The 288,358-nt window shown below is 45.4% G+C and overlaps 1 protein-coding gene across 4 annotated transcripts; it reads right to left on the bottom strand.

Moving 5' to 3' along the window:
- Nucleotides 1–158,678: 158,678 nt before the first annotated feature.
- Nucleotides 158,679–274,078, bottom strand: INAVA (innate immunity activator). Of its 4 annotated transcripts, XM_078644229.1 has the most exons (11): nt 213,402–213,513; nt 195,696–195,943; nt 190,847–191,142; nt 186,904–187,028; nt 185,997–186,119; nt 184,148–184,376; nt 180,877–180,930; nt 179,475–179,739; nt 178,667–178,837; nt 177,257–177,977; nt 158,679–162,631 (listed from the first exon to the last, which is right to left on the bottom strand). In XM_078644229.1, exons 4-11 carry the CDS (start codon nt 187,003–187,005, stop codon nt 162,539–162,541), a joined length of 1,758 nt encoding a protein of 585 aa, XP_078500355.1. In that variant the 5' UTR covers nt 187,006–187,028; nt 190,847–191,142; nt 195,696–195,943; nt 213,402–213,513; the 3' UTR covers nt 158,679–162,538. The 4 variants fall into 4 exon arrangements, with proteins under 4 accessions (XP_078500355.1, XP_078500354.1, XP_078500353.1 ...); XM_078644228.1 differs by lacking the exons at nt 190,847–191,142; nt 213,402–213,513 and adding an exon at nt 273,964–274,078 and having other exon boundaries at nt 195,826–195,943; XM_078644227.1 differs by lacking the exons at nt 190,847–191,142; nt 213,402–213,513 and adding an exon at nt 244,874–244,987 and having other exon boundaries at nt 195,826–195,943.
- Nucleotides 274,079–288,358: the final 14,280 nt, after the last annotated feature.

Here is a 288,358-nt window from a genome sequence, read left to right as displayed (position 1 = left end):
GCTGTGTAACATGCTGTGTTGCAGCAATAGGCTGCGGTGCTGGAACTGTCTGTTGTGCATTCTGTGGCTGAGAAGTCTGTGAAACTTGTTCTTGTCTAGGCGGACGTGGTCTTTCTTTAGTTTTACCAGTGGCTATATTATGTTTCAGAACTGTACACTCGTTTATGAAATGACCTGGCTGTTTACAATAATTGCATGTCCCTTTAACGGGAGCTGCAGGATGACTGGCTTGAGTCGGACCCCTCTTCTGACTGTCTTGAGGAACAGATTGTGCAACTAGTACTTTCATTTTCGTGTCTTTCATACGTTTTCTTTCATGATCTTGCTCTTCTCTGATTCTATTCTGGTGATACTGAAGCATCTGTAACATCTGGGACGGGGTACTAGCTTGCCATGTACTTTCGACTTTCAAAACTCGATTCTTAACTTGTGGACTTGAATTCTCGACTAATTTAGTAACAAAAAGATGAGGGTATGACTCGCTACTTGTCTTGAGGCCACTGTTTATAATAAAGCATTTCTCGAATCTAGAATAAAAATCACTAGTGTCTTCGTCTTGTTTCTGTTTACAGGCTGAGATTGCATCCCAGTCTTCCTTTTTAGTGGCTAATAATCTTGGCAAAACTTGTATCAATAATTCAGGTAATTCTTTACATTTCTCTCCAAGACCGGTACCTGGTACTCGTATCTTATCTTCAGCTTCTAGAACTGCCCAATCGATCTTTTTCTCTCCCACCTCCCATTCTTTTTCCTTGAGTTTTTCATATATGCCTGCGGGCAACAGGACTTTTAACATTTTAATTATATCTGGATACGTGTATTCTCCCATACGGAGCATGTCTTTTAATTCTCGGTGGAACCCTGCTGGATCTTTGTCATGACAAGGAATTAATTTCTTCATCTCTAAGAGTTCCATCTTTGTAATCGGAGTGTAAACAAACACTCTTTGCATTTCACCATCTGTTGTCCTGACTGGGTGTACTTCTCGTAACGGGTTCTGTCTATCTATGTAAAACGGTTTACTTTCTGGAGGTGAGACATGAACAAAATGCGGGTTCAGGAACGTTCTATATTTGTGACGCTGTTCTAGAATGACACTAATTAAATCGGTACCTAAACCTTTCCATCTATACTGGAGTAACTCGTTCAGGACATCGTGTAACGGACCTGGATCAGAATGTTGACCCTCATACAGAGTAATGAGGTGCTGGATCATATACATACCCACCAGTCGTTGCTCGGCTGGGGGCAATTTCAGAAACATGTGTGCCACTATTTCGTCTGGAAAAGTGGTAGAATCAGTAATCCATCGGACTGCTGATCGGACTAGTTCTTGTTCATGCATAGTACTTAACTCACTATAACCGATTCGTGATTTCAGAATGTGATCGGTAGCTTGAAATACTTGTTCTAGAGAACTTTGTTCTGGTGTTGGGTAATGAACAGTTTTCTTGCGTTCTAGGCGTAAATGGCGGTCTGGAAATCTAGATTTTCCTACATACGCTATTCTGGCGGGATTCTCGTCCTCTACCTCTTCAGTAGAAGAGTCATTTTCTTTCTCGCTTACTTGTGCTGCTTTACGTTGTTCGTGTAACTTTATTATTTCCTTACGAATTCTCTTGTACATACTCTCTATACTACTGATAGTTCTGTGCTTACCCTCGGCTATATTATCACTCCACCTTGTCAGGATTCTCATTTCGGCTGGATCTTTGGACGGATAATCTTGTTCTCTTATTAAACAATTAATCAGAAACTTTAATAGCATGAGCTGGATCTCAGCTTTCCTTTGAGACATGGCTTCGCCAATACTTTCTGGATCATCCCCTGTACGGATGAAACGATATATTCTGTCTAGATCTTCTTTCATATTCGGTAGGGTGTCCAAATACCCGGTCACCCGTCTTACACGGATGGAATATATAACTGTACTATCATCACCTGCAACTGGATCATAGCGGCATTCAGTAAGGGCTTGTCGGATATCTGCACGGACTTATATTTGGGCGTACGCTGTAACGCACTTTCATGTAACTCGACTAACGTTAAACGTTGGTGTGGTGGCGGGGTACCAGGAGGACCTCCTCCTGCGGCCCCTAAACTGGAATCGTCGACTGATACTCTTCGTGCTGGCAGAGTGGGAAATTGTAATGTGGGCTGGACCGGGGGTACCGTAACAGGTACTCCGGTGTCTGGAGGAGTAGGAATGGCATGATTTACAGGGACTGGCGGAACAGGATTTGCATATTCTGGGACTGTGTCGTCCAAGTAGGACGAGATGAAAATATCAGCTGCGGTCGGTTTGTGACGTAGCTTGGTCGGAACTAATGGTGGCGGAAAATTACTGGATGCCTCCGGGGTTGCTTTTGGCAAGCCCTCGGCAAGAAGAGGATACATACCCTTAATGAGGGCATTCCTCTGTCTGTCTGACTGTTCGGCTTTGACTCGTTCACCTATCTCGATTAATTCCCTTTCTTGGGCTCGTTCTAAGGATTCTCTACTTAATTCTGACTTTCTGATTTCTTTTTCGGTTCTTTTATGAGATTCTTTGCGCCATAACTCGATGGCATCTTTCTTTGACTGTCTGGCTTTCTTTTTCCATAATGCTTCTTCTACTCGCATGATGCACTCGGCATCCCATGTACCCGATACGGGCCATCTATACTTTTCTTCTAACTGTTTGGTATACTCTACCCATAAATCTAGATATAATATGGCACTTATGCCATGCTTCTGATACATAAAGTGACCTGGACTGTCCCTAGGCGGGACAGGAACTGCTGCTTCTAACAGACCTTTTCTAGTTCTTAACTGACGTAGTCTGGAAAATAACGGCATGACTGAACTGTAATCTGGACACAATTACAATACACAATGAACACGATAATTACACCACTCTCATACCACGACATTAAAATACATGAAGAACATTTAAAATAACAGTTCGAACGGAATACTACCTGGAATACTGAAAACAGAATACATGAATTTCTCGAGAACAGAACTGACTAGAACAGAAACTAGATGCACTGCTGAAACAGTACGAAACTTACCGGTCTCATAAAGAGACACGTCAGGACCCGCATCCACCGGAGTGGACACTTCGTTTTGGGATCTGTGTACCACCAAACCCCACGGACCAGAGACAATTAGATTGACCCTGTCTAGATACTACCCCAGCAACGGTACTCACCGGGCAGCAAGAACGGAAGGCCTCGGACTGGACGGGACTGCTTCGACGCCGGACGGACGAACTTCGGACTTCAGTTACGGGTGGGCCTCCGGATACCTCGGACCTTGGACTCTCGGCTTGGGCTCTGGTCGGGACTCGCCGCGTTCCTCCACCGCCTCGTCTGGATGCTGGACCGCCACCTCCGTCTCCTCCGTGGGCCTGAGGGATACTTGAAGCAGAAATATCTGCACGTGCACGGTATGGTTCCGTCACGGCTGCAGAGGGTCAGGGGGCCGGCGTGGCTTCACCAGCGCGTGGGGAAAGGGCAAGTCCCTATTCGGGCGCCATTATGTGGTATATAAATAAATAATACCGGATCTAGGTTTGACTGGACATAGCAATAACAGATAGCTCAATAAATAAGAGTCAAGATTCGAGGTAGTAGGAGTTTGCAGGTTTAATACAGCATAAAGGACAGGAACAGGACAACCTGCACAGGAATAGGATGGCAGCGCTGCCGGGGGCAGGATCAAGGAAAAGGATAACTTTTAATAACAATGCACAAGCATATATACTAAAATAGTTGCATTACAATGAATACAGTAGGCGGAGCAGTGGGTGTGGTCAATAGCAGTCGCGAAAGATAAGGGTGAAAGTAGGTGTAACAGGAGGCGTATACATAGACATGTGATGTAAACGTAACAGAATATGTCATAAATGGGGCGGAAACATGGAGGTGGCTACCTAAGGAGCCGGGACCTCTAACCTAATGGTGCGCGCAAACTGACAATGACGTGTTACTAGGAGAAGCTGGGGGCTATGACTTCTGCGCTAGGAGCAGAGACTGAAGTCTGGAGAGTCAGGGCGACATGTACCTAACCCACTATCTAGTATCTGATGTTTAGAGAACATGTTGATATAAACTAAAAGTTATCGGGGTAAAGGCTAACAGACTCTAAGACTGGAGCATGCATTATTCTACATGTAGTGCGTGATGAAGAATATTAAATGACCATAAATGCAGTATTTCTCTTACATGGAGACGTAAAGGCTAGACTGTGACGGAAACTATTGATGCGATTCAGTAGTTTAGGAATGCAGAGAAGGAGGGCTGGACTGATAACTAGAATCATAACATACTCTTGGCAGACTCGTAGGCAGAGCCAGGCCGAGCCGGGCACTGTGAGGCAGGAAGTAAGTGAAGGGTCGAGGATACAGGTGGGGGCTGTATCGCTCCTCAGCGAGGGTTCAGGAGACAGGAGCTGAATCTGGTGTCCGGGCCCTTTTGAGGCCTAGAAACGGGGACTTTACAATGAAATAACGTGCACACTGAGAAACGTGGCAACGTAACTTTACATAGGCCTGATATTCATAGTATTCACGAGAACTGGAAACTGGCATACTAGAGATGGACACAACTGTAATTGCGTCTTTAATCGATCATGGGGAATACATATGCATATTAATCATGCACATATAACATAAGATGGGGGACACGTAGGGACACAGAACATGGCAAAATTTACTTTTCCACACAGCAACAGTAATTCCCCGACCCGGCTTGTTATCAGAAGTGGCCTTGAAATGTTGGAGGTGTTGCTTGTGGAGAATGGTGGGGACACTCCTTTTTGCACCTGCCCTGCCATTGGTTTGTCTCCCCCAAGGGGATCCTCTCTCTTTTTTCACAGATGGGCGCTGTCAGCCTGGACGGATGCCGGCCTGTTAATGGTTGATGACTGGTTTCAATTGGGAGCTTTGCTTCCAATGGAGGCCTTGGTGGCCCACTACGATCTACCCCTGGGCCAATTTCTAACCTATGAAGCATTGATATGGACCTTTGGGGACTTGTGGGCCAGTGGGTGTGATGAACCAATTGCAATTGCGGTACTACAAATGTTGGTGTCCATGGGCATGGCAAAGCATTTGGTGAAGTAGTTGTAATATACTTGATTTTGGTCAACATTTGGTGAAGTGGTTTTACGAGTCACTGACCAGAATCATTCACAAACCCCTGTTGGCACTTAGGCGTATGTGGGGAGAGGTATTAGGCAAGACTTTACAGATTACGAGTGGCGTAGGTTTCTGGCCTACCCCAGAAAGTTCTCCAGAAATATAAGCTTGAATTATGCTCAATTCAATTATTTCCAGATGACTTACCTGATGCCCCACAGAATACAGGTCATCTATGGTGGTGAACCATGTGGCTGCCACAGATGTAAGCTTCTGGATGAAGACTTCTGCCATATGACTTGGTGATGAAGGACATGATGGGTTGGCTGAGAGTGACAGGAAAGACTCCTCAGAAGAAGGGAGTAGGCTCTAGATGTGACTGTCTGTTGTACCCTTTGGTTGCACCACCCCCTCTTTTGGGTTGTAGTTCTACTTGCCGTATGCACCCTTCCTCAAAATTCCTGTGTTCTGCTCTTGTTCCTCGTGGTCTCCCATTGGTTTCCGTGAGCTTATTCTCCCTCTCCATTGCATTACATTTCTTTTTATAGATTGGCTTGTGCGACCCATGAGATAGTTTGGTTACCTTTTTTGTTCTTGGTTATTCATATGTTGGCTTCTGCGATTCACCTTCCCCTTGCTCCTGAGATTTAGTCTACATGACAGTTAGGCTTGGAAGGACCAGATACTCTTTTGGGGTCTTACATATTCTGTGTTCTAGGTCACAAATTGGATAGGGCACGAAATGTGGAGAACGGAGAAGACTGATTTGAATATTCCTTTGTACTATATCATTGGGTTGCGCCTTCCTTCAGATACAAGGTTGTCTCCAAATATTGCCTTTTTGTGACCTTTTTATATTTGCTGCCTTTCCTTGATAAGCCATGTTCTTTGTGATGATGCATAAAGACTGACACCTCAAGACTTAAGTGCCTCTTTGTCAATGGGGTAATCGCTCATCTCAATGGCATTGAATACACTGACGCTCCAAAATTGAACGGCAGCAGGGTGCCTGCAATTATGTTTGCAGATGATACCCTGCTGCTGTCCAAAACCCCCATGGGGATACAGAGGATCCTTGATTCCTTTGTGGCTCTCTGTACGGAAAGGGGGTTAGAGATCAATGCTACAAAAACTAAGTTTATGGTCTTGAACCCAACCCAAAGATCACGCCCGAACCCCTTACTGGGATCATCACGTTTAGAGAGAGTCTCCACCTTCGAATATCTGGGTGTAACGTTGAATGAAACTATGTCCTGGGGAACACACCAGACTAGGGCTAACCTTAAACTAGTGCAGACCACCGGTGGCATTGCACGGATGATGAAAAGTTCCACATATCGACCACTGGGGACGGTCATCCAGATTTACAAGGCACAGGCCAGGGGTGCTAGTATATATGGGGCGGAATTGTGGGGCCATACATCTTCCCACAGTCTGTCTATAACTGAGAACAATTTTATTAGACAGATAGCTGCACTCCCGTCTAGTACACCGCTCCTCCCCCTGAGGATGGACTTGGGCCTAAGACCAATAGCAGATGAATTAGGTCTCAGACCCATAGCCTTCTGGCGAAGGTTATGGAGCAGTGAAGAACTTTTTTCCTACAGGGCGGAACTGAGGGAGTTTCTAACCCACCCCAAAGCTCTACAGATCCCCTGGATAAAATACATAAAAAAGTCCTGTGTGAGATTGGGGCTCCCCGACCTATGGTCTGATCCAGCAAATGCTTCACTAAGGATCCCACGAAGAGCCTTGGCCAATGCTTACTACGAGCAGAAACTAGCTATGGTATTAGCTCATCCCGGTGTGGGGTCATTAACATCCGTATTCACGCAAAGCAAGGATTCATACAGGCTGGAGAGGGTCCTGGATGGCATGACTCCCGTGCTGGCCAGGAAGCTATTTCTCCAATGGAGATATGGCACACTGCCTCTGCGGTCTTACACTAGCTCCTGGTCAACACCGCCCTCTACCAAGCAATGCCCGGCATGCACTTGTGCTGAGGAAAACGACCTACATGTGGTCTTGTTTTGCCCAACCTACAAGGCCGCCAGGAATTACTGGCTCTTACCACTCATCAGAAACTTTGGTTGTAGGGAATATCTCCCGATGTATCGAATTTTAAAAACTGATGTCTCGGGACCAACGGTGTTTGCACTAGCTAAATTTCTTATAAATCTCTGGCATACTCGCACCCGTATTTTAAAGTCGCAGTTGCCCATCTAATTTTATGATCAAGTATTTTATATGTATGGTCTTTTATCTGCTTTCACTCTAGTAGTATTTATTTCCTAGGGTGGAATGGTTTTACATTGTATAATATGTGCTTAATGTTTATTTTCGATAGTTTTATATTGTTTCATATGTGTCTTTTTGCATATCTTTGATGGCCAAATGGGCCGAAATAAAGATTGAAACCCGTATCGTTTATTATAAATGCGAATAAACATACCTTAAAAAAAATATATTGTCAGGTTGCAAAGAAAATTCTGTCATGTTATAATCTTAGAACTGGTACAGGGACTAAGTTGTAATCTGTAATCACCATAGCACGCAAGTTGAACACAATAAGAGGCATAATATTTATTTAGGAAAAGGCCATGAATGCATCTTATTTATCCAATACAGTGCATTCCTGTCCTTTTCCCTTGCGTTGGTGCTGTTTTGGCAGCCTAGCGCCAACGCTGGCATCCTTGCACCACGATGCAAGGGTGCCTGTGCCTGTGTTTTAGGCTGGTTTGTTTTTGTACAGGAAGGAGCACCTTTCTGCACAGAAACAATCCTGAGAGGCGTTTTCCTCTTTGTATGTGTACAGCAGAATGCAGCACAAATAAACAAAAAGGAAAAAAAACTAGGAGAAATAAAGTTATTTCTCTTTGTTACGCCACTCCTGGAAAGGTGTCTCTTTTTGTCACATTCCCAGGTTTATCAGGTTTGGTAAATCTGGAAATGTTTAAAAAACCATGCAATACCTCCCTTGTGCAGAGTAACGCAACGATTTGCACTGTGGTGCATTACTCCAGATTTTTGAAGCCACATAAAGTGGTTTTGTGTGATTTAAAAATATGACTTAAGGTTTAAGTCACTCTTGCGCCACGGTGGGTGGTATAAGAGCGACGCAAACAGGGTCATAAATATGGCCCCAAGTTTTTGCATCGTAACAAAGACAATACACCTCATTAACTGCTGAGCAACCGTCAGAGGCCTAGATAAAACAGAGTCCTGAACAAGAGATAGGGCCACATTTTGAGATACAAACAGCTCTCCACTGCTTTCAATGCTGTTAATCTGAAGAGCCTGGTTAAATTGTCCCTGTCACCCATCCTCTTTAGATCGAGCCTAGACAGCGACTTGAGCTGGCTCTTTGAGACATGTTATATATACTTTTTGGGCTTCGAGCCCGCCCTTTGCTTTTCAATTGTTTATTTCAGTGTCCTTTAAAAATCCTTGCTTCCATGTAGTTAATCTTTCCTATGTGTCCCTGCTTTTAATCAGTTGTTCACTCCACGGAGCAGTACCTGATTACATGTAGCCTACCACTTGTCCCATTTTAGTTGCGGGCTCAGGAACTATTTTTTTTAGTTCTGAAAGAGCACTACAAACAAGCGTTCGTATTTCATTTCCCTTAATCAGCACGGCACCAGCTTCTCGGCCGCTGCACTTCATCTTTTAGCATGACGGCCACTTCATGAGGCCACCCGCATTTCTCTTTTTCTGCATGGCACGCGCTTGTATTAAATTGTATGTGAAAGCCAATAAATATGCATTGGCTCCTGTTGCTTTGTACTGCAATTCTAAGGACATGGTGGGTATTTCTCCTCTCCAACGTATGATTCTCTCTTGCACCCAGCCTTGTCTGGATCCTCACCCTGCCCCCGTCTCCAGCCGAAATACTTGCTTCACACTAGAAACCCGCAAAGTATTGTTAGTCCGATATACGTTGAATTTTTAATTGATAACGTGTTTTCGTTGAAGAAAAGGAAAGTACACAAAATGGGTATTGCTTGTGCATGTGACTAATAATGTTACACCACTGATGGGAAGCACCCTGTTTTTATCTATTCTCCTTCCTCCTATCGTGTTGCTTCTTCCTCTCAGACCCCCTGTCCAAATGGCTTATTCCCCTCCCACCCGCCAGCCCATTTTGCTTCTTCTCTTCCCTCCACCCCATATTGCCATTTCATAGTGCTTTTAAAAAGAAATAATGGCTCAGTTATTGTTGTCCGCATTTACCCAATTGGCAAAGCCAATTGCTCGGCCATAGATGTAACTTATTTGCTTTTCCAATGCTTGCTAATGTTTATCTTCTTCCCCGATGTGAATCTTATACAATATTTTCAGTTGGAATCTACAGCCTATGCTGCTGACACCCACCTCCTTTTCACCTTTGATCACCCGGATGTGGAAGTTAAAGCCTTCTACAGAAAACAGAAGATAATTGCACTGGTTATGAGTGCAGTAAATGATTGTTTTTAAATGCCACTGCTTGATCCATTGGGCCCTATACTGGAGTAGAAGAGTTTGTGTTTTTCGTTGGGTTGCAAAACCCGAGCAAATACTTTCTTATCGCCTAAATACCAATTAGGCAAACACCGAATTTACAAATACCTTATTCATTCCTTCATTCACTATCAAATTCGGCGAATTGTGCATCATCACAATAACTTTTTCATCCAACAACATCTTAAAATTTGTCACATTACATCACACCTTGATTACCTTGTCAGATATACCTATGCATTTATTTTAGAAGTTTTATTTTGCGCTAGCTTGACCCGTAGGTATCAGAGCGCTTTACATACATATTGTAAAAAACAGATGGAAATTGCATTACACAGTAGGCAGGCAGTAAGGAAGCAAACCAGAGCTAAAAAATACAGCATGAAAAATAAGCAAACAGTGCATCGGATGGGGAGAGAACAATAAAAAAAAGGTGGTTAACACAGTCTGCTCCCCAACTATCCTTGAATGTCAAGAGAGAAGAGTAAACTAGGATATTGAAGTCTAGGTTAGTTGACATTGGTCAGGAAAGTATTTGTTAAGGAGATGGAGTTTCAGGTCCCTTTTGAAACAGGAGAAGGAGGGGTTGCATCTGAGGACTCTAGGGAGAGCAGTCCACATCCTGTGAGCGCTGCCAGAAAACGATCAGTATTGTGTGGTTTTCTTTTTCAGTTTCGGAGGAATAAAATGGAGTGAGTTGGAGCTTCTCGCGTTCTGGATTGACCTGCTCTTACCAGTTTGTTGTCAGGTAATTGGGGACCGGAGAGTGAAGTGTTTTGTGTGTAATGCAGGCAAGCTAGTTAATACACCTCCCTTCCATGGGAAGCCAGTTGAGGGAGTTGAGAGCTGGAATGATGTGTTCAAATCTTTTTACTGCAGACACGAGTCGAGCGGCCATGTTCAGCACTGCCCTTAGAGGGGCTAGGTGAGCTTTTGGAGTCCCTGTTAGGATGGCGTTCCCGTAGTCGATTTTAGAGAGAACTAGGGATTGGACTACTGTCTTGAGGTCATCATAGGGAAGAAAAGGTTTCAATTTCTTGAGGTATTTTAGAGAGAAAAGAGCACTTTATGCAGAGTTTTTGATGAGGGCCTCCATTGATAAGTTCTTGTCAAGGGTGATGCCTAGAGACTTAACTGGGTCGGATAGGACGAGGGGCCAGTTTAGGGTGACCAGATTCTTGAGCCACTCTTGGATTAGACCATGTTTGCTTTTTGGAGAGAATAGGATTAGTTCAGTTTTATCTGGGTTGAGCTTTAAGTGGTTAGCGTTGATATAAATTATTCGTCTTTAGTAGACTGTTGGCAAATTTCTGAGAACATTTTATTTTAAACTCTTCAAGTTTCTTCTTAATCGAGTTAAGAGGTGGAAAGGTGGTGTTGTCCACAGTAATAATTTTTTCCCAAATTAGAAAAAAAGACTTTGGATGGATCATTACATATAATTTGGGGCGGCACAGAAAAAAGAACTGATGCATAGTATGAAAATAGTATGAAATAATGTAAGATTCCACATAATACTGTCTCACATAAAGGAATTATGTAATCATACTGCTTTACTACCTCTCTGAACTCCTGTGGCTTCTTCAAATATTCTCACTCTTTCCTGAAAATTTCTTCGTAACTTGTTTTCTACTTTTTCACATTCTATCCTACTTCATTTTTCTCTTCTCCAGAACCATAGTTTTGTTTGCATTTACTCATAGGTTTTCCATAAAACATCGGCTCAAGTTTAAATGCATATTTAGATGCCTCATAAATTAGTTTGTTTGAGATATGCCATTAGTCTACATCAATTTTAGTATGTATTTCTTAAAATCCTACAAGCCCAATCAGATCTGGGCATTGAGACCGGGAGCCTCTCAAAAGAACTTTCCCTGGCAATGACAAAAAATTGTTACTACCTTGTCCCACAGGATCATACAATGAACATTACTTGTTTTCATCAAAAGAGAATGCTCTTGGTTTCTAGTGAGAGCAGGATACATTGACCAACTACAGCTAGTCAATTGAACTACCATGCAGATGATAAACTATCTTAAGACATTTTGGGCCTTATTTTGATATCAGTTGGAAAGCCTCCGACACTGGTCAGAGGCTTTCTGACCGACATGAAAGGTTTACATTACGACTGCAGAATTATAATGTCGGCAGTCGGAGTATAAACCGGCCGGGGAAATCGACTGGCTTCCAACGGGCTCAAGAAGCCCTTCAGCCAGTCGGTAATCGCATATAACCCCTTAAGGGCAGCATTTTCGCCGTCAGGATTATGAGGTGAGTTTCCGACAGCACTTTCCATGTCGGCCTTTCCAGAATGGAAAGGCTGTAGGAGAGTGAATTTGGGGGGCCCTAACTGGACCCCCCTTCTCCCCTGGCCCTCCGTTTGGGGCCCTGGGGGGCACCTGTGGTGCCCGGTGCAGGGATGTGCAAAAACATCCATTGAACAATGGGAGCTTGTGCTGTGAGCAGTTTTGGACGGCTCTACAAGCTCCCATTGTTAAATGGAAGTTGCGGTCGCATCCTAATTGCGGTGTTGGGACCTCCCACCGGAGGTCGGTTGGTACTGCAACCGCGGTGATGTCAGTCGGAGGCAACTTCAAACGACATCGTAATGATGTCCTTTATTCCTGATTTAGAGTTTGGAGGAAGAGTAACTCCAAAACAAATGTGATTGATAACTGCTGTATTACAAGTGTATTATATCCTACAGGACTTGTAATAGGGCAGACAGAATATCCTAACTAGAGGAACTCTCTGCCAAACTATAAATCAAGCCCATTATTTCTTCAAGACATAGTCCATCAAACTGTCCAACCATAACTGCGATAAAGAGCCCTATAGGACACCAAACAGCAGGACACTCTGACAAAAAGTTATAATATATGCTGTGAGCTATAGAAAGTCACTGGTGTTGAGAGTGCTCTATACAGGAGCTGCTATCCACCTAAACTTGAGAACTACCCAGAGTTCTCTGCTTCTGTTTTGCTTAATTTATGCATCACTCTATGTCTGAAATGGTATTGTTTTGACTTATACTGGGTGTTCCCTTGTGTCTGGACAAAGCTATATCTCTCTGAAGAGCTCTAAGTAGAGTGAAACACAGTGTCAGGGGTTGCTTGTACTCATTTCAGGTAGGCTTGGTTGGTATTTTACCAATTCAAAGCTGTAATATTGTGCCTGGAGTGGTAATTGTTTTTTGTCATTTTGCAGCTCGGCATGGACAGCACTGTGCTAGTCCTATGCTTTAAGACTTTGCTGTAGAAATGATAAAATACTTTGTCCATTTCTATCTCGGCGTGGATGGCACTGAGTTAATCCTACGCTTTTAAAGACTTTGATAGAAAAGCAAACATTTGAGGTGAGCAGATCTAGAGAGTCGTTGGTGTTGAGAGTGCTCTATACAGGAGCTGGTTATATATATATATATATATGCATGGAAAGGCTGTAGGAGAGTGAATTTGGGGGGCCCTAGCTGGACCCCCCTTCTCCCCTGGCCCTCCGTTTGGGGCCCTGGGGGGCACCTGTGGTGCCCGGTGCAGGGATGTGCAAAAACATCCATTGAACAATGGGAGCTTGTGCTGTGAGCAGTTTTGGACGGCTCTACAAGCTCCCATTGTTAAATGGAAGTTGCGGTCGCATCCTAATTGCGGTGTTGGGACCTCCCACCGGAGGTCGGTTGGTACTGCAACCGCGGTGATGTCAGTCGGAGGCAACTTCAAACGACATCGTAATGATGTCCTTTATTCCTGATTTAGAGTTTGGAGGAAGAGTAACTCCAAAACAAATGTGATTGATAACTGCTGTATTACAAGTGTATTATATCCTACAGGACTTGTAATAGGGCAGACAGAATATCCTAACTAGAGGAACTCTCTGCCAAACTATAAATCAAGCCCATTATTTCTTCAAGACATAGTCCATCAAACTGTCCAACCATAACTGCGATAAAGAGCCCTATAGGACACCAAACAGCAGGACACTCTGACAAAAAGTTATAATATATGCTGTGAGCTATAGAAAGTCACTGGTGTTGAGAGTGCTCTATACAGGAGCTGCTATCCACCTAAACTTGAGAACTACCCAGAGTTCTCTGCTTCTGTTTTGCTTAATTTATGCATCACTCTATGTCTGAAATGGTATTGTTTTGACTTATACTGGGTGTTCCCTTGTGTCTGGACAAAGCTATATCTCTCTGAAGAGCTCTAAGTAGAGTGAAACACAGTGTCAGGGGTTGCTTGTACTCATTTCAGGTAGGCTTGGTTGGTATTTTACCAATTCAAAGCTGTAATATTGTGCCTGGAGTGGTAATTGTTTTTTGTCATTTTGCAGCTCGGCATGGACAGCACTGTGCTAGTCCTATGCTTTAAGACTTTGCTGTAGAAATGATAAAATACTTTGTCCATTTCTATCTCGGCGTGGATGGCACTGAGTTAATCCTACGCTTTTAAAGACTTTGATAGAAAAGCAAACATTTGAGGTGAGCAGATCTAGAGAGTCGTTGGTGTTGAGAGTGCTCTATACAGGAGCTGGATATATATATATATATATATATATATATATATATATATATATATATATATATATATATATATATATATCCAACACTACTAGCAGCGAAGGGCCCGTGCCCCTTGCAATGGCTGGTCATCAACCCAAATAAATCCACACAAAAAGATGCCGTCACGAGCGTATGAAGACAACAAGCCTTAGCCCATAAATTTCTTCAAGCGTGATATTTAATTTACAGAAAGTCTGCGAAAGTGTCCGCCGCGTTACCCCCGCCAACATAATCAGGCAGGGGGTAAATTGCATGCGGGCAGTGGATAATGGCGGGCGGATCGCCACCGCCATACGAGCAATGGCGATCCGCCCGCCATTATAATAAACCCCCATGTGTAGGATATGGCATCATCCAGAGATTATAAAGATGTGCAATATACCAACATGTAAACTGACATGGCTTAAATTCTATGTCATTACATTTGATGTATTTTACGTAGAATTGTATTTTATATGTATTTTAAGTGTCAGGATTTTAACCTTATATTTATTTATATATTCATGTATTTACATGTATATTAATTATTGCTGATTTGCACATGTTTTTTATTGTTAACAATGGTATTTTGTCTATGTCTATACGACTACAATACCACGTGTGACAGCACCAAGCACTTTAAATTAGGATATGTGACTCCCAGAGTACGTCATGTGATCAAGGCAGAGTCAGGCTGAAACGTGTCATGGCGGTTATGGTGGCTTAAATCAATAAAGACAATATGGCACTTTCTTAAGGGTTCAAATCTGTCTGTTCCTGGTGGAATGAAAGCATTTTTTGTTTTGCCAAGAACGTTGGTGCCGCTTGACGAATCTCCATGAATTTTCTGAGAACTTCCCCTTTTTGGTTCAACTACTGTGTAAAAGTTTCGGGTTGATCCAACATGCGAAGGCTAAGAAAAAAAGGGGATCCCAAAACATGTTTTCCAAATGTTAAGTCAATGGGAATTTTTCTTTTTCTGAACATGACTATAGCCCGAACTGCTGAACGGAATTACAACAAATTTGGCAGAAAGCTAGAGGTTGGTCCAGAAAGCGTGATTTTTGTGATTCGGTTAAATCCTTTCAGTAGTTTTTGAGATATCTATCTTTAAAAAATATAGAAATCTGGGCACGCAAGTGCTTGCAGTGGTCTCATGAATCCTACAAAAATTTGATTGGCTGTCAACACTTCAACCAGGAAGTGTTGCCAGCCATCTTGGGACTCAGCTTGAAGCTGAGTCCCAGAAAAAAGTTTTACAAAGGAAAAGGGGGCAGGGTAGGAGTACCCTGACCCCCATATATGGTGGGGGAGGGGGCCTCAGGGACTCTGCCGGTGGAAAATCCATTTTTTAAAATTTTGACACAGACTTGCGGGTAGATCCGCGAATCCGTGGCAAAATTTTAAAAAAAAGTAAGCGAGAAATTACCCCTGGGTGGGCCAGGTCCTGGGAGCATTGTGGAAAAGTAGGAGGGGGGCGCATGGGCCCACTGCCTAGGGCTATTCAAAGCCCCGGAGACCGCCACCTCCACGGGGCACAAATATAATTTAAAAATAATGCGGGGTAGGCCCTATGACCTCACCCGCAGCCCCGGGGACCACCACCTCCCTGGGACAGAAACTTAATTATATGCTGGAGAGCCTCGTGGCTCCCCCACTGCCCTAGGTACCGCCACCTCACATATATGATTATATATATTATAATATCAGGAAACCAAAGCAACACATTTTCATACATATTTTTCTTTCTGCACCAAAGCATTCACGTTTCCCTCACTCCATTTGCATTTTTTTCCATTTGATTTAAACCACCATTTTTATCTGTTCAAAAATATGCAATTCAATTTCACTTTTTTATTATTGATTTTGTATACAACCACTTCAAATTTCAAAATACTTTATTCGGTTTCCAAATTCATAGAAAACCATAAAAATTCATAAAACAACAATATAAAATTACAGAATATACAGAGTTAAAAAATGTGATTTTATGAACAATATAAAATACAGTTAAAAAATTCCCAATTAATCAATATTTTTCACAGACAAAAACCCAGGTTCCAGTTCTCATTTCATCAGTTATCTTATCAAAAGGTGAGTACTGTAAGTCTTATTATCCAAGATTTGCTCTGTGCCTAACGCACAATCTTAAAAACGGACAACACTCTTTGTGTAGGACACATCCTCAGCAAATTGAAGGGCTAAAAAAGCTGGGCGACAGGTACGCAGACACATCGTTCTTAGAATTGGGATAATCCAAATCTTTCTGGGGTCAATAAAAAAATTACAAAATAGCACAATGTGTATCGGGGACTGGGAAGAGACATCATCACATGGACAAACTGGGAGATTCCTAGACCAGTCATTGACATGTGGGAATGAGACTAATCGATGGAAAATATTAAACCTAAGACGAGTCACCAATAGTTTATCATAATTGCTCATCTCGAATGTTAAATAAGGCTGAATGCAGAGGGTAGCCTGACTATTCAGGATATGCTGGACTGAGCTCTTTGCCCTCTCCGTGGTTAGTCTTAACTCGTCAAGATGTGACATACAAATCTTTTTTACGGTAGATTTAGAGACTTCGGCGATAGACAGGGGAAACAGATAGTATTTCTCTAGACCCAGAACATAGAAGAAACTTTTCACATAGGCTATCCAGCTAATTTTATGCCTTTTTTGTAACAGAAGGCAGTCATTGAGGAGGGTTTGTGTTAGTTAATTTTTGGGGGAAGTACAAACGCGATACCATAAAAGTATCGGTTGCATTTTGATAATATCTGAGATATATGCCAGACCCAGTTCTAGATGACAACAGTAGGAAGCAGAACTTTGCGGTAATGCTAGCAGATACCTCAGAAAAGAGTTTCAATTTTCTGTAGTGATTCCACCTTCCTATGACCCCAAACCCCCGCTCCATAGCAAGCTACACTTACACATTTAGCTTGGAATATTTTAAGCATTTCAGGAGCTGACCTTTTACCCAGCTTTTGTGCAAATGCTATCAAGGCTGTCGTTGCCCTGCGGAACATTAGTTTCCTTGCCTTTATCGCTTGCTTCCATGAGGATTTGTTGTCAATTAGAATCCCCAAATATGGATATGTAGATGTTTTTTCCAGTTTTGTATCGTCAATAAAAATGTCCTTTGTTTTTTTGAACCCCGTACCTGTGTACATTGTAAATGTTTTTTTGATGTTGATTCTAAGGTCCAGCCCTTTCATAAAGTTCCTATTTCTCTCTACGTTGCGTTGGAGCTCCACTGGGGTTCTGGCTAATATCACAGCGTCATCGGCGTAGAGAAGAGCCGGTATCGGACGAGATCCAATGCATGGCATGTCCTGGCTTCCTTCCAACATTGCTTTTTCCAACCCATTTGTATAAAGGGTGAAAAGGAAGGGAGCCAGGACACACCCCTGTCTAACCCCCTCTCCACCACGAATGATGCCGTGAGTTCACCTATGAGCCCATATCTCACTCTAGCTGTTGCACCAGAGTAAAGTTCTCTAAGGAAATTGATCAATGGCTGGTCAATTCCCAAGTCTGCAAGACTTGCCCATAGTTTAGGATGGCTTACACAGTCGAAGGCAGCTGTAAGGTGAACATAGGCCATATTTAGTTGACCTCCCTTAGCTCCAACATATTTCCCCATTAGGGGAGACAGGTTGAGTGCTTGATCCACTGTTCCCAAACCCTCTCTGAATCCATACTGTATTTCGAAAACTATGTTATTGTTTTCTGTCCAAGCTTGGAGTCTGCCAAGAAGAATTCGGCCTGCCACCTTGCCAAGGGAGTCCAAAAGCGAGATCGGGCGGTAACATGAGGGATTATGACGGTCGCCTTTTTTAAAGATTGGCACAAGTATCGAGGCCGACCATGAGTCAATTAAGCCTTTTGTACAGGCCGCTTCCAGCACCTTGGTCAGAATAGGAGTCCATAATTCTGAATTATGTTTAAAGAGATCCACCGGGACCCTGTCCGGACCTGGTGCTTTCCCACCTTAGGTAACTATCAGGGCTTCTTCTACCTCCTGCAGTGTGAACGTAAGAGGGATAGGGAAAACAGATGACTTCCCAACGGAGTCAAGTAGATCAGTGGGCTTACTGGAACTGTATCCAAAGATCTCAGAATAATGTTTAACCCATGTAGTGGCATCGACTGCAACCTCGATCGATGGTTGTTCAGTTTCACCCTGTAAGAAGGGGGTTTTTACAACCTTCCAAAACTTAGTACCATCCTTCATGATGCAGCTTTTATGGAGTTGGTCCCACAAGTCCTTTTTTAATTCCACCTTGCGTGCTTTTAATGTTTTATTATAGATGTTTCTAAGGTTAGTGATTTTTTCCCTGTCCCCTGGTGATTTATGCAGTGCAAGTTTCAATGAGGAATATGCTTTAGTACAAGCCTTGTTAAACCATCCTCTCTGTACTTGTCCTTTCCCTTTTACTTTCCGAAATAGAACTTCTTGGACTACCTTGGTGATGGTAACATAGCTGTTCAGTATCACACTGGGCGATGTATCAGGGTTTAGGCACTTCTCTATCGATGGCATTGCTTTCCTCACTATTTTCGTAGACGTCTCAACTGGGTTAATATTTAGCCATTTTAATGCAAAGCCATTTAGTCTACCCAATCTTAGCATCTGTTGTCCCAAGTTACTTAATGAGTCCTGATTCGTTTGTTTAATTGGGATGTCTATTATTACGGTTATTGGATAGTGGTCACTAGTAGCATTATTTACAGTTACAAAGTCTTGGATGCTCGATTCTATGCTACTAGTTACCAGAATGTAATCAATTATGCTCTGTGAACCCCTACCATTAAAAGTTGCAGAGAAAGGAATTGGGTTCGCCATTAGTTCATTTGCGAAGCCCAACTCTAAGGCAACCATGATTTCATTCAAACGCATGCCACTAGGTGAGTGAGAAAAATGGGTTACTACGTTATTATGCTCGTCAACTATTCCACAATTTTTAATGGTAGTATTTGTACAAAGGGATAAGTTAAAGTCTCCCCCCCAAATTAATTTAAAATTCTCTTTGGGATGTTTGCTCTTTTAATCTAGTAGCGTAAGCAGGATATCATTCACGGCTATTAGTAGGTCAGGTGGCGATAGATTATTGTAAACATTGACTAGAAAGTAATTGTTGGTCTTATTTATTTTCAAGTTCAAAATTTGGAAATTAGGTTCTGATCTTAAGATGTCGATTTTTTCAATTGATACAGTGTTTGTGATAAAAATGGTTAGCCCACCTCGTGGCCTACCGGAGGTTGATGGGAGAGCATACGAGCAGTATGTTTTATAACCCTCAAGATGTAATTCTATGGTTGCCCACGTCTCCTGAAGGCATAGAATGTTATAGTTCCTTGTGAGATCTAGCCACGCATCATTAAATAATTTTGATCGAAGGCCCGCCACGTTTCAGAAGATGATGTTACGTTTCAAGATGTCCGAATTACTGGGAACTTTTGTGGGAGTACTAGGTGATGGGTCTAATCGAATTTCACCGACTGCTACCGTTGTATACAGCACCTCTTTTTGGCCATCCCCCGAAACGACTTTTGTGTTGTTATCTAAAAAGTTGACAGGGTGACCCAAAATTATTGGGGGATCTGGTATGGTCGCTTGATCCGGGACTTGTTGCTCTGTGCCAAGAGCTATTCGTCCTTGGCCTGAGGTGATTAAATGGCTGTCAATCAGTCAGTCATTGTCTTCCAGGCCTGAGAGAGGGTTAAATCTATTGCTCGTCGGCACAAAGTACCGCCTTGGATCATTAAGAGTATAGGAACCAGATTCAAGTGCATTATTACTCAGTACATGGGGGGGATAAAAAAAAGTCTAAAGGTAGAATATGTATTCCTATTGGGTCTAGAAACTGGTTCTCTCCGCCCGCTAATATCTTTTTTACCAATGAGGGGGATGCAAAAGTTAAGACGATACACTCTCCTGGTAGTCTTTTTTCCGAGCCACCCACCCACTGTACCCTTCTTACCATCTTAAATTTGTGGAAAAGTTGGTTTGTCAGGCCTACCTTCCTACCCAACCAGTAAAGGGATTTATTTCTCAAAGATGCCCATGATTCTTCCTCTATGGTCCCTATTTCTGGTACGTTAGTCAGGACCACAATATATGGGGTAGCTGCCGGAGGAAGGTCTAAGTGGCTAGTCAAGTTCACCTGGGCCCCGTAGTGTTGTACTTTAGTCGGGGCCTGTCCTCTTAGTGTGGAAATGGGAAAATGGAGACAGCCGCCCCCTTCACTTGCCTGCTATCTTGTGTGGCCAAAGGTTTGGTAACTTGCCTTCTTGTCGCACTCTAGGAGGGAATTTTTGTGTAGAAATATTCTCTTTTCTATTGTCGTTCCTTTCTTTGCTATTACGAGGCCCTGGTGGAGGGGGTTTATCACACCTAGGATGTATATTCTCGCCCTGGCTCTCTGGACATTGGGGTAACAAGCGACCATCTGCCGCCTCCCCTTTAGTGCATTTGTTTAGAATAAAGTCCTCCACTATGGTGAGTCTAGACGATAGTTGATCCATCCTGACTCTCATGTATAGGTCTCCACCAGTGTTATCAGGTTCTTCTTTTCATTGTGTACTTCCTCATTATCATTTGATGTTAACTTGCCCTTCGTTTGGCCTTTGTTTTGGCCCCCCTGTTTCTTCCCTAGTGGAGTCTGTTTAGCTAGTTTTTGGGTCTCATTTAAAGATTGAATCCTTGCAGGTTTTTTTTTAATGATTTGATTTTCTGCCGTGCCAGGATTCTTAAGCCTCTTTTGTGGTGGTTGGGTGGGGGAGTCATTATCAATAGAAACAATCTCCTCAGAGCTCAGACGAACGCAACCATTAGACTGGGCTACTTTTGAGGTGCCCTGGCCTGATTGAAGAGACTTGTCCAGCGGTGCGTCCTCTGAGCTTCCCCTGGAGGATCCTGCTTCAATAGATTCTTCCACAGATAATATCTGTTTATCAAGGACCCCACCGCCCCGTCAGATAGTTCAATAGAGTCTGTTGGGAGTCAACCCCTGCCTTAGCAACATGTGAGCGTTTTGGGCTTGGTAGTTTCCTTTTGCCCATTGCGCTGTGTGAATCAGTTGTTACAACAATAGCAGTAAATATATCGGGGGAAGCGGTTGTAATCAGTTCTCAATGACGGGAGACACAGTATCCACTAAATGTGGAAATAATGTACGAATCAACCAAGAGAGTAGGCCCAGCCCAGCTTCATCCGGGCACAGACAGGCAAGGACGGTCCTGCCCTTGGCCCGGGCTCGTCCGCGCGCGTCCTGCGACGCGTGAGCCCGCACTCAGATTTAAAGGTCCCAGGGGGTGGGCAACTGCGAAGTACCTCTCGCGAGACCGCGCTGCCCACTGGGTGATGTAGTTGGGGCAGCGCGCGGTCCGCGGATGTCACGAGGCACTTCAGACAGGCAGGCACACCCTCAGAGGGACAGTCGGACCCCCGGCGCTATCGGGGATGGCAGGCAGCAACATAAGCACTGGCGCTAGCAGAGGTACGTGGTCCAAAGTTCAGCAGAGGAGTTTCCCACGATGCATGAGCCCGCACTCAGATTTAAAGGTCCCGAGGGGCGGGGCAACTGCGAAGTGCCTCTCGCGAGACCGTGCTGCCCACTGGGTGATGTAGTTGGGGCAGCGCGCGGTCCGCGGATGTCACTAGGCGCTTCAGAGAGGCAGGCACACCCTCAGAGGGACAGTCGGACCCCCGGCACTATCGGGGATGGCAGGCAGCAACACAAGCACTGGCGCTAGCAGAGGTACGTGTTTCAAAGTTCAGCAGGGGAGTTTCCCACACTATAAACCTCAACACCTGGATCTTCGATTGATGCCTGCAGTACAGCGCCTGGATACCTCCCGGGTGATTAGTTGCACTCAATTAAGCCTCCTACCAGAAAAGCCAGTACTTGGAAAATGAGCAAAATCACCCCGACGATGCAGAGCTTCTTGGTGCTCATGTTTTCTATGATTGCTCCAGCCATTGCTGCCCCTTACACTCGCCACACACTGCTTGAAAACAATCCGGAGTGCGATGAAGGCAAAATTCCCCCAGAGCCGACACCACACTGCTGTGGTGACTCCTGCCGTCTCTACAGAGCCAACCACTTATTTTCCCCAATTACTCCCTGCCAACTTACACAGCGCGACTGTGTGTCACACGATCTCAGCTCCCTGCACAGGGTCACCCGGTGACGAGATGAAATCACACAGTGGCAGGGAAAACTAGTTGAAAACCACAGTAAATAGTGTATTTTCATCCCGATTTTGCCGGGTGTGTGTAACCAACGTCCATTAAAAGGTGTCAAAACACACCAGGACATCAGGGAAAACCTCCATGTCCATTGGTATATTTGTGCTTTTTTTTGGATGGGTTGGGGGGGCTTGGTGAGGGGCAGAGTACCTCTTAGAGAGTAACCGCAACAGGCCCCGTGCCCTCCAAGGCCCCTCCTCCTCACACTCTGAAGTTACTTTGCAGGTTACTATAGATTCTCTGTGGGGTTTCTGTGTGTGCAGGAAAGATGGCGCCTTGGCTGCTAGCTGTAAGAGTTTGGTGAAAAGTAATAATACTGGTACGGTGCTACAGGTTAGAGGGGATCCCCAAACCTCTACAATGAGTGACAAGGGCTCACTCAGTGACTATAACAAACAAATCCTGTGCACACGTTAAGTAAGGTGTCTGTACAACTCAATCATGGTAACAAAGTATTATCATATGAAACAAAGTGGAATCATCAGAGTAGTTTCTTTCAAATGAAAATATATTGGACATCAAGGAATACAACCAGCCGACACGTGTTTCGTCATGCAGGTGTTGAACCCGTGACTCTTCAGGGCTGGGGGCGAAAAAATCAAATACATGGTACTTATGGTAGAATAACCATGACATTATATCACTGTCCAGTGAAAAGCGCAAGGAAACACACCTCACGTGAGTGCAAACCTTATAATGGTGAAAAAGCGACCACAGATCCCTGGGCAATTCTTTTTCCTGAGTGCTTCATTAAACACAGACAGCAGGCATTAGACCAGGAGAGAGGGGAAACCATTTGGTCACGTCACCTTAACCGTTGGCATTTCCTGCACGGCCTGTGTCAGTTCTTCATTCAGGTAGTGGGCAGTTTAGCACTGCACTGCACTGTCTGAGGTAGTCAGCTTTGGGAATATCAGATCCCGTGATATTGAATGTTGGATCCCTGGGTGGTCAGGAACTCTACTACTTCTCATAGTAGTCTGCAAACGTGTCTGCAATCTCTTTGGATGCATATACCATTTCTCCCAGGGTGAAATTAAGATTGGGAATCAGTCTGATCTCCATGTCTATGTTGGCAAGACAGTAAAGCAGTTCACCGGTCTTGTCACCTTGTTGGCAGAGTCTGTGTTTTGAAGCAATCCAGGTCATCTTTGCTTCATCCAGCAGCCTGTGTCTCAAGGCTGCCTGGGCTGCTGCCAGTTGACGCCCAGTCTCCTGTTAGGTGACTGGATGTGTAGCTGCTCAGGATGAACTATTTCCTGCTCTAGGTTGGTGTTTTCCCTGACTCAGTCCCTTTTCCGGCCATGTAAGTGGCCAATAACGTAGCCCCTTAGTTTCAATTTTAGATTCTTCTAGAGGACTGCGTTAAATATCGCTGGGCAGGATTTAATCTCCAAAAAGTGATCTATCCCTTCCATAAGAAATTCCCAGAATTTCGCATCAGCAACCACCAGGGGGTCAAGTTCCGTCGTGGCCTTCCTGTGTTATCTCCAACCATTAATGGTCGGTACGAAAGCAGGGAAGCACCCAGGATCCTTCCGCACCCTAGAGCTCCTGCTGGGCCAATAATGAGTCCAATCTCGAGTACATTTTGTGGGCATAGGAGTAGAAAGTGTATTCGCTGACCTCTGGGTTCGACATTCTCCATTAACCACTTAGGCCGAGGGAGCAAGCCCAATCCGAGAGGGGTGTGGGTCGTCCTGACTCCCATAAAGTACACGGTGGCGACCATTATAGAGTTAAATTCACCACCAATGATGACCTTGCTACCCAAGACTGCCAAAAGTATTCTGGATACATTTTTGAGGGTGATTTCGATTAATAAGGGTGGGTAGTAGGCACATACTTTAGTCCAACTCTGACCCTCCTGGGTGCCACAGATTGAAAGGTAGCCTCAGCAGTTGTGCAAAATATGATAACCCAGCACACCTTCACCCAGTATTCACTTGACAAAATGCAACTGCAACCCAATGCAGACAAAGTTCATTCATCCTATTGGGGAAAGGCACATTTTAGAACGTAGTCTGCAATAAGAAAACGAAAAGTTCCAGTTGATCTTTCTTTATTCTTCATTACATCATACATCACAGCTGCAGCCAATGGGTTTCGTCTTTTTCCACAAACAGAACTCTTTCAGGGTAAACAATCATGTAATTTCTCATCGCAGTTCCAATATTTCATTCACTGCTTCCTTCATTATCAGCTTAGAGTAAAAACCTCACATGATGATGAGGCCGTGTAGTGCACATGATGCCACTCACACTTCCAACATAGGGAAAATAGTCTGTCCACCTCTACTTCTAACATAACTAATGGGAAGGAACGGTGCAGTAGGATGGCTACTCCGCGTGCACCAGGACCAAAACTTGCATGATAAATTCTAGTGTAGCTGTGACAACTGAGGAAAGTACAACTGGTCTCTAACAAGTGAGTTTCCTGCAGTAGAAGGATTTTAGGGGACAGTCTCTTCACATACCCCAGCACTGCTCCTCTCTCGAATTTATTGCTCTGCTCATTAAGATTGTAAATCAGAGTCTATAATTCAGTGTGTCATGTTGAATAAACCCTCTGTAGGCCTGATATAGCCCCCATGCCAGCCATGGCCCGTGCAGGTATGAGCAGTGGGGCGGTGGCGCTGGGTGGGGGGGATTTTGACAGACGAAGACAAGGGAAAAACTATTATTTATTTAATTTTCCCTCGTCATAGTCCGTCGAAATCCTCCCCCACCTGGCCCCACCGCCCCACCACTCTTACCTGCATGGGGTACAGCTGCCCCATGCTCCACCCATGTGGTGTTGTGATATTAACCCAAGAAACCCTATCCGATCTCCCCCCTACCCTACACTTTTAGAACATGGAACATCTTTCTCCCTTATAACAAACAAATAGAAAATAATAATTCCCTCACAACCGCCAAACTAGGGAAGTTTCAGCTAACGCTTGAGGTATGTTCAGCTCCGTTCATCGGCCCGCTGGGTTGCAAACATTCTATCTTCACACTTCACAAGGACTAAGCGAGTTCAGCTGGCAAATACTAGAATGTAGCCCAGGGTGGCGCACTAGGCACTCCTTACAAAGAGTCAAGGCAGTTGTAAGCTGCGTGTCTCCTAATCACTGGTCTTTGCTATTAGCAAATCCCTTGCCCGGCCAGAGTTTTTCCTATAGAAGCCTGGTCTTTTCAGATTTCTCTTGTTGGTGTTGCAATTGCATAGCTTGGACTTCTCTTCTTGGCTTCAGCCACCTGCAGGCAACCGAGGGACCATGCGGTGCTGGCTCGCGGTCCCCTCTCCTCCACCCGGACCCACACCAGCTTTGGGTTGTCAAACAAGAAGGATTTCCCTTTGAAACTCACCTACAAATGGCTGGTGTAGAGCAGCATGTACTGAGCTGCATTGCCCTAAGTTTCTGTTTTACTTTGAGGAATGATTTCCATTACTGCTGTACTTTGGCAGCGTAGACAGGGACAATCATAACCTTTTGAGAGGCACATTAGAGGCCGGTATATGGTAAGCCGCCCAAAGGATGGTATCCCTGTCCACATAGTTGAGGTGTATGGGGATCATTGGCAGTGGAGAGGCAACTAGAAGGGGTTTGGGGTCAGCGCCCTATGAGATCTCTCCAGTACAAAGCAGGTCAAGTAGTCCTCCACAAGGATCCAGGAGCGAAACCAGTCAGTTAAAAATTGTGAGGGGTGGGGTCCCTCTGCACCTTCAGGGAGGCCCACCAATCTCAGGTTGTTTAGTTTTGATCTCCCATACATATCTTCTGTGCAGTTCTCCAGCTGAGCAGTTAGGGCCTGTAAGCCTTTCAGGTCTTCGGCCATGGTGCCCATCTCATCCTCAACTAAGGAGATACAGTTTTTGGTTTGTCCTTTGCACTTTAACAAATTCCTGAAGTCCTGCCAAAGAGAGATCCCCACTCCCACTTCCCCTTCCCAATTTTCTAGATGGCCTGTAGGATGGTGACTGGTGAAACTGCCTGGTACAGCAGGACCTCGGGCATGTCGAGGTGCCTATGCCCCGTTCCCCAAAAGGGGGGCTGGATTGGCGATCATCCTTGCCCATCAATGCACCAGGGCGGGGGGAGCCCAGTTGGGTTACTCTGCTTGTCCCATAGGTTGGGGGATGGAGAGGTTGGTGTAACCCCCAAACTGAGGGCAGAGGGCCAAGGCACCACTGCAAGCAAAGCACTAACCCTTCCCCAAGCACCCAAGGCACTCCCACCATTCAACAAGGTGGACCAGTGAGACCGCAGCCATGCTCAAGGCACAGCATGTGGCCCGAGACTGGGAAAGTGCATCTACCTTCACCCCGTTAGACGCAGTCCAGTCATCCTCTGAAGAGAAGAGAGCTCCCAGCCTGCCACCGTCCTAATAAGAAGATGGACTCAGTTGGGTGGGGGATAGGTATGCCCACCAAAATGAGGCTCATCTTGGTCTGACATCCCTTCCCTACTGTCACAGGGTGCACATCAGACATCCGCCCAGGGATGACCAGCAAGTGCCTCAGGTGGCCAATCAGCAAGGCAATGCAGCATGAGACAGCGTGCCCCAGGGTAGGAGGGGTTGTGAAGCTGCCTACAATGATAAGAGGGAGCAGGTAAGAGCAGGATAGCATGGAGGAACACACGCGATCTCCTGATCAAAGGGTTAAAACAATCACATTCTCCAGCCCACCAATGGTAGCAGGTGTAGGTACCACTGCGGGTGGGCATGGTGTTCTTTTACCAGTTCAGGACAGACTCCTCTCACTCCTGCACCTCTGCATCCATCTCCAGTGCTAGTCCCAGGGACTCCACCCATGTAGCGTGGCTCCTCAGTGTCTCCTTCCGGGGGGGTGCACACCACTGGTGTCCTCGCTGCTGCCAGCTGTCAATTCCTATATTTGGTTACGTTGGGGCTCTTGCCCCAGAGTTGCGCCTGTGTTGGGCTGTTTCAGCCCTTGGTTTGTGAAGGTTGGGAGAATTGTGAAGAATGTCTTTTAAGGGCTGTGACAGAGCTGAATTAAAGCCACACCATTACAGTTTAAATTGAATTCCAGTGTTTGCTCATTCACTTGCTCTTATTGTGTTTTAATTTTGTTCACCAAAAATTATTGTTTTAATTTTTTTATTAAATAGCAATAAGAGTGGCCACTTTTTTTTAAAATGTCAATTACACTTTCAAAATTGTATTAACTTTTTACTCGAATATTGCAATTGTTTCCATAAATTATTAAAACATCAGAGCAATGCATCGAAAACCAACTATTTTGATGTATAAACATTTAACATTTTATTTTATCAGATTTTTTTTAATGGTGGCTAAAGTAGGTGAAATCAATTTCTCATGAATAAACTCCTTCCAGGGAGCAAAATGTTATTTTGCACCTAGGGCAGTGGTCTTCAAACCTTTTAATGCCGTGCCTCCCATGGAAAAAAATAATTGAGGCCCCCTTCAAAAAATTTCACAATTATTCTATTAAACTGGCAATGTTTAAATATATCTAGACTTATTTTAACATTGCGATTAAGTTCTGTTCAGGTTTAAAAATGTAATCAAATACATGATTGGCAAACATACTATTCTGCTCAGGCCAGTCTTACTAACATGTAAAAGTATCCACAGTGTAATTATTAGACATGGGGGTGGGGGGTTTGAAGAATATTTGGAGTCCCTTTCTTTTGACATCTTCTCCCAGCCAGGATATAAATGACAAAAGATGTTAGTGATGGTCCATTACAGAGCGGCTTACTGCAGCTCATTTTCCCCTGCTGAAAACAAAGCACTGCTACCAGGATAATGCTTCTTTTGGCCAGAGCCTACCCCTCCAAGGATCACTTGAGGCTCATCCTAGCGGAGCCACCCCCCCCCCCGCGGTTTGAAGACCCCTGACCTAAGGTGATCAAGACAGGTAACTGCATCCTAGGACTAGAATCGTATTAGGGCATAAATGCTTCTAGTGAGACCTTTGCTTCTTATAACATTTTTTCATTTTTTGTCTCCTATTGTGAACTACAGGAAAAGAGGCTCAGCATGAGGTTGGTGACTAAGAATGAATCCGTGATCACCTGCATCAGCAGTGCCAGCTCATTACCTTCTGATGCCTCTGTGTATGGTCTTGATGTTAGTTCAGCGATGGAAATCCGTTACTTTGTTGCAGTAGGCCTTGGTATCACTTTGTTGGTGGGGATTATTGGTAACCTGCTCATGGCCATAGTACTGGTCAAAAGCCTGCAAAGTAGCAACAACCCTGTCTCCACCATGACCTGCACCTTCATGGTCAATGTCACTGTCTCTGACCTTCTCTTTCTCCTGTACAATGTCCCGGTCATGCTCTTCAGCTTCATCTTTGAGGACTGGGTGATGGGCCATTTCGTCTGTGTCAGCAGCCAGAGTATGTCCATGTTGACCATGTTCTGCAGCTTTTATAGCATGGTGGCAACCTCGGTTCTGCGGTATGTGGCAGTGGTGCACCCGACTTGTGACTTGTCGTACTCAAGAAGTCAAAGGTTTGGTTTGGTTACCCTTATGTGGATTCTGGGCTTCCTAGTTTCCATCCCCAGTTGGCTCCACCAAGGGGTTGCAGACGTTGGCTACAGCAAATACTGCATCTTCTGCATGACAGAATTTCAGACATTTCTTTACTTTGTCTTGTTTGGTGGTGTGGCATTCCTTCCGGCCGTGCTAGTAATGGCTATATGCTACTGGGAGATCATTCGCTTTCTTTGGGGATGGCATATTAGTGCGGCTCACAGTGACGTCGGGCGCCACCGCAAGAACAGGAAGGTGACTGCCACAATTCTCACCATTGTGACTGCTTTCATAGTGATGTGGATCCCATACTGGGTAGTGACCTTTCTTATGGCCAAACACAGTCTATCCCTAAAACCCTTATTGTTTGTGGTGTCCAGTTTGGCAACTTTGTTGGCTTACTCAAACTGCTGCATCAGTCCTATCATTTACTTTGCCTTATCTGAACAGTTTCGTCTTGAACTGAGTAAGCTTTTCAGAAGGCGTCAGAAGGGCATGCTGCCAAAGCGAATACACCTTATCCATATAGCCCTCCGTGCCATGGCCAGTGGACGAATTTGACATTTGAGACTTGAAAAAGAATGTACCATTCAACCTGGAGAGAATTTGTTAAAAGTAAAAGTGGATTCTACAAAGGAGTGATGTGTGTAGTGCTCGAGTACTTGAGATGGATGGGCTGCTCAATTAATACATTCATGGGTTTCATTTATAGCACCTCAAAAGGAGTTCAGCAGTATCTATCTTCATCTGATACCAAAGATACAAGGATCATCCTAAAATCCCAAAGAGCATCCCCTCTTGAATACCGACACAAATGTCTTGTCATGTTAAAGTAGTAGCAGGAGATATCATCAAAGAAACTCTGAAGGATTGAAATTGAGACACTTCTAATTGTGAGACACACAGCTCCCTTTTTTTGTTCACAATGTATGATTCAAAATTAACGCAAATCCTTAAATGTGATCTGCAATACATTTCTAGTAACATTAACCACATACTCTCAAATGTTGACATAGACTCTATTTTGTTCTAGAAAGGAGAGCCTATCTTACTCTACTTGCTTACTGACCTCCACAAGGCAAACCAAAAAATCAAGCTTTTAGATCGACTTTTAATTGTATCTGAGCTTCTCCAATTTCAAAGCCTATAAAAACAAAGCCAATTTGACCATGAGAAGGTGGCCAAAAGGCAACTTAAATATGTTTTGGGGAATCCCTGAAATGTAGGAGAGGGGTGGTGGGTCTGGGTTAGCTCTTCTAATCTAATGAAGACATCCTTCAGTGCAACCTGATACACTTCTTTATTAAATATATGTGTGACCTTCAACACACTTTGGTGACATTGATAGTGCATATTACTGTTCTTGAGGTATGCTTGCCTCTTGTTCAACTGCAAGTGCTCCAAATAATATTGATGCTTGCAACCCCGTGATTTAACCAGTGTTACCACTGATCTTTCAATAATGTGCTGACAGCTCCTGTTTGTCTTAGAAGTTGGTTGTTCTTGACTGGTGTTAATCATTATTTAATAACATACTGCCGCCTCGATTTTTCGAATAAAGATTGGTTACTAGAAAGGTACAGTGGCCTGTCACCAGGATGAAGTGTTCGGTGAAGTTACTTCCAGTTTAAAATGACAATGTGCAAGTGTACGGAGAGGCACTTTCATGCTTTCATTATGAGTTATTTCTTGGCTAAACTTAAGATCAGTTCCGATAATTTCATAAGTGCTGTAAACAGCTTAAATAAGCCATACAAAACATGTAAACACAGCAGAAAACATCAATGAACACCATGATCATTTGCTTTAAAACGCTAGATACAATAATTCAATTACTTTACAGATTCATATTTACTTATTAAACTGCCAACAACATAGCATGAGCTATTGATGGAACTTGTATGTGAACATGTCACTAAACGTTAATAAGTGTAAATGTAAATTTAAATGGATACTTCCTTAAAAATGTCCAACTCAGATAAACATTACGGACAAATATGTGAAATATTTTCCCATGTCTCCATTCCGGCAAAACCAAATCTACAAACATGCTCTGCCATGGACAGCTTCTTCCAAGTCCCAGCCACCAATTGAACAGGAAGTTTGTGGAATCATTAAGGATTTATGTCACTGTCGATCTGTCGATCAGATATTTCAAAGTCATAGTCCTGTCAAAATGTCGGGTTAGAAGCAGCAGAAGAATGTCTAGTTTTGGAGGTAAAATGTGTTGCTACAAAGAGGCAGATTATGAAATTGATTATCAAGAATTAGCAACCCAAAAAATCCATATTGCCCGTCGGCAAAAGTTCACACTACAGGCTTCTAAACCACCCTTCTAAGAACTCGTCAAAGACATAGGACTATATTTAGGAGGATATTTTCTTGTAATACTCCAAGGAGATGCTTCCACAATATACCATACACTTCTAGATGGCGCTTCAAGGACAGCTTCCCCATATCTACAGAAAATGTAGTTGTGAATGAGTGGCAATAATGGTGCAAGTCAAGCTAACTTGAATATCCAAGTTAAGGTCAAAGGTAAAGAAAACCCTGGTCTTGCATGGTAGCATATCTCAATTCAAATGGAAGACAATTTGGGGCAGGTTGAGTATTATGGTGAGAATGAAACATTAGCAACAACTAATACAAGGCAGGAATACAGAAATGGAAATACAATATTAAACTAATTAACAAAATAGTCAAAAGTAAAAAGGAAACAATATTTAACAAACATTCTCTAAGTATCAACAGCACTCTGTTCAAGACAGTAGACATAATTTAAATATCTAAAAATGATTTCACACATTTTATAATTTTGTTTTGCTGTTAAAAATGAAGCTTATTGGAAGACTTACAATGCAAAAGAAACTTGGGCAATTATTCATTATCATTGCCCCAAAAGGAAAACTGAAGATGTAATGTAAGTGAACAATTTCATTTGCTAATTTTGTTTAATGTGGCAACATGCCATGGGCTGATATTTGTCAGCGAGATCATCTATCAGAATCAAATAAAACATCATAAAATATTCTTAGTTATAAAAAGTGAGGTACAGAAAGTTTGACATTTTAGCTTGCAGGTTGGTCAAATCAGCAGAATATGCTAGCTATTCCACTTCATGAAAAATTCTTTCTTAAGAGAGTTAACAGTAGTCAAGGGGTCCCCAAAATCTATAGGCAAACTTAAAATTGTGATTAGCCATGCTGGGTGTTTGAACAATACATGACAACTGGAAACATACCAATTTAATGCTGCCTTTAGGGCAACAGCCCACGGTGATACCTGACTCATCTTGAGACTCCAGAGGAGTCAAATTTCAGGGACCTAGAACTCAGTACCAAAAGGAGCGTTATAGACAATCAGGTGCAAAGTGAGCAACAGAGACTCTACTAGGGCAACCACATGCGAGAACTGGCTGAGCTACAGCACGATAGACTTTTAATAATACACATAACAACCTCTGCAGAGCAGATGAAAACACAACAATTGATTTTCCTTAGATTCGTATAATGATCGTCAAGTTAGTTTGTCATTGAACAGAACAGAATTTCCATGTAGAGATAAGTGGAAACTGAGTCCACGCCTTTACATGGCCATTGCCAGTTACTCTTGAATGGAAACTTGTCAAAAGCAAATGTTTGTGATTCATCTTAATTGACTTGGAAATCGTGGAAAGATATAAGTAAGAATTTTTGTATGGATGTGGTATCTGTAAAGTGCTGGCTTCCTGCAAGACACCGGAGTGCTTTTCAAAGTAAAAGGCACATATACATACAAAACTGTTTGGAAAGGAAATTGCATTCTGAGCGTTGGTAGACTGTTACTTCATCATGATGTACTTTTCTTTTAAGTTTTGAAGTGATGAGGTGTCAGGATCTTTGAGAACTGGTGTGGTTTCTCAGAATAGGAGGAGTTCACTCTCTCTCCCAAATGTTGGCAAGCATTGACAAGCTTTGAATAAGGTCTATGATTTTCTTTTAACTGATGCTGCACCTTCTGCCCTGAATATGATATTTCTAACTCTGTACTCAGTCCTTATCATCTAGAAGTAGTAACATTCCCCAGTCTGAGCACCAACGGGCTTTCTTACTTTCCATTTCATTGACTGCCCCAATTTCTATGCATGTATATCTTTATTCAGATGATGTACTTTCCTGTGGGTGATTTTTGTTTTTTAACTATGTGCAAACACCTGACCTTACTCCTCCTGGTGCAAGTGTCTGTCCATTACCTCCAAATATCCTGACAGCACCTTCCCCTAAAGGGTATCTCCCTCTGTACTTCTTAAGGAGCTGGTCTCCAAAGTGATTGTCTGTGGAAAGCCCTGACCAAATGTGGAGCTCTGACAAAGACAGTAGGATAGACGTGATCGCTCAGACGCATCCTATCTATTCCATACCATAAAATACTCTAGCTATCCTAAAGTTGTCGAGAATCCATCAATTCCTCCACGTCTTATTCAGGATACCTATAAATCATCACATGGGGTGGGAGGGTGGAATCTGGATCATGGTTCTATTCTGCTGAACCCATGAAACATGAACAGCAGAGTGAATACACTCAAACCTGTAAACGTAGATGAGACCTGGGAATAGAAACGCTCTTGGAATAAAGTCACTTTAGATCACCAACATAATACAGGGCATGATTAGTGAACTTTCTAGAAACTGCCTTCTCCTTCCATAGATATTGAATGGTTCACTTTTAGCGCTGGGATGCCTACGAGTAGCTATGCTCTCTATACGTGCTTATTCTATTATTTTCTATTCTGTTCTATTCCATTCTATACTGTTCTTTTCTATTCTACTTTTGAGTCCCCTGGAGGTTCCACAGAAGGACTTGAACAGTGGGATAGTTTGACAGAGCAAAAGCTTCAGGCCAGATTCTTGGGTAATCCCCATAGGAACAATAGAACAGGGTATACCCAAATGCAAAATGCAGAAAGTTATTATAGGCAAATTCAGCCACAGGTATCCACTGTACCCCTTCTGTCTGATGCTCCATAAGACAGCATCGTAGATAAGGGTCTAGGGTTTGGTTGAGTCACTCAGGCTGGCTGTACAATCAAGTATAAAATTATCACAGGAGGTTGTAGGTAGACAGGAGGTGAAGTTTAATCCAGAGGACTTAAGATCCCAACCAGCAGCTAGCTGAAGCCAGGTGCAACTGACTTTCAGCTCTTCTCAAAGTTCTATCACTATGGTGCTATACAAAGAATAACATACAGATGCATAACAAATGCAGAAATATATATATACAATGAAAAAAGCACATTACTACACACCTTCTCTCTTCATATATATATATTTTTTAAGTTAATGACATTTCATTACATAATCCCTGAAGGTGTTTTTTTAATTCTTTCTCTTCTAGGATAAGTATTGAAACACGAAGTGAAATTATCTCGAGATTTTGGATCTTTACCATCTGAAAAGGGACCTTTTAAAACCACCACTCTCTTAAGATTCCAGATCCGGGAATCCTCTGTCTTGACTGCATTGGTTAACAGTTTTACCACTTTATGAGGCTTTTGAAATATACCTGAAGCTTTAATGCCTAATGGTGCTCTAATCATGACAGTATCACCAACATTAACTTGAGTGGACTTAACAGCTTTTCTAGAATCAAATTTTAATTTGCGATCATCAATTTTACCAGATTCTTTAATCATCCATGGTTCATGTGACTTCTTAACACCCTTTTTTTAAGGGTGGCCTCATTGACCCAAAAGGGGGCTACAATGGTGTTGGGATGTCTATTTTTTAATAACTCAAACGGTGTACAACCAGTTGTCGTATGAGGAGATATTCTATACATTTCCACCTTCTTGTTTAATTCATCTTTCCAGTCTAAATTGTTCCGTTTGGACATAGACAAAGATTCCTTGAGAACATGAATAAAGCGTTCTACCATTCCATTTGTTTCTGGATGATAAACAGCACAGCGTTTATGCTTAATAGAACATTTCCTCAAAAATTCCTCCATTTCATTAGATACAAATTTCACCGCATTGTCTGTTAACAAATATCCAGGTAGACTTTCACAGGTGAAAACCTCTTTTAAGAAATTAATAACATGTTTTGTATCAATACACTTGGTAAGTTTGATCTCAGGCCACCTCGAGAACATGTCAATAAGGACAAATAAATAGATTTCATCCCTGAAAACCTTAGGGAATAAACTTTTTTAATTTAAGGTATAAAAATCATTGCAATTTTGGGAGTCTCTCACATTCACCTGAAAATTTTCTTTTAAAAATATGGGGCGGGGGGGATCACTGTTGGGATCTAACATAACCCCTAAGTCTCTTTGGTGTAGCCAACTAAGAATGCTGTCTCCTTTGTGAGACACGTAAACTTTACCTGAGATGTATCTTCCTTTATATTCAATCAAACCATTGAAGTACCCCAAGAGTTTTATGGGCTCCTCACCATAAGCTAAAGGTTTAATGCCAGCTTTCCACAATTTGATATGATTCTTCAAACAATCTAAGTAAAATTGTTTAGATACAATGGTTATCTTTGCACCTGAATCGAATAAAACACATGTATCATTAAGTTCAACCAACACTTCATCTAATGGGCCTCTCTTGTTATTATTAGATACTTGTGAAACAATTTGGCGACAGTCGATATCTGTATCAGAATCATTCTCACTCTCATCATTTCTACATACAACACTAACTTTGGCTTTACATTTTTTTACCCTACAAGACGATGTAAAATGACCAATTCTTTTACAATTACCACATTTTGCTTTCAAAGCTGGGCATTTTTTATCATTTGCCAAATGGCTTGGATTCCCACATCTATAATATTTAAATTGAGAATTAAAATCTTGAGAGGAACGAGAAGAGTTCCTTTCTGTACCAGATTTAAGCTCTTTCCTTGTATTTTTTCACTTAGATATAAATTTGTCCTTTGAAGAGGTCTTCACCTCATTTACATCATAACTTTTGTTCTCAAGTCTAGAGATTATTACAACACACTTCTGTGAATGTTCAATTTGTCTAGCTATAATTATGACTTCTTCCAAAGATGGATCATCCTTCTGCCAAATGTCATCTCTAACTTTTTGGATGTTACACCCCAGCATAAACTTATCCCTTATTCTTTCTTCTAAAAAAAAAAAACCAAATGTATAAGATGAACCTAACTTCCTCAAAGCTTTGATATAATTTTCAATTGACTCACCTTCATTTTGGTTTCTACGACCAAAATGGTAACTCTCGAGTATTGTGCTTACCTTGGGTAAATAGTGTCTATCCAATTTCATAATACAGATTTCATATTCATTTAAGCTAGAATCATTGATCTCCGGCAAGTGATCAAAAACTTCTTGCCCTTCTGACCCAAGACAATGTAAAAGGAGGGCAGTCCTCCTTTCCGCACTCAGGTTTGTCCCACATACTTTAGAATATCTCTCAAACACCTTTTTCCATTTTTGCCACGTAATGGGAGGATCACGAGGGGCTGACAAGAAAAAAAGGAGTAGCTACATTCTGCATTGTCACAACTTCTAAAGTCGTACCAAAATTAAAAAGATAAGTATGTAACTTACAGTATTAAACAGATAAGTATGTAACTTACAGTATTCAGTATTCATAAAGAATTAAATGTGATTAGTCTACAGATTCCTCCCAATATAAAGACTGAGCATAAACAATGTTAAAGAAAGTAAAATACTTAAACTGGAAATTAAATTGGATTAAAGAATTAAAAGAAAAATAAATTAAAGGATTACATAAATAATGTGTCAAAAATACTGTTAAGGTTTAGAGATCTAGCGACACTTGACAATTTGTTTTAATATTGAGATTCTTTAAAAGGAAATGGATTCAGGAACCTTCTTGTATTGATGTAGTCTGTTTGAAGTGTTCTGGTGTTATTTCACTCTATCATGAGATTGCGGTAACTAAACATATGGCCACCGTGTTACGCGCGTACAGCGTAACGTGACGTCAAGCAGAGTCACCGGCAGTACGGATAGCACAATGGAACAGAAAGGAGTGGGTGATTCCACGATGACGAAAACAGAAGCAGTTGGATGACTCCTTGATTCTCTGATGACGGAGAGAGATCCTGCGGATGCCTCAGAATCTACGGTAAGATTTTAAACGATAACAAACTATCACGGTCAAAGAAAAGTTTGAAACAAAACAGGGACTCTGCGGAGAGATGAGCCAAAAGGTTGCGAATGTAATAACGATCTTCCACAACTTGAAATCAAAGTCCCGCTTTTTCTCTTTTCATATTTGATGAATAAAACTGCATAATTCCACCTCTTGACGAAACACTTTCAAAGTGCAACACACAAAGAAATCACAAATGAGTTTAGGCAGTACTCTTTTCCGTGTTACAGTCGTGTTGAAGACCACGTTGAGAACTTAAACAGTCCAAAATGACCGATACATATATGATGAAAAGAAGTACAGAAATGCCTCTCTTTTTTTTTTTTTTAAATGAATAGTGAGTCCTTATGATGAAAATATAATGAGACTTTACCAGTCCTCATGAATCTATACTAATATAATAAAGAGAGAGCCCAAACCTTTGAGGCGGGTAATCTCAGAAACCACAGCACCAATCACAACACCCAATACAGCGTTGGAAAGGGCAGTTGCAGCAGAAGGACATAGGCTATGCAGACGCCCACCATGTACATTTAAAAGGTAAAAGAACCGTGCCAGCAAAGTAGTCCCTTGTGGGCGTGTCTGTGTTGTGCTGTGGGCATGTGCTGGGGGCGTGACAAACGCTGGGGGCGTGTGGTACGTTCCGCCCTTCATGCCATGTCTCATATCGTGTGCTAATCCCACACTGCTCCATTTAAATACCCCTGTACCCCATAATCATAACTCACCCTTACTCCTTAAAATACCCCAACACCCTTAAACACTAACCCATCTTAACACTATAAATATACCCTGTACCCCAAAACCCAAACCTATCCCTAAACCCTAAAAATACCCCTGTACCCCAAAACCCAAACCTAGCCCTGAACCCTATAAATACCCCTGTACCTCAAAACCCAAACCTACCCCTGAACCCTAAAAATGCCCCTGTACCCCAAAACCCAAACCTAGCCCTGAACCCTTAAAATACCCCTGTACCCCAAAACCCAAACCTACCCCTGAACCCTAAAAATACCCCTGAACCCCAAAACCCAAACCTAGCCCTGAACCCTAAAAATAACCCTGTATCCCAAAACCCAAACCTACCCCAGAACCCTAAAATACCCCTGTACCCCAAAACCCAAACCTAGCCCTGAACCCTAAAAATACCCCTGTACCCCAAAACCCAAACCTAGCCCTGAACCCTTAAAATACCCCTGTACCCCAAAACCCAAACCTACCCCATAACCCTAAAAATACCCCTATACCCCAAAACCCAAACCTAACCCTGAACCCTAAAAATACCCCTGAACCCCAAAATCCATACCTATCCCTAAACCCTAAAACTACCCCTGTACCCCATAACCCAAAACTATATCTGAACCCTTAAAATACCCAAGCACCCCAAAACATATACCTCAGTACCCCAAAACATATACCCCTATACCCATACTTACCTTATCCAAACATAAAAAAAACATGCTTTTACCATTCATGCATTTACAACGAATTTCGTTGTAAATTTATGCGTGGTAAAAGCATATAAAATGTAATGCCATGCGTTATAATGGCATTGCGGAGTCATGGTACTTTCGTAATTAAAGTATGCGGAGTAATGGTATGCGGAATAATGGGTGTTTACCCTCCCCGGTAAGTACATTGGTGGCACGGCGGCCCACATCTCCAGCAACATAGTCATATTTTTTCACCACCCATTTGAAAAATGCACAGGTCTCTCTCATTGATGGCCAGCACCGACATACACTTTTAGACACACCTCCTGCCACAAGTTCTAGAGCTGGGGAGCTACGTTCTAATCTCGGCATCAGCTCAACATCCTGTGATTCCAGGCAAATCGCTTTGTCTCCCCGTGCCTTTCACAAATGAATGTGTTCTTCTGTAATGTAAATTGTGCTCATGCCATGTTGTCGAGTCCGCGCTATATAATATTGCAAGGAAAAATAAAGTAGGGAAACTCGAGTTCACACACTACTGAACGCGCACTCTTTAGTGCATCAGCAGTGCACTGTGAATCGGAGTTTTTCACAGGCCTGTCACAGATAAGAAATGCTATCAAAACGAAATCCTACAAAACAATATACTACAGGCCGGCAGCAATTCATACCCGGACAACGTCGGGATGGGCTGCTAGTAGGGTATAAGAGACCACTAACTTTTTGTCTTGTGAGCGTGACAAGATTTCTCAATTATATTTCAAAAGTACAAGGGTGTACAAATTGAGAATAATCAGTAACTGCTCCCAGCAAGACATAAGGGTATCTTTAAAAGAGCCCACATCGAGACCTTCCAACCAAATTATAAAATAACTATAAGGTGAAGTTTGTGGTGAATGCTCTATGTCTCAAACCCAAAGGTTTTGATAAAGAAAAATTGCAGAAAGAAAAGGAAGGGAATCATCCATATCCTGGTTTATCTCCCAAGTAACTTAGGAGAATGGAAATAAATCAAAAAAGTGCTGGGACCACCAATTGGGTGCTTGCTGGAGAAAAGCGGAACAAATCCAAAAATCATTCTAAATGTCAATGTGTTCAAAATGAACTGCAGACCAACATCATTTCTGTGGAGTATTGAGACGCTGTCTCCATGGTAAAGGTGTTAAGAATGCCATGTCCATCAAGGGAAACTGGTGCAATAGATTGCGAGTTGTCATATTCGACGCAGAGACTGGGTCCTTCATTCCCAACCATCAGTTGAAGGGGCTGGTTCTTCCCTAGGGGTTTCTTGGCTACAGATACACATATCTATAAGCATATACACCTACACATCCAGGTTAGGCTAGGTACATTTTAGCAAATCACTTAGGGTGAGCATTTTAGGAAAATGCAAATGCTACTGTTTTCATCTGAACTGTTTCTGTTCATCTTTTTGCACTATGGTAGAAATGTATCTACTATTCACTATATTGGTACGAGCAATCTCTTTCGTATGCTTCTGTCTCCTGATTGATGCAGCACATATGTTTTACACCAGGCTGTCGCTGTACCAATAAATATTTATTGAAACGTCTTAATCACCATCCTGTGTGTTTTCTGAGAGAAAGCAAGCACGAGTCTGTGCGAAACGTACTGTATTGTTTTCCACGATCTCTGAGGAATCAGGGATGTCATGTTCAGTGGTTACTAGAGACTACCTATACCACTGTAGAATATAGGGAGGTGGTAGTGGCACTTTAGAGCTAGCTGGTCTCAAGGCTGACATATCCTGTGGGGATTTCTGGAAGCGGTTGAGAGACCAAGCCCTCAGTTTAGGTCATTCAAAACGCACAGGTCCTGAGGGACTCCTAGGAACTACACGAAATGACAGCCAAAGTTTGTTTGGTTCTTATATAAACAGTGAAAATCTGAGTAATTCAGTTATGCTCACTCAGAAAGCCCTTCTCACACCTTTTCAGAGACGTCTGAAGTGGGAAGGGGAAATCCGCCTCAGCTGAGCAGATATACTCTGTGTATTGGCTGAAGGTTTAGCAAGCTTGTAACGATAAACGGTTCCACACATTGTGCAAAACCCTACCTCTTAAACTTACTCTTCTCTTCTAAAATGATGGAACCCAGGAGTAGCTCAGGGGAAGACGAAGTTGCAAATATTCTTATCATTACAGAAATTGTTAGAACAAGGCGTACCAGCAACATGTGGCTGTGTTACCTTCATGATTGAGGAACACAAGGTGTTTGGATCAGAGGTATTCTATTCTTGGGTTCAGTTCCCACCTGCAGATCAAGCGACTAAATTGTTCCACACACACATTATAGTTGAACCAGATGAATACATTCCATATGAAGACATTGAAGTCCTGTTAACTTACCAGCAGTATAAAAGCTGTTTTAAAGGCACCCTCCCACACACAACATCTGTCGTGAGACTCGGCCGCTCAGCAGAGAAGGAGCAACCTGGCCAGTCTTAGCAACATGCACTCCACATCCCAAGATAGATCGACTACCGGTGGATGAAGTCCGTAAAATATACAAAGACTTAGTCAGGCTATACAGACACATTGTCCAGTTTGTCATGCGAACATTAACAGTTCAACCTGTGAGAAATGCACTAGCTGGTCCACATCAGACCACACCTACAATTAACCCACAGACACTGAAATCAGTAATAGGGACAATTTCTTCCCTGGAGCAAATTCCGTTCTGGATTGCACAGAAAATAGCGCAAGAAAACATAGAATGCCTACTGTTTGCTTGCCAATGGAGTTGGTTCCCTCAATTGAAGTTTGGAGCACTTGGGGAACAATCTTTGCTGCCGTTTATGACAAAGTACATGACACTCCTTCCTAAGCAGTCATTCCTCGGACTTGGGGATAAAACTGATGGGTAATTTTGCCAAAGTCTCTGCAATCATGCTGAGCAATATAAAGGGGGAGGGAGCAGGAGTGTCCATACACAGCCGCCTAGGGAAATAGCACCTAGAAATGGGGAGCGAGACTTACTAAAAAACTTATGCTGAATTAGGTAGAGATAACTTGGGAACCAAAGCAGGGAAGCCACAAATGGTGGGTAGTACCGACAAAGACAACTCAAAGCAAGTTCCTGCTTCTACTAAAAAGAAATGGGAAAACAAAAATTCTAAAAATAATAACTCAGAAAAGAATTCACAATGAAGGGATGGGTCTCCCCAACGGGAGTTCTCTGAAAAGGGGTGCAGCCTTAGAAATCGTGATAGCACTAGGAAATCTGATAGGTATCAGGATACTGATGCACGTTCCGTTCAATGCTTTTAGGGTTCATCAAAAAACTTGGAGAGGGATGGGCGATCAGAGCAAAAGACTGAAGATCAACCAAAGACAAAAAGGTAAACACATCGCACTTCATATTACATTATCAAACAGTAAGAGCAACATAAAGCAAAACCTCAATTCAAAAAGAGGAAAACAGCTGGCTTAAAAATGAGAAATGCCCAGGTTATTGAGGGCTCAGGTTCTGAACAGGGAATGAGCTCTGACGATGCCAGACAGCGTGCAGAAGTAACAATAGCTTGAAGGATTTTCTGGTGACAGCAGTCTCAAATTAACACATGATGGTGGAAACACCAGATATGAGAGTTAGGGGCCCATTATGATGACGGGCGGACTTAGTCCGCCCGCCATCATATCGGGACCCGGGACCGCCCGCCATAAGGGCGGGGGTCCCGTTTAGGGCATTAGGATGCGCCCGCCACACAGGCGGGCGCATCCTGTATGGTTACCATTGCGGCGGGCGGAGCAGAAATCTCCGCCCGCCGCAATGTTAAAAGTGCACGTTGTGCTTTTCAAAGCGCAACATGACAGGCGCGGTGCCTGCCATGTTGCACTTTGAAATGCGGGGGAAGGGGGTACCCAAAGCCAGGGACTCCCAGGGGGCCCGCAACGGGCCCCTGCAGGGAGTCTCCGCATGCCTTTCCGTGGCGGCATTGCCGCCACGGAAATGCATTGGTGAAAGCCCATTGTAATATGGCGGGCGGTGTCTACCAGACACCGCCACCATGTTACTCGTTTTCCGCCCCGGCTGCAAGGCGACCAGGGCGGAAAACATGCGGGCGGTGTTTCTCACCATACCATACTAATATGGCGGGGGGGAATTGGGCTGTGGATGTCGGGCGGATTTCCTCCACCAGGCTTGCGGTGGCTACCGCCAGCCTGGCGGAGGAAATCCACCCGACATCCTAATGGACCCCTTAGTGTCCTACATAGACTGTATGAAATTAGACTTCAAATAGAGAGGGACATCTCAGGAAAGCAGTGGCAGCTCACAGAGGGAGTGCTGTGGATGGTGAGGTGGTCGGGGGAGGGGTGGGGGTAGTGGAGTTGGACATATGACAGCCAGGAGTAAAGCAAGTAAATAAATAAATAAAACTATTTACCTTGTGCTCGTTGCATCGCCAAATTGGCAATGCAGCCAGCGCAAGGTAAATAGTTGTATTTATTTACTTCCTTTACTCCTGGCCGTCATATGTCCGACTCCAGTAACGCCCCATCCTGTCCCTCCCCTGCCCCGCTGCCCGCAGCACCGAAAGTCTTAACATTAGGGTTTTTCCCTGTTTAGGAGTCCTAAATGTTAGGAGTCCTAACTTTACTACTCCTAAACTGAGAAAAATCCTAATGTTAAGACTTTTGGTATTCACAGAAGGCATTTAGAAGTCCTAAAGTTAGGAGTCCTAACTTTACTACTCCTAAACTGAGATAAACCTTAACTTTAAGACTTTAGGTATTCACAGAAGGCATTTAGGAGTCCTAAAGTTAAGACTCCTAACTTCTGTGAATACCAAAATGAGTAAGTGCATTCTGTGAATACCAAAATTAGTAAGTGCCTTCTGTGAATACTAAAATGGTAGTAAGTTTAGGATTTTGTCTTAAGTTAGTTCTGTGAATCGGAAAGTGAAACCGGTTCCGGCAAGACCTGTCTGTGTCCCAAAGGTTGGGGACCTGGTCAGAGAAAAGATTGTGGACAAAAAGGAGTCGAGGCCATCTTACAGAACACCTGTACCTGTCCTGGTGGTCCAAGGAACAAGAACAGTACTTCTTCCGCCTCTTGCCCGCCGAAAAGAAAAAAGATTCATCACCATTGATCTGATCAAACCACAATATATGGCTGATTCACGACAGCAGGCCACATGGAGTCCTGAGTAAGTCCAGATATCCTCTCGCTGCTATACAGAAAGTTCAGATGGAAAGACTAATACCGTTTCACGACTCCTCTGTGCAAGATGCCAGAGTAGCCAATAATAGAGTACGAATTACACCTATTGAAACTGAACATCCAAATTAAACTGAAACGCAAATTGCAATTCGGCCCAACAATGAACTTTACATCAACGTTTCTTCACAAGTAGCAACTGCCAGTTCTACAAACACTGCTGGGCTCCCAAAGATAAATCGAACTGTGTCTGGCTACTTCATTAACTTCAATGACTTTTCTTCAGATCCAACTGAACCTGAGTAAATGCCACCCATTGCTAAGAAAGAACAATTTCGACAACTCTATCTCTGGCTGAGAAAGACTTACGTAGTGTACCCTTGGCTGCATCTTTGGTTTACATTAGGGATCATTATTCTGTTATCCTGGAATGGTATAGTAACTGTCCTTTTCCTACTACTGAATGGACATCATCTCCCACAATACTCTGCATTACAACCTGTGAACTTGGTCTTAAAACCACATACATCATTACACTGTGAACAAATCAATCAATCAATAAATCAGGGATTCTTTAAGCGCAATAGTCACCCGTGAGGGTCCCAATGTGGGGGCATGTCTGATGTGAATCGGGAGCTCGTTCCAGGTCTTGGCCGTGATGTAGGAGAAGGTTCTGCCGCCCAAAGAGACCTGTCCCTATTGAACATTTTAGCAATTCCAGTACCATATGGTATAGTATGGGATAGAGTTTCATATGATGTATTTGGTCCTACTGAACATTTGAAAGTTCCACATGTGTTCAAAATTTCAATGAATGATTTTATTAACCTGAGTACACTCTCTCATGATTGGGACATTGAGACTGTAAATACTATGCTTTCAGATGTAAAACAATCTGCTGCAATTTCTTAAAGGGAATTGTATGAAGATACACCTGACTATGATAGCATGTTTTGTTAACAGCATTATGGTCATCAATTTTTGCACAGAGCTAGTGTTCCACGCATTGTAAACACTTACCACCAATGGAAACATTTCCCAACACCTTCTAAAGATAGTTCTGCCACATTCACACAGAAATGTGTATACTTTTCAGGGTTCAGTATACATCGGACCCAATGTCATACTATTATAGGTTAATACAGACTAATACAACTGCGATGAAAAGTATGCTGACAAACACCAAGCTTATATATTCAGCACCTTTCATCTCCCAACTGTCTATACAAGGTTTCGACTATTGGAGGGACACAATTGACACAAAATCCATCTGGGGGACGAAAGATCGGCAGGTTCGGGGAACGGATGCTTTATTTAGACAATGCTCATACCGTTACAGATAATATTACTGAACAGAACAGTGCAACAAACTACCTGCTACGGGTTTGCAAAAATTAAAGACCTGAAAATATTGTGCATCCCCTTACCCATACCTACTGCAGGTATATCAAATGACACACTGATAAGTGAATAAATGCTGGGTGCAATGATACGGAATGGTACATACAATTTTTCAGCTCCTAATTGGAAGAGATGGTTGGTTTGGCCTATCGACACAAATAGGTGTCAAGCAAGATTCAAGGGTAAGAGCAAAGGGTTTAATATCTATAGGCTTGACACACTCTATGTACACACAGATGACTCAGGGGTAATGATTCTTATAGCCTTTGGAGGTTGTGCCTAGAATGGCTAAAAACCTCAACACTATAACAGGTGAAACAACACTGGTCCCTTCTAGCTGACAACACTGATCTTAGGGATTTCTTGTTAGGTCCCAAGAAACCATGTAAGAAAAACTTCTTGTATGCCATCATTATGAACCGTGGAAAGTCTCACAACAGGATGCTGCTGAGAGATTACGTGAAATTTTTAGGATTAACCTAGAAAAGGCCCTGACTCTGGTAGACAATGATATGAGCACACTTTATTCATGTATTTATTCACTGGGCAACATTGTGTCCTCGTCAATCGATGTAATGGAACAAGATTTGTCTATTCTACAATATGGGCATTCTCAATGGCGCTCCATTGTGCTTTTAAGCTGGACGTTGCAATCGTTGCATTCAGGCGACGTGCCATAGAAATACACTAACAGCACAAATTTGTTTTCGGTTTACAATCCGACCGACAGACAGTTGACTATGACACGCAGAGATGCAAAGTAGAGTGTGAGACCCTGACCTCCGGTCGAGGCGAGCACTCTCCCGAGCAGCTCCGCATCACTGCCGCATCACCGCAGTGCAGAGTCCTCCCCTGAGAAGGGTTCACGCCGGCAGCCCGATTCCCACCTCAGAGGTGCACCAGTCCCAGCCTGCCTAGTGATCCCATTTGCCCTGTGCTATTTACTCTGCATACTCTTTATTTACTTATTTAGCCCTACTCCTCTTGATTTATTCTATTATGTACTTATTTTCGTTGAGTCTTATTCTCCCTCAGCACCACGCCGGTTTCCTGTGCTGCTGCCCCTGCGGCCACTTCCCCTGATACAGCCCGCACCATCGTCCCTATCTCTAGTCCCACCCCCTCCCCTATTTAATGGCGGCCGCGCTGCTAGCGTGTCTAAGGCGCGCCTAAGGAAAGCCCGTCTGCGCACGTACGTGACCTGACCGCGGCCAGCTCCAGGGACCCTGGATCTACCACCGCCTACCAATACACTGCCGCCGCCATCCTCTCGCACTCAACCCCGGGAGAAACGACGACTGCCAGAGATTGACGCCGAACACCACCCACGGCCAGTTCTCCTGCCTACACTGCTGACTATCCTTCACCATCAATAGCCCCCACCCGACAGCTGAACCTTGACAACCTCGCAAACCTCGGATGAAGCAGCTCGTCACCACCCCCACCCACAAAGCTGGGCACACCCTCGAACCCATCTTCGCAGGAGGGACAACCATTCACTTCAGCCACACCACACACCACTCTGGAAAGACCACCGCTGCGTGCACTTCACCTTGAACCCCACCACCGCACCCAAACCTGCCCACATCCATCACAAAGGACTGGAGTAGGATCACAGAGGAACACCTCAACACCACCCTCCTCCACGACCCCCCCTCCACCACGACCAATGCCAACTCTGCAGCCAAAGAACTACACCGCTGGATCATCGGCTGCTCTGACAAACTCGCACGCCTCCGCCACCCCATCAAACAACATCCCGTGAAGGCCGCCTGGTTCACCACTGACCTCCAAGAAGACAGGCACTCCTGCAGATGCCTCGAGAAACTTTGGCGGAATGGGAAAACCACCGAAGACCAGGGTAACTACGGGAACGCAATGAATGAACGCCACCAGCGCATAAGAGCCACCAAGCGGACCTTTATCAAGAACAAAATCCACACCTTCGCAACTAACGCAAAAGAACTCGTCAACGTCATACAGCAGTTCACCAAACCCCCCAGCGAAGTCACAGACATCCCACCATCTCAGGACTTTTGCAACAAGCTGAGCTTCTACTTCCAAATGAAAATCAAGGCCCTCTATGACTACTTCAGTGATCAGACTCCGTACACCACCCCCTCTCCACCACCGACAACCAGCCGACCATCACCACTTGGAAACCTGCCACCACTGAAGACACCGCCACGACCATGAAGAACACCCACTCAGGAGTCCCCAGGGACCCCTGCCCACAGCACATATACCACAGAGCGCCGCCGCCATAGCACCCGAACTAGGCCGGACCATCAACATCTCCCTCGAGTCCGGCAGCTTCCCTGATGACCGGAAGCGGGGAGAGGTCAAGCCCCTCCTCAAGAAACCCTCCGCCGACCCGACGGACCTGAAAACCTACCGGCCCATCTCTCTCCTTCCCTTTGCAGCCAAAGTGACAGAGAGATTCATCAACACCCAACTGACCACCTTCATCGAAGAGAACGCCATACTCGAACCCTCCCAGTTCAGATTTCGGAGAATCCACAGACCCAGACCACTCTCCTCGCTGCCACCGACAACATCTGAATGCTACTCAACCAGGGACACACTGCGGCACTCATCCTACTAGACCTCTCTGTAGCCTTTGACACCGTCTCCCATCGCACCCTTGCTGCCAGACTACTTGACGCCGTAATACGGGGAACCGCCCTTGACTGGATCCGTTCCTTTCTCTCCTGCAGGACCCAATGGACCAGACTCCCTCCCTTCCTCTCCGAACCTACTGAGATCAACTGCAGAGTACCCCAAGAATCCTCACTCAGCCCCACGCTCTTCAACATCTACATGGTCCCCCTCACAGCTATCAGACAGCATGGGCTCAGCATAGTATCTTACGCCGATGACACCTAGCTCATCGTCTCCCTCACGAAGAACATCAAAGATACCAGGTTCAGCTTCCAAGAAGGAATGAAAGATGTTGCAGCTTGGATGAGGGACAGCTGCCTAAAACTGAACTCGAAGTTGACAGAGGTCCTCATCCTTGGACCCTCCAGCACTGCGTGGGACAGCTCCTGGTGGCCCACTGCCCTTGGAAACCAACCCACCCCAACAGACAACGCCTGGAACCTAGGCATCATTCTAGACTCCTCCCTCACACTGACCCGCCAGACCAACGCCGTCGCCTCCGGCAGTTTCAGCTCCCCCCCCAGCACCTTGACACCCTCATGGGTGAGTAGCACGCTTTATAAATCCCTGATTGATTGATTGATTGAATGAACGTACACCATGCTGCTCATTGAAAAATAAGAGAAGTTACCTTTTACAGTAGCTGAGTCACCGTCTACTGTATGACTAATTCATGGCTATATCACACTGCCAATCACAACATTTTGGTTCCAGTACTGCCTTAGATACATCGAAGCAGGCAGATACGAAGTATTGGGTGAAGTGTTCATATAGGGAACCTGGGAGTTACCGTATAGATATAGGTGCAGAAATAAGGACACTGACATTTCCTTAAGTGGTAAAGGCTGTGGGAAGGCTTTATGTGGGTCTTTAGTGTGCAAAGAAGTGTTGCTTCATGAAACATGTAATGCGTCGAAAGCAAACTTATCTTGCTACTTGAAAGGCTACAAATCTGCCCTGATTAATCAAGTGTTTGAATTGCTTTCAAATGGAAGTTATTTAGTACTGAATGATCAAGGCTGTTGTGAAATGATTCCAGGCATCTCATATCTAGTCACAGTAAACTTCGGGGTTGTTTGCTATAAGCAAGTATTGTTTCCCCCGGCTCGCACAGTTAGAGAGGTATCACTGTGGCCTTCATTGAATGTTTCCAGTATACGGCTTGATTCTCTGCAGACTGAACGCCATGTTGTTTCAACAAAATGTAGCCTTAACTTAAGCCAATGAGACTTTTGATCTCCAGGTTGCAAGGTCTTCAGCAGAGATACAGGCCCTGGTCCGTACAAACTTTCTGATCTGTTACAGCGAAATGGTTCATCGTATCTTTAACATGTCTGATACGAGTGGAATCGTACACTTATTTAAGCGACTTGGATCAAGCCCCTTTCAGACCATCTTCGGAGTAATTCCAGCCTTCATACACTCCGTACTTGGAGGCATTTTTGGAGGGCTTCCTTTGGTCCTGCTTTTGGTAGTAGGCATCCTGATTTTAATACTCTTGCTTCTCAAAGGAAGTTGCATTCCCTCAAGAAATAGAGAGAACACTGCTGGAACGACATTGTCGTGAGCGCATAGTGTTTTACCTGACTATGCCTTGGCTGCCAGAGCTGAGTGAGCATTGGTTCCCATCTTTCAGACGGGTCTGGCTAGACTGTATCCTGCCTGTGTTCTGTTGCCTCTTCTGAGGATTCGGCTGTGTGTAGGACCTGTGTCTGACACTTCCATTGTTTGCCTCGCCAGACATAGAAGTGCTGCAGGCTCACACGTGCAGTTGTCCACAGCGTATTCCCATTTTGATGACAGCATTTCTAGAGCCACCAAGGGACGCTTCTGCTCCTGTTGGAAGGGATATTGTCTCTGCTCCAGAAATTCAGGCATAGGAATCTAACTCTTTCCCAGCAGCTGCCTTGGGAACCAGACATTACCATCTTTGCTCATTGGATATGATATTGGAAATTCTTGAGGGGCTGTCACCTGCGGATACGATGTTCAGCGATGTTGAGTCTTCAGCGCAAGATACATAAACAATTTGGCCTCTCCTGTGCTGGGAACCGTTTGGCATCTTCTTAAACATTTACTAATTTGAAGGTCAAAAATGACTTTGTTTTATTTTTCTTCTCTGCTCTAACTTGGCATATTTGCTTTCAAGGTGCTCAGTGTAATAACAACTACATATACAATCATAGAGGATATTTCTGAATGCTTTTTTAAGGAAAAATTACGCTTTTAAAGTGCTTTTTAGTATATTTTATTGTAAATGGTTTAGATGCCTTTTTAGGTCGAGCTCTCTCGACCTATTGCTATTGAGTTGCCTCTGAAGGGAGACAGAGCTGTGCACGCGCGTGGATTTCACACTGTGGGCGCGCACGCCCAGCCCCCCGGAGCCGTGCACATCTCTTGCTCCAACTGTGCACAGCCAGTCAGCCTTTCAATCGCGCGCGTGCACACACACAAGCGCACAGAGACACACACACCCTTCCCCCATACAACTAAGCCCCACACCGCACACACAGATACGCGCACACACACATTTCCCCCCCCTCCCCACTCACCGGGCTCTTTCCGCGTGTCCCTCTCCCTCCGCAGCAGGTCAGTCTCGGCATCAGCATCAGGCTCCATGTCTTCTCCGGCATCCTCCTCAGCTTGCGTGCATGCTCACGGCGACGTCTCGTGCGCTCCCACCTCGTGCACGACGCATGCCTGAACCTGGGGAACGGGATCGTTTTTGCGATGTCTCGCGCTGGTGCGCGTGCAGCATTGCCGGCGGTCTGTCTTCCTGCTGGTTAATTATGTTTTCCTTTTGGGGGATTATGGTCCCTCTTCTGTGTTCGGGTAAATTGCGCATCACTCTCCATGCATGAGACTCCGAAGTGTTGCTAAGCTGCGGTGACGCGGCACGCAGGGCCTTGCTCCCTAGCGCGGGGCAGGTCGGGATATTTAAGGTGCGCGCACGGCCCATGATGAATCCTGCAGCCGGGCGCCTGAGCGCGACCTTGGTGCTCGTGCGGCACCACATGCGGGTGGCTGGCTGGGCCGCGTTTCTGTTGCTCGGATTTGGCCTGCTCCTACCCACCTGGGCAGTGGTGTCACTTCTGCTGCTTGCGGGCGGCGCTTGGTGCCTGCACACTGGGCCTCCGGAGCTGTGTCTGCTGCCGGATGTTGAGTGAGCACTCTGTAGGTGTTTCTTGGGACGCAATTCTAATTGCCACGTGAGCCGTTATGATACTGTTTTCATTTTGAGTAGGTGAACAATATTTACTGGCACGTCTGTTGGGTTACAGGCAATGCGTTACATAGAAATAAAATACGTTTGTAATAATGAAGCAGGTCCGCAGGAGTTCGGTTCGATAAATGAAGCTTTATTATGACAGCCGGCAGTAACCGTGATTACAAGAAAGGCATTCACTGTTTCAGAGTACCTGTTTGCTACTGTAAGTCCTACAGGAGACATGATGCGGCGGTGCGTCCATTGGGGCGCTGGGGCGTTGCCCCACTAATGCAAAGTAATACTCCTGTACTTCTGGCAGACGTACACACTACACAGGTGTATTACTTGAAGTCCGTGCCGGGCGGTCACTGACGATCACCGGGCGACGCCCGAGCAATCATCAGGACAAAGGGGGGGGTGGTGACGTCGGGTGTAGCGCACTTAGTGTGCATGGTCAGCTCAGTTCTGGGGTGGTCATTTTTCTGACCAGCCCGCGGCGCACATGCGCATTAGACTGCAGATTAGAAGAGCTGGGGTTGCTTCGTGGCGCAGCCCCCGGTCTCCTAATGGGCGGGTGTGTACCCCTGCCCAAGCCAATCCTGGCACTGCTGGGGCAGCATCTGGATTGGCTTAGTCACAGCGAGGCACGGGATTTGAAGCGTAAGCGTTAACTTTAGTCCATAGTCGGACACTCGGACTGCGACACGACACACACCTCGTGTTTTGTGACCGTGCGAGGGCCGAGGCTGCCTGGTACAACTGCTCGTCGTGGGTGGGTGGCTCCGGTAAAGAAGAGACTCACTGCTGGACGAGACTTCACCACATACATAATAAGGTAAGTACTTCCAAAGAAAAATATACAATGTAGCTTTCACCCGCGCCACCAAGCTGATTGTTGTAAGTATTAGTACATTTTAAATTACTTACAGCAATCAGCTTGGTGGCACGTGTGAAAGAAAATGCTCGTGTTAAACGTTGCTCGGCGCACTTTAGAAAGCCGAGCAACGTTATTCCAACAACAAGGCAAATCCTTAGCCATTTGGCAGAGCTTTGACCCCATATCTGAAGATGCCCTTCTCAAGTGCATACGCGAAACAAAGCCCTCCAACCATTCTCTTGACCCTATCCCCAGTGCCATTGCCGTTGACTTCTATACCCATTCCCTTTCCTATTGGACCACTCTGATCAACCTCTCCCTATGGCAAGGCTCCCTTCCTGTCGCCTTCAAAACTGGGCAGGTCACCCCTCTGCTTAAAAAGCCCACTGCTGATGCGAAGGACCTCAACAACTTCCGCCCCATTACTAACCTTCCCTTTCTTGCAAAGATCACAGAAAGATGTGTAGCAAAACAACTCTCTCGTCATATCAAGGACAATGATCTTCTTGACAATTGTCAGTCCGGCTTCATCCAAAACTGCAGCACTGAAATAGCCCTACTGCAAGTTGTTGATGATGCGCTGAGGATACTCGACTCAGGGGGGTCCTGTCTGCTAATTCTCCTTGACCTTTCTGCAGCCTTTGACACTGTCAATCACAACACCCTCCTCAATATCCTTCAACAGAGAATGGGCATGGAGGGCACTGTGCTTAAATGGTTTGCATCCTTCCTCTCTGACAGATCTCAAATGATCAAAATAGCGAATAGTCTCTCTTCTCCTGTGGCGGTGGGTCAAGGTGTTCCCCAAGGCTCTATACTTGCACCCACATTGTTCAATCTCTACTTAGAACCACTGGGAAACCTCCTAAGCAAATCCGGGATTCACTATCATCTCTATGCAGACGACACCCAACTCTACCTCAAGGTTACCTCCACTCATGATCTCTCCATCCTAAGCTCCACTCTTGACTCCATCCAAAACTGGATGTCAACTCATCAATTGATTCTGAATCCCTCCAAAACTGAATTCCTCCTCTTCTCCTCCTCACTCTCTCCTCCCCCGGTTCAATCATGGATGGATGAGATGAATCTACTAAACAATAAACCCATCATTGTCGACAGCGCAAAATCCCTTGGTGTCATTCTCGACAAAAAACTCATTCTAACTCCCCACATCAATTCTACTGCAAAATCTGTGTGTTACCAACTGCGCCTTCTTTGGGGAATACGACGCTTCTTCCCGGAGCAGGACCTTATAACCCTGGTGCAATCACTGGTCCTCTCCAGACTAGACTACTGCAATTCTCTTCTTACTGGCCTCCCCAAATCTCACCTGTCCCCACTTAAGTCTGTTTTCCATTCAGCAGCTCGTTTCATTTATGGGGCCAAAAGAAGCGATCACATCACACCGTTGTTATCTACCCTCTGCTGGCTTCCCTTCGAGGCTAGAGCTATCTACAAGACCGCTTGTATCACCCACAAAGCCTTGCACTCCTCCTCTCCTCGCTACCTGGCGAATAAACTGAAACTCTCTGGAGGCTCTAGACCTTCACGCAATGCGGAAAATCTACTGCTTGAACCTCCCACTTTCAAGAAGGAGAGAACAATGGCCCAATCCTTTTCAGGCAATGCAGTGAGAATCTGGAACTCTTTTCCGCCTCAGCTCCGGACCACCGCCTCCTCCCAGGCCTTCAAACGGGACCTCAAAGTTCTCCTCCTCCAGAGACACCTCCAAAAGTAATTCACGTCCTCATGTTATTTGGAGGAAGACTTCCCACTACTGAAAATTTATACCTCACATGACCATGGAAGTGCCTTCCCAGTGTATTCTTGTGGTTGGTGTGGCTGCCTGTTTGTAGTGTTCTCCATGTACTTGTGTTTGGTGCCCTTTTGTAACATGCACACACCACTTGCCCTGGTAACACACAGTTTGCTACCTCTCACATGTTCTACCTTTGTTACCTGCACAAGTGCCACCTCTGCCTACGTAACGCTTTTTGTGCATGAGTGTCTAGCACCTTTTGCAGTATTATACCTCAATGATACTTTGTTTTCTCTTGTAACCGCACACTTGTCACTTTTTCCTCTTGTGCACTTTTCACTACCTCATGTATTTTGTTTGCTCACAATTGTCACTTTACCTTATGTAACGTAACGTTTGCTTTTGTAATCTTTTAATGTGTAATGTTTCTCATTATGTTTCATTTCTGTTCCTATTGTGAAGCGCTCTGACGCCTTCGGGTAAAGTCCGCGCTATATAAAAATGCATAAATAAAATAAAATAATTAAATAAAATAAACAAGGCTTGTTGAAAAGAGTGGCGGCGCTGTAATTGTGTACTTTAGAGGGCGCCGAGCAACGTTGTAAGGAAACATTTTCAAAGTAAGGGCCCCTTACTTTGAAAACGATTCCAAGTTCTTCGAGCGTCACTATCTATTTTGCTTCACAAAAGTTCAAAATAACTTCATTACAAAGTTTTGCATTTAAAATATTTTCAGACCTGCTGCTGTAACGCTGACAGGTCGATATGACGTATTGATTCGGGTACTGGCATGAAGACAGCCGTAGTAGTCCGTATCTGCGTGCAACCTAGATCTCGAATATTTCAGTTACATGTTATGCTTTGCTCATAGTTATGTTATTTGGAATCTGGTAGTTCCGTGACTGTAATGCCCCATTTTGCGATGGAATGCCTACCATGATTATTTTAGAGTGTGTGCGTTTACATCTGGAGAGACAAATCATTCATACATGTGGCTCTACAACAAAACGAAGCAAACACACTACTCTATTAAGGTTATGAATTGGCCTTACCTGGCAATGTAATATGGTTTTTAAACACCTCGAAATTATTTTTGAAAAGTTATTAAAAAAATAACATGTCGTGTCCTTCCCCTGACATCTAAAATGCCGTTCGTGCTTCCACACAAAACAATGTTTCCCATTTTATTTATTTATTTAATTTATTTATTTCATGTAATGCATTTTTGAGACACAGGGGCATTCAATGAATTACAGTGTAATGCTTCAAAACAACTTTACAGCTATAATTCCTTGAAAATCAAGTGCTAAAGTTATGCATTTAAATTGTGTCTGCCTTTTGTTTTATGTTCTCCGCAAGAAGGTATTTAATAATTCTCAAAACTTTCGGCGAGTGATAAATCATTTTGGGAAAATGTCTCTCCTTCAAAGCACTATTATAGCACTATACATGACGTCTGCCTTTTATTTCAATGACAAGGGCATTGGAAGAGCCATACGCATTTTCTAAAGTATTACTTATGAGAGCATTAAGAGTGTGTTTTTATACAGAGCCAATATTAAATTCTGTATGGATACAAGCATCTGTGCGCTAAAAGATAACAGAGTTAAACTAAAATATCACTTACCAGCCGTGTTTCCTTTATTCCTCACATTGTATATAAATGGGACCGTTTGCTTTCCGAGGCCCTTTCCTCACAGCCTAACGTCTCTCCCATTCCCTCTCTATCTTCCTCTCTTTCTCTCTCTGCGCCTTAGTCTCTCCAGCTCCTCATCAATATTTCCCTTGTTCCCCCACTCCCTGTTGCTTTCCCACCCTCCCTTCCTCTGCTCCGATGTTGAGTCTTTTGCAAATGCCTCCCTTTCTCTCATGACACATTTTCATTTTCTTTTTCTTTTTCTGAAAACATTTTTTGATGGTCTGATAGCTGCAATTTGTTACTAGGCCACTCCTTTCTCATTTAGCGCGCTTCCACACTTATTTTTAAAAATGTTGTACTACTCCAAACTTGGCATCTGCCATCTTGGAAAGGTAAAAAAACAAAATAGCAAAAATAGCCGAAGCATCATAATTCAGTGTGCGCATGGATGGTGAGCATGTGCACATATATAGCTTATATAAGTTTTTGTTTTTGTTTTTGGTGATGCTTTTCCATATCAGGAAACATGCATTTTTTTCGTTTTTGCCAAATGAGGAACAGCGTTACCAATAAACACAAGCAAAGGGGCAGGTAATGGCATTGAAAGGGGAGAACATTGCTTTGCCAATGCTCACTGTGCCATGTGGGCCTCTATGCATGGAAGTATTTTGACTTGGACAAAAAGTGGAATGCCATCCAAATTTGTAGGGATATATTAGATAAGAACGTGCAACTAAGGCGATGTTTATGTGGATAAACTGAATCCCGCCAGTCGGTTCCTGGATCAGGATATATAGAATATGTGATGTCAGAGGATGGAGAGTCATGTGATGTGACGAGAACATTGTGCTGTCCAAGCGTGATGGGTCATGGAACAGAAAATTGTGGTGTCAGGGTTATAGGAAATGAGACAGGGCATTGTAATGTCAGAGGGTGATAGGTCATCGATGTAAACCGAGCATTTTGATGTCAGGTCTATAGGAAATGAGACAGGGCATTCTGAATGGGTCATGGAACAGAACATTGTGATGTCAGAGGGTTATGGGTCGTGGAACAGACCATTGTTGTGTCGATGCTATAGTAAACGAGGCAGAGCATTGTAATATCAGAGGGTTATGGTCATGTGAACAGAACATTGGGATGCCAGGGCTTTGGTAATTGACAAAGGGCATTGTGTTACAGGGTGGTGAGTCGTGATGTGAAGAGAACATTGTGATGTCCAAGGGTGATGGGTCATTGAACAGAACATTGTTGTGTCAGGGTTATAGGAAACAAGACAGATATTGTGATGGCAGAGAGTTATGGCACTCTGGTTTAGATGGTGTAATGTGGCTCACTTTCTCAATCTTATTTTGGAATGAGCATTGTTTTTATTCTGCAATTAAGATTTTGCTATAACTTTAATTTTCGAAGTGCAGTGTGTGCGTGTGGTGTTTGCGTGTGTGTGTGTGAGAGAGCGTGGAGGGAGAAAATTTACATTTTTTCACTGATATGTATGCTCCATCACGGTAGGGGTTCTGGTGACAAAGTACACAAAGACGACTTTTTGTATTTGTTATACTGCATGTTTATTTCAGGTGCTGTTAGCTTTAATAACGTATCTTCCACAGAATAATGTTTATTGAAACAGTATGTGAAACGCTGGACAGTGCAGTTTGGTTGCAATTAGTAACAATACCAACATGTTCAGTTATGTTAGTCACCCAGGTGGAATTTTCCAGAATACTTTGAGACACCCATCTGTAGAAGAAGGTGCATTTCTGGCAGGCCTTTGTCAATGAGCACTTGAAATGTTGTTCTTATGGGGGCAGTACAACCACGGAAGACAGGATGCCTGGTCTGACGGCGTCATTGTGCAGGTCAGGCGCAGCACTTTGATCAGCCACTAATTGGTATTAACTGGCGAGGTGAAAGTGGACATTTGCAAATTAGTCAAGAGGGGTTTCTGTGACCTCAAATGTACTTGAAAAAGCACCATTTGTCCACTCTTTTATCAAAATTTTCTCTAAACCCCTCTTAGGTTGTTCAGGCTCGCTCGCTACGCTCGCTATGGTGCAGTATGACAATCATTTTATGCCTCACCAGTTTCAAATGTCACCAGCCGCCACTGGAGACATCCGCTCTGAGTAGAAAATGTTGCCCTCTGCTGTGGATGTGATTGATGTATACTTGATTATTGATAGGTGTCTGCGAATGACGGTGCTGTCAAAAGCTATATAAAGTTCACCTGCAGGTAATACACGTCTTGAGTGGCGCATGTTTTTGATCTTTTGCGCACTGTTTTTGTGACGAAACAATCCAAGCCCTGCATCACATCCTACTGACCTAGCAATATATTTTCGAAGGATGAACGCATTTGTGGGGCGGGTGGGGTTGAAAGTGTGCGGATCAATATGCCAGGGTGAACACGAAGCACTCCTTTCAACATCTGCCAGGTTAGAGGCTCCCGGCTAGTTCTTTGGATTAAAAATATTAAAGTTTGGAAAGTAATTTTCTAATGAGGGGGATATATTTCTTCACGTAGTGCAGAGCTGGAGATTGTCGCTTGGCCCGTCGCTTTGTCACCGGTTATCTTTAACATCTAAATACATTGCATTGTCTCTGTTCTACACACGATTGTATTAACTATAATGCTTGGCGAGTCTCGGATTTTGCTGCTGCTTTCTCCAGCATCTGATAATTTAACATGCTTGAATGGCCTTGCTTAGTTGCCCAGAATTTCCATATTTTCTTTTCAGAGAGCTCCCATGTATAAATCGCTTTGCTCTGACACCTAGCCGGCGGTATCCTATTCAACAGACACAGTATGATATGACTGGGGCAATGCCTACGGTGCGCTGGGATGGCTACTAACGCAAGAACAGTGATCCACAGTCCAGTTACAGTGAAGATTGCTCCCCGGATAGCAAGATTGCCCGCTCTCCCATGTAAGTGTATAGCGTCTATTTGCTGTTTTTGTGCAGACAGCTGGACATTTTCAATAAGCATTAATATTTTGTAGCTATCCTTGCATTGAATGTGAGCATTTTGATTTAAGTGACTTATTCAACACTTGTTCAATTGTCTACATATTTGGCTTCCTGTATGCATTGCGGATTCCTGTATGCATTGCTGTGATTGCTCCTGATGTCTTGTAGACTTCAACTTTAAATCAAACTGTTGGTGGTACCGATGGTTCTTTTGTTGGAGCGTTGTGCATTTTTTTATAGCTGTTGTGCAACTCAAAGCTTGCTTAAATTGCTGCATGCTTTTTTGCAATTAATTCTTATAACCTGTCCTGTTTTCCATTTGTTGATGATCTAAAAGTGGATTTTGTTATATAGTTGGGAGCACCCTTCTACCCCTTACCCTAATCCCTCTCCCCTAACCATATATGCCCGGCAAAATAAACTGACGAGAAAATCCCTCCCAGCTCTACCTCTCTCCACACATCCCAACTCCCCCCTCCCTCCCCACTATAACCCTTACCCTAATCTTTGCAACTCAATTCAACTCTCATCTCACCTTATTCATGCACCATCCCTGCCAGCCTGAGTCTGTTAAATTAATCTAGCTGAATGCGTATAGTATAATAATGTTACGACATCCTCTTAATGTTATATTTTCTTGCTCATCTCTCTAATACCCATTTTGTTCATTGTTATTTTTGTGTACTGTACTTGTTTTCTTTTTCTTTTTGATACATTTGTCCTGTATTCTTTTTACTATCATACCTACAATGTAAAGCGCTCTGATACCCTTGGGTGAAGCCAGCGCTATATAAAACTTCAATATATAAAAAGTAAAAATAAATTTTAAAAAAAGCACGAAATACCATCACTGCCAAAAATGTAAAATTAGTAGTCTCACTGAATTCTTGTCTCTGCAGCTTTGACCAGTTGACATCTCCAGTATTCAAATCTGCGGAAAACGTCACACCAGACCCATGTGCGAGAGAGACTGTGCTTAATGCCCTGAAAGCAAGTCGAAAGAGGGTTGTGGAAGAAGATATAACACGTTTAAATGGCCAGGAAAACAAACAGAGGTAAACGGGTATTACCTTAAGGGCGATAGGGATCCTAGTTACAAAGCCCATTTTTTCAGCAGCCTTCTAACCATGATTCAGTTTTCATTGAACCGCTTTGCGGGGTCCGTCTTGCTGCCATGACCCTTCCATGTTTTTAACATTGTAAGCCTTTCTAGTACTAGTTGTCGTGTTATAATTTAATAAACGCAGAAGTAATCAGTGATGAAGCATGTTGCATTCAGCTCGTCTTTTAATGTGGCTTGTGGATTTCCCTACAGTAGATGGTTACTGGCTTTGCTCTAGGGATTGTGTTCTCTCACGGCCCATATGGACTGTATTCTACCATGACCGCGGTATGCTTAAAGTGCTTTAATTTCTATGTGATATGTATAGTATCTCTAGAATAGTTGTGATTGTTTCTGAAATGGAATCTTGTTCTGTTGTCTCCTATTTTATTTGCTTATGCTCTGTCCATCTTCTACAGACGCCATGACAGCAGTGGCAGTGGACAGTCTGCATTTGAATTCCTAGTGGCAAACGGCTCGCCTGCGTCCCTGATACCAAAGTAAGTAAGAAGGGAAAAGTCACATGGATAAACTGTTTCATATTAGGGGGGGGGGGTTGCATTGGGAATATTAGCGGATGCGTGTAAGGATTGTTGGTCGTTGCTGATGTTTTAGTTTAAGGCGAGAGCATTTCTGGTCTAGAGACAAACTGATTCTTCTCGAGATTTCCTTTTTCACAGTATTGCAACAACCTTCTTCTTCAAGCTGATTTCTAAGTATTCCCTTTTCCCTTCTTTTTTTGTTGATGATGGTCTTTGTTGTGAGGCATGATGGATTTACTTAATAGATAAGATTGTTTTAAGTGCTTTTTACATAACTGATGTAGTACGTTACAAGCCAAATAATAGTAAAGTAACACAAGTAATACACAAGGTTATCAACCATTTCCCTTAGTTAATAATGTTCAGCACATAGTAGTAAGCTGGGGCTTGCAATTTCTTTAAGTTAAGAGAAGATAATTTCAAAGATGGGTGAGTTATCTGGGGCATGGCAGTTGGGACTTGGTAGAGCGGTTCAGAACATTCTAGAGTAGGACCGATTCTTGAGGAATCAGTGAGGTATGGGGTTTTAAATGATGGGTAGAATCCATACAAGTAGGTACTCTTTCAGACTTTTGTCATAAGCAATATGAGGCATTTGTGTCTGTAGGGATGCTGTTCTAAATCTTCATTGAACTTTTTAAAATCGCGGAGTGCAAGCAGAGTACAGTTTTGCTATCTAGCACTCTATCCACCAGAGATGGTTACCACCTTTGCCTTAATTTAGCAATATTGCAGTAGATGGAAAGTCTCCTTCAGGAGTAGGAATTGTTGGAACAGCTCTGGCTTCTTTTGTTAATTTTAAGTTGTCCCATAGTAATACAGCTTTGAATCAGGAAAGCGGCTTTTCGATTGGAAAATGGTGCTGTTTCGGTTAATCATCCAACATCATCTGGATAGTTAGTAGTCTCACATTAGTACTGCTTTTTAGGTCTCTCCTGAGCCAGCGCATACGCTGCTCTGGCGAGACATTTAGTAAGTGGGCTTTTAAAAGTCCAACCACACTCTTTTGCTAGCCTCAAGCTTGCAGTTACGTGTGCGAGCACGTGCACAGCCACCATCTGGCTTTCCTCGCAGCACCCTTGCAGCGCGCCTCGCTCCGCCCCTCCACCACCACAGAGCGCGTCCCCACGATCTATTTCGCGGCTGCGTTAACTTTTACTTCTCTTATCTCCCATTCCCCATTTAATCTTGAATAATGGTGGTCGAGTGGCTTCATATAAAGCAGGTCACCGAAATCTTTTGTTTTTAATTGTATAATTTTCAGTGCATATGGCGGCAGCGCGTCTTTCTTATAGTATGCACTGCCAAAATCCTTATTAAGAAAATGCAGCACGCTGAGCTTGTGTTTTTTGGTGGCACATCGCTGATTTGAGGGCGCATGTTAGTCAGCCTCCCAACACCGTTCCGCTTCGCAGCTTGGCCCCAGGCCACTCCGATTTCCCCCGAATCCCCCCCCCACCTGTCCCGCGTCAGCCTTTAGCCGCCGTTGCAGCATGTATGCTTTATCCTTGAATCAGCCCAGACCATTCTGCTTTCCTTCCCTGGTACGTTCACTTCAGGCTGCGTGAATCCTCTGCATGTGTATAGGGTAACATTCTGTTGCTCCTGTCTGTGCTTAACTAGTTACGTGCTGGATTCTTTTAGTACAGTTTCTGTTCACTAGATGTTCCAGAGATGAAAAGTTAATTGATATTTTATAAAGTGCTGCATGCAAAGCTTAATTTTTATCAGCACTGTTTTCTAAGTGTGCCTGTTCAGTTCTGTCTCCCAACACCATTCTGCTATGCAGCTTAAACCCCCCCCCCCTTACCTCCCTAATAGCTTTATCTATGTTGGCCTCGTAAATGCTTGTTATTACAAGACACTGGCTAAATGCTACATCGGTCAAACCTGACCTAAAAATCTGCCCAATCTTTTCCCACCCGAAAACGTTTCAGAAAATGTAGAGTTTATGAAGGTCTTCCAGGGGATATGAGAAGCAGATTGTGTGTTTTATTGCCTGTAAACTGATGTTTAATGAGCATTTACAGTCGCACTTCAAAGCAAGTCATTCTGATCACGTCACAGTGCTCCGGCCCGGTCGTCTAAATCTGTTCATGAGATGACCACGCTTGAAAACACTTCATTACGGCGCCGGGGGTCTGCAGGCATGGGTTTAAAGCAGCTCTGCTAGCACAGCGATACTGTATGCCTGTCGTGTCTATGGAATGAACCGTCATCTCTTTCCCCGTCTTACATCCTCGGGTTAGCTTAGAATGGAAAGGGAATTCGGTGAATGAAAGACGGACTGCTTTTTGGCCATCACAAGGTACCTATGCCGACTGGCCCATCTGGCAATGCCAGAAGGACAAATTTGGTAATGATAAGTGCATTTGTATGATAAATTCTGAAGCGGAGAGCTGAAACGTGCACACACTTTCTCGCCTCCTTATCCTGTTTACCACCTCTACAACCAGCAGGCAGGACTTCCACCCATGGGTGTAAGATATATCACCCCAGTTTTTGGGATCATGGGAGAAAAGGCGACGCAACAAAGGGGATTAAAAAACTCTTCTGAGTGCCTCCAGGGTTAGTAGGGCCGTTAGCGCTTTGCTGAGCCATCAGCACACTAAAGTGCTACCTACGATGGTCCTGCTTTCGACCTTCTGACCTGTCCCTAGTACTTGTGACCAATCTGTAGGTTATGCAGTGAGGCAGAGTTCTGTGCTTCTGAGGACAAGAGAAGAGCAGGAAAAGGGGAGGAAGTGGTTTACTGCCTGCAGCTTGCCCTGGAAGAGAACCAGTCACCCACTGGCTGGCAGGCATAGGCTGTGGGCAGTCTAGTGCTCCCGGCCCTCCTTAACCATAGCCCTACGAAGTTTCCCAGTTCCATGAGTTATGAATTGCTCCAATCCAGGTTCTATTATTTGTAGAGGCAAAACTGTCACCTAAAAAAAAGTCATCCTGACACTAATCTAAACGTAGACCCATCCAGACATGACATGTAAGAGCTGTAGAGCTTACAGAGCCCGCTCTTTAAGGCTTTCCTAAAGGCACAGAGATAGCTAACAGAATGAAGATAATCCAGCATACTGTCCCATAGCCAAGCCACTTATACAAAAAATGTTCTACCACTAAGGTGAGCGTTCTTAAATTTGAGAACTCTGAGCAAATTGGCATTCGCAGAGTGTAATGACCTAGTTGGAAGATAGCGTTGCAGCTGTTGTCGAAGTGGAAGGGGCCCAGTGTGATGAAGAGCTCTATGGACGGTGCTTCAAAACTTTATACGCTTGGCCATGGGGGAGAAACCTGCTGACTTATAGAACATAGTACATAAGTAGGGGGTCCCAGTACAGAACCATTGAAAGCAAAGGTTGAATAGAAAATAAAGTTTTTTAGCAGAACAAATATACATACAACTTAGATTCAATGTTATTTAATCACAATGAATCCAAACATAGGTTTCATATGCAGATTATTTTTTTTGTGAAAACTTTTTATTGATTTTAAAACAAGAAAACAAAAGAACAATACAAAACAAGGCAGTACATTAAAACGTGTCATCACGTGGTCCGTGGGGGGGGTACATAGAGGAATCAAGCAGTAGTGCAATCAATAATTGGGGGGGGAGAGGGGGGGGGGAAAGGAGACCAAAATATATACAAAACAACTATGTTCCTGCGGAGGAAACGTCAGGTTGGGAGGAAGACAAATCAGCATCAAATTCCGACATTGGGGGAGTACATATATCTCCACGGTATGCGTTCCATTGGGTCCACACTTTCCCCCACATGCCTGGTTTGCCACGGGAAACATACACAGTTTTTTCTCGAAACATGCACCAATCCATGTTTTGTGTCCATCCCAGAAGTGTCGGAGGCTTCTGAGCGCCCCACAATTGGGCAATATCACGCTTGGCTACCATGTTTCCCAAGGTCGCCCAGCGGAGCTGCGCTCGATTGTAGTCATTCGGCTCCCAGACATTCAACAAGCATCTTCGCGCTTCAGGCATTAATCGCACTCCCGTGACCTCACTCATTACTTCATGCACGCGGTTCCAATAACGTATCACAGCAGGGCATTCCCAGATAATATGAAGGAACGTAGCCACCATACCGCATCCACGCCTGCACAATCCATCCATCGAAAATCCCATACGAACCAGACGTGGGCCAGTCACATACACCCTATGCAGAATTTTCAGTTGGACGAACCGAAGACGTGCCGGGATAGCTACTTCCTTCGGGGAAGAAATAGCGGACTGCCAGTCCTCATCATCGAGTTCCAGACCATCTCCGGTCCACAACCCTCGAAGACTATCTAGTAGATCAGTCCTGGTATTGATCAACTTTTTATAAATTAGCGAGATCGTGCTATCAGGAACGTGACCATCCAGAATCCGATCCTCGAGCGGGGATGCCTCCGCACGTCCGAGCCTAGTGGAAAAACAGACAAGACCGCATGCCGGACTTGCACATATCTGAAGAATTCCTTATCATTCAGCCCATACTCAACTTTCAATTCCTCAAACGTCTTGACCCTGCCCTTGATCCATACGTCATCTACCCTACTGATCCCGATCATGTCCCACCGATCAAATCCCTTCGATTGCCAAAGGGAGCCCAGTTTATCCGAAGCATATAGTGGGGTAGCCCGGGTCGGCCTATCGGCCCATCCCGTGGCCGCCGTAGCTCTACGCCACACCTGCACTGCTGTTTTGGTGGGGCCCGTAAGAGTGTCACCAGCTGATTTCGCATATAGAGCCCTATTGTAGTCCCCACCGGGTAGCAACCATCTGTCCATCGCAAAAGCCGGGTTTAGTGGGGGAGTGTAGGTGCCATGGTTGATGGCCCCCAATTGAGAGGCCCAGTAATAGCGACGAATGTCCGGGAGAGCGATGCCGCCATCGTACCAAGGGAGTGTAAGCTTCGAGAGGGCGATGCGAGGACGGCCCCCCCATAACAATTGCCGCTGTAGACTCTCAATCTCACGAAAATATTCCGCTGGCACTACATCAAGCGTGTTTTGAAGCGCAAAAAGGAATCGGGGGAGCGACATCATCTTAAACAACGCAGCTCGTCCCAAGGGAGAAAGGGGGAGCTTGCTCCAAGTCCCGACAGCCGCCCGAAGGCGTCTGAGAGGGGGCAGCAGATTGTGCTTATACCGAAGTGTGGGGTCCAAGGTGACAAAGATTCCCAGATATTTGAAACCATCTAGTACCACCGGAATAGGACAATCACGGGGCAGGAGGGGAGTATCACCGGAGGGAACATAAACGCAAGATTTAGACCAATTTATAACTAAGCCGGAATTTTTACGGAAAGAAGTCAAAACATCAAAAAGGACGATTAACGACTGTCGGGGCGATGTGAGGTACAAAAGGATGTCATCTGCATACAGAGATACACGGTCTTCAAAGTCCGGAGACCATCGAATACCCTTCATGGATGGTTCCCATCGCAGCCAAGCCGCCAGTGGCTCTAAAGCAAGGGCAAACAAGAGTGGGGACAGAGGACAGCCCTGGCGCGTACCTCTACCGAGAACAAAGGAGGCCGAGACCCGTCCATTCACCACTACCTGGGCTAAGGGATCAGCATAAAGCAATCGAACCCAACGGATAAAGGTGGGCCCAAACCCGAATTTGGAGAGGACCGCCCAAAGATAGGGCCATTCAATCGTGTCAAACGCCATGGTGGCGTCCAAAGACGCCAAGATGGCCGACTCTCTCAATGTCCCGGCTCGCGCGAGGACTCCATGCAAGCGCCGAAGATTGAGTGCCGTATTGCGATGTGGTATAAATCCGGACTGGTCCGGATGAACCAGATCGCCTATAACAGCCACCAGACGATTAGCAAGAACTTTGGCCAGGATCTTGGGTTCAGCATTTATTAGGGAAATAGGCCTGTACGATTCGCAGCGGTCACGTGGCTTACCCTCCTTATGTATAACCACTATGGAAGCCAATCTCTGGTCAGGAGGAAGAAGCCCTTCCGCCAGTGATTCCAGAAACATAGATCGCATATACGGTGCCAGTACATCCGGACGAAGCTTGTAGAGTTCTATAGGGAGTCCATTAGGGCCCGAGGCCTTCCCGGAGCGAATCGAACGGATAGCGGTCGCAACTTCATCCGCCGTAGGCGGAGCCTCCAGCAGGTCCCGCTCAGATTCAGACAAACAGGGTAGCGAGATATCGCGTAAAAGCATGTGGGAGTCCAGCTCCGGTCTATCGGACACAGGGGAGTACACTACCCGAAAATAATCGGCGAACCTCTCAACAATCCCAGCAGGGTCCGTGATACTTTCACCATTCGCGTCAACTATAACAGGAACCACTCGACTCGCGCATTCTCTCCTATCCAACCAAGCAAGCAACTTCCCAGCCTTATCTCCCACATCATACAGGCGTCCCTGCTGTTCACGACTCATCTCCTTCGCTGCATCAGTCACCAGAGCTCTGTACTCATGTTGTTTTAGGTCCAACAGATGAAGCCTCTCAGGGGAGACACCAGCATCAAACTCTCCCTCAAGAACGGTAATTTCAGTCTCAAGACGAACAACCTCCTCTCGTCTACATCTCTTAACAGTGCCAATCGACGAGAGGGCCTGCCCCCGAATTACAGTTTTGTACGCCTCCCACAAGGAGACAGAAGAGGATACTGACCCCACATTTTCGGCAAAATAGTGATCAATTGTCTTAAGTAGTTCCGCTCTAATCTTAGGATCACGGAGGTACCATGGGTTGATCGGGGCCACTCGACCCTCCGATCCCCCATGTGCGTTCACAACCAACCACAGTGGGGAATGATCCGAAATACCCCTGGCAAGATGTTTCACCTCCCCTATACGGGAAGTCTGGGAGGAGGGCATCAAAACATAATCCAATCTCGAAAGGCTGCCGTGGGCCCCAGAGTGTAAGGTATACTGTTGTTGCCCAGGATGATGTAATCGCCAACAATCGGTCAGCGCCAGCGCCTCCATGAAGTCCCCAAGCCAGGACTGGAACTTAGCGAGAACTCGGGGAGGGTAACGATCACACATCCCAGATACTACTGAATTAAAGTCTCCCCCGACCACAAGCAAACCCTCGGGGACTCCCAGAATCACTCTTCCCAAATCCGCATAGGTCGTAGTTTGAAGACCTGGGGGTATGTAAACAGAAAATAGTGTAACCACCCTACCCTCCCAACGCCCCACAATGGCGGCGTACCGCCCTCTATCATCAAGTATAATGTCGTCAACAGCGAGGGGGAGGGAGGTCCGGATTAGAATGCCCACCCCTCTGGAGCCAGAAGTGAAACCTGAGTGTGCAATGAGACGATAGCCACGTCTATTCATGGCGTGGCACGTATTACCCAGCAAGTGCGTCTCCTGAAGCAAAACCACATCAGGGGACAAGCGTCTCAGTAACTGCAAGACCACTCCCCGTTTAATTCTGTCTCCCAGACCATTGACGTTCCAACACAGTATCTGTAGTCCCCTACCCCCATCCCAGAGTCCACCCCAAGTCTCCCCCCACGCCAGCCGCGACACCACAACACAGAAGATCATCAGCATTATGCCTTGAAAAAAACAAAGAAACACATCCCTGAACTTCCCAACCCCCCAAAACAACATCATACCCCCCACCCCGCACCCCTGCGTTAGACTCAAAAGCCACCCCAACTCGCAGCGTGCCTGTCGCCCTAACATACAACTATTCTACGAAAAGAACCCCAGAGGAGGAAGTCTCACCCGCCCCTCACCCACTCCCCAGTAAGACAATGGAGTAGCAATCATTATCAGTATAGCATCGAACCATTGCCGAAAGTCAAAACGTTGGTCCGGGGGCCGATGTCGCTCCCTATTCCTGCTCCGTCGGGCCGCCCTCCACCCCATCGGAAGGTTCCGATTGTTCAAACCGCCCTCGTCCCGTAGGCAGCGAGTCCAACCAGTCATTAGCCGCTTCAGGATGGTCAAAGAAAAATGTTCTATCATTGTGGACGATACGCAATCGAGCCGGGAAAAGCATGGCATATTTCATGTCCCTGTCTCTCAGTCTCTTCTTCACTCCTTGAAATCCTAGCCGCTGCTTCCGGACTTGTTGGGTGAAGTCCGGATAAAAGCTGACCGCAGCGTTCTCATATTCCGTGGGGCCTGATGTGCGGGAAGCCTGCAGTATCACATCCCTGTCACGAAAGTTGAAAATCCGCGCAATGATGGGGCGCGGAGAGGCACCCAGCTTGGGCGGGCCACCCGGGACACGGTGGGCCCGTTCTACTGCAAAGAACTTGCTCAGGCCCTTGGGCGCTAAATGATTTAGGACTAGGTCCTCCACCAGTAGGTCCACAGCTGACGATTCCGTCTTCTCCGGGACACCGACCAGTCGGACGTTGTTCCGTCGTGCTCGGCCCTCAAAATCGTCCAAGCGACGGGAGAGATAGTCACGGGCGGATCTCAGATTACCGACCTCCGTCTGTAGGTCAGAGACGTCGGCGATGAGACTAGTAGTCTTCAGGTCGAGAGACTTGACCTTTTCGTTGGTTTTTGCAAGATCCGCCCTGATTAGATTGACATCTATGGCAACAGTGTCCAGCTTGTGGGTTAGGGCCTCATACTGTTGTCCCATCGCGGCCTTCATCCCAGCAATGGCGCACATGACGTCTTTCAACGACGGGTCATCACCCAGCAGGGATTCGTCCTCAATGCCGACCGGGGGTTTAGCCATTCCGCTCGGAGAGCTCTTAGTGAGGGTATATCGGTCCATGACGTTGGATTGGACAGAACCTCCTCGAGCTGCCGGTCTGGTCTTGCGCCTCTCCGCTTCAGGCTTGGTGGCCATCTTAGGTCGTGTGCCCCGGAGGGTAGTCTGAGACCTAGTGAAAATGGCTACACTCGATGTGCCCGCAGAAGCTCAAGGAATAAACTGAGGACCAGTCACTAGGCAAAGAGCAAGAAAGTCCGGATCTCCAAGCGATGTTGCGAATAAATGAGTGAAGCAAGCAACCAGGGCGACCAAGGCAAGGTCAATGACGTAGGATCATCAAAATCGAAACCGAAAGTAGAAGACCGGGCAAGGGAGGTTAACGCAGGCCGTTGTTATTCAATTACTACCCGGCTGGCAGAGTAGGCAAGCCCGGGGCAGTGCCATGGAGCAGGCCGCAAATATTCAAAAAGCCATATCTTAGGTTCCCGGAGACCAAAGCGAAATCCGCCAACGGATAAATGATCAGCAGGTTCACGACCACAGAAGCCCGTCGTCCAAATCAGGATTAGATGCAGGATAGTCGATGGAGGTGGCGAAGGTCCGGGAGCTCTGAGCTCACGCGACCATCTTGGGCGCGCGGTAAGCTCCTCCTCCCATATGCAGATTATTGAGTCATAAATTATGTTGTCCAAAATACGACAAACAAAGAAGTGCCCCAGGGAGGGTGGAGGCGGGAAGGTGAGGTCAGTGCAAGGTAAGTGCGAAGGTTTGCTGGGAAATCGGAAAGGAGTGCTGGTCAGGGTGACCTACTTCCTTGAATAGTTAAAACCGTATTGACTAAGAAATGTAGCCACACTTATAACATGAATGTTCAAACAATTGCATCATAAGCCATCAGAAGGGAAACCATTGCAAATAAATCAACAATATGGTCAGAATGCAGGCACATAGGATGAGCGTCAATGTTTCAACCCCACAGGTTCTAGGTAGCAGTGTGAATTTAGGAAAGGGTCTTCAGGACAAAAAGGGATTGAGGAATACAGGGGTGTGGGGGAGGGCGGGAACCTGGGAGACAAAGGCAACAAATCAATATATGAGTAGGCTCACTAAATGGCAATAAATGGTAGCTAATGTGGCAAAAAGGGTTAATTACCGTGATCAGCAGTATCACAATGTGGGATTTACATGGTATTAATGGGCCCGCAGGGCTCCAAAAGCGAGAAGAGATGACATAATTGGGTGTCTGGAGGAGGAAAATAAAAGATAAAAGAACTAAATTCTATGCGTGTTTACAGAAAGCAATCTGAACAGCAAGGTAGGCAGTTACTCAATATACTCACCCCGCGTGATAATCACAGTATTCAAGAAGTGCGGGTGCCGCCAGGAGCAGGTCGGCACAGGACGTGGTCTGAAATGGAAAGGCCAACACTTAAAATAGTTGTGGCGATCCGGGGACCGCAACTACACCAGCCCACTCAGTATTGAAGAGTGGGACCCCGCATGGAGGGGTATCAACACAAACAGCCACACTCCGCGGCAAAGTATACAGGCTTTACTCACTTGGCTCACGAGCTCGATGAGCGCGAGGACGTCACGCCAACGCTAGATGCGTGAAACCTACAGGTGGTAGGGGGAGTGGTTGCGCGTCGATGCAGACGCTAGCCTGATTGATGTGGTTGCCTAGGTGACACTGACACCATAGACATAAAAATACATATACTTAAAAGGACAGAGACTATCATGTGCCATAGTAGATGACCGATTACTGGGATAGACGCCACTGTGCGGGTGAGTGCACATAAAGTATCACAGTCCAATAGTTTAGGCCGCGGCTCTAATTCACTGGGGTGCAAAAGCTGTGTCAAACGCGTATCTCTGGATACGAGAGGACAGCGGGTCAAAATGTAATGACGTCAATCATTTATAAAGTTTTCTTGAAATTACTAGAGACAAACGAGCATATTCGTGCGTTGCCACAGAACTATCGAGTACTTCACATCGCAGGAGAGTAAAAGCGTCTGTTCGGATTGAGGAAACCTTCAATGGTCTAACAAGTTATCCTTCAAAACAAGGTTGTCCAAATAATTTATATATTGGCAAATTGAAGCCAGTGCCTCTCATCGCAGGAGGGTAAAAGCTCCAGTATAGATCAGAAGTACATTTCAAGAAACATAGCAAGTCATTTTTAGCTAGGGAAAGGCAGGGATTGCAGGGAAAGAATTTATATGGGCATATTACAGCTAGTACCTCTCAACGTAGGAGGGTTAAAGTGTCTTGTTCAGTCCAAAAATCAAAGCCCTCAATAGCAACTTTAGAGAGAGAATGAAAGACCAAATTTGAAGACAGGATAGATTCAAGGACAGATAGTTGCCAGTTGGGCATGGCTACTTTCTATTTCATTCAGACCATTCACAACATAGTCAACAAGCATTTGCAATGCAATAGGTCTCGCATTAGGAACGTTTGAGCTATTGGTATTGTAAATGACACATTTTTTATTTATATGTTGGTTTTGAAAATAGCTAAATTAATAGCTTTGTCATTTACAATGCCAATAGTTATACTTTCACAAATGTGACACCTATAGCCTTTGTAATGCAATATGTGTTGTATTTACGTGACTTAGATGTATTGATATTACAAATAACAATTGCTTTTGTTTTTTCTTAATAATTAATACTTAAATAAAAGTTATTGTAAGTTATAATGGCAATATCTTAAACTTTTGTAAATAACTTTTGTGAAGATTATGTTCAGTGAATTTTATTGTGACGAAAATCCAAGAACAGAAGTGAAATATTAACATTTTTTTGTGACATTTGTAATAAAGCTTGAAACATTGAGAGAACATATTTGAACCAGTTGTTGTTGAATGGTTGCACAGATTGATGATGTGGTGGCGCAGAGTGATGCTGTGGTGGCGCAGAGTGATGCTGTGGTGGCGCAGAGTGATGCTGTGGTGGCGCAGAGTGATGCTGTGGTGGCGACGAGTGATGCTGTGGTGGCGACAAGTGATGCTGTGGTGGCGACGAGTGATGCTGTGGTGACGAGTGATACTGTGGTAGCGACGAGTGATGCTGTGGTAGCGCATAGTGATGTTGTGGTGCCCCTGAGTGATGCTGTGGTGGTGCTGAGTGATGCTGTGGTGATGCGATAGACACATAAATAAAAATATTGTCATTTACAATGCCAATAGCTCTAAGTTTGGCAAAGGCAAGACCGTTGCATTGTAAATGCTTGTTATAGCATTAGCTTTATTATTACCTAGCTGACATTGTTGACCTTTTGATGAGGAGTCAGTGTCATGTCTTTTAGGATATTCTCATCAATGTATACCTCATTTTACATACATTATCCCATCCACACGACTATAACGATTCTAGACAGGTGACCTTTTACCTAGTAGCTTGCTCCTGTCTCTTCGACATCAGACTTTTAGTATTCTATCATAATCCCTGTACCTGACATCCATAAACATGTCCCCAGACACTGTAGATTTATTCTGCATAAGGGTCACCGCTTTTTTCATCCTTGGCCAACTGCCAGCTGTGCATGATCACACTTGTTTAGAAATACATCGGTCATTGTTTGCAAAACATTTGTGATTGTTTTCAAAACATCCATGGTTGTTTTTAAAACATATTGATTCTAGCAAAAAAACCTGGAGTGACCACTTCAGTATAAAAGACCCTCACTCCCCCCTACAAATTGGAGGAGAATTCCTTCCAAGCTGAGACTGCGGTCTTGCATGCAGAATCTAAGGACAATCAGCGGTCTGACATCCCTTGCGGGTTGTCATCCTCGATGCAGAGATGGGGTCCTTCATTCTCAACCAACAAGTGAGGGGCTGGTTCTTCCCTAGGGGTTTCTTGGCTACAGATACACATATCTATACGCATATACACCTACACATCCAGTTTAGGATAGGTACATTTTAGCAAATTACTTAGGGCGAGTATTTTAGGAATATGCAAGTGCTATTGTTTTTATCTGAACTGTTTCTGTTCATCTTATTAGCACTATGGTAGAAATGTATCTACCATTCACTATATTGGTACTAGAAATCTCTTTCGTATGCTTCTGTCTTCTGATTGTCGCAGCACATGGGAATCTCTAAAATCACTGAGAAACATGTAAACCGTGCCCTCTCTGAGTTCCTTGAGACCTCCAACCTGCTCCATCCCTCACAACCTGGATTCCGCCCTAGACAGAGCACCAAATCTGCTCTGCTAGCGGTCGTTGAGGAAAGCCGGAAAATGCTAGATGCCGGAGGCGCGGCAGCAATAATTCTACTAGACCTGAGCGCAGCCTTCGACAAGTTGAATCACCAGGTCCTAATTCATCGCCTTGGCAAGGCTGGAGTATCTTGTGCCGCCCTGAGCTGGCTGCGCTCCTTCATGAAAGGCTGCACGTTCCAGGTCTTTGAAGATGGTATAAGTTCTAAACCCCGGTCCCTCCAGTGCGGTGTGCCTCAGGGCTCGTCGCTAAGCCCAACATATTTTAACGTTTATATGGTCCCCCTGGCATCCATTTTAGCACCTTTTGGATCCATATGGTTACCTACGCTGACGAAACCCAACTGGTCGTAGCCCTAAATCAAGCCGCTCCCCATTCCTCGACCTTGAATGCCTGTCTTACGGAGGTGGTAAACTGGATGGGGTGCTCCCACCTGAAATTGAACGGGAGTAAGACGGAGATCATGACCCTGAGTAACTTTGACAATGCTGCCCTTAGAACCATCTGACTAGCTTGCATGGGTCCAGTCCCATCCCCTAAGCCCAAAATAAAGAGCCTGGGCGTCTGGTTGGATCATAATCTGACGTTCCAAGTGCAGGCCAGCAAGACAGTGGCAACCTGCTTTGGCCTCATCAGAATGGCTAGGAAAGTGCTCCCCCTGCTTCCCCTGCAAGCCAAGAAAACCATGATCCAATCCATACTGCTCTCTAGACTGGATTATGGCAATGCGTTCTACCTAGGCTCCCCCGCCTTCGTAATTCACAAACTGCAGATCATCCAGATTTATCAGCCAGACTGCTGACGGGAATGCCAAAACTGTCTTCTGCCAAACCTGCTCTTCGTCTCTTACACTGGCTGCCAGCGAGAGAGCGAATCAGCTTCAAATCCCTTTGCGTTGTCCACAAATCACTCATGGGGCTAGGCCCTCCCCGTATCCTACCCATGGTTCAGCCGTACAAAGCTAGGAGACATCTGCTCTCGGACAACCTCCACCTCATCGCAATCCCCAGAATTAAACGTGCTAGAAGTGGTGGCAGGCTTTTTTCTCTGAATGCAGGCAGACTCTGGAACTCTCTGCCTCTCCACCTCCGGACCGAACCCAGTCACCACTCTTTTAGGAACCAGCTAAAAACATTCCTATTTCCCTAAAGCACTCTCTTGTCTGTCATCCGGACCAGTAGGTCAGCCTTAGCGCTGGGAGGCCTCCGGGTAGCCATGCGCTCTATAAATGCCCTTTTCATTTCATTTCATTTTATTCACATATGTTTTACACCAGGATGTCGCTGGACCAATAAATACTTATTAAAACGTCCTAATGCCATCCCGTGTGTTTTCTGAGAGAAAGCAAGCACGAGGGCTCAGGGAAACGCACTGTACTGTTTTCCACTATCCCTGAGGAATCAGGTTTGTTATGTTCAGTGGCTGCCAGAGAATACCTTCACCACTGTAGAATACAGGGGGTGGTAGTGGCACTGTAGAGCTAGCTGGTCTAATGGCTGACATATCCTGTGGGGGTGTCCAGAAGCAGTTGGGACACCCAGCCCTCAGTTTAGGTCATCCAAAACGGGCAGGTCCTGGGCGCCGCCTAAGAACTACACAACACTATGATATTAAGCAGATAGCCCCTGAATTGTATGATCCACAATGTAACAGGCAAGTAGAACATTTTAACATGTTTCTGAACACTGCTGTGCATTAGCTGTAAGAAAAGATGATAATGAGCATACAAAATTACACTGTGAAGAGCCCCTCCAAATTGGTTAGCGGTAGATAAGTAGTTTTTGATTTGTGCGCATGGTTGCTTAAGAAGAAGATTGCTATGTGAGGAAGAATGCAATGAACAGTGGAAATTGTCCAGGAGTCCAGCAAAGGTTGGTGCTACAACATGATGGTGAAGGTATGTTGACAGGTTTAATGGTGAAAGATAACCCAGGGTACAGTAAACCTTTACCAGTGTATTCAGCATGTGTTAAGTGTATTGTGAGGAAATATAGAAGATGTTTGAATATTAATAGATAGGAAGAGTCACGATTCCAAGTTCCAATACATAGTGTTACACCATACAGAGAGGTACTTCACAGACAATGAGGGCATGGCAACAAACGCCACAGTCAAGTTGGATGCTTTCAAAGTGGTACGTCGTGGCCTATGCATGAAGACTAGAAATGGGATTAAGCAGAGGAAGCATAGGGAAATTATGTTGATGAAGGGAAGAATATGCACACAAGAAAAACAATCTCTGGCCGATGCTCAGGCCATAAAACAGCTGACACAGGTTCGAACAGACTACCAAGCGGTGCAGAGTAGAGTGAGTCAATTAGACTACTGGAACTGTGTGGCTCAACAACTTGTTGAGGGTGTCTGGTTGCCTGGCATTTAAGACATGATAATCCAAGGGATGCTGATAGGCACGAACTGAGACGACAGAGGGGCGATTTTTACCACCCAGATGGAGATCAATAAGGTGTTCGCTCATACTAGGTGACATTACATACCCTCCAATCGATGAGCGGCGCAGAGAAACCCATGTTTTTACACAGAGAAGGGCTTCCATCCATTAATGAGCTCCGGAGAACGGGACTAGAGGAACTGATCACTATCCAATAGGTAGAAGTATCAATAACACAAATGGCTAGAGGTAAAACGCCGAGACCAGGCGAGTTTGCTCTGGAATTCTATGTAGCATATGCACCAGGACCAGGACTTGCACCCAGGCTGCTGAGGAAATATGAAGAGGTGAAGCAAGTGGGATGCTTGCCAGCCTCATTGCGAGAGGTGTTAATTTTGGTTCTCCAAAAGCCGGGAAGAGACCCTCATCTTGGTGATGTGTTATTGCCCGCTCTCACTCAAGAATTTGGATTATGTGACATTTGGGAAAGGGCTAGCAATCCGATTGATTCTGATTTCCCAGACTATAATACAACAGGATCAGAATGGCTTTATTCCTGTAAGGAACACCTATCCCAACTCCTGACACTTGTTCAGATTGATGGATTGATCGCTGAGGCACCTACTGGGACACTTCATTGCCTCTCTTGATATCGAGAAGGCCTTTGACACCTTGAATTGGCCATACTTTACGGAGGTCTGACAGAGACTAGTACTGGGTCTAGAGTTCCATCGCTGGGTTAAAATCTCATATATGGAGCCAATGGCAATAATATGCACAGGTAAAACAATATTTGAAGTGCTACTAATAGGCTGGGGTACCTGGCAGGGGTGCCCCCTCTCACCCATTATGTCTGGGTCTGAACTGGTAAAGCGAGCTAAACAACGATGATGGATTCAACCCAAATCTGTGACTCGGGTAAGTATCCGAAAAGATTCAGCGCTCCGTCCATCATCTCCTTGTGTTTGCTTTGTTCACCCTAAGTTGGGAGGGTATGCCCTGACGTAAGTCCTTTGCTCACTTTACCACTGGATTCCAGCTAGCCTGGCTGATGAGGGGTGTTACCCTGAAACAGGTCTCAGGATGCTTGTTTCCGGTCCAGGGAAGACCTGGCTTGGCAGTTCAGGCTGGACTGTTCCCATGAGGAATAGGATCACAACTGATTTGCATATGGTTGGTCTGAACTAGGGTGGCGAAGTGAGCTAAAGACCAATAATGTATTCAACCCAGATCTGTTGCTGGGGGTGAGTGTCTGAAAAGTTTCAGTGATTCGTCAATTATTTCCTTGTGTTTGCTTCATTTAATTGATGGGCAAAATATCTCACCTATGCTTGTTACTTGAAGCCAGGCAGATATATATGAATGCATCACCCGCAAGGCTGAACATACATTCAATCCTCGCTACCTAGCGCACAAACCGAAGCTACTGGGAGGCACCAGACCATCGCAAAATGCTGAAGCTATGTTGTTAGAGCCTCCAACTTTTAAAAAGGAACAACTCATAGAACAATCTATCTCGAGTAGCCAACCAGAATATGGAACTCCCTACCCTTGAAACAAAGCACCACCACCTCATAGCCAATCTTCAAAATGGAGCTGAACGCCCTTCTCCTACAAAGAAATTTTGGCCAGTTTTCACCTTAGCCAACCTCCGCTATGATAATGTTCCCTCCCTGGGTCTGGGATAAACTGCACTACCCCATTCCACTTGATCTAACCTTGCAGCTAAAATCTATACCGCCTACATCCTCTCACAATGGTAAGCCCATTCCTTTGTAACGACTTAAACAAGCAGCTGTCCTTATGTATCTACTCGTCACTTTGTGTCTTTTGTAATGATCACAATTCTCAACTGTTAAAAGTTTTTATCACTTGTAATGAAACCTGTTTTATTGTAGAGTGCTCTAACACTTTTGGACAATGACCATGCTGTATAAAAATGCATAAATAAATTTGATCCATCCTGCCACTTCTTGACCTATAGCCTGGCTCTTGAAATACACTGCAGTAGCTTTGCAACTGCACCACTAAAATGCCCCTAACAGTGCCTAGTTTGAGCCGGTGAATGCAGATGGGCCAAACGGTACTCATTTTTGGATACCAGCACATATTTTTCATCATCAGAGTATAACCCAGAGCAAGAGAAAGAAACATGCAAAAGGGGGAAAGGAGGAAGAAAAATATGGAAAAAACAGCGACAAAAACGCTGGGATGAAAAAAGTACATAAACGAGCTAAGTTAAGAAGTGTCTGGTGCTGAATGAAAATATAACGCTGTGCTCACAAGGGGGAGTTAGGACAAAAATGAAGGGAACATGAAAGGTCCATAGGGTGATATTTATAAATGGGACAAAATAGGGAGCAGAAAAAGGGAACATTAGGTTATGGACCTACCCAGTTCGGAAAAAACTGGGGCATATTATCAAGGACGGGCGATACATTATCGCCGCTTTTATCGGCAGGAAACTGCCGATAAAGCGGCGATAATGGGCTTGATAATATGCTCTATGAATTCCTATCGAAGCCCATGTTAGATGTGAAGACATCTAACATGGGCTTCGATAGGAATTCAAGGACGGGCGATACATTATCGCCGCTTTTATCGGCAGGAAACTGACGATAAAGCGGCGATAATGGGCTTGATAATAGATGTCTTCACATCTAACATGGGCTTCGATAGGAATTCATAGAGCATATTATCAAGCCCATTATCGCCGCTTTATCGTCAGTTTCCTGCCGATAAAAGCGGCGATAATGTATCGCCCGTCCTTGATAATATGCCCCTCGAAAACTATAGAACAGTGGAAACTGAGACATTATAAATTGTTATTTTAAAGGTTCGTTTGGGTGAATGATTTTACTCCTGTGTCGGACGCCGCAACCCCACAAACCTACTCCTTGCTATTTGTTGTTTCTGTTGCAGCCCTGTGCAGCGCGCCTGCTGTTAGGAGACATGCAGGTCGCTAATTATCGTGCTGTTGGAGGTTTAATTAACCCCACCTGGCATCCTTAATGACTCAGCTCTATCCTCTGCAGGTGTCTAAGAATGGCGCCTGCGACATTAACACCTGCAGGCCCCTTTACATTAAATCATTAAGAACGACAACATGCATTTAATTAAAAACAAGTCGAGTTTTTGAAGCAGTAATGCCCATAAACTCTGTGTCTAATGGAAAAAAAACACTCCATTGATCTGACAGCTATTTCGATAATTGAAATATAACCTTCCTATATATTATTTTTGCGAGAGCTTTCTATTACGGGGAGAGCTGTAGGTCCTTAGATATGGAGACTCCCCTACCTTCATCCAGCTTCTTCCTGCACAGCCTATGTGTGCTTCTGTTGGCTGCTGCCTTCAGACTGTGGTTGGCCCTTTGTCCCCTGCAGGTCCTCCCCTGACAGGCCCCAGGGAGTTAGGAGGTGTTCGGATAGTAGGGAGCTGCTTCTGACATTCTGTGGATTGAACTCAGGTTACAGACTCTTGAGTTTTTCCATCTCTCTGGAGGAAAGCAGTGGTGAGGCCGAAGGGTTTAACCGCTTAACCGCAGCGGCAATTCCACAGCGGTGCCGTGGTTTTATTGAGTGGGCAGGGCCGCGTTGGCCAACAGACGTGAGCAGCACTACAGAGGTAGTGCTCGAGATGGCCGTTGGCCAACGGGTGAATGGAAGGGTTAAGGGAATCCCACGCAGAAACTCCAGTGAAACAAGCATTGGCATAGCCAATAGTTCTCGAATCTGGGAGATGCGTCAGGTTGTAAAGCCCTGCGCCACATGTAGGCGTTCCTGCACGGGGGGGGCATTCCGGCGCAGGAACGCCTCCTAAAAGTGGCTAAGTGAAATCTACAAGATTTTACTCAGCCACTTATATGGCCAGGCTGCATGCTTGCGACGCAACTCCAGCAATGCACCGCCTTTACGGGAGCAGATGCGTCACGCATCTGTCCATTTTTGCCCCATGGTGCGCCACATTGTAAATGTGGCGCATCCATGGTGGCGGAGCCGTGACGCACAATAACTGGCGCATCCCTACTGATATGCAGGGAAGCGCCAGTTATTGTAAATCTGCCCCAGAATTTTTAAAAGAGTCAATTTTTTATAAAACTTGTTGTTGCGGTTGTGTGTATGGTTGTGGTTGTGTGTGTTTGTGGGTTGTTGTGGTTGTGTGTGTGTGTGGTTGTGTGTGATTGTGGGTGTGATTGTGGGTGTGGTTGTGTGTGTGGTTGTGGGTGTGGTTGTGTGTGTGGTTGTGGCTGTGTGTTGTTGTGTGTGTATGTGTGGGGTTGTGTGTGGTTGTGTGTGTTTGTGGTTGTGTGTGTGTGGTTGTGTGTATGGTTGTGTGTGTGTGTGGTTGTGTGTGTGGTTGTGTGTGTGTGTGGTTGTGTGTGTGGTTGTGTGTGTGTGATTGTGTGTGTGTAGTTGTGTGTGTGTGTGTGTGTGGTTGTGGTTGTGTGTGTGGTTGTAGTTGTGTGTGTGTGGTTGTGGTTGTGTGTGTGGGTGTGGTTGTGTGTTGTTGGTTGTCTTTGTGGTTCTGTGTGTGGTTGTGTGGCTGTGTGTGTGTGTGGTTGTGTGTGTGTTTGTGTGGTTGTTTGTGGTTGTGTGTGGTTGTGGTTGTGTGGGCATGGTTGTGGGTGTGGTTGTGTGCATGTGGTTGTGTGTGTGGTTGAGTGTGTGGTTGTGTGTGTGGTTGTGTGTGTGGCCGTGTGTGTGATTGGGTGTGTGGTTGTGGGTGTTTGTGTGTGTGGTTGTTGTGTGTGGTTGTGTTAGTGTGTGTGGTTGTGTGATTGTGTGTGTGGTTGTGTGTGTGGTTGTGTGTTTGTGGGTTGTTGTGGTTGTGTGTGTGTGGTTGTGTGTGGTTGTGGGTGTGGTTGTGGGTGTGGTTGTGTGTGTGGTTGTGGTTGTAGGTGTGGTTGTAGGCGTGGTTGTGGGTTTGGTTGTGGGTGTGGTTCTGGGTGTGGTTGTGATTGTAGGTGGGTGTGGTTGTGTGTGTGTGGTTGTGTGTGTGGTTGTAGTTGTGTTTATGGTTGTAGTTTTGTGTGTGGTTGTGTGTGTGGTTGTGTGTGTGTGTGTGGTTGTGTGTGGTTGTGGTTAGGTGTGGTTGTGGTTGTTTGTGTGGTTGTGTGTGTGGTTATGTGTGTGTGTGGTTGGGTGTGTGTGTGGTTGTGTGTGTGTGGTTGTGTGTGTGGTTCTGTGTGTGTGGTTCTGTGTGTGTGGTTCTGTGTGTGGTTGTATGTGTGTGGTTGTGTGTGTGGTTGTGTGTGTGTGGTTGTGTGTGTGTGTGATTGTGTGTGTGTAGTTGTGTGTGTGTGTGGTTTTGTGTGTGTGTGTGGTTGTGTGTGTGGTTGTAGTTGTGTGTGTGTGGTTGTGGGTGTGGTTGTGTGTTGTTGGTTGTGTTTGTGGTTCTGTGTGTGATTGTGTGTGTGTGGTTGTGTGTGTGGTTGTGTGTGTGTGGTTGGGTGTGTGTGTGGTTGTGTGTTTGTGGTTGTGTGTTTGGTTGTGGTTGTGTGTGTGTGGCTGTGTGTGGTTGTGTGTGTGTGTGGTTGTGTGTGTGTTGTTGTGTGGTGTATGTGTGGTGTGGTGTGTGTCTGGTGTGTGTGTGTGGTTATGGTTGTGTGTGTGGTTATGGTTGTGTGTGTGGTTGTGTGTGTAAGCTCATTCTTTTTGCTCCTTCAGCACTAAGGACAGGTCAGGAGGAACCACAGGTCCGTGGTTGGGGGACAGGTGTCCCACTCAATAGAAAGGCTTGTGACCTACAGCCCCACTTGCCATCCACACCCAGGGATATCTTAAGGATTTTGTGGGCCTAGGGCCTAAGGTCAAAGATATTTTGAGGGCCCCTTTTTGGTGCAGCTTTGACATTATGATCCACTTTCAGCTCTTTGATGCCCCCTTTGGCCATAGCACTGTCAGGGCACAGACACACTTGTCCAAATTCTAAATGTATTCATATCTAATAATAAGATATAGTGATGTATTTTATTAAGATTGCAGCACCTCAGTAAAATTACTGCAAATTATCCCGGTAACACCCTCTTATTTCTCATGTGTGAGGTCCTTTTTTATCTAAAAGAAACTGCTTTAGGGATGTTGCATGAAACATAAACGCAACATTCCTCTGCAAAATGTCTGTAATACACTCTCAAACATCATCCACACTAAAAATAAATTAGAAGAAAACGGTATTTAAAACAATCTGTTTAAGAATTATGCAAAGTCATTAGGACAAGACTCTCTGCAGAATAGAGCTGGCTCTAACATGGGACCCCCTTAAGGGCTGGGGCCCTGGGCCAGAGCCCACTTTGCCCATGCCTTAAAATAGCTGTCCACACCAGCTGCTGTGCATGCCAGCAGATCTAGCTTCCTGTACATCCGTACACTGCTGGAGTAGACCTACTCTGGTGATTAGCATTGCATACTGTTAGTTTATGTTTAACTTCTATCTCACAGATACAGGTAATTCACCTATTTCATGAAGCATATTCATTATCTGGATTGCTTTCTGTTACTGGGCATAGTGCATGCCATTCTTAATCTGCAAACAACATGATTGTGTCCTATTTACAGTTACTGGGCGTAGTGCATAGCATACTTATTCTGCCAAGCACAAGATTGTGTCTTATCTGCCTACTCAAGTTGTTTTGGATGGCCGTAACCCTGGGCATAGTTCGCGTAGTATCGCTAGGCGTAGCTACGCAAAGTGCACTTCGCACTACGCAAGCTACGCGAACTGCGTAGTGAAAATGCTGCTCGCACTGATTGCACAGTGCCGGATGCTTGTCCGCACTGCGCAATCATTGCAAACCGCATCTTGCACAGTGCAAGCAGTCGTTTTCTGCCGCTCAAGTAGATTTGCACTCGAGTGGCAGCTTCCTCAATGCGGACTGGTAGTTTTGCTCGCAATGAGAAACCTGCCCTCCTCGCGTTGAGAATCTCACTGGGAGGTTTATTTTCCACGCTTGCGATCGGCAACTTGATGTTGCTGATCGTGCACAAGCAAAAAGTCTCACCGGGATGTTATTTTGTTCGCTTGTGGTCGCCAACTTGACATTGAGGACCGCGAGCAAACAAAAAATGCCTGCTACGCGTTTTTGCACTGTGTTACGTGCAATTCACGTAGCGCGTAGTTGGGCAAACTATGCACGCTCCACGAGCGTAGCATAGTCCTACGCCCAGGGTTAGACCCCAGCTGCACCCACTACATATGAACCGGTGAGGGTGGCAGATTCACCTATATCCATCCATGCATTCTAGTGGGGGACCATGCAGAAAGTCTCTTTAAGGCACTTTGGGACTTTTCTGTCTAGGCTTAATCCAGGTGGTGTCCTTAAGTGCCTGAATTAACCAAAAGCATGGTATGCTTTAGTCTTTTCATCACTTTTGGGATGTCTTTTTCCAAAGTCAAGGGAAGAGGAAGTGCCTTTCTGAGAGTACACACTTGTAAGCTGTAAGTTTTATCGGGCAGATGACCTATAAGTTTGCCCTGGCAGACCATAAATGTCTTGTTATTAAGTCATTTTCGAAAACCATAGCCAGATAGATTAGAATGCGATTGTTGAAGAATTCCTGGATATACAGAATCCTACATTGTTTATGTCTATGATTGGATGTTAGTTTTGAGATCTGCGTGCAGGAAAAAACGACCCTTATACGTTAAGCTACAGATGAGCTGAGGAGTATGATTGTGGAACCTTTTCAGATTTCCAATGAATTACACAGGGAACCCACTGGCAATGCTGTGCAGAGTAGTCCAGGCAGGAATATACCACACAAAGTACCAGCGCATTAATTTAAGGTAAGTGTAAGTGGACACGGTGCTTAGAAGCAGTTACAGATAGTAAAAGACACTCTTGCAAATGCAATGACAGTACGATAGATATTGAAATTGGCAAGCAGACTCAGAACCTTCTGAACTTGATAATGGAACATCTAGGGCATCATACCAGGCAAAAGGAAGTGGAGAAGTGGTCACGGTGGAAAAGAGAAGCATGATCTCTGTCTTTTGATGGAAAAACAGTTTTGTTGCATAAAATGATGGACTTACTTCAGTCTATGACAACTGAGTGTCATTACCTGCATCCCCAGTTTAACGTAGATCTCTGTATCGTCTGCATACCGATTTCTGCTATCATGGATGTCCAATAGGTGACCAAATGGGGCCTAGTAAATATAGAAGTAACTAGAAGATAAGGCAGAGCTTTGGGAGACTCAGCATCTATTGTTTGTTAGTTGTAGCCAATGAAATATACCTCAGTTTGATATGATGTGTGTGGTTGACTAGTGGAGATGTGAATCTCTAAGGTATTGTTCCACCATCCCAGCAAAGGCTCGAGGCAATCGAGGAGAATACTACGATCAATGGAGTTGGACGATAAAGAGAGTACAAACATGATAGAAAGGTTTGATTGACCATTATCCTGTTTGGTAAATATCGCTAGTGTGGAATAATGTGGTTTCAGAACCTCAGGGGAGGAGTTAGGGATATAGACAGGAAATCGCCCGTATGGGAGGACAGCTGTACAGTTGTCATTGTTTGGTTTTGATTGACATGGTTTTAGTGTTACATTGAGAGACCAAGAAGTGTCTCTATTTAATAAGAACTTCTAAGTTGCTATTTGTCATTTTAAGGTGAAGAGTATTGATTGCATGATTGAGTTTTTTTGTGGAATCAGGACCAAGGTCAGTAAGTCATTATTAAGGTATGTGATAATTGGAACAAGGGTTGGAGGGTCAAGTAGGAAGCTTTTGTGTTCCAGAACTGAACTGAAGAACTTGTGACCAAAAGTCAAAATCCTGAGAGCAGTTCAAGGCTGAGAATGGTATGCATGTTTCATGCAAGATACAGTCCTTATCACACTGGTTCTTCTTTAAGCCAGATGGCATTCCTCTTCACCATAGGGCTTATGGCATTGTCACATTGGCTTCATTCTAGAAGTTATTGAACCATCATTCTAGCCAAACAAGTCTGTGGACATTGTTATGTTATGTTATCAGACTTTATAGCGCACACAGCTACTAAAAAGAGTGTCCCGGTGCGAGCCCAAGAGTCAATGACATTGTGGTGTAAAGTTATGGTATAATCATCCTAGCTCATCCATGCTGCATTCTGCACCACACATAGAAGGGAGCAAAAAGCCATTAATGATTGCTTATATAACCAATCATTAAATAATGAGGATTTGCTCCTTCCGTGATTGCTGCAGAATGCAGCACTACAAATAGGTAACAAACAGCTATCATGGCTTGTTTATGTGCAGGAAGGTGTCCCTTACTTCACATAATCAATCATTCCCTGCAATGCAGGCATCCTTGCACAAACACAGGAGTGGGTTGTATTGTAGTAAATATGCCTCATTCCTGCGTTTTAAGAATGTTGGAGCGCGGCGCTGCCGGATTTGGTGCAGTTCCACGCTCTGATATTTTCTAGCAAATATGCCCCCAAGATTCTAAACTACCTCACAGTCACCATAGACACATACAGCAGAAACTAGAGAAACAGCAGACAAGTCAGGACATAACACACCCACAGTAGGGTTGTTCATAACGTTCTAAAGCGATCAAGGGACCTTGCCACATTTTTTGTTTAATGTAGGAATACTTTTGCATGCTTAAAGGATCCATGGACAGTGGTTTGCAGAAGTGAACCAATGCTCATTCCTGTGAAATCAAGGATTACAGTGTTGATGCATTATTTGATAAAATGCGAAAGGACAAGAATTGGCAGGTAAGCTTTGATTTTGACTTCGAATTTGGCAGAGGCGTTTTTTCATTCGTACTCTGGGAATGCGCCCCTCGGAAATTGCTACATCTTTACTGAAACAATTATTAAATACATACATTTATTTAGAGATAGAATTGTATCTCTAAATAAATTGATGTTCTGGGCTGCCTCTCCCAGACTGGCTGTCCCACCTCGTTATGAACAAGGAGCCGGAAGCCAGGCAATGAATCAACTTTCTGCAATGTGATGCGCAACGCAGGGCTTACTTTTTTAAATCCCTTCAATGCCATGGGAGTCTATGATAGTATTGACTTTAGGCTATGGATGCTGCTAGTGTCATGGTTTCGGGCATTGCAGGCTGCATCCCTGTATGAGATGAGGCCACATATCTGTTATTCACAGCAGGGGCGGCTCTAGGCTCATGGTGGCCCTGGGCAGGAAGCGTAGGTAGGGGGCCCCGGAAAAAGGGGTCTGGGCGGGGTGGAGCGTGGAGGCTAGTGAAGAGGGGGGGGGGGGCATCAGGGTGTTTGAAAGTGGAACAGAGCTGGAGGCCGCCAAATCCCTGCCAGGGGCCACCACGCAAATATGTATCCATCCTCCGAGGATTTTTATATTAAGGATATATATTGGCGTGGTGGCCCCTGGGGTTTGGTGGCCCTGTGCAGGTGCACAGCTTGCACATGCCTAATGCCGGCCCTGTTCACAGACCGAGATGGATCCCACCCCTTCCCATTCATCACCGAGTGGGCTTCGATGCAAGAGCTGAAAGTAAACATTTGGCACCTTGTCCTTAGTAATGGTAAGTTTTAGAGTGCTGAGCTGGTAGTATGCTGAGACACTTGGGCATGCTGACCTCCCCCACTGTGACACCCTAGTCATGGTTGTGGGTTGCTGAACCCTTTCAAAGTGTAGCTGCTGTATTTGTTCCCTCACGAAGTTGATCCAAAGATAGGCAGGGCTTTTGTTTCCTGGCGAAGGTGATCCAAATATCCAAGTCAAGCGCAAAGGAAGAAATCTTTGTTCACAGTGTCCTGATTTGCAGAATACCAGAAAAATATAAAAAACATTAAATGTTAAGAGTATGCATGGCTATAATATGGCGCTCATACTTGGTGCTCACTAGGTCCTGATTTATTTAGATTGATTGGTGCAATAGTTCTAGAATGTTTTATCCTTACTCTGGAAAATGTTTGATTTTAAAGACAGACATTATAGCATGCTTGATGTTTGTGGTTGCATAATTCTAGGTATCTGGCTCTGTCATATGACATTAAAACAGACGTTGAAATGGCTCCCTGTTGGGCCCTATATTCATGCCCTGAACATTAATGCCATAAACACTGATTGATTTCCAAATAATGAATGTTAAAACATTAAGGTAATGCATGTCAGCTATTTAGTACCTGTTTCTATTTGACGTTTTTTACTTAATGGCACATTCCCTAAAAGTGTTAGCTATTTCAATCATGCTGCATTTCTGTGGTTTTTTCATGCATCTTGTTTCACTTGTATAATTCATACTTTGAAGTGAGTCATGTCAGGTGTTTATGACGGGCCGCAATTGAGAGCTCTGGCGCTGAGGATGGTGGCAGTGTGAGTTTCTCACAGTGCCTGTCAGTGGGTTGGCCTCCCTGCAGATCACACAGAGCAATGGTCACATATTCCATTTGCAATTAGTGTCAAAGGGGTACACATTGCTCTAAATTTTAACAGGAGAAAGTAAAAGAAAACAAAAGTGCTTACATGTGAGTGAGTACACTATATGTTTGGGGGCAGGGAAGTGAAGGGGATGTGAGGATGTGCATTTAGAAGAGAGTGAAAAGAGGGTGCCAAAGAGGTAGGAGATCTGGTTTATGATATGCATATTGGCAATATGTGTAGAGAAGAAGGGCATACATGTCAAACATACGGTGAACATAACTGAAGACCAATACTGTTTCCACCGGTCTCAATGATATTTAATTCACAGTTTCACAATTTCAGAATTGAAACATTTTCAATATTAATTATGACAACATTGTTGTTACTTATTTATCTTAAACAGCTAACAACCATTGACAAAGCCCATAGCAATAACAGAAAGCTTAGAGAGAAACCAAAATACTAGTTGGGAGGAACACTACGTAAATCACAGAAATGTATTTTACATGTTTAAGCCTCGTCCATTTTAAAGACCCCCACCTTTTCCATCCCTCTTAAAGCCCTGTCTGCATTTACTTCTGTATTACTGATTGCAGCCAGCACCTATATGTGCTACCCAAACCCTGGTTAGAGCATTTACTTCCAAGGTTGATGCTGCAGCCAGTGCAAGACACTGGGAAAGCACACACTTTAAATGGTCTGAAGTTGTCACACTGTACAATTTGAACACTATAGTAACTGTTGAACATATTAATGCATTAGGATATGGAGCAGCTTTAATGTATTTAAATATTTCAAGACTACACGTTCACAGTTGCTTTATCAACCTTACGTTCTCACAAAATTCTTTAGTAAACTTTGCTTTAAAATGCACCACTTGTTAATCTTTTTTTCACATGTTGCTTGCTGTTCTGGCTACATAAAAGTCATACCCAACTTTTACTCCCCTCCACTTTTAAATGTGGAACTTGGAGAACAAGCTGAAGGTATATGAAAGTGAATGAGATCAATGACACCAGGAGCCTTGGCAGTCTGATTGAGTCAAAGGCTAGTCATTCTGTCACGGATTTTTAGGTCTCGGCCTGCCTAGGCTGCGCATGCGCAGTCTCTCTGGCGAGATTTTATGATTTTAGGTGACTTCACCTAGCGGGCTTTAAGCCCCGCCCCTCTTTTCCATTGGCTGGCGTCACCGTTTAGGGTAAACAGTGGACAGTCATTGGAAAAGAGCGTCCTGTGACATACACTTTTCTCTTTGTAGTCCGTCCCACTTGGACGGACTTCCCCGACTTACTGCTGGCATAAAAGGTTTGTTATCTTCTTTATGGGTCCGAACAGATGGCCCCATAAAGAAGATAATAAACCTTTTACGCCAGTGCAGGCGAGGCCATCTGCCTTTCCTGCCTACCTTTCCTTTGTTGTCGTGCCTCTCACAACAGTAAAACTGGTGAAATAAAAATCGCAACTGCCTCCCAGACATGTATAACTTTAATAGTCTTTACAGTTTTTGAGAACTTCCCAGTGCTTATTTTTGCCAGTAGAGTAAGGACGTCGCTACAGCGCACCCCAAACCCAACGCGTACAAAGCCCTGAATGTCAGTAGACCCGTTTAAGTGGGAGACTCGCAGTTTTTGTAATTCCAAAATCATGCTATTTTCGCTTTCTCACTCTCCCAATGTTTTACTATGCAATGCAAGCAAATTGGAGAATACAGGGCTTTCGGTTTTCATATATTAACCTCCCATTGGCACTACCCCATCCCAGTACCCACCTGCCTTCAACCAGCGGTCCCACCCCCTACACTTAGACGTCGCTCGTTGCCGTAACACGTCATAAGGATGGCTACCACCGGGTCAGCGCTGTCGGTTTTGGCCCCGAATGGGTGACAAGTTACCGGGAAGGTGTCTGCGGGCACCATCCTACTGCAGGTACCGAGATGGTGGGCGTGTTTTGAGGGGTGCTGTAACAGCAGTGGGTCTCATCAGGTGCAAATTCCAGGAAAAAAGCGTGACCAGTCGCAAATTTCCCCACTAGCGGCGCTCTCTTGAGTTGGGTTGAATTGTATTTATTTTTATGGGTAACAAGAACGAAAGGTAAACTAGAGCGGAGAGTCATTCTTTCCTGCACCACCTTGGTTTGGTTTTACCTGTCACTGTGTGAGGCTGTTATTTGGAACTGACTTTTTTTTTATCCAACATATAAATAAGAATGCGTCCTAGTGATACTGATCCCCAGTGAAGTGTGCCACAACTAATTAGAACGCTTGTTGGATTTTTAGTCTTCTCATGATTTACTATTGACATGGTTCCCCTTCGCCCCAACAGATGCACCTCACCGTAAAGGCTGCTCTCCGTGATATTGCACTTTGCCACCCTTCTATGGTGACTCTGCGCACCAAAAATACTCAACGCGCTAGAGGTCTTTTCATTATGGCGAAAGTCAGTGAGTAAATTGACACGTACGTTCGTATCAATGTATTGCCTCTCGTAAGGCAAAAACTGATATATGAGAAGTTGATTAAGTCATTTAAGTCAGTGAAGTTAATAATTTAAGGGGAGATATCATTGAGTGAACAAGATCGAGTTTATTCAACAACTGCGCAACAACGGCTACCCGATTGTCCAGAATATGGTTGCCTAACAATATTTTTAATTCACAGCATTCTTCTACATAAAGCCTGATATGCAAGATTGTTTTATTATATTATTTTAATCTCTGTAAATGAATATTTAGTGCCATTCAAACTCTTAAGTCTGTCCCTTACATCATACAGAGTAGTGTTCTCTGGGACTTCTCCACAGACTGGGGCTGCTGCGTCCCTGCACTGAGCTCCATCATATAAGGTAGGAACAGGGCCCTCTCTCAACAAGCCCTTCCCAAGGCTGTGGGGTAGGAGGAGGCAGGGGGGGTGCTCACCAGCCCGATGTGGAGGCATATGTCAATAGAAGCACTGTTTTCAGTGCACTAATATTTTTTTTTTCTTAGGTTATGATATGATTTCGGGAATAATGTGTGTTGTGGGACAAGAAACGTAGTAATCGGGAGCATGTGTGTTTGGAGGCATGTCTTTCTGATAGTCCTTGCGACGTTACAAAAATGTTTGGCATTTGTTCTTAGAAATGTAACAAAAACGAGTATACATAATGTGTTTTGTAAAGTGATTTGAAAGTGATGCACGGTTATTATTGAGGTTTACTGAGCGTAGGGTTCATTGCAGCTCGCCTTGCCCACACGTCACAGCACCTTCCCTGGACCCCGTGCTGAGCGCCCCCTGAGTCATACATTCATCATGTCAGAGGGATTGGGCCATCTCTCCACACTGCTGCTTTTCTCTACTTCTTCACAACAGAAGTACTCACTCTCTACTACTCTCTAATCTCTACTCACTCTCTACTACTCACGCTACTACTCACTCTCTTCTACTCACTCTCTACTACTCTCTACTACTCACTCTCTACTACTCTCTACTGCTCACTCTCTACTACTCAATCTCTACTATTTACTCTCTGCTACTCACTCTCTACTACTCACTATACTACTCACTACTACTCTCTGCTACTCACTCTCTACTACTCTCTACTGCTCACTCTCTACTCCTCACTCTCTACTACTCACTCTACTACGCACTCTCTACTACTCACTCTCTACAACTCACTCTCTACTACTCACTCTCTACTACTCTCTACTACTCACTCTCTACTACTCACTCTACAACTCACTCTCTACTACTCACTCTACTACTCACTCTCTACTACTCACTCTCTACTACTATCTACTACTCACTCTCTACTACTCACTCTCTGCTACTCCCTCTCTACTACTCTCTACTACTCACTCTACTACTCACTCTCTACTACTCTCTCTCTACTACTCTCTACTGCTCACTCTCCACTGCTCTCTACTACTCACTCTCTACTACTCACTCTTCTACTCACTTTCTACTACTCTCTAATCCCTACTCACTCTCTACTACTCACTAATCTCTACTACTCTCTACTAATCACTCTCTACTACTCTCTACTACTCACTCTACTACTCTCTACTACTCATTCTCTACTATCCACTCTCTACTACTCTCTAATCTCTACTACTCACTCTACTACTCTCTTCTAATCACTCTCTACTACTCTCTACTACTCACTCTACTACTCATTCTCTACTACTCACTCTCTACGACTCTCTACTACTCACTTTCTCCTCTCTACTACTCACTCTCTACTCTCTACCTCTCGCAACCTCTCGCGCTACCTCTCTGCCTCTCTCTCTGCCTCTCTCTCTGCCTCTCTCTCTACTACTCTCTACCTCTACCTCTCTCTAAGCACACATATATGCACATATAAATGTGTATATATATATATATATATATATATATATATATATATATATATATATATATATATATATATATATATATGCATATCCATTTATATATATGTATGTGTATATATATATATATATATATATATTCACTGAAACAACCATAGGTTTCACACCAGTTATAGTCAGGTGGAAATTTTACTCGCATAAAACCATTGAAATTCCCACGTTATAGTTAGTTGGACTCACTATAACTTGCGCGTGCAATGCACTCCTGATGACGTCACATATTACATCACTCATGACATGGTCAGTGACATCACTCATGACATCACTGATGGACATAACATGGACTTGATATTTGTATACTGCTGCCACTTTGCCCGAATAAATCCAGTACCTTGAATCCTGATGCCTGGTCGGCGCGCTCCTTTCCATTTGGTTTAGAAGGAGTGTGTCTATGTTCCTTGGAGGTGTTCGCCCCCAGCGCCTTGACCGCCCTTACCTGTGTCCTGCTCTGCGAACAAAACGTGTGGCAAATCAATTTGAGAACAGGGCCCGCCTGCACTTGCCTGGTAAGCGGCACGGAGTGTACCTGCAAGCACGGAGTTTCCGGCGATTACTGAGCCCCAGTGCAAGTTGTGGGCGTGGGAAGGTGGAGCACAAGCGTGCAACACCGTCGGCATCAACTTCAGGGTGCTGGTTCACAACGGGATGAAGGCAGAAGAGCGTTTTTGCATTGAGGATGCAAGCGTGAAATGGATCCAAATTTCATGACACTGGTCGACATGCTGCAAAATAAGCCTTTTGGTAACCACTGGGTGTTGTAATGAGATCCTGTGCTAGAGTTCGACGTATTAACGTTAAATGTGACAGACCCCGCACTACAGGTCCCAAGATGCAATGTGCCACGCCCACTTTGGGGCAGGACTTCTTTAAGTGAATGGGTGGTAACATGAAATCTAGCCAGCACAAACGCCATTGAGAAAGAGAACGAGGGGTTCTCGAAACGCGTCTGGACATTGTGCCTTCTCATGAAATACTTACATGCAGACCCAAGCCGAATGGGTGGACTTGATATTTGTATACTGCTGCCACTTTGCCCGAATAAATCCAGTACCTTGAATCCTGATGCCTGGTCGGCGCGCTTCTTTCCATTTGGTTTAGAAGGAGTGTGTCTATATATATATATATATATATATATATATATATATATATATATATATATATATATATATATATATATATATATATATATATATATATATATATATATATATATATATTCACTGAAAAAACCATAGGTTTCACACCAGTTATAGTTAGGAATTAGCATTTAAAAAACCTATTAAATTCACTGAAAAAAACATAGGTTTCACACCAGTTATAAAACCATTGAAATTCCCACGTTATAGTTAGTTGGACTCACTATAACTTGCGCGTGCAATGCACTGCTGATGACGTCACATATTACATCATTCATGACATGGTCAGTGCCATCACTCATGACATCACTGATGACATCTCAAATGACATCACTGATGACATCATCCAGTGAATGTGTATCTTTCTGAAAAATAAATATTTTTTATATATGTATATCTAAAGGTTGATGGAAGAATAAATGGGTAAATAAATGTCTAAATGGATGTTTTTTTGTGTAAAATTGATTGGTTAACTGACTTATTAAATGTATCTTAGTGAATACATATATTAGCGAGTAATGTTTAAATATTTAAATATCTGTATCTGTGTCTCACTTTGTGTATAAGTGGCTGCATGGGTTGGTGAGTAGCTACATGAGTGTGTATATGGGTTATTAGTTGTTTTTTTGAGTATCAGTATCAGTGTCTGTATGGTTCGGTGGGGGATATTACTTAGAGCACAGATGCATGAATGAGTGACTCACTATTTGTATGTATTTTGAAGACAGCATGTGTGCAAGACTGTATGGGTGGATGATTGTGTGTATGGGTGGGTTAGTGAGTATGTGTTTTTATAATTGATTGTTTAAGAGAGTAAATATGTTTCCGTTTCTGTAGAAGTATGTGTAGTGGTGTGTATATAGCAGTATAATCAAGTAAATGTTTTTTGATAGTTTATTTGCATGTGTGAATTTGTGTGTGAGTAACTATATGGATGAGTATTAGTGTGTAACAGGATGTATAGGTGTATGAGTACATATTATGAGTAAGTACATGCATGAGTGACTATATAGAACTGTTGGTGAATGAGTGGATGTGTATGTAGATGTTGGAATTACCTAATAAGTTGTTGTAATTGGTATTGGTTTCTCCTTTTTTAAGAAAATGTTAGTTTCTATTTTTGAATGTGTGTGTCAAAGGTTATTTTATGCTGATAGGAGGTCTGCCACTTTGTCACAAGGATGTTGTCATCAGTGATGTCATTTGAGATGTCATCAGTGATGTCATGAGTGATGTCACTGACCATGTCATGAGTGATGTAATATGTGACGTCATCAGCAGTGCTTGCACGCGCAAGTTATACTGAGTCAACTAACTACTATAACGTGGGAATTTCAATGGTTTTATGCGAGTAAAATTTCCACCTAACTAAAACTGGTGTGAAACCTATGGTTTTTTCAGTGAATATATATATATATATATATAGATATATATATATGCACTGAAAAAAACATAGGTTTCACACTCGTTATAGTTAGGAATTAGCATTTAAAAAACCTTTCAAATTCACTGAAAAAACCATAGGTTTCACACCAGTTATAGTTAGCTGAACATTTTACTCATACAAAACCATTGAAATTCCCACGTTATAGTTAGTTGGACTCACTATAATTCACGCGCCCGCAATCCGCTGCTGATGATGTCACATACTACATCATTCATGACATGGTCAGTAACATCACTGATGACATCACTGATGACATCTCAAATGACATCACTGATGACATCACTGATGACATCTCAAATGACATCACTGATGACATCACTGATGACATCATCCGTGTGATAATACGATGCACCTCCTCACACTCTAATCTAACCTTTGATACACCCAGTGTTAAATAGAAACTACCATTCCTGAAATTATTGACACACTAATACCAGTAACTACATACGCACTCACTGATTTCTAGGTCTACACACACATCCACTCATTCACCCATACAATCACTCATACATACAGTCACTCAATATGGCCGCTACTGTAGATGACGAAGCACCCATGTGTTAGTCAACTATCAGGCCACTCTAATATGGCCGCCGAATTTGTACTGGAAATGGATAGTCCATCCTCCATTTCGGATTTCCGCAAGCTATAGCCACCCGGAAGCTTGCCTCCCATCATAACATCCGCGGGTTTCCGCTGTCCGAGATGAGGAGAGAGACCATTGAGTCCCCATCATCAGGTTACTGCCGCGCAAATTGCGATCTAAGGTAAGCGCTGGCCCGAGCCCCTGAATGCCGTTGGTGTATTGCCTTAATCGTGACCCCCAGTACTATTCACTGGGCGAACCACTTATCCATGCCTTTATTTCCAGCACTAATACCGTGGTATCAAAGCGACGTGATTATCCCAGGAGCAGCGTACTCCTAATATTGAGCCCGAACAGAGAGGAGGACTCTACCGTGGGCCCCCGGCCGGTCTAGGCCCGACTCCGTCCACATCAAGGTAATCATGCCCATGCACTCGTTCACTCAAGGGTTGCGTGACACTGGTCCGCCCGTATTTCACACTACACTTCCTTTTTCAGGCACCCTAAACACCTGGGCTCCTTGATCCATCACAACAGCGCCTGACCCTGACCACCAAAGGGAATCGGCAGGTCAGTGGCTTCCTGGGACCACGTCTCGGCTTTCACAATATATGCATGACACTTAGTGCTCGTTCTTATGGAACCTCACTCCTAGCAACGGCCTCTTGGTTAGCAGCCAGGATAAACCACCTCCGGAATTTTAGTATCCCAATACAAATTCACTCACTGCGCCGCTTTTTACTTAGTAATTCGCACTCCTCTAGTTGCGCTTAATCACTCCTGCCGGCATCATGGTTGTAATATGTCCACTCACTGTGCCGTTTATTAGCCAGTAATCCTTATTCACTCGGGTTTATCAATTGATTGTTCGCAGTGCCATTGAGATGTCCATCTCTGTTAAACCAGCCCGGTCATTTTAGCATCTTGGCACATGCTTAATTACTGCACCGTTTTTTACCCAGTAAATCTGCACCAAACCGGTTTTTAATCTATTACCACTTTACTGATCTCCGTACCGGCCATTTGGTCACCAATCACACGGCACAAGGTCAGCCCACCATGACCGTCGTAACTCAGCACCCGCCCACTCACAGTGACAGTAAGGATTTGTCCTTCGACTCATGGCATGGCCTCTAATTGCACTAAGCCTTGGTACACCAGACGGCCCTCACTTGCATGTCTGCGCCTTTAACATGCCACATAGCCACAAACTAAGGTCACCTGTTTAATCACCAATTGCCAGTTGGATGTGTTTATGGACCTCGCTACTGAAAAACCTTTACAATTCGAGGCGGATGCCTTATGTTGTTCTCTTATTTTTCTTCCCTCTTTACCCCAACAGGCGTTTGCAATTAAAACAGGCAATGATTAATACAGTCCTGATGATGATCCCGGTTTATTAGGAGCCAGGGGATCGAAACGTCGACGCTTAAACAGTTCTGCAGTTAATCCATCTGTATATTGTTCTGTAGATACTGTATGTCGAAGCTTGCTGAGATTGTGTAACATTTTGCAAGCGACAGTTGGCTCCAACGTTTTTTGCCTGCTAAACTCTTTTCTTCACTTGTTTACTTTTCTTACTATATGTTTTCTGACTTTGGGATAGGTACAGGATTGTGCCCTATCTAAATGTGTGTATGTGACCTCCCCTAGGTCAATTGATTTCTCCTTGATCATACATTAAATATTTCCCCACCCGGCTGGGTGGAGAAAATTTGATTATAGTACTGATTCCGGTCTATAATTTCATTGTTTATTCTATTGAACTATCCTTAGGACCCTTGTTCTCTATATTAGTTGACTACCCATGGTCCAAGGTATCCATTGGGTTCCCTTGTTTACATAAAAAAAATGTCATCAGTGATGTCACTGACCATGTCATGAATGATGTAATATGTGACATCATCAGCAGTGGATTGTGGGCGCGCGAGTTATATTGAGTCCAACTAACTATAACGTGGGAATTTCAATGGTTTTGTATGAGTAAAATGTTCAGCTAACTATAACTGGTGTGAAACCTATGGTTTTTTCAGTGATATATATATATGTGATCAAGGTTACTGGATAACCGAAACGCGTCATGCCTAAAATACCATTTTATGAGAACGAATAAATCTTCCCACTGATAACTTGCCTGCCGCTGGTGGTCCTTCTTTTGTTTGGTGTGGAATCGCCGAAAGGAACAGAAGTTGCAACGATATATATATATATATATATATAAAATTTCTATGGCAAAATGAAACCCCTCATTTTGTTCCTTTTCAAATTAAATGTATTAAGTGTTACCACTTTATTCCAATCAAGATGACTTCAGGTGTGCCATACTTTTGTCATAAGTAAGACTGTTAGCGCTCTAGTTGTTCTTTAGAACACTCTGGGACATTCTGTCATTGGGCTATAGTTGGGCTACATCTGGCTGATATTTGGGCTAAATTTGTTTTTTTCTGTCTCTGGTGGCCATCTTTGGGCTACATTGGGCTACATTGGGCTACATTTGGGCTCTAACATATATATAGCCCAATGTAGCCCAATATATATTTTTTCAAAGTAAATTTTCGTAAAAACCACTGGAGCATATATCTTGAGACATAGCAAAGGCACATCGAGGTACCAGTCCCTACAATTTTGCCAAGTTTGGTGGAAATCCATTCAGCCGTTCGGGCTAAAAGTGAGTCCAACCGCCCTATGGAAATTAACATGGGGAAAACACGTTTTGGGACCCCCCTTTTATCTCGGCCCCCGCTTGACGGATCCCCCCGAAACTTTCAGGGAAGGAGCGGAGCGCAGCGAGGCAAAGTTAAGGAAACTTACAGGCAGATCCCTCATTCGGCGCCAAAGTTATTCCCAATAGAATGTTGCTGATTTCCTATGGAAAACGATCCTAACTATAACTACCTACTGGCGACCGCCAGTAGGTAATACATACATACATATATAAACATATATATATATATATATATACATATCTGCATATATATGTAAATACAAATATAAATGCTTGCATACATATACATATATGCATACATAAGCATGTTATGTACATGAAAGTTTAAAAATCACTAATAAAAGCAAAGCTAAAAAGCCACCTAATTACAAACAGAATTGCTTTAACTTAAACGAGAGCGAGACCTATTGCATTTTCAATGCTTGTTTTATCTTAAGATTTAAAAAAACAAATTGATCATCGCAGTATTGGAACGTGGCTCACAAATGAATCTTCCATTCCATAAAACTGAAACAAATTTTGAAGAGCTCTTCGGTTTTTTCCTTCCTTCATCTTTGTAGTGTAGTGTACTTTTTTAGGACTATGCAGTTATTCACATTGTTAAGATTTACAAATAACAAACTGAGCATCTCACTCCACAAAATCACAGCCAGACACTCCTGTCATCTGTACAAGGTGAACCCATGCATACAAACGTTTCCAGCACACTAACCTTATACATCCAACCTTTAAGTCTCACAGGTTTACCACACACTCTTTGGCCCGGTTGCTTATTGACGTTAATGACCAGTCTATTTCTAGCCCAATTGGCCTTGTTCCAAGAGACTCATGCCTTCATGCAGATTCTTCTCACCTTGCTCCCTGGGGGATGGGTGAGAAGTTATAATGTACACCAAGTCTGCTTCTTAGGCATCTATTTACTCACAGCTGCAGGAGTTAAAGCTCCACAGAGCACCGTCTGCAGGCGCCACACTGCTCCTCGACATCCCTTCCCATTCTGGGCACTGCAGAAGGTAAGGACTCTGATTCTGTACATCATATTCCCATAATCTGTAATTCACGTGCCCACTACTAGTGCACTGAGACCTCATAGTACAAACATGTAGTATGGGGTGTGATTGTTAAAAGCCAACCCCTCCGGAAATAACACAGCATAATTCTTTCATGATATATAGTTAAAGGCTCTTGTTGTCACAGTCTTCATTTTCTATCTATTGTGTGTATACCTCTTTGGTAAGTAAGTAGTTTGTGCTTCCAATTGAAAAGTATACACTGTTTAGAGAGCGAGTTTTGAATAAAGGCGAAACTATCAATAATTAGCAAGATTTGGCAATGTCTTTATATATATATTGTGGGTATTGCCCTCCCCTTATAGGTCTTCAAAGTGCTACACCAGTGTGCATGTGTACTGCTTTTTAGTTCGTGAAAAAAGTAAAAAGATTTTTTGAAAAGTCTGAATTCGACAAGCTAGTGCCAAGTTTTTTTAATAGCAAACGCACTGCCGAAACGCAGAGGCCATATGCTTGCAATAAAAAGAAATAATTAAAGAAAGGTAACTATTGCATATATTTTTAAGGCGACTGCAGAGATGCTTCCTTGCATGCAGGCTTACTTTCAACAGATAAAGAAACTATGTTTAGCTTTAATACACATGCAAGGAAAATAGGATTCTTAACTGTACACAGAAATGGCACTGATGCTTTTGAAATACTGCAACCTGAGGACATAGTTGCATTTGTATTCCGGGGGATGTACAGGTTTCACCATGAAAAATGCTTCCACTCATAGTGCAAGAGAGGCAGGGGCTAAAGAGGGCTGACCCATGGACCCCATGCTAAAGTGGGCGGAGACAAAAGGTAAATGGCAGTTGAACAGAGCAATCAATCAAGAGGGCTGACCCAGCCTCCTCCGGGTGTACATTTCTATGCATTTTTTAATTTCGATTTATTTTAATTACATGAGGGTAACGTGACGGCTAAAACTGTCAGGACACCAAACATTAAAAGGGCGCAGACCGCAGATGGCTTTGAAAGAGGCCTTGGTGAATAAAACGAGTACAAACAGCTTGGGGGGACATGGTCTCTCTGGAAGCATTTTTTTATTTATGTGCAGTATCTGAGGCATAAAAGCCTACATCTAGGGCACAGCCATGACTTATCTTCATTCTCTCTCTTTCTCTCACTCCGTTTCTCTCTCTCAGCCTCACCACCTCTCCCTCTTTCTCTCCTCTCGCTCTTTCCTTGTTCTGCCTGTGACAGAAGCTTTGCATCACAGCTCTGGAATCTGAGGACATTCAGGAGCACTAGTTTACAAGGCTCTACCTTGCTTTTTCCTAGGTACATTTTGGCTGGCTTTGACTGGCCGGAATTCACTTGGGGAAACCTGCAGGTATCTGGTACCTGCCAGGACAGAGAAAATGCCTACTCGTAATGAAGGCCTCAGGCTTACCTTCGGTGAGATGGTGTTATTTTTAAGTCGAAGCCTTCCAGATAGCGTTGCTTTCTGGTTGTAAAGACATTTTGGTGGCACGCTCAAAGCTTACCTGGGGATGCATACTGCCCATTGCTCACTACTGGCTATCTGTTTTTTAACTCACATTTGCTTGCTTTCTATTTGCTGGCTTAATTTGTTTTAAAATGTCCAAAATGTCTTTGTCCTGCCTGTGGAGCATAGACTGTTTACCAACTTTTCGAATGCCACCTTGTATTCTTCCACAAGTGCTTGCTTTCTGATAACATGTTTTTCCTTTATCATGATGAACTCCAGAGTGAATGAGTAATAAACAGGCCTTTAAATTTTGTTTTTATCTTGTCAATTTGCTGTAGATTCAAAGATAGAGCTCAAATGTTAGTCTCTGCCTTCCACTGAAGTTGGTGTTTACTTTTCTTTCTCTGCTGCACAGTAAGAGAATTCATGTGACAATCTTGCTAGGTCCTTGGTGATTGAAAGAAAGTCTGCATAATGTTATTTTTCAAAGCAGACAACTAAATTTAAATGCCAGTAAATGAACTGCACAAATATATTAGAACTAGGCAAGCACAAATGAAGTACATTTTTGTGTAATTCTGAAGTGCAATGGAAACAAATATTTTAATTTGATCAAAATAATCAATACACTAGCTGATGCCGATTTCCACACACTATCGTTGTTCCCTGTGTAGTTTTATCAATCTGTGCAAATGTAATGTTAATTTCAATTGAAAATGTGTTGTGTGTAATCAGTGCGCTACCAGATCATGCACACTCAACCCCACTCCACATCGCTCTAATCCACTCTGTGCCACTCTATGCCCCTTTACTCCACTCCACTCTATGCCACTTTACACCACTCTGCTCCATTCTACGACAGACTACTCCACTCTACTCTACGACACTCCACGCTTTTTTACTCCACTCTACACCAACCCACTCTACGACACTCTACTCTAACACACTCTACTCCACCTACACCGCTCCATTACACTTCACAACACTCTATTCCACTCCACTCTAATCCACTCCACTCTGTGCCACTCCCTTGTATGCACTACTCCACCATATGCCACTCCATGCTACTTTGCTCCACTCTATTCCACTTCACCTCACACCACTCTACTCCACTCTCTGATACTCCACTCTATGCCACTTCACTCTTCATCACTCCACACCCCCTCCTCTATTCAACTCCACTCCATGCTACTCCACTCCTTGCCAATCCACTCTATGGCACTGTACTTCTCTCTATGACCCTCCACTCTACAACCCTATACGATACTCCACTGTACGACACTCTAAGCCACTCCACTCTATCTACTCTTTTTTAAGTTTAAGAGCTTTATTAAAGAATTTTAAGACATAGGTGCAATATAAATCCTTACAACTACAACAAGAAGCATTAAATGGGCAACTGAATATATAATTTGGCCAATAACTAATAGAGTAGAGCTAAGGTGAATGAAAAATACGCCAAAAGTAGAACCGTAGTAAGAAAAGTATGTACCTAAAATTCCAATAGCATTTTACATTTTTTTAATTTTAAGGAAAGGAAAAGATAAGATAAAATGAAAGAGAATAAAAGGGAAATAAAAAACGGGAAGGAGATAGAGAAGACAGAGAAAAAGGATAAGGCAAAGAGGAAAGAAATAGAGAGAGAACACTCTATCTACTCTAATCTACGCCACTCAACGAAACTCTAATCAATTCTAGTCTACAACACTGTACGTCACTCCACTTTACACCACTCCACTTTATGCCACTTTTGACATTCTACGCCACTCCACTCTACAACACTCTATGACACTCCACTACTAGCCACTCTCCTTTACGCCTATAACTTTTAGCCATATTGAATAGCAGCCACACTGTAGTACAACATGATTAAAACACATTGGCTTTACCAATGCTTATTACCAGAGACAGAGTAACCTTTTTTCCTAGCATCCATTTTTTTGTCTAGCGCCAATGTGCTAGCTTTCAGATATCAGTAATCAGCGACATTTAAGCAGTGTACCATTGTGGACCCCAGACTTGGCATCAGGCTTAAATTCTCCTGTGCCTGTCTACGCGCTTTGTCAGCCTTAACATGGTGCTTCCTTCTGCTATGAGAATTGCGCTGTCAACCCCAACATGGGGTATTGACACCACTCAGAAACACTGCCATCTCATGTGCCCACTGTATAAAATGGAGCAAATACCATAGTGGTCAAATTTCTGCCATTCTTACTTTTATCTGCCAAGCATCATGGGACTTGTAATTTCACTTTTACTTTATTAAGTATTGATGCCTGAGTCCAGGAAGCTTGCATGATGATTGTTTTGTAATTGTGTCTAAAATAATTTAATAGGAACCCTGTCGGGGTTCGATAGTGTGGTTGTCGCAGCACTGCCAAAGAAGGTGGTTCTGCTCACCACTGTTAGAGGCAGCAAACAAAAGACAGTAACACAGGACAAGTGTTGTCCAGTTCCGACAGTTGCAATGCCCGCAAGGTTCCCAGATGCTCCAAGCTGGGACCTCTGCATTTTTGCCATTTCTTTTACCAGATTCTGTTTCTGGTGCTTAACTCTCAATGGGTCACTTGACACTTGATTACAAGATCCAGACATAGTGATCAGTCAAATAGAAGCTCAGGTAACAAGGTAACATGGGCTGCATTGTCATGTCTACAGTGCTTAGAGTATGGGCCACTGAGCTGCGGCGCTACCAGTGATTTGTACAGTGCACTTGCAGCACGTGCACGTTTTTAAAAGAAAACGTGGCTGAAATGTTGTTTGGATTTGGACCCAAATCACAGGGGAAATCACATATGCAGTAGTTTATTACCAGTTGTGGCTTCTCCGCAATGGAGCATCGCCCCACTGCCTGGAGCATTGCCAGCAAACGATGCACTAGCATCGTTTTATGTTTCGTTTGCCTGCTCTGAGCCAGCTTGGGCATGGGAGGTGGGAGCAGGAGTGCTTGTGCACTCCCTAAGTACGCATATGTGTTTGGCCGTCCGTCTCAGAATTCAGCAGCCGGACTGGAGAAACCCCACAGACTCATCACCTGAGCAGAGCATCTTTTCTACCCGCTCAGGCCAATCCTGCACTCCTCTGTTGCACGGGGATTGGGTCGGAGTCTGTCCCAGGTGCTGCTGGGACCAGGAAGAGGCCAGCAGGAGCGACGTGATGCGGTAGTTGGCCGGCAGCGTTGGGTACATTTTATTTATTTATTATTAGTATTAACATATCTCCCCCTTCCGCCGCATACGATCTCCCCCGAGTTCCCCCCACCACCCTTTGTTAATTGCGGTCGCCACTGTTCATTACAGCTTACAATGTCTGCGCATAGTACACCAACACCATGGGGAGGGTTTACCCTCCTTCAGCCTCTCAATATTTCTACCCTTGGGCATGGATGGAGTCCGCCAGTGCCTAAACTAGATGGATTGACAGATTAGCAAAGGACGCTAATACCTGTTGTACTTTCGATGAGATACACAAACCATCGCCTTCTGACAGCCTCCACTCAACATCAAGTTAATGTCTGTGCGCCCCATTCTTCACAAACGAGATGCCTTGTTCCTCTGAAAACAGTGTCTGCGCATGTGAGCAGCATCCTGCCCACGCTTAAAGAAGGAAGGGGCGGTGCCAGTCTAATCTGAGCAGGAGGAGGTTGCCCCATTCACATGATGGGCATTCTAAACATGCAACCCCTTCCCAGGAATTCAGGTAAGATATCCAACACTGCATGTGTTTGGAGTGCTATCAGGCCAATTGAACCTTCTCTGTCTCCATCGGTGAGCGTTGAGCAGTGTACAGCAGAACTTTGCAGATGGTGACTTGTCCACAGTTGTCGATACCTTCCTTGATGTGACAGGTAGGAAGGCATTCCCTTGCTCCAGTGGATGCTTGCTGCCTACTGCTGTATGTGTCCTCCTCAGCGACCCTTAGGGTGCCCCATCTCTCCTGTGCATGTTTGCTCCTTGTGGCTACACATGTTATACAGCTCCCCCATCCTATGGGTGCCCATTTCTTCTAGGCCCTCGCAATACCTGTCTCTTATGAACCCCTCTGGCCTGTGGCAACTCCTGTTGTTTTTCTGTTTTGCAAGGGGCCATGCAATTACAATCCTTTGTGCCTTTTCCCTGTTTCAAAGACATTCTGAGTGTTGGTCAGATTTATGTGTGTGAAACACGTGTTGTGTTCTACCTGACCCCAGTTTCCCTTCTTCATAAACCCTTTTTCTCCCAAACCCTAGCTTTCCTCAAGGAAAAGCAAAGCACAATGTCAGGAAACTTTCACTGCCATAGCATAACACGCTTTAGAATTACAGTAGAATGCGTGGGAATCTCTGTACAGTACTTTATTCAGATCATTTACAATGTTCTTGGTGTGTTTCAGACCCTCACTTATTCATAAGAAATAGCACTAGAGTAGCCAGCAAACTCTGTTCCACCTGAGAAACGCTGCCATCCTTCCTGGCTATAGACACCCCGAATGGCACCCTTGGAAGGCAGATGCCAAACTGCCTCGAACCACCACGCAGCTTCTCCTGCAGTGTTTCTGACCTGTGACACTTCACCACAGATGAGTCATAATGGAACATTTGAGAGAAACAAAGCATGCCTGTGTTCTAATAAAATAAAATGCAACCTCTTACCTAGTTGGTTCTTCGTTGTTTGGTCTCCTTTCTCAGGAGACTTGGCAATGAATGTCAAGGTTTTGTACAGGGAAAGTTATGTAGCTGTTGAGTCTTGTTGCTGGCTGCCATCCAGAAAGGTTTCTTCCTGACATTACCCACTCCCGGCCGGAACATTTACCAATTTAACGAATATACTGTAAGTGTGTGTTTCATGGTCAAATGTTTGGTACAGACCTCTCATTGTACTCCATGTTACTGCATTGGAGTGCCAGGCGGTACAACATAATAGGGCACAAGCTATCATGAAGAACCGGGTAGATTAAGATCTCTATGAGTTTGTTATCACTGCAAGACACACCAAGGAGCATTAGTGTCAGTTTGTCCTCAGGCACGCAGCTTTCACTGTTTCATGAATGTTTTTAAACCGAGGGCACTGTGTCTAGTGCAGTACACCATCACATGTAGTATGTGAGGCCTCTATCAACTAGGCCCAGGTGGAGTCCGCAGAGTTGCGCTACCCTGCAACTCTGCGGAGTGGCAAAAAAAACTCTGCCCTATGCCGGTTCGCGTTGCCATGTGCAACACTGAGTGCATCTTAGCATTCCAAATTGTGTCTTAACGGCACTACGCGGTTCTCATCGGCATCCTCACATTCCAAATTACGCGCGATCAACATCACGCAGTTCGCCTGAGCATGGCAATCTTGTTTCTCTACTCTCTGTTATGTCTTTAATCTCTTTAATCCTCCCCCTTATAAAATGTATCTTCCCCCTCATTTTTATTTATTATATTAGTGTGTGTCTTTGTGTTTTTGTAAATTTATTTATAATTTTTGGGGTGTTTTTATGACTTTTGGTATTTTGTTTATTTTTCCCTGTACTTCCTTATTTCTTCTTTCCTTTCATTCCTTTTCCTTCATTTCTCATCTTTCTTTATCCCACCCAGCGCCATGGTAGAGGGCTGTCTACCTTGCGGCCACTGCTGCCACCCATGTGTGCAGCTAAAGGCAATCTTCAGCGAGGAGGAGTTGGCAGCACTGGTTTATATTGTGCAGCTCCACCTCCCCTCCATGCTGGCAGCAAGCGGCAGGGCCAGGAGTGGAAACCCACTGCAAGAGCGACGGTTGGGGTGCAGGAGGCTGCTCTAGTGTGTGAGGCTTACCGGCCAGGTTCAGCGCACTGTCCAGCAGGTGACGCACCTCTGGGCGGATATCTTAGATCGGGAACAGGACCTGCTCGACCTACCAGGCGTCGAGATTCCGGGGCTCGGTGAGTATTAATTACCTGTTGTCTTTGTGTTTTACAATGATAAAAAAATTCCAAGTAGCATGCTTCTCACACTCAGAGGCCAGTTACATTTAGCTTACATTGGAGTATTATTATGTGATCCAGTTTCTATCTTCTCGTACACAAGTGCTCAGCACTACCTAATCGTGCTTATCATTGGGTTCGCTTTGGTTGGTTGATTACGAATCTACTGCAGACTGTTCTCCGAGTCCTGTCACCATAGTGAATCAGTGATAGCAGTGAGTTGGCGGTCTCTCTGCAACTTTATGTAGCACGTACTGTTCCAAGCTATTTCACAGCGATGTGTATTATACATCTATGCATTGCAAAAAAGGGGGGCTGTGTTGGTCCATCAAGGGTGTTGAGAAATGAGAAGAGAATCAAAGATCATTCATCGCAAAGCATTAGTTCTAAATGAAGTTATGTTAAGGAAATTTTAGGAATAGAGATTTTAGGATTAGTATGGGCAACTCAACAATAGTTGATAGACTTGAAACTAGTACTGCAGTTGAGGTGATCGATTTTAGAGAAGTACAATTATGTGACTGCGTTTGCCTGTCATAATAATTTTGTGGAGATTTAGAATCACAAATCTATTTTTTTTATCTTCCTCATTTCTTACATCAGTACCAAAGGGCATGAAGAGGGACGTTGCAGAGGGTCCGGGAGTAGATGGTCAGCAGGAAGCACCGACCACCAGAGCCGCTGCTGAGGGCTCTGCTAACCCCAGTAAATCCTATTATTTATTATTATTATTTTTCTTCGGTTGAGTTTTATGATTCTTGTGGGCTTAGGGTAGAATCCTGGAGTATTGGAATGTTGGTGCTGGGTTCCAGGATGGGATTTGCTGCCTGGAGGCTGGTGTTGCTGGTGTGAAATAAAGTTGCTCAGACACTCTTAACGTCTGTCTTCCTTCCATGTATTGACGACTATGTGATACAAACCTACTCGTGCAAAGCACAATGGTTTCAATTTTTTTTCATTCCTTTTAAACCTGCATTATCTTTTTTATTTTTTCCTTATATTACATGTTGTTTTTGAGTAGCTGACATTTTCCTTTCTCTAATGTCTTCTAGTTCACTTATCTTCTGCTTTCTTGGTAATCTTTCACTCACTCCTACATATCTTGTGGTACTGCAAGAGTAATAAGAACACATTTTTGGTACTCTATTGTCTACCGTGACGATTGCAGGCCCAAGAAAGCTAGTATTAACAATAACATTCAACATGTATGTTTGTTGAGAAGGCTTTCTTTTTCCTGCTCATTCAGTTGAGTTAATGAGAGAGTAGCCAATGCTGTGTGCTGTGTCATTCATTTATACAGTAACCCAGTTGTTATCCATGACAGTGCAGTATGGCTTCAAAAACAGTATGATGTCCCACTCCCATTGCATTTGCCAACCAACACCCTATGTCTTTCATTGACCATTATTCCACCTCTGGCTTTTCTAACATTGTGAACCAACCAAATGCCCAGAGTAAAAAATTTGGAAGATACTTCAGTGCTAACTGAACTGTAATGATGCACTAGCTAGCACCAGGGCGTCCACACCACATGACCGTGAACCCCCAGCTTTACAAGCTTCAGCGGTGGTTGAGTTATTATGGCCTCTGATCTGCTATTTATCAAATGCTCACATTATGAGCGTTGATGGCTTGCAGGAAACGTGGAAGAACAGAAGATTAAAACACTGAAAAATGGGATATGAGTGAAACGGTGGGTGGGTAAAGGGTTGGATGGGTGAAAGGATGGTTGGGAGAAAGGGTGGATATTGAATGGCTGAATGATGGATTATAAATTTTGGTGAAAGACTGGATGAAAGAAAGTAAAGCTTATGGGTGAATCAGAATGAAAGGATAAATAAATATTTGGATTGCTTGCATGAATAAGCAAGGCAGCTCTTCTCTTGGAGAGGGGCATGCTGCTCATCTACTTCACTTACTTTGTTTATGTAGAGTTATCAAAGCGGAGGGTATTAAAAAACAAATTGTTCTACTCCCTTGACTCACTGTATTTGTTAAGCGAGCCCCCAATAGAATTTTGCCTATGGTGGGAGTACAGTATAGTTCAATTTGTGACTGCAGTGTTGGCTGTGCAATGTGCGTCTGCTTCAGTTAACGCAGCATTTACGATGTTTTCAATGCATTGCAAACCGAACAAACAAGGTATGTTTCCTTTCACCCACTCAGTCACCTCTTAGTACTTCACTCCTCCCCCCCCACTAAGTTCTTCTGCCCCAGCCTACCACAAAACTGGACAATCCATTCTTGCCATGTGATTCAAGAATATATTTTATGGTTTCTAATAACAGCTTTCTTTTGCACCTGTTCAGATTTTTGCCCTTCGACTTCCATTAACTAGTAAAGTGACTGAATAAGCCAAAGAGGATGAATCGATGTTCAGTGTAGTTCCCACTATTCCATATCAAAAGCTCTACCCTACCTCCCTAATCCCTCTACCCCCATCCTGTAGTAGAGTTAGTCAATTTTCTTTCCTTACTTACAGCCCAGCAAATGATTTTTTGGGAAATATTGTGTGGTGGTGGGCGAGGTCAGTGAGTAAAGTGGGAGTAAGTGCATGATGTTATGTCACGTTTGGTATTTGGGATACACTGTTATGAATGTGCCAAATACAATCTATAGCCTGTTCCTTTCCCTGTACTGCAGTGCATCATTTTCCCCAACGTGTACTTACAGCAGACAGGCTAATATCTGCATTTAGTACGTGAGGTGTGTGACATAGTATCTTATTTATTATTCATCTACCTCTTTGGAGTCATGGCAGAATGAGAAATGCATTTGGAGAAGAGCATGGCCTTTGGAATTAAAAATAGATAATTGTCAACCACAGCTGCCGCAGCTACAGAATATAGCAAAATACCTGACAACCTGGCTAGCAATGAGCATGGCTCCATTTTTTTAGTACAACACACAATTAATGCATAATGCCATACTCATTAATGAGAGGTAATCTATTTTCCACTTTAAGTGTCTGTTTATACTTACTTGAAAATTCTTTAGAAGAAAATAAATAAAATCACTGTTTTTTAATCCAATGTTATTCTGCCTTAATACTTTTCTACCACACAGTCAGTGATGTTTTTATGCATGGCATGTGTGGATAAAACAAAATTGGCCTTGTGACTCTCCTGGTCATAATCATATCAAATTCCTATGGCCCTAGGGGACCACCAATGTACTGCTACTATGCCATCCATTAATTTAAAACAATTGCTTGCACAGAGCATTATTTACAATATGTCTTTTTTGTTTTTCTCAATATAGCTACTACTGCTGGTCCAGCCGCACCACCCACCAGGCAGGAGATAACGGCCCATCTGCGTGGCAGAGGCAGGACTGCATAGAACAGTAATATCGGTGGCTGGTGGTCCTGGAAGAGGAGGAGGATGAAATAAATGCCTCTCAGGAGGGCCTCAGTGCAGCCTCCAGTCTCCCGGCCATCACATCACCGTCTCCGCCCCAGCTGACATCAACTGCTGCCGCCGTCCCTTCCCACACTGACAATAACAGGCCATTGCTGCAGCGCATCCTGCAGTGTCTGGACACTATAGAGAGCCGGCTCACCATGATAGATAAGAGCCTGGACCAGCTCCGGACCCAAATCTTGAATGCCCTCTTCCAGCCCTTATTTAGTTTTTTGTTTCAGTGGGAAGAACTTGTTGTGGGTGGAGAGGGTGGGAAGGGACTTAGGACCGGGTTTTATTCTTTGGACATTTTAGATTTTTGGACATTGAGGGTTGGGTCAGTTTGTTTGGGGAAAAGGGTGAGCCTGTTGAGTAGGTTTGTAAAAGGGGAAACTTAATATTTTATCAAAATGTATGCCTGAATTAGTTTGTTTTACTTTTACTTTTCACTGCTGTCTTAAGTTTTTACGTAGACGGTTTATGTGCTTGTAAGAGTGTAAAGCTTAGTTGTTGAGTTATACCTCTATATCTTGACCATTAGGGGGGGATGCTGCAATTACCTATATTGTCTACAACAACCTAGATAAAAGATTACTTGTAGTAGCAGTTAGTTACTTACTTACTACCTTAACTAGTCCTCTTCACTCCATAGTTGTATTACCTGAATATAGATGAAGCAATGACAGGGAAAGCATAAAAACTTCACACGTGAGGTCCCACTTATGATGAGCTCCAACTGTAGAACAGAAGAATTATCCATCATAGGCAACAAAATGAAAATAAAAACACTGAGTTAGTGGGTTATATAAAAGCTTTACAAAGAATTGACACCACACCAGACTACTACATGACACAACAAGAATTAGTAAGTATATAGCAATAGTAGTAACTTTAGCAATGGGGAGCTACTAGTAACTTACAAAATCCTCGAGTCATAACAAATTGACTCAAAGTCTGGAGTGGACAAACTTAGGTTAGGTGTTTAAGGTCATGCAACACATGGCCTGAATGATTGATGCTGATGACTCATGTTATTCGTGCTATATCTAAAATATGGATCATTTTTATGCTTGGGTGTGTAAATGGGGCCAGTAAGGGCAATTTCTTAGAAGATCCTGCAGTGAGTGGTGTTGCTTTCACCAAGTCTGCCCCACCAAGTGTGTGATCCATTGAAGGTTTAAATTAAGCCACATCTCAATAAATCACACAGCCCAGGTTAGGTGTTTGATAAATGGATGGGAAAGAGGATTTAGGGGAAGGTCTGACATAGATAAACATAACACAAGGACAACATTCTTCTTGGCAATGAGCAGCACATCATAAGTCATCAATCTGTAGTGGAAGGAAACAAAGGAATGAGTATGAAACAGTACAGTTAAGTGCATTGCAAACAGTCCTTCTGCCCTGAGACCCAGATATCTAAATATTTTATCTTCTAGGTTAGGAGTGAACCCACCCACCCAGTCCTCCAAATATGATTGATAAAAGAAAAATTATACTGTATTGCACAATTATGTGGTGAATCTGCATTCTCCTCTGGAATGTCCATCACTCTTGGGTGCCTATCTGGACCGGTCCAGAGGTAAGCAGTAGTGTTAAGCTCAGCTTTCGCCTTTCATTCATGCAGGGAACTAGAAGGCCTGCTGATTTTAAAACAGAATTTTAGAGTCAAGGAGAAGGACAGAAGGAAGGTAAGCTTCATGAGGAATGTATCCAGAAGACTCAAAGGCAGAGCAAAAAAACAAGAGAGGGACTCAGATTTTCACTTTTGCCACAGGTGCAACACACACACACACACAAATACACCTCTCTCCATTCCACATAGCTGAGTACTAGGCCTCAGACACTTGGTTTACCTTCGAAGTCGATAACATTTTGCTCCTAGTTGTTGAGTGAGTCCCACAGCTCCCGCCATGAGTCCTTCCATCCTCCTGCTGACTCTGAGTAACTCCATTCCAGACCAGTCACGACCTGAGCAAAATAGACATGTAATGCACTGCTGTTGAAGAACAAGTAGAGAAACAGAATTGCATGGATGCATAGGTTTTTGTTTGTTAACTAAAGTGACTTTTCTGGTCTCTCAAGAACCGGAAAAAAGGAGAGGACCTTCCAGGCAAAAAATGATCACCCATCACTCAGGCCCCAAACATTGCAAATCAATCATCTCAAGCAAGTTACAGTTCAGCATCCTCCCTCACTGTCTGCCATCACATGAATCATCAGTCATCACTCACAATCACTCGATAGTCAGATCACTTGTTGGTGCAATGGTTAACTGTTCATATCCAAGTACTGTGGTAGGTACACTATCACCCCTTTGATGCAAGCAACAGATTGGAATTTGCCAGTCTTATAAATCAAATGATCGTCTGGGGCAGCCCTCCTAGGTGATAAAAAAACCGAAGGATTATAGGAGTGGACCATACCGGTTCATTAATTTTCACTAAGTTAGTTTGTAAAGGTCAATCACCTTCAGGGAAAAAAATTATTGGTCCTCACTCATGCCCCAAACATTGCAAATTATTCATCTCAATCAAGTTCCCAAATTGCAGTTGAACACCCTCCCTCACCGTCTGCCACCACATGAATCATCAATCATCATCACACACTCAATCACTCACTCATCGCTGCAATGGTTGTAGTTGTCTCTTCCAATTAAAGCACTGGCAGTTTAGGTATTAGGTATTCATCTTTGATGCAGGCAGCACATTAGAATTTGGTCTTGTCACTCTTGCAAATCAGCGATTTTCTGGGACAGTCCTGCTAGCACTAAGTGATGCAAAAAAGGATAGGCATGTGAGGGGTGCAGAAATTGTCTCCAATATCATGTAGGAATTGTGGAGGCTTCTTTAATGCACACTGGTCCAACTGCAATCCGGCAGTATATGTGACAAAAAAATTATGGAGCAGCATAAATCTGACACAAAAATAATAATGCTCCACTAGCCACTTTTCTTTTCAAAGATAGAAGTGCAACGAGAAATAATTAAAAAGGTCTATGGGAGCACTGGCATACTCAGTCCGGGAAGAGGATTTTGTCATCAAACTCAGGTGTTTCACCCAGAATCTGGTCAGCTAATACACTTGATTCTGACCAATTATCCTCAACCTCCTGTGCTGTTTCAGGAACAGTGTAATTGTGTTGTATAAAATGCTGGTTCAATTTGATCATAGTCAATCTCTACATTTTGAGGTGAGATACTGGTCCTTCCCACTGTAACAACACACCAACTGCACTGCACACAGTCATCAGACACACTGGATACAGGACAAACAAGATACTTTATTGCCAGCCTGCTGAGCTCGGGCCATTGGCACATCTTCCCATACCAATACATCAATGGGTTTTGATCCACATAGACCTATTTTGGATCCAGATGCTCCTAGAACATCCTCTGAATGGTCATTGGTTCTGCCACTTGCACAACCTCCTGTGCCATCGCCTCTCCACTGGACTTAAGCCCTGCTGATTGATACCAGTTCAATGCAGAGGTAGGGTCCGGTCCTTTTGTTGCTGTTGTTGCTGGTGCTCTGGTTAATAGTGTTATTAGCTGCTGTGAGACAAACTGCCCTATCTGGAAGTTGAAGGGGGCACCCCAGAACTGCGGGTGGGACTCTAGCTCCAGCCATTCTTCTTCCAGGTCTCCGGCTTGCTCAACAATCCACCTCTTGTATTTTGAAACATCCCCTTCAGAAAAACTAATGAAAGTGGGCAGAATTTTTTGTACTGTGGATCACGTAGCATGGCACAGATGTACAGTTTGAATGACATCATGCTGCAGCCTTGTATTACAAGCCAAGTGAAGAATCAAGATCTCAACCAAGGCATGCAGTTCTGTGTTCTCATTCACACCTGCTAGGGTGAACCTTTCAGACCCCTTCTTTACCTGGTCCTGTAAGCAGATGCAGCAATGGAATAGCTTGGCTCATGGTACTGTCCTTCTTGCTAACTTCCCATGTGAAAACCCCAAACAGGAGTAGGATCTGTGTTAGGCATTTGACTAGGCCCCATTTGTTCACATGTATGGTCATAGCTTTCCCAACTGCATCCCCTCCTCTTAAACTGACATAGTAATTGATCTGTTTGTACTGCTCAAACAGACGCTGCAACATTTAATAGGTTGAGTTCCAACATGATTGCACCTCCTGTATCAGGGCTTTAACTGGCACTCTATTAGTATGCTGAATAATCCACAACTGATTCTGTGCTTTAAAGGAACGGCTGAAATGGGTACAGATTTCTCTGCAGGTTGTCAATATGTAGCTGCAGATTAATGTCTTCTTTTTTGAGAAAGTCGTGAACCACCAGGTTGATGCAATGGACCATACACAGGAATCTGAATTAGCCTCTGTCTGACATGGCCTTGTTACTGCCATTGTATGTGGCAACAAATTCAATTCTCAGACCTCTGGGTCACAGCCATTCATAAACCTTGCTGTTAACGTATGTCCAAGATGTGATTTCTCCATGGCGAAAATGGCCACTGTTGCATGCCACCAAACAGTCTTAAAACTTTCTGTGGGGCCAAGGCCTGCAGATATCTTTTGCTTTGCCCAGCAAAAGAGATCCAGTGTACAGTGATGTACATGTAATCAGTCGCCTGACAACTGGTCCACATGCCTGTCATCTGGTGGATAGTGTGAACAACACTTTGCTGCAAAGCTTATCCAACCATCTGCAGCACATCGTGATGCAGTGCTGGATAGCAACTCTCAAAATAGGTCCGACTTGGTTCCTTTCATTTCGGGCAGATGGCTGCCACACATTCTAAGAATCCCAGTCCTTCCACTAAAGTAAAAAGGAGGAGGTCCAGCGCTGAAATGTTTGGCAGCTTCCCATTGTACAAACATGAAGTTTGGTGGTTCAGCTCGTACGCCCACTCCTGCCTCAATATGCCCATAATAGTATCCTGGGTTTTCTTCTTTTCTGGGGTCACTGACACAGGCGTCTTTTGAGAAGTAGATGGTGGTGGTAGACTCAATGTACATCGCAATCACTGTATGCTGTGGTGTCTCCATCTCACTCCGAGTCTTGTGCCATTGTGAAGTCGCTGATGTGGGTGATTCTGCAGGTGCACTGCTGGGGACAGGGTTGCATTGCATTCCTCATCATCACCTCCCACCGTGATTGGACTTGTAGCTGATATTCCCGGTATCACCTCACCAGCACAACCACTTCCAGTAATTTTTTTACGGTGCTCCTACCACTTATATGAAAAAACACCACAAAATTGTGTTTGTTCATAGTGCTCGTTTGGCCTCTAGTACCATAATTTCTACAAGGTTTACCTCAACAAACATTTGTGTGGCAAATGCTGCATACTGTAATGTGCTCCCACTCTTTGCTAACCGTAAAAAAGTCCCAATCTAGGGAAAAGTACTTTTGTACGGTGCCACTGCCAATGCCTGAAGAGGAACTGGAGGTAGGTGTGTGTGTCGTCAATTTCCTCTATGCTCCTTCTGAGGTAGGAGTTGGTGCAAGTCTCAGCAGATGCTTTGTAAATATACGAGCTTGCGGTGCTACCTGTGCCACAACCCCCGGAGCAGGTTGAATAGCAATATCAAACTCCTCTGTGTCACCTTCCACAATGACTGCCATGTCATTGTCATCCTCCTCATCATCCCCTTCCATAAGCCTAAGTCTTTCAGGAACTTTTATTTTCCCTTGACTCTGCTGTTGACTCATGGACTCTGCTCGGGTCCACTCCATGTCTCTATCATCATCATCACAAGTGGTGCTTGGAGAAGATGGTGGAGTAGAACCCTTTCTTTTCCTTGCTGAAGATCTGGAAGCCAATGTTTCTAAAAGAGGAGGTTCTTGCTTGGAAGGAAGCTCAACATCAGGAAAATGTACTATTGTTGCTGTCCATTTTACTAAAACAATTGTGTCCTACTTTGCAAAAGGGGCACATTCCCTTCAATGTCACTACTCATTTGCATTGCCATGATTGCAGTGGCTACCTCACTGACATACATGGTCTAGGCTTAGGTTGGAATGGTGCTGTAGATGCAGGAGTGTTGCTCTCAGCTTGCTCTCCGGAGGCTGGTGTGGCAGGCTGTTATACTGTGTTCATAGTCTTTCCTTGATGTATCTTGTATATCATGGAATGGTCAGTGTCTCTGACCTATGTGGATTCCAGGGCGGTTGGGATAGAGTAGGGTTGTTAGTGTCTGGCTGTACAGACACAGGTTTCCTCTGCTCTAATAAACCTGAAGATTCAGATTAAACGGAGTACACGTCTTCATTTATGGACTCAATACAACATTTAATTGGCAACATGACAGGATCGGCCAGACGCCAGGGCCCATGGGGCTGACCAAGGAATCCTGTGTTGTGGATTATTGCCTCCAATCTGCAGTGAAGAGTGCGGTAGGACTTTGAAGTGCAGTGACGCATAATGTTTAAAGATTTTTTTACCGGCACGTTCCACTGCTGAGTTTGGGACATTTTGTTTTCAATGTATAAAGATCTGGGGCCAATGCGTGCTGAGTAACGGTGTTCGCCTGCCACCTAACATGCTGTCACCGCTCGTGCCGCAATTAGATTCCAGCACTCTACTGACTACGGCCGTCATTGCTGAGCTGCACGCAGCTATGCACATAGTTACCGCTCGTGCTGATGTCTGTGCCCCGGACCTGCACGCTTTTGACCGCTGGTGCTGGTGCGTGTGTTGTTACATGCATGCTGATTACTACATGGACACGAGGCTCCCTGCATCCTAACATATGCCGGGTTAGGCATTCAAGTATACCGCAGTAACCTGACGCCGTCTGCCATTCAATTTACACCTTTGTGAGGCTCACAACTGTGCCCTGACAAGTTATTTACTCACCAGAGGACAGGAGAAACCAAAGCAAGCCACTTCCCTCCTCTGCTGTCACCATAGAGTTCACCACACTGAAAGAACAACACACTTCCATCTAGTGGCCATTGTTGGTATTACACTTGAAAAGAAATTAATCTAAGATTCTGCATTGGGTACATTTACTACCTGCATGGAAGGAAAGAATAGCTAAAATAGTGTTTGTTTCTTAGTTGGTATTTCTGATCTCCATTCATCATGAGTATCAATCAGTCAGTAGTGGCGCCTCCCTCCTTTTTAATGGAACAAGTTGAAACGCCCATTGAGTGGGAAGACTGGATAGAAACATTTGAGAACTATATAGTAGCATTAGGGGGATCAAACTTTTTACCACTCAGAAAAAAAGCCTTGTTAACTGGATGTCTGGGCAGTAAAGGTCAACATATTTTTAAATAACTATCGCAGGTGTATGAGGACGATGGCAGATGTGTATAAAGAAGCCAAATTGCACCTGCAGAAACGTTTCTCAAAGACTCTGAATATTGTTATGCCGTGGGACAAGTTCAACCTCAGAGGCCTAGTGAATCCATTGATGAGTTTGTGGCGTGATTGAGGGAACAGGCCATGAAATGCAAATTTTGACCCATGACAGAGAAACGCTTAGAGATCAATTGATCGTTCAGTGCAACAACAAGAAAATGCAGGAGCGTCTGTAGGTAGCCTCTGATCCAACACTAAAGAACACCATAAAGATTGCAATAGTAGTTAAGGAATCAGATAAGTGTATGAAGCAAATGCAGAAATTAAGCAACAGAAGCAACACAGATGTGCCTGAGGTGGATAGGGATTTGGACCGCGCCCTTCAACAAAAATGGGAGTTTAAGACCCACAGCATCCACCCTAGGCAGATTTACTATATGATTTTGCTACAGATGTGGCAGCAACTTCCATTTAGGAGATTCTAAGTTCTGTTTTGCCTTGGGAAAGGGGTGCCGTTTCTGTGGGAGAAAAGGCCATTTCGCTCGTATGTACAAGGCAAGCATCAGAAGGATTGAGGACTCGGCAGAAGTCATGGATCACAGGGTCCTCATGGTGGTCTCTGAGCACATTGGAGTGATCGAATTAGTAGACTCTGAAGGTTCCAAAAGACATTCTTGCCCCAGAGCTGACTTTTTGGTGGATAATAAGGCTGTGACTTTTATGGTGGACTCTGGCTCCCTCTATATCATCAACCCAAAAGAGCTGTTTGATGAAGTGTGGCCTGGTAGAGTGTGGAATTCCACGGATGCGATATTGAAAGGTTATCAAGGAGGTAACATTGGGGTGATGTTTTTTTTTAATTCATATATTGAATTTAAGCAGCGACATACAGAAGGGAAGGTTTATGTAGTGAGTGAGGGACAGCCTCTATTGGGTTGGTCTCATTAATATGACTTACATATAGTAGTGGATCCAAGAGCGTCACAGCTGGTCATGGTGATGGATGAAGGTGATGTGAGGGACTTTTTGGAACAGTTTGCACCAGTTTTTACCAACAAGTTAGGGGTAGCCAGAGATTATACTCACAGAATAATTTTGAAGAAAGATGCCATTCCAGTGAGGCACAGTGCCAGGAAAGTACCAGTCGGCATGAGGGAGGAGGTGAAAAAAGAACAGATCAAATGGTTAGTGAAAATGTCATTGAAACAGTAGAGGCCACGCAATGGTTATCCCCGGTCGTGATCAAGAAAAAAGCTGATGGGTCTTTGAGATTTTTTGTTGACCTCCGCAGCTTAAATCAGAATGTGGTCATGGATCGATTTCTCCTGCCTAACATCATGGAGTTCGTTTTCTTATGTGCTGGGGGGAAATATTTTTCCAAATGAGACCATAAGAGTGCCTATCACAAGGAAATGTCACATCCAGATTCGAAGCATCTAACTTTTTTTTTTTGTTACTGCCAATGGGGTGTTCCAGTTCAACAGATTATACTTTGTTTTGTTGTTACATTTTAGTTTTTGGAGACAGCATAAATACACACAATGAACGACAAAAAATACCAGAGGGTCTGAAAAAACTAAGAAGAGAACGCCAGACATGAACTAAAAAGAAACTATATCACCATCCCTCGTGTATGGTCTAACTAAGGTCACCCTTATACCAAACCCACATAGTGGTCAAGTAAGGATAACCATCAGTCACCACACGAAACCGCCCTTCATCATTTGGGTTTCCTTTAAGACCACCATAGAGGGTGCCACTCGTCTTTCACGGGGAGGGCCCAGATTACAAAAAAAGCCCTTACTCGATCAGACAGATCTTCCGTGGTCTTACTACTCATTTGCGGGGGTACTGGAAGTAAATTTTATTCTGATGCTACCCACTCTACCAACAAATAATAAAAAAAAATTGCAGTTGTCACTGACTACTTTTTAATGTTGGTAGAGTGGGTAGCGTCAGAATAAAATTTACTTCCAGTACCCCCTCATCCAATTTAAGTACACTTTTTTTCTTATTTTTACACACTATTTTTTGCACTGCGACATCAGTCCTTGTCACTTTAACATCCTCGCAAATGAGTAGTAAGACCACGGAAGATCTGTCTGATCGAGTAAGGGCTTTTTTTGTAATCTGGGCCCTCCCCGTGAAAGATGAGTGGCACCCTCTATGGTGGTCTTAAAGGAAACCCATATGATGAAGGGCGATTTAGTGTGGTGACTGATGGTTATCCTTATGGGAGAAAGTCAGTTTGGACTTTATTGTTCTGTTCACGTTTTTTCCGGAGCAGGAGCGTTTTTGCTGCCGTGGTGGTGGTCACAAAGTTAAGGTGGTTCAACGTGGTATTTTGAGGAACGTGAGTACAAAGTCTACAATTGCATTATTGGAAGACATTTATAGGAGGGAAGGAGTGCCGGTAAAACTGGTGACCGACAACAGCCTGCAACTCACCTCGGGTGAAATAAAAACATTTTTGGCACATGTAGGAGTGAAACATGTTTGTACATCATTGGATATCCCACAGGGCAATGGTCAAGTGGAAAGGATAAACAGATTGGTGAAGGGAACCATGGAATTGGCTGGTAAAGCGGGACTTAGTGTGCAGGGTGTGATAAAAGACATGTTGTGGGCATACCGCACTACGCCCAATGCAGCTACAGGGAAGTCACCCTTAGAGATGATGAGAGGTAGGAAAGCAGGCGCAAAATTGTTTCATTCTGGGTTGTGGAAGGGGAGTGAGGAGACAACAGTAAAGGCAGGGTCAATTCCAGTCAAGGGTGGTGTGATTGGTGTGGGGTATTAGGTTAAAGTTAAGCCAGGTGGTGTGAGGTCTAGTTTGTTCAAATTTCAAGGTCCCTACAAGGTGATGGTGGTGTGTCACAATTGGGTACGGTTGGGCAATGGGCAAACCTGGGATATGAAAGGTTTGCTTTATTTCAAAGAGGTGGTAATGTGGACTAGTCATGCCAGGTCAGTGTGGAGTCAGCTTTGAGTTTTTTAGGTTTGAATGACAAGACGTCCCAAGCAACTTTGGCGGATAGTAAGGAGAATGTTCCCACAAAGGCTGTTCAGCCTGGGTAAGGTTGGACAATGGGCAAACCTGGGATATGAAAGGTTTGCTTTATTTCAAAGAGGTGGTAATGTGTACTCGTCATGGCAGGTCAGTGTGGAGTCAGCTTCGAGTTTTTTAGGTTTGAATGATGAGGAGTACCAAGCAACTTTGGCGGATTGTAAGGAGAATGTTGCCACAAAGGCTGTTCAGGGGGGAATCACAGAGTTCTAAGTCAATAAACAAGCATGCCAAACCAGTCCTACAAAATAAATGCATCCCTTACTCAGTTCTGCTACCTCGCCATGTTTTTTGGAATCCTTGATGCAGTGGCCTACTCAAATGTGTTTCTATTTCTCATAATCGTTTAGCCTTTATGTTGGCTTGGGGGTCTTCGTTTACGATACATTCTGTGGGATCAGATGCAAATTCCAAATGTTTCTCTCTTACAGCTGAATAAATTAGTTTTTTTTAGTGTCTTCCTTTTAATATGCCTGTTAGGTCTGGTGTTAGCTAATACCTTTTGACTTTAGTAAAATAATATATACAATGTGGTTACTTATAGGGGCTTTCAGACAGCCATCTTCAAGTATTGGTCTGTTCACATTTTTATTCTGCCCACTACAGCATAAGGAATGGGCAATGGATCAGCCCAATTCAGTCATTGGCTATCTTCGCTGTGAGTGGCAGCATTCTTTCCTTTCACAACCAGCACGTTCACACACAATGCAATTAATCTCAGTGTCAGGGACTACAATGGCAATGTGTGCATTATGGACACCAACATTTTTGGGGGGTTTTCTCCAATGTTTCTATTCTTTTAATATTGATGTGTGCCCAGCAGCTTCCAAAACAGCGTTGTGGGAGCTGAAACTAAGGCACAGGAAAAAATGCATTGACAAAACCAAGACGCTGGCAGCCAATACTTGGCAGATTGGCTTTACTAATGCTTGCTAATACTGTTGCACAGTCACACATCTTTAACATGTGATACACTTTATAAATTTTATACAGGCAGTGCTCGAAATGCCCCCTTGATGTGTCATCAGCACGGCAAGCAAATGCATTTGTACAGCACCCTTCTGTGCAGCAGGTATTTTGCTTGCACATGGCACTGATTTGCACTGTTCATCATAACGTTTTGCAGTCTTAGGGATCTATAATTCGCAGCCATAAATTGCTTTGGTGGCATGTCATCATTCTTTCTGCATGGCATTTTTTATTGAGAGACCTATGGGTTATTGTGTCATGCATGTATAGTTTGTCCACACTCCTTCCATGTTTTAAAATATTGTGCGCTGTGCATATATTCTACACCACACAGTGACGGCCCCTCGGTTTAGGCAGAGAAGCATTCCCCACTGCTTTTAGAGCAGTGTAAGAGTGAAAAATTAAGTTATAATAAATGAACGTCATCATTTTATTTTTGATTGCTGCATGGCTGGTTTAGGGTGGGGTGGGGCTGGTGGCTCAGGGAGGTGGAGTGGACTATGGATACTAAGTACGCATGATTGCTTGGCCGGCCAATTTGGCCTGCCAAGAATTCATGCGCACTTTGCATATTCCCCACCAGGCTGCAATGGACAGCCTGGTAGGAAATGTACATAGGCTACGTGTCCCCATCCATGGTGCTCAGACCTATCACAACACTGCATTGCAATGCAGTGTTGTGATTGGCTCAGGGGAGCCTGTGTGCCTCAGTGCTTCCTGCAGCTTCTTCCGGACTGGAGTCAGGAAGAACAGAGAAGCGGAGGAGAGATGCGGCCCAGGGAAAAGGTATGTTCGTTTTTTTGTATTTTCAAACCCCCCCCCCCCACTGGCTTCCCCCAATCCCCTATCTCCATTCCCTTAGCCTCCACTGTCACTACAATATGCACACTTCAGGAATATACCATGCAACTGGCACCTTCCCTGCTGCCAGTGCCAGGGGCTGTTTTTTTCGGCATGCAGCACTCCTTTTCCTTACTACGAGACACAGAGGCCTGTCTCCTTATGAGATGGTTTTTACAGATTTTTTTCACAATGTAGCAATGATACACCAACTCAACGATGCTCCATAAGTAGTCACCACCAAAGAAAAGTTGGAATTCACAAGCAAAAGTGAAAAAATGTAATGATTTTATTGGAAGATAGCACTCGCTACTTTTCAACAAAGCTTTAAGTCCACTTAATGTTAAGCGTGGTAATGTTATAATTTTGGAGTAATAGTGATGGATTTATATCTGGCACGTAAACAAATTATGGAATTCATAAGTGAATTTGGGGGATATCCATGGTAAAGGTCGGACTTTGTTTAATATTATGACTGACCAAGATTTTGCATGCAGGTTTAGGTTTGTCTGTTGTCATTCCAAAAAAGCTCGCCTTGGTGTATTTTCTCAGGGCCACCCTTCAAGTTCCTGTACCCTGCTCTGTTATTTACCCAGCTCTGCAGCCACACAGGGTCATCTTTCCCCGGCCACCACATCTGATGGGGCCTGTCCTTTCATGTTCCTGCAAATTCCTTCTCCTATTTCTTTTTAACCTGTTACTATGCCTACTTAGGCAGGCGTGTCTCTGTCCCAGAGCTCCCTAAGCCATGCAGCATACCTAGCGACACTGCTCCTCCTTTCCTGTTATTTTCAATGTTCTATGCCCCCAACTCCAGTGATGTGTGGTCAGTTTGTTGTCCAATAATGTACATGAGTGTTATAAAGTATGGTATGGTGTGATGCGCTGTGAAGTGGAGTTTTGTTTTGATACATATATGATATAATGGAATGTCAAGTAATGCAGAGTGCCCTTTGCTTCCATTTCTTTTTAACCTATTGATGAATTCGTTTTTATAAGATACTGGGACACCCAGAACCATTTTATGCTTAAAATATGCAAATCTACCAACATATCAGCAGCCCCCCAGGTGTACGTTACCACGCGGTTTGAGATTCTAAAGGAGCTGATGACATGGAAGAACCTCCCTAAACAAGAAGGGCTCTGAAACCCATCTTATTGTTGGGCCCAAACCAAATCCTATCATTATTTGGCAAAATGGGATCTCACCTTAATACATTTGGTATTCTTACTACATACCCCAAAATAGACTCAGTACTTGGGATCAATTTGAAATTATGAAGTAGGTTGTGATGTCTATATTTGGTGAGTGGTTGAGTCCAGGTTCTTTCATCCATGTCTCCTAAAAACTGGAGTATTCACAGGCCAACATAATTTTGTGTTGAGAACTCTGCAAAAGATCTTTTTGGAGGCTGTCAAGCATCAGTGAATAGGCATGTGCAAAACTCTACAAGTCTCATCTCTGATGGTGAAACATGATAATGTATCCTACTTGCACTGGTACCCTGTGATGATAAGTATCTCTAACACGTTAGTTTGACATTTAACTGTCTACATGGATGATCACCAATATACTACAGGCTAGCATTCCAGTTTGGGCTACCTGAGATCCAGTGCTCGCTTCTTCAGTTCTAGAAGTTCAAAAAGAGCAGAGGAGTTGTCAAAAATGCAGCTTTTTAGCTTAAAGATTATGAAACATTATTTCTCATGAAAGCAGATGGATCCCTAATCTTTTATCCTTTCATCGAGGAGTTAAGACTGTTAGTTCTCAGGAATAGTCAACTTCTCCTCTAACTGGACTCATTCCACCAGCTCTGTCTCTTTGTCAGCCTTCTTTTTATACCGAGAGAGAATTTAATTTACAGTAATGTCTTATAAATACATATAGAGGGATATTTTGTGGTGTGATATTGAATGGTGAGGTGTGTTGTCTGAACTAGCATGTGTTTGGATGATGTATTGGTGCACTGTATGCAAGAAAGTGGCGTGGCACAATGTGATGCTAAGGCAATGTGTTGTGGCGTTGTTGCTGAGATGGTTCCAGTCTAGCACCAAAAAATCAGTGGGGGTTCACCGTTGGCAGCACATCCAGTTTGGGAGTTCTGTATATTTTAGTACTTGCTCCGTGTGCTCAGGACTGTTTGATTTTATTTTTAATCCAACAATGATGAGCAGTTTATGGTGATTATGTATTTACTTACTTATATACTATTGCATGACCTCCTCTGACGTGTCTGTAAAACGTACCTTTTGTCCGGAATTTTTGTCCTGAATTTTGACTTTCTGTCCTGAATTTTGTCCTGAATTTTGATCCTTTGTCCGGAATTTTTACACTCACTGTCCTGAATTTGCACCCATGCTAGTTGGTCACCCTACATACCCCTGTGCTATGAGGTCTTAAGTCAGAGAAGCTGTGGCGACTGCTTGGCTCTGTCATTGCCCCTGAACTGACACTGGTTCGTCAACCTTTGCTGTTCAGCCACAATCAATGTGGATAACAGTACTTTCCCAATCCCTCAGATTTCAGGAATGGCGGGGAAGGCCGTTTACATTTGCTGAACCACTGTGAAAGCTAAGAGCTGCAGAGTGGAAATCATCTGCCTTGCTAACATCACATGCTGAAAAGTAAAAACAAATCTGACAGTTAAGCACACTTAATCTGAAAAGCTAACAGGCCTGCGTTCTGCATGACCCCTAATTCTATCAAAGAACTCTGCCTTCCTGGCCCTAAACTACGGCCATTGACTCTAATAAATTCTGTGTCCAAGCAAGAGTCACAGTGACATGTAGCACAGTCTGTGCCTCATCTCATACCGTTTACAAATAATAAATATGAGTCACATATCTCCAACCTCTAGAACAAAATAAACGAGATGCTTCCTCGGAACTGACTCAGGCAGCTTGTCTCCGCGAACCTTCCTGAAATCCAAACCGGGTCCTTCTCTTAAAAGCCACGACACTCAATGGATCAAAGCAAAATATAAATTAGTTTTTTAGGTCTCGCCTAGACGAAAGCAAAGCGAAGCTTTGCTGTCTAGGGCGAGACAACTTATGTTGTTACTTTTGGGAGAATGTGGACAGCAAAGTGCCACGCGCTTTTTCTTGCCGAGATTGTACCTCGTGAGCGCGCACGTCGCCGTGCCTCATATTCCCATGCGCAAAAAAAGCCTCACTCACGCATGCGCACATACACAGCCATACACACACTGCATACACACACGCACCCCCCCTTAAACAGACACACGCGCACACAGACAGACAGACGCACGCACAGACACACTCAAACAGACACACACGCGTACACCCCACCCCCACTCACCCCTCCTCTCCCTCAACACACTCACCGGTTCTGGCGGTGCTCGGCGGCCGTTCTGCCTCTCGGGCGGCGGTAGCGCTTTGCGGGGCTCTCTCACCACATGAGAGCCCCGCCTTCCCCATGCGCCCGGCCGCTCTTCACCCGGTCCCCCATCTCGGGACCGGGACTCAATCAGGAGCCTTCGTGGCTCCTCGGGCAGTAGTTTCTCTCTCTATCTCTCTCCGCGATGGGGCGGGACTTCCGGTTGGGGCCGCGATGGGATTGGCCGGCTGTCCAACCGCTTCCGGGTCGTCGCAGGCAGCGCGGCGGCCCGGCGGGGACTTGAACAAACTCCTGGGCTGCGGTAGTGAATTAAAGGCACACGAGGGGTGGGCTCCCTCCCTAATTTAAATATGCCACGAGGAAGGCACTCGCTCGTTTTTTTGTTGCTTTTGCGATTGCTTGTCTTGACGCCACGCCTTGTGTATATATGCTAACGTATTGCAAGACCATTTCCCTGCTCAAATTCAGACCAATGATGACTTTTTATAAAACACACAGTTTGCGCCTTCTGCATATCGGTTTCCACTGATGAAACACTTCCTGAATGTTTTACGTTCCAGACAGAGGAGAAGCTTGAATCATAGGAATTTGTTTTAGAACAAGGAATGGAATGCGTTTAGGAAATGTGTCCTGGTGGCTCTGGAACTGCGTATGCATGAGGTAATGCCTTGCTGTGCCAGGAAGACATTAGATAGCTTTCATATTTAAACCATGACTCTAGCAAAGCGGGAATCTCTACAAAAGAGCAAGACATACAAGGGTGCTACTTCTGAAAGATTAAGCCAGCACCGGTTGACATGTTTGCAATCTAAATGTTCAGTTTACCTCCAAAGGCAGTATACGAGTGTACCACAAAACACTGCTGCATTTTAATCTCACCATTGTCGTCCTGCATTGAAGTGAATACGATATCGGAGCTGTATTTCTCACTCTGCTCATGTCTGACACTAGTTCCGATGCTGTTCCGCAGCAACTGTCTACAGTACAGAAGGGTGTAATAGACTACATCGCTGTCACAGGGATGTGTTTGCTCACGATCAATAGGGTGAAAAGTGGGAGCTGTGGTAGACTTTCAAGGACACCGTCGGGATAGAAAGTCATGTGGCAGTAAAGGCCACACATGGCGCTTAAACCAGGAGTTTATAGGAAGTGAGGAAGAAGTGAACAGGAGGTCAGCGACTTCTGATGAACAAATCTATTTCTACTTTATGACTTTGTAAAGTGCATACTAACAATGGCATCCCTTCTAGGCAAAGACCAAAAAGCAGCACATCGGGAGGACCCTAATTGACCAGAAGAGCTTCCATCACTATTCTGAGATTAGCCAAGATGATAACTTTTGCATATATCTGCGAGCTTATGCGAAAGCCACAAGCCAAGGACTGCAACGTGCAAGTTCTCTCTTGAGATGCACCTTCTCAGATGAATGCCTACATTTTGTCAATGGGCTGACCAGAAGGGCACACGCTGAATTTCATAGCCCAGCTAATACCAAATTATCCTGACTTCAAGCTGGGGGTGATGGGAGATGGGTTTAACAAAGCATACATTTGAAAGTAAGAACCAATAGCTTAAATTTTAATATAGTTTCTAGAGCTCGTCAATGGAGGAAAAAGCAGTTTAAAGAGGAGTATCCGCCAGTTGCAGAGTTACATTAAGAAGGAGTGAGGAAGAAGTGAACAGGAGGTCAGCGACTTCTGATGAACAAATCTATTTCTACTTTATGACTTTGTAAAGTGCATACTAACAATGGCATCCCTTCTAGGCAAAGACCAAAAAGCAGCACATCGGGAGGACCCTAATTGACCAGAAGAGCTTCCATCACTATTCTGAGATTAGCCAAGATGATAACTTTTGCATATATCTGCGAGCTTATGCGAAAGCCACAAGCCAAGGACTGCAACGTGCAAGTTCTCTCTTGAGATGCACCTTCTCAGATGAATGCCTACATTTTGTCAATGGGCTGACCAGAAGGGCACACGCTGAATTTCATAGCCCAGCTAATACCAAATTATCCTGACTTCAAGCTGGGGGTGATGGGAGATGGGTTTAACAAAGCATACATTTGAAAGTAAGAACCAATAGCTTAAATTTTAATATAGTTTCTAGAGCTCGTCATAGCCATAGCCCAGCTAATACCAAATTATCCTGACTTCAAGCTGGGGGTGATGGGAGATGGGTTTAACAAAGCATACATTTGAAAGTAAGAACCAATAGCTTAAATTTTAATATAGTTTCTAGAGCTCGTCAATGGAGGAAAAAGCAGTTTAAAGAGGAGTATCCGCCAGTTGCAGAGTTACATTAAGAAGGATTAAGGCAGGTATGATAAATGGAAGGTATGTATAGGATGTAAGGTAAAAAGAGGATCACTGACACTGACTCTCACTCACACTGACTCTCACTCACACTGATTCTCTCACTATCACTGACAGACTCTCCCACACCCGCACTCACTCACTGTCACTAACAGACTCTCACTGACTGACTCTCCCACTCACTAACTCACTCACTGTCCAGACTCTCACTGACCGACTCACCCACTCAGTGGCGTCACTGGGGTTGGTGTCACCCGGTGCGGGAAACTCATGGTGTCACCCCCCCACGACTTACTGCATGTACCACCTCTGTCGGAAATGTATGGCGCTAGGTACTGTCTTACTCCCTCTAGCTCCCTCTCTCTGTCTAGCTCCATCTAGCTCCCTCTCTCTGTCTTACTCCCTCTAGCTCCCTCTGGTTCCCTCTCTCTCTGTCTTACTCCCTCTAGCTCCCTCTCTCTCTGTGTTACTCCCTCTAGCTCCCTCTCCCTCTGTCTTACTCCCTCTAGCTCCCTCTCTCTCTCTCTTACTCCCTCTAGCGCCCGCTCTCTCTTACTCCCTCTAGCTCCCTCTCTCTCTCTTACTCCCTCTAGCTCCCTCTCTCTCTGTCTTGCTCCCTCTAGCTCCCTCTCTCTCTGTCTTACTCCCTCTAGCTCCCTCTCTCTCTGTCTTACTCCCTCTAGCTCCCTCTAGCTCCCTCCCTCTTACTCCCTCTAGCTCCCTCTCTGTCTTGCTCCCTCTAGCTCCCTATCTCTCTGTCTTGCTCCCTCTAGCTCTCTTTCTCTCTGTCTTACACCCTCTAGCTCCCTCTCACTCTGTCTTGCTCCCTCTAGCTCCCTCTCTCTCTCTTACTCCCTCTAGCTCCCTCTCTCTGTCTAGCGCACTCTAGCTCACTCTCTCTCTGTCTCACTCCCTCTAGCTCCCTCTCTCTGTCTAGCTCCCTCTCTCTCTGTCTTGCTCCCTCTAGCTCCCTCTGTCTCTCTCTCTCTGTCTTACTCCCTCTAGCTCCCTCTCTCTCTGTCTTACTCCCTCTAGCTCCCTCTCTCTGTCTAGCTCCCTCTAGCTCCCTCTCTCTTACTCCCTCAAGCTCCCTCTCCCTCTGTCTTTCTCCCTCTAGCTCCCTCTCTCTATATCTTAATCCCTCTAGCTCCTTCTCTCTGTCTAGCTCCCTCTCTCCCTGTCTTACTCCCTCTAGCTCCCTCTGTCTCCGTCTCTGTCTTACTCCCTCTAGCTCCCTCTCTCTCTGTCTTACTCCCTCTAGCTCCCTCTCTCTCTCTGTCTAGCTCCCTCTCTCTCTGTCTTACTCCCTCTAGCTCCCTCTAGCTCCCTCCCTCTTACTCCCTCTAGCTCCCTCTCTGTCTTGCTCCCTCTAGCTCCCTCTCTCTCTGTCTTGCTCCGTCTATCTCCCTCTCTCTCTGTCTTACTCCCTCTAGCTCCCTCTCTCTCTGTCTTACTCCCTCTAGCTCCCTCTCTCTCTGTCTTGCTCCCTCTAGCTCCCTCTCTCTTATTCCCTCTAGCTCCCTCGCTCTCTGTCTTGCTCCCTCTAGCTCCCTCTCTCTCTATCTTACTCCCTCTAGCTCCCTCTCTCTGTCTAGCTCCCTCTCTCTCTGTCTTACTTCCTCTAGCTACCTCTGTCTCCCTCTCGCTGTCGTAATCCCTCTAGCTCCCTCTCTCTGTCTACCTCCCTCTCTCCCTTGTCTTACTCCCTCTAGCTCCCTCTGTCTCCCTCTCTGTCTTACTCCCTCTAGCTTCCTCTCTCTCTGTCTTACTCCCTCTAGCTCCCTTGCTCTCTGTCTTACTCCCTCTAGCTCCCTCTCTCTCTGTCTTACTCCCTCTAGCTCCCTCTAGCGCCCTCTCTCTCTGTCTTGCTCCGTCTAGCTCCCTCTCTGTCTTGCTCCCTCTAGCTCCCTCTCTCTCTGTCTTGCTCCGTCTAGCTCCCTCTCTCTGTGTCTTACTCCCTCTAGCTCCCTCTCTCTCCCTCTTAGTCCCTCTATCTCCCTCTCTCTATCTTGCTCCCTCTAGCTCCCTCTCTCTCTCTTACTCCCTCTAGCTCCCTCTCTCTCTGTCCTACTCCCTCTAGCTCCCTCTCTCTCTGTCTTTCTCCCTCTAGCTCCCTCTCTCTTATTCCCTCTAGCTCCCTCTCTCTCTGTCTTGCTCCCTCTAGCTCCCTCTCTCTCTATCTTACTCCCTCTAGCTCCCTCTCTCTGTCTAGCTCCCTCTCTCTCTGTCTTACTTCCTCTAGCTACCCCTGTCTCCCTCTCGCTGTCTTACTCCCTCTAGCTCCCTCTCTCTCTGTCTTTCTCACTCTAGCTCCCTCTCTCTCTGTCTTTCTCACTCTAGCTCTCTCTCTCTGTCTTACTCCCTCTAGCTCCCTCTCTCTCTCTGTCTTACTCCCTTTATCTCCCTCTCTCAGTGTCTTACTCTCTCTAGCTCCCTCTCTCTGTCTTACTCCCTCTAGCTCCCTCTCTCTCTGTTTTGCTCCCTCTAGCTCCCTCTCTCTGTCTTACTCCCTCTAGCTCCCTCTCTCTCTGTCTTGCTCCCTCTAGCTCCCTCTCTCTTATTCCCTCTAGCTCCCTCTCTCTCTGTCTTGCTCCCTCTAGCTCCCTCTCTCTCTATCTTACTCCCTCTAGCTCCCTCTCTCGGTCTTACTCCCTCTAGCTCCCTCTCTCTCTGTCTTGCTCCCTCTCTCTTATTCCCTCTAGCTCCTTCTCTCTATGTCTTGCTCCCTCTAGCTCCCTCTCTCTCTATCTTACTCCCTCTAGCCCCCTCTCTCTGTCTAGCTCCCTCTCTCTCTGTCTTACTTCCTCTAGATACCTCTGTCTCCCTCTCTCTGTCTTATTCCCTCTAGCTCCCTCTCTCTCTGTCTTTCTCACTCTAGCTCCCTCTCTCTCTGTCTTTCTCACTGTAGCTCTCTATCTCTGTCTTACTCCCTCTAGCTCCCTCTCTCTCTCTGTCTTACTCTCTTTATCCCCCTCTCTCTATCTTACTCTCTCTAGCTCCCTCTCTCTCTTTGTTACTCCCTCTTGCTCCCTGTCTGTCTTGCTCTATCTAGCTCCCTCTCTCTGTATTACTCCCTCTAGCTTGCTCTGTCTCCCTCTCTCTCTTACTCCATCTGTCTTCCCTGGATTTGTATAAACAAGAGTGCGAGCAACAGGTGGCACTGTAGTGAAGAGCAAGCTGACATTTTGAACTGGTTCACTGGAAAACTGAAGACTGTGCAAGATACTGAAAAATAGGACAGCATTCACCCTCAGATGAGCTAGGCTGCTATAGAGTTGCCTTGTGATCAAACAAAATTGCAGTCAAGCATTGTAGATCTCCTGCGAGACGCTGGGGAGTGTGAACAGCATGAGGAACAAGCGTGCACAGGGAGCGACCGTAAAGGTGAGAGCAGAGACGAGGCTGCAGTGCAGATTGGTGTCACCCCATGTGTTGGTGTCACCCGGTGCGGTCCGCACCCCCCGCACCCCCCTAGTGACACCACTGTGCATCTGGAGGTATTACTCTGCAGTTCACTAGGTGTTATCAAAATGCCCATGTGGGTGATCCCTAGGGAACTTATTGGGGTGCACTGGTTTGATGTCCACTGAGTGTATTGCAGATCTTTTTATTTGGTACTCAAATGATGTGCAAAATTGTGCAATGGGTGGATAGAAGCAAACATCTCCTTGACTTGAGATCATCTGCCCACGAACGCCTCCAGTAGCTGAGTGAGAGCATTACACTTTGTCCGTGAAGATTATCTGGTACCTCCAGAATAACAGGGCAGGTATGGGATATGCCACAGAAGCCTGTAAGCGTTCTGTGATCCAACCCTCCCTTCACCATGGAGAGCCTGCCGGCTCCCTTCTTGGCATGGTCAGTACGCATCTTGGATGTATAAGTAGCCCTTACTCATGTGGGAGCCTCATTTGGTGGGCCCTCCAGTTTCAAAACACTTCTTTCTATTCTGGGTAGATGCTCGCTTTGCATCAATCCTTGTCTTGAAACCTGGTGTAGTCGGCAGACTTCTGTAGTGGGGTCACCTGATAGGGTTAAATGGCATCTGATCTTTTAGTCTTTTAGGGTTGGAAAAAAGTAGTGTGGGTCAGGGCATTACCAAGCCTAGGTTCTTTAAAAAAAATTGAGTCATGTTCATGAAGAGTTTGAAAAACTGTAATTCTTTCTGCTTCTGTGTCAGAGACCTGAATCATGTGTCAATTGAAAGAAGAACATGACCCAACCCTCCCACCACTCTTTTGCTCATGCATAGTGTATGCCCTATGTCTGCAGGACGTATAGTATATTATTTTGAGGCATGGCTGTAAATAATGTATTTTCCACTCTAAGAGCTTTATACCCACACCCTTTCAATGCCTGGAAACAAGACACACAGTTGCCTCAGGACCGGTCTGTAACTAAACGAAGCCATCAGCATTTGAAATGTTGTATGACCATACAGACTGGTCCAGATGTGTAATATTTCTACCTGCAGAGACTGTATTGTATTTGCCTTTTTTCATCTTTGTTTTATGTTTTTTCCTTTTGATGTATTCACGTTTCCAATGATTTATTGGCTCTCTTCCCTCCACACCGATCACACCCCTAAACCTCTGAGAAGGAAACCTGTTGTTTGAGTGCTCTACAAAACCATCAAATAAACATATAATTAAAATTAAGGCTTCGAGTTTTCAGTTTTTACAGATTTTTATAGATTGCGAGACAGAAAACAATCTATTTCCTCTCTGTATTTATTTTTAAAAGTGGAAAAATACAGAAAATGGTGCTTCTTGTGATTGACTCTCCTTGTTGCCCTTCATGAATTCCAGACCAACTGCTAAGCAGATAGGCATCATGGGGATTCGAAAACAGGATGAGATTCCCTTAACTACAGGCATATATTAACATATATTTGTATATAATGCTAATATTTACATGTCGGAGTAGTGTTTTGTTATATTTACTTGTTTAATTTGCTAAAACATGACAGGCATCAAAGTATGAGCGCATGTCTATCAGCTAAATAAATGTGGAAATACACCATTTTATGACTTAATTTATCCTCAAAACATAAAATAAATATGGATAAATGTAAATAAATTGGCCAAAAAAGAAATAGGGATAAATACAGACAGAAATGTTAATAAATAAATACCATAAAACCTGGAGCCCAAATTAAAATGTACTGTTTGTAACTACTGGGCAAATGGTCTATCCTGAGCAGAGCAGAGGTTCCCTCTTACCACCTCTCATGCACGGCCACTATCGAAGAAAACACAACCATGGGCTCCAAAGTGGACTCTGGTACTCCACCTAAGAGCCAGAGACTTCACTTGCCAAGTTAGGGAAACTGTTCACAGTTACAAGAACGCATACTAATCAATGTCTTGTGGATTCTCATACCTTGGAAGAACAGCGATCCCATTCCATACTTTCAGTGCTAAAGGACCTAACATTATGCTGTGCCCAGGATTTTGATATCTAGTGCAGTCCGCCTTATGCCCCATCACAGTTAAAAATGAAAGGAGTGGCGAAGGATTGGGATACCTCAGAGTAGAGGCGCACTAGCTCACATCAAAAGGATATACTCAACAAGAAAGTGTCTCAAGCATTTTAATACCTGCATGGAAGTAGAGGTTCCCTATTACACACCCACAGAGACAGTGCTCAATGAATCATGATTCTGAGAGAAGAGAAGCGAAGCGAACTGGTCCTGTGCCAGTATGTCATCGCCCTAGGTGAAATCGTATTTGCTAAATCATCCCTTGTGATGGGACCGCATTTGCTGCTTGCAGTTGCAATCTGGCACCTCACTGTTGGTGGCACCCTAGACACATCTAATATTGTCTTGCTCTCCAATGAGCCATAACACAAGCTCCATGCCTCAAAGATTTGACTTTTCATTCATTTGGGCTCTGAAACCTTGAGTAGATCAGAGATCCCTGTCACTCTGTAACAAGGAGAGGACATTTCACTAGAGCCTTAACTTTGATGTCGCAGGTAGACAGAGTCACCGTATGGATTATTATTTGATGAGGAGTCCAGAGACCACACCACTCTGCTAAAGGAGAGAGAGAGTTGGCCTTCCAGTGTGTGGCATTTCATGGATTGTCTTCCCTCAAGGAGAGCAGGTAAACTTCACTAAAGAGAGGAGATTCATGAAATGTGATACCTGGAGGTGAGAATACAGGACATCTCAAAGGTAATGCTACCTTTCCGCATCCCGCCAAATCTGGGTGCAGTAACACCGCCTTTGGAAATACCAACACTAGTGGGTTCACTTGTTCAGAAGTGTGGTATTATGCAATCATTCAGAGATCTGGAGTTTGGAATGGGAGCTATTGCTTTGATACCACCTGTTTTTGATCACTAGAACTGCAAATATGAAAGTATTACATTTTGCTTGCATAAAGTGCACCGAATTTCACTCGGTACAATTTGTGCATAAAAGACTACACGGTCAGTGCAATATTACTGCACAAATTGCACCCATATTGAGCAGATTGCTCCCCTTAGCATTTTATGAACTTTTATTCCCAGAGAACACCAAAGAACTCCTGTCACTGGGACATAGAAGTTGTTCCACTTGGTTCTATTTGTTAGAGAACTAACAGAGACTTCTGCCCATTTGACCAAAGAGAGAGGAGACTACAGCATGCCCTGTGGACTCTAAAATCTCATTGTTCGCTGACCTGGAACCTATTGTCATTTTTAAGGTCAGTGGTCCCTTTACCTGTGATGAAGTCCAGTTCTGTTAAAACAGATGCTTCCATGGTCAACACGGTAAATGAAAACATGCATTTTTTTCCTTGGGCCCTTCAGTTTCTCTTGATTGTTTTGCAGCTCTGAATGGTGCAATTTTTGCTGCATTCATTACTTCTAGTAAGGAAACAAGCTTCACCAGGAGACATATTGCCCTTTACTTTGCATAAGAATTCCATGCTTTTTGATTCATATTGGTCCAGAACTATTGACAACAGTTCTCTACTGATTAGTTTAGGTCATGATCCTTTGAAAATTGTATTCCTAATTCCAATGTTGAAGAAACTTCCTCAGATTGGCATAATTTAGCCAAATATCAGCGTATTTCGCAATTGCTCTACTAGTCTAAAATTCTGGAAAAAGTGGGCTTTCAAGTATTTTCTGGCTTTAAAGAAGATAACATTCTTCTACATCCTAGGCAAAGGGGTTTTCCCAGGTCATAGCACTGAACTGATGGTTTTGTCTGTTTTGGGTGAGTTGCTTCACTGAGCAGACTGTAAAGTTTCAGCTGCATTAATTTTGCTAGGTTTAGTCGCGCCTTTTGACATGGTTTGCCACTCTATCTTGCTAACTAGGTTTTCTGATTGGGAAGGATCGATCCCTCTCTTGGGTTACATAATTTCTATCTAATATAAGTTACAAAATCTTTCTTCCTTTTACCGCCCCACTCAGATTGTGTTCCTTTGGGGTTCTGCGGGGCTCTATCTTGACACCACTTTTATTCAACCAGTACATGATTCCACTGGCTCATCTTAATCAGACCTTTGGGTTCATTATAATTGTTTAAATAGCATGTGATGGAAGTCATACGGCTAGCCAACTTTGGGACGGCCCTGTTAAAGTTTACCAGTGGATGAACTTTAACAATCTTAAGCTGAACATTGATAAGACTGACATTTTCTGACCTATTACATTTTCATCCTGTTGGGAACTTCCTTTCTGGCTGGAGGAGTTAGGTTCTATTCCCTCACCAGTCCCTGTTGTGAAGGATCTGGGAGTTCGAATTGATCATGATTTTACTTTCTCTCATCAAATTTCGATAGTGAAATCCTGTTTTTTCGGTGCCATTTTGTGTTAGGGCATTCTTCACCTTTTACTTTTGCAAAAAACCTTAGAAATTGAACGACTTTGTGTCGTCTTTGGTTGATACTGAAATGTATTTTCCTCAATTAACCTGTATGCCAGATTCACAGGTTTCAATGGTCCAAAACGTTGCCACTAGGATTGCTTTAGAACGGCGACCCAGAGATGATACTACTTTCCTTGCAATGTTGCACAACCTCCCAGTGAAGCAGAGCATTCTATTTAAATGAATGCTTCATCTTCACCCCTCATCTTTCACCATTACATAAGAAGTTCAGTTGGTACTGTCTTCTCCAGCTGAGATGTTCGAATAAAAATCTGCCAGTAGTGCCTAAATTATTTCGCAAATCTTTTTCCATAGTGGCCACTGTTCACTGGAACACTCTACGGCTCTACCTTCTTGCATGCTCAATCAAACCTTTTAAGGTCCCGGAAGTTGTTAAAAACCTGGCTGCTTCCTTCTAATGCCTTACAATGTCTTCTTGTTAGTTGTTCTCTCAGTACCATAGAGTCAGTGTTTTGAGAATTAAATCAGTGCCAAGATGCTCAGTTTGGGTGAAGGTTAGGTAAAGGTTGTGTTTACCAAATCCCAATACATAAATAGCACTTTTTAAACATTTTGTAGGGACAGTAAACATATTGTGAAAAGGGAAAAAGCAACACCAATTGTGGTAATTGAAAGTCCTTTAAGCCAGGTGTATAAAATAGGTTGGATTTATTCAAAGCTTAGTTCCAGGTTAAGTTCATTAGAGGAAGTAAAGTAGATGGAATGAACCCCACCAGGAGCGGCCTCCCTAACGCTCAGCCTGCCTGCCATCAACTGACACTCTACACTCAAGCCAGGCACTCAGACGTTCCATGAGGTCATCAGGCATTCTAACACACTTACTAGCTGAGCAACAGGGAAGACACAGCCACAGTAAGGAAAGACACAAGTCAATTATAACACCAATGAACACAAATACTTAACAAATAGATCAATTCAATATGTGGCCTTAGGAACAGACGTGTATTCAAATTTTGTGGGTTGTCCAAGGTACTACAGAAAAAGCCCTTCTAAAAGTGATGCGTTCAGTGAATCAATGAAGGGTTCAGTCAGAGTGGGATTTCAGTGCAGATGGGGATGTCCCAAGTAGCCTAAAATCAGATTCTTATGTTGGGAAAACGTTATGATCATTATGATTCAGATTCTTGATATTCCTTGCTTCTCATAAATGTGTAGTCATGCGTCCTAGTTTATCAGACGGTATGATTTCAGTCATCAGGTATTCACTATGGGCCAGATGTAGGTAAAACTTATTTACCGATTCTTAATTACCGAATTTTACCGATTCGGTAATTAAGAATCGGTAAATAAGAAGGGGGGTATGTAGGAACATCCAGATGTCCCATTTACCGAATAGGTAAGAATCGGTATTTACCGATTCGGTAAATACCGACCGGTAATGCTCCATTCCTTCCTATGGGCTTTGAAGCCCATAGGAATGAATGGGGCATTACCGGTCGGTATTTACCGAATCGGTAAATACCGATTTGGACAAGGGTGCAGGGGGTGTCACTTTGACACCCTCTAGCACCCCCAAAAAAGGTTCGGGGGCCATATGGCAGGCATACCTGCCCTAAGGGCAGGTCTGCCTGTCATATGGCACAGGTGTGCATGCACACATGTGCATGCACACCTGAATCGGTATGTTAACATCAAATACAATTTGATGGTAAAATACCGATTTTGTAGGCCTTGTGGGACTCTGAAGAGTCCCACCTACATATCAATTTTACCGATTCGGTAAATATACCGGTCGGTAAATTTACCGACCGGTATATTTACCGAATCGGTAAAATTACCGATTTGCCCCGTTCCAGTCCCCCTACATCTCAATAGTCAAATACCGGTCGGTAACGGCCGAATTCGGCCGTTACCGACCGGTATTTGGCTACCTACATCTGGCCCCATGTGTTCTACTTTTCCTACCACTTATTGGTCTCCTTCCCTACCATCGCCATCACTCCCGTAACTATAACTTTTTACTTCATCTGATATTCACTTCATCATTTCAAAAGCTATCACATGCCTGGATCATCCCCAGAAAGAGCCAGAAATTGAATGAGCACAGAGACTACCCTGCCTTAATGGAAGTGTGAAACTCTTACACTGCTAGGGAGACATCAGGCGCCAGGCTTCTTACATTTTTACATTAAATCGGCACCCATCCTTCACACATAATCCAGACCCTTAGAGTTGACATCAGTTGTTTCTTTCCTCTTAGAAACACTCTCAACAGCTTGTTTTTTATCCTCTAGGAAGAAGAGCATGGCGTCATCTGCAACGGTAACCCTCATCGCAAAGATGATTGACTCTACAATTAACTCCACCCATCACATCAGATGGAGCTTCAGCTTCGTTGGCCTGTCCGTAATGCAGATCCAATACATTTTTGCCTCAATCTCTGGCATTGTCCTTCTTGTTGGAAGCGTTGGCAATGTTCTCATGCTCTTGGTGCTAATCGACACACAGCGGAGCAGCTCAGGCGCGATTGCCATCATGACAGGCACCCTCATGATCAACCTCACCATATCGGACATGCTTTTCCTCTTCTACAATGTCACCATCCTGCTGGTCAGCTTTGTCTTCGAGGACTGGCAGATGGGATTTGCCATCTGCGTTAGCAGCCAAAGCATGTCCATGTGGACCATGTTCTGCAGCTTCTACACCATGGTGGCCATTTCCATTCTTCGCTACATTGCTGCGGTCCACCCCACCTGTGGGTTTTCAGTTAACAGGGTCCACAGGTTGGTCATCTGCTTGGCCACCTGGCTCATGGGCTTTGCCGTTTCGATCCCCAACTGGATACACCAAGTGGTCATTCAGGTTGAGGAGGCCAATCACTGCATGCTCCTGATGACCAGTCAGCAGACTTTCTTATATTTTGTTCTTTTTGGGGGTGTTGCCTTTCTTCCTTTCGTTCTGCTTTTGCTTGTATGCTACTTTCGCATTGTCCAGTCTCTATGGTTTAGCCGCACAATGGTAGCCCAGTCCTCTGCTCATATTCAGCACAACCGGAAGGCCACCATCATCATCCTGGCTGTCCTGGTAGTTTTTGTCATCATGTGGATTCCTTGCTCCGTGGTCATCTTCCTCTCAGCCGCCCACAGCCTGCCTCAGACTCCGGGCGCCTTCATTGTTAACAGCCTGTCCTCTGTGCTGGCCTACTCCAACTGCTCGGTGAGCCCCATCATCTGTTTCTCCCTCTCCGAGCAGTTCCAGGCTGGCCTGAGGAAGCTTTTCCAGAGAGGGGGCGGGTGAGATCCCCGGGATAAGGGTCAAGACTGGTAGGAAGACTGGAACTTTCTTCTGAGAAGAGTTTTTTTTAAATTTATTTTATGCGTTTTTATATAGCGCGGACTTCACCCGAGGGTGTCAGAGCGCTTCACAATAGGAACAATAGCGTTACAAGAGGAGAAAATTACAAGTGGGCATGTTACAAAAGCAAACGTTACATTACATGAGGCAAAGGTGACAATTGTGTATGTATCAAAAGCAAACAAAATACAAGAAGAGGTAGCAAACGATACATTCATTACAAGAGGAAAAAAAGTGACATGTGTGCAGATTACATAAGCGTATAGAATACGAGTAGAGGTATAAAACTGCAATAAATGGCAGACACTCAAAACACAATAACACGCTGGGAAGTCACTTCTATAGGCGTGGAGTACAGAATTTCCTAAAGTGGAAGAACTTCCTTCAGGGAAAAGAGAGGGCGTGATTTAGATTTGGAAGTGTCTTTGAAGGAGGAGATCTTTGATGTCAGCTTTGAAGGATCGGGAAGAGGTGGTTAGGTCCGACGTGAAACTTTAACAAAGTAACTTCATGTGGTTAAAACAGACTATTCTCCAAAATTTAGACAAAAAATATGGGAAATATTTAAGTTGAACGTAAATTGACGGTTGGCAAGGTTACAGCAAATTTGAGGTGGAGCTGCAGTGAGGAGTGATGCCTGTGCACTGTGCCTTACAGCTGCAAGGCAGAGTGGCAATAGAACCTGGCCGATTTATAATCAGTTTTTTGCTTGTTGATGTTTACCTCGTGTAGCTGGCGAGCAATCTACGTAGCTGGCATGCTATTCTTTACGCATGATTGCAGATAGTAATTTTCAAAACGAGTGCAACCTCCTCTATGACCGCTAGATGCCACAATTATCTTAGTTTTAGGATTTGTCTGATCTTGCTTGATGAACAAGGTCCAAAAGCTCTACAGAGGACGATATTATGCATACTTTGTTCATACCGTGACCACTCCTGCCGGCAGTATTAGCATCCTAACTGAAGGAAGCATTTAGCAACGATTTAGTTAGCTACCCTGAAACTCAGATTAGTAAGAGTGGCTTGAAGGGAGATGTAAATATCAACCTAAAATGGTAACAAAAACGACAAAACTTGCAGTTTATTTTACTGTGTATATCATCTTCATATATGTGTTTGCCAAGAAACACTGTAAATAGTTTGTTTCCAAAGCTACACTAAGGAAGCGAAGAGAAGCATTCGCTACATTTCTGTCAATTTGGAGAAATATGTGTGACTGTTAGAAAAGCGTTTGGTTCTAAGAACCAGCCCCCAAGATATGTTGATGCTTACTGGTTTTCTTTCATTATTGGCTCACTTTCCAATTGAGGAACAGGTCCGGCTTTTGCGCTGTAGGCACCCGGCAGGGCTTTAAGTGGTAAAAAAAAACTGGGGGTGCTCTAAGAGGGGCGGGGCAAACCTCAAAGGGGTGTGGCCTATCTAAGTAGGGGTGTGGTCTAAATAAATATAACTAGTGTAGCAGTACCCCCTGCTCTGACAAACCGTCAGCTCTAGGACTCCTCAGTGTCATCAGATTTGGAATTACCCACTCAGGCTCGCTATCTCCCCTCCTTATTACAGCAAGGCTATGTATGGATAACGCCATACACCCTCCCCAGTACCCCAAGACCTGTGCTGCCATCCTGGGAAATGCCCAGACAGACACCTCCTGTATAGGGTGGCTTCACGTGAGGCTGAGTGTACTAGAAGCACTGCTCCCAGAAGGCAACGCGGCTTCACAGGGGTGAGTTTTAACAAAGCCACCACCCCTGTCAAAACATTCCACAGAGTCCTCGTACAACGTGGCTCACCTGGCATGACATCATGCCCTGATCTCCACTACTCAGTAGTGAGCAAAATGAGCATGCGCACATCGATGTGCATGCTCTCACTGCAGTCCAAGAAAAAAAAAAAGGATAACTGACTACCTCTGAGAGGCCCGAAAATAGAGCCTGATTCGAGGCACCCTAAAAATAACTGCCAGTGCTCAGACAGACCCGGGCCAATTAAAGCCCTTAGTAGTGCCATCTACTACCATGTTACTCCGAACTCCTTATGTAATTTACTTCACTCTATTCTAAAGCACTCTGACACCTGTGGGTAAAGTACGCGCTTTATAAAAACACATAAATAGGAGGCATCAAAGTAGCAGTCGCGAATAGATTCGACTTGTTCGTGAGATCGGGGGTAGTTCGGAGCGCAGCCATTCATAGCCCTGCCGAGTGCATGCATATCAGTTAAATGAGAATATATGTTACTAATTTCCTCTGATCCCCCACAAGCATTGTAAATTGCCATGCACATCTTGGTTGCCGTTAAGCAAAAAAAGCTGATAGAGTCGCTACTGCCATCTCTTCTTTGGTTGATAGCAGGTGAGTGGTCATGGGCTGGGTTATGACTGAACTGATTAATGTCAAGGCAGAGGCTCAAGTAAGGGCGAAGTGGGCACTAATTCTAGCACAGGAAAGTGGCTCCTGTGTAAAACGTCACTTGTTAAATGTATTCCAAGCGATGCTGTAAAAATGAACTTGCTTATAAAAGTAATAAACGCACCAGCTTTAACCCCCCCCCGCCCCATTGTGAGTGTCAGCACATGATGATCAGCTTCCCGGGCACACACACAGATGTACCCGAGCGAGTCCTTCACGGGTCTTTAAAATACCATTTACTTACTAACAGAGGCTTTGTTGTTCTTCGCGACCCTTCTTAGAGCCCCTGCATCTCCACTCTGACTTTCACTGGCACTAGTTGCACCTCTGCCAGCAACCTGAGCAAGCTCCTAACTTCAATTGCGGAGGAGGGAAACATTTTCGTTCATACATTCGGATTCTCTATTCTAGAATGGTGACGTAAAATAAAACACATCGGTCTTTAAGAATAATAATACAGAATGAGACTATATACTGAATGATACCCATAGGAAATAAAACAATGAATGCAAATATATTCATGCTTAAGCGTAAAAATAATGCAACTAAAGCTACCTATTACTTAATGCCCATTGGAAACAACACAGGACCACAAACATACCCTCACGTGTAATCGCTCAACCTTGATGGTATCTTCTGGTGATGTGCACTCCTTCCCAGATCCACTCGTTCTGTCATTCAGACCTGCTTACCAGCCAACGGTGCCTGCTGTTCTAAATCAGCATATTGTACATCACAAGAAGATTCTTTCCGTACTAAGCTCGAGTCCAGACGCCCTCGCCACTTTTTCTCAGATTCACCACATTACTTACGTTCCATCGCTTCCTATCTTCCAACACAGCTGTAAACCTTCCAGTTCTACTCATTGTAGTCCAAGAAAAAAAAAAGATAACGGTCTGCCTCTGTGAGGGCCGAAAATTGAGCCCGATAGAGACCCCTCTTGAGGCACCCTAAAAATAACTGCCGGTGCTCAGACCCGGCCCACTTAAAGCCCTGGCACCCGGTATGATAATCTTTGTTGGCGGCCCCCCAATGACCTCTTCCTCTTCCTCCACGGATTCCCTCAGTACCACCCTCTAACCGTGCCCCTCGTCTCTCCATAGCCCCTTTCTCACATACTTTTCATTTATTTTATAGCGCTACTCATACCAGTATTGGGGGTTTCAGAGCATTTCACATCACACACATCATATGGAAACAATGATGCGTGTGTAAATCAGTCTATAGGAAATGTTACATAAGACCAGGATTACAAGATGTAGGAATCACATCATCCATACTGGCAGGCAGAATAATGTAGTCGTGCTTGGCCCGGAGAAGAACTAATTTAGGATTTTAAATGTACCGCAGTGGTTGGGGTTGGCTTTACTAATAAGAATTTATTTCTACCTAAACATACACTTTTTGCAACTTTAGGATAACGAGGGACTGGTGAAAAAACATAACTTTCTAGCCTATACTGTACAGTTTGCATGCAGCTTTTTGCTGACAGCTCATCGGTCACTGTGCTATTGTAGGATTATAAAATATATTTTCAAAAAATGAGGTCTATGACAAAAGTAGTAACCTACTGAGCTATCTACATAAAATTTAGTTCTGTGATTTGCATGGTACACGTTCTTTGCAGCAGGCATATTAATGTCTGCGCTACTTTATGATGAGTCACAACTGCCACTAGACAAAACTCTGATCTCTCTCCAACAGGAACATTAATCACCAAAGTTATTTTGACATTTTTATTATTTTCTAAAAACGCCTGGACTCTCAAGGAAGTTTGCAGCAAATGCTTTTAAACCCATAATTTATTTCTAAAGACAGCAGACACTCCGTTCACCCCCCATCCCCACCCAAACTCAGCACCAGGTGCGGCTGCACCGGTTGCATGGCTCTAGAGCCAGCCCAGGTTAGGAAGATTCGCTCTGTAACAATGGTACTCCAGTGCTGATATTCTTATGGTTGTGTCTTATGAACGACCGGCTTCATTGATGGGCCCCGTATCTCCTGGACCTCCTTCAGGCTTCTTGCAGCCACTGAAAATGGGCTGAGGAACCAGACAAGGAGGTCACCATTCCTCGTCAGTTGGAAGCATGAGAACATACCATGTCCAGTAAGAGCTAGTAGCAGCAGGCCGGACTGAATTAGTCTTCACGCACATAAGGGGAGGAATGGAGAGTGGCCCAAAGTTAACAATCATTGGCAAATCCAATAAGTCTCACCTTGATGACCTATATGTTCTACCAATGGTTTTTGCCAATGTTATGCACTGTCGGGTAAAAGGCAAAAAGCTTTGGAAAAAGAAAAGAAAAAAAGAAGTAACGATGCAGCCACTGCTGGTGGTCATGTCATTCCGCTGGGGTGCGTGTGTACGTGACGACAGGTGCATACCAACAGAATAAGGCAAGCATTATTTTCTTTCCTACTTTTATTTAATGATCCAATATGGCAGATGGCACTTAAATCAGTAAATAAAAAAGGTTTTTTTATTAGCACGAAAGCATAAAATAAAAATAAAGGATCATGGGCCAGAGGAAAAACAGCACACGAGGGAGAGGGGAATACGGAGGATGGGGGAGAAGCGCACAAATGAGATACCATGACATGCAGAGAGACGGGGGAGTCTGTTGCAGGAAGCACATGAGGGAGAGAGCAACCCTGGTGGCAGGGGAGTTTGGGATAGAAGAAGCACACAAAAGAGGGCGAGGAGCACACAAGGTAGAGAGTAACAGATCGTGGGGCAGGTATTTGGTAGGGGAGAAGCACACAGAGGAGGATGGGAGAGAGCTGGACGAAAAACTCACTGTCATGGAGTGCTTAACCAAAAAAGGAAAGAAATTAGTTCCTTAAGTGAGCAGTGGAAGTCTACAAGTCAGAAAATCAAAGAAATGGTAACAAGGCCACTCTACAGGGAAGGTAGAATCACAAAAAGAGAAAGGCAAGCTTCTAAATAAGAAGCAAACAATTCAGACTGTCAATAAAACCAAACAATAGTAAGCAACGTGCTGGCTGTAATGTAAGTTTTTTAAAACCTGACAATAGGTATTTCGCAACCAGACCACTTGTGTTGTTTGGTAGGTGAGACCTAAAAATGAGGATGAAATTCGTACAGAAGTGCACCTGTGATTGGGATGTACCTCAATTACTAAAGGTACTGGATCCTGTGGGTTGTTTTTTCTATGTAGATCAATCCAAGTTGAGCGGGTGTTTCTTCCAGTGGGTGACAGTAAAGGAGACCTTTGATTCTAATGAGAAGCCCATCAACTTAATTTTACTTGACTATATATGAAGGGCCGAATTAGCCATTTTTTCCCTAGAGAATGAAGCCATTGAGGTAGATTTTTGAAGGGTAAGGACCACTACTTATGCCATTTTCAGTTTTTCTTTGCTCCCAAGGTTAATTACAGAAGGCACAGTGGGGGCTTAAGGAGACTGAGAGACAGAGGGAGGGAGGGAAAGACAGACAGACAGAGAAGAGGGAGGGAAGAGAGGTGCAAGGAGAATGGATGGATGAAGAGAGAAATAGCGAGGGGGAGGGGAGCCGGCTACTTTTGAGTCCTAGTCGGGCCCTGTATATGTCAGACAGACAAGCTGAGGATGGGCAACTACATTTATTTTTACTTTACAGCATTCAGGAATGTTGTTACAGAGGGTGGCTCCCATACTAATCCCCATGTGTACTGAATTTTGAGACAAGCCTGTGTCCTTTATCATTAAAAGGTTTAGTGTATAAATAGTATGGAGTGTGACTTAGAAAAGCTGTAAGAGTCATTTACACTGTGACAGTACACACACAACTCAGCCAGGCATATGCAGTGAGATGAAGTATATGAGGAGAGGTGAATCTAAAGTGTAATCAGTGGTACAGTTTTAGTTCACACTGTGCATAGAATATCATATTCTGTACTGGTGATTTCCAAAGTGATGAAATCATGGTTGGTGGTCTCGCTCTTGTTGCGTAAACTATGACTCTGGTGTAGAGTTTACAAGGTTTGCACTTTCCCCCATGGATGAACTTTGGTTCAAGGCACCAATGTTGAATGTGATAGACAGGTTGTTGTAACACAAAGATCCCCACCCATCCCATTGTTGAAGGTGAATCATTACTTTTGTGTTACTGACAATTCATAAATAGGATTCAGAGGCACTGTGGTAAAGGAAACAAGCCTATTTCACTCTTTACAATATCACGCACATAAATGGTACTAAGAAGAATAGACACATTTAACTAAAATCATTTATGTCAACAAGGTGAACCGGTTTCTCAGCACATCGAAAACAACCATATAGAATATCATAAAAACAGCAGAAAGGCACGTTGTGAACAACAAGAATAAAATGACAATTTCTAACATATTTAAAATGTCATGTAAAACCTAACACCCTAAAACACACTTTTATGCGCTACACTAGGAGAGCATGAAAACTAGATTTCTTAGGGAAAAGCAACGCACTGCAAACCTTGTTGACAGCTAAAGCTGTGGTTATCAGAGAGGCAAGGGTGCAGTGTTCAATGCAAAAGGAAAACACATGCTGCAGCAGTGTCCTTTCTCAGGGATTCAGCTTGTTATCTGCATCAGGTGCAATGTAGCATCTTCTTGGTGCACTGGTAACGGTGAAGGCCATATCCGGCAGTACCTTGTGGTAGTAGTAGAAAAGCTTTATTCGATTTTAGCAAAATTTAAAATCATAAAAGCAGCAACACCAAAAAATCAGTACATATTGTGCATGTAAAAACAGAACTTGTCACATATATATCATTACATCTGAGAATTAGCTGTAGGTACAGTGATTTTAAGAACACATTAAACTTTTCCTTTTTTTAAAAACGCTCTTTAAAAAACCGACCACAGTGGCCACACTCAGTTCGTCATGTAACAGCTGGAGATACAGTAGGGCAGGGCGACACTGGTACCATGTTCCGCAATTTTTCAGAAATGGTTTTCTCTTTGCAGTAAAATCTACAAAAGCAAATCACATGAAGGGTTGATTGTTCGGCCACCCCGTCACATGGGCATTTACAAAGCATTTTGGTCCAATCATTAGTTTTGGGAAATGAAACAAGGCGAAAGAAGATATCAAATCTAAACCTTGTAAGTAAAAACCTGTCAAAACCCTTGGTACACCAATTCAGATAGGGTTGCATATTAACAGATACTAGCGACATAGAATGCCGGACGACCGAGTCTTTGTTTAGTTCAACCCCGAGCCGCAGGGATTCCAGATGGAACCAGCAGTTATTCTTTAGGTCTTTCCTCGTGATCTTACATAACCCCTCTGGTGTAGTAAAAAACTCAGGATTCCCCATATCTTGGCAAAACTTTCGAATATAGGTTAGCCAAGGTATTTTGTTTGATTTATCCAGTGCCATGACATCGCGGATAATCTCTCTGTTCAACTCCAGTTCAGCTGCAGTCCAAACCCTGTGCCAAAGTAGCAGTGGTTGCATCGCTATCAAGTCGCTGATATGGCGAACACCCAGCTCGGTGTGACAGTTATACACAGATAAACTAAAAGGTACAGCTAAAATAAACCTAAGGAAAGCATTTTCTACTATTTGAATTTCCCTGGTGTTCTGGATACCCCATACACCAGCACCGTATATGGCCGTACTGACGCATTTGGCCATATAAATTTTAAGTAAAATTTCCGGGGGTCTTTTACCCATCTTACGTGAAAAGGTCATAAGTGCTGCAGTCGCTTTTTTAAAGGACAAGGTCCTGCTCCTAATGGCCGGGCCCCAATGCCCCCCACACTCAAGAACAACTCCTAAGTATGAAAAGGATTTAGTTGCCTGCACTTTCTCCCTACGTGCAAACAACTTACAAGTTTTAGGTTTTCCCCTGGCGCAAGTCATCACTAAGGTTTTTTTCACGTTCAATTTCAAACCCCTAGAGTCCATGAAATTAATATAGGCATCTAGGGCTATCTGCAGGCCTCTCTCTGTACTGGCCATGGTGACAGCGTCATCCGCATATAATAGGGACACCACTTGTTTAAAATTAATTCTGGGTGAATCAATAACTTTGGACACCAAAACATCCTCTAGATCATTGGTATATAGGTTAAAAAGAAGGGGAGCGAGAACGCAACCTTGCCTCACTCCACGCTTCACGCAGAAGGGCTTGGTGCACTCTCCCGCGGTTCCAAATCTCACCCTGGCCCTTGCCCCATCATAAAGTTGCCTTAAGAAAGAAATAATGGCCTCCTCCACTTTAAGCTCTTCCAACACCTTCCACAAACGATCATGCTTAACACAATCGAAAGCAGCACTCAGGTCAACGAATGCTGCATAAAGTTTACCCGCCTTAGCCTGAACATATTTCCCTTGAAGAAGTGTAAAGTTCAGGACCTGTTCGACGGTGCCCTTCCCCTCACGAAAGCAGTACTGAACCGGGGACAACACTCCTACTTCTTCTGCCCAAGATAGTAGCCGGTTCAGGACAACCCTCCCTGTGATCTTCATGAAGGAATCAAGGAGGGAGATAGGGCGATAACAAGAGGGACTCTCCCAGTACCTTGTGTAATAATCTGGGCGAAGGACCTATCCTGACAAATCTTATGGGAGATTGGAATTTATGACATAAGTTTAGGACTGTCTGACATAGGTTATGTTCATCAAAGTGAGCATCCCAGATGTATCCTTATGAACATGCATGGTAAATGGATGTAAATTCAGACAATATTATTTTTGCTATATGTCTGTGTTTGCTTTAATTCAACCTGGATATAGCGATAATTAGACACTTGACCCAGATTTGATGTTGCATCAGGTGTGGCATCTACATTACTGTCTGAATGACTTGATGCTTTTTCAGCTGTTGGAATAATACGGCCAGACAACATCTGCATCAATGGTAGATATGACCAATGATTCTGCAGAAACTAAGGAAAATGGTGGTTCCCATTAGTTAAAATTCTGAAATTGGTGATTCACATTACCTAAGATGGAGTTGGGCCTACTTAAAATGGAGTCAGGTCTTAGGGGCTTTATGTCCCTCTGTGGTCATACAAAACGCCACGGTCTTAGACAGAGCAAGCAATTTATGGAACTAGTAATGAGAGGTGTCACCAGCAGGAAAGACCTCATAGTGCTACGACTAGAAATGTCTCATTATCACTAGTCCCAGGGCCACAAGTCTGTTATTACAAATATATAGTGATGTGCTTATAAAACATTATGTAGCTCAAACAAGTTTCAGTGGGGGGTACTCAAACATAGGGTGGCAAAAACAACAGAGGAAAGGATCGATATTTATGGGATAAAGTACCCTCTGCAATACATTAACCCTACGTCCCTCTCGCCGTAATGATACACTGAGGCTCCTGTGCCTCCAATCACAATCCTTTCCCAAAGATAAAAATACCTCCCCCCTCCATACTTCCTGTTCCTTTTTTGTGCCCTTCAATTCAGGGCCGGTGCGGTGTGCATGCTCCAGTGGTAAGAGCAGACTCCGGAGTGCCGGCCAGTGCCGGTGTTTTCCTTGAGGCTTGCTTCTACTTGCAGGTGGTGCCGTGGGAGACTGTGTCTCAGTGTTCCCTAATGCGATGCTTCAGGTAGGGGTTTTGTTCCCCCGGGGCCCGCAAGGCTCACTGAGAGTTGCTGATTTATTTTATTTATTTATAAAGAGTTTTATATAGTGCTAGCTAGACCCGTGGGTATCAGAGCGCTTTACAAACACAAAGAAAAAGGAAAAGTTGCACTACATCACAGGACATGAGGATGCATAAATATATAAGCAAAGACATCATACTTAAGTATACAATGAAGGAGTGAAAAACGCAGGTGGTTGGAACAGTCAGATAACCCCCATCATTGAAAGTCAGCGTGAGAGGGGAGTCCATTAGTCTATATATTTCAGGTTCTGCCTCTCCAGTTGTAGTTATTGCTTGAAATGGTCACGCACTCTGCAATGATGTTACCCAACCGGAGGTCTACGTTGCCTTCCTCCGACCAGGGTGTGCGTGGCTTCCTTACCAGAGCTGTTTCACATGTTCTCTCGTGCGTGGGCTGCTGCGCGATGCTGGTTATTTGTATACGGTTGTGTGTGGTGGGGGTGTGGCCATGTATGTAATTTGGCACTACTGTGTGTGCCCAAGGGTCCGCAGTACTCAGTGCCGAGGTCCGCTGGTCAGAAGTCTTTCTTTACTAGTATGACGTTTTGATCTACCAGTTATACTCCACATTGTGGTCTATTTATTGGGATTTGGAAACATTCGTTTTTCTTCCCCCAGAGCCTTTGTAGTTAGGATGCCCAACGTCCGTAAATTTCACGGACCATCCGTAATTTGGACCTCACGTCCATTGTCCGTGAGGATCCCAATTACGGACGCCTTTTGTCAGTAATTTTGGGCCTTTCAGGGAACAGAGCTGTTCCCCTGCGAGAGGCCTCAGCCCCCTGATGGGGCGCCTCACACTCCTCCTCGGAGCACTAGAGCAGCCCCACCTGCCCATTGTCATTCTGTCTGCGGCTAATTGCCACATACAGAATGACAATGGGTCAGTCTGTGCTGGCACAGCTTGTGGTGGCCTCCTCCTGCCTTAGTCTAGGGCAGGGTATTCTGCCACATGGAAGTGCAAAATAATCCAGCCTGCTGCTACCTGAGAACCAAGTTAATCAAAAGGAAGAAGTTAAAAAGAAAGGATTACAGTTCTTTCAGAGTCTCATCATTTTAGAACTGACACATTTTCAATATTATATTCAAGGAAGCCATGGTTGCTGCTTTTTTATTTTATTTAACTAACAACCATTGACAAAGCCAATAGTTCTGGCTTGTTGTAGGTGTAGCGTTACTTGTTCTAGGTGTAACATTACGTGTTGTATTATATAGCTGGATGTAATGACAGAAGCAACAAAAATACCAGTCTGGCAGCACAGACTTTTAGCTTAGGTGTTTTAGGCCACTCCAATAATTACATCGAACACCCCCTTTGGAGAGACCCCTTGGTATTTTTATCCCACTTAAAGCTCTGGAAACAACATGTCACAGTCGCCCCACGTCCAGGCACTGTGCATCATGCATGAATCAGGCAATCTGAAAAAGTGGAAGGCATATGTGCAGGGGCATAGTGAATCCTCCTCCGCCCCACCCCTTGCTATAGGAACTACAGCGAGGGTGGAGTTCCTGATGGGTATCCTCTATCTGCAACGCTGCCTACAAAGGCTCAGCTCATAATTAATATGAAAAGGTGAGCGGGTGAGTAAGTGAAGGGATGGCTGGTTGGATGAGTGAAATGATGGATGGATGAGTGAAAGGGTGGATGATGGGCGAGTGAATGGGTGAATGGATGAGTGAAATGATGGATGGATTGATGAATTGATAAGTGAAAGGGTGAATGGTTGGACGGATGAGTGGAAGGGTGGATGTAAGGCTGGATGAGTGAGTGAAAGGGAGGGTAGTTGGACAAAAGGATGGATAGATGAGTGAAAGGGTGGATGGATGGTTGAAAGGATGGATGGATGAGTGAAAGGATGAATAAGTGATAGGTTCAATGGGTGGATGCATGAGTGGATGAGTAGATGGATGGAAGGATGGATGGCTAGGTGAAAGGGGGATGGGCAGAGAAAGAGAGGGTGGGTGGATAGATGACTGAACGGGTGGAAGGATGAGTTATTGGGTGGATGAATGAGTAAGTGAAAGGATGGCTGGATAGGTAAATGACTGGATGGATGAGTGAATGGATGGATGGGTGGAAGAGTGGATGGATGAGTGTACAGTTGGATGAGGTGAAATGGTGGATGGATAATGGATGGATGACTGAAAGAGTGGATGGATGAGTGGAATTATGGATGTATGGAAGGATAGATGATGCATAGGCTTGCAAAGGGTTGAATATTATTATGGATGGGCACACAGATGGAAGGACAGAATGAATGGTGAAGGACAGAATGAACGGTGAAGGACAGAATGAATGGTGAAAGACAGAATGATGGCTGAAAGTATGATTACACCTTGTAACCCCCATTATCTTAAGCAACATTTCCTATACATTGAGTTTCACGTTTATGTGAGTCATTGTCTCTATATAATGTGTGTGTCGTAACGCACTCTGACACCCTGCCCCACATACGTGGGATGAGTAGCACTATAAAAGAAATTAACTACACATGAGAGAGGGTCTATGTGAAGATGAGGGGCACCACTGGGGGTGGTAGCAAGGCCAGACTGGCCGGACCAGCCATCAGGCGTTTCTCTGGGAGCTGGAAAGGTGGGGTGGGGCCGGTTTTGTTACCACAAAAAGACCTGCACATTTGCTTAAAGCTGCACACATACTGCAAAACCATGAAGTGCACAATTGCCTTAGCCTAATATAAACTTACTTTCACTTGTACTTAAGTGGTTGTCTATTTAGTTACTTATATACTATTGTGCAACTTCCTCTGATGTGTCTGTAAAACTTACCTTTTGTCCTGAATTTTGACCTCCTGTCCTGAATTTTTGTCCTGAATTTTGACCCTTTGTCCTGATTTTTTACACTCACTGTCTTGCATTTGCACCCAATGCCAGTTGGTCACCCTACTTGTAGTGTTGGTGCCTGCTTGCAGTGCAGCACGCGTGCCGATGGCTGTGTTCTGCTGGGCTTCCCAGCTGGAGGTCTGTGGTGCTTTCCTCCGGTCAGGTTTGGAATGGTGTCCTTTGGGGTTGGGCCAGCATCCAGATGGGTTAGGCGTGGCTCTGTGCATGAATTTCCTGGCCGAGGTCTGCAGTACATTTTCTCTGGCCAGGGTATGCTGCGAGTTACGGCAGGCCGCTATGCACTCTGGTTCCCTTCCTGGTTATTGCAAGCATTGGTTGACGTTATGGGTGGTCACTACAGTTTGCACTTCTGGCCTTTCCTCGCCTGTCTTAGCAGTTGCATGACGGGATCTGCATTGACTAGGTTTGGCTTCAGTGTGTGGGAGTCAGTCTGGAGGGCTGCGTGCCCAGTACCCTGAATGGCTGCCTTTTTGCTTGTGACAGGCTTGCGTTTGGGCTTTCCTCCACGTGCCGCTTCCTCTGGCTTGGGGAGTTTGTTTCCTTTATGGTCATGGCTCACAGTGTCTGGCTCTCTGGCTGCTGTTTATCCCAGGTTTTGCCAGTTTGGGGGGGGGGGCTCACTGCTCTTGTAAGTCTGGTGCCACTTTCTCATGGGCCTAGCTGCCTGCCGGGCTCTGCCCCTAGCTGGTCACCCTTATGGCCTGTGTGTGTGTGGGCATATCTGGAGGACTGCGCAATAGGTTTCCTGTGCTGCCGCCTGTTGGCTGTGCCTTGGGCTTGTGCTTTTCTCCTCCTGTTACCTCTTCCAGGTCTGGGAGTGCAGTGACTCATTTCGGGTTCCTGGGGGTGGGGAGGGGCTGGTTGTTGGCTGCTTTTCGTTCCGGCTTCTCCTGGGGTCTCGAGCTCTCCTCTGGCATGGTCGGCGCTCTGCCTTGGCTGATTAGTGCTGGTGCGTGTCTTGGTTGCAGTGTTCCCTCCCCCACCCCTTGCCCATCACCCGGGGTCATGTCGTTCCTTGGCTCCTCAGAAAGCCTTTCCTGCCGTTGTTTGACTTTGGTTTCTCTGTGGCTTTCCCCAACGAGGATGTGCTGTTGTGCCCCCTGTCCCATTGGGCTTTGTGTCCTGCTTGTGCGGTGTTGGCCTTCTGACGCCCTTTTACGTGTTGGTGAATTGGGTGTTCTGGTTCTTGTGGTGCCTGTTTCCACTGGCCTGGTGCTGTGGTTCCTCTCTTTTCCTGCTTGCGGTGCAGCAGGATTTTAGTGGCAGGTTTACAGAGTCCCCCGGATGCTGGGCTCCTGTGATGGGTGCCGTGCGGTTTCTCGTGTTTGAATTTCACCAGCGTTTCTGCAATCCCTCGGTTCTCTGCTTAGTGGGGGCTGTGGCTGTGGGTGTCTCTGTAGGCTGCTGTGCTCCTGCAGGGGTCACTGTTCTGTGCATCAGTGTCTGCATGTGCTGTTGCATGTCTCTCTTGTGTATTTTCAGTTTTGGGGTTTCTCCTCCTATGATATGGGGCTGGTCTGTGTATTCTGCTTCCCCTGTGTGCTGGTTGGTGGGTTTACATCATTGCCTCTTTCCAGTCTGGTTAGTCTTTCCTGGGTCCCTACTGTTGGCTGCTCCATGTTCATTCCTGGGGCTTCTTGCCTTTGGGTTCGATGGCTCGCACTGTGGGTGGTGGCCTGTCAGTCTTTTTCCTGGACTCTGGTTTTGTTCCACCTCATCATGATGTGTGGCATTGCCAGCTTACTTCTTGGGGTGGGGGTTGTCGCCTCTGGCAATGACTGTGCTAGTGGGGGTGTGTGTCAGATGTCCATGTGTGGTTGTTTCGATGTGTTGTATTCCTGGATGTTGTTTCTACAGTTCTTGTTGGGGCGTGCGTGACCTCCTCCGCTGCTATCTTGGCCTGTCCTTTTCTTGGGTTGTGACCTGCTGGGCGACTCTGGCTGTCCATTTTAGGTTGCCATGGGGATGCCACGCTGTTCACTGGCCTCCAGGTTCCTTGCGTTCTTTGGCTGTCCTCGGCGTTCGCTGTTGGGGTTGTGCTATTAACACCTTCCCTTGGGTTGTTTTCTTTTGGCTCCTCTTCTTGGCTGGTCTTCCTCCTCTCCTAGGTGTTTTTTGCCTTCGGGTCATGTGCGTTACCTGCTGGATGGTAGTCTGCTGCAGTCTTGTCGCCCTGTCTTCTCTGGAGCCCTGGCTACCTTGTGGGGAATTGCCTGCTCATTCCTTGATGCTGGCATTTTGGGGCTTTGGCGGTGGCCAGGAGTGAGGGGTCCGGTTGTTGGATGTACTGGTGTGTACGCCCGGCTGCCTTCCCTGTTGCGATTCCTCGGACAGTGATTCTGGATTGGACTGTCAGGTGGGGCCCTTGTGGCTTGCCTGGCGTCCCTTCCAGTGAGGGCGTTGTCCATTGGTGTTTCTGCTCATGCACATTTGTCTTTGTCTTCAGTGGTTCTGTGTGTTCGCTGTGGTGTAAGGCTTTGCTGGTTCCTGGCCTGGCTGCCCGGACTGTCTCTCGGTCGCTGGTTGGTGGCCGAGTGTTGGCTTCTCTGCTGGCTGTTCTTCTGTGGTGCGTTTCCTTCTGCTGTTTTGGCCAGCTGTTGATCCCCGGGGCTTCCTCTCGCCTGCCATGTACCATCTGCGGACAGTGCTGGGATTTCTGCATTGCCCTGGCATAGTGCGCTTGGTCGCATGGGGTTCTGCTTTTTGTTTCTCTACCTCTGGTGCTGGTTTCCTTCGTGCTGAGCTTTTCTGGCTTCCGGCCCACATGCAGGGGTCTGGTGGTTTTCCCTGGCCTGGTAGTCCTTTTTGAAGTTTTTTGGATCTCCATCCTATCCCTCTGGTGCTGTGCTCGTTGGGCTTTACATCTGGGTTTGCGGCCTCTCCTAATCTCCAGGTTGAGCCTTTGGCCTCTGTTGGTTCTGTCTTGTCAGTCTGCTGGTGCTGTTTTGGTTGTCGCCTGCTCGCCGACTGGCTGCTTTTGGCTCATTGTCTTTTCTGTCTGTCAGCTGCTGGTGTTCGTGGCCTGGTTTGTTCTTTGGTGGGGCCCGGGCTTTGTGCTGGCAGGGCCTCCTTCTCTTTCCTTTCCTTCTGCTTCTTGCTGGTACTCTGTTGAATTGCCTTTTGGATCACTCATTTCTCCATTTGGATCTCCTTCTTGGGGGTTGTGCATCCAGCAGGTGCGGTTTGTGGAGTTCAGCAGTGCTGGCTTCCGTCGTGCCTTGGTTTTGCCTGTGGCTTGACCTTGTGTGGCATTTCTGTGCGGTTGACCTTGCCGCTTTTTGGCTTTGGAACATCTCAATGTGAGAGTCATCACGGCGAGAGGAACGAAGGGGTAGTGCTGCAATTACTTACCGGTAATAGCATTACTCTGAGTCCTTCTCACGCCGTGATGGCTCTGGCCCACCCTCCCGCCTTTTTTAGCCAGTCTAACTGTGTGGTTCTTTGGTACGGAGCAGGAAATATGGAGGAAGGGGAATTTTTATTTATGGGAAAGGATTGCGATTGGAGGCACAGGTGCCTCTATGTGTGAGTCATCATGGCGCGAGACGGACTCAGAGTAAGCTATTACCGGTAGGTAATCGCAGCATTATATGGATATTGCAAGTCACTGAGTTCCATGACCATATAGAGGAACAAGGCCTAAGGCAGAGTTACTTTATAGGGCTATGAAACACCAAGGTGACTTGTAAAATCTTTATGTATGGCCGGGGTTATTTATCGCATATAATACATGGTCATACCATTAACTTTCCCACAACCCAATGAAAACCTTGGTGCGCATCTCTTTCATATGAAAGAGAGGGCATGTTTGCAAACATGAAGAATAAAAATAGAACCTCTAGTGCAAAATTAAACACATCAAAAACCTGTTAGGTATTTGTTGCTAAAAGATACTAGAAACAGTTCAGTACAAGTCAGTTTTTGTTTAAAGAAAAGCTACAGTAGTTCAGAATGTGTAGAAACATGTCTACAATTATCTAAGGAATGCAAGAAATAACCATGTTCTTTCTGCTAGTCATTTTGAGCTAGAAAAATAGAGCAGAAAAAGAAAAGTAAATTTTCATTTTGGTTGCTTTAAACAGCTGTTGTGTGACCTGACCTGCTTTTCACAGCGGCTGTTGGCGCTATCAGCAGGCATTGTGGTGTCAGTAAGCGACTGCAATAACTTAATATGGTTGTGTTTTAATGTCTTTTCTTTTTAATCAGTGATTGTATAAGGGATAAAGTACCAAGGAATAAAGCACCCAATGCCGTACATAATAGGGATATTGCAAGTCACCGAGAAGTTCCATAAACATGTACAGGAAGGAGGCCGAAGGTTTTCACCCTAAGACTCGCAGATGTCACTCAATTATTGTAAGAAAAAATTCACAAAACCTGAATTCTGGCCACAACCACAACTACTAAAAAGAAAACAAACGGCGTGAACTTCTTGCCAACTGGTTGCAATTGTTTGGTAATGCAGGAAAGACAGGCCTTTAGTGTTGCTCTCTAGGTCTAGAAACGATTTGATTGGTGTTGTGAAACTAATGCTTTATGTGCCATCCAGGACTGAACCGAAGCAGCCTGTTTCTCCCAATCTAGGGGGAAAAGGGAAGGCGGACACTTGGTACCGGTTTAGTGAACAAATGTACACGGTATTAGAAGGGTTTTGAAATTGAGGGTAAAATAGATGGCGGTTTATTATTGCAATGCAATCTCCACTCACAACCTGCGCTTTCACTGCACCCGAGTCAAAACGCTCTCGTACCAGCTGGTGAACTATGTTAATTTTTCAGCATTATTGTCTTCCCTTTGTCTGCCCTCTGCCACCCGCCCTCCAGCTGCAGCTCCTCTGACCACAGAGTGACCCTCGGGCTCTGCTGAGTAGGTGGGCGGAAGGAGGTAGAGGCTGAAAGGTGTTTCTAGAAAGAGAGGGTTGGGACACATACAAGTAGAGGGATTAGAGAAAAAGAGTAAACGCAGGAGGAGAGAGAGAGGCTGAGCGAAGGAGGAGCTGAGCATGGGAGAGAGAAGAGCTGGAAGAGTGGGGGTAGGGCAGAGGCGGAAGAGGCTGGAGGTAGGGTGACCAGGCGTCCCGGATTTGTCGGGACAGTCCCGGGTTTTCACCAGCTGTCCCGACAGATTTTGGCTCATATTCCGGTTTTTAGAGGGGGTGACTGAAACCAGTGAGAGGCACTTATTGGGTGTTCTAAAGTTGTGCTACTTAGCAGCTGTTGTAAGCAAGCAATTTAATTAAAATGTGTGATGCTGGCTTTAGAAATAACATTGTATGTGCTGTCGTTGTGCTCCTACTGTGTTCCTATGTTGATAAGAGTTTTCATTATGCTCAGCACTTTTATTGTAAAATTGTATTTCTATTTGTGCAGAATGTCCTGTTTTGTGGTTCTTAAGATCTGGTCACCCTATTGAGGCAGAGGCTTGGAGGGGGTGCTTGAAGGAGAGGATATACATGGACGTACGCACATAGGTGTACTTGCACAGCACCAACCTGGCTTCACAGAAACGGAGCAGTCTACGAGGGCGAATATAGCGTTTCAACGGGCAATAGAGGTCGGTGGTAGAGGGCGGGTCACAACAAGAAAGGATAGAGGACTGGAGGGCTTTAGAGCGCACTGGGGGTGTCACTAGAGGGTCGGGTGGGCTTAGATATGCAAGGACACTTCAGAAACAGCCTGCCGCTGCCCTGGGAGGCCCAACTTGTATTATACTCTGTCTGTTTTCTGTCAGGTCTGTCTCTGCTATGACAGCCTGCTAACAGGTCTCATCTGAGAGTTTAGAGACGTGAAGGCCTGACACAATAGATAGACGATGAGAAAGGATCTTTCCCAGGAAATGACGTGAGTTATGGCTGACACAGCAAAGGCACGTCATAATGGGACGTTTACAGGAGTCCCTTTGAAGTCAGGTACAGAGTCACGTGCATTGAGGTGCATCAAACGATAGTGCACCTATTTTGTAGGCGGACCGGAAGTGGCAAAGGAGGATATTGAGATGCTTACCGTCATTTCCGTGCCCTCTTTTTCAAACTGCAGCCTGTGTGTTCTCCAAAGGCAGCTGTGCTAGACAGCAACACATAACCAGCAGCGGGCACACCTCTGTGTTGATGCCAGTACTTGTCCTCTCTCTGTACCCACTGCTTCAAAGTGTGACTTCGGTAAGTGATAAGAGAACAAACCATATTTCAAATCTACATGATCATGACAACCTGGATACCCTCAAGATTGAGGGATTCGGACGTTTATAGTTTTATTTTGTGCTGAGTGCAACGCTATTTTGCAAAAAAAGTTTGGGGCTTTGCTAACATGTCCAAGGCAACTTCTACCCCAAGAACTCTCCTCCAATTTCCATGAGAGCGTTATTGTAGATTGATAGTGCACTCACAACAGTCACGTAACTATCACACTGATATTTCTGTATGCTGATCCAGGCAAGTGTGTAGAGAATATATATATATATGACACAACTAGCATGCTATCATGTTATGTATATACATTACACATCGTACCAGAACATTCCTTACAAACTTCCAGCAGCAGAAACCTCTCAGGACCAAAGAGCAGTAGACTGCGCATCGTGCATCCTTAGCATTATTGAACACGAGGTTTTGTCTAAGACATAACTAATATGCCTGTTTATATTACCAAAAATGTCATGGTATTCATTTCCTCGTACACCATGAGTTATTTGGGTGTTCCGAGGGAGAGGAAATAAATTCAAGGCAGTTGGAAAATGCTTAAATGCCCTAGTACATCATGAGTCCTGATTATAGCAGTTCTGCCTGCAGCTAAGCAACGGAAGCTGTCTCATGCCTCTCCAGAAGAGCTGTTGCAGGACCCATCATATAAAATAAAAGCAAACATTCTTTAGCAAACCCAAAAAAAGAAATCAGTTTAATTGCTCTGATCTGACCTGTTGTTGTAGGACCATAGATTAGAATCTATATTAGGAAACTGAACTTGTTTGTGGGGATTATTAACCATTTTAACTTCAGAAGAAGGAAACCAAATTGTCACTAGAGTCAAACCTGTGACCAGCATAGACCTCGGCAGTAGGTGCATTAACCCACAAAGCTATCTTACTATTATTAGAACCCAACACCTGCTGATGACACACAATCTTCTGTATGAGCCATCATAACCAACTGAGTTATATTGGGATTGAAACTTGTGATTGGCAGTTTAAAGCGCAGTTATCAGGTTGTTCCATGTCAGTTCGTCTATTTTATGGTACCATTTTTAATGGAGTTGTATAGTGCTTTTGAAATCTGGTCGCTCTTTCTTGATGGCTTTGGTATTTTCTCATTGACCTGAGACATGGCAGTCTGGTGTGATTGGGCTCAATACACAAAGTGTTTCTCAACTCTGCAATGTACCTAAATGCCTGCATCAGGAGTAGGTTTATACGCTTTTTATTTATTCACCCAATATTTGAAGAAAAGCGGAGACTGTTACAATTTCCTATGCATAGTTCTGGAGGTATTTTGTGAATTCTTAATTAAAAGCAGTAGCAGTTCCACATGTGCAAATGTACATCTATGTACCAGGTGTACATTCAAAGTACCTTCAAAGATTAGAGGTACTTCTGTCATGGCGAAGGCTCCCGTAATCGGGTTCCACAGACTGAAACGCATCCATGCCAAGGTCACACTGAATGTGCATGGGCTCCGTGAATTAGTTCATTTAATTAATTATTGATATATTATGAATTAATTACATTAAGACAAATCTTCTGCAGTACTGCTGCTTACATAATCATTAAGTCAGTAATAGCCCTACGTGGAGACCAATCCCGTATTTGCACGGTTGCATATATGACCACAATGTACCTTTGTTTATAAAAATGCACATGCACATCACAGATGCTCACTATTTTCAGCTACAATACACGGATATTTTAGAAACAGATTGTTCTACTCTATCTTTATGTACAGTTATAGGTGACTGGCTGAGTTGGCCTTTCAGAAACAGCTGCCACCAGGACGCTTTCTCTGGGACCATCCAGCCCTGAGATCAGCATTCACTTGACTCTTTCCATTCTGTTACTGATGAAGAAGGACCGAGGCCTCACCGCTTCCCGCTGATGTGTCTCCTGATGAAGAGGTGGCGAGATCAGCTTTCATCTGCAATGCCTTCGCTCCGCCCTGCCTGCAGCAGGCGGACTTGAAAAGACTTTTGAACGACACAGCAATGACAACACAAAAGGCTTCCCATTACAGGTGCAAAAACATGACCGCTTTTATTCCACAGTGGGGCTTTCTTCCACTCTACACAAAGGACACTTGATACCAACAGCAGACGGTACAAACAATACGCTACGCAATAAGTTACTCTCATAACCTTACAAGCACACCCAACGGACAATGCCTCGCCATCCCTGATTTAGTTAAATGAATTAGTTGTAATACAGCGTGGAAACAGAAGGGAACCTTTCTACGCAGCAGAAAGGCAGTTCAGGTTGGAAAGAAATGTGTTTTTGTTATTTGAAAATACACCAACACACTTTTGTATATGGTACAGAGCCATCTGGGTTTGTTCGTACTGTAGAAGCAACAATACAAAGACATTTCGCCCGCTGCAAAGCATTGTTTTTTACAGTGTATCATATTCAAAAAACGTTCAGAAGCTGGGAATGTGGTTGGTCTTCGTTAGCTGAAGGTGGAGCTCTCAACATTGGAATGTTCAGAACTCCATTGAAGACAGGAAGTGGCAAAAGGCCAATAACGGCTGCTATAAACATTCTGCATCAACATTCCAATGTTAGTCTGTCGGTTTTGCTCTGTTTACTTTTGACCCTCCCAGAGTTAGTGGCAGTGATGACTGACCGATTTATAGCCCTTATGCCTTTGGATATGCCCGTCATTAAAGCCTCTCCCTAGTTATAAGCCCTCGCCTGCGGCCCAGCCCTGTAACTCGAGGAAGGGTCTTTAGCCATTGATAAGGGCTCAGCAGCAGGTTATAAATGCTGCACTAGAACACTGGAATGTTGAGATCTGCACTGAAGACAATGGAGTGCAGAGGGACAATAATGGCTATTATAGACCTTCTGCGACAACCTTCCAATGTTTGCTTTTTTTATTTAATTTAGAACATTATACCCTTGGTGGGTGAAATAGTCTTAAATTATTATAGCACTTCACACTCAAGCTATCACAGTGTTCAAAGGCCCTCTCCCCGGTTATAGGCCCTGAGGTGCGGCTCAGGCCTATAAATGGTGAAGGGCCGTTAACAAACACAATTGCCACATGGAATAATGCTGCGGAATTATCTTCTTTTACTGAGCTGGGTCTGCCCTAAAGGTCTAGCAGCAATTTAAATATCAATAATAGTTTTCATTTTTATTTCTAGCACAAATATTATTAAATACAGAAGAGAATAGAACATATACAATTGTGAAGAGTGAAGATTCACTACAGGAAGAAGGAACCTCAGAGAAGCAGTCTATATGCATCTATAAGAATGCGTTCATTTTTATACAACTCCACATTTCCCCATGAAATCAAACAAATAAACTCAGCCATAATCAATATGGGGATCTAGGTATCCTGCAAATGGAAAATAGCGCCTGGAGTTGTTGCATGCTAGTGCATGCATTTGATTTATTACTGCAACATTTGTTGCAGATAAACTGACTAGTCTTCACAGCGAGGTCACACATAAACTGCTTCGTTTAATATCTGCACTCATTCTGAGAGAAGGAAGGTCCCCAAAACATACAGCACTCAACCATGAATTTAAAAAATGAGTTGGTATAAAAATATTCCATACAAAAAAATCAAGTTTGTTTACAAAAACGAATATTTCTCTATTTCACCCATATAAAAAGTATTAAAATAGACGGTACAATACTGTGTATTGATGTTAACAGGGAAGGGTCCACTTGTTAGAATGCTCTATATTACAGGAGTGTTAGATATTACAAAGACATTCCATATGAAGAGACAGCACACAAAACCCTTGAGGTCCTGATTTCCTTGACTGCTGTCTCAAAGTAACAGAAGGCAGAGCCAGTGTGTCTCTTGGAAGAGAGAGGTCACCAATTTCTTAACATACTCACACCAGCATGCATCTACGGTGTAGAGTTGCAATGTTGAGTATTTGGCAATTGTGCAAATTGCTTTACATTGCGGTCATAGGGCATAACATCAGAGTTGCCCTATCCGATATGGGCTGAAAGGGGCCTAGTCCACCAATTCAGGTTTGTCTCTACTGGAAAAGAATACTTTTGATCCCTTTAACAGTGCCTTAATACATCTAAAGCAATCAGTACTCTGTCCCTGCTCCTGAAAAAAGAAGAGGAAGTGAAGAAGGCTCGGGCTGCCCAATTAGAAGGAAGAAAATGAGAGTGACATTGAAGTCCTCGTGCGGTAAGCAATGGGAGGGCTCCAAGCCTGTAGAAGAACACAATATCTCTTGCATGTGAGAGCCCATGTGCTACCGCATCTGCTGATGTAGGTGAGACCTAAAAATGACTGTGAGCCTAAAAAAGTAATCACTTCTCCCGGCAATCTGGATAATCCTATTGTGCACAAACCATTCCTCCTCACAGGTTCCTCTTAGTTCATGTGGGTCTGGGGACAGAAACTGGCAAGCCCTCATTGGCCTAGTCTCTCAGCACTCACCATCTCCAGTGTCATTAATAAGCAGGGTGCGTTGGCACGCCCCATCTTGATTGCATATAATACTGGCACTCCATTACCATGCTCTTGGAAAGCATGTTCAGGCAGCTCTCTGGGCCGACATGTTTCCGGACTTAATGCATTCAAACGCCACCATAGGGTGGTTAGCGGTGCTGGACAAAAACTCAGAATAAAATACAATCAAATTTCAGGCCCATGCTTAGCACCATCTTGAAACGGCTTAGTGGTGCAGTTGCGTCACCAGCCTGAAGCTTTTAGATCTGAATTACATGTGTAAGTGGCAGCAGCCCTAAAGATAAAAATGTCGGGAACCACCATCTATACATCTATAGGCACTTAGGAGCAATGGTTCTGCAATTCTGAGCTGCAGGCAAGTGGGCATCAGTGGAAACCAATACATAAAGCGCAAGCTTCTAATACCAATTATCGAGTTTATAATAACTAAAAAAAAATGTTAATGAGCATCCAGGAAACAACTTTGTAATAAAAAATTAAGGCTGCCAATTCATATTAATAAAGTATTCTGTTTCCACAGCCAGACCTTCCCTGGTATATTAAGGACCTCCTTTCACTCTGGAGGGAGGGCACTAGTAAGCACACATCCCCGATGGCCGGCCATCGAGAAGGCTTACAAATAGTAATATTCCCTTCTACACGGTGTGGGACTGTTCACCCATTTCTCACAATGTTCCAAGATGCCCCATAGGAGAAATAACTAGATGACTACTGAACGGTTTCTTTTATGATGATGATGAGAAGAAGGGGACGGGAGAAGAAGGGGACGGGACACCGTACGGTCAGTAATCATAAATGTGGAAAATAAGTAATGGATGACACAGCAGGATATGACAATAAATAACATTTGCAAAATGTTTAGGAATCTATTTACATTAATATGAAAAAGTTAGTTTCATTTGTTTTTAAAGTGACAACATGTCACAACCAATCCCGATCGCCAGGATGTCAACTGGGTTTTACAAACCCTCTGGAACGTAAGCACTGCTTAAAGTTCCCCAGAATCCCATGTTAAATTTGTAGTACATAGACAGTCACTGGCCTGGTCAGGGAAACAACATATCATGACTCCATGTCATGACCGGCACGAAGAAAAGGGCCCAGCTGGTAAGAACTTCCTCGTCTGTGGAAACAGGTCTTGGCCATGGGCGAGGGCGTCCGAGACCTGCACTAAGGCCCACGTGATCGGTTGCTCTAGGTATGCGTCAGATTGATCACAAATTTCACTTTATATTGTAATTCAGTGTCATTCTAGATGTACCCGGAGGATCTTGTGACAGCTGTGCTGGAAGCCATGAGCAGTAGAGGTCCAGGGCTTTGTTTTCCTTTCTAGGCAAATCCATTGTGGGCCACTGGGCGCTCGTGTACACAGGGCAGTCCCTGGCAGGAAGAGAAGTGGACGCACCCTCAGCGCGTCTCTAAACTTGGCTAACAATCTGAGCCTCGTCGGGGTCGTACCACTGCAGCGGGGCTCCCTCTGCGGTCCGGCGCAGCACGTGCCTTGGCGGGGCCTGCCCAGAAAGAAAGAACATACATTAATCATCTCATTGTGACTACTTCTTAAAATGCACAGAATTGTGAAACGCACAGAGGTCAACATAATTTTGTAATGAACTGACTCCTGTCCCCCATAGGGTTTTTAAAGTTATTGCACCATGGGGGGGGGGGAGAGAGTAGCTTGCAATACCCCACCTGCCCAGCCACAAGCTGCTGATACTGTCTCTGAGTGACTAACACCACAGCTGTTTAAAGTCATGGCCTTGTGATAGTCGGGGACCTTGCAGATTATGTTTCAGGGGATCAACAATACGGAATGTCTCCACGTGGTCTGAGCCAGTCGGGTTGGGAGCTGCGAACATCCTAGGAATTAAGGAACAGGCCCCAGCTCGCCTCGCGTGCGCCGCTTTGCTCGGAGCTGCAGGTAAATCCCTTGCAGGTGTGTGCCGGCACGAAGGACAGTCGAGAGAGAGGGAGAGAACGAGATGGCACAAGAGATAAAGAGCAGGGGTGTAAGTGAGAGAGCAAGAGACAGAAAAACGCAGGTAGAGAATGGCAGAGGTTGGGAGTGAGAGAGGAACAGAAAAGAAAAAGAGGGGGAAGAAAATGAAAGGGTAAAAAACGAAAGAAAGTTTGCGAGGTAAGGGATTCTGAAAAATGAAAGAAAGGCAGACTGGCAAAGAGCAATAAGACTGGAGATAGAGACAGGATGAGAGAACAAGCATTTACAATGCAATGGTTTTGCCTTTGTTAAAGTTAGAGCTATTGGCATTGCTCTTGACACTCTGAAGCTCCACTCTGAAGCTCCACTCTGCACTCTGAAGCTCCACTCTGCACTCTGCACTCTGAAGCTCCACTCTGCACTCTGAAGCTCCACTCTGAAGCTCCACTCTGAAGCTCCACTCTGAAGCTCCACTCTGAAGCTCCACTCTGAAGCTCCACTCTGCACTCTGCACTCTGAAGCTCCACTCTGCACTCTGAAGCTCCACTCTGAAGCTCCACTCTGAAGCTCCACTCTGAAGCTCCACTCTGAAGCTCCACTCTGAAGCTCCACTCTGAAGCTCCACTCTGCACTCTGAAGCTCCACTCTGCACTCTGAAGCTCCACTCTGCACTCTGAAGCTCCACTCTGCACTCTGAAGCTCCACTCTGCACTCTGAAGCTCCACTCTGCACTCTGAAGCTCCACTCTGCACTCTGAAGCTCCACTCTGCACTCTGAAGCTCCACTCTGCACTCTGAAGCTGCACTCTGAAGCTGCACTCTGAAGCTCCACTCTGAAGCTCCACTCTGAAGCTCCACTCTGAAGCTCCACTCTGAAGCTCCACTCTGAAGCTCCACTCTGAAGCTCCACTCTGAAGCTCCACTCTGAAGCTCCACTCTGCACTCTGAAGCTCCACTCTGAAGCTCCACTCTGCACTCTGAAGCTCCACTCTGAAGCTCCACTCTGCACTCTGCAGCTCCACTCTGAATCTGCAGCTCCACTCTGCACTCTGCAGCTCCACTCTGAATCTGCAGCTCCACTCTGCACTCTGAAGCTCCACTCTGAAGCTCCACTCTGAAGCTCCACTCTGAAGCTCCACTCTGAAGCTCCACTCTGAAGCTCCACTCTGAAGCTCCACTCTGAAGCTCCACTCTGAAGCTCCACTCTGAAGCTCCACTCTGAAGCTCCACTCTGAAGCTCCACTCTGCACTCTGAAGCTCCACTCTGAAGCTCCACTCTGAAGCTCCACTCTGAAGCTCCACTCTGAAGCTCCACTCTGAAGCTCCACTCTGAAGCTCCACTCTGAAGCTCCACTCTGAAGCTCCACTCTGAAGCTCCACTCTGAATCTGCACTCTGAAGCTCCACTCTGCACTCTGAAGCTCCACTCTGCACTCTGAATCTGCACTCTGAAGCTCCACTCTGCACTCTGAAGCTCCACTCTGCACTCTGAAGCTCCACTCTGCACTCTGAATCTGCACTCTGAAGCTCCACTCTGCACTCTGAAGCTCCACTCTGCACTCTGAAGCTCCACTCTGAAGCTCCACTCTGCACTCTGAAGCTCCACTCTGAAGCTCCACTCTGAAGCTCCACTCTGAAGCTCCACTCTGAAGCTCCACTCTGCACTCTGAAGCTCCACTCTGAAGCTCCACTCTGCACTCTGAAGCTCCACTCTGAAGCTCCACTCTGAAGCTCCACTCTGCACTCTGAAGCTCCACTCTGAAGCTCCACTCTGCACTCTGAAGCTCCACTCTGAAGCTCCACTCTGAAGCTCCACTCTGCACTCTGAAGCTCCACTCTGAAGCTCCACTCTGCACTCTGAAGCTCCACTCTGAAGCTCCACTCTGCACTCTGAAGCTCCACTCTGAAGCTCCACTCTGCACTCTGAAGCTCCACTCTGCACTCTGAAGCTCCACTCTGAAGCTCCACTCTGCACTCTGAAGCTCCACTCTGAAGCTCCACTCTGCACTCTGAAGCTCCACTCTGAAGCTCCACTCTGCACTCTGAAGCTCCACTCTGCACTCTGAAGCTCCACTCTGAAGCTCCACTCTGCACTCTGAAGCTCCACTCTGAAGCTCCACTCTGCACTCTGAAGCTCCACTCTGAAGCTCCACTCTGAAGCTCCACTCTGAAGCTCCACTCTGAAGCTCCACTCTGAAGCTCCACTCTGAAGCTCCACTCTGAAGCTCCACTCTGAAGCTCCACTCTGAAGCTCCACTCTGAAGCTCCACTCTGAAGCTCCACTCTGAAGCTCCACTCTGCACTCTGAAGCTCCACTCTGAAGCTCCACTCTGCACTCTGAAGCTCCACTCTGAAGCTCCACTCTGCACTCTGAAGCTCCACTCTGAAGCTCCACTCTGCACTCTGAAGCTCCACTCTGAAGCTCCACTCTGCACTCTGAAGCTCCACTCTGAAGCTCCACTCTGAAGCTCCACTCTGAAGCTCCACTCTGAAGCTCCACTCTGAAGCTCCACTCTGAAGCTCCACTCTGAAGCTCCACTCTGAAGCTCCACTCTGCACTCTGAAGCTCCACTCTGAAGCTCCACTCTGCACTCTGAAGCTCCACTCTGAAGCTCCACTCTGCACTCTGAAGCTCCACTCTGAAGCTCCACTCTGCACTCTGAAGCTCCACTCTGAAGCTCCACTCTGCACTCTGAAGCTCCACTCTGAATCTGCACTCTGAAGCTCCACTCTGCACTCTGAAGCTCCACTCTGAATCTGCACTCTGAATCTCCACTCTGAATCTCCACTCTGAATCTCCACTCTGAATCTCCACTCTGAATCTCCACTCTGAAGCTCCACTCTGAATCTCCACTCTGAAGCTCCACTCTGAATCTCCACTCTGAAGCTCCACTCTGAAGCTCCACTCTGAAGCTCCACTCTGAAGCTCCACTCTGAAGCTCCACTCTGAAGCTCCACTCTGAAGCTCCACTCTGAAGCTCCACTCTGCACTCTGAAGCTCCACTCTGAAGCTCCACTCTGCACTCTGAAGCTCCACTCTGAAGCTCCACTCTGCACTCTGAAGCTCCACTCTGAAGCTCCACTCTGCACTCTGAAGCTCCACTCTGAAGCTCCACTCTGAAGCTCCACTCTGCACTCTGAAGCTCCACTCTGAAGCTCCACTCTGAAGCTCCACTCTGCACTCTGAAGCTCCACTCTGAAGCTCCACTCTGCACTCTGAAGCTCCACTCTGAAGCTCCACTCTGCACTCTGAAGCTCCACTCTGAAGCTCCACTCTGCACTCTGAAGCTCCACTCTGAAGCTCCACTCTGCACTCTGAAGCTCCACTCTGAAGCTCCACTCTGCACTCTGAAGCTCCACTCTGAAGCTCCACTCTGAAGCTCCACTCTGCACTCTGAAGCTCCACTCTGAAGCTCCACTCTGCACTCTGAAGCTCCACTCTGAAGCTCCACTCTGAAGCTCCACTCTGAAGCTCCACTCTGAAGCTCCACTCTGAAGCTCCACTCTGAAGCTCCACTCTGAAGCTCCACTCTGAAGCTCCACTCTGAAGCTCCACTCTGAAGCTCCACTCTGCACTCTGAAGCTCCACTCTGCACTCTGAAGCTCCACTCTGAATCTGCACTCTGAAGCTCCACTCTGCACTCTGAAGCTCCACTCTGCACTCTGAAGCTCCACTCTGAAGCTCCACTCTGAAGCTCCACTCTGAAGCTCCACTCTGAAGCTCCACTCTGAAGCTCCACTCTGAAGCTCCACTCTGAAGCTCCACTCTGAAGCTCCACTCTGAAGCTCCACTCTGAATCTGCACTCTGAAGCTCCACTCTGCACTCTGAAGCTCCACTCTGAATCTGCACTCTGAAGCTCCACTCTGCACTCTGAAGCTCCACTCTGCACTCTGAAGCTCCACTCTGAATCTGCACTCTGAAGCTCCACTCTGCACTCTGAAGCTCCACTCTGCACTCTGAAGCTCCACTCTGCACTCTGAAGCTCCACTCTGAAGCTCCACTCTGAAGCTCCACTCTGAAGCTCCACTCTGAAGCTCCACTCTGCACTCTGAAGCTCCACTCTGCACTCTGAAGCTCCACTCTGCACTCTGAAGCTCCACTCTGCACTCTGAAGCTCCACTCTGCACTCTGAAGCTCCACTCTGCACTCTGAAGCTCCACTCTGCACTCTGAAGCTCCACTCTGCACTCTGAAGCTCCACTCTGCACTCTGAAGCTCCACTCTGAAGCTCCACTCTGAAGCTCCACTCTGCACTCTGAAGCTCCACTCTGCACTCTGAAGCTCCACTCTGCACTCTGAAGCTCCACTCTGCACTCTGAAGCTCCACTCTGAAGCTCCACTCTGAAGCTCCACTCTGAAGCTCCACTCTGAAGCTCCACTCTGAAGCTCCACTCTGAAGCTCCACTCTGCACTCTGAAGCTCCACTCTGAAGCTCCACTCTGCACTCTGAAGCTCCACTCTGAAGCTCCACTCTGCACTCTGAAGCTCCACTCTGAAGCTCCACTCTGCACTCTGAAGCTCCACTCTGAATCTGCACTCTGAAGCTCCACTCTGAAGCTCCACTCTGAAGCTCCACTCTGAAGCTCCACTCTGAAGCTCCACTCTGAAGCTCCACTCTGAAGCTCCACTCTGAAGCTCCACTCTGAAGCTCCACTCTGAAGCTCCACTCTGAAGCTCCACTCTGAAGCTCCACTCTGAAGCTCCACTCTGAAGCTCCACTCTGCACTCTGAAGCTCCACTCTGAAGCTCCACTCTGAAGCTCCACTCTGCACTCTGAAGCTCCACTCTGAAGCTCCACTCTGAAGCTCCACTCTGAAGCTCCACTCTGAAGCTCCACTCTGAAGCTCCACTCTGAAGCTGCACTCTGAAGCTCCACTCTGAAGCTCCACTCTGAAGCTCCACTCTGAAGCTCCACTCTGAAGCTCCACTCTGAAGCTCCACTCTGAAGCTCCACTCTGAAGCTCCACTCTGAAGCTCCACTCTGAAGCTCCACTCTGAAGCTCCACTCTGCACTCTGAAGCTCCACTCTGCACTCTGAAGCTCCACTCTGAAGCTCCACTCTGCACTCTGAAGCTCCACTCTGCACTCTGAAGCTCCACTCTGCACTCTGAAGCTCCACTCTGCACTCTGAAGCTCCACTCTGCACTCTGAAGCTCCACTCTGCACTCTGAAGCTCCACTCTGAAGCTCCACTCTGAAGCTCCACTCTGAAGCTCCACTCTGAAGCTCCACTCTGAAGCTCCACTCTGCACTCTGAAGCTCCACTCTGAAGCTCCACTCTGAAGCTCCACTCTGAAGCTCCACTCTGAAGCTCCACTCTGAAGCTCCACTCTGAAGCTCCACTCTGAAGCTCCACTCTGAAGCTCCACTCTGAAGCTGCACTCTGAAGCTCCACTCTGAAGCTCCACTCTGAAGCTCCACTCTGAAGCTCCACTCTGAAGCTCCACTCTGAAGCTCCACTCTGAAGCTCCACTCTGAAGCTCCACTCTGCACTCTGAAGCTCCACTCTGAAGCTGCACTCTGAAGCTCCACTCTGAAGCTGCACTCTGAAGCTCCACTCTGAAGCTGCACTCTGAAGCTCCACTCTGAAGCTCCACTCTGAAGCTCCACTGAAGCTACACACCGCGCAGGGCAGCTCTGGATGCTGATGCGAGAGGCCAGCTGGGAGGCGCGCTGCTCGTCTTCCTGCTCGTGCTGACTCGGAGAGAAAACTTGTTTTCATTGGGAGAGCGGCCTTCAAAGACCCGGTCACTGCGCCTCTCCGAGTGTTTAGCTTGGGATAAAATGGGCGCAGTGTTGTGGTGATGACAGTAGAGCAAGGGAGGTGCCGGCAATGCCGGAACAGACTCGGGGGCGTTCCCGGCGTCGCGTGACGTCGGCAAAAGGCAAAGAATGTCAGGAACGCCCCCGTGTCTGGTCCGGCATTGACGGACAGGCCCCTCGTCCAATGGCAAGGCTCCGTTTACGGAGCCAGCCAATCAATGACGAGGGCCGACCCAAAGCACCCTACAGTTCTCAACAGGATTTCGCCTGCGCGAAAAGCTGCGCAGAGCGCAGCTTTCGCTAGGCAAAACCTAAAAAGGTGAGGGATACAGACATAGAAACATAGTAAAAGAGGATAGGAAGAAACAGCAGCAATAAGCAACAGAATAGAAAGAGAATAAGAAAAACAACATGGAAGAGAAGGGAGAAAGAAAGAGATAAAGACCAATAAAGAAAAAGGCAATGGTGAGAAAGAGAGAATGAGATGGAAACTGAGGGTGCAAGAAAGCAGAAGATAGTAGACGGGGAGAGCACAAAGAAAAAACAAGTAAAATAACAAATAAAATATCAAGAGAGAGATTTTAAATTACAAAAAAAGAAATATACGCAGAAACCAGAACACACCGTGAAAAAAGATGAAGGACAGAAACGAAAAACTGAAGGCGGATAAAAAAATGAAATAAATGAGAAAGGAAAGGAAACATGGGTAGGGCTACAAAAAGAGAGCAAAAGTGCAGATAGAGACTACGAGAAAGAGTGACTAGTGCTACAGCAAACGAGTGTTAGAAAGAGAGCTACTGTGGGTTGAGCCCTGGTAAAGCCAATAGATCTCACTTTTGGGACCAATAGACTACAGCTTTGGGCTTTTTTTAGATGCTGAGCAGCATTGTTTAAAAAAAATTCAATAGAAAAAAATATAATGAGGTGACCGCTACCGGTGGGTGCATCTTTTAACTGATGCATGCATATGTAAAGGAGTATGTGTGCATGTGTCAGAATGAATATGAACGCTAGCAGCATCCAACCTTAGAAGCTACCACCAAATAATTAAGACCACCAAACGAGCAGCTCTGGTGGGCCCAGGGCCGGACAGGGAACTGAAAGCAGCCCTGGCAAATTTTCCCAGACCAGCCCCCATCTGGCGCATAGCGAGCGAGCGCAGCGAGCGAGCCCAACCGCTACTTTCTCCCCCCAAAATGTTTTTTAGAAAACGACAGACCAAAATGGTGAATTTTACAGCACATTTTTCATTACATATTCAATTGTACCAACTTTCAAAGAACAGTAAATAGTAGATGACGACCTTAAAGACACTGGGGAATCATGCGATTTTGAGGCTGGTGCATTTTGCGTGCTAATTATGGATTTGCTGCCTTTCACAAATGACCCATCAACTACAGATTTTAACAACAACAAAAAAATTAAGTTCCCACTGAATTAAAGTTACTAAAAATGCAGAAACGCATTGCAGCACACTGGAGGATCCTTCCTAAAGTTTGACTGGTCCCCTTTAAGTTCCTTATTTCTGTATTTGGAATGTTAAACTGGTAATAATGAGGTACAACATTTGAAAAAAAGTGTTTACATGTGTTAAAAAGCAAAAATAATAAGTTTATGCTAACACAACATGTGCAGCATTATTTGCCTTTTGCTGCCACATAATTTAGTCAACCTACTGCATAAGTTGGTCCTCCCCTGTGTATAATTCCATTGGCCCTGGCTAGAATATAACAGTTGTAGAAATCGGGTACAAGTAAGGGGATACCACGAGCTTCAGTTTCTTATAAAAAGAATGACATTTCTGACTCAAGCTGAGGGGGGCAGTGTGCGCTCTCTAAAATTAGTGAGGGGACTCACTCCGTCCACCCAGGTCCTCCCCGCACTTGTACTTTGATTCAGGCAACTAAGCGTCCCATGATTCCAAGATTTGTAAACTTAATAACAGCGAACAGGCTAAAAGCAATAACTGCTACTGAAAGATGCATGGATGGTTGGATGGGCAAATAGATAGATGGATTGGGGTATGGCGGGATACACAATAGGCGCAGAGAAGTTGGCTTTATTTTTAGACCCCCTACTAAGGAAGTAGTACTTTAGGTAGATAAAGGAGTGGTGTGTCTAGTCCCACTATCTTTTCCACGTCTGGAAAAAATAGCTTCCATTGAGTGATAAAAGACATAGCAGCACCAGCACACACAGCTTAGCAAGCATACCTTGATAAATAGGCACACAGTCATTTGTGCATGCAGATGAGCAAGCAGACAGGACCCGTGCACACACCTACAGACAAAGACGTACTCTGTTACTGACAGAAGAACACACATACAGAGACACATTGCAACATACAATGTGCATCTAATCACAAACACGATATTAGAGCATACATGGATTGACAGTTGAACAAACTGAGAGGGGGTACATGTTGATAACACATCTACAGGCACCTTGTGCACCCATGCAGATGAACATGCCTAGAGATACCTCTGCACACAGACCAACAAACACAGTCAGACAGGCACCTGGACGCACAAGCATACATGTACATACTTATACCAGTGAAAAAAGACCAATCAACAGAAAAGTACCTATGTGCAGAGGCAAACATACAGGAGCTCAACCACACACAGAAGCCAATAGATAATCAAGAAGACCTTCATTCATGAAGTATGGGTACTTATTTCCACAAACAGTACATGTACCTACACGTATAATCAGACACACATCATGCACCCATGCACGGAGGCCAAGCCAACAAGTATAGAGAAATGTTTGCACACTTACAAACAGGCATAAATGTACCCATGCACACAGAGAGAACAAAATATAGTGGCAACACAATATCCTTAGATAGAATACATGAAGGTACGCTTTCGCTCACATAAAGCACTAATAAGGGCCCACATGCAGGCACCCATGGATGGTGTGATGGAACACAAAGAGCGATACCACGGATGGAAACATGAATGGATAGCTCAATGGATGTATGCAACATTGGTGCAGGGCTGATGGAAAATGGAATTCAAGGTGGAGAAAGAGTGGATTTTCAACACCCATAGTCACTGGTGAGCGTACTTATACAGGGAAATGGAATGCTTCGGTCTCCATGCCCTTCCATGCCTCACACACCCTGAAATTATCACCTGTAGGCAACAAACCTCGCCATGCCCATTCGATCCCTGGTGTAAGCGTATTCAAGTAGCACTGCTATTCAGTGTCTGTATCTCTAATAGTAACCCACAGGGATTCCAGATGACTCCATGTATCCAGAGAGGAGCTTTCACAGACAATTGTTATTAGATGAGTCGAGTGAGTCGATTCAAGCGAAGACTATAACCCCCAGAGTACAATGAATTTTTCAATGAAAGCACATGCTTGAAGCATTGTGCTTCTACGAGGGGCGATCTGGCGATCAGGCGGCCAGTTACAATGCCTTCTGCATGCATCAACTTTAACAGGCTACATTTTCTACTTAGAAGATATATTTAGTGGGTAAGATATTGACCATTTCACATGTTTTCGTTTTCTGACCCTAAAGGAATTACGTTTATTTTCCACTGGCAGATGAAAAAAGTTAATTTGCTCCACGAACTGTTTCACTTTGCTCTTTTCTAAAACATTCTGATCACCCCCCCAGTTACATTTCTTTACAGACGAGATGGGTGTGATGGAATTAAACTTTGCAGTGAGGCAGAATAGACAAGGTGTGCCAATTTAAAACGGATTTACTCCAATCTAGTAATACCGTGGAATGCACTGTGGTCAGCTGGCTCAAATAGGACCTGGAAGGACTGGAACACTTTAATTACCATGCCTAGGAAATCAGCAAATGCCACAACAGCAAAGCACATATAAACTCCATGCATTATGCCTGGCCTTGTGTTCCACTCTAAAGCAAAACATATAATTCTACAATGCAAAACAAGTCCTTTGTCTTCTATCTTCAAAAGAGGTACCGTGGATGCTACAAATATAATTTGTTAAGCTACAACTAAATGATGTACTCAGCTATCGCCTATTGATGGCTTCTCTCTGCAGTCAGGAAAGAGAGGGAGAGTGGACAGTTCCATCAGAGACCTGCACTCGCAGCCTCGCGCCAAAAACTCATTAATGCAGGTTTTGTCAGACGCTAATTGCGCAGATAACACTAGACACAGGTAGTTAATGTTTAATAACCTATCTTCCCTTCACGACACATACTCGCCTTTGACTCAGCGTGCATAGCTGAGTGAGTGGAAGGCTGTCCTAAATGAATGAAGATTCCATGAATATGCCTGTGATAGATGCACAGATTCATTATACAGGGTGGTTAGCCCCCAAGAGTCGAGCAGCACAGCGCCACCAAAGGGAGCACGCGTATCCTGCCTGCTTACTCAGAACATTACAACAGCTGGCCCTGCTCGGACGGAGTCGGACACACGCAAACAACAGACAACACCTGACCCTGACACAAAGAAAACCTTTTTAGATAATCTGACCTGAATTCATGTTTGAGGTCAGTGCTGCACTGCTGGGGCACGTGGCAGGAGGAACCAAAGGGCTGCCTGCAAAAGGAGGGGGTAGGAGGAGGACTGGAACTCGGAGTGGCTTTTTAATCGTTCTGTGCTCGTCGTCTCACCATTTCGTGTCTCGGCTCGGGGAGTCAGGGCCTACCAGGGAATGCTCCTCGACGTGGCCTCAGTTACCATTCACACGCACTTTATATTGCGCGAGTCCCAATGCGCATGATCACCACCAGCCGCCCCACCCTAAGGTGGGTCAACTGAAGAGACGGCGCAGACGCGGCGGCGTAGACATCTGCGCGCTGTGCGCACCCACCCTATTAAATGTTTACAGTGCTCGCATTCCATTAATTATGCACATTGCAGAGAATCCATTCCAGGCTCGGAGATTGTTGAAGTTGTGCCCCCCTGTCCCCCACACGAAGCGAGGAGAGACACATGCAGAGAGTGAGTGACGACTGTACTCGTGAACTTCTTGGATTCTTTTTCTGAATAACGCAGCTGGACCAAAAACCGGCCCCAGAAACAAAACCGGCCCCCTACCAAAAAAAACGGCCCCCACCCCATCCAGCCGACCGGGGGATTGCCCGGTGCCCGGCATTGTCAGTCCGGCCCTGGGTGGGCCGCATCAATAGCAGCGCCATCAGAAGCAAAGAAATCTTCTCCACTGTGAAAGATTTCACCCCATCATCGGCCGTCTACAACTTGATCACGCCCTCACAGGACCTCTGCATCAATCTCTCTCAATTCTTCAGGTGTCCGTCTACACGGCTGGGGTTACATGCATACAATGTAACTTAGCTTTTTCCCTTTATCCTTTTTTTCCCGTCCTGATGAAGACCCGTCCATGAGGATACAAACTGCCCTTCATATCCTTGGGTCGAAACGTCGACAATCTCCCTCTTGTTGAGCCTGCATCTCGACTGCCCTTGCCCACTCCACTCCCACTGAAGATACAAAGTTTTGAATAAACTGACCGCCGCAAAGTCTAAAAATTGACACTTCTTTGCAATAACCATTGAGGGCAGGCTCCTTTTTTCAAAACCAATGACTCAATAACAATTCTGTGATTCATCATTTCCCGACCTCTTGGTCTCCTTTCTCCTTCACATGAGCACTGACTTTCCCACCCTATATGCTCTATCTTTCTTTTGGTAACCCCATTTGATTTTTGCAATGATTGTATATTTGTGTATTAGAAAAATTTGAAATTTATATATATATTTTTACTGAGAATAAATTGTAGAGTTTTCTTTCCTCTACTTTTACAACATTTGAATCGATTGTTTGTGTGTATATTGGACACCTGTTTGTTTGTTTCTCTTTGGGCTATTTGTGTTTCTGTTCTTAAAAATTTTTTCATTGCAGGATCTATGCTGCATGATAAAGAGAATTGAAAAAGTTTTTTGAATTAATATCAAACATTGTGTGTGGAATTTGATGTCTAGGACCACCTTTTCTATAATAACCAATACCCAGGTCCTAGGACTTTAATTGGGTTACCCCATATATCATAACGGTCTCTCAATTCTTCAGCAACAAAATCAACGTCATATATAGCAACTTCAGTTAGCAACTGGACCCGACAGACCTTGCCAAACAACTCCCGATCTTATTCAAATAATTAATGGTAATCGAATGGACCCCAGAAAAAAAACCTGTGTATCCACTCAGAAGCCACATCGGACTACTGCCCCCATCACGCCTACTCCAGAGGACTGCAACTCATCTGCGCCATGCTCACACATGCTGAATGCCTCTACCTCTTCTTCGACCTTCCCAGATGCTTGAAAAAACACATCTTTCTTCCTATTGCTGAAGAAACCCGCTGCTGATGCTTCAACAGTTGCAAACTACAGACCAATATCTCTGCTACCATTCCTGGCGAAGGTCTTTAGAAAAAATCATCAACAGACATCTCACCAAATACCTCAACAACCACCAACTCCTCGACACCACTCAGTCTGGTTTCAGACCTAACCACAGAAAGTAAATTGCCTTAATCGCTGCCACGGACGATATCCGCAATGTTCTGGACAGAGAAGGCACTGCAGCCCTTATTCTCCATGATCTCTATGCAGCATTTGACAGTCTCCTTCCCCATCCAACGCCTAAACAAGATGGGAATCCAAGGACACACACTCTGATGGATGTGCTTCTTCAGGACTGGAATGACCCAGTCAGTCCGACGTGACCTCATCTTTGAAATTGCGTAAGGATCCTCCCTAAGCCTGACCCTCTTCAACACATACGATCCCTCTAGCCAACATCATCCACTCTCACAATAACAGAGTTCTTTTCTACACTGACATGAGACTCATTCTCTTCCTCATGGAAAAAACGGTCAGTATCCGGATTGAGTTCAATGCCTGCATGACTGAAATCGTCCACTGGATGTGAAACAGCTGTCTAAAGCTGAACACTGACTAGACCAAAATTGTGATAATCAGGAACAGCATATTACATTGGGATTCCACCTGGTGGCCAACAGAACCAGGACTGACACCCATGCCCACCAAGAAGCCGAAGTCTGGATTTTCAATTAGTCCCACTAGGTCCTAGGTGTGCCTAGACTCTTACTGCTAGCACCAAAAAATCCTCAAGGGTGATCGTGCACTCTGCAAATCTTTATAAAATAACATGACATTACAGAATGATATATAGGCTGCATTTGCTTTAATTTTTTTATTTGCAAATCCAAGACGGTTGAAACCACTTGGATAGATAAAAAAGAATTGTGCAAAAGCAAATATAAAAAAAACACACTGGTCTGGGTGTAAGGGAGGATAGAATACAGAGAGTGGGTGGGGGAGGAGGCAAAAAACATTGTACAAGAGTGGAAGCAACCCTGATAGAAGCACACATGGAGAGAAAAACACAAAGGTCGGAGTGCGGGAGAATGAAGAACACAAGAGTAATGAAGCACACGAAAGTAAAAGCAATAAAGGGAATGGGGAGAAGCACTCTAGTGCGAGAACAACACAGATCGAGAGGGGAGCTGGATGAGAAATACACGAGACAAGAGAGAAGAACGCAGAGCACAATGGTGTGGGCATTTGCAGGGAGAGCATAGGGGACAGACAGTGAGAGCTAGAAATCACGTGCACTCTCGTGGAGTGCCTAATGAAATGTTCAAGAGCCTATGCTTCAGGGGAGGGACAAACTCAAAATGGACAAGCAGGGACAAACAGAGGTACAGAGCGAGAGGGATAGTAAAGGCACCAATCGTAAGCACGGAGACAGGCTGAAAGCCCCTGAAGGTTCTTGGTAAGCCCACACCAGGTCTTCTGTAATCAGAGAGTTTACACTGTCTAGTAGGCTTGGCCTAAAAAAAGAGAGAAATGAGTTTCTAGAGGGTGAAGGAGAGATGATGAGGATGAGAAAAAGGTGAGAGAGCACGAAAAGCTGAGAGAAAGAATTGCAGTTGGCACCATACAAGGCTGACTACTCTTACTTTTGATCTAGAACAGGCCATGAGACAGTCATGGAGAAATGCTGTATCTTTAAGAGCAGATTCATAAGAAGTGGGGTGTTCGGGCAACGAACTTGTCAACTACAGACACTGATTCAGATGCAGAGTTGATTCTCGAAAATAACCAATGTCATTGGTTTCAAGTGACTATTGTGTGACTCACCTACACTAATTAACACATCTTCCTGAATGAATCCCCCTTGCAACAACAAATGCAGGCAGGTTCAAACGGGCACAAGGTGGTTCCTTCCTCTAAATCAGACATGAACGTATACCTTAATTACTTACATATGATTCCACAGTACGGTACAATAAGACTAAATGGACATCGGACTAACCCTTAAATTAGCTTTCACTGCCAGGAGCAGCCATGCTCGCATGGCATATGAAGTATCACCACGCACTACCCATGGGAGGACTTTTAACATTACCAAAGGTTCTAGAAGGCAAAATAGACAGACTTACCGGAAGTCGCTGTGTCATGGAGCGTCCCAAGGCCGGGCCTTTCCCTGCTGGGTTCCGAATTCGGATTGCCCCTTGACGGTCCAGAGAATGGGGTCGCGCAGAGCTGCGCAGTCTGGTGCGCTCATGCCAGTTCTGCAGTTCCTCACACACCACAACCTTAGCCAATGCCCGACCTGAACACTCCTTCATGGACGGTGTCCGCACAATCCTGCTTTTGGAGGGGATAAGCTTCTGTGCCCTTGGTTGTGCCATTTCATCCTCATATAGGTGAGGTACTGACTTAGCCACTGTTAGCTGGGGTCGAGTGCGGCTGCTGTCTCTTCTGGAAGCTGGTGTTGGCCGGCTCTCCAAAAACTCCACAGCAGCAAAATAACCAGGTGGAGCCAGTTTTTGGGGGCGCTGGTAGAAGCTGGGGCCATCTAACTCACCAAACGAAGAGTTCAGGAAGATTGGGGATTGTTGCCGGGGTGAGAGATGGCGGATAGCTCTGGGAGGAGTCATGTCCGGGCTGGTGCCACCAGCCGATGTAGCCTGCGAGATACTGGAGATGTCGGAGTTGCTATCTTCAGAGCTGGAGTTGTAGGTAGGATTGGAATGCTGGTGGCTAAGTTTGCCATGGGGGAAGCAGTAATCAGGCACAGTGATGGTGAATTCAGTGACACGTCTTCGTGGAACCATACTGCGTCCTCTGGATTCAGATGGATCATGGGTTCCTGGAACCCTGTGGAAAAAAATAAGAATAAAAGGTCAAAGGTTCAGCCAGAATTCGTTTTTTTGTTGAACAATTTTTCATACCCGGATATTCTATGTAGCTCATGGCAAGACTAGGATAGCCTTTTCTATGAAGAAGCTACAAAACGAAGACATTTTTGCAACACACTGTGAGAAACAACAGGTGTAAATTACCCAGTTGCTGACTGGGTCGCTTGGTGCTGATCGTATAAAACTGATAACCCAAACAGGCTAGTCATCAACTTTTCCTTGAAAATAGTCAATGAGGTGGAATATCTTAAATCCACATCTCAAGACATGTGTAGTGTAAACAAAGGAGAGATGTCTTTTAGCATTATGGGTAAACTTAGGAACCTCATGAAGACCTGTAGGTTTACTCTGAATATTGTGACCTATCAGGAATGGGCAAATATGTACACCATGATAGACTAAGGCCTAGTTTTGCAAAGACTTGCAATTTAAGCACGTCACACCAGGATAATCATATTTTTATCTGCAGAAAGACCCCATATAAGAACATTACCAGCAGCTTGTACTGGATAGTGATAAAGTTCCTACTTTTGAAGGAACCTGAAGTTAGGAAATAAACATGCATCAGAAGGTTCCATCTTCAAACCTCCTCAGACTCATGTCAGGATACAGATAAGGCTCCTCATTTTCTTATAGGCTGAACCTTACCTCATGGATTGTGACTGTCCCCTCCGAACTTGCATCTCTGGTGTGGATGGGGCACTGGAGGAACCTTGGATGCCTTGTACAGCAATGTTAACAAGGGGAAGGAACTGGTATGGTGGAGCGTCCCCTCTTGGCAGATCAGGGCGGCTCAAAATTGGTGTTACTGCTGGACTGCTGCAGGGAGCAAGGAAATGTAAACAAAAAGTATAATTGCAGACTATTACAGCAGAGGTGGCACGTGCATCTCCATTATCATTTTTCATGTTCAAGGATGAGCCCCCTGCTGACCCGTCTTATTTTTGTTTAGTTTAACCGGCATAGCAAAGGTGACAGCAGCGCAAGCTTCCTATGTACTTCCACAACAGGTACAACAGAGGCGATCACAGTGCAAGCTTTACGCAAAAGAAAGAGGGGTTAGCAGCAGACACTCAAGCATGCACACGTACACACGAGAATGTATAAGTGCAAGAAACAGGTCAACTCATACGCCTGGCACAGCCCTGCCGCTCTTACACAGGAGGTTTCATTTTCACAACGTAGGAAGGATGCTTTAGCATCCAAGTTAGATTGAGTTATGGTACACTACAAACTGATTACATCTAGAGTGTGCGAACAGTTCTCAGTGCTAGAGGCAGAGAGTCACTTATACATATGTACACGCATCCCTGGATATATGAAAAAAGAAGATCAATCCGTCCTTTCAATCCTTCACATCTTTGGAAAGACAGGTATACTTCATATGTCAATACCACTGGTATGGGTGTTTGCGGAGTGTCCAAGAACAGCTTCGAGGTCAGTGCAGTCCCCTTACCTTGGTTGGCTTCCTGGGCTCATGGACAGTTTTCGTGGTTTCTGGTACGGCTGGTCCAGGCTGGATTCCCGCCAGGGGCTGTTCTGGATGGGGGAGCGGTCTGTTTCCACCCCGTCGGGGTACACATGCTGCAGGCCTTCCAGGGTCTTTGGGGGTTGTGGTCGGACAGAGCGTGACACAAGGATGGGAGACATTGGGATATTACAGATCTGCTTCGTCTCTGGGAGATTGACGCATGGGGCAGATTTTGGTCTCTTCCCTACATCTGATGAAAAAGAATAAACAAAGCCATCAATCTGCTGTCCAGTGACCCATGACTTATAAATCACTTTACATCTGCTCAACACTGGGCTGGTGGCTCCAAAGGACAGCTACTATTTTAGGCATGGGGCACTCTGAAAATCAAGAGAAGGGATGGCGTTGAAGCGTGGGGCATTTTAAAGCCCAGGCAGCATTCTGGGTCTCATCTTGGTGTTATTAGGTCAATTCTGATGACGTACCTCCTAAAGAGGCTGAGAGTTTAGAAATGAACAATAACTGTTCAGGCATCTTGCACTTGGTGGCAGATGTGGTAAATACATAGATTTATGAAATAATCAATTTCTGAGAACTGGTAACAACTTACAAGGTGCTAATAGCACTGTACTTGCACCTGGTGTCGTTTTGATAAGATGCCTAGAAAAGTGCATTTAATTTAATTTAGTTTTTTTTTAAACTCGGGAATCGGGAAAAAAGGAGGCTCTGATATCCGCAAAGGGGAGACCAGCAATGCGGACATGGCTCAGCCTTAAGTACTCAGTTGAAAAGAAGAGGAGTAACACACGAATGAGGCATGTAGGGGATAGAAGAGGTGGGCACGGGCATGGACATGCTGCTATGCATCCGCTGGACTTTTCCATATTTCATAGCCCTGCGTACACCACGAAATGCAAAATGTCAAGAGTGCATAGAAAGACAGTCACAGTGTACTCAATTAAATCTAAAGTAACCGTTGGCAGCTTTGTGGTTGCCCTCACTTTCGAAATGACTTCCTGACCCTGTATGGTGGGAGATTTCTGAAGCCCCCTATTTGACTGGCTTTTAGGTCTCAATCCCACTGGCTGGTACTTTCGACCACTCAGCTCCACTGTCTCTTGCTGGCTTCCTCACAGCCACTGATTGGCTCAATCACATATGCCTAACACTCCAGACTGAGTTGCTTTCCCACCATGTTGTCAGAAGCTCAGACCCATTAGCCAGCTATGTCTGTGTATAGCAGAGTGCGCCACACTGCGGTTTGGCAATGGCCAGTTTTAGCCTTCAATGAATAATATTGCAGCTGAAAACATCATGCGAATAGGCTACTTCTGTACACAGAATTTATATAAATTCCTAAGAAGCAAGTGAAAGGGTAATTTCTTACCTTCGTCCAGTATCGCTGAATCAGAAAGGGAGCTCTCATCGGAGGCGCTGAGCTCTAAATAAACACAAGAAAAAGAAGAGCAAGATTTAGGAGTTGAGCAGAAGCGACCCTTGGCCATTCTACAACAACCACGTGCCCATGATGTAGGAATCCATCTTGTTTCTACAGAGACCCACACGCAGCCATGGCACCACGTACTTCATTCACTCCTGAATGGCACGTTTGCAGTACTGGGAACAAGACACAAGTGAGTTCATCTGCGTCGTGCAGATCTGAACAGCAGGTTTCCAGGATAGAGACCTTTGCTGTTCTAGTACTAGGAAACTAACTCGCTGTACCTCATTTAATATCACTGTGTGAAACTTTTGCACAACTCTGATAATGCATGCTAGGTTGATCTTTCAGCACTGAGGCCACACAAACACAATCCCACTCCTGGCCTAGCCACACCAACCCTCTCCGGTGGCTGTACTCACTCTACTCTGCCAATGTATCTCAGTCCTGACCTGTAGAATTCTTATTGTTCAAGCAGCAGGTGCCTGAATTGCCCTGCTCATAACATAATAGGCCATACTGTCTCCAAATGTTATATAAAAATAATTACCACATTGTGAAGACATTAGAGCGGCAACTCTTTACAAGGCGGAGAATTCCAAAGAAGGCTAATGACGAGGAGGATGCTACATTCCGCAGACTCTGCATGTTGGCGCAGGCCTACACCTCCTCCTAGGTGTGCCGGCACCAGCCCGCTTCATGAGGGGCGGCTGCAGAGGTGGATTTTCACAACCCGCCCCTATGTAAATAAGCTCTACGGTTGGACGTTACCATCGGTCACATGCACACACCTCCAAGACTAGGATCTTAAGCAGGCCGAGTTTAGCCGGGATTCACCTGGCAAAATGGGTGAGGGGGAGAAACTGCAACACATACAGAGGGCATGCTGTCAGCAATACCTGCCGCTGAGACAGATTTATCGGCTGGGGTTCCCACTAACATGTTTATCAGATACTTCTGTCCCACCATGCAGGGGATACTGATCAACATCCAACCTATCGCATGGTCCACAAGAAATTAGGGGATCAGGCCAGATTAAAGTATCCTCATGCCCTCAGATAGGCTACGATACCAAGATAAGAAACAAATAGAGCTTTCGTTGCCGAGTGGCTTCTACACAGATACATGGAATCCAGGGGTCGAACACACCAGGGCCTCCTGAAATGAAGCAATGCAAACGAAGAGAACCCAGACCCCAAGAAGCTGGTTATTCCCAGGTTTACTATTATAATGATAAAAAACAGGGGCTGAAAACCCGTTCCTCCTTTGTATGCTGCCAGACAAGTAGTTACTCTCAGGAAAGTAGCCACATAAAATACAGTCAATCCACTTCCAGTCAGATCTTCCCAGACATACAACCATACTGATTGAACTGAGCAGCTAACCAGTCCAGCCCACTACTCCTACCCGGGCATGCAAGTACATGGATGCACTCATTTCAAGATTGTAGGTAGCCTGGCTCTATCAAACATCCTACCATGAAGATGGTAGGATGGTGGTCGGTCCTTTAAAGTTCTGTCGGCTAAACTTTGGAATTCTCTTCCCCCTGCAATTAAAGGTCTCCAAAATCATCTGGAGTTCCGTAAAGCTATAAAGACATGGCTATTCCTGGGTTCATTTCTGCCTTCTCGCTGATTGTTTTAACCATGTTTACTTGGTAGCGCTGGGACGCCCCGTTGCTGGGCAGCCATGCGCTGTATACATTTCAGTAAATAAATAAATAAATAAATAAGATATGAGGACCCCAGCTGCCTCTTCTCACCTGGCCCTTTTCTGTCTTTAATACACTACAAAGGCCAGAGTCCAGTTAGCTTGATGAACTTCAGAGATGCAACCATATTGGAATACCAGTCATAAACAGGAACGCTTATATTTGTCTATGGAAAAGGGATTTGCAGGTTCTCTGACACATTTTGGAAATGTTTATTTCACACGGTTCTTGGAATAAGTGTAGCAGACTGTGGACATTTCAAATTTCCCCTCACATGTTTGCCTTACTTTCCATGCATAGTAAAAGTAAGAAAAACCTCTAAGATGAATGAGGGCTCAGTGGAGCCCAGGACGCTAGGTGATAGCAAGTTATCACGATAGGTCAGCAACACAACGGGCACTGGCTGATGTGCTATTTTATTGCAATGGCAGCTCAGGTTGGACCCGCCTGGAGTTGCTGTTCACAGGTCGAGGCTCTGTCTGATTCACTTTGACTGAACATGTCAAGCAGATGTTTGTACTTAGGGACACAAATGGGAAAAAGTGGCATGAGGTAAAGTATGGGAAAGTGCAGAGTTCCTGGCATCAATGCACGGGAAGCCGGCAGAGTGGTGTCGATGGGAAAGAGATCTTAACATCTAATCACACAAATGGCACTGGGAAGAAAATGTCAGCGTGCAGAACAGACCCTGAATATTTCACCCACTAGCTGTCTGCAGATTTAAACATGCCAAAATACACACACAACAAGCGCAGGTGGGTGGACTTCTATTCATATTTTGAGGTTTAAGTCGCCATAATTTCTGCAGCTTTCATAGCAAATTGGTTCAAAGCTGAATTTACCTCTAATAATAACTAGCCTGTTTCTGTCAGTGTTGTCTTCAAGGGTGCACTGCATTCACAACACAACCAGCTCCATCTCATGTCTGTTGGCACACAGATGCAGAGAATCCTTGCTGTCAATCAGCCTGCAGCTGCTGAACCATGAAACCTACTGCAGATATTGCTCGAAGGGCAGTTAATACCATGTAAATTGGTTGGAGATTTCATCTTGAGGCAACTGGATTTCAACCAGGCACAGCAAACAAATTGAGAACTCTACTGTAAGTCTCAAGACTACACTAGGAATGAGAGCTCCACCACTCTAAAACTCAGCAGATGGTGCTCCAAGTAAGACTGACATTTTGTAGAATTCAGCAGAAATGCTGCTTTAGAACACGGCTTGTGGCATTAAGAAGAATTACCCCTACACTCTAAACAGATTTCCAATTAAGGTTTTTTAGGATTCTCCCCAACAAAAACATGGAATTTCCCAGAAGCCTGACATCTTCCATGTGCCCATTGGCTAGCACAAATTACTTCAACAATGCCTCTCCCAAATAGGGGTATATCACACGCATAACTGCTTGATCAGCCAATCAATTGACAGTCACTTGTGAGATCACAACTGGATGAACCTGTTGAAGGATCAAATTTGTGGCGTTATCAACCTCCAGAGGCGGCTCACCTTCTATCAGCGGGGCGCTTGTCCTGGACAGCAGCTTCTGCCCAGCGGATCGGCGCTGCTCGTTCACTCGGTTCTCCAGCTCCTTTAGCTTCTTCTCCTCGCGCACCAGCTCTTGCTTCCTGCGTTTCCGGATCTGCTTCCCAAGATGCTCCTCGCGGTACAGCCGGCGGGCCGCCTCCACGATCTGCAGCTGCAGGGCCAAGTCTCTCTCCAGCCCACTGAGAGGGTCCTGAGGGAGGGCGAATACAGAGATCAAAACAATGGCCAAGAGATTTATGAAAATAGAAGACTTTCTCCAGCTGCCAGAAGAGCAGCAATATGTAAGACAGAAGGACAAGGAAGAGGCATGATAGCAAGGAAGATACAGATAGATTCTTGAGATCATATAGGGAAGAAAGATAGGTAAAATATCAACAAATATATATGTATATGTTCATAAACAAGTAATAAAAACTAAATATTTTTATTTAAGAAATCCTTTGACATTTCCCTGCCATCTGATTGTAGAGGTCTCATGGTACACAGCACCACTGCTTCTCTGCCACATGCATTTTGGACATAGTCTAGGTGAACACTACTGTGTGTCGCACTGGTGCAGAGTACTTCCAAGCAAGTGTGTTCAGGGCTGGACATCCAACACCCTCAAATCTTACAAAACATTGTCGATTTAATGGCATCCTTATCTTTAGGAGCTTTTGTGGCTGAAAGTGACCCGAGCGAGGATTGAGTCAGCATGGACCCCCGATAGACCCAGTACAAAACTTCTTTACATCTCTTGGTCATAGGACTTGATGTGGCATAAGGAGTTGAACAGAAGAAACATCATGCAGGCCCACCAACGTCAGTGTTTCTTCATGTCCGTGGGGTGGAGAGAACACATTTCACTTGTAATGTTTCTAGGTCAGGAGGCCACGGGTGGAGATGGGCAGGTGAGAGGAAATGTGTTTGGCGCAGTGACAATTGCTTGCAGGCGAGGGAGCGGACAGCAACAGACAGGAAAACACAGAGAGTGAAAAGAGAATGAAGGGAGGGACAGGTAAACGACGGTCAAAAACGGCGCAGCCTGTTTGACTGGTGAACATCCGCCCTGACCTGCCATGTCCTCCACAGTTCCAAATCTGGGTCTCACATCCTAACAAAGCATCTCAATCAGGACTTTCAGCAACTCCCACTACAGCGAGGGAACCAACACACACCTCAAACAATGCACCTCTGTCGTGACTGCACCTTCCCCTACTTTTTGAGCACTGGGACCAAACCATTTTTTAAAAGCGTTTCAGTCCTCACTTGTAGCAACTCCTGCTATTCCAACATTGGCACCAAAGCATCTATTTCAACAAAAGGTTTCAGCAAGTTGTGACTTTGGAAAAAACAAATCAGCAGTTGACCTACATCAGCTCTTGAGCTGAAGCACAAAAGCAAGGACCCTCAAATGGCTCTATCAGTGGACCTCAACAATAGCCTGCTGCACCCGCTGTATTTCTGTACTACAAACAAGTGCTAACCTAGTCCTCAACTAACAAACAAAACACACAGCAACTCTGTAAATGTGACACAATGCTATTACATTAGGTCTATAAAATTGCTACAGGTTCGTGCATGGTGACCACGCTTCCACCTTCATAAAGTTGGATTGCTCTATGTGGGTGGTGGGATTCAAACTCTTTCTTTCATGTTTAAGAACAATTGGGGAGTGAGTGGAATCCCCCCTCTTGTTCAGACTGCCGATTTGGGCACCTCCAGTAGTGTGGGACGCCCATGAACCTCTGCTCTCCTGAGCCTCTGTGAGAGTAGAGAGGGAGCTCACGTGTACACTACAGCACCTAAGATCTAGCTTCCAAGCTCTTACCTCTGTTCTGGAGATGACAGTCTTCTCATCCAGTCGGAAGGTGGTCCCCACCCTTCGCCGGATTTGAGGGGCCTTTTCTCCAGGCTTCAGTGGAAATTCTGCCGGCAGCTTCCCTGTCAGCTCCTACATAAGACAAATGTTTAAAACAATATCATCAGCTAGTGCAAGAGATAGTGGGTCACTAAAGCACAATTTGGTAAAAGGCATGGGAGAGTCTGATCTCCCATCCACCTGGTGGACCCATCAACATGTTCTTAGAAGCAGTGCCAAAAACATTTTCTCAACTATATTTATTTCTGCAAAAGCTAAACATCACCAGTCCAAGTGATGACAAGGCACACTTGTGTACTGTGCAGGAGAACACATTTTCTTACTGGGTGGAAATGCTAGTAAGAGTGAGGAAGGGCTTTGAAAGAGGTCTCTGAACTCAAATTGGGGTGGACATTGTTACTTCCTCTGGCCTCCCTGGTCTGTGAGGTCCCACTTACCTGCTTTGGTGGGTAGGAAGGGGACATCTCTCTGGGTTAGAGAGGTGTTTTAGCATCCTCTTGAAGCAGAAAGCATCATACTGTGGGATAAGCAGCCTTTCCCTAGTATAACAGGTGGATAGACTTATCATGTGTACCATTTGTAGGGAGACAGTTGCCTTCTTATTCACTCTGGGAAGCAATTACTCTGATGTTTCCTCCAATTCGAAATCCTGATGAGCCTTTGGCAAGGACATGTACCACTCTTTTGTGCTACAGAAACAACTTCTGAAGGACCCACTTGGAAAAACCCTGTTCTGGACTAAAGGTCTCTTTTGGGTAAACTCATCCCTTGAGAAGTATTTTAGAGAAAAGACCCCATGCTGTGCCGCAGGTTTCCCTCCAGAAGGTCCCAAGAATGCAATACTCAGGCCACCTACCGCTTCCCGCAGGCAAATGATCTTCAGCTCATGCAGGCAGGCCTCCAGCTTCTCCTCCAAAGCCTTCTGCTGCTTCTTGATAGCCTGGGTCAGGTCCTTCATGGGTGCAATTGGGCTTTCAGAACCTGAGGGGGCAAGAGGCAGAACTCAGAAACCAAGCCAACCTTCTTTAGCTGGACAAGACATCACTTCTGCAGAGAAGGAAGTCCATATGTTGGAAGTCCAGAGTGAGACCCTGCTCTGTCAGGGGATATGTTTGTATGCAAGGAGAGGTGGCATTTGCTACCCCTAGAACATAGATATGCATGATAGGTAGCTCTAGTGTAATTATAAACCTACATAGGATAAAAGCAAACATGTGGCTAGTTGCAGGACAAACTAATTTGGAAGATGCACAATAAAGTCCAGTTTTGGGGCCTGAGGCTTGCCAGTATTACACTTTAAGAATTGGCACACCAATCAGACTGCAAGATAAAAATATTGACCAGAATCTTGAAACATCATCACTTGCCTGGTAGTAACTTGTACCAAGTTTCTTACACTCATTTACTACTAGTGTTTAGTGTAGATCATCCAAGAGAACATCCGAAGAACTTACTGGCACTGGGGGCCTAAACAAACCATGACCAAAGTCAATCATATTTTTGAATGACATAGACAATGCACAGCCCATGAGATTAAATGTAATAAACTCATCATGAGCATTAACAACCAGACAGGCTGACAAGCTTTGACATTTCTGCCAGCAATACCTGCAAGCGCAGTAGGAAAAAGTTCCCCAAGTTTCTGCTAGTTCAAAAAATAGAAACGTGAACATAACTTGAAAACCTGTTTAAAATCACCGCATAACTACAGGGAGTCATTACCTTTCTGGGTACACAAAACTGCTGCTGCTGCCCCTTTAGTGAAGAGCAACCAGGTGCAATGGCTCCAGACTGCATGTGATGCCCTGTATCCCCACCGCTGCCTGCAGTGTGTACTGTACTTCAAGCACTCTTACACGTGACTGACTTACTACCTTCTCTCATATCCCAGTGCGTCTGCCTGTGCACCACCAAACGACCCAGTGAAAATGGCTAAGACGGGCAGGAGTCCTAATCCCTTCCTAACATAGAAAATGCTTATCTTTCATTCATAGATGTTTGCAATACTCCTATTAAACATATCCTTTTATTGCCTTGTGCCATACAGAACTCACTTGTGTCCTGATCACTGGACACATGGAGCGCTTCACAAGTTGTCATCTGCATGGTTTCTGAACCATCACAGGGACAACAGCAGCATGATAACATGAATGCCATTTACAAGCCAGTTAAATGCCATTTAATGATACTACACAGAACAAAGGCTCAGATCATAAAATGACTTCCATGGCTTCGTAATGCCCATAGTTTTGGAATGCGACCGTGTTTGATTCTTGCGTCACAGCGGTCTTTTATTGCGGTGCCATAAATATGAATATGCTCTGCCAGATGAGAAATGTACTAACTCATTCATAAACCTACATCCTACGAGTTATGCTCCTCGCTCTGAACACTGTATGCATGGAGTGTGCTAGCATCCCGCAGGCGCTACCCAAAGGCGTCATCAAAAGATGAACAATGAAAATGAAGATTTTCTGTTTGGTAGTATCCGATTGCATACTTGCTGAAACAATGCACCAGTGTTAAGGGGCGGGGAAGCTAGTCTATCCAGTTAAACTCTGTTTAACTCCCATTGTGAAAACAAATATGTAACTAAAAATTGTCTCGGTCTACTATGCAGGAAGAGAAACCGAGAACGCCCACTGCAGCTGAATCTGAGCTTCCAGAGAACCTCAGCGTTGTGTAACTTGAGTATCTAATGGAATCTGATTTTAAGCTCTTTTTAGAACTTCAAAAACATAATATGAAATTTACAAATCGGGCGTGAGGAGGTACATAACTCCCAAATATTTAGCAATAAGGGGTTTTGCGCCCAACTCTGAAAGCCCAGCTGTGCATCTGTGAATTATATGTTTTTGAGATATTTACTACAAACTGAATCCCATTTTTGATGCTGTGGGCATCAGATCACTACTAAAGCCTTGGCTTGTCGCTCTGTGGCCCGTCATGTAAAGAGGTCTCTATAGCTTATCAAATTTAGATGTGATGTCACCAGAACCAAGGCATCCAGGTTTAAAAAGAATCTTTGGCTCGACCATGAACGCGAGCCCTAGACAGCCCAAAGCACACGCCCTGGGTTGAAAAGGACACTGTAAAAATATGTCAATTCCTGATTCTCCTAACATGCATGGTTTCGGCTACAGAGCTATCAAATATTGTGTTTCACATTTTTGGGCATGGCAGGAAACATTATGTGTGGGAGAATGTTTCTTCCGCAACAAACGATGACTCCCAAAGCATGAGTCACAGAAGCTCAAAGTTCACAACAAAACATAATGAAGCAACGCTTTGTCCACATCCATCTCTCACGTTGTAACACTGCTGCCAAAATGTTCTACTCGGCTGTTGAAGGTCATGAAATAACGTTCATGGTGTCTGTACGCCCATGGCGTTCCAATGACCCCTTGTTGGATTCTTACATCACAGTGGTTATCAGGTGAACCATGTATGCCATGGTGTTCCAATGACCCCGTGTTGGATTCTTACATCACAGTGGATATCAGGTGAAAAATGTATGCCATGGTGTTCCAACGACCCCGTGTTGGATTCCTCCATCATCAGGTGAAAAATGTACTCACTGGCTATCAAAGATGTGTGCTGCGAGTTGGACCTCAAGTGATCTGGCCCTGGAAGATCACAAGGTGCATTGAATGGTTCTTTAATATTTACAGTTATGTCAGATCTGCCAATCAAAAACTTCTTCCATTTACCCAATTTTTATTCTTTTGATAAACGATTTCTTACCTAAACTGTCATCATTTTGCGACCATTCTTTAACCTTAAACAGCAAATGATTTCGGAGTAGGCCTGGAAGTGCAGTATTCCAAGTTGTTATGGAAGCAAGGGCTAATTGTTGGGAAATGAGCCAAAGCCTCCCTAGGGGGACTCCTATAAGGCTCTGCGTATCAAACAAAAGAAATTAGACTGGATACTAAGATTAAAGTTAGTATTCTGAGTATTACTTGAGTTTTTCAGAGACATAAGACTATTGGAAATACTTGTTTTATATATGAAATAAGATAGGAATCTCATTATGAAACAGTCATAAGTCAGAAATATTGCCCTGTGTGTTAAATACAAGGTCAAGGACAACCTTGTCAATCTATATAGGTGACTCTTCATAATAGCAATTAACACCAATACGCCTGGCTGGGCTAAGGATTTTGACGTAAATAAAATAGCCTCATACTTGTAGTAGATGGGACAGCTATCTGGATTAGATTTGTCTCTGTCTCCTTTACATAATACCAAGACAATTTTATTTTATTCCTTTTTTTAATAGTAAATGTAACAAGTTTCTGACTCTTGAAAAGTTTCTACCCCTTGTGTTACCTCTTGTAGTGAAAGAATTGCTCAATAAAGAAATTAGGAGTAGTGTCTGTAGGGCATGTTACCTTTCACAAACAACACTCACTGCCTAATCTAGCCGAAGTTTGATTGCTATGAAACACAACATTTCATTTGTGGTTTTAGGGCAAGTGTGTACCTCTGTAAGAAGGAGGCAACAACATATAGCTAGGTATGGGAATATATTTAACTTCTACTTTGTGCATAGCTCATGCGGTGGTGACTTGTTAAGATCCATCTGCTGGAACAAGCACATATGGCGACAGACTCCACAAAGCAAACACCCTATCAGTGCAAGAGCAATCTCCTACTGACCATTGGAACATGGTCAGTCGAACTGCAGCAGAGATGCACCACACACTACTTACAGAAACAGAACAAGGAGCCTGGAACTCAGATAAGAAAAGCAATGCTAAATACAAAACGTTGCTACTAATAAAAGCAAAGCCTACCATAGGTTTCGTTTCGTAGTAGTGGACACCTTCCCAGAAGGAAATGTGAAAGGAGTTTGTTGACAACCGTTTACAGAAGGGCAGAGTTCACAAGGTACGAACCTGTAGACAACTATAAAGGCTTTAACATCAAGAATTCTATAAACAACCTGAATCGAATCCCTGGTCTACCACCCTCTGTTCACGGCTCCGTTACCTCCCAGTGAGGTGGGCTCTGAGGCACATACATTCATAGATTGCCTACTTCCTAGGCAGTTCTACTTGCCAACTGGTATATTCTTGCTTAGTAAGTGGACCTTGACAGATGCTGATTTTAACGCGCAATATTTGCTGTTGCCAGCGCTATTGCTAGCGCGCTTGTTTTAACTTACCTGATTTTGTATTTTGATTTTCTTTCTTTTCTGCACTTTCCCCTGGTTTTAACAGGGTCTTGCCCCCGTCCCCATTCCGCACATAATTGTTTCCCGCACTGCCGTTTTGGCGGGCCTGGATCCCGGGGGTGGCTCACTGCGGGCGCCATCTTGGATTGGGCAGTAAGTCTAGCTTTAGGCGCCATCTTGGAGCGTCCTCGCGCTCGCGCCACGATTGGAGAGCCTATTTAAGGCGGACCCTGGCTCTTGTCAGGTCTTGACAGATGCTGATTTTAACGCGCAATATTTGCTGTTGCCAGCGCTATTGCTAGCGCGCTTGTTTTAACTTACCTGATTTTGTATTTTGATTTTCTTTCTTTTCTGCACTTTCCCCTGGTTTTAACAGGGTCTTGCCCCCGTCCCCATTCCGCACATAATTGTTTCCCGCACTGCCGTTTTGGCGGGCCTGGATCCCGGGGGTGGCTCACTGCGGGCGCCATCTTGGATTGGGCAGTAAGTCTAGCTTTAGGCGCCATCTTGGAGCGTCCTCGCGCTCGCGCCACGATTGGAGAGCCTATTTAAGGCGGACCCTGGCTCTTGTCAGGTCTTGACAGATGCTGATTTTAACGCGCAATATTTGCTGTTGCCAGCGCTATTGCTAGCGCGCTTGTTTTAACTTACCTGATTTTGTATTTTGATTTTCTTTCTTTTCTGCACTTTCCCCTGGTTTTAACAGGGTCTTGCCCCCGTCCCCATTCCGCACATAATTGTTTCCCGCACTGCCGTTTTGGCGGGCCTGGATCCCGGGGGTGGCTCACTGCGGGCGCCATCTTGGATTGGGCAGTAAGTCTAGCTTTAGGCGCCATCTTGGAGCGTCCTCGCGCTCGCGCCACGATTGGAGAGCCTATTTAAGGCGGACCCTGGCTCTTGTCAGGTCTTGACAGATGCTGATTTTAACGCGCAATATTTGCTGTTGCCAGCGCTATTGCTAGCGCGCTTGTTTTAACTTACCTGATTTTGTATTTTGATTTTCTTTCTTTTCTGCACTTTCCCCTGGTTTTAACAGGGTCTTGCCCCCGTCCCCATTCCGCACATAATTGTTTCCCGCACTGCCGTTTTGGCGGGCCTGGATCCCGGGGGTGGCTCACTGCGGGCGCCATCTTGGATTGGGCAGTAAGTCTAGCTTTAGGCGCCATCTTGGAGCGTCCTCGCGCTCGCGCCACGATTGGAGAGCCTATTTAAAGCTCCCCCCTCCCGCGCAGCGGGACGCGCAGTTGTGGACGCCGTCGCTTAGCCGGAGTCGTGCCTGAGTCCTGCCCGTCTGCGCTCGTCCGCGTCGAGGCAGCGCGGGGCAGGGCAGGCTCGGTCGTAATTGCTATCTCAGCGTTTCATCGCGCTGCCAGGTATGATATTTTATACACGTTCGGAGCTGTTGGCCATAGGTCATCGGTCCAGAAGCTCTGTGTGTAAGCCTGTGGACCCTTTAGTTGGCCCTTACAGCTGCGTTTGTGAAGGCTGGTCTCTTAAGAGCCCAACCAAAATACGATCCTTGGAAAACGTCGTCCCTGTCATACGGCCTCGTGCTGTTTCGCGAGATCTCCGTATTTGGTGTCTTAATGTGAGATCTCTTGTAAAGCACCACCTGTCCATCTATGACTTGATAGATAAAGAGGATCCAGACGTTTTCTTAATGACAGAAACCTGGCTTCAGGACTCTGACTCTGCCATATTGAACTTGGCATTTCCCCAGAACTATACCATCTTCACCTCTAATAGGACCACAAGAGGTGGTGGCATTGCTATGGCTGTCAAATCCTGCTTCCCAGCAGAATGGAAGCCATCAGGACTACCCGCATGTGAAAGCGCCATTTTTAAAGTCGCCTTCTCCCATCAGTTCACCTTCAGTGGGCTGCTGGTCTACCGCCCCCCCGGCAATGACTCGGTATTTAGATCCGCCTTGGCCGATATGGTCAGTCCTATAGCATTGGGCTGTGCCAACTTTAATATTCTGGGTGACCTTAACATCCATTTTGATAATGGGTCATCCACTACCGTTAGCTCCCTGTTGGCTGACTTGGAAGCTCTCCAACTTATTCAGCTTGTCACCCGTCCAACTCATGTTGGAGGCCATATCCTTGACCCCTTCTTTTCCACACTCGAGGGGTTAAGGGTGTCAGATCCAAGGAGGATAGGGTGGACTGATCATCTACTTGTAGAGGCACTTTGCCCGGTCCATGACAAGCCGTTTATATCCAGGGAAAGGCTAACTCTTAAAAGGCCGTGGTATAAACTTACGCTGGAGGAGTTCTACGGTATATTAGAGCGGAAACCTTTAAACAATCTCACCAATGTGGAACAAGGCTACCAACAGTTTTGCCTGTGGGTAACTGACGCCTTGGACTCTCTGATACCTTTACGATGGGCGAAAGGCCGAACAAAAGTACCTAGCCCCTGGTATAACGAGTCTTTGGCAGAATTGAAAAGATCCTGCCGTAAGACAGAGAGGGAATGGAGACGCTCATATGACCCGGCCCAGAAAATCCGGTATTTCACTGAGTTAAAGTTTTATCACAGAGCTATATGCAGAGCTAGAGCTGCATTTTATGCCCAGGAATTTGCCACCAGTACCAACCGCTCAAAACTGATTTTTAAGGTACTGAAGGACCTAATGAAAAATAGATCCTCAGCAGAGGCGATTTGCACAGACTCACACTGTGATAAACTGGCCTCTTTTTTTGTGGAGAAAGTGGAAAAAATATATCACGGGTTCGACACACTCCACCAGGATCGAGAAGCCACTGTCTCTGATACATTGGATCATGAGCCTCTGGCTATCTTACCTGAATTGTCGGTTGAGGCTTTTGACAGACTCAGCCTCAAGGTCAAATCAGGTTCCCCGGCGGACCCGCTGAAGCCTGCCTTCATTAATACACTCTCCCCGCTGTGTCGTAATCCCATACTGGATCTCATTAATATGTCCCTGTCTTCTGGAACTGTACCCGCGGCCTGGAAGCAGGCAGTGGTTACCCCCATATTAAAAAAAGCAAATTCTGACCCCCGACTGCCAGAAAATTACCGACCTATCTCCCTGTTGCCGTGGATTGCCAAGGTAACAGAAGCGCATGTCAACTCGGTTCTGTCCGAGCATCTGGCTTGCAACCAGATCTTGGACCCCAGCCAGAATGGATTTAGGTCAGGACACAGTACCGAGAAGGCACTACTTTACATCTTGGAACATCTTCGCCAGGTACTTGACATGGGTCATACCGCAGCGCTTATATTATTAGATTTAAGCGCTGCTTTCGATACTGTGTCCCACCAAATACTTATCCAGCGCTTACAGGAGGCGGGAGTGACGGATGTCGCTCTCCAATGGTTCCGGTCCTTTCTGGCTGATCGTACTTTTAAAGTGGCTATACCACCTGGCCAATCCACTACTTACCCCCTGAAGACGGGGGTTCCTCAGGGATCTTCACTGAGCCCGACTATATTTAATCTCTATGTGAAACCGTTGGCTGGTGTCGTCAAACAGTGGGGCCTTACGATGGCCTCATATGCGGACGACACACAGCTAGCGGTGACACTTAGCGGAGACCCCGAGGTAGCAGCTTCGAGATTCCGTGCGGGTCTCTTGGCAGTAGCAAGCTGGCTTCGCACCAACTGCCTCCAGTTGAATGCCACCAAAACGGAGGTATTGGTTCTTGGGAAGCAAGCTGAGCTATGGGGTAATCAGTGGTGGCCGTCAGAGCTTGGTGTCACACCTATTCCAGTGGCTGGAGTGAGAAATCTAGGAGTCTGGGTAGACTCTGCACTTTCCTTCAAGGACCACACCATGAAGGTGGCTGCCACATGTTATGGAATACTGCGTGGTATTAGGCCAGTCTTGAAGTACTTTGATCCCCCTACCAGACAGCTCGTAGTTCAGGCCTCAATACTATCTAGGCTGGACTACGGTAGCTCACTGTTGTTAGGGGTGAATCAAGCGGAGGCCTCTAGGCTCCAAAGAGTACAAAATGCCGCGGCACGAGCCATTGTGGGCCTTCCCAGACACTGTTCGGTGTCGGGCACCATCATGGCCTTGCATTGGCTCCCGGTCAGACAGCGAATCAAGTTCAAGGCGCTGTGTCTGGCCTTCAAAATTTTGAAAACTTCTTCGCCACCGGCACTTGTTACTCTGCTTACACCCTATGTGCCATCGAGATCTTTAAGATCGGAGGGTCTCCATTTGGCTGTCTGCCCACGCTTCAGGTTGAGCAGGATGGGTGGCCGTTCTTTTAGGGTTCTAGCGGCTGGCCTATGGAACTCGCTACCAGTCCACATTCGTGCTCTTGAGGATATGTTTGCCTTCAGGCAGGCCATTAAAACTTTCCTCTTTCCAGTTTCTGGCTAATCTTTTTAGTGTGTTATGTTATAGCATCTGTCAAAGCGCCAGGACGCCCCTTTGCTGGGGCAGCTGTGCGCTCTAGAAATTTTAATAACATAACATAACATAACATAACCTTAAAAGGTAACTTGTCTAACAAAGTTATCCTCCGAATTAACCTTTAAAGATATTGTTATGGGGGAAATGGCAAGTTCGGTGGTAAATGCTCCAGGTGCACAGGTCAGTAGACTTGAGGGTTGTGGTACCTGACTGCACGATGATCACGCTGTCTGTGTCGCTGACCTCCTCTTTGCTCTCCATGGCTACAGAGAAAGTGATGCGAAGATGGGTAGACGGTGAAGGGGAACAGCGAGTTAGTTACCTCTGCAACAACAAACAAAAAAAAACAGGATTTATATACATGAATACAGATTGTGATGAGCTTATGAAACGTTTACAAATGTGCCTTATCCAGTTAAAGTTATTTTATTTCTAGGTTGGTAAAAAAAAAAGCCTTAGTACAAATTGTACATAAAACAATATCAGATTTAGGATTGTATCTTATTCAACGTAAATCTTCTGAGAGTATACTGGTCTCCCTACAAGCTCTATGAATTGCCCCAACACGAGAGAGATCAGCGCTGGGGGTGTGTAGGAAAATGCAGGCCTTTAATACCTCCTAATGGAATGTTGATGTTCTTTGGAAGAAACGAAGTAGTGGTCAAAGGTGCAAAGGCTTAGCTAAGTCCTAGATTTTTTGTGGACTGATAGAAGTTAAACTGTTGATATTAAACTAGGAGAAGCAAAAGGCGAAAGTAAAACTGAAGTCACAGGAGAGGAAAAAACGGTGGTCAAAACCTTAAAGTATGAATTATTAAAAACACTGATCATTTAAAGGACTTGGGGATGTCAGGAGAGCGTTTCTGGATTCCTATGAATTGATTTAATCAGAACTGTGATGGGTGGATTGTTTGCTAGTTGCAAATTCTGCCTTTTATTTAGCATATTCTTGTGTTTGTATCTTCAATCCCGTTCTTATATATTTAAATGAAAAGCAGATAGTTTATTGATCAGGTTGAGTCCTTATTTTTGAAGAACACATATGGTTACATTTGACTGAAAATTAATACACTGTTTACCAAAACGCAATACCCCATCACACGCTTTAGGGTTTTCAACTGCTACATGTATACTACACAATTATTTGATGCCTTTTGAGTGAATTAATTACAGTGCTGTTGTTAAACGACCTGGTTCTCATGTACTTTGAAACAGTCTAAATATGTAACAGTTCAGTTTTCAATGCAGACTAAGGTACATTTCATTGTGTTAGCAATGTTTCTGCCCAGCTATGTGATCCGATATTTACCAATGAAATAAAATGGCTGTGAGCACAGACTTGATTGCTGAAGGCCACGCGCACTCCAATGCACCCTTCACTCTTGTACAGGATTGGTATGCAATGCTTGAATCAAGTAAAGGGCTGATTGGTCAATACCTAGCTTCCACAGCTTCTCCCACAAGAGGTTTTAATTTATGTTATGGCTCTAAAGGTATTACCCTCTGTAGTAATACCAGCCTTGATGACTGTGACCTAGGTTTTGAAGCCATGGGCAAAGTGGGAAATTGCACAGAGCTGCCACTTCCAAGGGACCGCTTGAAAAGTGAACTTTCTATTTCCTTCCGGTCTGTTTCTCCATCTCTGCCATTAACATACAATGCGATATTGGAAGCATTATCAGCCTTGATTTAGCAGAAAATTAATAATTACATTGAAAGGTGTTTTAAACAAGGGCCCTTAAAGTATCTCTTGTCCAGGGACCCCCAAATCCTTAAAATGACACTGGTTACCTCCAAAGGGAAACTAATTGAAGATACCCACTCTTGTCGCCACCAGTGCAGGAAAGACCTGTTGCCCTGGCATCCGTTACGAGAACCAAATACACAAAAAATGCACTCAAGCGCCTAGAATTTACTGTACCGAAAACTGGAAATACTTCTTGCATCTCCACCACCTGTATTCTCATTTCATTTGATCTACCTTTTCAGCTAACTCTGTTTCCTTCTTCTAAATCCTTCCGATCAGGGTAGGCTCGGTTTGATCACCATCACAATTCTTTGCTGCTTCTCTCGTTTCCTCATTTAATTGACTAAATTTAGAGCTACTTTGAAAACTAAATTGCATTGAGGTGATTATCAAGATCAAATCGATGAAAGGCAGTTGCATAATCGATTATTGATTTATTTTGATAAAGGGTTTTGTAATGCATCAATAAAAGGCCAAGAGTGCAGCGCACTGCAAGCCCCAAGGAATGGCGCAGCGCATGTATAAAGGTGTACTGCTGAATGTCTTGTTTTGAAGGACGAAGCAGGCAAAGAGCAAGAAGATGGCCGGTGTGAAGTCACCTGCCGATAAGACCTTCCCCTTCACCTGGGCGAGTGAGTCACTCTCTCGAGAACAGAGCGAAGAGACAGTCAGTTCCTGTCTAGCTATTCGTCTGGAACAGCTAGTTCCTAACACATTCATCACGTGGACTTGGAAGGAAGTATCTGGCCAGGTACGGAGGGGGCCAGGGCCCCGTGCGACTCTTGCTTTACAACCACCAACAGCAGCGAAAGGCAGTCAGACTCACCACTCACCAGCAAGAGAGCAGCGAGAGCACAGCTACAAAACGAGGCTTCACTACAAACTCATAAATAACGGCTGGACACTATTCCGCAGAATATGTCGTAACAAAAGGCAAAACATTATTACACTAGACACGGTCAACATATATAACCAATGCAGTCGACCGTATCAAGTCAGAAAAAACTGAATGACTATAAAAGAGTTGGAACAACTTTTATACCACAATATAATTTTATATATATATATAAATAAAGCGATGCAAGGCCTTAAAAGTAAAGTGCCCAGAAAAAAGCGCAGGTGCAAGAGTTACACAGAATCTCACTATGTTTGACAATTATTCCGAATTAGGGACTGGTCGCACCCTAAAACCTTATTTTCAGTTGCCTATGCCGTTCTCTCTAATCTCCCCTCGCTCCTCTGCCCTGGGGTGTTGAGGCAGCCTAACAGCAGCACTACACAGGCATTGAACACGAACCATCTTCTTCCTCTCCTTTGGGGCCCATCGGGAGAGAGGGAGGAGACAGAAACCGACCACAAACACAATATAAGGAGTGACAAAGGCCGCTTTATTGGAAGCAAGTGCACCTTACAAACACAAAACCCTTGGCCTGTGCCATACAAAACTAAACTGCACTAAATATGAACTACCTAACAGCCCCCCACCCCAACTGGAACGCTCGAGTACAGGTCCCTCCGGCTGCTGTGTCACTTGCCACCAAAATGGTGGCCAGTGACACAAAATGTCCGGTTTTATCCCCTCCCCAGCCCAAGGAAGTCCAAGCCAGCCCAATGTAGCCCAAGCCCTAAAAGGAACCCAGCCCACCTGTGTTGCCGGCTCTACCCCCCTCCCGGGGCCCCAAAACCCCCTGGGGGTAGCAGGCCTCCCGCTGGTCGGCCGCTCCCCCACAAAGCCCTATTCTCATGTGCATGCGTCTTCTTGTCTCTTCTGTTCCCCTGCAGTACTTGAGGCTGACTTAGGACATCACCATGGTTATCCAAAGATGGGTCAACAAGAGCCTTGGCATGACTCAGCCCACTGTGCGCGTCATATGATGGCACCGCGCGTCATCCCTGTCCGTTACACCCCCCGACTGACTTCTTTCTGTGATTTTAAGCTGCTGTCATTTTGTCCTTTCGGCCTGCAATGATTTCTACACGTAACAATGATTATAACGTTCTTTAGCTCAGAAACTTCAATGGTGCGTTATTACTGCTGTTTTATATAGTAAATGAGACAGAATTAGTTGTATTGTAAACATATGCATAAATTGCAAAGTTAATTTAAACTGATTAGCAATACACCATGTTATAGTGGACACCAAATATATATGTTGTATAGTATTCCAACACCTTTAAATCTGTTTTCTGCTATATTGTTCCCCATAAATTATAAAGGCTCAGTATTCCTCAAGGACACGTCCGCCATATTTTTTCACTTTTTAAGTCAACTAAAGCCCCAGTTCCTCGTAGTGCTACAGACAGCGTCAGGTTCCAATAATATGAGGCCTTACTTCGATCCAATCATCAGTGATTATATTTCTTTCACGTCCAATCAGAAAACTGTTCCTGACAACAGTATGGAGGTTCAAGAAGTGACAGTCTTGTGTTGGAATGCCCCGGTTACTTACCGGTAATCTTCATTACTCCGAGTCCATGTCTTCCTCGCCACAGTAATAAACATATGAGCCTCCGGCTCCACACAGAACTCCAGGTAAAATAAAAGAGCAGCGCTCTAGTCTCCCCTCCCTCCTCCAATATGGCCCCAGAGGCTTCATCCAATCCTATAAAAGGATACATATCAACCAGCACGACCTGAAAAACCAAGCCGCAGACATGAAGCCACCACCAGGGCCGGGAGGGAAGGGAAACTATACTGTGGCGAGGAAGACATGGACTCGGAGTAATGAAGATTACCGGTAAGTAACCGGGGCATTACCTCCTCGTCCTGTCTTCCTCGCCACAGTAATAAACATATGAGCCGATACCAAAGCAATCAGCTTCATGTAAGGAAACAGACCACACCATCAGTGCAGCGAAACATATTTTAATATACAGAGGCATAACAACCCAAAAAATGGACAACCTCTTAAGGTACCCCAGCAGATAAAACAGAAGAGGCAAACGAAACAGAACCTCCACCCCCAATCTGGAGGCGGTAATGGCTCATGAAAGTATGTGGAGAAGACCACGTAGCAGCCCTGCAAACATCCTCCATAGACACCCCTTTGAAAGAAGCCCAGGACACAGCCACAGACCTGGTGGAACGACCCTGAACAGGGAGAGAAGGAACCACAGAGACCGAAGCATAAGCCAAAAGAATGGCTTCCTTAATCCACCGACTTATCGTAGACAGTGAGGGCTTCAGACCCTGACGTGACAAACCATAATTCACAAACAAGCAGTCAACCTTACAAAAGGGAGAAGTGCGAGAAATGTAAATCAGCAAGGCACGCCGAACATCAAATAGGTGCAAAAGGGACTCTCCAGCCGAGGAGGGATCAGGACACAGAACCGGAAGAACCACCTCGGCAGACCGGTGAAAAAAGAATACACTTTAGGAACAAAAGTGGGATGAGGGCGCAAGACCACACGGTCCGCCAAAACCAACAAAAACGGGGCAGAACGAAGGAAAGCCCCCAACTCCCCCACACGCCTGGCAGAGGCAATCGCCACCAGAAACACCACCTTGAGAGTCAAAAACTTCAGGTCCACAGACTCCAAAGGCTCGAAAGGAGCCAATTGCAAGGAACGCAAAACCAAAGGAAGGTCCCAAGGAGGAGGACACAAGATAGGACGTGGTCGCCGGAAAGAAAGAGACTTAAAAAGTCGAGCAACCAACGGAGAAATGGAAACCAAAGGCAGGACATGAAAAGCCCGAATGGCGGCCCACTGAGCCCGAAGGGTCGAAATGGCCAATCCCAACACAAACCCATCGTTCAGAAAGTCCAGAATGCGAGCCGGATCCAAAGAATCCAACGTCAGTCCATGAACAACACACCAAGAAGCAAAATGATCCCAATGCTTGGCGTAAGACTTAAGCGTAGAAGGCCTCCGGGACTGTTGAATGACACCAGCCACAGCCACCGAACAACCCTCACGTATCAGAGACTCCCTCTCAAGAGCCAGGCCCGCAGACCCAGGGAACGGAACACAGGCAGAGGAAGAAGGGACCCATCAGAGGGTACGGCACGAACGGCAAGGGCCACCCCGGAGACACAGTCAATTCCTTCAGAAGGGGAAACCAAGGGCGCCGCCGCCAACAAGGAGCAATCAGAAGCACCAACGACCCCTCCCTCTAGATCTTCAGTAACACAGCTGGAAGCAGGGGAACAGGGGGAAAGCATACAGCAGACCCTCCGGCCAAGGGAACAAAAGGGCGTCCACCCTCCAGGCATCCCGGCAAGGCATAATCGTGCAAAAACAACGGGTCTGGGCATTGTCCTGGGAGGCAAACAGGTCCACAATCGGACACCCAAACATCACCTGCAACCTCCTGAACATCCACCTCTTGAGAGACAAGGACCCCATGGAAGGAAACACCCGGCTCAGACAATCCGCCATAGTGTTCTCCGCACCGGGCAGGTAGATGGCAGACAGGGACTCCAGATGCACCTCCGCCCAAGAACCAATCCGACGAGCCAGGCAACTGAGGGAGCGAACCCTGCACCCCCCTTGATGGTTCACATAAGACATCACAACCTGATTGTCCGTCCGGATCTGCACGTGGTGACCCTGAACAAGATCCGAGAAGTCCAACAGACCCAGAAGGACGGCCTTCAGCTCCTTGTAGTTGGAGGAACATGACAATACAGACTGAGGCCAAACCCCCTGAGTCGTCGAATCCCCCAGATTAGCACCCCACCCCAGCAGGCTGGCATCGGTAGTGACCATGCGGGTGGGAACAATCAGAAAAGGGCGGCCCTTGGACAGACGACCTCCGTCCAACCACCAACACAGGACCACCCGAACATCCTCCGACAAATGAACCAAAATACCCATATCGAGGGAACAGGGGTCCCAATGCGACAAAACGCGGGACCCCACCGGGTACATGTGGAGGCGAGCCCACGGCACCGTCAAAAACGACGCCGACATCAGAACCCGAACCTTCAACCAAAGGCTCACAGGATGAGAACGCCCCAACAACAGGTCACGAACTGCAGACATCAGGGACAGAATCCCGGGAGGGGGCAGGAACACCATCCCCAACAGAGTCCTGCACAGAGCCCCAATGAAAGCCAATTCCCGCGCAGGAACCAGGGAGGACATCGGCACAATCACTAGGAACCCATGATGCTCCAGGACATGGCACACCCACTGGACATGCAACTCCGCCTCAGGAAGAGAAGAAGCATAAACAAATGTCGTCCAGATAAGGAAAAACACTGACGCCCTCCCCATGCAAATGTCCAATAAGAGGAGCCAGAACCTTAGTAAAGATCCTAGGAGCAGAGCAGAGCCCAAGGGGCAGTACCTGGAAAAGGAAATGACGACCCAGCACGCAAAACTGGAGAAATCACAGAGAGGCTGGAGGAACAGGGATATGCATATAAGCATCACACAAGACCATTGAAGCAAGGAAGACGCCCTGAGACATCAGAGGAAGGATCAACCGAAGCGAAACCACATTGAACTTCATGTGAGGGATGCAAGCATACAACCACGTTAGGTCCATCACTGACCGAAGAACCCCAGTGCGCACGGACATCAGGAACAGGATGGAATACACACCCAACCCCAATTGATCGCGGGGAACAGGAATCACCGCCCTCCTGACCACCAGGGAATCGATGCCGTCCCAAAAGCGCCAATCTCCTTACAGGGTCTCCGGGACAAGGCGTGGCCTTGAAACAGTCTGGGGGAGTCTGGGAAAACTCAAGACGAACACCCCTCGAAACCACTCGAAGAACCCGTATGTCCGACACAGTCACGCGTCAATAGTCTATGAATCAAGGGAGACGACCCCCAACCGGGCCGACACCAGGAGCGAGCCCTACATGAATAGGAAGTGGGAGCGGAGGAGGCAGAAGCACCAGAGAACCGGGACTTGTCAAAGAAAAGAGTACCCCGGCCACGCCCCCTTCCATGAAAGGGCCGACCATCCAGGAATGAACAAAAGCACTCAGTGGAGAATATACAGCGCAGCACCATCTATCCAGGAGCGAAGAACAAAGGAAAACACCAGAAAGCAGGCGCACCCGCTGCTCCTAGAACGCCAGTGTAGAAGATGATAGAAAAACAATGCAGCTGCAAAAGTGCGCTTCACCGCACCCACCATTACGCACAGCAAAATCCCGCAGCGGGTATCGTGTACACAAAAACGTGAAAACGAACCCCTGACCACATACTTCCATACATGTATCCATATCAAAACAGAAGAACGTATAGGCAAAGAATCAGTCCCAGGGCGCTGATACCGCGAAAACAGAACGTCCACTAGATCCACCAAAAATGCAGGAAACACCAAGTTCACACGAATGTAACCCAGCACCACCATTAGGCAGCACCCAGCACAAAGCGACCCCGGACATCAACGTCCACAACAACGACAGAATCAGCAGCAGTAGCGTCAACCACCTACGCCTCATCATCAGGAGGAACAGGCACCTGACCCTGCAATGCCATAGCCATAGCAGAAGGAATCAAAGCCGCAACAAATCAAAATAATGAATTGCCACCTCTGACCCAGAAGTCCATTGCAAGGACCCAGGAGCAGGAAAGGCTAGAGAACCACGCCCCATCACATCCACACACGAGTGGACGAGTGGAGTCAACACAAGCAATGAACAGGACAACATGCCTGGCCGAAAAAGGCCCCGAGGTAGCTAGGCAACCACATAAATCAACCCAAGCATGACTCCAAACACATAAATGCATTGAAGAAGAGCCGCGCGCATGCGCAAAAAGACAGCCAAATACCGCCTTGCGTGGTCGGAGAAATCCGAAAGCTGATCGCAGCTAAAGAATATGCCCAGAACTGCAGCAGGCAAGGAATGCGGCCGGGAGCCTCCGGCCCCCACAACAAGCGCACCCGGCCCCGGCAGCAGGTAGGGAAATGCGACCGGGAGCCTCCGGCCCCCACAGCAAGTGCACCCGGCCTCGGCAGCAGGTAGGGAAATGCGACCGGGAGCCTCCGGCCCCCACAGCAAGTGCACCCCGCCTCGGCAGCAGGTAGGGAAGTGCGACGGGAGCCTCCGGCCCCCAGAGCAAAGGCACCCGGCCGCGCAACGCCCGCTCAGCAGGACGCGCGGTCGGAAACAAAAGAAAAACGGCTTCCAGGAACCCATGCGTCCCGCAAAACAAGCCGAAAGAACAAGCCCAGAAGTCCGCTAAAGCAGGACGAGAGGCAATAATGGCAAAAGAAGGGGGCAAGAAAATTTAAAAGTACGAGACAAAATGAAAAACACAATCCACAAAGTGCATAGAAAAACAACACTAGCACAACACTACTACCCCCAAACTCAATACCAAAAGGGCAGAAGGGGACAGCTCAAGCAGGATCCCAGCCCCACTCACCTGACCAGCAGGGAAAAACATAGCACTCGGAGAAGTGCAGAAAAAAAGAACAGGTCGTGCTGGTTGATATGTATCCTTTTATAGGATTGGATGAAGCCTCTGGGGCCATATTGGAGGAGGGAGGGGAGACTAGAGCGCTGCTCTTTTATTTTACTTGGAGTTCTGTGTGGAGCCGGAGGCTCATATGTTTATTACTGTGGCGAGGAAGACAGGACGAGGAGGTAATGTAATACACAAAATGGCAAGAATCGACCCCAGGACGGAAGTCCAGAGGTACTCAGTGTTCAGACACGGAGAACCAACAATATGACGCGAGGCTATTTCTCTTACATTTGGGACAGAAGGAGCGGAGAAAAGTGACTGAGAAATAGAGGGGGTGGGCGGAGGAGAACATTCTTTCATGCTTATCTTGGCAGGAACACCTTGTCCTGTGTGAGAATGACCACACTGTGCGGCCTCCAGTGTGACACAGTCGGCGCCCCGGAGGCAGTCAGGTGGGAATGAAGGAACAGGAGTCTGTGCTAGGTGGACTGTACCAACCATGGGTTTGGGGTGGAAATGAGAATGCACTGACGTATATTACACAGCGCCTGAGGAATGAGTCAGACTATTGAAGTGTATGCAGCCAGTGATGCAGGAATGAGTGAGCCTTCACCACTAGACGGTAGGAGGCAAGGGATGGTGGAGTGAGCCTACCTTGAAGTGCTTTGGATAAATGAGTGTTCTACTGAAATGTACGAGGGCAGTGATTGGCACAACGTCAGTAGTTTGGGGGGGGCGCAAGACCCCCGAAGCCCAGAGATAGAAATAATGTAGATTCATACAACAAGCGTATAACGCGAGTATCGCCCCTGTGAATCACTGCCATACAGATGCAGTAACGGCGTGCTATGGCGAGGGACTGATGGCTCCTCATGGTGGCGCCGCCAAGAGTTGTCAATAAGAACCACAGACCCTCCCTGAAAAATGCTGCGACAAACACCAACTCATTGACCTTCTGCAACCTTCTTGCCTTCTTCCTCCTTGGGGTGCCACCCGCCTGGTACCCACCCTTCGCTGGGCAAAAATCCAGGTCTAGCTTTACTGCCTGGGGCTCTCAGGATAAGAGAAGCCAGAAACAACAAGATCCCAAAAAAACACCTCTTCCCTGCTGGCTGATTCAGAGGAAGCTAAGTATAGCTCCTTCCGAGCACTACTACCTTTAATTAGTAATACCAAGGAAAACAGAGGCTGCTTAGTGGCAGACAGAGCTGGGCCTGTTAAAACATGGAGCAAGGCCGAGTCACCTTCCGGGCTCCGGAGCGGCAAAGCAAATTTGTGGATCAAGTCACAATCATCCTCTAAAAGCGGTCCCTAGCATCAGTACAGTATTACCCATAAAGAAGTGATGCCTTAAATGAGTACAAACTCTCCCAGTCTCCCATACAGAAGTGTCCCCTGTATCAGTAAAGAATCTCTCATGTATCAGAACAGATACATGAGATGTCCACAGAACCAGCAGTGCCTTCCCTCTGTAAATTACTTCATAGGAAGAAGTGGCTTCATTTTTTGCAGTTAAGAATCTCCCATGTAGAAATGGCCCCATATTTCAACAAGCATTGGCAAAGTCAATAAACTTGATATTAGCTATCAGCCTTTTGGGTTTGTTAGTGCTTGTTTTATCTTTTTTTTTTGTAAAAGGTTATTGTTGGGGAGCTACTGAGCCCTTGAAAATTAAAAAAATGTTGCTTAAAAGCAAAACCCTTTTTTGTCTCAAAAAGCACAAATTGCCAAATGGTTCCTGCACCGAAGGGAACTACTTTGCTTGTGGATGAGTTCCTTGTGAAGAGAACACTGCTCTTACGCAGAGTGAAGCTAGCCAGCAGCTGACGTGGGCTGACCCACTGCCCCATACTGTGTGGTGTAGTGGGTGGTAGGAAATGTTGAATGGCACATCAGACCAATGGAAGAATAGGGCTGGCTGAAAGCCTATGTAGGTAAGTAAGTTTATGATATAAACAATGTTGGTAACATCAAAACATCTTGCCTAATATCCCATGTAATAGTAGTCCTCTGCGTTTGTATTTCATGTCTCACAGGAGTAACACTGCCCCATGCTGAATTTGTCTCTCCTATGTATCCGGACAGAATGGCCCAGGTGTTAGTCATCTCATGTACGTGTATGGACCCTCCCTGTAGAAGCTGCCTCCTGTAGCAACTTAAAAATAACCTTTGTAGAAATAGCCCCACAAATTGCTATTCCCCGGAGAGAGCGTAATATATTCATTTTATATATTGGACACGTTTGCTCACGTGGCAAACACAGCATAGATATGGAAACTGTGAAAAAACATTTGAGGAAAAAGAAGATGCAAATTCAGGGGCGTTTCTACAAAGCTTCATCAATCTCCAAGAATAAAATAGAAAGTTGTAGGCTTAAGGTTTCTTGGTGGAAATTGCTGAAATTCCTCTTCCTACACCCTGAATAAATTCCAACAAGCAAATAATATTTTAAGATCTGAAATGGAGACTTGCTGAAACAGTCGAACTGGTAAGAAGGAAAAGAGAAGGGGACTGTACCTTGACAAATCAGCCAAAACAGCTTCAGAAATGCTTGGAAAATTGCCTATTTCAGCTAGATCTCAGCAATAACCAATACCCTTATCATTACATACAATCCTCACTCCTTTCCTCTACAACATCTTCCCCCCTTTCCTTTGCTCTCAGACCAGCAGCAGCACTGCTTTGAAGGACTGTAAGCAGAGGGCAAAAACTACACTGCAAAAAAGAGGTGAAAAAGAAGAGGTAAACAAGGCCTGGCTAATGTAGATCGATGGAAAATACAAAAATGTGGCGGTAAAAAAAAATGATTATTACTAAATTTAGGAACTGTACTAGCTCATTAATTAGCCTTTATTCTAACACTTAACTGTTACTCCTTTTAAAACCCTAACCCTTTTCCATACCTGATAGCAAGCTGACTGCGCCAATTTAAAAGGGATGCTCTCATGCTACCTCCGGTACCACCCTTCTCAAGCACCTTCTCTGGGGTGGCTCCTCGGCTAAGGCAGAGGAGCTCCGGCCCCACTGCTCTCAGAGCAGTGGAAAAGGGAAAAATAAAATGATAATAACTTATCATTTTATTTTTCGTTGCTACTGGACTGTTGGCAGAAGGAGGAGGATTGGTTCATGCATACTAAGTGTGCATGACTGTTTGGCCGGCCGTCTTGGGCCAGCCAAACAGTCATGCGCACTTAGGCTGTTCTCCACCAGGCTGTAATCCACAGCCTGGGTGGAGAACATGCATAGGCTCCCTGTCCCCATCTGAGCACCCAACCACAGCGCTCAGACCATCACAACATCAGCGTTGTGATTAGCTTGGGGGAGCCTGTGAGCTTCTGGGACTCATCAGCAATGATGGATACGGCTGCAAGGAGGTAAGTGTTTTTAAAAAAAATATTTTGTACCCCGCCCCCCACACTCATTCCCTGCCAGCCACCACTGCTTCTTCTAACATCATCACTTTGATCTTCAGGCATCTAACCTCATCCCATAACCTAACTTTAAACCATCACTTACCACAATCCTAACACTAAATCTTACTATAATCTCAACCAAGTCATGGTGACAGCAGCATCGTGATTGGCTTAGGGGAGCCTGGGTGTTTCCTGCTTCCGGTTCTCACATTAGGAGAGGAGAGGGGGAAAGCATCTACGTGATTTTTTTTAACCTCCTCTCCCCTTGCCCCTCCCCACTACTACTGCCCAGAGCAGCCACCACTGTGAACCACGGTGCTCAGAGCAATCATAACGCTGCTGTAACACAGCATCATGATAGGCTAGGGGAATCTGTGATCCTGGGTGCTGCCTGCTCCTGGAGTGGAGCCAAGAGCCTAAGAGGACAGAGAGGTGGAGGCCAGCCTACAGGTAAGTGTTTTTTTCTGGTTTTCATTTACCCCTCCTCCCCCCACCACCCCATTAAGTAGAGGTCACCACGCCTTACTCTAGCCCAAATCCAAAAGTTACCAGAAACAAAACCATGCCCATTGCTCTGTTCCCAACTCTTGCCCCGTTACTAATCTTACCCCTTACTCGTAACCTCATACCTCACACCATACCTTACTCTAATGCTAACTCGTATAAATAACCCAACCCTCTCCCTTTCTCCACACTAATTAATGAGGTTTTGTTGGCTGCTTGTTTGGACTTTTTGGTGTATTCTGCTTTTTAGTAATGTATATGTTTACTTTTCCACTTTGTACGCCGACTTTTTGTTTCTATTTCTGTACCTTAAACCCACTGAAGTGAACTTAATGTTACATCTACACATGCTCAATAACACGCATCACAGCGATCAGTACAAATCTATACTGATTGAGAAAAGCTAATGGCCACTTTAGGACTTGTTGGCTGTGGATAATACGTAGGCAGACTGGATCTTTATATGACATCTCGCCAAGTCCGTGTGTAAACTATAGGGCATCTGCATACAGAGTTGTGCTGAATGTCGTGAAATTTTCAGCTGGATGGTGTAGAAATATAATGTTTATAGACATAATCCATTGTGTATAGACATTAAAACCCAAGTGGTTGCCAAAACCCAGCTGACTTCCCTGGAAGAACTCTGTATTCCTGGAATCACCTCATCCGCTGTTTTAGTCCTTGTACGACTTCTATATGGTCAACTTAGTTGGAGGAAGCCAAGGATATTTTCATCCCACGTTCTGTGCCTTATCCACTGCAGGTAAACAGAAGTTTCATATGTTGGAACAAGACATCACTTTCCTGTGAGAAGAGGTGAAACTAAAAACTCAGTCAATGTCACTTGGCATATCCTCTTTGGCTTACTGTCCAGGACTTTGCTTGATCTGTTGTGAAGGTGCCACCAACTGTACATCCTTGGGGGTCCTCCGTGTAGTTTGTTCAATTCTGGGCCTACAAAAATAATCTCACCCTTGGGAAGCATTTTCAGTATGAAGTCCATGAGACACATGGTCAGCCAGTCCATGCGTGATGAGGATCCAGATTGCAAAAGTGGGTATACGAGTTGCGTGCTACACCAATGTCAATAAAAAACAATAATATTGACAGTTCTACTCTGCAGTTGGACTTTGCCACTTCTCGTAACATTTATTTCCTCTCAGGCAATGCTGATTTTAGTGCCTGAAAAAAGTCTATAGAGCTCAAGATGACACCACCTGGAAGCTTAGAAAGATCATCCATAATGAAAAGAACCGTTTCTGGGGGTACATAGAGCATAAGATACAGGCACTCAGTGAGACTTCTTGCTCGGTTTTGCTCAGAGATGTTCACAGGCAGGTCAGGCTAATGGAAACCCAGATTACGCACTCCCATTGTACAGCTTTACCATTAGGTCATCAGTACGGCATCACACAGTTATACCCCTGGACCACAAGCCGGCATCACTCAGCTCTACTACTAGACCATGCACTCTACTACTTGACCATGTACTCTTCATCACACTGCTCTCACCGGATCACAAGCCTGGCATGACTCAGCTCTACTACTAGACTATGTACTCTTCATCACACTGATCTACTACTGTACTATGAGTCCTGCATCACTTAGCACTACAACTAGACCATGTACTCTTCGTCTAACTGCTCTAGCATTGGACTACAAACCCATCATCACTCAGTTGCCATACACTCAAAGATCTAGCAAAGTGTTGAGTCTGAGAAAGACCATTCTTATTTAGGGCAGCAGCATTCTCACACAGCTCCAGCAAAAGGCACCCGTCTCTCTTGTTTGTCCAACAGGTATATCCTAAAAACGTCTTTAGAAAGTTTTCTGTTTTTTACAGTGTCGTAAATGAACGCTCCGCGGCAGATCTGTCACTTGCAAACGTTTTTTCCGTAATATTTGAGTCCCCTATCAAAAGAATTCTTTCCACCCCGACTTCCATGATAAAAATAAAATGATTTCAAACATAAATAAAAGGTCAAGAAATCTCCCTGTTACTCCATTCACTCTCACTAAGTGCGGTTCTCGTTTGTTCAGTGTGTGGGGTTCCTGGTGTACGAGCGTGCTAGTCTGGATTTTAGAGAAATGTAAATTGGGCCCATAAAATCCAAGGCATTGACTATCAGTGTTTATACCACACGAGAGGCACCCTCATGTTTGGTCTTTCCGCTACACCATGCGACCCTTTTCGAAAACTATAAAATGGTCACAAGTGAGAGAAAGGGTGATGGTGAGTGCAAATACAAATTAATGTTCCTTTAAGTGCAGTTTCTTTTCAACACTGTTGAGGGAAACTTTGGCGCCGGAAGTGACGTGGCTGCTTAATCCCAGATGGCTGGGCGATCACATAAATGTCCTTTTATGCTTCCCAGCTCAAACTGCTGCAGTTTATGAGGATAAAGACGAAAACTGGAAAAGAGGGGTATCTAGTGAGCATGTCTGGGGAAAAAGACGTCAGCAGTCCGTTCACTCTACACATTTTGAAAGCAAAGCAGCAGGACGCCTGTCTGGCAGAAGTGCCCAATTCAGACGGAGGCGCGGCATGGCACCAGCAAACAAGAACGAGGTGTTTACTAAAAGACACAGGTGTCTCTCTCCATGAGGCGACCTCTTGGTTTGTGTATTGTCTCTTCCAACGCGTCTCTCGTCACCTCCCCTCTCCCACGTCCTGTGCCTTCACTGGCAACTTTTTACAGTCGATTTAACCGCTGAGCACTGTTGCGTGTTTCGATGTTCATAAGATGGCACAAGTTAAAAAAAAAACACAAATGCCATAAACTTTGCACCGAGAGGTACAGAACAAACACGAAACCCCTCAACATCCAGCAAACAGACTCCCCGGAGACTTCTCCAAAGAAAAGAAACCGCGCCAATCAAGGTGACTTCGATTGTGTGCAAACACTGCCCTCTGGGGGAGGGGCTGCGCTGAAGGCTGATCCAATTACACAGGTTTTATCTCCTGCAAACAGCTTAGGCTGCTAATGGGAAATTCAGGGAAAAGTTACTGTTAACAGCTCTCTAACTTCGAACGGTTTAGGAACGGTTTAGGAACAGAGAGCGATTGTGACTGTGCCAGAGAGATCCGGGGTTCTGCCCACGCCTCTACCTTCGGGTCTGACTTTAAAGTGTGCACACCTTTTAAAACGTGTTACTCGAGGTAAACGCTGCAGATACCTGGGCCCCTATGAATTGAATTGCAAATGTATTTACCAGGTAGACCATGGAAAGATGCAAAATTTAACATATCTGAGATCAACACGTACTGACCAGAAAATACATATGGAGTTCTATTATTTATTTAAAATGTAATCCAGTCCCCCCCACTCCCTCGTGTCCTGCTGTGGGTAGCATCCCAAGTCCAGTCGCATGGTGTGCACCTTCACTATGTGGAACGGTGCCCTGGTGGCAATTGACTGCATGGAAATCCTATAGGGACGAATGTAACCATCAGTGCCAAACAACGGAAAAGAGCCGATCTCCAAAAGAACTCGGAGATTCGGTACAATCACAGAGCTGTAAATAGACCCCGATGACCCTGCTGCTGCAGCTTCCTGGCAAGTCCAGTGTGGCTTGCAAATGACCAACCTTAGCCCCACTGGACTTTCATGCCTACTAACCAGTCAAGAAATCTGTGACGAGACTGACCCTGACCCAACCCTGTCAGATTTATAAGGCACAAGCCTATTGGACGCGGGACCACCCTTCTGTCAAGTACCCACCCGGGGCATATATTGGACTGTTTCCCATAGACATCCATCCATTCCTCTGGCGCGCGCAAGGCCGTTAGGCACTCCCAAATGCCCTTCTCATTCCTGGTGAATGGCCGTGCCCAGAGTGAGTTCCTCATCCGCTCCAGTGAGTCCCCCACCCCCATCTCATAGGACCGTCCCTGTCAACTTAGCCCGCTGCTGCCCGGAGGGTCTTCGCTCTATAGCGTTCAGTGGCCGGCTGAGCTTGCGTTGCATAAACAATAGGTACAAAATATAAACTGCAGCTTATCAGGCACCCGAACCCCACTCTCTGGAATAATGTCTCCCCTGCCCAGATTCAGAGGCTCCCGTGTTTCTGGAAGGATCCCGTGAATGAATGAACGCTGAATGAATCTATGTATATAGACACTTTGCTGACCATTGCATGCAGGCTCTCTTGCTCAACTGGACACGCAGCAGTGGTGGATGCTGATGGAGCGACCCTTCACTGTCACGACATCGCGGTGCTTCAGCAAAGACGACTACACGTTACCCATCGTGATCAGGGGTGAAAATTGTGTCCTCCTCGCACTTGTGCGTGTCCTCTGGTCTCCCAGCTTATGATGGGCACGCTCCGCATGCAAAAGAGTTCACCCCCTCTGTGTCCAGCGCCCTCAGCCCTGCTTCCTTACACCCCCTCTGTGCCCAGCACCCGCAGTACTGCTTCCTTACATCCCCCTCTGTACCCAGCACAGCTTCCTTACACCCCCCTCTGTGCCCAGCACTGTCAGTATTGTTTCCTTACACCCCCCTCTGTGCCCAGCGCCCTCAGTACTGCTTCCTTACATCCCCCTCTGTACCCAGCACTGCTTCCTTACACCCCCCTCTGTGCCCAGCACTGTCAGTTTTGTTTCCTTACACCCCCCTCTGTGCCCAGCACTGTCAGTTTTGTTTCCTTACACCCCCCTCTGTGCCCAGCGCCCTCAGTACTGTTTCGTTACACCCCCCCCCCCTTTGTGCCCAGCACCCTCAGCACTGCTTCCTACCTGAGAAGGTCCCGGATCCTGTGAGGCCCGCTCTCGGAGCTCGGCACCCCTCAGAGGCGCAGGCAGCTCTCGAGCACGCTCCTGCTCCCAGGAGACACCCCTCCTTCTGCCAGGACGGCTGCCTCACCTGTGCGGGCTTGTGGTGGTGGGCGGGGCCTGCAGCCGAGCCTGAACAGCGCTTCTCCGCATGGGCGCACCGGGGCAGGCAGGCGTGGGCCAACACCGGCGGGAGGCATTCCTGAGGAGCACCAGCAATGCCTCCCTTCCACAAGGAAGCATTTCTGTTTACCGCCCTCCCGCGCACAGCCCAAAGGCAGGCCTCGCATTTCACCAGCGAAGCGCTTTACAAACACCATCTTTCTGCAGTGGGAGCATCTGGAAGGCGTTGTAGGGCTTGTGAGGTGGGTGGCCTGGTTGAGAACAGATTCCAGAAACCAGGGATAGGATGCGGCCTGGAGTGTGTGTGGCACTAAAGAACCCAATGTACTGTTGTATTTTACACGTTTAGGCGGGACGAAAACTTTGAACCACGCAGTTTACTCGTCAAGTTTCGAATCCTGGATTTAGCTCATTATTTTAGCAACTAAATCACATCCCCAGCACTTTAAAACGGTGCATCTGGCAACATGAATGTTGCTCCGTTTCCATGAGAGCTGGCTTTTTAGCCACTCCTTTGGTTTCTGGCCTTTAGGCTTATACTTGTGTATAAATAGGCTTTGATTTAGGTAGGCCAGGCGAAGAGATATACAGGTAGTAGGGAGGCCAGGCCCTTCTCGAGGGGCCAGGCATATATCTCCCTTCTTTCCTAACAGGAAGGATTGCTTCCTGTCAGAACTGTAATTGGGAACCAAAATATAGCTACCTGCTCCAGGCCTCTCTGTAATTGCTGCACTTGGAGAACAATCAGTAACCTGGATTAACCATGCGGTAAAATTGACTCGACACGCTATCCCTAACTCGGATGTATGGAAAATGAGATAGGATAGTATAACCGCCCAGGGGAAATAGGGCACGTGGGGTAACAGTTTTCCGCTGCATGGTTTCACCAAATGCAAGAACCTTCGGGAGTCCGAATGCACCCCAAGCTAGGTATTCATTACGACTCAACTCAATGGTGCTCATTTTACCAGCCCCAGAAGAATGAGAGTTTGTCTTAACTCTTTTACCAGGCTTCAGCCTTTGACATGCAGCTCACACACTGATCTCTGCACCATTGACATGAACCCACCAAACTCTTAATAGGATCCCCTAACCTGCTTGCTAAGATATGCTTGTAAAGCCCAAGTACCCTGCATCACCTTGCAGATATATTAGTACTGGTCATAGCCCTGTTTAAGAGCACAACTTACTCCTTAAATAACTTTTACTTTGATGATTTCAGTAATATTTTCACTAGGAAGGTTATATTTTAAGACATATCTATCACTCAAACACACAAGAGGTTTGCGACACTGGTTGGGCCTCTCCCTATGTTAAACAGGCCACCGCACCTCTCTTATAAAGGCTCCCTGGACACCAGTCTTTCTCAATCTTCACCAGATAGTTCCTAGGCCAATAACAAAATGAATAGGTCTTTGTGGTGCTTCAAGACGCCCGCTCACTTCAATCTAACGGCACGGATCGTGAGCCGACATGTCCAAGCATGCAGAATAGTGTTGAACATCAGTCAACTACACATGCCTTTACAACACATGTACTACAAAGTATCGACCTTTACAATGCAGAGCCAGAAGGGCGGGCCTTATTACCATTACCCCTCTTCATCCCAGACCAGCCTTTCAGGCACTGCCTGATTGCCCTATAGGTCAGTTCAACACTGTAGGGACCTCATACAATGGTAAATGCATGTGGGGAAGGACGTGAGGCGATTGGAGCTCTAATAAGAGTTCCATCAGAATTTAGAGAAATGTGAAGTGCCTTATATTCTGGGAGAATTTAGGTAGTGATAGTCCTTGTGTTGGTTGTACTTTTTAGTGTTTCCTTGAGGGAGGGAATCCTGGAATCGCCTGAGATATTATCACGTAACTTAAAGACTGTTGCACCCTTGGCAAATCCCCTTCAGTCATGGAGACGGTAAGGGCAACGCTTGCCTTCACAGTGGTCACCCTTACTGTTTGGTGTTAGAGGAGTTTCCAGCTCGTGATTACCTTGTCTGTCCATGAATAGTCTCCCTAGTGATCAGTAGTGTTTAGAATAGTCTTGTGTTGTCCTCAAGGCGAGCCGCTTTATTCTGTGGCACGGAGCTTCTTTGAGCAGCAAGTCTTCTAGTTGGTGAGGAGCTTTGTGGCTGGTGCTCTGACTACTCTAACTAGTAGTGTCGGAGGTTATCTAGCGTATCGTCCAGGTATGCCTCTGTACTAACTGTGGAAAATTAGTGCGTTTTGGTGAACATTATCTGCGCCATCTTGCCTCTTCCCTGATGCCACACTTTTGTCGTGCGCGCCCGCCATTTTAAGATGCCCCGATCAGAACAAACCCTTTTGCATGCCGCTGGCCCCTGACATAGCCCTTTGCCTTCGCTAAGCCTGCACGCTGACCACCCCCTGCTTGCACCTGCCTTGAGTCATAAACCCCTCTTCGGCGCTGCTCTGCCCCAGGCCCTCATCCTGTTCCCAGCGCGACACCTCCCTGCTTTCCTTTCATGATCTCCGGCCCTTAGATGCAAACCCCCTTTTTCCCCGTGTGCCCGTTTTTTCCTCCCCGTTCCCAAGCCGACACCCAGCTCTGCCGATACCATCCTTGCCCCTCCCCGTACAATAGAAAGCTTCCCCCATCAAAGAATCCCCGGGTTGATCAAAGCCCCCACCCCATGAGATCCGATCAAACTCCCCACATTCCGTGAATCGGCGGATTATCCAGCTGCGCGATGCTCATCACCTGTTGTGACTAGGGTGGGGACTTCGACTGTAAATGTGTGTGGGAACGGGCCCAAAGGGGAGTTCCGAGAATGTCTTTTCCATACATCAAAGCCTTAAACATGTATGTGTAATCTGCAATAAAGTCATAAATGTGGGTATAAGAGGCCAGGCCTCAGAAATACAGTTAGAGCACCTCAGAACGATACCTTCTGTCCGTTTCGTTGTGTTCTCCTCCGGAGAGAATAAAAAAACCTTGTTTCCTGCTTTTCAGTCTCCAGCGCCTGCCTCTTCATTGATTTAAATAACTAGAGGGTCACAGAGGCAATACCGCCGGGCAAATATCGATTGTCCCCGACCCGATTGAACTTTTTTACAATTGGCGTCCCAAGCGTGGGGCCCATCAGCGACTCGTGGATCCAGTGGGAGAGGTCCCGACGACAGAGTGAACGACTGCAACGATCGGGAGAGCTCTTGCCCAATAGACCCTCGTCTGGCAGCCGATCATCCGAACTTCACTAGTTCCGAACAGACCTCTCTCGAGTGATCTACGGTCCTGACTGGGAACCATCAGGAGTGCCGTGAGAAATACGAGAAAAAGAGGACGATCGGGCGCTGGATTCGGAAGACAAGAAACTGTCCACATGGTCCGGGTAAGGTCGTGTTGCCACGACAAGTTGCGAAATTTGTTTTGATTGCTTGATTGTTCAAAATACTAGTATTGCTCTGTTTTTTTTTATTTAGAGATTCACTGTCTGCAAACGGAGAAACAACAGGCTCCCTCTCCCTTTGCAAGCAGTGGAGGATAGGTAGGGTAGCAGCCGTGCTTGTTCTTTTTCTCCCCCACTCAATAATTGCTTGAAACTGAACTGTTGTTCACAAACTATTGTTTCCTGGAGATTCCCTGTCTGCAAGCAGGGAAGAGACCACCCTTTTTGCAGATAGTGAAAAGGGTAGGTAACGCAGATCTTTGCGGTCCTACTCATTCTCCCCATTGTTATTTATTGGTCGTTTGGTTTTATATATTTTTTTTGATCCATGAGGTATTCACTACCTGCAAACAACGTAGAATAGAAATATTCTGTCTAGTCTTTGCACCTAGTGATAAGATAGGCAGTGCTGACTTTTTAGTCCCTCGTTACGAGCCGTCATGTCTGTCTTCTCCCCACTGATAAATAGCCTGTTTAGCCCGGACCGGGTGTTAGAGGTGGACCATATAGCTCCACTAGAAGGCACCCCTAATAAGGACATGTTCATAAACTATGGGTTAGTCACCATAGCTTATAATAAATTATGGCACAGGTATACCGAAGATAGCCAAGACAAACAGTGGCCACTGGCAGGATCCTTTGACCTTGATAAAATAGAAACGTTAGAAATAGCCTTTCGAAATAATAAGACGACGCCAATTATGCTCGACAGTCTCGGCATGTGGCGCAGAGAGGCTACGAAACGACAGAGAAAAGACGAGGATAAACCAAGTAGGGAAATATACCGACAGGACAACCCCAGGACACCGCTACCCACAACTTATCCCCCGACACTATGCAAAGGACGACCAGACTTAGGGTCAGACCAATGCGCTTTTTGTAGGTATGTCGGACACTGGAAAGCCCAATGCCCGACTCTACTGAGCGTGAGTAAAGGCAAAGGGCCGACAAGAACGACAGACCGACAGTACGAGAAAAGGCGCGAGACAGAGAAGAACCCGACTTACATAGACAGACCAGACAGAACCACCACGTTTGATTATGCCCGATGGCACAGATTTCGCCAGGAAAATCTCAGCGGCATGCTCAAGTTCTCCTAGGTCGGGCAATGTCAAGACGGGAACCCAGCCTCGTTTAAAATTCACAGACGGAAAGAGATAATTATGACCAATAACTGTTTTTATATTTGTCTTGGGTCTTTGTATGTCGTACTTGTACTGTCCCCCGTCTGAGTTTGTGTGTATGTAATGTACAAATCTGCGTCATCCCTCTACACGTGTTTCCGTGTTACTCGACCTCTGTTAGCAGAAACTTAGCATAAAAGCAACCTGGAAAGAAAGAAATGATAAAACAAAATCCGTAGACCATTAATAAACTTGAACTTTTAATTTAACACAACAAACAAGGAATAATAACGATAAACTGTAGAAAATGAAAGTCAAACAGAACATTCGCCCCCCCCCCATTCTGGAACCTTCCAAAGTAGGGCAGGGTTACGGCTACGCCCAACCAACGGCAACCCATATAAGGCGAGCCCCGCCGCCAACTCTTGGTCAGGAAATCTTAACGTATGGGGGAGCCGGAGGAGAGGCAGGAGCCCGCAGCCTGGGCATTTGCAGGTAGTCCCGCCACATGTCTCCTTGGCCGGCCGCAACGGGCCTGGAAAGACTAAGGTAGTCCCGCCACATGTCAAGAGGAGAGCGAGGCACCTCTTCCTTTTCTCTTCCGTCACAGCCGCAGCAGTCCTGGACGGCGGGATGTCCTGCACGTACCTCCACAACAATTTGTCCAAGTTGGGCTGGGAGGGAGAGGCGACGCGGACGAGCCTCTCCCACCTCCACCGGTAGGAGGTTTCCCAGCCCCCAGCCCGACGCCGAACACCCCCAGTCAGGCGATGGTGCCCATACTTCCACAGCACCGGACACACCATGGTGGCACCCCAGTACTTGCGCAGCACCGAACGTACAATGGTGGTACCCCAGTATTTGCGCAGCACCGAACGTACAATGGTGGCGCTTGGGGAACACCGGATGTGGAGAGGCCTTCATGCGGGGCGATGAAAAGGAGCGGCATGGAGTGCACCGGGAGAAGGAGAGGATGTGAACGAGTCTCCCTCGCCCCCCAGGTGGGGGCATCACAGCTGCACCCCAGCTGAACGTCCCGCTCTCACAAAACAGGGACCTCTTCCTTTCACTCCGAAGGGTCTCTTCCATTCTTGCAAACTCGACGAGAGTGGCCCCTGTAGGGCCTCAAAATGGCGTCTGGATCCGCTGGAAGGCGGGCCCCGGCCACTAGAGTAACTTTGGCCAGCCATACAACTCGAACATTTGTCCCATGGAGCACGAGCCCCCATCTCCGACAGCATCTCCGCAGCCTTGAAGATCATACAAAGGTCCCCGGCGGAACCTTCGGCCTTTGCAGGTTTCCGGTAAGGGACGGCTGCCTTGATCGCCGACGAAACAAACATGACATTGCCACACCTTCTGTTAGCGTGAATTCTAGAACTGCCGAAAAGGACTCTGGTCCAAACTGCCAGTAATGGAAACATTTCCCCCTGATGCTGCTTCCGGACTGTGCCGGCCCCGCCCAAAATGGCGCTGGTATCAATCGGAACTTACGAACACCTCGTGGTGTTCCTTCGCACTAATATAAACTTGATGTTCTGATATTTTTGTGATCCTTTGTACACTTGGCTAGAAAAGACAAGGAGAGCTCACTCGACGAACAGTATGAAAGAATCCCCATTACAAATGTTGATTACAAATGTACACTGTATTATATTTTTATAACCGATGTAAACCCCATTTACGACGCACACGTACGGTATGCATATAGGAAATCTGATTACAACTATTGTGATTATGCTTCTGAATTATGAAATATATGCCCCCGAACCCCCAGCCAATTAATAGACGTTTTTAGTCTCTTACAAATGAATGAGTAAAACTTTCCGATGTTTTTATTGTTGCAAACAACACCCCCCACTGTACGCACTTTAGCCATTGCCACGACCGACCAAATACGACCACACCCTCCTAATCCATATGCTGAAATGAATTTGCAAAATAAAGTCTTTGAAACTATGGACGGGTATTGCATGCTTTATTTTAAAACAATATGGGATGGGTAGGAAAGTTCTTTTTCTGTGCACCCTACTCTGCTCTCTCTTTAAGGTTAAAGGAAGATGGTTGCCCAGCCCTGGAGGACGGATCGGATCGACCACACGACACTCCGCCTTAAAAGTACGCGACTGACTCATGAACTCTCGCGTAGAGGAAGACCGTGACTTCCAAGGATGGGTAAAAACGAATGGTGTAAATGAGGGAATGTAAAAGGAGGGTGAAATGAAATAATGTAAATATTGTAAAGTACAACGTTCCAAAGTAGCAGGGACCCAAGAACCGAAGAACTTTAGAACGCCACGGCGTTGAAAGAGGTTTAAGGATCCCGATAGTGAGATATATCCTTTGACTAGATACCTCGCACTAGGCACCTCTGGTTTCCTTTTTATGTTTCCCCGCACACGCCCTACATGAACACGCTACCCCCCCTCGACTCCGAAAACTATATCCCCGGGGACCCTGCCCCAAGGAGGAAAGACGAGTAAGAGGTAAGTAAAGGACTTATGAATCCATGTATTTGAATGCGCGCGAATGCTGTCTCCCCCACCCCCCCTTCTTTTTTTCCTTCCTCTGCAGGTTACATCAGAGATTACAGCCAAGGTGTGGCGAAGATCTGAGACCTTGCCATGTCTAAATACACGAAACGGACTAGCGCCGCAGGGTGGTGTCTAAGCACGCCTGCAAACTACTCTCGTATCGAACAAACCCGAAAAATTAGCACAACCTGATAAAAAGTGATCACCCTTAAACCAGACCGGACGAATGAACCCATGTCACGTATGATGCGAAACTGTGAGGGAATGTGTGTGTGTGACTGAGGCGTTGACCCAACTGGTCAAAGGACCGAGAATGCGAGAAAGTGCGACAAAATGGTACCTCCTTTTTTCTTCTTTCCTTTTCTCAAAGCACGTCCCCTCTACCCTGTCTAATGCTCAAACTGCATGATTACAAGATTCTAACGCGGACTCGTGAATACCCTTTACTGTGTAATGCACTAAATAGCCTTTCTTGAATGCACTGCCGCCCTCTCTGTTGCACGTGTACTATTTAGCCTGCCGTTGCACTCTCTCTCTCTCTCTCTCTCTCTCTCTCTCTCTCTCTCTCTCTCTCTCTCTCTCTCTCTCTCTCTCTCTCTATTTTTGCACTACCACTCTTCCGAGTGGTTAGCCCCGAAATTGGCAGATTGCCACCCTTAGCACACCACCTAATTGGCTTCAAATACCGTCAGTATTTGCACAAACGCTTGTCTTTAATACAATCACCCTGAGGCCGCGTCATTACCTCTCCTTTTCCGCTAGAAGTCAATGAACCCAGGTTGGGCCGTAAGGGAAAGGACAGGTAAGACGACAGAGGTTCCCTAATCTGGCCCGAAATAAGGGAACTACATGTCAACGGCTCCTATAGTATAAAACAAGGACCTCAGAATACGCGACCCTCCCCTCCCCGAATCGTCGCAATACCCAAACCAGAAAAACGATCACCCCCGTTACCTCCCCTGTCTATGTCCCTGGTTGTTTCCCATAAAACCCCTGTCCTTCCTAGTTAAGTAACCGGGCTGTAAAAGGTTACGTAGGACCCAGAATGATGTTTTACAAGGTTAACAGACTAGACCAAGGTAAAGAAATCATCAAAATGAACCCCGCAGTAGTTGAAAAACAGGATGCACCGATAGAAAGGAAATGTTTAGCCATGTTCGTCTCTCAGCAAAATACCTGTGTAGTACCATGTTGACGACTCACTGTACCCTTTTGTAAATGTGAAACTCTAGAGAACGGCATATCTTTGCCAGATTTGTCTCCCGAAGGTGGGTTACCATCAGATGAACTGTCATGCCTGTAATAAATGATTATGAAGGAAAGTCATAGTAAATCCAACAGGTCCGCCACCGGTCATTCATATGCCAGTTGTGAACGTTAAATATAACGGACATTTTCATTCTTTGCCTGGAGCTGGGAGAGAAATAGACTTTTTGATTATCTTCATCTGCAAATTTTCTAAAGACTGTCTTTTCAAACTTGTTTAAGGGTACTGCTGTTGGAGGAGAGAAGGACCGGATGTGGGAGCACGAGGCCCGACTGCAGACTAAGGGACACCTGCGACATTAGCCAAGGCGAGACCACGACTGAAAGGAGCTGCAGGACGAGGCACTGTTTTCGACAGCATGAAAAGAAAGGGTCGACCTGATGCCCCTGCTCGACGTCCAGTGCCTGTCGACAAGTCCCCGCTCTCTGAATTCCGTCGCACGCCCGCCCATTTGAAGTCTCTCGTTCCCCTAGTTTGTTCCCAATTTGGCCTTGCTCCATCCCCCTTTTTCCTCTGACCTACCCTATGGACTGTTTTGAACGCTCTTCTTCCATCGGAACTTTCTGACAATCACCTCAAAGGACACAGGGCGAAAAGGACCTTTCCGACCAGAAACGCGAGGAAAGGGTCGTGCCCTGCAACGCAGAACTTAGAACAGAGCTGGACTTGTAGCTCCACCGCCGGTGCTCAACAGCGCCAACGAAAGACCACAAAGAACAATGAGAACTCATAAAACTTCGAACATTCGACATCTTCAACCACCGTTTTGCTACGCCTCATTTCTCTCCCAGCCGCCATTGTATTGATCCTGCTCCAATCCGAATCTGAAACATGTATTAACCTGCCAGTTCACGTTATGATATGTACTTGCTGCTCGCCGTTTTTGTATTTCATTCCTATGACTTTCCTGCTTTATCAAATAGGTGCACCTCCAAAAAAAAAAACTAGAAACCTCAAAATGTATTGTTTACAACTCTTTTCCATCTAGGGTTCCTACCGTTTTCTTTCTCATGCTCACCACAGTAGAACCGAATAGAAAATGAACCAGCAAGATGTCTTGAATATGTTAAAGGGAGGACTGTGGAAAATTAGTGCGTTTTGGTGAACATTATCTGCGCCATCTTGCCTCTTCCCTGATGCCACACTTTTGTCGTGCGCGCCCGCCATTTTAAGATGCCCCGATCAGAACAAACCCTTTTGCATGCCGCTGGCCCCTGACATAGCCCTTTGCCTTCGCTAAGCCTGCACGCTGACCACCCCCTGCTTGCACCTGCCTTGAGTCATAAACCCCTCTTCGGCGCTGCTCTGCCCCAGGCCCTCATCCTGTTCCCAGCGCGACACCTCCCTGCTTTCCTTTCATGATCTCCGGCCCTTAGATGCAAACCCCCTTTTTCCCCGTGTGCCCGTTTTTTCCTCCCCGTTCCCAAGCCGACACCCAGCTCTGCCGATACCATCCTTGCCCCTCCCCGTACAATAGAAAGCTTCCCCCATCAAAGAATCCCCGGGTTGATCAAAGCCCCCACCCCATGAGATCCGATCAAACTCCCCACATTCCGTGAATCGGCGGATTATCCAGCTGCGCGATGCTCATCACCTGTTGTGACTAGGGTGGGGACTTCGACTGTAAATGTGTGTGGGAACGGGCCCAAAGGGGAGTTCCGAGAATGTCTTTTCCATACATCAAAGCCTTAAACATGTATGTGTAATCTGCAATAAAGTCATAAATGTGGGTATAAGAGGCCAGGCCTCAGAAATACAGTTAGAGCACCTCAGAACGATACCTTCTGTCCGTTTCGTTGTGTTCTCCTCCGGAGAGAATAAAAAAACCTTGTTTCCTGCTTTTCAGTCTCCAGCGCCTGCCTCTTCATTGATTTAAATAACTAGAGGGTCACAGAGGCAATACCGCCGGGCAAATATCGATTGTCCCCGACCCGATTGAACTTTTTTACAAGGCAATTTGGACTATGAGGTCTTAGAGTGTCGAATGTAAGTGGCCTCAGTAGAGGTTGTCGTTCAGCTCTGAGGTTTAGTATGAGTTTTCATGTTTTTGAGGGGGTTTCCTGTTGTGTGATTTGAGTCCCTTTCTTTGATAAAAATTTGAAGATGACACATGGCTCAGTACAAGTGAATAATACAATGTGTAAAGAGACTGTTAGATATTAATTTAGTCAAAAAGTATATTACTATTCAAGAGGAGGACGAATTTGCTGGGAAAGGCACCAAACATATTGCTGTCAATGAGTTCAGTCATGACACAAACACAAACTCACATGAAAACACCAGCGGACATGGGTACATCATGGCACAGACTATCACACATAGTTTGGATTTGTGCTCGTTTCTGGTTCTCTGGGTGAACAGGTAGGTCTTTTAGTCTGACATAAGGGGAACGTTCTGCAGCCATTGTGTGAAGCAGGTTATTGGTCTGAGTGCTGAGAAATCCTTAATGGTTTTCTTGCCAATGAATTGTTGATGCCAAAGCTTCCTGAAATCGATAAAAATACAACTAGAGGAATGCAAGAATAGATATAGACCAGAGGAGAGCTAACAAAGGTAATATGAGGGTGACACGAAAAATTGTATAAAAAGTGCAGCTTCTTAAAACTAGGGTGACCATATTTTGAAAAACAAAATTCAGGACATGCCACAAACATTGAAGTAGGAATACAGGGGTACCAAGGGGCACATAACTACTTGAGTGATCATCATTATCAGAAACAGTTGAACTGACTAAGGAGAATTAAATGCACATGAATACAGTATCATGTGTTAAGTACATTTATTCTACAAGAGACTGCTAACTCATCCTCCATTAGAACGCATGAAAACGTGTCTCCACTGTATTCTGTCGTCCCTCTCTGAAAAACTAGTCAATGTGCTAAATGTATTTAAATTTGCCAGGGCAGATAGTGAAAACCTGGGCCTGTCCCTCTACATCTGGGACACCTGGTAGCATTGCTTAAGGGTGCACAACCTGGAAGAAAGGTAGAGAATGCAGACGAGTTAAAATTCTCAGGGTCTAAATGGAGCTACAGAGGGTGTGATGGTATCAGAAGACTGGATTATAAATTGGGTTGGGGGACAGCGGGTCTTCAGGAGTAACATGAGGAAGTACTTGGTGGTGGAGTGGCAATTAAATGCAGGTGTGGTACGGGAAAAAATAACAGAATAAAACATGCATTGGCAATACCAAAGGCCTTGGCAAGCTAGCAACATTTCTTTTTTTTTTTAAGAATAAGAAATAGACAAGAAAAATGTACAACTAATGAAAAGAAAAAAACACTGCAGTCTAAAAGCGCTTTGCATGTGTTTGCCACAAAAAGTAAGTAAAAAATGACCAATCGCATTAACAAGTTAAAAAACATGAAATGACAGAAGAAATTAAAGCAGAGGTTAGCCTATCAGCCCTTGTGTTGAAGTGGACTACTTTGTAGGTAGATGTACACACACGGTAAAGCTAAATACCGTCACTCCCAGAGTAAGGGGATAAAAGCTGAACCATGCGGTAGGATGAAGTGTGAGGGAGCAAGATGTCAATGACATGTGAAAAGACCAATGGATGAAGATGCGTAAATATGTATATATTTGTAATATGATTTTTGGGGGGGAAATATGAGGCTGACGAGACAATTAAAGAAGTCCCTAATGCAAACCTAAATAGCTAGACACTCTGCATTCATGATGCAAGGAGAAAGATTTGATGACTATGGTACTGCAGTGAGAGGAAAATGGAAGTGCCCGCTGGTGCTCTTCTGCCTTCAGTATATAGGTTTTTGCTTTTATTTGATTATTAACTAGCCTACGTCTCATGCGATGGTCGAGGTCAGTCACAATAGCTGGCAAGAGTTACCGCATTATATTGTGATACCATCGCTTTTTCCACGTTTTTTAACCAACAGCACATTGGACTTTTCCCATTGTAAGTATTGGCATAAAAGTTCAAGCGTGCAAAGTTTATTCCTTATCGGCTGCCAGTTTCAATATGTCTCTGTGCCAGTTTTCACTGGGAGCTGGCACGATTGCGTGCCAACAGTGCACTGACCATGTCCATGCTGAACTTTCCCCATGACTTACAACTAGAAATGATAAACCAGCTGCATACCAGAGGCATGACGAGAAGTGCGAAGTCCAGCATTCCAGTCTCCACTCATTGACCATGGGCTCATGTGCCGAGCTGGAAGGCGCTCGGCCACCCATAATACAGTGGTACACAGAATTAAGTTGCTTTATATATATATTTGGTTAGATAATTCACAATAACAGTCTTAACAGAAAGGTTGTGAATCAAAAACAGCAATTAAGGAGATGTTAGTGTTTGGTGACAAAGCCAAGACATAGTGTGGGCTGATCCTGAGAGGGTACAAGTTAACACATGCGTTCAGTCTGGCACAGGCGTGTAGTATACCTTATCCAAGTGTTCTCTGCATCTAATGTAGGCATATTGTGTTGCAAAGTCCAATGATATGGCAAGCAGTAACACGAGACAGACATGTATCCAGGAATGCATTATCCCACCCACCACTGAATCCAGGGACGAGCAGAAGTTTTCGCTATGCTGCAAACTCTAAAAGTCCATCACTTTAGATTTTGCAATCTCAAGCAAAAGCTTATAATAGGGTCACGACTTAAAGAAGTCATGCAACTGCTCTAGTCATAGTGGGACTTTAAGACAATTCTTATAGTGGAGAAAGTATGGCAACAAATAGCAACCTGATCAGTGCAGTTGGCTAAAGACCCAGGACTGGCTGAAGTGCACTCTGATATCATGGGGCCAGTAGACTTCTATGTAATGACATTGCTCCAGCTATGCCGCCTTCACCTAGCGGTCTTCTACTATATGGTGAAGTTGAAGATGGACTTTACTTGAGAAAGTGTTTATTTGCTTGACCTTTCTCAAAAATTACAATATCTGCAGGAATTAGGCAATCGACATTTGTTTAATTAAAATTACTTTTTATATAGATCTCAAGCTGTCCACTGTAAAAAATGCGCTGCTGATCCCAATGGATTTTTTTTTCAAAGTAACTACTGAACCGTTAATCTTTGAGTACCGTACAGAAGTTGTGACTTCCACAAATTTAGAGGCTCTGCTCAGCTTACTACTTGCTGCATTGTATATCAGTAGGTGTAGTTCGTATGTGGGGCATACATGAAATATTTTTCAGAAGACTTGTTCTCTCTCCAGCCCTGTGTGACAGCTCTGGCAGGATCCCTAATAGTTTATTGTGATTCTGATGAGGTGTCTCGTGGTAATCTGCTACTTCAGCATGACCAATGTACAGCTATTAGACAAAGGCACTTTGCTTGCTGGGACTTTCAGGTCAATATTTAAATATGGGGGTATCAAAAATACAAGTCCCTGCATGCAAAGTGATGTTGGCTGAAAAGTCATGGTTGGATAGCAGTTCTCATCACGTGGGTCCAAGAGGTAGCTTTTCCTTGCTAAGTCTGGAGTACCTGCTATTTTAGCTGGGTTTGGGATATCAGAGAGATGTGCATGCTAAACCGGGTTCATCGGTTAACTGTTGTAGGAGCCAACTAGGAGTTTGGTTACGATATTGCTAAAAGCTCCTTAACCTTCCTGCACTGGATTTCAGTGGAGGAAAGAACAAAATTTAAGGCACTATGTCTGACCCACAGGTGAATTAACCATTTGGGATCCCCCTGATTAGGGTTCTTTTGCCACCCTATATCCCGACAGGATTTTAAGGTCCTCTAACGCCGGTCTCCCGAGGGTCGTGCTCATTCAAATGCCCAGATGGGGGTGGCAGATCCTTCCCTTACCTGTCCCCCAAACTATGGAATTCAATGCCAACTCAATTAAGATGTGAAACCAAGAGACTAAATTCATAAAGATACTCAAAACCTGGGTTTATTCTCCTTAGTCCAGTCTTTCATTGTCTTAGAGGACTTCTAACTCATGTAGGGGCTGGCAAGCCCTCTGATAGGTAGGTGCTGTATAAATCCACATAAAAATGATAATATTGCTGGTGCTAAGCTATTTGGCTTTATCATTGCTTCATGCCTAGGGTTGCCACCTGGCTGGTTTTGAACCAGCATAGCTAGTATTTTAACGCCCCTGCTGGTCGAAAAAATTGAAAAATCATCTAAAGCCAGTATTTTCCCTTTTATTGTTACATATTTTATAAAATAAATATAAGAAGAAAACACTTTAAAATGTGTTCTAAAGTTGCCTCAATGACCCCTGTATAATGAGTAGAGTAAACAAAGACAGAAAGACCATGTTAGCAAAGAATGCAGACAATGTCATATAAAGTTTTATTTAAGTACCATGCCTGGCCTTTGGTAAGCATGAACAGATTTTCAATATTCTTCTCTGGGAAAGGTGGCATCATTATGCTACATATTACATCTTCAGACAAGCTTGCTTTTTCTCGGCTTAGTCCTCCATTGTTGGGATTGCAGAGCCAGTAATTACAGTACTTTTTAGGGCTCGGACTCCTCCCCCTCCTGGGGGAGGAGTTAAGAGATCCTAATGTTATAAGAAAAAAAAAGAAGAAGAAGAAGAAGGGCCTTGGTGAGAGGAATTCCACACATTCCTTTGCGTTTTCTGGCATCTGGTCAGTGATTCGTCTTCCCTGTGCTGTGTATGTAGTAGCCTTGAAGTGATAGGCTGTAAGTAATGTACGCGTGCCCGATGTGGCATTTTGTCTGCGAGAGCGAGCATGGCAGAGTGATTAATCTTAATTACGAGCTGTCAGAGTGCCCCTGTAATGCAAGGCAGATGATGCGAACGCGTTCACAGCGGTGAGCGCGTTCAATGTTAAATGACGAGAGGCAGCAGGCGAGGCTCACAGAAGATGACTCATACATGCTCGTCCACGCTGTAGTTCTTGTTTTAAGTTGCTACGGGGTGTCTTTTTTCTGCCTCTGCGTGACAGTCTGTAAGAATAATGAGCGATGGTGTGCTGACTGTTTATTTTTAGGGTCTGGGAAGGGGAGTGTGTCCGTCCGTTGTTTGAATGTGTGTAGGTTTCAGTTCAATGATCCAGAACACGGAGGAGAGAGACGTTGTCTACGTAATCAGATTTTTAAAAACTTCACTGCCCCACAGTTTCTAGAACAGGCTGTTGACTGCAAGACTGATGCACATTCCCAGACTTCCGTAATTTCTAATGAAGTTTAGGCATTTTGAACTTTCTGAACCCTGTCTGATGCAGCCACTTCACTAATACATAACAGAACAGGCACAGTTTCCCTCGCTGCTGTATAACCGCCAAATGGTTCCAAGCCCATACAGTCCATGGCCTCTCTGGAAAGGTTTCCAGGTGGATGCTAGTTCGCTGAGGGCAGGTGAGCAGAGTGCGAGTATGCAGGGTGAGCAGAGTGTGAGTTTGCAGGGTGAGCAGAGTGTGAGTATGCAGGGTGAGCAGTATGTAAGTATGCAGGGTGATCAGTATGTGGGTGTCCAGGGCCAGGAGTGTGTGAGTGTGCAGGGTCAGCAGTGTGTGAGCATGCAGGGTGAGCAGTACGTTGGTGTCCAGGGCCGGCAGTGTGTCAGTGTGCAGGGTCAGCAGTGTGTGAGTATGCAGGGTGAGCAGAGTGCGAGTATGCAGGGTGAGCAGAGTGCGAGTATGCAGGGTGAGCAGAGTGCGAGTATGCAGGGTGAGCAGAGTGCGAGTATGCAGGGTGAGCAGAGTGCGAGTATGCAGGGTGAGCAGAGTGTGAGTTTGCAGGGTGAGCAGAGTGTGAGTATGCAGGGTGATCAGTATGTAAGTATGCAGGGTGATCAGTATGTGGGTGTCCAGGGCCAGGAGTGTGTGAGTGTGCAGGGTCAGCAGTGTGTGAGCATGCAGGGTGAGCAGTACGTTGGTGTCCAGGGCCGGCAGTGTGTCAGTGTGCAGGGTCAGCAGTGTGTGAGTATGCAGGGTGAGCAGTGTTTGAGTATGCAGGGTGATCAGTATACGAGTATACAGGGTGATCAGTATACGGGTGTCCAGGGCCAGCAGTGTGTCAGTGTGCAGGGTCAGCAGTGTGTGAGTATGCAGGGTGAGCAGAGTGCGAGTATGCAGGGTGAGCAGAGTGCGAGTATGCAGGGTGAGCAGAGTGCGAGTATGCAGGGTGAGCAGAGTGCGAGTATGCAGGGTGAGCAGAGTGCGAGTATGCAGGGTGAGCAGAGTGCGAGTATGCAGGGTGAGCAGAGTGCGAGTATGCAGGGTGAGCAGAGTGCGAGTATGCAGGGTGAGCAGAGTGCGAGTATGCAGGGTGAGCAGAGTGCGAGTATGCAGGGTGAGCAGAGTGCGAGTATGCAGGGTGAGCAGAGTGTGAGTTTGCAGGGTGAGCAGAGTGTGAGTATGCAGGGTGATCAGTATGTAAGTATGCAGTGTGATCAGTATGTGGGTGTCCAGGGCCAGGAGTGTGTGAGTGTGCAGGGTCAGCAGTGTGTGAGCATGCAGGGTGAGCAGTACGTTGGTGTCCAGGGCCGGCAGTGTGTCAGTGTGCAGGGTCAGCAGTGTGTGAGTATGCAGGGTGAGCAGTGTTTGAGTATGCAGGGTGATCAGTATACGAGTATACAGGGTGATCAGTATACGGGTGTCCAGGGCCAGCAGTGTGTCAGTGTGCAGGGTCAGCAGTGTGTGAGTATGTAGGGTGAGCAGAGTGCGAGTATGCAGGGTGAGCAGAGTGCGAGTATGCAGGGTGAGCAGAGTGCGAGTATGCAGGGTGAGCAGAGTGCGAGTATGCAGGGTGAGCAGAGTGCGAGTATGCAGGGTGAGCAGAGTGCGAGAATGCAAGGTGAGCAGAGTGCGAGTATGCAGGGTGAGCAGAGTGCGAGTATGCAGGGTGAGCAGAGTGCGAGTATGCAGGGTGAGCAGAGTGCGAGTATGCAGGGTGAGCAGAGTGCGAGTATGCAGGGTGAGCAGAGTGCGAGTATGCAGGGTGAGCAGAGTGTGAGTTTGCAGGGTGAGCAGAGTGTGAGTATGCAGGGTGATCAGTATGTAAGTATGCAGGGTGATCAGTATGTGGGTGTCCAGGGCCAGGAGTGTGTGAGTGTGCAGGGTCAGCAGTGTGTGAGCATGCAGGGTGAGCAGTACGTTGGTGTCCAGGGCCGGCAGTGTGTCAGTGTGCAGGGTCAGCAGTGTGTGAGTATGCAGGGTGAGCAGTGTTTGAGTATGCAGGGTGATCAGTATACGAGTATACAGGGTGATCAGTATACGGGTGTCCAGGGCCAGCAGTGTGTCAGTGTGCAGGGTCAGCAGTGTGTGAGTATGCAGGGTGAGCAGAGTGCGAGTATGCAGGGTGAGCAGAGTGCGAGTATGCAGGGTGAGCAGAGTGCGAGTATGCAGGGTGAGCAGAGTGCGAGTATGCAGGGTGAGCAGAGTGCGAGTATGCAGGGTGAGCAGAGTGCGAGTATGCAGGGTGAGCAGAGTGCGAGTATGCAGGGTGAGCAGAGTGCGAGTATGCAAAGTGAGCAGAGTGCAAGTATGCAGGGTGAGCAGAGTGCGAGTATGCAGGGTGAGCAGAGTGCGAGTATGCAGGGTGAGCAGAGTGCGAGTATGCAGGGTGATCAGTATACGAGTATACAGGGTGATCAGTATACGGGTGTCCAGGGCCAGCAGTGTGTCAGTGTGCAGGGTCAGCAGTGTGTGAGTATGCAGGGTGAGCAGAGTGCGAGTATGCAGGGTGAGCAGAGTGCGAGTATGCAGGGTGAGCAGAGTGCGAGTATGCAGGGTGAGCAGAGTGCGAGTATGCAGGGTGAGCAGAGTGCGAGTATGCAGGGTGAGCAGAGTGCGAGTATGCAGGGTGAGCAGAGTGCGAGTATGCAGGGTGAGCAGAGTGCGAGTATGCAGGGTGAGCAGAGTGTGAGTATGCAGGGTGAGCAGAGTGTGAGTATGCAGGGTGATCAGTATGTAAGTATGCAGGGTGAGCAGAGTGCGAGTATGCAGGGTGAGCAGAGTGTGAGTATGCAGGGTGAGCAGAGTGTGAGTATGCAGGGTGAGCAGAGTGTGAGTATGCAGGGTGAGCAGAGTGTGAGTATGCAGGGTGAGCAGAGTGTGAGTATGCAGGGTGAGCAGAGTGTGAGTATGCAGGGTGATCAGTATGTAAGTATGCAGGGTGATCAGTATGTGGGTGTCCAGGGCCAGGAGTGTGTGAGTGTGCAGGGTCAGCAGTGTGTGAGCATGCAGGGTGAGCAGTACGTTGGTGTCCAGGGCCGGCAGTGTGTCAGTGTGCAGGGTCAGCAGTGTGTGAGTATGCAGGGTGAGCAGTGTTTGAGTATGCAGGGTGAGCAGTATACGAGTATACAGGGTGATCAGTATACGGGTGTCCAGGGCCAGCAGTGTGTCAGTGTGCAGGGTCAGCAGTGTGTGAGTATGCAGGGTGAGCAGAGTGCGAGTATGCAGGGTGAGCAGAGTGCGAGTATGCAGGGTGAGCAGAGTGCGAGTATGCAGGGTGAGCAGAGTGCGAGTATGCAGGGTGAGCAGAGTGCGAGTATGCAGGGTGAGCAGAGTGCGAGTATGCAGGGTGAGCAGAGTGCGAGTATGCAGGGTGAGCAGAGTGCGAGTATGCAGGGTGAGCAGAGTGCGAGTATGCAGGGTGAGCAGAGTGCGAGTATGCAGGGTGAGCAGAGTGCGAGTATGCAGGGTGAGCAGAGTGTGAGTATGCAGGGTGAGCAGAGTGTGAGTATGCAGGGTGAGCAGAGTGTGAGTATGCAGGGTGATCAGTATGTAAGTATGCAGGGTGATCAGTATGTGGGTGTCCAGGGCCAGGAGTGTGTGAGTGTGCAGGGTCAGCAGTGTGTGAGCATGCAGGGTGAGCAGTACGTTGGTGTCCAGGGCCGGCAGTGTGTCAGTGTGCAGGGTCAGCAGTGTGTGAGTATGCAGGGTGAGCAGTGTTTGAGTATGCAGGGTGATCAGTATACGAGTATACAGGGTGATCAGTATACGGGTGTCCAGGGCCAGCAGTGTGTCAGTGTGCAGGGTCAGCAGTGTGTGAGTATGCAGGGTGAGCAGAGTGCGAGTATGCAGGGTGAGCAGAGTGCGAGTATGCAGGGTGAGCAGAGTGCGAGTATGCAGGGTGAGCAGAGTGCGAGTATGCAGGGTGAGCAGAGTGCGAGTATGCAGGGTGAGCAGAGTGCGAGTATGCAGGGTGAGCAGAGTGCGAGTATGCAGGGTGAGCAGAGTGCGAGTATGCAGGGTGAGCAGAGTGCGAGTATGCAGGGTGAGCAGAGTGTGAGTATGCAGGGTGAGCAGAGTGTGAGTATGCAGGGTGAGCAGAGTGTGAGTATGCAGGGTGAGCAGAGTGTGAGTATGCAGGGTGATCAGTATGTAAGTATGCAGGGTGATCAGTATGTGGGTGTCCAGGGCCAGGAGTGTGTGTGTGTGCAGGGTCAGCAGTGTGTGAGCATGCAGGGTGAGCAGTACGTTGGTGTCCAGGGCCAGCAGTGTGTCAGTGTGCAGGGTCAGCAGTGTGTGAGTATGCAGGGTGAGCAGTACGTTGGTGTCCAGCGCCAGCAGTGTGTGAGTGTGCAGGGTGAGCAGTGTGTGACTTTGCAGGGTGAGCAGTGTGTGAGCGTGCAGGGTGAGCAGTATGCAGGGTTAACAGTGTGTGAGTGTGTAGGGTGAGCAGTGTGTGAGTGTGTAGGGTGAGCAGTGTGTGCGTGTGTAGGTTAAGCAGTGTGTGACTGTGCAGGGTGAGCAGTGTTTGAGTATGCAGGGTAATCACTATGTGAGTATGCAGGGTAATCAGCTTTTCACCAAGCTCACACACACCACCAGCCGTCACTGCAAGCTTTCACCAGGCGCACACACACACCATTAACCATCAGTGCACACTTTCACCAGGCATACACACACCACCAGCCGTCAGTGCACGCTTTCACCAGGCACACAGAGTAGTGAGTGCAGAGTAGTGAGTAGAGTAGTGAGTAGTGAGTAGTGAGTGCAGAGTAGTGAGTAGTGAGTGCAGAGTAGTGAGTAGTGAGTGCAGAGTAGTGAGTAGTGAGTGCAGAGTAGTGAGTAGTGAGTGCAGACTAGTGAGTAGTGAGTGCAGAGTAGTGAGTAGAGTAGTGAGTAGAGTAGATTAGTGAGTAGTGAGTGCAGAGTAGTGAGTAGTGAGTAGAGTAGTGAGTAGAGTAGTGAGTAGTGAGTGCAGAGTAGTGAGTAGTGAGTGCAGAGTAGTGAGTAGTGAGTGCAGAGTAGTGAGTAGTGAGTAGAGTAGTGAGTAGTGAGTAGAGTAGTGAGTAGAGTAGTGAGGTGAGTAGAGTAGTGAGGTGAGTAGAGTAGTGAGGTGACTAAAGTAGTGAGTGCAGAGTAGTGAGTAGTGAGTAGAGAAGTGAGTAGTGAGTTGAGTAGTGAGTTGAGTAGTGAGTTGAGTAGTGAGTAGAGTAGTGAGTAGAGTAGTGAGTGCAGAGTAGTGAGTAGTGAGTAGAGTAGTGAGTAGTGAGTGCAGAGTAGTGAGTAGAGAAGTGAGTAGTGAGTTGAGTAGTGAGTAGAGTAGTGAGTAGAAAGTAGTGAGTTGAGTAGTGAGTAGAGTAGTGAGTAGAGTAGAGTAGAGTAGTGAGTAGAGTAGTGAGTAGAGTAGTGAGTAGTGAGTGGAGAGTATAGTAGTGAGTAGAGTAGTGAGTGCAGAGTAGTGAGTAGTGAGTGCAGAGTAGTGAGTAGAGTAGTGAGTAGTGAGTGTAGTGAGTAGAGAGTAGAGTAGTGAGTAGTGAGTAGAGTAGTGAGTAGAGTAGTGAGTAGTGAGTGCAGAGTAGTGAGTAGAGTAGTGAGTAGTGAGTAGAGTAGTGAGTAGAGTAGAGTAGTGAGTAGAGTAGAGTAGTGAGTAGAGTAGAGTAGTGAGTAGAGTAGAGTAGTGAGTAGGACATCACAGGCAGCAGCTGTGCAAGCTTCTTACACTCACAAGGAGACCACAGGCAGCAGAGGTGCAAGCTTCTCACACTCACAAGAAGGACATCACAGGCAGTAACGGTGCAATATTCGCACACTCACAAGGAGATCACTGGCAGTACACACCACATGAACACACTCCATAACACATAGCAACAATACATTGGCATTTACAATGCCATTAGCTCAAACTCAAATAAATCCGAGCCCGATTGCATTTCTAATGCTTGTTTGCTTTTTGGCATTGCAATCCGGTTTGTTACAAGAAGATTACAAATAAAGTGGATTTATGATTTTGTAATGGAGTACGTGGAAGTCTGTGAATGCGTATATCCTTAGGCAAAAAAAACCCTGACTGAACGAGCACGCCCCGAGACTCGTGCATGCATCATTACTTCTTTTCACCATGATGCACCACCGCGGGTGGGCTTCAGGTACTGCTGTGTTCAGTCAGCAGCAGTACCCAGGCTTCCCGTGCACTTTCACTGTTCCATTACAAGTCCAGGCAGAAGAAAAAAACAGGATCACGGGAATGAGCTGGTGATTGGAGCAGCTATATTTATGTGACCGGTCACTCCATGCAACTAAAACTGTTATCAGGAATGCGGCCCATTGGCATGTTCCAAAGTGACCGGTGCTGCTTTGCGTTACCAAACACAGAATATCTCTCTGCCCAGGTGTGTCGCATCTCTGCTTTAAAGCAATCAGCGGCTCTCTCGGAGGCCTCATTCCATTGTGAAGAGGTGACATTCCTTAGCACGGCCCGGCAGACAAACAGACAGGGCGGTAAACAAGACCCGAAAGCTTCCCTCCCCTCCCCTCCCCAGGGCTACGGGTTTGCACTATCAGCTACCTGGAGAGACAGATGAACTCTCCCGATAAGAAGCCTGCTGGGAAAGGGCGGGCTCTGAAGCTGTATTGGAATTCCATTGGAAGTCATTGGCCCTTGAAAGGAAGTGTAGTTTTCTCCTGTTTTGGGGAACATTTGGGACCATGGAAGTCTCAAGGGAAAGGTGAGGCTCCCCTTGATCTTTCTACAACAACCCTCTCATAAGGCCCTTTCAGCAGCATTTCTAAAAGTCCAGTTTCTCTCAAGATAATGTGTGCATACTAGAGCATGGCTCCTTGCTCAGCGGGCAATCAGCAGAATCGCCTCTAGGCGCATGTAAGGGGTTAGGGTGTAGATGTGGTCCAGAGGGAGGTAGCAGACTAAAAACCCAATTTACAGGGCCCTCCAGAGAATCCTCACTCCTGCATTTTGCTATGAAGTTTTCTATTAATTATTTCACATCCCACTCCACCCCGCCCCATAACCCCCTTAGCAGTGACAAGCTGCGCCCGGAAAGACACAGTTGAAGGTTTCGAGCTTCTTTAAGCAGCAAATGTTGCTGGTATTGGGCTAACCACGTATGCCTGGTAAATGCGATTTTAATGGCTGCGTCGGAGTGTTGTAAATTTCTATTAAGATGTTTAATGTTTGCCTAATGATGTAAGCTGAGATATGTAAACATTTAAAAGGTGTCACAACCGGATGCTGTATAAAACATTTGTAACTTGTCAACTGGATTTTTCACAAGTGCACTTCGCCACTCCCCCTTTTATCCATGACTGATTTAGCTCACACAAACGGGGGCCTTCCCCCACCTCCGGCGCCCACCCTCCCTGGCACCTAGAGGTTCAGTGGCAGGGTAGGGGGTGAGCCACAGGTTCAAGCAGAGAGTGCGTGACCATTTCAAGCAATAAATACAACTGGAGAGGCAGAACCAGAAATATATAGACTAATGGACTCCCCTCTCACGCCGACTTTCAATGATGGGTGTTATCTGACTGTTCCAACCACCAGCGTTTTTCACTCCTTCAAGTGTGATGTCTTTGCTTACATATTTATGCATACTCATGCCCTGTGATGTAGTGCAACTTTTCCTCTTCCTTTGTGTTTGTACAGCGCTCTGATCAGGCGCGCAACACCCATCGGACTCACCAGGCTTAAGCCCCCCCCCCTCGTGTGTGGCAGCCCGGGATGAGACAGATCCAGGGCACACACACAGCCACACCCGAACGTTTCACAGGTCTTTAAAAGACCATGTGAATGTTAATTAGGCCTTACTGTTGTTTCACCCCTTGTTGGAGGCCCTGCAGCTCCACTCTGCCTATTGATTAAAGGTTCAGCCCCCGACATTTTTTCTCAGCCCCCCCCCCCCCCCTCCGAAATTTGGCTCTAGTTGCGCCTCTGGCTCTGATACCCACGGGTCAAGCTACGCTATATAAAACTCTATAAATAAATAACATATCTTTTTAAAATGTGTATCCCTGTCTCCACACCCCGATGGCTGTTTCCTGCGTCCTATGAGAGAAGCAGGCGAGAGAGACCCACGCCCTACACTTCACACACCGCGAGGCCTGTAATCTCCCGCCAGGGCCTGGCCTCTGTCAACAAGGCTTGATAGCTCCGACATCTGTACCGGGGTGGGGGCTTCAGCACCACCCCCACCACCAAGGTCCCAGAATGTGCTGTGAGAGGGAAACAGATGGGCTCTCCTAATGGGGTGTAGGTGTGAGCTCAGGGGGTTGCCTTTTACAATGAAGAATGCGGGGCCATTTAAGGATTTACTTCTCGAAAAGAATAGGGGGCAGGGTCAACGTGACCCTGTTATCTTCACGACTGAGTTCTTACATGGCATTCACTTAAAAGTCTAGAATTAAATCAGCTCTGGTACCCGGGACAACTTTCACCTAGAACATTTTGGCATCGAATGTCCCACATTACAAATTCTTACAATCAACCAATGGTTTTCTATATTTTTTGGTATCATTTCTATCACTTTCCTCCCATTCTATGCTTTTTGCAGTGTGACCTCAGTTGCCGTTTTTCAACATTAACATCATAAAGTTTAGACATATAGTGGAAGAGAGTTGCGTTCCTTTATGCTTCATATGGAGTACTCATGCCTGAAACAAACCATACACGTACTTGGAGTAACTTGTGCTGGAAGTGCGCCAGGGAAAGAGGGACAAAGACGGCTTAACTTGCTACTTATATTTTTAATCTTCCCTCCCACCCCACGGATAAAGGATGCTTTTGGAGTGGGGGAGGAATTTCATCTTTAACGTTAATGTCATTAATAGAGTGAGTAAGGGTTATTTAAAGGAAAAGGTTATTTTCTCTTCCCACCCACAATAGTGGGTGTGCTGCCACTCGGTGTACTAACCACTCCCCATTTCCTCACCTTTTCTAAAAGAGCCATCCTAGTTCCAGAGGGGATACTTTTGTGTTTTTGAGTATATGCTAGGGAGGACGTATCCCTCCAGTCCTCTTTACTGAGGACTTCTCTACCCTCCTAGGGTTCTCACCCAGGATCCCTCACCTTGTGTATAATGATATCGAAGAACACCATCACACAAGCATGAGCTAATGACGTGATGAATTATTTGCAAATGGTATGACAACCAGGGCTTAATTTGAGGAGGTGGTTGCAGCTAGGGCCCACAGGGGCTAACTTTTGGGGAAAGGCACTCATTTTCCCTCATCAGGTCTTGGCCTAGAGCAAAAGAGAGAAACACACAAAAGGGGGAAAGAAGAAGGAAGAGAAAAACTAAAAAACTGTGACAAAGAACGCATGGAAGAAAAAGAACATGAAAAGCGCGAAATAAAAGTGCTGGAGGAGTCCGGTGGGGGATTGAAGAGGCTAGGCAGCATTGGCATTCAGCACCCTCTAAATTCAGCAGTGCCAGCTGCCAGTTTCTGAGCAAAGCTATGGGCACTTGCACTTATTGTTCTGCAAATTAAACTCTGATGCCAAGTATGTGACCAACAGAAAGAAAAAGTTCCATATTGGTCTGAAGTATCCCTTTTCAATTAACATTGCCCAACAGTTTATAGTAGCCACATACAGTAAATTAGATTTACCCTAAACATTACAAGACTGCAAACAATGTGAAGCATTCCTTATAAATCAAAAGTTGCATTACAGATTGTAACAACTAAATATATATATACACACACACACACACATATATATATATATATATATATACATACATACATATTGTAGAGAGACTGAACCACAATGTACTCAACGTACATTTCAACTCATATATCAGCGAGAAAGAGGTGGAGTTCTTAGATTTAACCATCAATGTGGTGAATGGAACGATACAGACAAAAACTTTCAGGAAGAGCACTGCTGGCACCACGGTGCTGCATGCTCAGAGTTTCCATCCAACCAAGCTAAAGAATAGCATACCATATGCAGAGAATCTCCGCATGAGAAGGAACTGCAGTGATGTTGAGCAGCTCCATAAAGCTCAATTGGAACTAGCAGGGAGATTCGAAAGGAGAGGATATAGCAAAGCCACTGTAGAAACAGCCAGGGTGAAGGCGAACTTAAGACCCATGGAAAAACGTAACTTCACTGATGAGAAAAGAAAGAGCAAACAGAGTGACACAGGGCAAACCATACGGTTCATTACTGGATTTAATGAGCAGCATCAAAAAATACATGCCATTTTTCAAAAACATTGGCACTTAATTTGCAGTGATCCGATCTTAGGTCCTAGGATACACAACAGAACATTACTAATATTCTGCACAGCAAGATCGATGAGAAAAGACCTGGTTAAAAATAGTCCAGGGAACAAACAGCAAGAGACATGGCTAAGTGAGAGCAAAGGGGTTAGACTATAACATAAATGCAAAGCATGCACTTATGGTGTCAATACCATGGAGGTGCCTTTGCCATTTTCAGACACTAAATGGCAGATGTTGGAACCACTCACTTGCAGGAGTTAATTTGCCATATATGTACTTAGATGTAGCTGTCACAAACTGTAAATAGGGAGCACCATCTTACGCGTGCATCATCACATCCTGCAACACATGAGAGCCATCAAACACAAGGATCTCACATATATTCAATGGAAAGGCATTTTGAACTGGTACGTAACAGTGATGTGAACAACTTGTGATATTTTGTGCTTGATCAAGTGCCTGTCAGACAAAGATGTGGCAACAGAGAGAGGTGTTTAAGGCAGTTAGAATTCAGATACATCTTGAGATTCAACTCGAAAATTCCAAATGGCCGAAATACTGAAGAGGATTTACATGTCCACCTTTAGTACTTTTGAAGTGGATGAGGGTTGTCTATCTGCCTGTCCCAAACTATTTAGTGTTTAGTCTTTGTTAGAGGCATCAAAAATGATTAGTTCCCTATACCAATCCAGTCCATAACTGCTGATTTTAATATATATACATACCCCTACCCTGGCCTCTGCCTTTTTTTCAGAAGGGGGTGTTTGGACATATTTTACATCGCTAGCCAGCGGCATGTTACAGAGGCCCCTGCACACAAGTTGGCCTGATCAACACTGGCTTTTTTTGCCTCTGTGAAAAATATTTTGTTATCAAGTTATTGAAAGGATCAGGCCCACCATTGTTGACAGGAGGAAAGGAAGCGGTGTCGGAGCCTTGGACTCCGCGTTGGGAGAAACGCATTGACGGACTTACCCACGGGAAATGGATGCCTGTGAGCGACGGTGGTGCAGTTGGGGACTCGAGGCGGCTGTTTGTTTCTGCGGGCACGGCAGGAATATGAGAGAGAGTCCTTCTTCACTCTGTAATTCGCGCAACCACTTGGCCGCCAGATCCCGGCTGATTGCTGCATGCTGGGATTTGCAGTTCACCATACAACCCCGGAACTGCGAAAGGTGAAATTATTTCATCGGAAGGGGCGGAGCGAAATGCGGCTATTTCAGTTGTTGCAGGTTCAACAACTTTGTGGCAAATGACTCTCCTCCTGGACTACACAGGGTGCTGAAGAGGCTACACAGCCAAAATGCATACGCCCGTTGTTGCCTATTTTTGCAATAAAGAGCCTTCGAGTTGTTCCCCTACCTTGGTGTTTGGACATATATATATATATATATATATCATCATAGCACATCAGGGCCTCTTAAGAGGCAGTACGCACCATATAATCATAACAAACCTTTGTTCCTTATCCAACCCCCCTGCTTTTTGAACTTTGTGATGTTTGAACAAATGCTGGTCAAATTTGATAATTCTCATGCAAATTGACCCATCATAGTGATAGCACATTACGCAAGGGAGCAGAATTTATAACTGCTGCATTGGTGAGTTTACATTTCCAAAGAAGCACGTTCTCTAGAATATTTGGAAAAACATCAGAACTTCATCATTCTAAGAAAGACCAAACTTGAAGTGCATGCTAAATATGGTGAAGTTCCATTGTCACCATATTTAGCAAACACTGTCTTTTCAATACCTTTAGTGTTCTACTTGTCGGCTTAGGGATTGCCAATTGCTTACTGTTGGTTGGCTTCATTGTCACTAACATTTGCTTTCTTCTTATTTGTTGGGGGCTGTAGTCTTCCTTCCTTTTCATGTGTTTTTCCCTACCCTGGATCATGGACGCATTACTTGTGTACTTCCACTGCTCATATTTTTAGGCCCTACTTTTATCTTTGTGTTTAAGCACTCCACTAGAGTGCATCTTTTTCATCTAGCTCCCTCGTGTACTTCTCACCCCTCTGTGTTCCTCCCCTGTCCGTGTTGACTTGAACTTACCTTCCCTCCTTCCTTTCACTCAAGGCTAGACCAGCCGTACCAGGCATCATGCGTTTCCCTGGGAGGCTGGAAGGATGGGGGGAGGGGGGCCAGTTTTGTTACTGAGGGCTGTTTTTGTAGCAGTGTAGCAGTTTTGAAAGCACCTGCTGCAGAGTTCCTTGTATATCCAGTAGAGTAGAGTAGTTTTCAGGCAACAATACAAGTGTCAAGATAACCCTGGTGATTATTGTACCTGCTGGAGAGGGATCAGAGATTTGTCTAGTGGTAGTTTTGACTCATCTAAGGTAGCACTAAGGGTTAATATGCCTGCAGCAAAGGATGTGTACCATGCAGATCATAGAACAGTATTTTAAATGCATAGCTTTGTGGGATACAGCTTTTGCAACAGAGACTATTTTGTTACTGTGCATGTCATATCACAATCATAATCTAGCACAGTGAGCTATGAAGTGTCAGCAAAGAGCTGGACACAAACTACACAATAACCTAATTGTCAAGCACGAGCCTACCCGCAATCTTCATTCTGCCCATCTGTCCCTTCTTACCCTACCCTCCTTCAAACTGAAGCGCCAGGGCGGGTGCCGATTCGCTTTTCTCGCCCCAAAGGCGTGGAACTCCTTCCCTCTGTCGCTCAGGAAATGTACTAATCTTATGGAGTTTCGGGGAGCCCTAAAGACCTGGCTATTCAAGCAAGCTTCTGGATAGGTTAACTGCTTTTCAATCTTTCCTCACTGCTAGCGCCATGAAACCCCTGGGTGCCCGTGCGCTTAAAAAGTTTAGAATAACATAACATAACAATACAGGGTAGAATGTTTTTTATTCAGAGTAATTCATTATCCTAATGCTGCTAAAATGGTTTTGTTAGGGTAGAAATAAATTCTTAGTAGGAAAGCCAAACCTAACCACTGTGTTACGTTCTGAATTCTGAGTTTGAGCTTCTCTAGATCCAGCACTTCTAAAAAAATACCTACCAGTATATATAACATGAATCCTACAACTTTTAGTCCCCTTAGTCTTATGTAACATTTTCTATAGACTGATTTACACACATGGTTCTTCATCCCTCTGTATTTGTGTGTGATGTAAAGTGCTCGGACACCCTATACTTGTATGAGAGGTGCCATAAAGCAAATGAAGCACATGTGAGAGACAGGCTATGGAGAGATGTGGAGTACTGTTAGAAGGTGATAGTGAGGGAATCTTTGAAGGGCTCCAACAAAGAATGGTGTATCTTGGTGCACTGTAAAGTCATCATTTACTATGTTTTAAAAGCTAATACAATTGAATATATAATGAAATATGTGTTTAGAATGTGACATGTTTGCCAATTTTTTCTTGAAGAGAGCACATCCACAAACTTTCCTTGTAGTGGTCAGGCTCACTTGCTGCGCTCACTTTTCACCGTAAGTGGGCTAGTCTGACATATTTTGCTGTAGCTGCTTTGCATTCCTAGTCTGGCCCTGCTTCCACTGTCCAATTAGAAATATGGACGGGGCTTCAAAGCCATACTCCAATACTGCATGCCTCGCAACAGCGCATGCGTTGCCCAGGCTCGACCTACAAAAGCGCTATGACACGGACTCCGCTGGTCACATCATAGGAATGCCACTCCCACCACCACAAACCGCTGTCTGTACTGCCTGGCCCCTTTCTCTGTGTTGCCTTTTTTAACTTTCAGTCATGCTTCACAGAAGTCACAATGCTATACAACATGGCTAAAAAACATTGACAAAACCAATCACTTGTGTAGGCAAGATACATATTGGCTTTGCCAATGCTTGTTATGTAAGATAAAGCAAATAAAACCATTTGAAAGTTATGCTCCTCAATGCCAATGCACCTGCTGCTGTAATGATAGCTACACCCCATGGAAATACAGACACTATAATAAATATAGTTGCTACTACAGAGTGGTTATCAACACCTTTTTGGTATTTTCTGTGCATATTCCTTAGAATGTGCATTGTTAAAAAATAGCTTAGAAACAGGCTCTTTGATGTACCCCTGAGCACTGTAGAGTATTAGCGTCCGCAGGAGCAGCGCAAACTTCCCTCACCCACAGGACAGGTTAAGAACCAGTTGAAAGTGTACCAGCTTCCCTCATACACAGGAGTGCAGCACTGACAGCAGCAGTGCAAACTCTCTTCACACATAGGACAAGACACAGGCAGCATCAATGCAAGCTTTGTTCACGGACTGGCTGAAGCGTTGAAAACGTAACTCACATTCATCATTTGTTCTTTTTGCTTTTGATGACCCAAGTGGGAAGGGTATGCCCAGTCGTGGATCATGTGCTCACTGTGCCACTGGATTCAAGATAGCCTGGCTGATGCCCCGAAACCGGTCCCAGGATGCTTTTTTTCTGGTCCAGGGAGGACCTGGCCTGGCAATTCGGGCTGGACTGTTCCCATGAGGAGCAGGGTCAAGACTGATTTGAATATGGCTGCGTCCAAACTGGGGCGGTGTGGTGAGCAAAAAAATTATGCATTAAACCTTGATCTCTGAGGGGAGGGGGGGAGGGGGTGAATGTTTGATTTGTTCAGCATTCCGTCCATCATTTGCTCTTTTTGCAAGATGGACAGAACCAGCAGGAATAGTGCAAGCTCTACTCACACACATGACAGGACAGCATGCCTTACACACAGGACAGGGGCGGCACATGCTAAACCACTGTAAACGATCCTCACACAAAGGGCAGGCTGGGGCAGCCACTGCGACAGCAGTGTAAAAGATTCCCTCACAAACAGGATTTGGCAGCACCGGCAGCAATAGTGCAAGCTTCCCCTATGCACTTGTGTCAAAACCTGAAGCAGACGTGGAAGCTTAAAACGCACACAGGGAAACCTGTTCTTACTCCCAGGACAGGAACACCACCAGACGAAGCAATGCAAGCTTCCCGGGGCACAGGGCAGGGGCAGAACCAGCAGCATCATTGCCAGCTTCCCCGGATAGGCGGAAGAGAAGACACAGCAGCGACCTTGCGGCCTCCCCAGTCTTTATGGCATTCTTTTGACCTCCCTCACTGTCTCCCTATCTTCTCACCCCCATGCCACCTACATTTTGGTGTTGATAGAATATAATGAGCACATTTTATTTTACTATCATTTGTAAGGCATGTATGTCTGTCTTACAGGGTGCGCGCTCTTCAGTCAGCGTGGCCTGTGGTCATTATATTGTTTAATATGCCGCCACTTGGTGATTTTTTTTTTTATTTCGTCAACTCCCAGAATTTCAAGTCGATGGAAAATTTTAATAAAAATGAAGATAAGGACAAGAAAAGCGAATCAATCCAACAACAAAAAGTAGGCTTTAGCAAAAGAGCATTGCCGCGACGTTTAATTTCAAACACGTGAATATTGTGTGAAAATTCTCCCCCACGATCTTTGTTCACTGGGCGAGGAGAGGCATACAAATAACGAGGTGTGTGAAGCGCACAACCGGGGCCACTTCACGAGGTTCAAGACCCAGGGACGCGGCACAGCCATTCTGCATATCAAGGGCGGCTGTGAAGATACAAGTGTTAGTGCGAGACACAGGGTTAAACATCCGCCTACCGGACACGGTGCCTCTAGTCTGCGCTTCACATGCCTCCCGGTGCGTCCTCACGTCACGTGCTGGAGGTTGGTGGGAGTCTCGTGAGCTGGGAGTTCTAGAGAACCGCTCGGTGCCAGGAGCTAGAGAAACAGAAAAGCGCGTTTTATAACAGCGGTAAGAGAAACAACCACTCGGCCGTGTCAAGAATCTAAAGCTACGAATCTTGGAATTAGTCAGGGCTATAACCAGGGTCACTGGAATTATGCGGCATGGAGTGCCAAATTATGCGGCAAGAAAAGGCCCAATTAGCACGTGTTTTTCGAGGCCCGTCTGGAATTGGATTTTTGAGAACTGTAACTGACATTTTGGGCAACAGATTTGGAATTCATAAAATGGTTGCTTGAAAGTATAGAAATTACTATCGCCGTACTGCATCGATAACTTTTAAATACAAAACAGTTTCCGAAGTGAAATTCTTAATACCTGCTTATAAGGGAGTGAGTGCTTTGGAGAGCTGCATGTTTCTGGTGACAGTGCATTTCATTTTAACTCCCCGTGGCCCTGATATGTCTGCCTGTAAATTGGCTTAGCGTTTAATAATGAGACTTCAACAAAAAACATACAGGACGGTTCCAAGTGCTGTCCTGTTCTCGGCTATGAGAAAATACTACCATCACAGCCTCAAAGTCGCGTGCCCCTCATGCCAAAGTGACAGTCATGCTCTGGACACTGGCAACCTGCAGAACCTGTCGCCCATTGATGGGACACTACAGGCATGCCGGGCAGATGGGGGTGGGTGTGGGGGGGACTCTACCCCAGGGATGTCTCCTTGGTAACTGCTACGCTGCGTAAACAAAAGACATCTGGCAGGCTGAGAAGGCCTGTTGATAGGCCTGCAGGGCAGAACCCACACCACTCGCTGCGCTTTGTTAACACTGTGCCCGAGTGCAGCTGGGCAGCAAATCAGACGGGACACACCCCATGCAAATTAGAGTGACCAGATCTTGTGATCCAAAAACCAGAACATTTGCAAAAACAGAGGAAGGACTACAATTCTGCATCAATGAAGTGGCAAAGACTGATAGCTATCATCAATATAGAAACACAGAAGAGGCACTAAGAAAAGAAATTATTAATTTTAAAACCAGCCTGTTAATTAAATTGCTTACTTATAACAGCTGTTAACTATCCCTGCTTCGGAACACCTCACTGTTTTCAGTTGACCCTCTCTAAAAACCGGGACATGAGTCAAATGTATGGCAATCAGGCAGGGCAGCTCTTGAAAAAGCAGGACTGTCCCTGCAAATCTGGGGCACCTAGTCACCCTACATGCAAATGCAATTGATATTATTTATCAACCTCCTATTCCCCTTCCTTTTTAGGTCGAGCCTAGGCAGCGCGTGTGCTGCTCTGTGAGGCATGCTGGTTTCGATATATGGGCTATCGGGGGCTATGGACAGGCCCATCGCTTTTGGTTGCCTAGTTGGCCTGATTTTTTTAATTCCTTTTCTCTGGTTGCTTAATATTGTGCATCTGTCCTACCTTTCGAAGCATGGTTCCTACCCAGCGGACATCACCAAATAAATCTATTAGTTGGCCAGCTCTGGCGATCTCTTGACTCCTTGCTAACACCCCTCCAATACCCGTCATTGCTGCTGGCATGAAACTAGTGATGGGGTAACTGTTCTACTGGCATGGTCGTTGATCATCAAAACTCGACCTAATAAAATAATTTGTGCGCTCTTCCCCACCCACCAAACGCAAATGCAGCATCCATCCAAATCGTTATCTGGAGGGGGAATAGTTAGACCCTTTTCTACAGGCCACTGGCCTGCTGCTAAAGAACATGTTGGGATTGGCGGTAGGATCATTTTAAACAAGCATTTGCAATGCAAAAGGTCTCTCATTACTGAAAGTTTGACCAATTGGCGATGCAAATAGTAATGCAACGCCAATAGCTCAAACGTTAAGTAATGTGGGGCCTATTGCATTGCAAATGCTTGTCCTTAAGTGCTCCCAGTAGGCCTTTACCTCAGACAACATCTATATCAATGCTCCCACTGGCCTGCATCAAGCCAGACCACGCCTTTAGGTACTTCTACATGTTTTTTCAACAAACTAAGTTGTAGGTCATCAACTACACTGCCACACGCAGGCAGCATCGCAGCCGAAGAAGCTAGGGACACTCAGAAAGCAGTTTTCCAAACTAACCTCATTTTGGTGGAATGATCAGATGTTGCACACCCTCTTAAAACTGTAGGCGTGACCCATGTGCAACCGGGAATTGATTTCAAGATTTCCAAAGGAAACAAAATCCCTTGCTCTTCTTACGTGCCATCAACATCGTTGTTAGTCTGCATATTTACAAGTCAGAATTACAATCCTGTCAGACTTCTTTCAGTAATGGACAATGTAGTGTCTAGGGTCACCATGCCTATGTCACATGTGAGTACATTTGTCACTGGAACACCATGGTTTTTGTCCTGGTCTTTCATTCAACATACTATAACAATCTGGGATTTGTAGTACTGATTTACTACACTAGAACCAATTGTACTAAACCATACATATATACATTATGCTGTAATGATTACAGCCCTAATGATTACAGCCCTAGCTACTAAACTATTGAATAAAACAGAAGTCCCACCCAATCTATAAAATCTAAAAATGAGAGCATTAAAGAGCATCCGCCTTCAGTCAAAATACAGATATCATACAGCCGATGTTACCAAATGATTCCATTTGAATATTACCAAGAACACAATACACCGTTCCTGGGTTTTCTCTAACTGCTTAACCGCAGCGCGAATTCTGCCGGGGTGCAGAGGTTTTAATGAGTGGGCGGGGCCGCGTCCGCCAACGGGTGTGCGCAGCACTACGGAGATAGTGCTCGCGACGGCTGTTGGCCGACAGGAGCACTTAAGGGGTTAACAAATTCATCATTGATTTGTGTTTGTTCAATTGGATCAACTGAAGTGAATCCCTGGTGGTAAGTAATCATCAGGAATACCTAAAATACAGATGGAGGTTAACCAGCCTGGCCACACAGACCCGCCCTTGGATAAGTTGAAGCTACCAACACATTGTACTATTGTATTTTATTGTATTGTAATTGCATTTATATAGCGCTTACTACCCCTGACGAGGCGTCAAAGCGCTTTTTCGGCAAGTAGCACGCTACTCCGGGACCCATAGAGGATTAGTGTTGAATTAGTATAGTGAAACATGCAAGTACATTTTAAGTGGTGGATAGGTTAGTCCGTTATTTGGATTTGGAATGATAGCAGAGAATAGAGGAGGACAAAGGTTTGTATTTATATAGCACTTGTTGACGCACGCTATTCAGGAAGCCTACAAAGGATTAGTGGTGAATTAATATGGTGAAATATGAAGTAATTTCAGTGGTGGATATTAGTCAGTTACTTGGAGTGAGAAGGATAGCGGAGGGATAAAAGGGGAAGAAAGATTTGCATTCATATAGCACTTGTTACCCCTGATGGGTGTTGAATCGCTTTTCTGGCGAGTAGCACGCCACTCCGGAAGCCATAAAGGATTACTGTTAAAAATTAGTATAGTAAAAAAAATATAAAGTAATTTGAGTAGTGGATATGTTATTCAGTTATTTGGGTAGTGTATTAGTATAGTTTAATATGGCATTTGAGAAGTGAACATGTTAGTCTGTTAATTTCGTTTGAAAAGGATAGTGGAGAGATATAAGAGTGAAAGTTTTTTTTTATAGTTTTTTTTTAGGTCTTGGCAATAGGAGGAGGCTTTTGGATGAGTAAAAAGGAGTTTTGGAGGGGAGGACTCAGAGCAAAGAGTTTAGAAAGGTTTGTTTTAGGGGATCGGTATAGTAAAAGAGGTGTCAGATGATGCAAGGAGGGAGCCCTGCTCAGTTTCTCTGATTCAAGTGCACAAACTACTCCAGTCTAGGTTTTTTCTTTGCATTCTGGGACTTCTAACCTTATTTTTCCCACCAAAAAAACAAGTCTAGATAAACTAGATAGAAAGAAAAAACCTGGACTGGAGGCACTGGTGATGCACGGACCTGGCAAACGTGTAACAAGTGCATCCTAACACTCAGTTCGTACATAGTAATCATCTGTCCTAACCAATGGAATTCACCCTGCAATGAACAATATAAAAGAGAAAAAAGAAAACTATGGAGGTCACTTGGGAATCATGGAGTTATAGTAAGCACATCGGAGTAACCATATTTAAAATACATTGTACATTTTATCACAAAACATTGTAGCAGTTTATTTTTGTCGTTCACATAGCACATCAAAAAACATCAATATTTTAAAACTTGTATCACATTTTTGTACTATAGGATTTGGAGTAGGCATGTATTTTTTCTGTTTTCAAGGCCAGAACCCGCCACAGCAATCACGTGGGAAGTCCAAATCGCACGGTGTGTAAATTGTTTGCACCTGAGGGGGAATAACAGGTTACTCTTAGATCAGCTAATTCTGAATACAACCTGTGAGGGAGTTCGAAACAGTCACGGTGCCGGTTGCAGCGCGGAATAGCAAATATTTTAATCACCTATGGATTGCAGGGTGAGTGGATTGCGAGTGTTTTGGTTTGCAAGAGGGAGACAAAAAATCTGTTTTTGCATAGGTTTAAACATGGAAGTAATCGTTTTAGTTGCAATTGAGCACATAACATTGGTGCTCATTAACAGGGAAGCTACAGATAGGGTTTCTGTCTCAGGATCACTTTAAATTTAAATATAGAGCACATCGTATTGTAGGGTATAAGAGTAGGTTAAGTTAATGAAATGGTGTATTTATGTTTACATGTATTTTTTTGATTAATTTTATCAACTGATCTGCTTCATTTACATTTCAGACACCTGAAAAAAGGCTCATTAGCCCGAAATGCATTGGGTATGCACGGTTTCCAAGGATGGAAAGCAAATTCTGACGTGCTACAGATAAGGCCTGGATTGGCATTTCTGTAGCATTAAAAGTGTGTAATTTCACCATCTTTGTAATAACATCGAAGAACTTATGGTATAAAATATAGATTACAAAGGATTAAATGGTTTACATTTGATTTCTGAATGTTAGACTCCTTAAATGGTCACCATGCCTATGTCACTTGTGAGTACATTTGTCACAGGAGCACCATGGTTCTTGTCCTGGTCTTTCATTCAACATACCATAACAATCTGGTATGTGTAGTACTGATTCACTACACTAGAACCAATTGTATAGCTGTAGTGGCTTGAGTCTGGATGGTGATTACCTACCAGTGTTAATTGTTGATTTTCGTCAGTGCTACCAGGACAGAGCACAGGTCAAGCCAGCACGCTAAATCTTTACCATTGGGCAGCAGTCTAAAAAGATTAAAAAGAAGAAAATGGAGTGCATCCTAACACTCAAAGTTTGTACAAACGTGGCACGTGTGCCATTGGCTAGAAGTCTGGAGCAAAGAGAGGTACAAATAAGGCGCTATGGAAATTGTGAGATTTTCTGAAACAACAAGCATCCCCCTGAAGAAAGATGCATCTCTTTGGAAGGTTGACAAGTTGAAACCATGTCAGTGGCATGCCATTCTAGTCTGACACATCACTGACTCTTTCCCAGCCCTTTTGCTCTTTTTGATGCACAAGACTACCTGCAAATCCCCATAGGCGAGGTCTCAAAATCCCAAACATGTACAGCATAAATCGGCAAATGGTTTTGGGTTCCTATGCAAACCTAATAATATAACCTCATTGTTTGAATACTTGTAAGATCCCTTACCTGTTCTCACAACCAGGAGATCGAGAGAAACCTGCCCTGTGGCGTTCTCCCAAATTCACTGTTTACACAAAGAGCAACTGGGCAAAATAAGAGAAAGAAAGTGGAAGCATACTTCCTGGCTATGCCTGGGTAAGAAATATGGCCGATGGCACAGTTTCCACAGCAAAACTCTTCATAAAAATGACCTAGGGGCAACACAAAGTAACCACATAGCCTTTGAGGAGTAGGGGCAAAGCTATGGCAAATGGTCACTCTTTGAGGTCTATGTTAGTACTCCGCATTCCAACGGAAAGTGTAACTAGTGGTGCTCTAAAACTTCAAAAGATACAAACCTGCTACATGGATGGCTATGCACAGCATACTAAAGTGCTTCATTGTGTGAGTTACTGGGAAATACTGTTTCATCCCCAAGGCTTGTTTCTCAACCCTTCTGCCTGTTGCTTCCTTCCTTCTCTCCCAGTCCGTATTTGGCATTACACTATCATCCCTCCCTCGCTTTCATTCATTACATATGAGGCACCCCGGCCTCATCAGACAAATCACACACAATTTCCTACCATAAAAATCCTCTCTACCCTCCACGACTCGTGTTTTTTAGGTCGAGCATAGCGTTGCAGCGCATGCGCTGCTTGCTTTGCGAGGCAGATTGTAGTATGGACAGATGTGGAAGTGCCGTGGAAGCCCGCCCATATTTTCCATTGGCTGGCGTCATAGTCCATGGTAAATGCTGGCTTCCGATTGATAATGGGCTTCTTAGTCCCTCCTTGTTACTGCCCTTCCTCCTTTTGGGACCGCCCATCTGGACTGGATATTTTACTTGCGGTGTTACACTATCTACCACTGCTGCGCAGCCCTCGGACTGATGGAAGAAAAAGACCTGCGTGCTTTGGTATAGCAAAGAGTGGCTGTCTATCCGTCGCCATCATATGAAACTGTTCAGCGTGGCCGTAGTCACAATCTGACGCTTTAAAAACAATTGCATAATATGTGAGGGCAGAAAATGGGCAGCACGCGCTAGTGTCGAGGAGGGCTTGAGTCAGTGCATCACTATAGCGCCCACTTGTTTCCCCTTCCCTCTGTCTCTTTCCCCGAGCAGATGGAGATCCGCAGAGACACAGCTGCTCGCGCCTCTTTTCTGCGCTAGAGGCTTCTAATTACTTTCAACATGCCGCAATTTTCTTAAACGTTTTCTGTGACGCCAATGGCTTTGGAGAGTAAGGGACCACGAAAGGTTGCTTCCTGTAAACTTTCAGCTCGGATTGAAGAATATTACTAACAGGCCAAGGACCGGGTGCCCGCAGGAAAACACAGAAATGCCTATCTGTGGTCCAGAGTATGTCAGGGCCATCGCTGTGCCACAGGAATACCACATAAACACCAGCGTGTGCATCACCGTGTGATGGGAAATAATGAATTAAACTTGCACTTCTGTGTAGCCAGTATTGTGTTTTTCTTTTAGTATGGATGTACTACGGTACACAGGTGTTATTTTCACCTAGTTTTAAACAATTCCCTTTATCACATTGGAAAGGATGAATGGTCGATCTGGCATGCTGAAATTATGGCCTGGTACCTTTAGATAACATATAGCTCTTGGAAATTAATATATTTGAGTGTGCTACTCTACTGGTGAATAGTTATAGAAATAATACAGAAGTACTGGTCCTTGGACCACAGCTTGCCCGATCCGGTGTATTACCACAGAAATACTATACTTTTAACTGCTTTACGTTAAGTGTGTAACACACCAGTGTCTGAATTGTAATTATTGTATGCCACTGCATTACCATATGAATATATCACAAATATTATAACCATCATGTATCACATTCCCAGCATTACGGTAGGAATACCACACGACTACCGCACTGTGAGCCGCTGTGTGCCTCATCCAGAGGATTACCAACAGAATAACACAGAAATACTACATCTTGAAAAATAGTGTCAAGATCTAAATAATTTCCATATCACGGGCCCAGTAACATCAGGCCATAGTGACACAGTTCAGATGACTACCATCGGAAATACTGTACCAGACTTGGGCCATTATGTACCAGAGCACTAGCATAGGGGCGCCACAGAAATATTAGAGATATGGCACAGCATGTAAAATTCAAAGTACAACCGTAGAAATACTATGCCATGCTATCAAACAAAGTAAGAAAGATGCAGTGCATTACAGTACAATTCACCTCATATTAGGAGCCTGTGGACTACCGCAGACCAGAAAGGATACATCACTTCTCCACTCCAGAATTACCGCTATCAGAGGTCCCGATAATTGCATTCATATTTCTGAATTTACACGTTTTGGGGAAATATGCGGAAATCGGACTTACTGTGTCGATTTTGGCATATTTTCCCAGGTATTAAACCCATATACCTAGACTAATTGCAGCAGGTGAAATCTCGGATGAAAGATCATGGAGCTGCATTGTTTCCGCAAAATGAACGATTCTGATGGGTCCATTACCCCTCCCCCCATTGGAATTAATGGGCCACTCGTGATGGAGGCCCACGTGCCATATGCAGGCCATCAAAACATTAATTGATAGATTTTCCTCGTCATAGTTTATATTATGCCACATTTAAAAGGTCTAATTACCAACGGCAAAAGGAATTATTACAACAGATGTGTTTTAAAAGTTTTTAGGTCTCGCTTGAGCCAGCGCATGCGCTGCCTGGTGAGACATTTAGTAACTGGGTTTTCAAAGTTCTACCCAAAGGCTTTTGCAGTCCTCCAGCGTGCGGTTACGCACGCGTGGACGTGCACAGGCCATCTGGCTTTCTGTAATGGCTCATTAAGCCTTACAGCGCGTGAATCCCCTCCCCTAACCCCTCCCTTCTCCCACTCCCTCCTAGTCAGCTTCTCTTATTACAAGCTTCCCCGCGTTGCGCGGCCAATGCTTGTTGGCTCCATTTCACAGGGAAGCAACTAAATGAAAGAAGGAAAGATAGGTGGGCTGCTCATGCGCACCACTCGCGGGCTTGTTTCTTCTTGTTTAAGCACTATACAAGCGTGCATGTGTTCTACAGCTTTCTACCTCGTCTGCTTCTCCCGCTCCATATTGTTCTCTTTCCTCCCTCTGCTTTTCTCCCCATGCTGCTGTCTCTCTCATTTTTAAATCTAGAAAACACCACATTGTCCGCACCCGGTTTCCGAGCCTAGCTTTACTATTAGCCAGGAGAATAATGACAATGTTCTGAAAAGCACCCACAACCCCGTCTTTGCAGGCAAGGCGTGGTGCAAAGTGGGGAACAGCAGAGGGTACAGCTCTCCGATGTGAAGAAACACGTCACATTCGAAAAAGTCCCATCTGAATGGGACACACTTCTTTCTCAGTTCTTAAAGAGGACTCTACCTTACTAACTCTCTCTACGGAAGTCACTCGAGACCCCACAGAGCTAACTCTTCACGTTCGTTACCAATCCACAAAGTGCCCCCGGGCCATATGCGAGCTACGATATTGGACAATGAAACCCCCAACTTTGATATCTTGTGCTGCCCCCTTGCACACACCACGATATTCACACTGCTCAATATAATGGACTCTAATCCCATCCTACACCCTCCCTATTAGTCTACGAGTTTACTTTCTTTTGTTGCCCAATTATAAGATGTGATTTAATGTTCTAATGGGACTTCAATTACCACTTGTAATACATGTTAGGCTTATTAAATTTAAATGTGCTGTTGTTACTGCTACTATTGCTCATACATTTGTATGTACATACTATGCTGTATTACTAACCTTTATGTACAATGGAAAATCCAAATAAAAAGAATTAACAAAAAATTATGGTTAAAGTTTTAAGGATATTTAGACTGTTTACTTTTAAGGTTTCTTTTCCCAAAGGCTGTCCGATACTATTGAAAATTGCCTTTCACTGTCTAACGGAGTAACATAAATATTTGTATTCACTTCTAGAAATGAGAACCATAGACACCTGTGCCAAAATAAATATTGTTGAATTAAGCCTTCAAGGGGGAGGTTGGACAGTGGAAAAATATTAGCTTCCCTCTTCTGCCTGACCCGCTTTGGACCTTTGCATTTCACTTTAATTTTAGAATGTCCAGGAATGCGAAATTAACATATGAAGTAGGTTGACAAGAGGGCCACCCAGCAACCATGTCTGTCGTTCTGGGACCCTCCTCTCACCTGAATGCAATTCTTTGAGAAGAAAGGGAGCACTCTGATGACACCAGTGGCAGAAGTGAATAGGGAATATTACTAGATTACTCAGCCCATCTACATTGTTTTCAATAAAGAGGAATATTTGCTTGCACCAGTACATCATTCATTGTAAATAAAGACTGACCGACAATTTTAACGGTAATGTGGAGCAAATGTGACTGTTATTTAGGTTGTGTTTTTGCTTCACACTGAGTTTACTGCTGACCATATTTCTTCTAACCACACCGACCCCCGAACCACTGGCTGGGCCCAGTAATAAGACAAACATTGACCCCACTCACTCTATCCATCTTTATTCATGCAATCAGCAACACCTTAGGTCCCATCAGTTACAAGCACTTTCCAATGCCATGGAAACCATGTAACCCACAACAGATATTGACTTTCCACTGGCACCCTGGGCTCATCACTAGCCACCTTCCATACCACCTTCTGGATTAAACATGAAATGTTTGTATGTGATGCCCAGTTGCTTTGCCACAAGACTTTCAACATCACTGAACATTGTCATTGCTACCTCCCATACTTCACAGCCATCACTGAAGCATGAATTGAACTGAAAGAATCAGTCATTCCTGCAGCTCTCTCTCTACTGACCATGCCTCCTTGCAAAAAATATATCATTCACAAAATTCAACCAGACCTACAAACACTTTTCACTCTCACTATCCTATGTGCATGTTCTTCACAAATACTCCACAACCACAATCATGGACTACATTTCAAACTGCTTCCTCCAAAACACGAATGTGTGCACTCCTTCAAAAGTGGTGCTAGAAAATGTACATTCCAACAATCGCTGGTAACACTATCCACAGTCCGAGAAAGAAATAAGCATACGTGCAAAACCAAATAACCTTACTAGAAGCAAATTGATTTCTTTATCATTTGCAAGGAACTAAGGCATTCTTTTCAACCACTATCGTCAGGGGTAGTAAGCGCTAAATAAATGCAATTACAATACAATACAATGCATGTGGTTGGAATCTTTCATTACCTTCACTGCAGGAGGATATTACATTCTAAATATACTTAAATGTCTTCCTTCCTTCATTTTAAATTATTTTCGCTGACTGCACACTGTTTGTTACCAGTCCACCTGCTTCTGGTTGTGGGCATTCCAGTGCATACTTCATTTACAGTTCTAAAATGCCCATATGGCATCTTGTGACAGGAAATTAAAAATATAGTACATCAAAAAATTATTACAAAATGGCCAAAGTGCACGAGAACACACTGGCATGCACAAGCTGTCATCTCTGAATAATTTTATAGTTTGAAAAAGTATCATACAAACATGGTCGGCAGTGCATTTGCATGCATGCATTCACATTGGCAGCCATCTTGGAATGGTTTGTAGTACTTCATGAACAAAAACATCCCATTATGACTACTCGTGTTCACACTCACGTCCATGGCTGGGCAGCGATATCTGGATACCTTTTTGCTATAAAAAATGCCAAACCAAATATGCAGTGGCAAAGCACTTATAAGGTCCCAAAGGCGAGACCTATTGGCTATGCCAATGTTTGTTTTTGTTATTGCACTTTTATATAGTCCGAACTCGTCCCAAGAGCATTGGAGCGCTCTACATGACCATCAAATTGCATTATAAAAGGTGAGTTTTTTTGGCCTCAGGGAGATTAGTTAATTGATGAAAACCCTGCTTTCACAAAAAAAACAGAGAATACAACTTTTGCCTTAGTCCCATCAATACAATTGCAAAACATAATGCAGGGGTCCATAACAAAACAAGGATAAGTCGAGAAGGCAGTCATTCACTTAACAAGAAGTCTGCTGTTTTCTGGATGTCCTTTGTAATGCTGCCGGTCCCAGCTCACATTGTTTTAGACACCGGTAGAGTGTCAATTACAGCCAATGGGAAGCATTTAACCGCACACTTGAGAAGGCGTCCTTGGCAAGAGTACTCAGCCAAGTAAAGAGGACCCGGCCTCCACGAGAAGCGGAGGAACAGAACAAGTGCCCACTAACCAACCAAGCAGGCAATCAATCATTGAAACAATAGCTAGGAGACAATAGATGGAGATTGGATCAGCTGAGTCTGACGGAATGACTAGACATTATGCTTCTTTGACCAACTTGGCACAGAGAGGCCCCTTTTGTCAAAATACAGAGCTGTCAAGTTTCCCTGGTCCATGATTGAGAATGAAATCCAGTCCAGGTTTTAGCTTTGCATTCTGGAACTTTCTGATGCTTAATACAAATAAAATAAACAATACTTTGCATTATAAGTCACCTAAAAAAAACATATGAGGCAGGCACATCCGTCATATGGCCCCTTGTCACAGGCACACATTAGGAAGGTTGGAATTTGAGCCTGTCCTTTTTTCACTGTACGTCATAAAGAATACCAGAAAGTAATCAGGCTATTACTCATTTGTAACTCTTCCTCAACACAGTAACCAGCTGTTCACATTTCCTCGTTCTACATACTTGTAGCACATTGCATTCTGGTACTTGTGGTCGCAAATTTATAATGAGATACACAAGAGTGTCATTACCATACCACAAAAGGACATCCCGGAGTGTGAGCGTTACTCAGGCATGGAATAGGAAGGCATGAGCGCTCTGATTATCAAAGCAGTATACAGACATCAACCACATATACACACAAACAACAGACAACACATTTGCCCAATCCTCATTGCTGAAGGGATGGCCATTAAGAACACTACCTTCATGGTGAGAAGAATGTTAGCCAATGAAAGAGGTCCAAAAGGACATCCTATCAATGCTCTTAAAACTAGAGGCAGATCTCATAATGTAAGTGAAAGTTTGGCCAGTCCACAAAACCAGTGGCGGTTGCTACCAATCCGAGGTGGGGGCAAGAAAAAAATGTATATATATAAACGTACCTTTCCGGCCGGCCGCCATGATCTCCTGTTCCCGCGCAGAGCCTCGCTGCTCCTCTTCTCCCGCCCGACACCACAATCCCCAGAAGCACAGGCTCCCAGACCCCAGCAATCCCAGTGCTTCTCTCATGCTATTACTCCCAGTATGAGAAAAACACTGGGATTGGGCAGAGCAGGACGGTTTTGCGCTGCAACAGGGTCTGGTAGCCTGTGCCCTTTACACTAAATTATCTACAAGGAACAGCCTGGAGATATCCAAGTGGCATTGTCTATTTGGCAGGCTGTGGACAGCCGGCCAAACCAACATGAGCACTTTTAATGCTTACCACGTCTTCTCCCACTGTTGTATGACGCTGCTGCATATCCTCACCCTTGACTCCGCAGACTCGAAGTCAAAATAAAATGACAATGAAGTAGTTTTATTGTCCTTTTGTTTTTCGTCAGACTGCTGCTTTTCAGCAGTGGTGCGACGCACCTCCGCCATAACTGATGAGATGCCCCTGCACAAAATATGATTAGGAAATACTTTTCAGTAACTTAGATACCAAATCTTCATCATCTTTCAACTTCTCCCAGGGACTTCTGAACATTCTGATGGCTGCCCACTGAGCTCTCAAAGTTGATATTGAAAGTTTACATTCAAACCTGTCCCACACGAACTGAAGACCTACAACTAAATTACATTCTAATGGGAATAATGGATGCTTCATGCACCACTTTGGGAATTTCCCACAATGTCACTCATGCAACTTTAACGTTGATGAACGACAAGACTCCTGAATGGCAATAGCTAGGTGTCTCGGAATTCCCTTCCTTTGCAATCCCCAACTCTCAACCTCCAAACCAAGAAGCACAGCCTTTGTGGTAGAAAAGCCTTTGGATACCAGAGAAGATGGGGGTAGAGGAAGAATCCATCGAGGTTGGATTGCAAATGCCTACTGAATGGAGAACCGTGACCTTCTAGGCCAAAATGGAACTACCATGATTCTTTCCTTGGCCTCTTTGTGCAACATTGCCAACATCAGCATAGAAAGGCATTAAGGAGGCTGTGTACCTAACAGAGCATCAACCACCCATGCTCCTTTCACCGCATTCTTGGAGCAGAATTTGGGAACCTGGAAATTGAGAGGAGAGGCAAAGAGATCCAAGAATGGTCTCCTGAATCTTTTACATATTTTTGAAATGTCCCTCTGGACAATGTAATTTCTTGTAATGATGAGTATTTTCAACTCAAGTTATCATTCTGTATACTTTTTTTGCCTTGTATCAAACTGCTATTATGGAAACTCTACCCACTTCAACAAGTGGCAAGCCCGCAAATTCCAAAATTTCAACTTCGTTCGATCTTGGATTTTCATGTATGTTATTGAAACGAAATTCTCTAATATGACTACTACATTTTGACCTGTGATGAAATCCTAAAAATGTAGCATCACCTTCTATATGACAGTAAGCTCCCTCCAGTTAGATGACTGACGAGTCTCCAGAATTGATCATCTTGCCTAGTAGGCCATGACTCCACTGTTGCTCCTCACTCAATGTCGCTTGTGTGAGTAGTAAGCAATAAAGGAGGGTCCACCTGTAACTGCACTCATTTGGACAGCAACCCTGGATCCAACCACCAGAGCGGATCCTGAGTTGAAATTTTGAGATATTTGACCCCAATGAGGCTAAAGGTCCCTTCAGGTCCAAAGCCACCACAATCACCTGCGGCGTACCCCAAGGATCATCCCTCAACCTCAACATCACACCACCTCAACATCATCTCATACGCCAATGACACCCAACTGATCCTCTCCCTCACCAAGGACCCAGCCACCACCAAATCCAACCTCCATGAGGGAATGAAGGCCGTCATAGAGTGGATGAAGACTAGCCGGCTGAAACTGAACTCGGACAAGACGGAGGTCCTCATCCTTGGCTTCACCCCCTCCGCATGAGACGACTCCTGGTGGCCGACCATGCTGGGAGCTGCCCGGACACCCACCAACCACGCAGACAACCTGGGGTCATCCTGGACTCAAGGCTCTCTATGACCCAGCAAGTCAACACGGTTTCCTCCTCCTGCTTCACCACCCTCCGCATGCTCCGCAAGATCTACAGATGGATCCCCACCAAAACGAGAAGAACGGTCACCCAAGCATTCATCAGCAGCAGGCTGGACTACGGCAACGCCCTCTATGCAGGAACCACGGCCACACTCCAGAAGAGACTCCAACACATACAAAACACCTCTGCACGCCTCATCCTCGGACTCCCTCGCCACAGCCACATCACCACCCACCTGAGAGATCTGCATTGCCCCCAGGTCAACAAGAAGATCAACTTCAAGCTCCTCACCCACGCTCACAAAGCCCTCCACAACGCCGGACCAGCATACCTCAACGAACGACTGTCCTTCTACACCCGACCTCACACTCGCCACCGTCCCACGCATCCGCCGAACAACCCATGGCAGAAGATCATTCTCCCACCCCACCGCCAAGACATGGAACACCCTCCCTGTCCACCTGCGTCATACCCAGGACCTGCTGACCTTCAGGAGATGTCTCAAGACCTGGCTGTCCGACCAGTAGCTGCTCCCCCCACCCTTAGCGACTTGAGACCCTCACGAGTGAATAGCGCGCTCTACAAATGTTTGATTGATTGATTGAAAGATTACACCACAGGGGGGTAGATACAAGCTTGCTCAGGGCACAGTGAATATTGGAGCTGCCAACCACACTATCACTGAGGTTGATTGCTTTTGCAAGATTTGTATTAGGGTTTTTCATAGAGATGCCGGCTCTCAATGGAGGAAGAAAAAAACCTGTTGATATCTGTTCGGAACCTTGTTCCAATGAAGGCCAGGTCTTCAGATGGTACCAGCTGACTTCTAAGAATGCTCAACAGAAAACGATGATTTTTCTGGCAATTGCATACTGCCTTCATTCCTTCCAGGACTTGTCCCTTTGATGAAGTATGGCTAAGCCAATTGTAGAGGTGGGGATAGAGCTTCCACCCTTGGACATGCAGGGATGCTACCAGAGGTGCCACCACCTTTGTAAATACTTAAGGAGCAGCCTTTTACTCAAATGGAAGAACTTAAGTAGTAATGGGATTTCTGCATAAAAAGACCCCGGTATTTTTGATGCTCGATGGTCATCGGTACATGAAAGTACACATCCTGAAGATTTATGGATATCATATAATCTTCCTTCGGAATCAGAGGATTTATTTTCTGAAAGACTGCATTTTGAAGGGGACTGACGTAACCCATTGATTGATTCAAATTCTTCAGGTCAGCACCATTCTAAATACACCTTAGGTCTTTGTGGCAAGGAACACAATTGAGTGTAAACCCTTCCTTCTGTTCCATTCGGGTACTACTGCAATTGCTTCTTTTAGCATCACTGATTATAATACCTCTGACAATGTTTTTCTCTTCTCTTTTTTTGTGAGGCACAAGAGTTGGCCTGACTCTCCACTCTAGAAAAAATTCAATAACTCTAGCCTGCATCCAAATCAGATGATCTGGAATAAAAATGCGTCTGAAATGGATTCCACGCAGGACTGAAATAAATCAAAATTTCCACTCTGGCTGGAAACAGCTGGCTAACGTTAGCATAGTCTGGACATTTGTTGTTTATTAGATGAGCTTCGCTTTTGTTCCTGCTGTTGGTTGCATCCATAACCGTTGGGTTTTAATGTATTTGGTTGTTGGGATTGTTTCCTTAATGATTGCTGAAAAGGAATATTTTTGTAAGCAATTTATTGCTGTTAAGCTGCGCTTGCTTCATTTTGGCTAAATGTTTATCTTCCTTGAATAATTTATTAATTTTATCCTCCAGCTCTGACCAAAACAAATGAGATCCCTCAAAGGGCATCCTCAATGCTACCACCCTCTGTGTTGAGTCTGTATGCCAGTCCATTAGAACCAGATTATGCTAGGTGAGTATCGACGCTTCCCCTAATAACGCTAATGTTCGAAAAATGTCAAAGGAAATGTCTGACATATTCTATTGTATTCTCTATGCCTTCAAATAAAGATGAGCACCCTGTTCCTTCTTCTGCTGCCTTGAAGATATGTTTGCAATGTGACATCAGAGACTGTAAAACACATGCTCCAGGGATCCCCATCACACAGTGCAAACCAGAAATGGATTCACCAGGCATGGCTACCCCGGTCCCTCAAAGGCGATCAGGACTGTTCAGCACACAGTCTAGCCGCTGCACCATTCATTAAGGCTTTTTCAGCACAGCTCGAGGCCTATTCGGAGAAAGGAAGGAGTCTGGAAAGCTGTGACGCACCACAGCAGTGGTACACATAAAGTACAGAGGGGTGGTACGGGAATGTTGCAGGCCCTCAACTGATATATTAAGGAGCTGAGAGTATAGGGGCACGTTAAGGCCTGTTCGAAATGGTGGAAGTGAACTGAGGAGAAGTGATACTACAATGGTGGAGTGGAGGAGAAGATGGTCCTATGTTGCCTGGAAGGGTGGGCTGTGGCTGGGATGAGCAGGTTGCAAAACGATTATGTGGAAGAAATTCCTACATCTGCGTCCATTCCAATGGAGAAGTGGCAAGAGGCATCACCTCCCCTACCTGGACGCGCACCTTTGGGCTTCAGAGTGAGGAGGCATTGTTGAATACTGCATTGGTCTGCTCTTTGTTGAGTAAATAAATGTTGTTTTCTGCAGAGTGACTCTCAGAAATACAGTCTTTGTTGCAGCCAAGGAAACAAGAAGATACAGTATCTTCAGGTCTTTGCTCTAAAGCCATCATCCTTCGGAGTTTGTGAGGTGCCACAGTTTGCCTCTTTTGTGTTTAAATGGGGGGTGCTACCTCACAGCAGGATACTATGCCGCCCCTAGGGAGTGGAGAATCCGCAACACCTCTTTTATAGACTGCAAACAGCATTCATGAACTTGCGTCTTCCGCCAATGTAATGCCCACTACCTGCACCCAAAACTCAAGATTTTAAGATCGAACTAAGGTATAAGTAGAGAAAATCTCCCTTCAGCTGCCAGCTGCTGTAACGTAGAAAGATATTTGAAAAGAGATGATAATATGAACATAGATAATTACCAAACTATTTGATGTTTTTAGTGAACAAGAATAAGATACATAATAATCTCAGCCAATTTAAACAGTATTAATAGGATCCACAACCTAGTGCTTTAAAAAAAGTGGGACTTGCTCCAAAACCTATGGAAGAGAAAGATGTATGGAACTGGAAAGCCTTATTAACCCCTTAGTACTGCATGGGGTTCCCACTGCCCCATACCTGGTAGTGGCCAATGCTTGGAGGCAGATCTTTCATGCAGGATTATCTGGGCCAGTCCTAGTTTAACATATGCTGTATTTGAGCAGCACGAAGTACACTTTATGTGGTCAAAGGCAAAGATACAACCAACAAGTGATCTGAGAGGTACCTGATTTGTGGACTGTTACTGCAACATGAGGTAGAATTCTTTAAAGAAGTGCGATACGAACTCTTTCCTAAGTTGGGGGCAGTCCTGATAGATGCAAGCTTGCTACTCCAGATCCTGGGTACATAGGTGGAAAAGGCCTGTTGCCTTGTTTTTACACGTCTTTATCTACAGTCCGATGGTGTCTTGGTTGATGGTGTGCCAAGAGCCACCAGGGAATTGGAGCGAGTCAGTCAGGAAGGTGGGGATGTCGGTCGTGATGGTTTTGTTAACTATGCAGTTGATTCTGGTTCTGAAGATGCTGCGGGCTGGCAAAGAGAGCCACTGGAGTTCCATCATGGTGGGGTGATGTGATCATATTTTCTTCAGGCCCTGGATGAGACGTGCTGCGGCATGTAGGAGGCACTTCAGAGGTGCCAGTGTGCAGTCTGGGAGAACATGGAGCAGAGAATCCTTTGCATCCTAATACTTGTTATTTTGTGTGCTTATTACACAAACAAGACAAGACTATAGGCCCCAAAATGCAAAGGAAAAAAAATCATACTGGTCATGGGCCAACCTGAAAACTCTGACTGTGCTCGCTAACAGACCACAAGAATGTATATGGGTTGCTTTCGTTCCCAGCATGGAAAGCGCTCTGCGGTGAACGTACAGGGGTGGCTGAAGGTGCCTGGCCTGACCGAGACACACTGGTTTCTGGTGGCCGGCAGTAGAACACCAAGGCATTCCCACCGGCCGGTCCCCCTCTCCAGTCCAGCTGCAGAATCAGACCCGTTCTTCCTCCAGGGAGAAACGGGAAAACAGAATCAGCCCGGACTAACAAATGTTCAAACCAGCCCCAGACTGCAGGAGGCCACGGCAAGAAAGCAGCCAGCAGCCTACCGGCGGGGAAACGCCAGGACGGCGGAATGGCCAGTCCGGCCCTGCTTTCCTTGATTCTAGCCAAGCTCTACCCGCAATACTTCTGTCCTACAGCTTTGCTTTGGGGGCAGTTCCCAGGGTCTCTACCCCTTGGGCATGCTAGGACACCCGCAGAGCTGCGGGATGAACACCCCGGGACACGCGGCACAAGTATTTCTCTAATTAACTCTGGATCTCCGGCCCGCCGCCCCCAAATCAACGCCGGCCCAGTGAGAGTCCGTGGCAGGGAGGCGTCAGGCGAGGGCTTGGTGGCTGATTCAGCTGAGGCACAAATGTGGATTTAACTTTCCTCCCCTGTCAGCAGAACTCCCTCAACACCCCCATGGGTCACAAAGATTGACCTGTGTGCTCTGGGGCTTGAAGAACTCTCGGAGGGGTGGGGGCGACAGGGGCAGCCGTGCTCCCTCCCCAGACAAAGGCAAAACAAAACCCCCTCCCAAAAACAAAAGGCCTGCAGGCCATGTAGCCTGCCACTGAAGGGAACCAGCGTGCTGGAAGGAATCACCAGAGCTTAAAACTACTAGTGTTCTGGCTGACTTCCCCCCCCCCAAGCACTCGCTCAGAGGAATACTAAACACCCTCCCACGCACACAACTTCCGTTTATCCCTTCTGTTAGCTATCTGGCGTCAAAACTACAGGGTTTTCAAAATGTAAATTATGCACAGCTGGAAAGTGACTTGCTCCACCCGTAACACCGCCAGCCAGCCCCCGCTGTCAAAGCAACATGCATTCTGGGAGCTGTGGTTTTTATTATATTTACCATTACGAGTTTGTTCCAAAAGTAATAGCAAAGGGATACTTGGTGAACAGCCTGGACTGATTGTCATACATGACACAGGGTCGCTATATATATATATATATATATATATATATATATATATATATATATATATATATATATATATATATATATATATATATATATCTTGATGTCACCACGACTATTCTTGTGTCTGCGTTCAAAGATTTGGATTTAAAACTAGACAAGCAAATCGACAAGTCAACACAACAAGACGATGGACTGGGCGCTGAAACCTTTCATCCACTCACTCCACTCCCAGTCACAGATCTGGGTATACTCCATCGTGCACTTGCTCACCACGCCGCCTCAGTTTGCAAATCTACAAGTGCCAGAATGCCAAGAGTGAACAGAAGACTGGATACGCCATTGACGTCTGGCACGGCGCCAACGGAATTCTTGTGAGTTGACACTATAATAACCTTCCCTAATAAACATAAGAGTGAAATGGCCCCTGGTGCTAAGAGAGCTGCTTCCGGTCAGCCCGTGCTCTTCCGCCGGCGGCTATAACCATGCTAGGTCCAAGGACCCCGGCCCTGGAGTTAAACAGGCCAGCTGAAGCTTACCAACGATTTCTTTCGACAGATGCCACACGGACACACTGAGTTATCTTGCGTACCGATGGGGCAACTGGAGACATATATGGTAGTGCTGAGATGTTGCTGGACACATTAGGTTTATCTTAACTTTGTAAATCCCAAACATAATGGGAAATAGAGGCTCCTCGTTGAATTTTAATTTTCCTTTGACATTAACATCTGTAAATGCAGACGCTGGGAGGCCATTTAGCATTCGGCAAACAAGGCCATGTATGCTTACATTTACAACCAAGAAACTTTTAAGAATGAAACACAATACATATAAGCCTTAGTGTGGTTATAGAATGAACAGTCAAAACAAACGACAGATGAGGAAATTAAAACAATAGGTCCCTTGATACAGAAGCTAAAAAAATGCATTAGTCACCACTGCTTGATTTCTAGGAGCAGCTTATAAAAACGCGCCTTTTTTTTAAGTTTTCATAGCTACACCCACACGTTTCACAAGAGTGTCTGCATGCCGATGCGTGTAGGCCACACTGAGGATGGGAAAAGCAAAACTGCGTGTACCAGAAATCACAGACACCTGTCCCCCCTGGCGCAGGCCAACTTGGGTAAGGCGGTATTGCCTTGAGCCATGTAATATTGTGTATTTTGTGTTTAGCGCAGCTTTCGCGTGTGCAGGGCCTCCTAGCGCTAATGGGTGCCTCATTGTGACTGGTCATGCGAAAATCCGCTTGAATCAGAGACAAGAGCAGCGAGTGGGTCAGAACACAAAGATAATAACGAGTCCGGAGAGTAAGGAAGTAGATAAATTACCAAGTAACAGACAAGAGACGGGAATGTAAGCACTAGAATATGTAAACGCGAAGAATGACAGGAAGACACCCGAGAGCTCAAGCACAGTGGAAGAACAGAGCCAAAAAACAGGCACGAAAACTCCAAGGGCGACAGAAGCAGGGGTGAATAGTCACCCTACGGCCACAGCCATTGGCTGTGTGAAGTCATTTCCGCCAAACAGGAAGCAGCACGTTATAGACTTGGACATCTTTCCATACAGCTCACAACAAGCTTTAGTTTAGTCTGTGCTAAATACATATTCAGAGATGTGGCGAGAATAATGTGTGCTGTATTAACTCTGTTCTCTTTGCTGAGAGACTATGATTCATGAGAGGTGGTTTCTCGGGTGGCTCATAATGCCCCGCCCTTCCACCAACAGCAATAATAACAGCATAGTACTCTCGGTGCGTCCGTGCCTGTGGTTAATGATGTGTTGTTTTTTCACACATAGAACTTATAATCAAAGGTACTCAACCCAAGCACAAAGGGATACTTCTATGCAGTAAGATAACACCTCATTAAATCGGCCTTGTGAGTCTGGGTACAGCTGTTTTCCCCTTTGTTTGCCTCCATAAAGTGAATGTAAAGTACTCTAGGAGACAGTATGCAGAGATTTTTCATACTGGTTATTCTGTACTAGGGCAATAACATTGAATTTAACAATTGTGTTGTTGTATTAAGTGTGTGAATGTTTAATTATCAGTACACTTCTGTTTTATATAACAACACATTGTGACATAAAAACAGTTGCGAGGGAGTTACGTACAAACAGGGACCTCCTGAATCAGAAATTGTGAGTGGAGGCCAAACAGTTGTGCTTCCCCAGAGTTTGCCTATAAAGCATTCATAGGGTTAAGCAGGGTAGGCTTCAAGAGTCTGAATATTCATGTGGTAGAATAAATGATTCTGGAGGTGGAGTGGAAGGCACAGGCAGGGGCATAGCTTAGTCAGTTAGATGTTGGGGCTGAGTGGGGAGTGGACAGAGATTTCCCAACCATCGCTGGCATTCTGGATGGCAAACTGGATAAAAATAGTATTACATTTAAACAGCTTCTGTTGGAACTGGCCCTTTTTGCAGGGCTATCCCCTAACATTTTGCCGCCTTCCGCCTATTTTTTCTGACCTGTTTTTGTTGGTTTCGGGACTCTGGGCACTTTATCACTGCTAACCAGTGATTAAGTGCATATGCTCTCTCTCTAAATTGTATTGGTGATTCGTTTACCCATGGTTGGCATATTTTATTTATTTGTAAGTCCCTAGTAAAGTGCACCCGGTGTGCCCAGGGCCTGTAAATCAAATGCTACTAGTGGACCTGCAGCACTGATTACGCGACCCAGATGAGTAGCTCTGTAACCATGTCTCAGACCTGCCACTGCCATGTCCGTGTGTGCAGTTTTAAACTGCCATTTCGACCTTGGCAAGTACACCTACTTGGCAGGCTCAAACCTTCTCTTTTATTAGATGTAAGTCCTAAGGTAGGCCCAAGGCAGCCCCAAGGGCAGGGTGCAGTGTATATAAAAGGCAGGACAGGTACTATTGGGTTTTACATGTCCTAATAGTGAAAAAATGCTAATTTAGTTTTTCACTATTGCAAAGACTATCTCTCACGTGGGGTAACATGAGGATGGCCTTGAAATATCTTTTAAATGGAATTTCCCATTGGGCGCTGATAGAGATTTGGAGTTTGGAGTCTATGAACTCACAATTTAAAAGTACATCTATTGGTGAGGTTGGTTTTTAAATTGCATGTTTGAAAATGCCGCTTTTAGAAAGTGAGAGGAAAGGAGGGGTTTGGCCCTGTGGGAAAGAGGGTAGGTCGGGCCTATTGAAGTACCATGAAAAAGGGGTTTTACCTATGCCTCTTATAAGCACAATTATGCACGCATTTAATGAATCATACAGAGAAAACCACATTAATTAGTGAACTCTGACAATAATGTCATTCGCATTTAGGCTTTTATGCATTTAAATCTTTTCGAGAAACAAAGAAAGATACATAGTCAACTGTACTTTGAGCAAACATAAATTTTGCTAGGGAAAAGCATAAAGACACATTGTATGCAAAAATAGACACAAATGAATAAGTGCAAAATGAATTACAAATGATCAAAAGGTATTTACAAAAGTAACAAGTGTAACAGTATCATCCAGTCATATGCATCAATATATTAGAAAATAGCGTCTTATACATTCAATCAGAAATCCTGTCGCTGTCTAGTTATCAAGAAACCATTTCTAAAAAGTGCAGAAATGGAAAACAAAACTCAATTAAGACAAAACATGGCTTTTTGCCGACGCGTTTCGAAATCCAATGTGTGAATCATCGGATTCTCATCAGGGCGAGGAAATATATCCGTCGATACTGTTTAGGGGGAAACAAAAGGGGGAAGCGAGTTTAGAGGGCTGAGCCTTACATGAATATTAAAAGCGCTTATTCCCAATGAATGCACCAGATGGGTGCAACATACCTCATGCGACCAAAGGTGTATGGTCCCAAATAGTTATTTCAAAATCAGCTTTCAAAACTAGTCATCGGACACTGTGGATGTCAACCTGCAATGAAGCGACATAGCTACATCAGTAAATGCTGTGTAGCTGCTGGGAATTTGCAGCTTGGGGGGCAAAGAGGGAAATGTACATGGGTTCAATAGTTACCTTCGAATCCAGTGCGTTCAAGACTCGAGGTGCAAGGAGTTCAATTTCAATGATCTGTCCCGAAAATTATGCTACAAACAAAAATGAAAGTGGGCATTTTCTTGCTTAACCATTCTGTGCCTCTGCCTGTCTGTAGAATCCACATCTGGGTTAGGATGACAGCTGGGCTCTTGTGCATTCACTGTAGATAGTCAAACAAAGGGAGCTGAGGTGTGCCTTGTATATCCTGATTGACCATCAGCAGGCTGATAGGCCTTCCTGAGCTAGAGTGTTGGGAGGAGTTGTTACTGACACCTGAATTGGGCTGTGCCTGTCCTCAAACAAAGCTGTCTCCACTCCCCTTAGTGTGTCTGTAGCCAGGTCAGGGAAAGGCAGGGTCGTTTGCACTACAAAGACTTTACTTTGAAGTTTGCCTACTTCAAAGGCAGAAAGGGGTATAAATATTGGACTTCTGACTCTCAAAGCGGAACACTTCTAGACTTAAGGACATTCTGTCAGAAAGAAGAGCTGGATGTTGTAGGGGGGACTGCCACTCTGCCTGTCGCTTTGTTGTGCTGGCCTGTGGCTTACTGCTTCTGTCCTGGGAGTGTAAGGACTGGACTTTGCTTTCTGAATCCTTCTTTCAAGGTTGTCCAAGGACTTGTGTGTGCTTGCCTCCTGTTAAGAAGTCTCAGGGCCATCAAAGACTTCACCTAACAGGGCCCGGGCTCGTCTGCTGAGAGTCCTCACTAGCCAAGTGGTGCCAAATCCAGTCCAAGGGCCCTTGGAAGTGGAATCTGGTGAACGGAAGGAGAAAATCCATGCATTGACTCCCAGCATCTGTTTTTATCACTGCATCGCTGCAAACCTCGACGTATTGCTGCTGCCAATACTGGAGCGTGGATCCTGATCGGTACTTCCACCATGACTTTTATATTGCAGACTCCAGCTTTCCGTTGCAGCACGTCAGAAGGAATGCTGCAGCATGACGTTCGAGCACCACATCACCAAAGTCCATGACGCACTGCTTCAACTTTCACGCAGCGCCTGCTTAGTCACTGTGAAATCGATGCAGCACATCTGGAATTTCAACGCATCGTCCCAGGGTGCCGATCTCTTCATCGGCGTTGCCGAGCAGTAGGTAACTGAGGCCGCGTTTTCCGGAGAGCGACACATCACCTCCCCTTCCATTAAGGAACTGACGCATCACCTCCCCTGACAGTAAGGAACCGATGCATCACTTCCCCAGCGCACCAGTAAGGAACCAGCGCATCACTCTCCTGGCAGTAAGGAACTGACGCATCACCTCCCCTGGGAGTAAGGAACTGATGCATAGCGTTGCTTTTCCGGCACCTCACCTTCCCTGTGCCTGTTTCGTCTTTGAATTTTGATGCATCCAAGGTACTTAGTGCTAAAAAGTAATGCATCCATCGACATCTATGGACTACAATTACTTAACCTTTGAAAAGTTATATCTTTACTTCTGTATGTTGAATTTTTGTTGTTTTGGTCTTGTTTTATTTAGATGAATATTGACTATTTTTCTAAGCTGGCGTGAACTCCTTTTGTGGTGTTTTTACTGTGTTATTGTTTGTGGATGTACAAATGCTTTACACATTGCCTCTGAGATAAGCCCGCTTCTTCATGCCAAGCTATCAATGAGGTGAGCAAGAGTTATCTTAGCTGTGTGACTCCCTTACTTACCATTACCAGAGTGAGGGTCCCTACTTGGACAGGGTGCATACCACTGCCAACTAGAGACCCCATTTCTACCAGCTTCTCTGCACCACATGAAAGCCATCCCGTCCTTTGTTTTTTCTTGGCCTGTTTAGTGTGAGAAGGAAGAGGAGGGGTGGGTGTATACAATCTCTGTAGTTTCATAGAGATTTGTGTCTGCTATGAGGGCTGCTAATCTGAATGAAAACCCGACCACAGACACTCCCAGCTCAACTGGAGGCTCCTAGACCCAACTAAACAAACCAGAATCCAATTACTAGGGGAGTGTCACACCCCAAACACCCCCCCTGGAGCTATGTCCCTGGGGATCAGCCAACAGATCACAAGGTGTTGAGTAGTCAACTGGTGGTCTTGGAAGAGGGGATTATGGAGCAATCTCTCAATTGTTTGAATATGATAAATGAGCCAACAGAAGAGATGAAGTACTTAAGTCTCAGGTGGGGGCTGAAGTGTACCCAGAGCCAGTGCCTAATTTGAGCCAGTGATTTCCATGGCTTGGCACCAGAACTTAATTGTCAGCACTGGCTCTAGTGACTGTCCACCACATGGTAATGCTGTCTGTCAGATTTTGTGATGCCACAAGAGTGTTTACTATGTCAGTATACGTTACAAAATAGCAATTCCTGCCGCTCGCACATCATTATTATAGATTTGAGGGCCTGGAATCGTCTGAATTGTCACACTTGTAGGGGAGTGATGGTAAGCAGTTGGGTTGGTAGTGTAATTGGCAGAGTTGGCAGGAGCAATACGTGGTGCAGTGTCCAAGTGGTGCAGTGTCCAGTGGCTTCCCTTGAAGGGCCCTGGCGCCTACTCTCTTTTACACATCAAGCGCTGTACAGAGCTTACCTGCTGAGCTGAAAGTTAGGGTGAAGGAAGAACATGGGGGCTGCCAGGGTACTTGAGCAGAGAATGTGGGAATGTAGGGACCAGTTGTTTGAAGGTCTTCAGCATGAAGGAGCAGAGGACCAGAGTGTGCCTCGTGCTCCTGAGGCAGCATACCTTTCTGAGAGGTCGTGGCACGTGACTTCAGGCTTATGCAACTGGTACCACGTGACTGTCGCTCCTAACAAAACTCCTGCAAGGCTAGTCGGAGAAGGAAGAGAGGAGGGAAGTGTGCCCACCTGTTGGCCCTTGTCAGTACTGTGCATGTTGTAGGAAGTTATTGTATTGTAATTGCATTTATATAGCGCTCACTACCCAGACGAGGGGTCCAAGCTATTTGACAAACGAACCCTCAAAGCACCCCACCGGGGTCGGCAGAAATCAGGCTGGTAACTGCTAATCAACAGTACAGTGGTTGGAACTGAAGGTACCGGGTCATACAAACCTGTCAATCTCCGGTGCAAAAATAGAAACTGGAAACATGTCAATGAAAGGTGCAAGGAAGAAACACAAGCATCGTAGGCTTGCAGAAAGCCAGAAGGTAACTCAGTGAGTACGTCACCTACGACGCAGGTCTGTGGACAGCCTGATGTGACAGGGTTGTATCCAGGCAGGTCCAGTCAGACTTTCATGCTTCAGAGGTCCATAAAAAGAGCACCATTTATGTGGATGACAATGAACATTGCTATTGAAAATTAGAAATCGGTGCACGCGTGCTGTATATTACTGTTATGCAGCTAAAAACCTAACGTTCTATCTTACTTTTGCAGCTACTCCATAGAATAAATGCTTTCTCCCTGCAGCATGTACAGAAATTCTACCAAAGCCAGGCCGAGGTACTTTCATTGGGGGCCTCACAACCACCAGGTCTACCTCCTGGGCCAACCTTGATTTAGGTCGATTTAATGGTATAACCTCTACTGAAGAACAGACTACAAGCAAAGAGAAGGCTCGACTGTTGATAAAGCATCACACAATGTGCATAAGGGGAAAGATGCAATCAGATCAAGGCGCAGGACAAAAATAAAAAAGCACGGCCTTACAATCAAAAATGTAGTTAAAGCGGTTATGGCAAGCCAGAGGGAAATGCAGGATCTTTGAGCCTCTTATGAATCCACGAACTGTATAGGGCAGCAATGCAACGTGAACTACCACAAAGTGTTTACTGCGTGGAGGGGGCGGGGCATGATGGAAGTCACCAATAACGGGTTTTCGTTTTTTTCGCAAGGAAGGTGTTGCATCAGATAGTTAAAAGTTTGGAACCCAGCTACCTGCCTCTGTCGGGAGGATAATGTCTATCAGTGCTGCACAACACCCGGAAGTCATCAGTTCACCTGTTAGACACCTCCTGCCCCCCCCCCCCCCCCCCGGTAAAACAGACAGACCTATTGGGTTTTGCTGCAGACACCAGAGTGCATTCTGCAGGTCGATAGGCTGAACCTTTATCGCGTAGATACAGCCCTTGAAATGGGCACACGTGCACATTGGGGAAGCAAAGACATCTTCAGTATAAACCATTTCCTCCTGGAAACACACGGAGCATCAACACCTCAACGTTATCCCCTCCATCTCAGCGTCTGCTCCGAAGTAATGGAATACACCCCTTTCCAAAAAAGACTACGCCTGAAAAATAACTTACTCCTGACCCAGATCCATACTCCGATCCTCTACTGAGGGTAATGTGAACATTTGACTTGGAAACGTCGTAAAAATATATCCAAAATAAACCTATCTAACAAATGCCCACCCTGTCACACGGTATATAATGGGAATAATTATATAATATGTTTCGTAATTTCAGTATTGCAAGATTCCCCTCCTTCAGTACATCGATGTAAAGTGCCCTAACATCCATTTGGACAATATCCATGAAATAGAAAAAAACACTATGTATATGAATGCATAGACAACTAAACATGCATCTGACTGACATTGTGCTCTGTGATAACCCGCCAGTGGTCTCCCTCCCACCCGCGCTGTACCAGTAAACTCCCTACAGCAGATCAGACCGGGAGTCAGAGAGTTCACAGCCCTGATAAGTGACTGCAGAGTGGCGACCCGGCAGACACCCTTATCCCGGGGTATACAACACGTGCTTGAGTTACTTCTTAAGCATTGGCTGCCATCGTCCTAACGCTTCATGCCGCTTTCCCATTACATGTTGAGCTCTTCCTCCGCCGCAGGCGCATTAACTTACCAAACTACCCTACCAGGTTACAATAGGTGGTGGGCTACTCTGTTTCAAACTTGTCTTTATCCAGCATTATTCTTTTGCATTTCTTGCATAGTTCCTTTCGGCTACTTTCTTTCTCACTTTTTCCCCTGTACTTGTTTTCCATTTGTTTTACTCGTCACTTTTCTACTTGTTTGAAACTTTTCTTTTCTCTCTGTTGTGACTTGTATAATTTGGCACCTGGCTGCATTCCTTTTTTCAATCTACTTTTCTTTCATTTGTTAACGGGTCCTTTCTTTAATTTTCTCTAAAGCTCACAGAATTTCAACGTAGTTTTTAACTCTTACCTTATTTTGCTGGTGAGATCGCTGGTTGCTGCCCCTCCGCCACAAGGGAGCCTGTCCCGCAGAGCTCCCACCGCCGATACTGCGACGCCTGAGCAGCAAGTTAGGACCATCAGATCCTGGGACATCTGTGCGCGGATTATACCAACTGCCAGTGGAAAAGGGGGGCGCGAACTCCCTCCAGAAGCTGCCTCGAAACGACAAACCACTTGAACGGACAGGCCCCCTGGCGAGTGGCGTTCACAGCTTCAGGGAGAGGTGTGTTTCTTCCTTCTAAAAGGGGCTAAACTATGCGGATCGTTGAGATGTCAGACTCCCCCATGCATGCTCCCCCCAATCCAGGCTCTGAATCCCACTGCCCTTGTCTCAGAACGCAGTCCCTTTAGAGTCAGGACAATGGCGGCCCCCACTGGAGCCCATTCTGCTCCTGGGCCCAGGGGTTAAGGTCTGAAAGAATGGACGAGGGAGGGGGCAGTAAAGTTTTTATTCCCTCTTTTTCTAGCGCTTCAATAGAAGTGTGTGAGGCAGCTGGCCATTCTTTACCAGTCCTGGTGATAAATGGCCAGCCGCCTGCCAGGCCTGTCCCAGCCCATGGGTGCAGACCCCAAAGTGTGCTGGGGAAAGATGTGCACGCCCGGTGTGCACTGCAGGCTGGGAAACCACAGCACGGCTAGCGGAGTGAAGGGAGAGTAGGCACACATTTCTAGGAACCAAATGTTCGCAAACTCATATTTGAGACTTTTTAAAACATTTTTTCGAAGTACAGTAAAAGAATTATTACCAATTTTGCAACGTCATCGGGGTCGTTAGTAACACTGAGAAACTAGCTAAAAGTGATGCTGTGTTGCAAGGAGAAGGGTCGAGACTTCACATCCGGTGAAGGATGTTTGAGGTTTTCTGAGATGGGTGGATGCACTCAGCTGTTGAGATCTGTCTGCAACCTGCAGGCTACTCGTTCCTCTCCCACCTTTGCACCGAGGTTGTGGGACACCCCCGCGCCGCACGGCCACCAGCTACTGCGTGTGCCCCTGCCCGCCCTCTGCCTCGCGCTGCCTCGTCTGCCGGCTGCCGCCGCTGCGAGTGTTGTTTTCGCTTGTTTTGCCTGCTCTTTGTGCTTGTTTTGTGATTCTCTGCGTAACTCTCTTTTTTCCCCGTTTCTTTCAGTAATTTGTGCTTGTTTTGTGATTCTCTACGTAACTCTCTTTTTTGCCCGTTTTTCTCGGTAATTTGTGCTTGCTTTTGTGATTCTCTGCGTAACTCTCTTTTTTCCCCGTTTCTTTCAGTAATTTGTGCTTGTTTTGTGATTCTCTGCGTAACTCTCTTTTCTCCCCGTTTTTCTCGGTAATTTGTGCCTGTTTTTGCACTTATTTCCGTGTCAGCTCCTTCCTTGTCCTCCGCCTACCGCGCCGCCCCCCGCCCTCCCTTCCCGCCACCGCCGCTTGTCCCCGCCCCTTTTGTCTTCTGTATCCCTCCCCGCTCCCGCCTCCCAGCTGCCCCGCCCACCCGCGCACTTCGCCTTAAATGGCGACCGTGCGAACGCGCAGCGTTGACGCGCAGCGGGCGCGCCGATTGTGCGCCAAAGGCGCGCCAAAGGTAAGCCCGTCTGCGCCCGTCCGCGCCTGGACCGCGCCCAGCGCCAGGACCCCTGGCCCCCACCGACGGAAGCCGACCCGACGAACCTACAGCGCCGCCGACCTCACCGCACTCAACACCGGCCACATCCCAGGATGTCACCGAGCCGCCCCGAAGCACACCCACGGACCCTTCAGCTGCCTCGCCTGCAAGTTCTCCTGCATCCGGACCTTCCCTGCACCCGACAAACCGAACTCCAGCAGCACCCACCTCAAGTGCATCCTGCTCAACACCCGCTCCATCCACAGACACGCCGTAGAACTCTGGAACCTGCTCGACACCACCGCTCCCGACGTTGCCTTCATCACCGAGACCTGGATGAACTCCTCCTCAGCCCCTGACATCGCCATCGCCATCCCAGAGGGCTACAAGATCACCCGGAGGGACCGCGACAACCAGACCGGAGGAGGCATCGCCATCATCCACAGAGACACCATCCGCATCACGACCAACACCGACGACACCCTCACCACCGCGGAACACCTGCACTTCCAGATCCACACCAACCCGAAGACCACCCTCAGAGGCACCCTGATCTACCGACCCCCGGGACCGCGCACACGATTCAGCGAGGACATCGCCGACTTCGTCAGCCCGCACGCTCTCCCCTCCGCCGACTACATCCTCCTGGGGGACCTCAACTTCCACCTGGAGAACAACAACGACCGCAACACCACCACCCTGCTCGACAACCTCGACAACCTCGGACTCAAGCAACTGGTGACCACCCCCACCCACCTCGCCGGACACACACTCGACGCCGTCTTCTCATCCAGCAAAGACGTCACCTTCAGCCACGCAACAGGACTCCACTGGACGGACCACAGCTGCGTCCACTTCACCTTCAGAAGAACGACGATCCACCACCTCCAGCAACAGGTTGCCCGAAGAAGCTGGAACAAGATCACAGCCGACCAGCTCACCGCCTCCCTGAGCCAGCACCCTCCCGCCAACTCAGCGAACCCCAGCCAGGCCGCCGACAACCTCACGAAGTGGATCAGCAACTGCGCGGACGAACTCGCCCCTCTAAGGACCCCGCCCAGCAGACCCTGCAGCAGAAAAACACCATGGTTCACCGACGAACTCAAGTGCTCCAAGAAGAACTGTCGAGCCCTCGAGAAAGCCTGGAGAAGGGAACCAACGACGGACAACATGACCACCCTCAAGCTCGCCACCCGGAAACACCACCAACTGATCCGCGCCACCAAGAAAAATGCATACAAGGACCGGCTGGACAACAACGCACACAACTGCAAGGAACTCTTCAACATCGTGAAAGAGCTCTCCAACCCCAACGCCGGAAACAACGACATCACACCGTCGCAAGACCTCTGCAACTCCCTCGCGTCCTACTTCCACAACAAGATCACGGACATACACAACAGCTTCAACAACCAACCAACGCAAGCCACAACCGCTACGACGCCACCATCCACCACCCTCCGCACCTGGACCCCGATCAGCACCGAAGACACCATCCGCACCATGAACTCCATCCATTCCGGATCTCCGACTGACCCCTGCCCTCACCACGTCTTCAACAAGGCCGACGCTGTCCTCGCACCCCACCTGCGGGACATCATCAACACCTCCTTCGACTCCGCCACCTTCCCTGAGAGCTGGAAGCACGCCGAACTCAGCGCTCTCCTCAAGAAACCCACAGCAGACCCCACCGACCTCAAGAACTACCGTCCCATCTCGCTCCTCCCGTTCCCGGCCAAAGTCATCGAGAAGACCGTCAACAAACAGCTGGCCGCCTTCCTCGAGACGAATGGATCCCTCGACCCCTCACAGTCCGGCTTCCGAGCGAACCACAGCACCGAGACCGCCCTCATCGCCGCCACCGACGACCTTCGAACTCTGATGGACAACGGAGAAACAGCGGCCCTCATCCTCCTGGACCTCTCCGCGGCTTTCGACACTGTCTGCCACCGCACCCTAGTACAGCGCCTCAGCAACATCGGAATCCAGGAGAAGGCACTGGAATGGATCACCTCCTTCCTCGACGGAAGAACACAAAGAGTCCGCCTACCACCGTACAAGTCGGAGGCCACCAAAGTCATCTGCGGCGTACCCCAAGGATCCTCGCTGAGCCCAACCCTCTTCAACGTCTACATGAGCCCCCTCGCGGCCATCGCACGCCAACACAACCTGAACATCATCTCCTACGCCGACGACACCCAGCTGATCCTCTCCCTGACCAACGACCCCGCCACCGCCAGAGCCAACCTGCACGAAGGGATGAGAGACGTAGCCGAATGGATGACGACCAGCCGCCTGAAACTGAACTCAGACAAGACGGAGGTACTCATCCTGGGCTCCACGCCCTCCGCCTGGGACGACTCCTGGTGGCCCCCCGCCCTGGGCACCGCACCCGAACCGACGGACCACGCACGCAACCTGGGCTTCATCCTGGACTCCTCCCTCTCCATGACCAGGCAAGTCAACGCCGTCTCCTCGTCATGCTTCAACATCCTGCGCATGCTACGTAAGATCTTCCGGTGGATCCCCACCGAGACGAGGAAGACGGTCACCCAAGCCCTCGTCACCAGCCGACTGGACTACGGCAACGCCCTCTACGCCGGAACTACTGCCAAACTCCAGAAGAGACTCCAGCGGATCCAGAACGCCTCGGCCAGACTCATCCTCGACATCCCCCGACGCAGCCACATCTCCGGACACCTGAGAGATCTGCACTGGCTCCCGGTCAACAAGAGAATCACCTTCCGGCTCCTCACCCACGCGCACAAAGCCCTACACGACCAAGGCCCGAGCTACCTCAACAACCGGATCAACTTCTACACTCCCAAGCGCCTCCTCAGATCAACCAACCACGCCCTCGCCGCCGTCCCCCGCATCCGAAGAGCGACAACAGGAGGAAGATCCTTCTCCTACCTGGCCGCCAAGACCTGGAACTCACTCCCGACCAATCTGCGCCTGACCCAAGACCACCTCTCCTTCAGGAAGAAGCTCAAGACCTGGCTGTTCGAGCAGTAGCGGCACTCCCCCCCCCCTCCCAGCGCCTTGAGACCCTACGGGTGAGTAGTGCGCTCTACAAATGACCTGATTGATTGATTGATTGATTGAGGTTCCTCCAAGGAGTGGCAGTACACTGACTGGGATTCTAAAAGATTTCTAAGTTACAGTGCTTCAAGGCTGCGAGTCAGAGGTAATTAGCACCGTAGGTACTAGCAGGGTGCACTCGTGTGGCGGCTTTCGGATTCTGCCCTCAATTTTACGAAGCATTTGACTGAAGTCTCTTGTTAATAGCAACTCTTCAGTCTTCATTACTTTAAAATACGTCTGAGTATAACTTCAGCGAGTCACAAACGGGACGAAACGTGCCTGCTGTAATTGAACGTTTCTAAAGGATGTTTGTCTTCTGTTGACAAAGTTGGTTATTATATAGTAACACTTAATTTGGACAACGCAAACCAGCTTTTTATATACGTCTTAAGCCCACTGCACCCAGCTACGCATTTTCCTGTTACATACCTCTCAATTCAAAGCAGTGACCATCAAGTTAAAAACTAATCTCTACAGCGGGCACACTGAGCCATTTTGCCAGATACAATCATGATGACATTTTCTTATCTTTTGCTGTCAATCTGTCAAGCTACAACAAGTAGACCTTTCTCCAAGAAAAATTGCTTAGAGACCGTTCCAGTGAGTTCCGTTCTTCCGGGGTCAAAAGGCTTGGTAAATGACCTCGGAAGGTCATGTGATGTTCCATGCGATAGATACCATGACAGTGGAAGAGTGTGCGTAAAATAAATGACACATAACAATAATCATGTATGTGCCCTGAACTGGTCTTTTGTATTATTACAGAAAAATACGGTACAGATGTGTATACATAATGAATTGGACCCCACAGAAAATCTTTAAACAAGCATTGAAAATGCAATAGGTCTCGCAATAGAAGAGTTTGACATTTTTCGTTTTGCAAATGGATGAGTGGCGTTGCGTGGATGAGTGGCGTTGCGTGGATGAGTGGCGTTGCGTGGGTGAGTGGCGTTGCGTGGCTGAGTGGCGTTGCGTGGCTGAGTGGCGTTGCGTGGCTGAGTGGCGTTGCGTGGCTGAGTGGCGTTGCGTGGCTGAGTGGCGTTGCGTGGCTGAGTGGCGTTGCGTGGGTGAGTGGCGTTGCGTGGGTGAGTGGCGTTGCGTGGGTGAGTGGCGTTGCGTGGGTGAGTGGCGTTGCATGGGTGAGTGGCGTTGCATGTGTGCGTGGCGTTGCGTGTGTGTGTGGCGTTGCGTGTGTGTGTGGTGTTGCGTGTGTGAGTGGCGTTGCGTGTGTGAGTGGCGTTGCGTGTGTGAGTGGCGTTGCGTGTGTGAGTGGCGTTGCGTGTGTGAGTGGCGTTGCGTGTGTGAGTGGCGTTGCGTGTGTGAGTGGCGTTGTGTGTGAGTGGCGTTGCGTGTGTGAGTGGCGTTGCATGGCTGAGTGGCGTTGCGTGGGTGAGTGGCGTTGCGTGGGTGAGTGGCGTTGCGTGGGTGAGTGGCGTTGCGTGGGTGAGTGGCGTTGCGTGGGTGAGTGGCGTTGCGTTGTTGAGTGGCGCTGAGTGGCGTTGCGTGGCTGAGTGGCGTTGCGTGGCTGAGTGGCGTTGCGTGGGTGAGTGGCGTTGCGTGGGTGAGTGGCGTTGCGTTGTTGAGTGGCGTTGCGTTGTTGAGTGGCGTTGCGTGTGTGAGTGGCGTTGCATGTGTGAGTGGCGTTGCATGTGTGAGTGGCGTTGCATGTGTGTGTGGCGTTGCATGTGTGTGGCGTTGCATGTGTGTGTGGCGTTGCATGTGTGTGTGGCGTTGCATGTGTGTGTGGCGTTGCGTGTGTGTGTGGCGTTGCGTGTGTGAGTGGCGTTGCGTGTGTGAGTGGCGTTGCGTGTGTGAGTGGTGTTGCGTGTGTGAGTGGCGTTGCGTGTGTGAGTGGCGTTGCGTGTGTGAGTGGCGTTGCGTGTGTGAGTGGCGTTGCGTGGGTGAGTGGCGTTGCGTGGGTGAGTGGCGTTGCATGGGTGAGTGGCGTTGCGTGGGTGAGTGGCGTTGCGTGGGTGAGTGGCGTTGCGTGGGTGAGTGGCGTTGCGTTGTTGAGTGGCGTTGCATGTGTGTGTGGCGTTGCATGTGTGTGTGGCGTTGCATGTGTGTGTGGCGTTGCATGTGTGTGTGGCGTTGCATGTGTGTGTGGCGTTGCATGTGTGTGTGGCGTTGCGTGTGTGTGTGGCGTTGCGTGTGTGAGTGGCGTTGCGTGTGTGAGTGGCGTTGCGTGTGTGAGTGGCATTGCGTGTGTGAGTGGCGTTGCGTGTGTGAGTGGCGTTGCGTGTGTGAGTGGCGTTGCGTGGGTGAGTGGCGTTGCGTGGGTGAGTGGCGTTGCGTGGGTGAGTGGCGTTGCGTGGGTGAGTGGCGTTGCGTGGGTGAGTGAATGGTTAGCTGTTGCTTATGCGACGTATAGCACTTAATACTAAAGTAGGCAGACCTTAGCCTTTGTGAGAATAATAGCAAAATAAAAATAAAAACCAGATCAAGTCAAGGACGCAAACGGCACCATGCTATTGTTTATTTACTCAGATGATTTGCATAAAAATGTAACTTGTGAGCACGTTTCTCTAACTCTCCAATAATCCCATTACAACACTTTGCACAAATGAGATTGGGACTCATCCTTCCGAAGTCGAGAAAAATGTGCAACGCTGTGTTGTAGTTAATTTTTTTAATTAACAAAATGCAAATAATGTGGAGAGATTTCAAGTGATTCAGGAATGGGCGCCCGTGTAAAGAGAAAGTACGGCCGGCCTGGGCGGTGATGGAGACCAATTAATGGCACTTAAGACAACTTAACGAAAATTTCTGGAAAGGTAGAGAAGAATTGAAAACTTTAACAAGCAGTGAGACATACAGCTTATATTTTGGATGCACTCTGTTAAAACGCAGCAAATTATTTGAAAAGCGCAGTAAACATAGCGCAGCAACATGTACATGTTGATACAGTCTTATGTCCGGTAAAATATCAACATTAACCTTGCCTCATGTGTGGCTGATAGAGACGCCGTCGGGCATGTGAAATTTCTTTGGCAGCGGAGACCTACATGATAAATTAAAGTATCCGATCCACTACTGAGCATAAAGCCGAATGAAGCAAGCATTGCGTAAAAGTATTGTGAGCACGTTTCTCTAACTCTCCAATAATCCCATTACAACACTTTGCACAAATGAGATTGGGACTCATCCTTCCGAAGTCGAGAAAAATGTGCAACGCTGTGTTGTAGTTAATTTTTTTAATTAACAAAATGCAAATAATGTGGAGAGATTTCAAGTGATTCAGGAATGGGCGCCCGTGTAAAGAGAAAGTACGGCCGGCCTGGGCGGTGATGGTGACCAATTAATGGCACTTAAGACAACTTAACGAAAATTTCTGGAAAGGTAGAGAAGAATTGAAAACTTTAACAAGCAGTGAGACATACAGCTTATATTTTGGATGCACTCTGTTAAAACGCAGCAAATTATTTGAAAAGCGCAGTAAACATAGCGCAGCAACATGTACATGTTGATACAGTCTTATGTCCGGTAAAATATCAACATTAACCTTGCCTCATGTGTGGCTGATAGAGACGCCGTCGGGCATGTGGAATTTCTTTGGCAGCGGAGACCTACATGATAAATTAAAGTATCCGATCCACTACTGAGCATAAAGCCGAATGAAGCAAGCATCGCGTAAAAGTATTGTGAGCACGTTTCTCTAACTCTCCAATAATCCCATTACAACACTTTGCACAAATGAGATTGGGACTCATCCTTCCGAAGTCGAGAAAAATGTGCAACGCTGTGTTGTAGTTAATTTTTTTAATTAACAAAATGCAAATAATGTGGAGAGATTTCAAGTGATTCAGGAATGGGCGCCCGTGTAAAGAGAAAGTACGGCCGGCCTGGGCGGTGATGGTGACCAATTAATGGCACTTAAGACAACTTAACGAAAATTTCTGGAAATGTAGAGAAGAATTGAAAACTTTAACAAGCAGTGAGACATACAGCTTATATTTTGGATGCACTCTGTTAAAACGCAGCAAATTATTTGAAAAGCGCAGTAAACATAGCGCAGCAACATGTACATGTTGATACAGTCTTATGTCCGGTAAAATATCAACATTAACCTTGCCTCATGTGTGGCTGATAGAGACGCCGTCGGGCATGTGGAATTTCTTTGGCAGCGGAGACCTACATGATAAATTAAAGTATCCGATCCACTACTGAGCATAATGCCGAATGAAGCAAGCATCGCGTAAAAGTATTGTGAGCACGTTTCTCTAACTCTCCAATAATCCCATTACAACACTTTGCACAAATGAGATTGGGACTCATCCTTCCGAAGTCGAGAAAAATGTGCAACGCTGTGTTGTAGTTAATTTTTTTAATTAACAAAATGCAAATAATGTGGAGAGATTTCAAGTGATTCAGGAATGGGCGCCCGTGTAAAGAGAAAGTACGGCCGGCCTGGGCGGTGATGGTGACCAATTAATGGCACTTAAGACAACTTAACGAAAATTTCTGGAAAGGTAGAGAAGAATTGAAAACTTTAACAAGCAGTGAGACATACAGCTTATATTTTGGATGCACTCTGTTAAAACGCAGCAAATTATTTGAAAAGCGCAGTAAACATAGCGCAGCAACATGTACATGTTGATACAGTCTTATGTCCGGTAAAATATCAACATTAACCTTGCCTCATGTGTGGCTGATAGAGACGCCGTCGGGCATGTGGAATTTCTTTGGCAGCGGAGACCTACATGATAAATTAAAGTATCCGATCCACTACTGAGCATAATGCCGAATGAAGCAAGCATCGCGTAAAAGTATTGTGAGCACGTTTCTCTAACTCTCCAATAATCCCATTACAACACTTTGCACAAATGAGATTGGGACTCATCCTTCCGAAGTCGAGAAAAATGTGCAACGCTGTGTTGTAGTTAATTTTTTTAATTAACAAAATGCAAATAATGTGGAGAGATTTCAAGTGATTCAGGAATGGGCGCCCGTGTAAAGAGAAAGTACGGCCGGCCTGGGCGGTGATGGTGACCAATTAATGGCACTTAAGACAACTTAACGAAAATTTCTGGAAAGGTAGAGAAGAATTGAAAACTTTAACAAGCAGTGAGACATACAGCTTATATTTTGGATGCACTCTGTTAAAACGCAGCAAATTATTTGAAAAGCGCAGTAAACATAGCGCAGCAACATGTACATGTTGATACAGTCTTATGTCCGGTAAAATATCAACATTAACCTTGCCTCATGTGTGGCTGATAGAGACGCCGTCGGGCATGTGGAATTTCTTTGGCAGCGGAGACCTACATGATAAATTAAAGTATCCGATCCACTACTGAGCATAATGCCGAATGAAGCAAGCATCGCGTAAAAGTATTGTGAGCACGTTTCTCTAACTCTCCAATAATCCCATTACAACACTTTGCACAAATGAGATTGGGACTCATCCTTCCGAAGTCGAGAAAAATGTGCAACGCTGTGTTGTAGTTAATTTTTTTAATTAACAAAATGCAAATAATGTGGAGAGATTTCAAGTGATTCAGGAATGGGCGCCCGTGTAAAGAGAAAGTATGGCCGGCCTGGGCAGTGATAGGGGAGGAGGGAGGAGAAATGCGAGTCACGGCAGCAGCAGCCTTTGATGTGCCTGCCGGCCGGCCGTGAATAATTAGGGGGTGAGAAATGCGCTCGGAGGGCTGCCTTTGATGTGGTAATGCGAGGCAGGCAGGCAGGCGGCTGGTGGCATTGTGCACGCGCTTTTTAGGGCTTGCGCAAGCGCAATGACCTAAAAAGCACATGCACTTGAAGGAATCGCCAGTGGAATCGCCAGTGGTGGTTAACCTCTGTTTAAGCCACAATAGAGCTTCGCCAGCTATGCGCTGAAGCGCATCAGCAGGCGAGCCCTAAAAATCACATAGATTCTCTGAAATAAGAAAAAGTGACAAAAAGTCAATTGTTTTCTGCTGCCTGAACAATCAAGACCACTTTAGATAAAAAGAAAGCACAAAATGTACATTTTCCTCCATGTTGAATTCTACGACCGCCCCAAAGAGTAACTCAAGAGCTCTTTCATGCTGCGCTCAGTCCACTGTTCTACAGCAGCACAGCTTTTGTACATGACAGAAGTTTAGTGTCACTAATTGCACCAGGAATCACATCATCGGCCCCAGAAGGCAGAAAGGCAGACTGTAGCCTAAAAGTTCTTTTTTATGTTTGAAAGCTTTATTGAAGAGCAAACATGGTAAACAACAGTAGACATCAGCAAAAAGAGAAAATGCAAAAACAAAGCCTGAAGTAATGTCATTGCTAATGTCATAACAGAGAAATAAAAGCATTTTATGGGATTTTAAGGCTATAGGGGAGGGGGAGAGGGAGGGGACGAGAGAGTAATGCCACAACATGATAATATTATAAAGAACAACGGCAACTAAAGCTATGAGAAGAAACATTCGACCATACAACAATATACATTGTATAAAAGCATTGTAATATAGGAAAATTGCAAAAAAAACATCAAGTAAGCAAAAAGGAGAGAGTATAAGTCCTTCAAGGAGGTTTAAAATTCTCTGAAGTGGTATGAATGGGTAACTTACGAGCTAATTGGTCTAGATATGTGGTAAGAGGTAGCCAGTAAAGATCCACATTGCGTCTTGGTTTACAAGAAGAAGCAAAGGCAACATCAAGCCTGTGAAAATAACAAGGAATTCCACCAATGTTGTATTGAAATGTTTGTAAGTGATTTCCAGTTGGAAGAAATGTGTTGGAATGCGAGTGCAAGCTTGAGATCATAAAGACCATGTGAGTGCAGAGGAAGATCTAAAGCTTCTGAAAGACTGCCCAGAAAAAGATGAATGATTGAAAAAGGAATAGAAAGTGTGAAAATGTGAGAAAGATAAGACCATACTTTTTTCCAAAAAGCAGATACAGCAGGACAGAGAAAGAATAGATGTAGGAGATCAGCATTTAAAGAGCCACAGGTCCAGCATTTAGAATAGGAGGAGGAAGTAAAACGAGATAGAGAGAGAGGAGAGAGATAGAGTCTATGGTATAGAAAAATAAGGATTGAGTGGGAGAAGCAGAGCGAGAAATGTTCAAAGATTGTCCCAAAGAGCAATAGACCAGATACAATCCAAATCTTTTTCCCAAGAAAGTTCCACTTTCGTCTTGGCACGATCTGGGTTAGGAGAGGAAAATAATTTATAAATTAGAGATGCTTTAGGAAGGGTGGAAAGAACAAGAAGAAGAGGGGATTGAGGAACTGGCGAAGCCAAAGAAGGAAAAGAATAATAGCGATCAAGAATTGTCTCCATGAGAATAGTAAATTTGTGTAGAAAAGAGTGAGGACAGCGGAACAAAAGCTGAAATTGGGGGAAAGATCGAGGTGAGACACCGCCAAAAAGATGATTGACCCACATGATACCTCTTAATCTCGAAGATGTCCAACAAATGGGCCTATTGTTAAAAAGTATAAGAGAGTTATACCAAATGGGAGTATTTAGAAATGATTCTCGCAAGATGTCATGCGGAGTAGCCTAAAAGTTCTAAGCAGTTGCCCAGAGCAGGATATTAACATAATGAGTTACCGTGTATCAATCATCAATCTGTACAGTGATTCCGCACACTGAGTTCTGCATAAAGGTCTCCACACAATGACACCATTTCCAAGGATATTTTTATTTTCGAGGCCATTACATATCTATCAGCCTTGTGTCAGATTGATCTGATGAATACTACAAATCTGAACATGGATTTTCTGTGAAAAAATAGAACATTTTAATGCAAAAGTTTTTCGCTTGTTCATTTGATTTAGAGTGCACTAGTATGTTGCTGAGGCTACATCAAAGCAAAGGACGAAGGATATAACAGCAAGGGACTGTGCATAGCATAGTTCAGAGACACTCATACAAGGTAACTATTAGACCTGTAAACTTTTAGCATGATTCCCCCTTACATTTTGCTGTCTGACTTTTTTTGTCTCAGTGGTGAACTTCGTTTTTGCTCACTTTAGGACACTGTGGGCTTTTTTACTGCTTACCAGTGCTAACGTACAAGTGATCTGTGTCTAAAATGTAATGGCATTTGGTTTCTCCATGATTGGCATATTTGATTTACTAATAAGTCCTAAGTACAGTTCACTGCATGGTCCCAGGACCTGTAAATCAAATGCTACTAGTGGGCCTGCAGCACTGATTGTGCCACCCACATGAGTAGCCATTTAAATATGTCTCAGGCTTGCCACTGTGGAACCTGTGTGCCCAGTTTAAACTACCATCTCGACCTGACAAGTTAACCTACCTGTCAGGCCTAAACCTTCCTTTTTATTACACATAGGTCACCCCTAGAGTAGGCCCTGGGCAGCCAATGAGCAGGGAGCAGTGCACTTAAAAGGTAGGACATGTACTTTTCAGTTTTACATATCCGGGTTGTGAAATACTCTTAAATTCATATTTCAGTACTACAAGGCCCCTCTCTCTGATAGGTTAACATTGGAGATACCTGGTAATGTTTTACAAATGTAACTTACAATTGGGAAAATATAGGAAGTGTGAGTTTGGTGTCTGGACTCGCAATTTAAAAAACACACCTTTTAGTGAAGTTAGCATTTAAATTGCAGGTCTGAAAATACCACTTTTAGAAAGTTGGCATTTTCTTACTTGAACCATTCTGTGCCTTCTGCCTATCTCTGGAATATATGTCTGGGTTGGGTGATAGCTAGGCTTTGTGCATTCCTTCTAGACAGCCACACACAAAGGGAGCTGAGGTTTGCCACTCACATCCTGATGGCCCATCAACAGGCTGATGGGTCTCCCTGAGGTAGAGTGAGAAGGAAGAGCTCTAAACTTTTACCTGAATTAGACTGTGCCTGTCCCCACCAAACGGTTGAATATGCCCCTCTAGTGAGTCAGGAGCCAGGACATGGAAGCACAGGGTCTTGTGCACTACAAATACCTGTCGTTGAAATCCCCCTATTTCAAAGGCTAAAATGGGTATAAGTACTGGACTTCTGACATCATATACTCAGAACATTTCTGGAACTGAGGACATTCTACCAGGAAAAAGAGCTATTGTGCTGCCAGAAGGGACTGTCACTTTGCTGCTTTCTTTGTTTTGTTGACCTGCTGCCGGCTGCTTCTTGCCTGGGAGTGAGAGGACTGGGCTTGACTCTCTACATCCTTCATCTCTAAAGGTTCTCCAAGGGCTTGTTGGGCTTTCCTCCTGTTTCTGAAGTCTGATGGATATCAAATTCTTCACCTGCATCTTGCTACCAGCACCTGGGCTCCTCTGCTGTGTGTCCTGCTCTGGCAAATGATGTCAAATCCAGTCCTGGGTCCTTGGAAGTGAGAGTTTGGTGCTGCAACCCAAGAAACCAATGCATTGACCCTGAAGCATTAATTGGAATCAGAGAAATTCCCTATGATCTCGACACATCGCCGCTGCCTGCACTGGAGCAGCGGACACCGCTCACCGACTGTGATGCAACTGGCACGACTTACAATGCAGCCCGGACTTTGCTACTGCATCGCCACTGCATCAGTGCTGCTGCCAGAGCCCCGGACATTTGATCGCCGACATCTGGAATGCACCGTTTCCTTACCCCGACGCAACTCTGAGGTTCAACATTGATGCATCGGCCCGATGTACATCACTTTTTGACATCAACGCATCCACGGCGTTGCCCCGACTTTAGAAACAACTCATCCCCCCCCCTTTGCTCAATGCATCGTCTGTGGTCTTTGACCCATCC

Source organism: Lissotriton helveticus, chromosome 5_1, assembly GCF_964261635.1.
Source record: "Lissotriton helveticus chromosome 5_1, aLisHel1.1, whole genome shotgun sequence".
Lineage (NCBI taxonomy): Eukaryota > Metazoa > Chordata > Amphibia > Caudata > Salamandridae > Lissotriton > Lissotriton helveticus.
This window is presented reverse-complemented; position numbering and strand designations above follow the sequence as displayed.

Bases quoted from the DNA above. Each gene is read 5' to 3' on its own strand.
- INAVA (XM_078644228.1), bottom strand. From the start codon at position 195,880: ATGGAGAGCAAAGAGGAGGTCAGCGACACAGACAGCGTGATCATCGTG. The intron at 186,120-186,903 runs GTAGGTGGCCTG...TGTCTTATGTAG, and splicing joins TCATTTGCCTGCGGGAAGCG to GAGCTGACAGGGAAGCTGCC. The intron at 178,838-179,474 runs GTAAGGGGACTG...TGCTCCCTGCAG, and splicing joins AGCCCAGGAAGCCAACCAAG to CAGTCCAGCAGTAACACCAA.